Raw genomic sequence first — 288358 nt, 5'->3', positions numbered from 1 at the left:
TCCTTGCACAAGTTCACACTGCAGTGCTGTCTTCTAGTGGGTTGCAGTAGGCTGCAGAAAAATACAGACATGCTGCAATTTTTCTCAAACACATTGGAGCTCACCTAATATCAATACTGGGCACCAAACCACAGCTCCACTGCAGTAGATAGTCAAGAATGAAAGGTAGTGCTGGTGTGAACATAGCCCTAAAGAAGAACTAAGATTGTTTTTTTGGAAAAGTGTTGCATCTCCTCTACAACAAAAGCTCCTTTTCTGCCTGTCGCAATTTTCTTCCAATTTTACATCTAGCCATGCATGCGCAGCTCAGTGTACCACCTTGTGCCAGGATGTAGTAATGACATGTGCAAGAGTTATGTCATCCTGGGCCAGCCAAGAAAGATGGTAGAAGTCTCTGGATCTTGATGAAGTCTGGGAGAGGATGATGATGGAACATGGCGATGTTGCATCATTGGCGAGGGGGGCTCCTTGGGAGGTAAGTATGCCATAAGGTGCAAATGCCACAATTGTTTCCTATTTTATTGGTTTTAGCCTTGCTTAGATTACTGAGACAACATGTTTTTAAGCTTTTTATGAGATGACTGAATTTGTACTGATTTTGGAAAAAATGTGTGGCTACAAACTAAACAATGGATAATCTACTTTGCTCATAGGCATCCAGCCTTGCTTACCATTTTGGAAAAAAAAGCTAAAATGAAAAGGCACCAGCAGGGAGCACACACAATTCAATTAGCAGATCTGAAGTAGATCTCCAGAAATTGCAATGTCACTAGAAAAGATTTTGGCCATTCTCTGCATAATGTGATTATGCTTTCCTGAGAAATATCCTCCACAACACACTAAATAGTATATGCAGACTGGTCAATCATTCTCTATCATTGGTGCATTTTTCATAATACATTTTGTTTCTACATTTAGACATGCAAATATTAAAATGTGTGTATCTACATGTTGGAGAATGCTTGCAAATTCATCCCTTTTTAATATTTTGTATTTCATAAAAAAAAATCAAATTACGGTAAATATACCCAGTAATTAAACAAATTATGTGTCATTCAATAAGGCCCCTTTCACACGAAGGGTCTGATCAGCTTCACCTGTCAGTTTTTCAGACAGGCCTGATCGGATGGTTCATTTAACCCTATGGGTCGGTGGATGTAAACTGACTTGTGTACATTTAAATTCGCCTACCTCCAATGCGATCCAGTACGCCCCCCCAAAAAAAACAGAAGGGGTTCCATCCACTTTCAACTAGGCAGATCTAATCACTGGGCAGTCAGGTGTACACAGACAGCGGAATCCATTTTCACCCTTTGGTCCATAGAGCAGAGCAGGCTCAGACCCTATCCAGTCTGCATAAACTGAATGGACACAGACCTGTCATCCATGGTGGATAGATCCCCGCGTGAAAGGGGCAATAGGGTTTTCATCTACTTTAAATTACCTTTGTATAAAGACCTTGTATGGGTTCTCATACACCTCTTTAGGTATGAGGCCTCAGATGCAGCACCCTCCATCTTTATACCGCCTCTTTTTCGGTTGTACAAAACAGTGCTTAAATCTGATCTCCACCTTTGCTGTCACTTTAAATTGTTTGTTTGGGTCAAGCTGGCCCAAAATAACAGTTTCCTACACTACAGCCTCTACTACATACAGTATACAACGTTTGCTCCAGCCGTGAGACGTGAACATCCTGCTCCACACCCGGAACAAAATTGAGTCGGGCTGAGTGTCGCTCAAGCCATTCATAGGCAACGTTGTATTCTCTGAACAAATACAAAGCTTCCTCTGATTGGCTGAGGTGTAGATTGCGACATCATCCACCCACCTCCCCATCTCAGCCAATCAGAGAAAGCTTTGTGTTTTTTCAGGTTTTCCTGAGTGCACTGAGGAATAGGTGCACAACTTAATGTGAGTGTGTTTTTCAGAGCTTTTAAAGTGGTAGTAAACTTTTTGAAAAAACAAACAAACCTTTCTTCCTGCAAGTTAACCACTTAAGCCCCGGACCAATTGTCAGCCTAAGGACCAGAGGTCTTTTTACAATTTCGCACTGCACTGCTTTAACTGGTAATTGCGCGGTCATGCAATCTTGTACCCAAACGAAATTTGCGTCCTTTTCTTCCCACAAATAGAGTTTTCCTTTGATGGTATTTGATTGCCTCTGCAATTTTAATTTTTTACAATATAAAAGGAAAAAGACTGAAAGTTTTGAAAAAAAAAAGATATTTTCTACTTTTTGTTATAAGAAAAATCAAATAAACTCAATTTTAGTCATACATTTAGGCCAAAATGTACTCAGCCACATGTTTTTAGTAAAAAAAATGTCAATAAGCGTATATATTTATTGGTTTGCGCAAAAGTTATAGCGTCTACACACTAGAGTACATTTTCTGGAATTTGCACAGCTTTTAATTTATGACTCTCATTTCTTGAGGTGCTAAAATGGCAGGGCAATAAACCCCCCCCCCCCCCCAATGACCCAATTTTGGAAAGTAGACTCCCCAAGGAAATTGCTGAGGGGCATGTTGAACCCATTGAATATTTTTTTTTGTCCCAAGTGATTGAATAATGACAAAAAAAAAAAAAGTTTACAAAAAGTTGTCACTAAATGATATATTGCTCACACATGCTATGGGCATAAGTGAAATTACACCCCAAAATAAATTCTGCTGCTTCTCCTGAGTACGGGGATACCACATGTGGGGGACTTTTTGGGAGTCTAGCCGAGTACGGCACCCCGAAAACCAATCACTGCCTTCAGGATTTCTAAGGGTGCAAATTTTAGATTTCACTCCTCACTACCTATCACAGTTTCGAAGGCCATAAAATGCCAAAATAGCACAAAACCTCCCAAATGACCCCATTTTGGAAAGTAGACACCCCAAGCTATGTACTGAGAGGCATGTTGAGTCCATGAAATATTTTATATTTTGCCACAAGTTGCGGGAATATTACAAACTTTTTTTTTTTTTGCAGAAAGTTGTCACTAAATGATATATTGCTCACACATGCTATGGGCATATGGGAAATTATACCTCAAAATACATTCTGCTGCTTCTCCTGAGTACGGGGATACCACATGTGGGGGACTTTTTGGGAGTCTAGCCGAGTACGGCACCCCGAAAACCAATCACTGCCTTCAGGATTTCTAAGGGTGCAAATTTTAGATTTCACTCCTCACTACCTATCACAGTTTCGAAGGCCAAAAAATGCCAAAATAGCACAAAACCTCCCACATGACCCCATTTTGGAAAGTAGACACCCCAAGCTATGTACTGAGAGGCATGTTGAGTCCATGAAATATTTTATATTTTGCCACAAGTTGCGGGAATATTACAAACTTTTTTTTTTTTTGCAGAAAGTTGTCACTAAATGATATATTGCTCACACATGCTATGGGCATATGTGAAATTATACCTCAAAATACATTCTGCTGCTTCTCCTGAGTACGGGGATACCACATGTGGGGGACTTTTTGGGAGCCTAGCCGCGTACGGGACCCCGAAAATGAAGCACCGTCTTCAGGATTTAAATATAAAACGCTACCAAAAAAAAACTGTTAGCGATCGCAGGGATCAGGCCTGACTCTGCGAACGCTGCAGTTATGTGTTTAGTGTTTTGTAAGTGACAGTGATTGATCGATACTGCACTTGGGTGGGCTGGGCGGAGGGGCAAAACGCAGGTGCTAGCAGGTATCTTGGCTGATCCCTCTAACAATGCGTTTTTTTTGGAACCCTAAACTGCTGGGGACGCTAGTATAGATCTGATCAGATCAGATATTGATCTGTTCAGATTCTATACCACTAAGGGAGGTGTATGCTTTGCGCGTGGGTGTTAGCGGTACTGGCACTAACCTAGCGCTGCCTGGGGCGACGCAGACCCTATCTGACCCTAAAACCTAATTGATATCACCTGCCGGGTGATCAGAGGGTTAAACCTTTATTGGGTAATAAATGGTGGGTGCCCTGATGCTATAAAAAGCAAACTAACTAACCAGAGTCACCCGTAACACTTATAAGGTGATCACTGGTGAAAGGGTTAACTAGGGGCAATCAGAGGGTTAAATCCTTTATTAGGTAGTATATGGGGGTCCCTGACGCTATATAAAAACCTGATGGGGAACCTAAATAACTAACTGGCTATCCAGCGTCACCAGTGACACTTATACGGTGATCGCTGGTGAAAGGGTTAACTCTAGGGGCAATCAGGGGGTTAAAATCTTTATTAGGTAGTATATGAGGGTACCTAACGCTATAAAAACCTGGTAGTGAACCTAAAAAATAACTAGTTACCTAGCGGCACCAGTGACACTAATGCAGCGATCAGAAAAATGATCGCTTAGTGACACTGGCAAAAGGGTGTGAAAGGGTTAACTCTACGGGAAATCAGGGGGTTAAACCTTTATTGGGGGGGGTAGGGGGCTCCCTAGACCTAACACTAACTGCCCTGACACTTTTTACTGTCACAACTGACACTAAATGCAGTGATCAGTAAATAAATGATCACTGCAATCAGTGACACTGTGACTGGGAGGGGGGGGGGTGATTTGTGTGCCTATGTGTACCTACGTGTCAGTGTAGTGATTGGTGCACTTACTATGTCTTCTCTCCTCGCAGTCCGGTCAAAAAGACCGCCCCGAGGAGAGGGAAATCACTTCCTCCTGGCTGTGTTTACACTATACAGGCAGGGGAAGCTACTCATTCGCAGGAGCGATCGAGAGGGGATGGCCAGAAACCAAAGGCCATCCCCTCATCCCGAAGCGAAACGGACCACCGCAGCCAGCGGGAGGGGGTCCGATCGGACCCCCCACCCGCTGGAAGGCAGGCACGTATGGGTATGTGCTTGTGCCCGTACATGCCATTCTGCCGACGTATAATTACATGCGTCGGTCCTTAAGTGTTTAAAGCCATAATCTGCTAGTATGCATCACATATTAGCACATTATGAAAGATTTACTTTGAAATAAAGCCCTCCAGCGGCATGCTGTCACTGCTGCAAAGGCTTCCATCTTCACCTGGTCTTCATTCCGGGTTCGTGGGCTGCTTGAATGGCCATGCCGCGATTACGTCACTCCTGTGCATGCATGCGGAAGTCTCGGCTGCAGCACACAGCTCCAAAGGAAAGGCACGGATATGCAGTTCTTTCAGAGTGCATGTGCCAGTGACGTCACTGGCTGCTTCTCACTAGAATATCTCCTAGATGGTGCATGTTTAGAAGATATTCATTTAACTTTATTATAAGCTTACCTGTAGGTAAAAATAACATTCAGGAGTTTAGTACCACTTTAAATAAATGTGGTTTAAAGTGGAGTACACTATGTGGTATGTTTTTTGTTTGCATTGAGTTACAGTGGGAGCTGAACATTGCCAGCAGTATATGGACCCCTGGAAGGGGAAAAAAGCTTTGCATGACCTCTATAATATACAGGTCATTAATGTAAGGTGAGAGCATATCTACACTTGCGGTGCAGGCGGAGTGTAGTGAACCACTGGAGGTATTGCACAGAGTAAATGGAAGATCTGTGGCACATGGGGTTGATTTATTGTTTTGACAGCAGAGTTGACTATAATCATTTATGTTTGCACATGGGATTGATTTACACAGTTGAACTGTAGTGTTGTATGTTTTTTCACAACACATTTTTTATATGTTGTATTATGTTTTTTTTTTTTTTTTTACATAAATACTTTTATTGAGAAACCAATGCAACAAGTTACAAAATGAAGAATTTATTATGTTTTTTATTTTATGTGGATGGGAGTAGTGCTGCACTGTTATGTTATATGATTCTATATTAATGTGTGAAGCACATATTAGTGTTAGCTTGCTACTGAGATATATATATATATATATATATATATATATATATATATATATATATATATATATATATATATATATATATATGCAGTGCCTTGAAAAAGTATTCACTCTCTTGCCATTTTTTGTGTTTTGTTGCCTCACAACCTGGAATTAACATGGATTGTTTGAGGATTTGCATCATTTAAGTTACAGAACATGCCCACAACTTTGAAGTTGTTTTTTTTTTTATTGTGAAGCAAATAACAAATAGGACAAAATAACAGAAAAAGTCAATGTGTATAACTATTCACCCCCCTAAAGTCAATACTTTGTAGAGCTACCTTGTGTCGCTATCACAGCTCCAAGTCTCTTTGGCACAGCTTCAAGTCGCTTTGGATAAGTCTCTATGAGCTTGCCACATCTTACCACTGGGATTTTTACCCATTTCTCCTTGCAAAACTGCTCTAGTGCCTTCAAGTTGGATGGTTTGCACATGTGAACAGCAATCTTTAAGTCTGACCACAGATTTTCTATTGGATTGAGGTCTGGGCTTTGACTAGGCCATTCCAACATATTTACATGTTTTCCCTTAAACCACTCAAGTGTTGCTTTAGCAGTGTGTTTGGGGTGAACCTCTGTCCTAGCCTCAAATCACACACAGCGTGGTACAGGTTTTGCTCAAGAATATCCCTGTATTTAGCACCATCCATCTTTCCCTCAAATCTGACCAGTTTCCCAGTCCCGACTGCTGAAAAACATTCCCACAGCATGATGCTGCCACCACCTTGTTTCACTGTGGGGATGGGGTTCATTGGGTGATGTGATGTGTTTGGTTTGCACTGGACATAGCGTTTTCTTTGATGGCCAAAAAGTAAAATTTTAGTCTTATCAGACCAGAGCACCTTCTTCCATACATTTTGAGAGTCTCCCACATGCCTCTTTGCGAACTCAAAACGTGACATTTTGTTTTTTGCTGAAAGTAACGGCTTTCTTCTGGCCATTCTGCCATAAAGCCAAACTCTATGGAGCATAGGGCTTATTGTCGTCCTATGTACAGATACTCCAGACTCTGCAGTGGAACTCTGCAGCTCCTCCAGGGCTACCTTAGGTCTCTGTGTTGCCTCTCTGATTAATGCTCTCCTTGCCTGGTCCATGAGTTTTGATGTGGGGCTGTCTCTTGGCAGGCTTGCTGTTGCTCCAGTGCATAGGTGTGACTATAGGCTCCATAGAGATAAATGGCAGAACCCCCTGAAATTTGTATTGCCTCACTTCTTTTTCTAGAAATGTGCAATGAAAGTGTGCTTGAGGTCATATTAGAGGAAACTTGATGCATGTTGTGTGACATTCCTAGTTCAGGGTTAAAACTCTTCAGTGCATAGGAGCAAAGAGTCCTGCGAGTCTAAAGGGCTAAATCGTTTCTTCTTACAGCGAAGTACTGATCTTTAGCATAGACAGACTCGCCCATCTATGCACTTATGTTTAAATGATTTGTTGAAGAGCACTGAAAGGGACTATTTAAATATCTACAGCACAGAAGCAGATCTGCCATAACATTTATTAAAATCGTAACAATGTATTTACTTGGCCCTGGTGTGATTTTCTTCAACAGAACTGCAGTTTCCTGTTAAAAAACTGAAACCTAAAACTGTGTTTTTCACATAGAATGTTTTTTATCTTAAAATCACCCTGAAATAAATTAAAATTGTCTTTATAGGAGGTTTTGGGTGAAATAGCAGCTGCATTGGCAAAACTAATCACATTGCCAGACCTACATCTGAGAAATCCATACACCACTGCTATTTTATATCTAGCAGGGCTACTTAGCCTCACGTTTGCCATTTGGAAGCAATTTAAAGCATCAGCACTGTCTACTTTTTACATAAAATATAAAATTGCTAGTTGACTCAGTCTGCTTTCAAGCGGCACTTGGTGTTTTTGTTATCATAATATAAGGTTTATATATTTAGTACAACTTTTGAAAATTAGTGTTTAAAATGTAACTTCTTCTTAGTAATGAGGCTGTAATGTATCCTGTTACAGTTGCCTAGGGCTGTGCTATCTCTGTCATTTGTCAAACCAACCACAGATATTTTATCAAGTTCATGTTGGGTGGTCTGTCAGGACTTAGGAAGCTTAACTGCGTAATTAAATATTTCAAACCAAAACTCATTATTTGGTTCAGCCAGTAGGTTCTTCACCAATAATACATTCTGTCCAATAATATAACATTTTGAATGCTTGAAAAGAGATATATATCTATTGTCAGAATAGTGCCCCTATGACTGGATGCTGTTCTTTAACATAACTTCATTAGCTCCAAATGTGTTTAAATGTATATGCATAAGTCTGCCAATATATTAGAAGACACCATCTATTTTAAAGAGGAAGTAAACCCTGATGGGTTTACTTCCTCTTTTTTTCCCTGCAAAGGTAAAGCATAATGGACTACTATGCATCGCATAGTAGCTCATTATGTGTCACTTACCTGACACAGGAGCCAGCGAAGTCGCCGCTGTCCCCTGTAGTCCGCCGCATCCATCTTGCTGGTGGCGTCTCGCAGCTCCGACGAATGACAGCGGCGAAGCCGCGATGACGTCACTCCCGCGCATGCGCACGGGAGTCGCGTCTCGCAGCTCCGCTGCTGCCATTCGGCGAAGCCGCGATGACGTCACTCCCGCGCATGTGCACGGGAGTAGACAAATTAGGCAAATCCATTCTTGGACTTGCCGCATTTAGTGCGCCTGCGCGCCGCTGTCTACGGCGCATGCGCCGTAGACAGCGGTGCCCATTTTCGGGCAAATATCTCCTAAACCATATAGGTTTAGGAGATATTGCTTGGACCTACAGGTAAGCCTTAATCTAGGCTTACCTGTAGGTCAAAGTTGTTTGAAAGGGTTTACTTCCTCTTTAAATAGTGAAGTAATGAGAGCCTTCTTAGAACAGATGCATTCTACATTTCTCATCACCACAAATCTCAAAAATAAGAGGTTTATTCTATATTTTGGGACAACTATGCAAATCATTCCTATCATTCATTTCTCTCCCTTGGCCAAGTGTACATAAAAATGCTGGTTTATAGTATAGGTAAATCCTAAATTTAGAGAGGCATTTATTACAAATTGCATATCATTTTTTTTTATTAACTCTGCAATAGGGAGATTACTTCTTATTTTAACACAGTGGGCATACAAATCATTCATTTCTGCCCCTTGGCCATCTGTAGGTAGGTCTTGGGAGAAACAATAAGGTAGAGTAAATGAAAACAACAAAATCAAAAATTCCCTCAAATTGTGATTTTTTTTTTAACCTTAATTTTCCAACTGTTCAGATATACGTAATTCTGCATTTCCGAGGTAGGGGGGCGTGTACGCACTGCTGGCGTGCCACTTTTGCTGTGATTGGTCAGCGCAGAAGCCAATCAGCGGTTGTTGGCCAATGGTTGCCCGCTGGCACCCTCTGATCATTGAGGAGAGAAGCTGGATATGTAAACAATGCAGAGCTCGTCGTTGGGAGATATAGTTTACTCAGATCCAGGTATTTTTGAAAACGCTATAGCTGCAGAGGGAGATTTGTCTATCTGTGCACTAATAGGATATGGCCAGCTTAAGATTCTCCTTTTATTTGGAAGACCTGGAAAGAGGGCTCGAATCACTTCCTAATAATAAGGTCCAAGAGAGGATGGATGGTCTCCTAGCAAATGTATACATGAAAAATTATTTTGCCAGCATTGTTACCACATCTTTTGAACTCATTGTTTTACCAGCTTATACGTATAAGGCAATACTGGTGACTATAATGAAACCAGGCAAGAACTGGATGCATCTAGGCTCCAACTACTTGATAGCTCTGCTTATAATGGATGTTAAATAATAGTTAAATGTTAATAAATTACCTTATTTGTGGGCAGTGATGGAAAAATTTAATTTTGGCCCTAAGTTTATCAAATGGGATTAAATTTTATATTAGGGTCCCAGTGTAAGAATTAAAATACATATTTATTTTAAATTACAGTGTGACACTTGTCAAGAGTGCCCCTTATTTTAATTTTTATTTCCAATAGCAAATCACCTTTTGATAAAGGAAAGATTGATGTTGCGCTGCAATTTAAATGTGACAATGTTGTTAATTTATATGGTATTATAAATAAAAGGATTCCAGTATGTGCTTAGTGTATCTTTACATGTGAAATGCATGCAATGAGTTTGGTATATACCATCATTCTGTGTTAGTATTCACTAAAAAAAAGACTATATATGCTGAAACCATTAAATGAGTTAAGTTTTTTTTTTTTTATCTTAATTCATTCTATGCAAGGTAAAAAATAAATTTTCTGTGTGCAGCAGCCTCCCCAGCACCCCCTAATACTTACTTGAGCACCATCTCTGTTCACAAATGTCTCAGCCATCCAAGACTCTCCCTCCTGATTGGCTGAGACACAGCAGTGGCACCATTGGCTCCCTCTACTGTCAATCAAAGTCAGTTAGCCAATCAGGAGAGAGAGGGGGCAGCCTGGGCAACAAATCCGTGTCTAAATGGACACAGGGAGATGTGACTCGGCTTGGGTGCCCCCATAGCAAGCTGCTTGCTGTGGTGGCACTCGACAGGAGGGAGGGGCCATGATCACAGGAGAGGGACCCGAGAAGAGGAGGATCTGGGCTGCTCTGTGCAAATCCACTGCAACAGAGCAGGTAAGTATAACATGTTTGTTATTTTTATTGAAAAAAACGAGACTTTACAATCAATTTAAATCATAATAGTGCAACGGATAAGCAATGAATAAAATAAAATCATAAAACATCAATTGTAAAGTCTCTTGTGTTGGTTATTTTTTCCCATCATCGTTGTGCAAAGGTGTCTATGGTCCACTACCACCTCTGTGCTCACAGGACTCTCACCTTCTTTACTCTTGTATAAAAGCATACATGTAGAGTCCTCCACAGGTGTGTGTCCTCCTGTGTCCTATATCCACTGGGGGTCCTCGCTGTGTTTCTCCCAGTTACTCTCCTAATGTGGAGGTTGTGTTCCTTTTAAGGGACTCCTGCTTGTCTGCCTTTGTGTATGCGCCTCGCCCATAATAGGGAAAAGCGCAAAGATACTCCTCATAGCGTATTAATGTTAGTAATAACATTTATTAGAAGGATAAAATTGTGCTTACACTATCAATTCTTGTAACAATGTACATAAATCGTGCACAATACCAGAGTATGGCTTCCGCAACCATCACTTCCAGTTTCCTTGTTTCACATCCGTTCCTACCAAAAGGAGGATGAGGAAACTGGAAGGGATGTATGCGGAAGCCATACTGCAGTATTGTGGAGAGGAATTAGAACAGCTGTTTTTTTTATTGCTAACTCTACCCATATTAGGGAGATTCATTCTATCTATGTGTCCTGTTTAACATTATCATCAAAGGTGAAAGTAAAAGAAAATCGCAAATTTTGGGTTGATCCCTGAACAGTAAAAGTGGAAAAATCTTCAAATGGGAACACTAGTTCTGGTAACCTGGATGGTCCCAATGGAATCCCTTAATATGAAGGGATTTCCTCTCACTTCCTGTTTGGCTTTGGGGCAGGAAGTGAAGATAAGTCTCCCAAATGAGACACAGATGGCATAATAAAACTGACAGGTGTCTTAACCCTCCCTTACTTTATCCAAAATGAAAAAAATGCATTTGCCTATAGTTCTACTTTAATTAGTAGGTTAATTAACACTTAAAAATATTTTAATTAATTTGATTATTTAAAATCATGAGTTCTATTGGGTTTTAAATAGAAGCCACAGGAAACAAGCATTAATAAGGCATATACAGTAAAACTGCAGGTATCCTTTAAGGGCATACATATACAGGAAACAAGCCTTCATCAATTCATCCATCAGACTTTTATGCTTAAGGATAACCTATTTTTAAATGTGTTAATAACCCTCCTATAAGCCTTATTTGTATGGGATAAAGAAAGTTCATATTTTATACCCTGGAAAGAAATCTGTAACCAATAAGAAATACCACAAGCCATTTCTGACTTGTGGCACAACCTTGTAAAACCATGAAAGATTTAATATGGAAATCATCATCTAAATTATTGTAACAAAATCAAGTGCACATGAGCATGTACGTTACCCATATGTAAACTGATCCATGCTCTTAAATTTCCATGCTCGGTCTGATATATGTACAATACACACTATAAGACTTAAAATTTGAAACAATGCTTGACACCGTTTACATTTTAGCACTGACATCACTACTAGAACATTATACATTTAAGAATAAGACTTCAGCTAATATTATGACATTGTTAATAAATTACATCTGATATATGCCATTGCTATAGGATTTTACAACAAAGATAAGATTATCATACATAAATATATTGAAGAAAAGTGAAAACAAAAAGTTAATGTGCAACTATACTTTTCTTCATATTTTGGAAAAAACATTAGGATACTGGGCTCCTTCGTTTTTTGCAAATTGAGGAATGTAGGGTGGGAGGTTGCTGACAAGGCCACACACTGGGTAAATGTCATATGGTTCATAGAAATGTATGGCCAACTTTAGGGAATAGAATGTTCACTTAGTAAAGTTAATGTTAGTAAATAAAGTGAAGCTGTGTTCACTTTGACTACCCAATCATGTCCTAACAACAATCTTTTTTTTTTTTTTTTAGAATGAACACAGGTTCAATTTAATTAGCATTAATTTTGTAAAATAAACATTCACTGTGCAGCCTATACTCCTACTGTATAATAAATCAACCTCGTTGGGTAAACGGACAGTGGATCAAGCAAATTTGTAAGCCATATCCATTACCTAACCTGTTCATTTGGGTCCAGTAAAAACCACCGGTACAAGGGGGCATTAAACTGGCCACTCATTTAAAGTGGACATTTTCAACTGATCATCAGTGTAAGGGGTACTACACATTTTCACTGATTGCCAATATAAGGGTGATTGTCTTCATTGGTGACTTTCTTTCACCAATGCAAGTCAGCTCTGCTTTCACTGACCACCAGTGAAAGGGGGTACCACACTGACATCCAATTTAAAGGGAAATTTTTCAACTGACCATCAGTGTAAGTGGGCACTACATGTCTATACTGATTGCCAATGTAAAGGGCAATGGTCCACTTAATACCAAGGTAAGGGGGCACTGGACATGACCACCAATATATGGGGCATTTCTCCACTGAGACAGATAACATACTTTGCACTTCAATTAAATATTTTAGAAATGTTTAGAAAGTTATATTCAGTTTAAAAAATGAATGATTTAAAAAAAAAGATAAAAAAAAGAAACTAGACATATTTGAACATTTTATAAGGCTTCTTTAAAAGCTGTGTACGTGATCATGTGAAGAGTTTTACCTTTCATTGTATGCCCCTTCATTTACAACATTAACTGTCTCGCTATAGATGACTGAAAACGGAAGCAGGCCAATTTCACTAGTCAATCTTCATTTCCACTTTCAAATCATATTATTGAGCGAAAAGTCTAAAATATCATTATGGTGGCAATGTTCCTATAAAAAGGATTAGTGGGTAAATGGCATGCTAACTAGTAAACACCACATTTGTGGTAAACTACGTTGTATAAAATCATATCATGGTAGACTGCCTATCCCTAATGGGATTGTAGAGAATTATGGATGGGAATTACATAAAAATAAAATCTAGCTGCAGCCTTCTAAATACATTTATGCATAAATAAGATTTAAAAAAAAAAGTAAGATATACCAGGGTTCATATACATTTATTTGGCAAAATACCCTCTTCTATACCTTAGTAAAAAATTGTGGCAGCATAACAACAAAGCCCTTTCTGAATTTAAAAATAAGCCATTATCATTATTTATATAAAATAAAGTGCCACTTAAAAATGCCCTACCGGAGGATTCCCCTGATAGTAGGATCCGAAAACTAGGCTTTGGTACAGCAGGTAGGTAGGAAACATACATACATGATACACAGAACACAAAATATTTTTTTATTTCTTCACTTGAAGTTGCATCTCACCCAATGGTTCACTTATTGTGTCATAAATCTGGTTTAGGACATGGTTATGAGTAATCATATACATGATTTAAAGTATAAAACCTTTATTTTTTTTTTAGGAACAAGAATTGGAACCCCTGTCAAGTTTTTACTGCTATCCAGAACTCCATTACAGAAACCTTCCCTTACTGTTCCAGTAACAAGGGTTTCACCAGGTAGGACGTGAAGTAAAATCTCTACAGCAACACAGACAACAAACTTGTACAGCGTTAAATGCTAGAACTCATGCCAGATTTTTTTTTTTCTGTTGCAGATTTTTCCCTCACTTCATGTCTGGCTAAACTTTTGGCACCTTAGTAGTAAATTTGCTTTAAGACAGTTAGGGGTTGATTTACTAAAGGAAAATAGACTTTGCACTTTGAAAAATGCAGTTGCCCCAGAGCTTAGTAAAGGAGGTATGGTTTCACTTTATAAAGATGATGTAATTAAGCAGAGCTTGTGGCCTGGTACAGTTCGGGGGGGGGGGGGGGGGCACTCGTTCATCTCCTCCTTTTCCTGACCTGCTGGGCTGCATGCTCGGATAAGGGTCTAATGTGGATCTTTGGGGGAACCCCACTGCCTTTTTTATTTTTACATTTTGGCATGGGGTTTCCTCTGAATCCATACTAGAGCCAAGGGTCTGATATGGACCTGCGGGGGGGACCCCACTCCACTTTTTCATGATTTATTTTTTTGGCGGCAATTCTTCTGTTTACATTCAGCTGTCAATGTGGAAGCCCGCTGACAGCTGATGACTCATTGGTTGTTAAGGACGCTTTGTCCACTTCCCAGCCCTCTCCTTAGTAACCAATTATATACAGTGGATGTACAGCTAAAAAAAAAACACACACACACAAATCGTGGCAAAATCGCATCATAATTATGGTAAAAACGTAGTACTTGCATTTTGGATGTGGGTCCATTAAAGTCCTATTACCTGCAAAATGCTGCACTTTGCGGAAAATAAGTCCCGACCCTTTCCAAAAACGCAGAGGCACAAAAATGCCTTCATGTAAATGTGTTCCATAGGAACTCATGTTAAAATAATTCCCTGCATTTCTGCAAAATACAAAATGCATCAAAAAAATGCATTAGTGTGAATCAAGCCTAAGAGAACATCTTTCTAAGCCCTGGGTCACAGTGACTGCGGGAATGAAATCAGCTGAACTCGCACAATTTAATTCCCGCATGTCAGTCCCGACTTTGGGGGTGATTTCTGAGATATCTGTGCGGGTTGTTGCACAGATGTCAATGGAAATCACACAATTTGTCAAATCATATCAATGTCAACCAGGGATAAAACAATGAAATTTCCCCTATTAGATAGTTGTCACCAGAAAAGATTTACCCATTGCAAGATTTCCCCTGACCTTGTGTTACTATGTCAACTCAAGCATTTTTTTCTGTACTTTCAGTGGAGACCCAGCCAGCAATAAAAACCTGACAGAAGTTCTAAACCTTACACATCCTATCCAAAACTAAAAAAAAAATTGAAACTAAAGTTGAATTTGTTTGTTTTTGCCTTCCCCGGTTCCTCATTCCCTTCATCCACATGCTAATGACATTTTAAAATAAATTATTTTTGTTTTATTGCATACCTTTTTTTAGACCTAGAGAAGTCATCACTGGATCTCTCTATGCTCCTCTAGGCAATGTGGGCAGATCATGGCTAAATAAAGGGGCTGACAGGGTGTTGCACATAGGTTTCTTAAAACATTAGAGCTCCCTACCTCACTATTACTTTCCAGGGTCCTCAGTCTTAATGCAGCAGTGGGCTGGCTTTTGGCAGGTGTTATTCAAATGTCAGGAAATGTTCCATCTACTGATAATATCTGTCTTTTGGTGTGCAGTACTGAGGTCCACCAGCTGGTGTCTCCTGGCAGTTTGGAACTGTCAGGAGAGCTTTTCCCTGCTGATGTTATGTCATCTTTGGGCTGCAGTACTGGCGTCCACCAGCGAATGGATCCTGGCAGTGTGGAGCAGACAGCACCTCCTGCAATCAGGTGTCACTTGAGGCCAATCATAGGCCTTTAAATACCCGACAAGCACTCACATGTTTGCCTTGGCTTAGTCCTTAAGCCCTGACCTGTTACCCTGATTCTGAACCTTACTTCCTGCATCCTGAACCTGTTGTACCTGATCCTGTCTATTTCTGCATCCCTGGAACCTTGTCCTGCAACCTGATCCCTTTCTCCTGGTCCCCCCATCTCCTGACCTCCTGTTTATGACCCTGGCCTGGCTTGACTACAATTCTGGTATCCCTTTTGTTATATATACTTGTTGGTTGTCACTGTTATTTGGTTTTCTCACTCTGTTTGGTATTGGTGGTGTATTCACATTATATGCATTTATCTTAATAAAATCACTTACTTTCACCTACTTATGTTTGGGTTACTCTGTCACAGTCACACAGTTCTGGTCACATCCGGTTTATGACAGCAAATATGAAATTGCCTTGATTAGTGGATGTCAGTCAGGAGGGGTGGTAATTCCTAGGCAGGCTGGATTTGCATGCAGACTGCGCTAAGTAACACCCACATGTGATGTTGAGCTGCCATGATTGAAAGAACTGAAAACCAGGGAAGGCTAGAGACAGTTCAGATGGTGGGTGAAGAGCAAGATGATGCTAGATATCCTCCAGCCAGGAAATGAGGCAGGATATAGCTTCGTACACATGATCGGATTTTCTGCAGACAAAAGCTCAGACTTTTGTCCAAAGGCATGTGCCTGAATTTTGTCTTGCATACAAATGGCAAGGAATTGTCAGCCAACAAACACGAACGTAGTGATGTACTATGTGGTTTTTCAGCTCTTTAGCGCCACCCTTTGGGCTCCTTCTGCTAATTTCATGTTAGTAGAAGTTTGGTAAGTGTTGATTCGCACTTTTCATTTTGCGCTTTTCATTTCGCACTTTTCATTTTGCGCTTTTCAGTTTGTTTCTGAACAGCTGTTCGTCAACCAGACATGTTGCGAAATCAGAGGAGATAACGTGTTATTTATTATTGTTCTTGGAGTTATTGCTATGACCCAAGTCCAGTCCAGGAACAGGGGGAGGAGGAGTTCTTGGACCAAAAATCGTTTGCTTTATTAATCGTGACCAATTATGTCATATGCCTTTGCTGCGGGAGTTCCAGGAGAATAATCCAGATGATTTCGGAATTATCTCTGGATGACGGACCCCTGCTTTCACCAACTCTTGGCATTGTTGACCCCCTATACTAAGAAGCAGGACACATTCATGAGGCTTTTATTTTATTTTTTGGTTGAATAATAATGATTTGATTTGTTATATTTTCTATATTTTTGGATGCATAGAATGCACCTTTTGGTTAAAGGGATTGTAAAGTAAAAATTTAATTTTTTTTAAAATAACAAACATGTTATACTTACCTCCACTGTGCAGCTCGTTTTGCACAGAGTGGCCCCGAACCTGCTCTTCTAGGGTCCCTTGGCGGCTGTCTCTGCTTCCTCCCGCAGGTACTTCTCACGTTCATGCGAGCTCCCTCGCATGGGGAGAAGCACCTGCGGGCGTGCTTACGTGATACAGCCAGCGGCTATAGCCACTCGCTATATCACACGGCCCTGCCCCCTGGTTCACTGCGTCATTGGATGTGATTGACAGCAGCGCGAGCCAATAGCTGCGCTGCTTTCAATCCATCCACTCCAGCCAATCAGCGGCCAGGCTGAGCGGCGAAGAGGACGAGCGCGGGATTTTCCAGGGGCCAGGTAAGTAAAACGGGGGGACTTGGGGCGCCGGCAGTGTGACATGTTTTTTCATAAAAAAATAGAATGTAAAATTAACAAGGGACACCAACATAGTTGTATTTTTGATCTTAAAAAGTACGGGATAATGGTGTTGTGGTAAATTGCCCAAAAAAAAAAAGCATAATAATATATTATTCTTGATATCACTAGAAAAAAAGCTTCATTATTATACCATTAAAGAAGAAGAGAATTGTGCGCTGCATTTCGAGATTTCATAATTTGCCACGTCACAAATGTTAATTCTCCATTACGAACGCTAGTTGACAAGACTGACCGCTTCTGGCTCGTCCTTGCTTCCGAGCATGCTTGTTTGTACTTTGGACTTTTGTCCGACAGACTTGTGTAAATCCGACAACACACATTTGTCCACAGAAAATTTTAAAACCTGCTATCCAACATTTGTCCACGGAAAATCCGACCCATGAACCTTAGATACTTTTGAAAAGATGGTAGGTTAGGGACATGAAGGTAGGCGTCCTGCAGATCTACTGATATCAACCAATCTTCTGGTTGTATGACTTGAATGATTGTCTGCCATGACTCCATCTTGAAACTCTCAAGATGAATGTATTTGTTGAATCTCTTCAAATCTATTACAGGCCTCCAGTCGCCCATTTTATCCTGTACCAGGAAGAGGGTGGAATAGAAACCTGTAAAATGTTCCAATGGAGGGACAGGTACCACTGCCCCCTGAAGCTGCAGTGAATTCATAAACTGACCTAAGGCCAGAGCTTTCTTCGGAGAGGCCGGAATCTGGGTTTCCTTGAAGGATGTGTGTAGAGGCTGATGAAAGTCCAGGAATGTCCATACCAAATTGTTGATAGGACCCATGGGTCCTGGCACCTGGCAGCCCAGACTGGGAAAAATGTTTTAGTCGGGCTCCTCCTGGAGGCGTCTCCGCCCATTTGGCGACAAAAATACTTTGTCCCCTCCTGTCCTTTAAAGGGGCAAGATTGCCTAAAATCTCTGGAGCTTGACTGCCAGAAGCAAGATAAATAATTTCTTGTTCTCCGGACCTTCCTGTCCTGAGGAAGCAAGCCGGATTTTCCTCCTGTTACTCTGGAAATTGCTTTATCCAACCTCTCTTCAAAGAGGGATTTGCCATCAAACGGAATTTTTCTCCAATTCTGTTTTGACGCAAGATCAGCAGTCCATGGTTTCATGGAACACAATAAATTAACTCAACCCCCTTCTGGAAACAATTACCGATTTAGAACACTTCTCTCCCTCAAAGAAGATGGCGGCCGAGGCTTCACCGCTCCATGCGCCTGCGCGCACAAGTGCACTAGGGGCACCGGAAAATTCCCTATGACACCTCGGGACACTGTGTATTCTGGGTTGCGGATGCGTACAGAGACCCGGGACATGCTGCGTTCATCCAGGAGAGACACCACCATACCCACTCTCTCCCCACCGCTCGTACAGCGAGTGGGGAGGCGGAGTACACTGACAGAGGACACGGTATGCACCCCAATCACCCGGGTACAACTCAGACCTTAGAGGGAAAAAAATAGGGCTGTTACTGATTAAAATTTTCGTGTTCGATTAATCGTTTTTTTTTATCGACTAATTTCGATTAATTATAATGCACATACAGATCCAACTACTTTTAGCTTATCTCCTTGCATTGCAACTCTGCATTAGTCAGTGGTAAATGTGGTATACACTGTATACAATCACCCGACACTAGTTCGTTTTCCACAATCCATGACTTAACTTCACAGTTCACACAAATATGTTTTAAATTCAAGCTGTAGCACTGACGTAAGTAATTTTTTTTCCCCACAGTAGCGTGACAATCTCTCCACCTCCGGCCTAACTAATCACTCTCACCTTATGGCATGGACCCCTGCGAAAACAAGTGGTCATGCAAGCGGGTATCAAAAGGGTTAACACGGACCATAAACTTCTCTCATGTCTCTTTAGATCTCAGCAAGGACACCAGGTCATGGGTAGAAAGAAAAGATCTAAGTGCTCACCGCTTAAGTATAAGATTTCATTTTTGTGTTCAAACACAAACTACTCCCATAAAGATGATAAAAACACAGCATGTAAAGCCGACAATCGTGTTAGTTCCGTATGGCAGCAGCAGGTGACGTCATGCGTAGCTCCTCCCCTGTACGTGTTACGTTCAATCAGAACTTCAACGTCACCAGACTCCTCCCCCTTCCCTTCGTTAGCAGATGAAGGCACTTGGGGAAGGGGGGAGGAGTCCAGTGATGTTGATGTCCATGACATCACCGGATCTCCGACGGAACTCCCTGAAGAAGGAGTGAGTACTGATCAAAAGAATTTTGATCGATCAAAAAAATTAATAGATTATTCGAGGAAATAATCTTTAATTTCCACAACCCTATAAAAAAATAAAGCACAATGCCTTGACCGTGCATGCGCCAACCAAGAGTAAAACACCTTTAAAGGGGACAAAAATTACTTTTGTATAAATAATCACTTATTTCTCTCTTTGCTCTTTCCTCTCAAACTCTTATTACCAAATTGACCTATACTGATCCTCCTCCTGCATTCACCAACATTCGTTTGTTCTCGAAACACCAACAGACTGCGTTCCTATGAGGAAACTCTGCAAGACCCCAAAAGATCCACAGAAGGGGTTCCCAATCTTATCAGCGCTAATAGCGGCCCAAGAACAGGGACTACGCACGGGAGAGGGTGAACCCGGCAGACGCTGCAGACTGCAGAGGTATGGATGTTCTGCTACTCTTCACCTGTTCCAGAGGTATGAGGGAAAAGAGGAGAATGTTGGGGGAGGGGCTATGCCCTTTTATTTATGCTATTCACTAGTCCTGAAGGAGGAGTAGAGGCGGAGCACTATCACATGTATGTTGCCATGGAGGCATCAGGAAAACAAAGTATCAAGGCCATCATTTGTCATCCAAATAGGTGCAAAAAAAGGTGGGCTTGATGAAGGGAAGATGCATAGATACACTAGACTGGACATTGGAAAATATTAACGAAACACATGAAAGTGTGTTTTCTCCACAATATTTGTATTGAAGCAGATGTGCTAACTCATTTACATCTGATGTGCTTGTTATATGGCAGGCTTTTGTCTCCAAGTGTGTGTGTATGTGTGTGTGTATATATGTATGTATGTATGTGTGTGTATATATATATATATATATATATATATATATATATATATATATATATTAATATAATCTAATCTAATCTAATATTTTTTTTTCATTTAGACCCCTTTTACGCTGAGGCCATTTTCAGGCATTTTAGCACTAAAAATAGCACCTGAAAACTGCCTCCCATTCATTTGCATGAGTGCTTTCACACTCGGGAGGTGCGCTTGCAAAAACGCCCCTGCCCATTGAAATGAATGGGCAGCACTTCTGAAGCGCCTTTAAAAACGCTTCGAAAATGCCACAAAATGGTGGTTTTTTTAAGGTCACGTTGTTACGTGACCTTAAAGAAGAAAACTTTTTTTTTTTAAACGCTCAAAGTGCTGCAGAAAAATGACCAGCGCTTCAGTGTGAAAGGAGTCTTAAAGTTTAACCCTTTCATGACTAAGTCTTTTTTTGGCATTTGGTGTTTACAAGTTAAAATCCATATTTTTTGCTAGAAAATTACTTGGAACCCCCAAACATTATATATATATTTTTTAGCAGAGACTCTAGAGAATAAAACGGCGATTGTTGCAATATTTTATGTCACACGGTATTTGCGCAGCTGTGTTTTAAACGCAACTTTTTGGGAAAAGGGACACTTTCATGAATTAAAAAAAACGAAACAGTAAAATTAGCCCAATTTTTTTGCATAATGTGAAAGATAATGTTATGCAGAGTAAATAGATACCAAACATGTCACACTTTTATAATTGTACGCACTCGTGGATTGACGACAAAGTACGGTACCTAAAAATCTCAATAGGCGATGCTTTAAAAAAAAATTACGGTTACCAGGTTAGCATTCCAGAGAAGGTCTAGAGCTAGAATTATTGCTCTCGCTCTGACGATCGCGGCGATACCTCACATGTGTGATTTTAACACCGTTTACATAAGCGGGCGTGACTTCTGTATGCGTTTTCTTTGCTACTCTTTATGGAGGGATCGATGGTCTAAAAGACCCCCGATCCCTCCTTTACACTTCAATGTATTCAGATCACCAAAAACGGCGATTCTGAATACCGTATATATTTTTTTTAAACCGGCGCCATTGGCAGCCAAGTAAACGGGAAGTGACGTCATGACGTCGCTTCCGTGTTTACTATTAGGATACTGGAACGAAGCTGATTACAGCTTTGTTCCAGTTCCTCCCCAGCAGCCGGAGGCAGCGGATGTGCAATTGGTGCTCCCGATCGAGCGGGAGCAACGGTAACAGCGGCGGAAGGTAGCGGGAGGGGGGGACGTCCCCTCCCGCTCCTCCGGCATAACAGCCGAGCGGCTTTTAGCCACATCGGTTGTTATAGCTGGATAGCCAATCGGCTGCTGGAAAAAACAGTCCTGGGATGATGCCTGCAGGTGCGGGCATCATCCTGGTATACCCCCCGGAAGCCGAGTACGCACATCTGCGTAGACTCAGCGGGAAGGGGTTAATAAAATCTTTGTGAAAGAAAATGTGTTTTCGAGTTAATTCACCTAGTTATGTTCTATTTAGAAATGATCTCTTCTGTGCCCTAATAAATTACAAAAAAACATTTTTTGTACTGCCCTTTTAGAATCACTTACGGTACTTTACAAAGTGAACAGAACATTGCCTCATTAAAATGTATGCTTGGACAATATTAAACATCTTTTGTCTCTTTTTAAAACACTGCAAGTACAGAAAAATAGCAGTTGACCCTACCAAAAATCCAATAAGCCCCTAAATTCCTGTTTAGCTGAAAACATTGCTTCCGTTGCGCTGAAATTCTAAGCAGTGTTGTCAGCTCTGCCCGTATTGCATCAAATTGCACCACAACACACGGTAATGCGCATAACATGCACTGTTGTGCGTTACCCTAATACAACAGTGTGAATCTAGTCTTACAAGTCAGCTATTCCAGGTCCTAACTGCTAGCAGACTAGGACGGCAATTTGCCCTTCTCTTCTATTCACTGTTTTAGCTATACTGACACAGAGTGGTAAAAGTGTTACTAAACCCTGGACCCTACATATCTGGCCTCCCACAGAACATGGAAATGCAATTCTTTTAATAAATATAAACTGCTAAATACTTTTTTCTCATTAGCAGTCTTGTGATTTCTATTAGTTCCTGGCAGTGGGGTATCCAGGGTATGGCAGATATGGCAAGTGCCATGGGCACCATATGAAGGGGACGCTCTCTTCTTCCGTTCCGTGTTCCATTGACTAACCAACACCATGTCCTCTCTCCCAGCACAGTGTAGATAATGGTATTCCATCTCCCCACACAGTGTTAGGAGTACTGACTGAGCTCACCCACCTCCTGCACACATGCCTGTCACTAAGTAAGCTGTGTGGGGGGAAGTCCAGGGTAGGGGGCGGTGTCTGGGGGGAGAGAGGATGAGGAGGAGCCAGCTGTTATTGTTGCTGCACTGTGAGCTGTGCCCGGTTGTCAGAGGCTGGGAGACGAGCTAAACCGAATTGGTCCATGAACACTGATAGACTTGGGGTGGGAAGAAGAGGGCCACCGGGCTGGAGAAGCTGAGGAGATCCTACCGGCTGGGGATCTCACTATCAACTTCCTGGCTTCTGAGGATTTGCTTTTCCCTCGTCTTGGGTTACATATCACTGCCTGTGCCCGGGGGAGGCTCCGGAGGAGCAGGTAGGAGCCATGCTGACTGGGGAGAGGGACGTATAGGGAGTGAGGACAGGGCACAGAGGGGGAATGTGGAGACAAGCATGTAGGAGAGAAGGGGGAGAGGGGGAAACATGGGGAATAAGAAAGGTGTCTGGGGAGATATGTGGGAGGTGACTAGAGGAGAAGGGAGATGAGGGAAGATATAATGCAAACGAATGGGGGAGGACAGTTGAGTATAATGGCACATGAATTGAGGCGGAGGAAGAGGGTATACAGGCAAATGAATGGAGGAGGAGGGGGTATGATGACAGATGAATGGAGCAGGACAGGGGGGTACGTCTCTTCATTCCAATGCACAGACAGCGCAGGGAGAAAAGACAGAAGGAAGGGATAAGGAAGAAGAGAAGAGAGAGCTGTTTTTGTTTGTTTTTTGTTAAGGTTATCTGAAAAATGGGTTTCAAATGTTTTGACAAGGGTGCCGTTTCAGTGCTTGCCATAGGCTCAATTTTCCCTAGATACGCCTCTGGTTCCTGGTGAAGCTTGTAGGAGGCGTTTTCATACTGCACTGAGCTGTCCTATGAGGCCTATGAGGCAGACCCTCCTTCTGGACAGTGCTGATTGGCCCTGTGCTGATCACATGCTCTCTGCCAAGAAAAAAAAAACTAACAAAAATACACCCCAAACTGAGCATGTGCAGTCTGACTCCAAAGGCTCTGTCCTTTCTGGACTTATCCAAGGGGACAGTGCAGGGAGGGGAGGATCTGTGCATACAAGATCAATCAGCCTTTTTACACAATGCAGAGGATTAACCCCTTAGGTTCCATAGCGAGTATAACAAGAATGCTTTACTGCATAAACCGACTGCTTTTACTGATGTGGGTTTAGTAACACTTTAAACCATTTCTTTTAACCTTTACATCACCAGGTTAGCCATGCCTTGTTTTGTAAGTGTAAAGCTAAGGCTGAGCAGTAAAATGCAGTATTTGGGGGGGGGGGGGGGGGGGGGGTGGTAAAAAGACAATTGTCCCAAGGAAAAATAAAAAGTATAAAAGCAGCTCTGCTGAATGACTTTTTATGCAAAAATATCTACTTTTTTGTCTTTATGTTTTCATCACAAATCTGCCTGTTGTGTGAAGATGGGAAATTCATACATATAGTATGGTAATTGGCCTCTAGATATGGTTATCATGACAAAAAGTCGGTAATCAACTCTCCTGTTACTATAGCAAATCATTACTTTTCAGCTATTTATATTAAAGGTTTGTATTTCCTAGCCTTGCTGGCGTCTCTAATTTATCTCGTAAAGTAGCAGTGTAATGGAGTTTGAGCAGGGGAGCAATGAAAGACATTTTTACTGCACTATAAAATGAATAATATGTTGAAAAAAAAAATAATATTCCCTTTCTACCATATCTAACGTATATTTTATCCCTGAAAATAACAGTCATAACCAGTGCAGGAAACTCTGACACACAATACTGTTACCAAATGTAGTGAATCAGTAATGCAATTCCTCCCACATCTGAAGACAACTGGAGAGGCTGAGCTCTGGATACCCTTTCACATTTCGGTGACTTTGACTTGCAAATAAATAGGTGAATATTATGGCTGTGAAAAATATTGGCAGGAGGTGCCAACATAAAAAAAAAATGTATTGTTTGTAAATTCCCTTTAAAAGACCCTTAACCTCTGGATTGATTAAATCTATGATTCACAGTGCAACAATATAATAAACAGCTATATGAATTTAATTTAAAATATTCTTAAATGTATTGTATGTCTAAGCAAAATAAAAAGAACATCAAATGTCTTACATCTCTGTATTACAATACATGATTATTTTTACCTGTAATGGCCTGACAACTCAGCCTCTCCTGCACTGAAATGCAGACTACGGAACACTCCCCTCATCTCTAAAAAACAGGAGGTGTTCTGTAGTACAGCAGGAGAGACCTTAGGCAGGGTTTACATCATTGTTTGATATTTTAGTGCAGCAGAGGCAGCGTTGTTGGTTCCAAATGCAGGAACCTACTGGATTTCTGGCAGAATTAACATCTATTTTTCTTTACTTAAATTAATTAATTAATCAAGAAGAGACCACACCGATTGCTTCAGAAGCCAAGTGATATCAAAAGGACAGTCCAAAAAAGTTTGTTTTATTAAAGCGTTCGTTATCCCAACACTTCATATTCCTGATATGTGCCTGCTGTACCATGTACTTGTATGAGAAAGTATCCTGTTCTCTTTTTATTGCTTCCTTTATGTGAAATCCCTGGTGTTCCTGACAGTCCCTCTGCTTTCCTATTTAAAACTGACCACACTAAGCAGGAGAACACACTGCTCGGGGCAAAGAGAATGCAAACAGAGCCCACCCAAGTGTGTTATAATGATCCTCCTGCCAGTCAATTGGGAAGCAGGTTTTGAGAACCGTCACTCGATTGGCTGAAATGACAGGCAATCCTATTGGACGCCTAGGAGATGGGGAGGAGACGCACGGTCGCTGTGATGGCTGCCCATGCCCGATGCTAATGCCTGCCACCTAAATGAGATGAGACCGGCCAGCAGACAGCAAGGGGGGGTTGCCACCCCTCCAAAGAAAAAAACACCAGCCGCCACTGTCTCTTACTTATAAAAAATAAAATCATACATTTTTTTTTATATCTATACAATTTTTGTTTTAAACTGAATGGATTGTTCTACAAGGTGATCATTTTACATTCACTTTAAGGCACTGAACTGTTGAACATTTGAATTATTTTATGACCTACTGTTTATGAGCTTTTCAGTACTGCAAAATTTTTTATTTTTTTCTGGTTATTGAATAATGTTTCTGAATACAACTACATATTAATTTTTCTAAAAACAGACTTAGGGTTTTAGGGGTTATAGTAGGAGTAGCAATAAATCCACTGGTGTGAAATGTTTTTACACTGTATTGCCAATAGAAACAGTCCTAACTTCCTGATGTTTGATACTCTTGGGGTTCTTGTGTCCAGTATACTAAATGTTATCCTTTAAAGCAGGGGCGTCCAACCAGCGGGCCACATGAAACCCCAGAGAGTTTAGCATGGGGCCCATCTGGAGGGACGCTATGCAAGCCTGCACAGCAGCCACAAAGGCCAATACAGACAAGCCTGTCTGTAGGGACACAGGGGATGCCGTGAAAACATAGCAGTTGCAGCAGCCTTCATTGACAAGTCAGCCAAATGCATGGCTGGAGGGAAGCTGGGGGTTGCCATGTTTTCCATAGCACTGCCAGCAAGAAATGCAAGGGTAGCAGGTAAGAAAATGCTGCATGGGCAGATTTAGAAGGGTGCTGAGGTTGGCTGCCCCCATATTTCAGTTGCGCGAGCGCGCACGCACGCACGCACGCACGCACGCACGCACACACACACACACACACACACACTCAATTCACAGCGGTGATTGGGGACAGTGAGAATTTTAGCGGAAGTTCCTCCTGCGGCTCTCAGCGGGTAGGTGCGGCTGTCTGCCCCGTTTGCCATAATGATTAGCAGCAACCACCACAGGTAATTGCTGGCTGTGTAGAGCCGCAAATGGTTGTTGCTGCTGATGACTGTAATTATAGTGAACAGGCCCAGCAGCAGTAGCTACCCGCTGAGAGCCACTGGAGGAACTGCACATCAGCTGTCCTTGATGTTAGTATATTTTATGTGTGGCCCAAAACAATTCCTCTTTTTCCAATGTGGCACAGGAAGGTCAAAATTTTGGACACCGATGCTTTAAAGTATAACAGTAGATTACTTTATAGTGTTTACCAGTGGCAAGGGATACCACTTATTGCTAGCACTGTGTAATCTATCTATAGTTGCAGAAACTGTGAAATATCTCTGCATTTTCTTTTCCACATTTGTACACTTTATGGGAGTCTGAGAATTTCATCTGAGATGACTTCAAGGGTGAAATATAGGCCCTGTGGAATTGGAGACATTTTACTATATGAGAATTCTTGAATATTCTGCCAAGAGTTTGAATATAGTCCCTTTATGCCTTCTATTACGAGATAAAAGGAGATGAGTGGTCCATTTTACCATTGCTGTGGTCAGTGTTGTATTATTTATAGACCCTCTTTATTTAAAAGAGAAGTATAGGTTTGTTTTTTCAGTATCATACTTACCTAGGTGGATGCAGCGTGGGTCCGATGCTGCATCTGTCCCCCAGCGCCTTTGCACTGAGAACCGAGCGTTCGAACATCGCTGATGGCTCGGTTCTCACAGCTCCCTGAGCAGAGAGCTCGTGACTGTCAATCAGCAGCTCTCCGCTCTGCTCCCTCCTCACTCACTGGAGCGCTGAACGGTGGGGGGAGGCGGGAAGCGACCATCTCAGGCTCTCTGCGGCTCCTTAAGAGCCTGAAACGGGTGTCAGTCCAGGCACCTGGCCGGTTCAGACTTCCATTGTCGGGATGACGCGGTGTCTGGACTGATTTTTGTGACATCAGCAGAGAGTGGACTTCAGACCACTCTCTGCTGAAAATGGGTCATTGGTGTGCAAAATGAAATTACACTCCTGTGATCCATAAGAGAAGCCCAGCCAAATGAGCTCAGGCTGGACTACTCCTTTTAACCACTTAAAAAACGGCCCATAGCCGAATGACAGCTACAGGGCGGTTGTTTAACTCTGGGAGGCTGTCATATGACGTCCTCCCAGAATTCCGCTCTTGCGCGCCCCCTGGGGCGTGCACTCAAGAGCATCCGCCGCCGGGTCCTGTGGCATGACGGATCACGGTAAACGGCCGCTCATCACGGCCGTTTACCACGTGATTGCTCCGTCCGATCGGTACAGCGGAGGGGGAAGAGATTGGTGCCAGCATCGCTGTGGGCTGCATCTGCAGTGCCCACATCGCTGCTCACGAAATGTAACTCCTCAATTCCCTGCCAATACTATGCAATACCCCCAATACACTGCAGTACCAGCAAATACTCTGCAATACCCCCCAATACACTGCAGTACCAGCAAATACTCTGCAATACCCACCAATACTCTGCAATACCCCCCAATACTCTGCAGTACCAGCAAATACTCTGCAATACCCCCCAATACTCTGCAATACCCACAAATACTCTGCAATACCCACAAATACTCTGTAATACCCGCCAATACTCTGCAATACCTGCCAATACTCTGCAACACCCGCAAATACTCTAAATACCAGCCAATACTCTGCAACACCCACAAATACTCTGCAATACCAGCCAATACTCTGCAACACCCGCAAATACTCTGCAATACCAGCCAATACTCGGCAACACCAGCCAATACTCTGCAATGCCAGCCAATACTCTGCAATGCCAGCCAATACTCTGCAATGTCAGCCAATACTCTGCAATACCCGGCAATACTCTGCAATACCAGCTAATACTCTGCAATACCCACTAATACTCTGCACTACCCTCCAATACTCTGCAGTACTCGCCAATACTCTGCAGTACAATTCCAGCCAATACTTTGCAATACCCTGCCAATACTCTGCAATACCCTGCCATAAATTGCCATACTCAGAGATACCCTGCAATACCCAGCCATAGTCGGTGATACCCTGCAATACCGAGCCATAGACATCCCCCCCACCCCCGCCGCCCTCCAGTGCTTCTACCGACTCGCCAATACGATCAAAGCCAGAATCTTTTTTTATTTTATTTTTATTTCAGGCTTCCCAGCTTAGAGGTGAGATGCGGGGTCTTATTGACCTCCATATCTCACTGTAAAGAGGACCTGTCATGCCATATTCCTATTACAAGGGATGTTTACATTCCTTGTAATAGGAAAAAAATGTCAAACTAATAAATAAATAAAGTAAAATGAACAATAAAAAAATAATTTTTTTTTAAAGCGCCCCTGTCCCCATGTGCTCGCATGCAGAAGCGAATGCATACGTAAGTCCCGCCCACATATAAAAACGGTGTTCAAACCACACATGTGAGGTATCACTGCGAACGTTAGAGCGAGAGCAATAATTCTAGCCCTAGACCTCCACTGTAACTCAAAACATGTAACCAGTAAAAAAAATTTAAAGCGTCGTCTATGGGGATTTTTAAGTAGTGACATTTGGCGCCATTCCACAAGCATGTGCAATTTTGAAGAGTGACATGTTAGGTATCTGTTTACTCAGCGTAACTTCATCTTTCACATTATGTAAAAATTGGGCTAACTTTACTGTGTGTTTTTTTTTAAGCTCAAACCTGTTTTATTTTCCAAAAAAAAGCATTTGAAAAATTGCTGCGCAAATACCGTGCGAGATAAAAAGTTGCAACGACCACCATTGTATTCTCCAGGGTGTTTGCTATGTAATTTTCTAGCAAATAAATGATGATTTTTACATGTAGGAGAGAAATGTCAGAATTGTCCTGGGTGCTCCAGAACGCCTTATGGCGCTCCCTGCATGTTGGGCCTCTGTATGTGGCCACACTGTGTAAAAATCTCACACATGTGGTATCGCTGTACTCGGGAGTAATAGCAGAATGTCTTTTGGGGTGTAATTTGTGGTATGCATATGCTGTGTGTGAGAAATAAACTGATAATATGACAATTTTGTGAAAAAAACAAAAGTAAAAAAAATCTTGATTTTGCAAAGAATTGTGGGAAAAAATGACAACTTCAAAAAGCTCATCATGCCTCTTACTAAATACCTTGGAAAGTCTTCTTTCCAAAAAGGGGTCATTTGGGGGGTATTTGTACTTTTCTGGCATGTTAGGGTCTCAAGAATTGAAATAGGCCATCAGTACTTTCAGATATTGGCACCATAGCTTGTGGACTCTATAACTTTCACAAAGACCAAATAATATCCACCAATTTGTACTTATTTTTACCAAAGATATGTAGTAGTATACATTTTGGCCAAAATTTATGAAGAAAAAATTACTAATCTGCTAAATTATATAACGAAGAAAAATTAATTTTTTTACAGAATTTTCTTTTTTCTTTTATAGCACAAAAAATAAAAAACCGAGCGGTGATTAAATACCACCAAAAGAAAGCTCCATTTGTGTGAAAAAAAGTACAAAAATTTCATATAGGTCCAGTGTTGCATGACTGAGTAATTGTCATTCAAAATGTGAGAGCACCGAAAGCTGAAAATTGGTCTGGTTATTAAGGGTGTTTAAGTGCCCAGTGGTCAAGTGGTTAATGAGATGAACACCTTCACCTGGAACCTGGAGAAATCTTTAATGCAGGAATGCCTGTCCTCTTCCCATCTATGAACTTTTAGTGCTGCAATGGATTCAGTTTTTTTCAGAAACACACTACAGTCCAATTAACATGGTTTGCTATGGATGTAGTTCACATCTATGCATTTTATAGAAAGAGCCAGGCACTTTTTTCAGGTTTTTAGTTCCATAGACTTCAATGGATGAAAAGTATGTATTAAAAAATGCAAAATGTGCCTGTAATATGCAAACTGCAAGCTGCATAGGTGTGATCCAGGCCTCAGGGTTTCAGGCAAAACAGTAGTACAGATGGTCTGATGGGGACATGCCCCCTCCTTTTGGCTTATCAATTGGGAACATTTTTTTTTCTCATTTTAATTTACTATAATGTGATCTGAGAATGGGAGAGAGTCTGATCAGTCAAAGGATTCTCTCCCCCATTTCTATATCTTGTTACATGCAGTGTAATCAGTGAAAAAACTTTTCTGAATGGAGGAGGAGAAATTATGGTTTGCCTGAAGACCCAAAGCTGTAAACCATTGCAGGGCCAGAAGTTCAAAAACAGGAAGAGGACAGGCATCCCTGCAGTAAAGGCTTCTCATTGATCCAGCTGCCTGCACAACGTGGGACATACTTCATTACAGGTAGGCGATGTGACTAAAAGTGTAAGGACTATTTTTTAGCTAAACTTCAGCTTTAAAGTGGTTGTAAACCCTCCCCCACAACTTTATCCCATGTAAATCAGCATAAAAAACCCCTAATGAACTATACTTGTAGATATCGCCTTACTTGCTTAGTATTGTTGTAATCCTTTTTGTTCTTTAGAATGACGTCACTGAGCATGCCCAGATCTCCCCTGATTTACGGCACACTCTCTATGTGCTTATCTATCTGTTATCAGGACTTCCTATGGCACAACACTGATATCCCAGGAGGCTGCAGAATGACTCAGAGCTTCCTTCTACACACCATATGACCTCACATGGAGTGTAAAGCAGGGCATGGGAAAGCATTACTGCAATCTTATCAGCAGAAGCTGATAGGACTCAAAAAGGCAAACACTAGATAATCAGCACAAGTAAATACTATGAAATAAAACAGCTATGAACAGGGAAGCAGGGTTGCCATAGAAATGTTGGATTGAGAAGGAGGCTTGGTTAACAGTATAGGAAGAGCTCAATGTCAGGGCGGAAATACACTACACTGTGGATTTAGAAAACAATACTTAATATGGTGCTGCCTAACCCCTGAAAACAAGTTTTTTAAAGTTTCTTTAACCACTACAATACAGGGCACTTTCACCCCCTTCCTTCCCAGCCCAATTTTCAGCTTTCATCGCTCTCGCACTTTCAATGACAATTGCGCGGTCATGCTACACTGTACCCACATTAAATTTTTATCCTTTTGTTCACACAAATAGAGCTTTATTTTGGTGGTATTTATTCACGACTCCGTTTTTTATTTTTTGCGATATAAGCGCAGAAAAATCGGAAATTTGGAGAAAAAAAAAGATTTTCTTCTTTCTATTTTAAAAGAAATCTGATGAAATCAAATTTTGTCGTAAATTTAAGCCAAAATGTATTCTGCTACATGTTTTTGGTAAAAAAAAATCTGTTAAGTGTATAATAATTGGTTTGTGTGATCACGGACATATGTACGCAAATGATCATGTACATATGTGTGCAGGTGATCACGTACATATGTGTGCAGATAATCATTGGGACATGTGATTTTAGTGGGACATATGTGGGGGACATGTGTTTTTATTATTTGGGGACATGTGTGGGGACATGTGTGTATTACACTAGACTAGTGATCAGTGAGTAAAAAGCTGTAAAAACAGCTCATACTCACTGATCACCAGCCGGCTGCAGCGATCTGCTCTCCTCTCCTCAGCAACGACTTCCATGTGAGAAGAGGAGAGCCGATTGCCTAGCAACCGGCTGTTTGTTTACATCACATGACGGCTGTGTCTAATCACAGAGCCCTCCTGCCAATCCAATAAGTAATTATCAAACTATAGCCACTGTAATCCAGCCCAAATAGCATATTACTTACTGTTTAACCACTCCTGCCAATCCAAGATGTGCCGTGTTCCGGTGACACAATCGCATCGGGATCGCGCCACTGCGCAGGCACATGCGCGCGATCCCACTCCTTCTGATGGACGTTCCTGAACGTCCAGTCAGAAGGAGGCAGCTCCCACCCGGCCAATGTACATATACAGCCGGGTGGGAGCCGCCTCCTTCTGACTGGACGTTCAGGAACCTCCATCAGAAGGAGGGGGATCGCGCTCGCGCTCGCGCGTGCCTGCGCAGCGGCGCGATCCCGATGCGCTCGTGTCACCGGGGAACACGGCGCATCTTGGATTGGCAGGAGTGGTTAAACAGTAAGTAATATGCTATTTGGGCTGGATTACAGTGGCTATAGTTTGATAATTACTTATTATAATGGACTAAATGAAAAGAAGCATCAGAGTGGGAGAGTTTACTTCCTCTTTAATACATTATGCAGTCCTCATAGCATGTCGCAGTGAGGGAATGCTGCATTACCTTACAGATAGCTTCAGTTCCTTTTTTGTGGTAAATTAGATGCTAATGTGTCTGTGCCATGTCAATAGAGATCCATTCTCTTATTTTCTTTACAATGTGCTCTCCTAGAAGAATTATTTAATTGTCCTTGCAGTAGGCAGGTCACCTAGATGACCTCATCACCAAATGTAGACGTCGCCACAGCCATAAGTGAAAATGCTAAAACAAATTCATTGCATCACAGGTAGGTAGATACACTTCGTAAACAAACAGGCTGCATATTTGATAGAGGTAATTATCACATCACTACACTAACATCAACAGAGATTCAGTTATTCATGCTAGTGTCCTCTTATTCTATGCACAGCAGCATTCACAATGGTAGAAGTTCTGAGCCAGTCACAGTTCTATTGCTTTACACATGTTTTACAGGTCAGAGGGATGACTTTAGCAGTGTACTGCTCCTCTTTCATGGTCCAATCGCAGGCTGGAGGCAGGCTGATGACCAAGCTGAATTTTTTAACTGAGGTAGAGAAAAAAAAGGTCCCTGACACATCTATGTTGCCTATTGTTTTAGTAAAAAAATATAACATTTTATTTCATTTCCTTAAAATTAAACATGATTATGACAGACGTATTGTAAAATACAATTATAAAACAGTCAATTCAACTACTGCAATAATTTATACAACACAGGCTTTCTGCTCAACATGTATCTTGGACATGGTCAAGAGCTAACAGACGTTTGTTGCTGCCATCTAAATAGAGTGACAAAATGTATTTTAAATAATAATGTTGATATTCCATAATTTCACATATCATGCCAAGATCCCTCCCCCAGGGACTGCGGGGTACACCCAGGTATCCCTCATGGGTCAACTACATATAGCATGGAAATCCTTTCTCCTCCTCCTTCAACCTCCAATAACAATTTAATTTACATGTACTATAGGTACTATCTGAAAACATTAACATTGTTTATTCACTTATATTTGCATTGACTTTTAATTCATTGGCAGGTTTCAGACATTCATTAAAGTTATCACAGGGTGCCACTATCGTATATATTCTTATCGAAGGGTGATACTATTCTATATATTTTTATCGCAGGGTGCTACTATTCTATGTATAGAAGGTGGGGGGGAGGGTGAAAAAGGGAGGAAGGAGAGGGGGGGTGATGTACTCTATAGCCACCCATATATACAATGGTCTATACTCATTGTCTTGTGACTAGAGGTAAATATGCCTCCCTCCCCAAGGGCTACATCAAAGCAAGATTGTACACACCTTAATAATAGCTATAGGCCATAATTCACATATAGTATTTACCTTCTTTATTACAGCCATGACAATTGACTTAACCACTTACAGACCGGACCGTTTTGCTGGCTTAAGACCAGACCACTTTTTGCAATTCGGCACTGCATCGCTTTAACTGACAATTGCGCGGTCGTGCGATGTGGCTCCCAAACAAAATTGACGTCCTTTTTTTCCCACAAATAGAGCTTTCTTTTGGTGGTATTTGATCATCCCTGCGTTTAAATTTTTTTGCGCTATAAACAAAAATCGATTATTGATTGGTTTGTGCAAAAGTTATAGCGTTTACAAAATAGGGGATAGTTTTATGGCATTTTTATTAATAATTTTTTTTACTAGTAATGGCGGCGATCAGCGATTTTTATTGTGACTGCGACGTTATGGCGGACACATCGGACTTTTTTACACATTTTTGGGACCATTTTCATTTATAGAGCGATCGCTGCTATACAAATGCAGTGATTCCTGTGTAAATGACACTGGCAGTGAAGGGGTTAACCAGTGGGTGGCAGTGTAGGGGTTAGGTGTTCCTAGGGGCGTGTTACTAACTGTTGGGGGCTGGTCTTTCTTTTAGTGAACACTGATCTCTGCTCCAATCACATGGAGCAGAGATCAGCATCACTTGTTGCTAGGCAGAACGGGGAGATGCTGTTTACAACGGCATCTCCCAGTTCAGCTGCCCCGTAAGATGATCGCGGGTATGTCTGTGGCGATCGAGTCCGCAGGACCCGCGACCGGACTCACGGGGGTCCCGACCGGCACGCGAGCGCTCCGCTGGTGGCACGCTCATGATGGCAGGGTGGCATTTAAGATTGGACGTACCTGTACGCCAATATGTCTGCCCGTGCCATTCGGCGTGCGCTGGTCGGGAAGTGGTTAAACATTAGAATCCTTCCTGCTATCCTGATGAAACAGGGAGGTGATCCATCAAGCAATTAGTTGGTAAGTAAACTCCTTTCATGGGTTTAGTTTAGGTTTCTGGTAATGAGTGTATAAGGTAATAACAGTTTAGACTCAATTTAAGTTACTCTTACTAGGTCTATACACCCTGTTCCACATTATTATTCAAATTCTATTTCAGTGTCACAAAGATTAAATATTTTTTGTTTTTAAGTTTAACTCATGGATGGCATTGTGTCTCAGGGCTCTTTTGATCACCGAAAACAATCTCGGAAACCTGTGATAATTAGATTGCCAGGTGAACCCAATTAAAGGAAAAACGACTAAAGGAGGGTGTTCCACATTATTAAACAGAGCACCATTTTCAAGCAATATGGGGAAGAAAAAGGATCTCTCTGCTGCCGAAAAGAGTGAAATAGTTCAATGCCTTGGACAAGGTATGAAAACATTAGATATTTCACGAAAACGTAAGCGTGATCATCACACTATTAAGAGATTTGTGGCTGATTCAGAGTTTGACAGGTTTTGTGCATATAAAGGCACATTGAAGAAGATTTCTGCCAGATTCATGCATCTGATCAAGAGAGCAGCTGCTAAAACACCATTACATAGCAGCAAATAGATATTTGAAGCCGCTGGTGCCTCTGGAGTCCCATGGACATCAAGGTGTAGAGTCCTCCAGAGTCTTGCAACTGTGCATAAACCTTCCATTTGGCCACCACTAACCAATGCTCACAAGCAGAAACTGCTGCATTGGGCAGAAAAATACATGAAGACTAATTTTCAAACAGTCCTGTTCACTGATGAGTGCCGTGCAACCCTGGATGGTCCAGATGGCTGGAGTAGTGGATGGTTGGTGGACGTCCACCCTGTTCCAACAAGGCTGCGACGTCAGCAAGGCAGTGGTGGAGTCATGTCTCGGGCCGGAATCATGGAAAGAGAGCTGGTCGGCACCTTTAGGGTCCACGAAGGTGTAAAGATGACCTCTGCAAAGTATGTCGAATTCCTGACTGACCACTTCCTTCCCTGGTACAGAAGGAAGAACTATGCTTTCCATAATAAAATCATCTTCATGCATGACAATCTCATCTCATGCTGCATAGAATACCTATGCATCAATAACTGCTATGGGAATAAAAGGAGAGAAAGTAATGGCGTGGCCTCCATCCTCTCCTGACCTCAATCCTATTGAGAACCTTTGGAGCATCCTCAAGCAAAAGATCTATGAGGGTGGGAGGCAGTTTACATCCAAACAGCAGACACTGTCCAAAAACTCACAAGTTCAATGGATGCAGGACTTGTGAAGCAGCTATCAAATAAGGGGTCCTATGTTAAAATGTAACGTAACCTATTAAAATGTTTAAAAAGTTAAAATGTTGTTCAAAGTTTGATTGAAATAGCTTTTGATTTCAGTAAATATGCTGCAAACACAACAAATGACAATTGTCAGTTCTTTACAACCTATAAAGTGTTTTGAAACTTACTGTGCATAATAATTTAGAACAGTGCATTGTACGTTTTTTTATTTAGAAAAAAAACCTGTTATTATTAGGAGGTTTGTTCAATATAATTTGAATTGTACTCTTAATAGCTGATAACAAGAGAATTATGCTGACTGTTGTTTACATCAATTATTTAGGTAAATGAGAAAAATATCATTGGCATAATAATTTGGAACAGAGTGTAAGGCTGGATTCACACCTATGCATTTTTTGTGCTTTTTGCATTTTGCACTACAGATCATGTTCCATAGCAAACCATGTTAAATGGAATGTATTGCAAATCTGCAAAATGCAAAAAGCACTAAAACTGCATAGGTGTGAATCCAGCCTAAGGCTTGATTCACACTTATGCATTTTTAGTGCTTTTTGCATCTTACAGATTTGCACTGCAGTCCATTTATCATGGTTTCCTATGGAACATATTCTGTAGAGCAAATCTGCAAAATGCAAAAAGCACTAAAAATGCATAGGTGTGAATCAAGCCTTAGAAGCTATCAAGGATCATTGACAATAATAATTAATAGTACTATAATAATAGTGATAACAATAGTGATGACAATATTATTGATAATGGCACTAAAATTAATAACAAAAAATAATAAACATTGCTTTAGCAAACTTCACTACCTATATATAGAGATTGATTAACCAATATTAGAATGAACCTACCACAGAGAATTAAATGGCTTATTTAGTTTGAAAGGCACCCTTTCAATTGATTGTATCATACCTGTGACGGTTTGCTGCTTCCAGAAATTTCACCAGCCAGGTTCCAGGCTATAGAGGAAGGAGAGAGAGATTCTGGGGCTAGCCACACCATATATAGGAGCCTGATGGTCTCCCAATTGATCCCAGCTGGGGCCAGGCGGCCGGAATTGATCATCCGGACGCCTGACCCTTTCCAAGATGGCTGCGGCGGCTTCTGATGGAAGTCTGTTAGCTCCTGATGGAGAGGCTCATGTCCAAGAAATGCGTTGAGCAGAAAGACTGTGTTGTATAAATTACTGCAGTAGTTGAATTGACTGTTTTATAATTGTATTTTACTGTAAGTCTGTCATTGTCATATGTTTAATTGTAAGGAAATAAAATAACATTTTATTTTTTTATATTTTTTTTATTTTTTACTAAATCTCTGATCCTACCCATAGATAGGGGGGCTGATGCCATGGCCGACCCAAATATAACCCTTAAGTGGACTGCCTCAGCCAAATATTTGGGGGTAGTGATTTCCCTAAAAGCATCTGACTATGTGGCCCTAAATCTTCTACCACTATTGAATCTGATGAAACGTCTATCAGCATAGTCGTCCCACCTCCCCCTTTCACTAGTGGGAAGGATTAATCTTTTCAAAGTGAAGCTACTACCCTCTATACTGTATATCCTCTGCCATGCCCCAGTGTGAATCCCTAAAAAATACTTAGGCAGTTTGAGTCTGCAATGACCTCATTCTTTTGGGGAACTCTAAGGCCTAGGTTTCGGCTGACAATCTTGCAAAGGCCATGGACTGAGGGTGGATTAGCAAGTCCGAATTTATTTAAATATTACCTTGCAGCTCTGCTCACCCAGGCCCACAACTGGCTGCTAGCTGATGAGACTAATGCTGCCGTGGTGCTTGAGGCTGCACTACTCGGCTCTTATGAAGCACTATGTAATATACTTTACATGGGTGGTTTAGCATTGCTCCCTCTCACCCAATCTATGACCGCCGTCATTAAGGCATGGCGGCTTCAAACTCCTGGGCCCTCATCTACTTACTCACCACATACACCTCTATGGCATAACCCTTCTCTGAAGCAATTTTTCTTGATTCCTGACCCTACTGTGTGGGCGTCTAAAGGAATAAAATATCTTAGCCAAATCTGTGAGGGAGTGTACTCCAGACATTCGACTCCCTTAAAGAGAAATACGCCCTCCCCAATTCATACCTGTTTAGGTTCCTTCAGTTGAGACATGCATTTCAGATTCAATTTGGCAATCAGCCCGTAAACTTAACCCTATCCAGACCAGAAATGAAGCTATGCTACGAGGGGATAGTCCGGGTAAACCACTCTGTACAATATACAAGTCTCTTCAACCCTCCATCCACGATGGCCTCGACAAATTTTTATTGCGATGGCGAGAGGAAGTCCCAGAGTTCGATTTCAAAGACTGGGAGGATGTTTGGGACTACCCTATGCAAAGCTTAGTATCAGCTAGAGACAGATTAATCCAGTTTAAGATTCTCCATAGTGTATATCTCACACCTCAGCGGTTACGGAAGATTTATCCCTCACACTCTTCACAATGTTGGCGCTGTACGGCTGACCCTGCCACTTTCCTGCATGTGTTTTGGGAATGTCCTGGCATAAAATTATTCTGGACAGCCATTTCCCGATGTATTCACACAGTCACCACAATTGCAATACCACTATCAATTGATGTTTGCATTTTAGGTTTTGTTCACCTACTAGCTACCTCTCGATCTATGAGAACTTTGATAGGCCTCCTATTGTTTTATGCACGTAAGACTATACTCCTTAAATGGAAATCCATCCAGTCCCCCGCCTTAGATTATTGGAAGAATATAGTCAACAAAGCGGTCCCACTGTATAAATGGACATATGAATCTAGGGTATGTTCAAAAAAATTCTGGAAAGTATGGGATATTTGGACCGAGTCCAGAGATGCTATGGGATCCTCAGCAACTCCTTCTTAGGATACTCTGTTTTGTTTCTGTTTACTGCTTAGATGTGGACTGTATACAGGAAATGTACCACCCGACCCTTTTAACTTTGCACACCCCAGATACCTTGCTTCCAATTCCCTAAGCCTTGGTTATCAACCACCTTACCTTTTGTTGTTTTTCTTTTAATGTTTTTGTTTTTACCTAAGCCTGGGTATGCCTAATAGGCTTTGTTTTGTATTTCAATTTATATTCTTATAATAAAAGAAAAAGAAAAAAGATGCCGTGTCTCAAAAGTTCCACACTTTTTACTATAAATATCGTTTCAATGCACTATATCTAGGGATGTGGCATAGAAATTGATCTGCTTTGATCAAATTACGTATGTTGCCTATTAGCTGTGGCTGGAATACAAGGCTTTCTGTAAACAGTTACTGAACCTTTTGCAGATAAAATATTTCATGTACTGTATATGCACTTTGTGTATTTAATGGTTTACCTGTAATGCAGCTTTAAAGAGAGTTACTGAAATCTTGGTTTAATGGCAAACTTTCATAATGTAGCCACTGACAAATGTAAAAGCTATTCTACAGTAATAAAGGCATCCAGGCCACCTATAATGCAAATAAGATTGTCAGCGGAAAGTCGTATAGATTTTAGTTTAATGTAGCAGCAGTTGATGCATAATTCAGCATCTGTGTGTATAAAACTATTGTCCACAGTTCGAGTTTACGACCCATGACTGCTACTCTGTGGACTGTAGATATTTGAACTGAGCACCATTAATTAAGGCGTAAGTGTGTGAGTCCTATAAAATAGGCTTACCTACATATCCAAACATATCAGAACACAGACATTTTTATGTTTTAGACAAATAATAGGGATTTGTACATGCTCAAGAAAGCTTGGAAGTTAGGAAGTTATAATGCTGCTCTTGTGTTTTCACACTTTCCAGAAGAAGGATTAGCGTTTGTTGGGAGTTTGCAAATCAAAATTCAGCATTTTAACTTACAGTTTACATGGCAGGTACCAGTGAACTGTGACCAAGACTGGAATATCTTGTAGGAGATGTAATCATAAATGGTAAGTTTTAAACCTCTGTCAGAAATTTTTTTACATAAAGTTGCGCTAAATATACGTGAAAATTGAAGTGAAAAACTCAATACAAATCACAAAAAAAATGCAAATCAAAAAAACATCCTGTGTAAAGTTCAATCAAGAAAAAGAGGAGTCTTTGTAATCAGGGAATCTTAGTTCCAAAAAGAAGCCAGCGAACAGGAAAATCAATCCTTTTTACGAATACAGTGGAATCTTCCTGACTTTGCCACTATCACATCCAGATCTGAAAAAGGTTTGACTCTTACCACAATGGGTGGACTCCAAACCAGCAGAGTCGTTAGCACGAGCAGACAGCCCTCTGCAGGGTTCTTTTGCGTGTATTCTGTTCCGGTGTACTACCTAATCGGACCTATTCGGTCATACCTTTGGTCTGTCGTGTATATATTTTTTTTATTAATAAAATTGTCGACTGCTTAACGGTACGTTCACGATCGGAGTCCTCTTTTGTTTTTCCCTTACCCTCACTCGTGGCCGGGAGGCCCGAGTGTTTTGTGTTTCACTACAGGTTTGCGCACTGAAAAACCTTGGCATCCGAGGCATACAGGGAGATCGGACGGCCACTTTGCCTTTCTCTATGGTGACCGAGAGGAGAAGCAGGACGTACGACGGTTTCCGGAACTTTTCGATCTAGGCTGGTTACCTTCGAATGATCCGCATCTATCCATGCACTCAGTAGTACACCAGAACGGAATACACGCAAAAGAACCCTGCAGTGGGCTGTCTGCTCGCGCTAACGACTCCGCTGGTTTGGAGTCCACCCATTGCGGTAAGAGTCAAACCTTTTTCAGATCTGGATGTGATAGTGGCAAAGTCAGGAAGATTCCACTGTATTCGTAAAAAGGATTGATTTTCCTGTTCGCTGGCTTCTTTTTGGAACTTAGATTCCCTGATTACAAAGACTCCTTTTTTTCTGGAATGAACTTTACACAGGATGTTTTTTTGATTTGCATTTTTTTTGTGATTTGTATTGAGTTTTTCACTTCAATTTTCACGTATATTTAGCGCAACTTTATGTATAATTTTTTTCTGATTTGACCCATATTTTGATATTAGATGTTTTTTTTTTTTAATCTTTAAATTTTTTTTATTTTATTTGCTTTATATTCAAATTCACAAATATTGCCACAAAATAATCACATACAATAATTCCCCTTACAAACAAATTTCCCTTGTCCCCCCCTCCCATCCCCCCTCCCCCTATCAGCCCTCTCCCCCTCCCATTCCCTCCGCCGATAATATTCAATTCACAATTATACAAATTTTTTTTAAATAACATCAAACTTAAACAAATTACTCATTCCCTTCTCCCATCCCCCTCCCCACCTCTCATTCATTCCCTCCTTCATCCATCACTCTTACAACTTACTCACCCTTTCTCATTGCTCACCCCACTTTCCCCATATTTTAACAAACTTCCCATAATTACCTCTTTTCCTATATATGTATTCCTTTTTTATGTTATCTTTCACCCTTTCCATCCATTCCTTTACTGTAGGCGCTTCCCTCCTCTGCCATTTAAACGCAATTAATTTCCTCCCCTGAAAAAGGCATCTAATGACCGCTGTGTGGATATCCCCTCGTACCTCCTCTTCTTCTATCAATCCCATTATACAGATTTTAGCTTCTACTTCCAGTGATAATCCAAACACTTTATTAATTTTCCCCTATTATTCCTACCCAATATCTATATAATCTTGGGCATCGCCAAATCATATGTATTAAATCTCCTCTTCGGTCTCCACACCTTTGGCATTCTGCGTCCTGTCTACTCCCAAATCTAAACAATTTAAGAGGAGTGTAGTATACCCTATGGATTAAATACATTTGAGATATAATATGTGATGGAGATAAGGAAACTTTCGCCCCCAATGCCAGAACCTTTTCCCACTGTTCTACCGATATTGGGCCCACCTCTCTTTCCCATTTTGCCTTTTTTTTCTCCTCTATTACCCCTTCTTGTTCTGTTCCCTTTAGATACCTATAGATCTCAGAAATACCTCCTTTCGATATATTATAACTTATAATTCTCCTGAGTACAGGCATCTTACTCCATTTCAACTTCCTGTCTCTAAATTGTGCCTCTAACGCATGTTTAATTTGTATATAATTAAGGAGGTAATAAGCCGGTAACCCATATTCATCCCTTAGTTCCTGAAATGTTTTCAGTCTCCCGTCCTTATATAGTTGCGCTAAGAAGTGTACGCCCCTCCGATCCCATTCTACTAATCTCCCCATTTTCTTAATTTCCTCTAAGTTTTTATTTTCCCATATTGGTGAGAATTCTGTATATCCTCTATACCCCAATATTACTTTTACCTCCTCCCAACACTTTACCATCAGTTGGACTGTGGGGCAGCTGGTCCTAAATGAGTCGGCTTCCACTGCTTCCGCGACCGTATTATGTGGAGTATCCCTCCCCAGGGGACCACCCCCCTTTCCTGTCACTGCTGCTAGGTTACCTCCCCTCATATACTGTAATTGGGCAGCCAGAAAGTAGTATCTCATATTAGGTAGTGCCATCCCACCCATTTCCCTTGGTCTCTGTAGTACTTGTAAGCTAATTCTTGCCACACTGTTCTTCCATATCACCTCTCTAAACAAACTTTCCATTTTTTTAAACCAATATTTTGGAATCCAAACTGGTGAGTTTTGTATAACATATAATATTTGAGGCATCCACACCATCTTAATTAAGTTGCACCTACCGGCTACTGACAAGGGGAGGTTCTTCCATATTCTGATTTTACGCTTTAATTTTGACATAAGTGGAACTAAATTCCCTGCTATATACTGCCTTGGGTCTGCCGTCATATTCACTCCCAAGTACTTCATTTGTTTAACTATTTCTATTTGGGATACCTGTACTGGCAGTGGGGTATCGAGGGGATCCACTGGTAGGAGAGCAGATTTTTCCCAGTTAATTTCAAGTCCAGAGAAATACCCGAATTCTTTTATCAGGGTCATTGCCGCCACCAATGAGGGCCCCGTGTCTCCTAAAAACAACAGTACATCGTCTGCATACAAAGCAACCTTTTCCTCTTCATTCCCTCTTTTAAACCCCCGGATATCCTGCGCCTCTCTCAAGGCTATAGCCAGAGGCTCCATCGAGAGGGCGAAAAGCAGGGGCGACAAAGGGCACCCCTGTCTTGTCCCCCTCTCCAAATGGAACCCCTCTGAACATTCCCCATTTATTCTCACTTTCGCCCTTGGACCTGTATACAGTACTCTTATCCATTGCATAAATCTCGGACCAAATTGAAATTCCGCCAACACCCTCCTCAAATAATGCCACTCCACACTATCGAAGGCTTTTTTCGCATCTAAGGACATAACTGCTCTATTCCCTTTGTTTTCTGAAGGAATCTGAATGTTTAAATAGGTGCGTCTCACATTCATATTTGTGGACCGCCCTGGGATAAACCCAGTTTGGTCCTGATGTATTAATTTTGATATTATATTTTTTACCCTTGTTGCAAGTACTTTTGCCAAGATTTTAACATCTGAACACAGTAACGATATAGGTCTATATGATGCGGTCTCCAATTGGTTTTTCCCTTCTTTTGCTAGGACCACCACTGTGGCCTCCATCATTGATTGCGGCAACTGCCCCGCTTCAAAAGCCCCATTGAGCACCTGTAGGAGAGCCGGTAAAAGTATCTCCCCAAATTTTTTATAAATCTCTATCGGCAGTCCATCCGGACCTGGGGCTTTCTGATTTGTCATTTCTGCTGTTACTTTTTGCAGCTCCTCCAGGGTCAATGGTGCTTCCAAGCCCTCCCTATCTTCCTCCGACAGCCTGGGTAATGTTATTTTCCCAAAAAATTCCTGCATCTCCCCCTCTACTTCGGAGTTTGAAACTTTATATAGTTCCTCATAATATTTTCTAAACTCTTCCACTATTTCAGGTGTTGACTTCCTCATACCTCCCTCCCTGTCCAATATCGCCGGTATTATTGGGGACGAACTATTTGATTTAGCAATCAGTGACAATACCCTCCCCACTTGTTCCCCTTCGCCAAAGAAGGACTGCCTCTGGAACTGCCTTTTCTTCTCCTCTTTCTCCCAAATAAGTCTTTTATATTCTACCTGATTTTTCTCCCATTCCTTGGAGCTTTCTTCTGAAGGGGCCCTTATATACCTCTCTTCTGACCTCCTTACCCTTTCTTTTGCTTCTATTTCCTTTGCTAACCCATTCTTCTTAATCTGCGATATCATTTTTATTAGTTCCCCCCTTAAGAAGGCTTTCAAGGTATCCCACATTATTCCCAGGGACGTAGATCCCACATTTATGCTCAAAAATTCTTTTAGATTTTCTTTTACCCCCTCCATGTTATCCATTAGTTCTAACCAAAATGGATTTATCTTCCATTCCCTTCTGCTACATCCTCTCCCTATTGTCATTAAAAACATTACCGGTGAATGGTCCGAAATTCCCCTTGGCTCGTACTCCACTTTCTCCACCAACCCCAGCGCCTCTTCATTACACAGCACCATATCGATCCTGGACAAGGTGGAGTACGTCTTAGAGTGACAAGAATACTGTTTTCTTAAGGGGTTCCACCTTCTCCATATATCCACAAAACCTGTTTCTTCACAGAATTGAAATAACAACCCATTAGGTCCCTCCCTACTACCAACCTTCTGTGGGAACCTATCTATTTTTTGATCCATTATCATATTAAAGTCCCCTGCTATTATGACTGGGATTCCAGGCTTATCCTTTATAAACTTCAGCAGTTCATATAATATTTCTGCATTAAATGGTGGTGGGATATACACAGTTGCGATCACACATACTCTATCTTCTATACCACAAAAAAGGAACACATATCTCCCTTTAACATCTATGATGCTCTGCCTGCAGGTTAGACCCGACCCAGGATCTATTAAGACACTCACTCCCCTTGAATAGGAGGTGTATGTAGAATGATATTGTATCCTATATTTCCTGTGTCTTAGCACACTGATTGTATCTCGGTCCAGGTGGGTCTCCTGCAAACAGAGCATCCCATAATTACCCATATTCCCCATGGAAAATAACGCACGTCTCTTCAGCTGTTCCTTCACCCCCCGTACATTCCAAGAACAGATTTTAACCTTTTTAGTGAAGTTCCCTACCTTACTGCTTACTCCCATATTTAAAGCCTAAATCACAATATCATACTTTTATTCTCCATTCTACGTGCTTTCTCTGTGTTTTCACACGTGATCTCCCCCTTACTTTTTTCCCTGTGCTCCAAAATTTTAGTCCCACACATATTTTGTATCTCAAATTTACCATATTTCTTATACACATTTTACACACGTTTTATATAAATTGGACAATTTATTTCCTTGTGCCTCCCTTAATTTCATTTTCTTGTGCCCTTTTTCACTGACCACCGTATTTAATGCAATTTCACACATCAACTTTATACTTAGATATTTTTTGTGCAATTAATAATCCTTTACCATGCCTACCTATATCCTTCCCTATCCTTTCAACCTCCTTTCTCTCGCTATCATTCATCCATTCACACTCCCCATCCCTTTTTTCTTTCCCCTCCCCAACCCTCCCATGCCCCACTTGGGGCCCTTCTAAGGGGCTTCCAACATGACCGTTTTTACCTCCCAGGGTGATATATCCTCCCCACCTACTCGCCCTACCCACCCACTCCCATTACTCTTATTTCTATAACAAAAAATAGTCCACATTACTACCGAGAAAAAAAAAAAAAAAGGGAAGGGGGGAAGGAGAAAGGGAGGGAGACAAACAGAGCAATATGGGGGCATTCCCTCTTAGTCCGGAAAAAAAAAAAAAAAGAAAAAAATGTCCATTTTCTTTCTGTTTTCATATTACAACATTCCCCTCTGTTGCAGCAGACATTTATTTTCCTCCAACCAAAACTTAACTTCTTCTGGACTATTAAAAAATATGTTTTCCCCAAATGCTGATACCCTCAACTTTGCCGGATAAAGCAATGCATAGTTCACTTTAAGATTCTGCAATTTCTTTTTGCACTCTATAAACTTGGCTCTCTGTCCTTGCAGCTCTGGGGAAAAATCCGGATACAATGAAATCTTTATCCCATTATATTCAAGATTACGCAGTTCTCTTGCTCTTTGAAGGATAACAACTTTATCTCTATAGGACAGCAATTGGATGATTATGGGTCTAGGATGACTTCTTCCTTCCACCATCCTAAACGGAATTCTATACGCCCTTTCAATTGCAAAAAATCTTGATAGCTTCTCACTCCCTACTTTATCCTTTATCCATATTTCCATAAATTCAGCAAGATCATTGCCTTCGCTTTTCTCCGGAAAACCTAAAGCTCTGATATTTTTCCTGCGTATAATATTTTCCATATTGTCCATTTTAGCCATACACAAATTTAACTGGCCCTTCATCATTTGCATCTCCTGTTTCAGCGGGAGTACATCATCCTCCACCTGGCTGACTCTCTCCTCCATATCTGATATGCGAGCCGCAGTTTTCTGTACTTCATTTTTAAGATTTAACCCATCTTCTCTTATCTGCTTTAATTGATCAGATACATCATCCAATGATAATTTACATGTATTCACCGCAGATAGAATTTCTTTTAGTGATGGTTCTTTATCTTTTGCCCAAATTTCTCCTTCTGTACCTATCTCAGTGTCCTGTCCAGTCCCCCTCTCTAAGGAGAGATTACTCACGGACGCTTGTGCTTCCGATATTCCACCCATTAAACCCGTAGTGTCCGACCGGACTGCCACACATATTGCTTTATTTAAACTTGTCGGCTCTATTTCGGTCGTCAAGCCCTGGCTTTTCCTTCGGACCGTTTGCACGGCTGCAGTACTCTGCGGCCGCCCCTCTCCGACTTGCACGTTCTTTTTGGGTGTTTGGTTTGGAGTCTGATTAGGCGTATGGGCATATCGCTCCAGTTTAGAAGCGGCGGCAGCAGCAGCAACGCCTGTCAGCCCGGTCGAGTGACCAGCCTTATCTTTGGAGCTGCGTAATGTTTGTGATCCATTATGTGTGGTCGCCTCCTCCACCCCCCTTTTCCTGGTCATACCTTCAGGTCTTACGTCTCTTCCACCGGGGGGGGTAACGCTCAATCCCTCCCTTCGCTTTGATTCCCTCTCTCACAGGGTTTCTTACGTGGGAATCGATGTTCCTCTATGGGAGAGCTTCCTGTGGCGACCTCCACATACCTCCACTGTTGCGCCGTTCGGTCAACCGAATGTACCGTTACTCTCGCTTTGGTGGCGTCACAGCTTCGCAGCGTCCCCTCGTTTCGGCACCTCAACGCTCGGCTTCTCCTTCCCTCCTCCTCCTCCACACTACCTCGGCAGCATTAGTCTCTGGAGCGAGCAGTAGGTCTGAGCCCGCCGCGGCCTCTCACCCTGACATCCGGTCACGCCCCCCCCCACTCGATATTAGATGGTTTTTAGTTGCAGCTCTCAGGTTTGCCCCAAGCGCGATATTTTTGTTTTGTTTTTATTTTAAACCTCTTTCGCACTGCGAACTTGCGTCCTCATTCGTGGTTTTCTATGGGCAATTCTCATGCGATTCTGCGTGTTACGCACAGGGCAGCCCATTCACTTTAATGGGCCACCCAATGTGCATTTGTCATGACAAAGAAGCTCAGGGACCAAATTTAGGCCCGAGACAATTTTACACACACGTTTTGGTACGTGACAATCGCAGCAAAATCGCACAGTGCTTGGTGTGCCATTCAGGACTAATGGCACCCAAATGCATGTTGCGCATTTTGACGCAATTTGAAATAAATTTTTAATTCCCAGCAACCCAAGTGCAAAATCTGATGCAGCTTTGCAGATAAATCTATCAACTTCCGTTTTTTTTTGTAAAAGCTTAAAGTGGTTGTAAGAAGAAGGTTTTATCTTAATGCCTTCTATACATTAAGATAATAAACCTTCTGTGTGTAGCAGCCCCCCTAATACTTACCTGAGCCCAATCCTCCTCTGGCGATGTGCATGAGTGCCTCGGCCGTCTGGAACTCTCCCTCCTAAATGACTGAGACACAGCAGCAATGCCATTGGCTCCCGCTGCTGTCAATTAAAGTCAGTGAGCCAATCAGGAGAGAGAGGGGGCAGGCCGAACCACGAATCCATCTCTGAATGGACTCAGGGAGCTTCGGCTTGGCTTGGGTGCCCCATAGAAAGCTGCTTGCTGTGGGGGCACTTGACAGGAGAGAGGGGCCAGGAGCACTGAAGAGAGACCTGAGAAGAGGAGGATCGGGGCTGCTCTGTGCAAAACCAACTGCACAGGGTAGGTAAGTATAACATGTTTGTTATTTTTAACCACTTTCAGACCGGACCATTTTGCTGGTCAATGACCAGAGGTCTTTTTACAATTTGGCACTGCGCTGCTTTAACTGGTAATTGCGCGGTCATGCAATGTTGTACCCAAACAAAATTTGCGTCCTTTTCTTCCCACAAATAGAGCTTTCTTTTGATGGTATTTGATTGCCTCTGCGATTTTTATTTTTTGCGATATAAACGTAAAAAGACCGCAAATTTTGAAAAAAAATGATATTTTCTACTTTTTGTTATTAGAAAAATCCAATAAACTCAATTTTAGTCATACATTTAGGCCAAAATGTATTCAGCCACATGTCTTTGGTAAAAAAAAAGTCAATAACTGTATATTTATTGGTTTGCGCAAAAGTTGTCACATCTACAAACTAAGGTACGTTTTCTGGAATTTACGCAGCTTTTAGTTTACGACTGCCTATCTCATTTCTTGAGGTGCTAAAATGGCAGGGCAGTACAAAACCCCCCCAAATGACCCCATTTTGGAAAGTAGACCCCCTAAGGAAATTGATAAGTGGCATGTTGAGCCCATTGAATATTTTATTTTTTTGCCTCAAGCGATTGAATAATGACAAAAAAAAAATTTTTTTCTTTTTTTACACAAAGTTGTCACTAAATGATATATTGCTCACACATGCTATGGGCATATGTGAAATGACACCCCAAAATAAATTCTGCTGCTTCTCCTGAGTACGGGGATTTTGGGAGCCTAGCCGCGTACGGGGCCCCGAAAACCAAGCACCGCCTTCAGGCTGTCTAAGGGCGTAAATTTTTGATTTCACTTCTCACTACCTATTACAGTTTTGAAGGCCATAAAATGCCAAGATGGCACAAAACCCCCACAAATGACCCCATTTTAGAAAGTAGACACCCCAAGCTATTTGCTGAGAGGCATGTTGAGTCCATGGAATATATTATATTTTGCCACAAGTTGCGGGAATATTACAAACGTTTTTTTTTTTTTTTTTTTTTTCACAAAGTTGTCACTAAATTATATATTGCTCACACATGCTATGGGCATATGTGAAATGACACCCCAAAATAAATTCTGCTGCTTCTCCTGAGTGCGGGGATACCACATATGTGGGACTTTTTGGGAGCCTAGCCGCGTACGGGGCCCCGAAATCCAAGCACCGCCTTCAGGCTTTCTAAGGGCGTAAATTTTTGATTTCACTTCTCACTACCTATTACAGTTTTGAAGGCCATAAAATGCCAAGATGGCACAAAACCCCCACAAATGACCCCATTTTAGAAAGTAGACACCCCAAGCTATTTGCTGAGAGGCATGTTGAGTCCATGGAATATTTTATATTTTGCCACAAGTTGCGGGAAAATTACAAACTTTTTTATTTTATTTTACGCGTACGGGGCCCCGAAAACCAAGCACCGCCTTCAGGCTTTCTAAGGGCGTTACAGTTTTGAAGGCCATAAAATGCCAAGATGGCACAAACCCCCCCCCAAATGACCCCATTTTGGAAAGTAGACACCCCTAAATTTAGGGGTACACTAGTGAGACTAGGTAATAAATGGCGGGTGCCCTGAAACTATAAAAAAATAACTAACCAACCAGCGTCACCTGTAACAGTTATATGGTGATCACTGGTGAAAGGGTTAACTAGGGGGCAATCAGGGGGCTTTATGCGGTAGTATATGGGGGTCCCTGGCGCTATAAAAAGCTGCGGTGAACCTAAATACCTACCTGCCTAACTAGCGTCACCTGTGACACTAATACAGCGATCAGAAAAACGATCGCTTATTAGGCTGGGTTCACACTGGAGCGATGCGGGAACGCCACGAATCCGCAGCGGGTTCCCGCATCGCATGCCTCCCGGCGGCAGTTCACACTGCCCTATGTGAACTGCTGGGAGTGTCAGTGAAATGTTAATGACACCCCCAGATCAGTTCGCATATCGCAGTGCGATCTGCAAACTCGGATCGCATGGTGTGAACACCCATGCGATCCGATTCTGCTGCGGACCAAAAAAAGGGTCCCGTGCGAGTTTGCGGCGGGTGCGGCGGGTGCCACGCAAATTCAGCCATACTATCTGTATGGCTGAACTCGAATCGCACAGAGATCGGATGTGATTTGCACTGCAGTGCGGTGCGAATCACATCCGTTCTCATAAACCGCTGCAATGTGAACCCAGCCTTAGTGACACTGGCGACGGTGGGTGATCACGGGGTTAAACCTTTATTGGGGGGGTTAGGGGGGTACCTTAGAACTAAAGGGGGCTAACCCTAACTGCCCTAACAGTTATTAGTCACAAATGACACCCGCCGGGTGATCAGGGGGTTAAACCTTTATTAGGTAATAAATGGCGGGTGCCCTGAAACTATAAAAAAATAACTAACCAACCAGCGTCACCTGTAACAGTTATATGGTGATCACTGGTGAAAGGGTTAACTAGGGGGCAATCAGGGGGCTTTATGCGGTAGTATATGGGGGTCCCTGGCGCTATAAAAAGCTGCGGCGAACCTAAATACCTACCTGCCTAACTAGCGTCACCTGTGACACTAATACAGCGATCAGAAAAACGATCGCTTATTAGGCTGGGTTCACACTGGAGCGATGCGGGAACGCCACGAATCCGCGGCGGGTTCCCGCATCGCATGCCTCCCGGCGGCAGTTCACACTGCCCTATGCGAACTGCTGGGAGTGTCAGTGAAATGTTAATGACACCCCCAGATCAGTTCGCATATCGCAGTGCGATCTGCAAACTCGGATCGCATGGTGTGAACACCCATGCGATCCGATTCTGCTGCGGACCAAAAAAAGGGTCCCGTGCGAATTTGCGGCGGGTGCGGCGCGAATTCAGCCATACTATCTGTATGGCTGAACTCGAATCGCACAGTGATCGGATGTGATTTGCACTGCAGTGCGGTGCGAATCACATCCGTTCTCATAAACCGCTGCAATGTGAACCCAGCCTTAGTGACACTGGCGACGGGGGGTGATCACGGGGTTAAACCTTTATTGGGGGGGTTAGGGGGGTACCCTAGAGCTAAAGGGGGCTAACCCTAACTGCCCTAACAGTTATTACAGTCACAAATGACACCAATGCAAAAAAAAAAAAAAGCAATTGGTGTCACTGTGACTGGGGGGGCAGGGGTGATTGGGGGGGTGATCGGGGGGTGAAGGGGGGGTGTGAGTGTGCCTGGCATGTTTTACTGTGAAGTGTCGTGTTGGTGCAACTCACCGATCCTCTCTCCTCGGTGCCGGAACGAAAAATACCGACACGGAGGAGAGATTACATCACTTCCTCTCCTGTGTTTACATTACAGGAGAGGAAGTGATGTCACGCCTCACTTCCATTCGTCAGGAGCGATCGAGAGGGGGTGGCCATGAATGAATCGCCGCCCCCTCATCCCGGATCGCTTCTGAGCGAAAACCGACCGCCGCTGGCACCGGGGGGGGCCCGATCGGGCCCCCCACCCGCGGGAAGGCAGGGACGTACAGGTACGCCCATATGCCTGCCCGTGCCATTCTGTCGACGTACATCGGCGTGCGGCGGTCGGCAAGTGGTTAAAGAAAAAAAAAACAAGACTTTACAATCACTTTTTTACAATTACAATTGAACAAGCTGAAGTTAAAAGCTGATTGCACAGCTGCACCAGATTTTGCACTCTTCAGTTTTAGTAAATCAACCCCAGAGTGTATCCCAACTAGGGATGAGCTTGGTGTTCGTGTCGAACGTATGTTCGACTCGAACATCAGCTGTTCGCACGTTCGGCCAATACCGAACTTATGGGCCGTTCGTGCCAAATTCGTGTGGCGCTCATGATTGGCCAAGCATGCACTGTGACCCCGCATGCTTGGCCAATCACAGCGCCGGCAGCGAGGAGAGCCATTATTGGCCAAAGGCAGGATGCCTGTGGCCAATTATAGCTCAGGCTGTGTGGTACATGCCCCACACTATATAAGGCCGCCAGCGTGGCGACCTTGTGTAGTGTTCCGGCATCTGCAGGAGTTAGTGGGTGTTGTCTGTGTGCCTTCAGCGCCGTATACACCTGTATCTACATATATTTCTCTTCTCTAATTGAGCCATCAGCCATCGGCAGGAGTTAGTGGGTGTTGTCTGTGTGTCTTCAGCGCAGTATACACCTGTATCTACCTATATTGCTCTTCTCTAATTGAGCCATCTGCAGGAGTTAGTTGGTGTTGTGTGCCTCCAGCACGGTATACACCTGTATTTACCTATATTGCTCGTCTCTAATTGAGCCATCTGCCATCTGCAGGAGTTAGTTGGTGTTGTGTGCCTCCAGCACAGTATACACCTGTATCCACCTATATTGCTATTCTCTAATTGAGCCATCTGCTATCTGCAGGAGTTAGTGGGTGTTGTCTGTGTGCCTTCAGTGCAGTATACACCTGTATTTACGTATATTGCTCTTCTCTAATTGAGCCATCTGCAGGAGTTAGTTGGTGTTGTGTGCCTCCAGCACAGTATACACCTGTATCTACCTATATTGCTCTTCTCTAATTGAGCCATCTGCCATCTGCAGGAGTTAGTTGGTGTTGTGTGCCTCCAGCGCAGTATACACCTGTAGCTACCTATATTGCTCTTCTCTAATTGAGCCATCTGCAGGAGTTAGTGGGTGTTGTCTGCGTGCCTTCAGCGCAGTATACACCTGTATCTACCTATATTGCTCTTCTCTAATTGAGCCATCTGCCATCTGCAGGAGTTAGTTGGTGTTGTGTGCCTCCAGCGCAGTATACACCTGTATCTACCTATATTGCTCTTCTCTAATTGAGCCATTTGCCATCTGCAGGAGTTAGTTGGTGTTGTGTGCCTCCAGCACAGTATACAGCTGTATCTACCTATATTGCTCATCTCTAATTGAGCCATCTGCATCTGCAGGAGTTAGTGGGTGTTGTCTGTGTGCCTTCAGTGCAGTATACACCTGTATCTACCTATATTGCTCTTCTCTAATTGAGCCATCTGCCATCTGCAGGAGTTAGTTGGTGTTGTGTGCCTCCAGCACAGTATACACCTGTATCTACCTATATTGCTCTTCTCTAATTGAGCCATCTGCAGGAGTTAATGGGTGTTGTCTGTGTACTTCAGCGCAGTATACACCTGTATCTACCTATATTGCTCTTCTCTAATTGAGCCATCTGCCATCTGCAGGAGTTAGTTGGTGTTGTGTGCCTCCTGTATCTACCTATATTGCTCTTCTCTAATTGAGCCATCTGCCATCTGCAGGAGTTAGTTGGTGTTGTGTGCCTCCTGTATCTACCTATATTGCTCTTCTCTAATTGAGCCATCTGCCATCTGCCATCTGCAGGAGTTAATTGGTGTTGTGTGCCTCCAGCACAGTATACACCTGCATCTACCTATATTGCTCTTCTCTAATTGAGCCATCTGCAGGAGTTAGTTGGTGTTGTGTGCCTCCTGTATCTACCTATATTGCTCTTCTCTAATTGAGCCATCTGCCATCTGCAGGAGTTAGTTGGTGTTGTGTGCCTCCTGTATCTACCTATATTGCTCTTCTCTAATTGAGCCATCTGCCATCTGCAGGAGTTAATTGGTGTTGTGTGCCTCCAGCACAGTATACACCTGCATCTACCTATATTGCTCTTCTCTAATTGAGCCATCTGCAGGAGTTAATGGGTGTTGTCTGTGTGACTTCAGCGCAGTATACACCTGTATCTACCTATATTGCTCTTCTCTAATTGAGCCATCTGCCATCTGCAGGAGTTAGTTGGTGTTGTGTGCCTCCAGCACAGCATACACCTGTATCTACATAAATTGCTCTTCTCTAATTGAGCCATCTGCCATCTGCAGGAGTTAGTGGGTGTTGTCTGTGTGCCTTCAGTGCAGTATACACCTGTATTTACCTATATTGCTCTTCTCTAATTGAGCCATCTGCCATCTGCAGGAGTTAGTTGGTGTTGTGTGCCTCCAGCGCAGTATACACCTGTAGCTACCTATATTGCTCTTCTCTAATTGAGCCATCTGCAGGAGTTAGTGGGTATTGTCTGTGTCCCTTCAGCGCAGTATACACCTGTATCTACCTATATTGCTCTTCTCTAATTGAGCCATCTGCAGGAGTTAGTTGGTGTTGTGTGCCTCCAGCACAGTATACACCTGTATCTACCTATATTGCTCTTCTCTAATTGAGCCATCTGCCATCTGCAGGAGTTAGTTGGTGTTGTGTGCCTCCAGCGCAGTATACACCTGTAGCTACCTATATTGCTCTTCTCTAATTGAGCCATCTGCAGGAGTTAGTGGGTGTTGTCTGCGTGCCTTCAGCGCAGTATACACCTGTATCTACCTATATTGCTCTTCTCTAATTGAGCCATCTGCCATCTGCAGGAGTTAGTTGGTGTTGTGTGCCTCCAGCGCAGTATACACCTGTATCTACCTATATTGCTCTTCTCTAATTGAGCCATTTGCCATCTGCAGGAGTTAGTTGGTGTTGTGTGCCTCCAGCACAGTATACAGCTGTATCTACCTATATTGCTCATCTCTAATTGAGCCATCTGCATCTGCAGGAGTTAGTGGGTGTTGTCTGTGTGCCTTCAGTGCAGTATACACCTGTATCTACCTATATTGCTCTTCTCTAATTGAGCCATCTGCCATCTGCAGGAGTTAGTTGGTGTTGTGTGCCTCCAGCACAGTATACACCTGTATCTACCTATATTGCTCTTCTCTAATTGAGCCATCTGCAGGAGTTAATGGGTGTTGTCTGTGTACTTCAGCGCAGTATACACCTGTATCTACCTATATTGCTCTTCTCTAATTGAGCCATCTGCCATCTGCAGGAGTTAGTTGGTGTTGTGTGCCTCCTGTATCTACCTATATTGCTCTTCTCTAATTGAGCCATCTGCCATCTGCCATCTGCAGGAGTTAATTGGTGTTGTGTGCCTCCAGCACAGTATACACCTGCATCTACCTATATTGCTCTTCTCTAATTGAGCCATCTGCAGGAGTTAGTTGGTGTTGTGTGCCTCCTGTATCTACCTATATTGCTCTTCTCTAATTGAGCCATCTGCCATCTGCAGGAGTTAGTTGGTGTTGTGTGCCTCCTGTATCTACCTATATTGCTCTTCTCTAATTGAGCCATCTGCCATCTGCAGGAGTTAATTGGTGTTGTGTGCCTCCAGCACAGTATACACCTGCATCTACCTATATTGCTCTTCTCTAATTGAGCCATCTGCAGGAGTTAATGGGTGTTGTCTGTGTGACTTCAGCGCAGTATACACCTGTATCTACCTATATTGCTCTTCTCTAATTGAGCCATCTGCCATCTGCAGGAGTTAGTTGGTGTTGTGTGCCTCCAGCACAGCATACACCTGTATCTACATAAATTGCTCTTCTCTAATTGAGCCATCTGCCATCTGCAGGAGTTAGTGGGTGTTGTCTGTGTGCCTTCAGTGCAGTATACACCTGTATTTACCTATATTGCTCTTCTCTAATTGAGCCATCTGCCATCTGCAGGAGTTAGTTGGTGTTGTGTGCCTCCAGCGCAGTATACACCTGTAGCTACCTATATTGCTCTTCTCTAATTGAGCCATCTGCAGGAGTTAGTGGGTATTGTCTGTGTCCCTTCAGCGCAGTATACACCTGTATCTACCTATATTGCTCTTCTCTAATTGAGCCATCTGCAGGAGTTAGTTGGTGTTGTGTGCCTCCAGCGCAGTATACACCTGTATCTACCTATATTGCTCTTCTGTAATTGAGCCATCTGCCATCTGCAGGAGTTAGTGGGTGTTGTGTGCCTCCAATACACCTGTATCTACCCTTTATTGCTGGTGTTCTATAATAAAGGCATCTGTAGGAGTTAGTTGGTGTTGTGTGCCTCTAGCACAGCACAGTATACACCAGTATCTACCCTTTAATTGCTGGTGTTCTATAATAAAGGCATCTGCAGGAGTTAGTGGGTGTTGTGTGCCTCCAGCACAACACAATATACACCTGTATCTGCTAGGGATGCACCGAATGGGTTTTTTGGTGCCGAAACTGATACCGAAAATGAAAAATACACTAGGCCGAAAACCGAAACCGATACCGAAACAGCACCGATACCGAAAAGGACTGTTTTAAAAAAATATTTGTATACAGGAGTTGGTCAGAGACTGGGGACATGGTACAGGAGATGGTCAGAGACTGGGGACATGGTACAGGAGATGGTCAGAGACTGGGGACATGGTACAGGAGGTGGTCAGAGACTGGGGACATGGTACAGGAGGTGGTCAGAGACTGGGGACATGGTACAGGAGGTGGTCAGAGACTGGGGACATGGTACAGGATTTGGTCAGAGACTGGGGACATGGTACAGGAGGTGGTCAGAGACTGGGGACATGGTACAGGAGGTGGTCAGAGACTGGCGACATGGTACAGGAGGTGGTAAGAGACTGGGGACATGGTACAGGAGGTGGTCAGAGACTGGCGACATGGTACAGGAGGTGGTCAGAGACTGGCGACATGGTACAGGAGGTGGTCAGAGACTGGCGACATGGTACAGGAGGTGGTCAGAGACTGCATGCATGGTACAGGAGGTGGTCAGAGACTGGGGACACGGTACAGGAGGTGGTCAGAGACTGGGGACACGGTACAGGAGATGGTCAGAGACAGGGGACACTGTACAGGAGGTGGTCAGAGACTGGGGACATGGTACAGGAGATGGTCAGAGACAGGGGACACGGTACAAGAGATGGTCAGACTGGGGACACGGTATAGGAGATGGTCAGAGACTGGGGACATGGTACAGAAGATGGTCAGACTGGGGACATGGTACAGGATATGGTCAGAGACAGAGGACGTGGTACAGGAGGCATCCCCCATTGCAGGCCAGTGTCCCCCATTGCAGCCAGTGTGCCTGTGCCCCATTGCAGCCAGTGTGCCCCATTGCAGCCAGTGTGCCCCATTGCAGCCAGTGTGCCCCATTGCAGCCTGTGTGCCATTTTGCAGCCAGTGTGTCCCATTGCAGCCAGCCTGTGCAGGGAAGAGAGCCGCCTCCACCGCCTGTTTGATCACAGCGCCGGGAACATCACAGCTTTCATTTCAATAGCTGTGTGTTCCCGGCCGCGCGCCGTCACACGCAGCCCCTCCCCCTTGTCTGGGCACTTTGATAGACAGATCATCCATCCAATCCTGCGGATGATCTGTCTATCTAAGTGCCCGGACAAGGGGGAGGGGCTGCGTGTGACGGCGCTATACACCCCCATGATGGGCGTCACCAGGGCGGGGGCGGAGCCCCGCCCCCACCCAGGCCACGCCCCATTTCCGGCTTCATTATTGGCTGTATTTCTCTTTCGGCAAATTGCCGAAAAGGGCATTTTCGGCCGATATGTTTCGGCGGTCGAAATTTCGGTGCATCACTAGTATCTGCCCTTTATTGCTGGTGTTCCATAATAAAGGCATCTGCAGGAATTAGTGGGTGTTTTGTGCCTCCAGCACAATATACACTACCCAATTGCTGGTTTTCCCATCTCCCTGCAGGCCATTACCATGTCTGGAAGGCCTGTTTTAAAAAAATATTAGTATACAGGAGTTGGTCAGAGACTGGGGACATGGTACAGAAGGTGGTCAGAGACTGGGGACATGGTACAGGAGATGGTCAGAGACTGGGGACATGGTACAGGAGATGGTCAGAGACTGGGGACATGGTACAGGAGATGGTCAGAGACTGGGGACATGGTACAGGAGGTGGTCAGAGACTGGGGACATGGTACAGGAGGTGGTCAGAGACTGGGGACATGGTACAGGAGGTGGTCAGAGACTGGGGACATGGTACAGGATTTGGTCAGAGACTGGGGACATGGTACAGGAGGTGGTCAGAGACTGGGGACATGGTACAGGAGGTGGTCAGAGACTGGCGACATGGTACAGGAGGTGGTCAGAGACTGGCGACATGGTACAGGAGGTGGTCAGAGACTGGCGACATGGTACAGGAGGTGGTCAGAGACTGCATGCATGGTACAGGAGGTGGTCAGAGACTGGGGACACGGTACAGGAGATGGTCAGAGACAGGGGACACGGTACAGGAGGTAGTCAGAGACTGGGGACATGGTACAGGAGATGGTCAGAGACAGGGGACACGGTACAGGAGATGGTCAGACTGGGGACACGGTATAGGAGATGGTCAGAGACTGGGGACATGGTACAGAAGATGGTCAGACTGGGGACATGGTACAGGAGATGGTCAGAGACAGAGGACGTGGTACAGGAGGCATCCCCCATTGCAGGCCAGTGTCCCCCATTGCAGCCAGTGTGCCTGTGCCCCATTGCAGCCAGTGTGCCCCATTGCAGCCAGTGTGCCCCATTGCAGCCAGTGTGCCCCATTGCAGCCCATTGCAGCCAGTGTGTCCCATTGCAGCCTGTGTGCCATTTTGCAGCCAGTGTGTCCCATTGCAGCCAGCCTGTGCAGGGAAGAGAGCCGCCTCCGCCGCCTGTTTGATCACAGCGCCGGGAACATCACAGCTTTCATTTCAATAGCTGTGTGTTCCCGGCCGCGCGCCGTCACATGCAGCCCCTCCCCCTTGTCCGGGAACTTTGATAGACAGATCATCCTTCCAATCCTGCGGATGATCTGTCTATCTAAGTGCCCGGACAAGGGGGAGGGGCTGCGTGTGACGGCGTGCGGCTGGGAACACACAGCTATTGAAATGAAAGCTGTGATGTTCCCGGCGCTGTGATCAAACAGGCGGCAGAGGTGGCTCTCCTGTGCTATACACCCCCATGATGGGCGTCACCAGGGGCGGGGGCGGAGCCCCGCCCCACCCAGGCCACGCCCCATTTCCGGCTTCATTATTGGCTGTATTTCTCTTTCGGCAAATTGCCGAAAAGGGCATTTTCGGCCGATATGTTTCGGCGGCCGAAATTTCGGTGCATCACTAGTATCTGCCCTTTATTGCTGGTGTTCCATAATAAAGGCATCTGCAGGAATTAGTGGGTGTTTTGTGCCTCCAGCACAATATACACTACCCAATTGCTGGTTTTCCCATCTCCCTGCAGGCCATTACCATGTCTGGAAGGCCAACAAGGAGAGGCAGACAGGCACGAGCCAATAAAAGAGGGCAAGCAGGCTAGAGACAGGAGACAACAGTGCTGGTCGTGGACGCGGTGCATCGTCATCAGCATGTGGCCATGGGACACGCTTGTCCTTATTTTCGGCAGCTGGACGTGTTGAGCCGCATCATGCCAAAGACTTGGTAGAGTGGATGACCAAGCCCTCTTCATCCTCCTCATCTTCTCTCATACAGGCTCAGGGTACTAGCAAAGCAGCTGCCAACGCATCCTCTTCCCTCTTCTCAATGTTATCATCAGTGACTCCTTCCCTAGACCCACCACGTTCTCCTGAGGAGCCCCCAAACTGTATGAGCACAGTGTTGGGTACATGCTCCAGAAGGATGCCCAGTGTTTTGTAGGCTCTGATGATGATACTCAGCTAGAGGAAGGCAGTAGCGTGAGCGCAGAGAGAGGGGATGCTCAAGAAGGACAGCAATCTAGCAGTCATGTTCCACAAGCTGCAGCATACTGCCAGGTTTGCTCCAGTGATGAAGAGGTAGGGGATGATGAGGGCACTGACTCCACGTGGGTGCCTGGTAGGAGAGAGGAGGAGGAGGCACATCTCCAACGAGGCAGGATGCCCTCTGGGGACCAGCTTAGGGGCAGCACACCGACTGAATCACACCACAGAGCTCCTCCTGTGCAGGGCGCTGCCTCTGCGCATTATTCTAAAAGTTCTTTGGTGTGGGCCTTTTTTGAGACGAGTGCATCAGATCGCACCGCTGCTATTTGCAACAAATGTCTCTAGCGTATCTCACGTGGCCAAAACATCAGCCGCTTGGGCACCACATGCTTGACCAGACATATGTTGACTTGCCACGCAGCTCGTTGGCAAGCTTACCTCAAAGACCCACACCAAAGAAGAACGTGGACCTCTCCTTGCTCCTCATCAGCTGGGATCTCCAACCCCACTAGACCTTCAGTCCTCTCTGAAACCTGCACTGAGAGGAATGAAGGTGTAGAATTAGGTGTGTCACAGCCAAGTGCTTGCGAGCACTCTGCTAGCAGTACACCAACGTCCGATTGTAGCAGGCAAATTTCCCTACCCCAGCTGCTGGACCGTAGAAAGAAGTTCACTCCCAGCTATCCACATGCCCAGGGTTGGAAAGCTAGTTTGGCTAAATTGCTAGCACTTCAACTGCTACCTTTTCAGTTGGTAGACTCGGCCCCCTTCTGTGAGTTTGTGCAATGTGCGGTTCCTCAGTGGCAGGTCCCCAAATGCCACTTTTTCTCACGGAAGGCGTTTCCGGCTCTCTACCGGCATATTACCACTGACTCATGGTCCAGCAGGCATGGACATGGACGTTACCTGTCTTTCACGGCCCATTGGGTCACTCTTCTGGCAGCTGAGAAGGATGCAGGACAAGGTGCAGTAGTGTGGGAGGTTGTTCCGCCACACCTCCAAAATGCTACTACTGGTTGTGACACACCTCTCTCCTCCACCCCCTCCTCTTCTTCTTCCTCCATGGCCTCTTCCAGTGCGCTGTCCTCAGAACCAGCGGTGCTCCGTAGGCGTTCAAGGGGCTACGCAAGTACGCAGGCAAAACGATGCCATGCCTTGCTTGCGCTGGTTTGTTTGGGGGACAGGAGCCACACTGGGGCAGATATTTTGTCAGCTCTGCAGGGGCAGGCTGAGAGGTGGTTGACGCCACGCCAGCTTAAGCCAGGATTGGTGGTTTGCGACAATGGCACCAACCTCCTCTCCGCCCTCCGACAGGGACAACTGACCCACGTGCCCTGTGTGGCTCACGTCCTTAACCCGGTGGTGCAGCGGCGGTTCTTGGGCAGGTAACCGGGCTTACAGGATGTCCTGAAGCAGGCCAGGAAAGTATGTGTGCATATGACATGCCCACCAGGTGGAACTCAACGTTGGCCCTGCTGCAGAGGGCCATCAATGAGTACCTGTGCGACTACGGCACCAGGACAGGGTCAGGGGAGCTCGGTTTTTTCTCAACACGCCAGTGGGGCATGATCAGGGATGCATGCACTGTTCTGTCACCGTTTGAGGAGGCCACAAGGATGGTGAGCAGTGACAGTGCATGCACCAGTAATACTGTACCTCTTGTCCACCTGTTGGAGCATACGCTGCATGGAATAATGGACAGGGCACTTGAGGAAGAACAGAGGCAGGAAGAGGAGGACTTCCTTGCCTCTCAAGGCCCCCTTTATCCAGACAGTGTTCCTGCTGTCCCACACATCACACAGGAAGAGGACGAGGAGGAGGAGGATGATTGTGTCAGCATGGAGGTGGAGCCTGGCACTCAGCATTAGCAGCAACAGTCTTGTAGGGATGATTTACAGTCCCAAGAAACCCATGGACTTGTACGTGGCTGGGAGGAGGTAGCTGCAGATCATGTTGTCCTTAGTGACCCAGAGGACTCCGGACCGAATGCCTCAGCTAACCTATGGTGCATGGCCTCCCTGATCCTGCAAAGCCTGCGGAAGGACCCTCATATTCTTCGGATCAAGGAGAGGGACCATTACTCCACGGTACAAGGGTAAGGTTGCGGACCTTATCTTGCCGTTGCAGAGGGTGCAGAGGATGAGACATCTCCGGGAGGACTTGCAGAAAGGTCTGTGCAACGCGTTCCCAGAGACTGGGAGGTTACAAACTCCTGGTCCTGGACAACGTGTTGCTGAGGCATCGGTCAGAAGGAGCGGTGGAGAAGAAGGCCGTCTGACCGATGCGTTCAGACAATTTTTTAGTCCGCAGCCCCAAGGTATGATCGGTTTCAGCAACCATCGCCAGCATCTGATTTACATAGTGCAGGAATACCTAGGGGCAAGGTCAGACGTGGACACCTTTCCCACCGAAAATCCTCTGGCTTACTGGGTCTTGAGGATGGATCACTGGCCAGAGCTTGCACAGTATGCAATTGAGCTACTGGCCTGTCCTGCATCCAGCGTTCTTTCAGGACGCACCTTCAGTGCTGCTGGTGGCTTTGTAACCGATCACAGGGTGTGCCTGTCCACCGACTCGGTTGATCGACTGACCTTCATAAAGATGAATCAATCTTGGATCACCACCAGCTACCAAGCACCTGAAGCTGATGTAACCGAAAACATTTTTTTTAAATATCACATCCCTTCAAGACTGCCTATGCTGATGCTGAGTGACTGTCCTGTTATGTTGACTGTCTATCCTCTTCCTCCTTCCGCTGATATCTTGGAAGAACATTTTTGGTTCTGGGTGATGCCACCAGCCCAATTTTTCAGCCCCTGTTTAACAGGGGCGTGTAATTACAATTTTTGATGCAATGCTTTGCAGCAGGGCTCATTCCTGCACTAGAAATAGAGTATATGGGAGAGGTTGCAGTGTATAGGCCCAATTTTTCAGCCCCTGATTAACAGGGGTATGTAATACAATTTTTGATGTAATGCTTTGCAGCAGGGCTCATTCCTGCACTCCAACTAGAGTATCTGGGAGAGGTTGCAGTGTTGTGGCACCAGCAAGCAGTGCCTAAGGCCCAATTTTTCAGCCCCTGTTTAACAGGGGCATGTAATTACAATTCTTGATATAATATTTCACAGCAGGGCCCGTTCCTGCACCCACCGAGAGTAACTGTGAGGTTTACAGTGTTGTGATACCAACACCACTGCCACCACCACAACAACCACCAAAGGCCCTATTTTTCTACCACTGTTCAACAATGGCATGTAATTACAATTCTTGATATAATTGTTCACAGCAGGGCTCTCCAGCGCCTACCAAGAGTCACTTTGAGGGCTTACAGTGTTGTGGCAACACCAACACCTTAGACGCAAATTTCTGCAGAGCATATAGGGCAGGCACCTACTTTCAAACATCCAACTTACAAACGTCGCCTACTTGCAAATGGAAGGAGACAACAGGAAGTGAGATGAATAAAGACGGATGGCCAAAAAAATTATACAGGGGTGATAACCCTTCCCTATGTTTTCCAAAAAGCTTAAAAATAGATTTTTTGACTAGAGCTACACTTTAAAAATGTATCAGTTCATACATACATTTTGGACATGCCCTAAACTTGGGAAGTATTGGGAACAAATCTTTCAAGTTATGTCTGAAATTACCAAAACAGTCATTCCTCCAAATCCCTCACTGGCTCTATTATCCATTGATCTTGATCGATATCCTATCCAGTTTAGAAATGTGTTTACCGTATATACTCGAGTATAAGCCGAGATTTTCAGCCTCTTTTTTGAGGCTGAAAGTGCCCCCCTCGGCTTATACTCGAGTCATCGCTGTCTGCCCGCTCGATCAGCGTGTCGAGCAGACAGACAGCGGCCATTCTATTCAAAAGCCGCGCCTCCGGCTCCGCCTTCGCCTGTGATAGGCGGAACACTGAATTTCCCAGCAGCCTGTGTTCCGCCTATCACGGACATCGTATCATCCTCGTACTACGGACGAGGATGATACGACGTCTGTGATAGGCGGAACACAGGCTGCTGGGAAATTCAGTGTTCCGCCTATCACAGGCGAAGGCGGCGGCGCAGCTTTTGAATTTTACAATGGCCGCCGACGAAGAGGGCACGGGACGGAGGCAAGGCAAGGCACGGCACGGCACGGGACGGGACGGGGGCAAGGCAAGGCACGACACGGGACGGATGCAAGGCAAGGCACGGCACGGGACGGAGGCAAGGAGGCAAGGCACGGGACGGAGGCTCGGGACAAAGGTAGGCTGGACACACACACACACACACACACACACACACACACACACGGATGGATGGAGACACACACAGGGATGGATGGATGGATGGATGGATGGAGACACACACACACAGGGATGGATGGATGGATGGATGGAGACACACACACACAGGGATGGATGGATGGATGGATGGAGACACACACACACAGGGATGGATGGATGGATGGACACACACACACACAGGGATGGATGGACGGACACACAGGGATGGACGGACACACAGGGATGGACGGACACACACACAGGGATGGACAGGCATGTCTCACCCTCGGCTTATACACGAGTCAATAAGTTTGCCAGTTTTTTTGGGGGTAAATTGGGGGCCTCGGCTTATATTCGGGTCGGCCTATACTCGAGTATATACGGTACACATATTTTGCTGTCAGCCAGGATCAGTATAACGAGGAACTGGAAAAATCCTGATCCTCCTTCCATAAAAGAAGTGATAGAATCAACTCAAACTCATTACATTTATGAATCAATTCTAGCTCTTCGGCCTCACAAAAAAGAACATACTCATAAAATATGGCAGCCATGGTTAAAATAGGCTAGTCCCCAAAACATTGCACGAGTTCTTTGTTCCTAGATAACTTGAATTAAAAAATTACTTAACCCGCTCTAATATTTTAATCTTTGTTTTGTATCTATTAAATGACAGGTTACTATTACTGTCCCGAACACAGTTTAGCACCCATAGGGGTGTTCGGGAATATATTTAGGTTCATCATCTTTGAATTACTTGAATTGGCAGTATATATGAAGATAATATTTATATTACTGTATTATCTCCACAATGGATGTATTAATAACCTCCCGATCGTTATCTTTATTATCCCTATTATAATTGAGATAATTGATATGGTTTTCTTTATATTATATTTTTTATTATTTTTGGATACTATTATCTATGTATCTAAATACTGTAACTGATCTGTTATTTAGTCATAATTTCTGTCATTTGTCTTGATAAAAATTTAAACTTTAATAAAAACTATTGATTAAAAAAAAAAAAGTACCAGTTCAAAATTACAAACAGATTCTACTTAAGACAACAAACCTACACAGTCCCTGTCTTGTTTGCACTGCCTGTATACTGCTGTTCTGAGTATATAGGGCCTGGGGGCCCCACGCCTTTCCTTTTTTTAACCACTTCAGCCCCGGACCAATAATCACCTTAAGGACCAGAGGTCTTTTTCCAATTTCGCACTGCGCTGCTTTAACTGGTAATTGCGCGGTCATGCAATATTGCACCCAAACGAAATTTGCGTCCTTTTCTTTCCACAAATAGAGCTTTCTTTTGATGGTATTTGATTGCCTCTGCGATTTTTATTTTTTGCGATATAAATGGAAAAAGAGCGAAAATTTTGAAAAAAAATGATATTTTCTTATTTTTGTTATAAGAAAAATCGAATAAACTAAATTTTAGTCATACATTGAGGGCAAAATTTATTCAGCCACATGTCTTTAGTAAAAAAAATGTCAATAAGCGTATATTTTTTGGTTTGCGCAAAAGTTATAGCGTCTACAAACTAGAGTACATTTTCTGGAATTTACACAGCTTTTAATTTATGACTGCCTATCTCATTTCTTGAGGTGCTAAAATGGCAGGGCAGTACAAACCCCCCCCAAATGACCCCATTTTGGAAAGTAGACACCCCAAGGAAATTGCTGATGGGTATGTTAAGCCCATTGAATATTTTTTTTTTTTGTCCTAAGGGATTGAATAATGACAAAAAAAAAAAAATTTACAAAAAGTTGTCACTAAATGATATATTGCTCACACATGCCATGGGCATATGTGAAATGACACCCCAAAATACATTCTGCTGCTTCTCCTGAGTACAGGGATACCACATATGTGGGACTTTTTGGGAGCCTAGCTGCGTACGGGACCCCGAAATCCAAGCACCGCCTTCAGGATTTCTAAGGGCATACATTTTTTTATTTTACTCTTCACTAGTGATGGACGAACTTCCGACGGGACGTTTCGCGAACGCGAAACGCGAACGGGACCAAACGTTTGCGAAACCGAACGTTCGCCGCGGGCTCCATTGACTTCAATGGGAGGCGAACGTTTCAAACCTTCATGTCGAATTTGCAGCCACGTGGTAATTATTGGGAGGGAAAACGTAGTCCCACCACCTGGACAATGACATAATACATGTATGAGGTGAATTTGGGATCAATAACTACTAGCATTCTTTTTTTATTTGGGAAATTGTTCTGACAATTCAGGACTGTGGAGCGCATGAAGGCAATGGAGGAGAGGGAAGGTCAGGGACCAGGGTAGGCAAAGAAGAGGGTGCAGGAGATGATCACCAGCAGCGTGACATACAGCAATGACACCAGCACCGTGATTGAGTCATCTGACAGCAGCACCTTGATACAGAACACTGACATCAGCAGCGTGACATAAAGCATTAACACCAGCACCGTGACATACAGCATTGACAGCAACACCGTGATAGAGAGTACTGACATCAGAAGCGTGACATTAAGCACTGACATCAGCACCGTGATATACAGCACTGACAGCAGCACCGTGACATACAGCACTGACAGCAGCACCGTGACATACAGCACTGACATCAGAAGCGTGACATACAGCACTGACAGCAGCACCGTGACATACAGCACTGACAGCAGCACCGTGACATACAGCACTGACATCAGAAGCGTGACATACAGCACTGACAGCAGCACCGTGACATACAGCACTGACAGCAGCACCGTGACATACAGCACTGACAGCAGAAGCGTGACATACAGCACTGACATCAGCACCGTGATATACAGCACTGACAGCAGCACCGTAAGCAGCCCCAGTAGGAAGTCAGCACAGCACAGGGATGGTGTGATCCCCTCATAATAAGAACCCCCAGGAGGAAGTCAGCACAGCACAGGGATAGTGTGATCCCCTCATAATAAGAACCCCCAGGATGAAGTCAGCACAGCACAGGGATATCATAAGCAGCCCCAGTAGAAATATGACACCGCTCAACCTCTTCAAAGAGGAGGGTAGGGGCATATAGTACGGTGTGCTTTTTTGGGACAAGGAAGTGAGCCAAATGAAGAAAGAAGGTCTGTGTGCTTGATTAAAAAAATTGTTTATAGACATATACATGGTCTACTGGTCACATGTGTTGAATTCCTCCGAGATCCATGCCTCATTCATTTTTAGAAATGTGAGGTAGTTAACACTGTCGTGAGCTAGGCGAGTACGCTTATCGGTCACAATCCCCCCTGCTGCGCTGAACGTCCTTTCGGACAGGACACTGGATGAGGGGCAAGCCAACAGTTCGATTGCAAATTGGGCAAGCTCTGGCCAGAGGTCAAGCCTGCCCACCCAGTAGTCCAGGGGTTCATCACTCCTCAGAGCGTCCACATCGGCCGTTAACCCAATGTAGTCGGACACCTGACGGTCTAGGCGTTCCGTAATGCTGGATCGGGATGACACCTGTCGATGGGTCGGCTGAAAGAATGACCTCATATCCGAAGTCACCAACACATCTTCAAACCGGCCTCTTCTTGCAGGCGGTGTTGGATTGGTACCCGCAAATCCTTCTCTGGGAGTGGGAATTGCTCCTCTGCCAGTGCCCGCAAAAGCAGAATGCAGCATTTCTCGAAGCAAGGCCTGGAAGTGCTGCATTCTGACAGCCCTCTGCGACGGCGGTAACATTTCCGCCATTTTGTGTTTGTACCGGGGATCTAAGTACGTTGCCACCCAGTACTGGTCCTTGACCCTTATGCTTTTTATACGGGGGTCCCTATTAAAACACTGGAGCATGAAGGCCCCCATTTGCACTAAAGTGGAAGCGGTGTGGTGGCCTGGCTCATGCTCATCATCCAGGATAATGTCGTCCTCTTCATTCTCCTCTCCCCATCCACGCACAACAGGGATCCCAGAAAGGTTTAAAGCATGCTCTTCTTGCTCCTGCTCATCCGCCCCGGCACCATCCTCCTCTGACTCCTCATCAGACTCCTGTTGTTGACTTGTCTCAGATAGAGTAGCCCCCCCTGGGAATTCATCCAGCATTGCGACTTCCTCATCTTCCCGCTCCTGCTCCTCCACAGCCTGATCAATGACACGACGCAATGCACGCTCCATAAAGAAGGCATAAGGTACCATGTCACTGATGGCGCCATGGCTGCGACTGACCAGTTTGGTGATCTCCTCAAATGGGCGCAGAAGTCTGCATGCGTCGCGCATGAGCAGCCACTGGCGCGGTGAAAAAAACCCCAGCTCCCCAGAACCGTTTCTTTCGCAGAGTTCATACAGGTAGACGTTAACTGCACGTTTCTGCTGGAGCAGCCTATCAAGCATATAGAAGGTTGAGTTCCATCGTGTCGGGCAATCGCAAATAAGACGTCTGACTGGCAGATGGTGTCGCCGCTGAATGTCAGCAAGGCGAGCCATGGCAGTGTAAGATCTTCTGAAATGGGCCGAGATTTTCCTTGCCTGCCGCAAGATGTCCTGGACCCCAGGGTATTTGACAAGGAATCGCTGCACGACCAAGTTTAAGACGTGTGCCATGCACGGCACGTGCGTAATTTTGCCCTGTTTCAATGCGCTAAGCAGATTGGCACCGTTGTCACACACCACTTTACCAACTGTCAAATTGAGCGGTGTTAGCCACTCATCTGCCTGTGAACGCAAAGCTGAAAGGAGTGCCGGGCCAGTGTGGCTCTTGGCTTCCAGGCACAACAGACGCAGCACGGCATGGCAACGTCTCACCTGGCATGTGGAATAGGTTCTGGGGAGCTTGGGCGGTGCAGCGGAAGAGACGCTAGCAGCGGAAAAGGAGGAGGCAGCTGAGGAGGAGAGGGAGGAGGATGGAGTAGGAGGAGGAGGAGAAGAAGAGTCAGGCCTGCATGCAATCCGTGGCGGTAAAACCAAATCTACACGGGTGCCACGGGTTACATGCTTGACGGCCGTCAGAAGGTTCACCCAGTGGGCAGTAAAACTGATATACCTTCCCTGCCCGTGTTTGCTAGACCACGTGTCTGTGGTCAGATGTATCTTGGCACCGACGCTGTGTGCCAGAGATACATTCACTTGCCGCTGAACATGGCCATATAGCTCTGGGATGCCCTTCTCTGAGAAATACTTCCTTCCTGGGACCTTCCATTGTGGTGTTCCAATGGCCACAAATTTGCGAAAGGCCTCCGAGTCCACCAGTTTATATGGCAGTAGTTGGCGGGCTATCAGTTCTGACAAGCCAGCCGTCAACCGTTGGGCAAGAGGGTTATCCGGCGTCATCATTTTTTTACGCTCAAACATTAGGCCCACGGAAGCCTGCCTTTTTGCAGAAAAACGTGAGCTTGGCGTGATGGAAGGTGGAGTGGAGGACAATTGTGAGGAGAGAGGAGAAGGAGAAGTAGAAGACGAGGCTGGACGGTGAGAGCCTGCAGTGTGGCTTTGTGTGTTCCGTTGCTCCCACTGGGCTCGGTGATGGCTGCTCATGTGCCTTCTTAAGGCGGTCGTCCCTAGGTGAGTGTTGGGCTTACCGCGACTAACGCGTTGACTGCAAAGATTGCAGATGGCAACGCTATTGTCAGCAGCGGACACGTTAAAAAAAGCCCACACTGCGGAGCCATGTGCCGGTGTCCTGGGAGCGCCAGACGTGACCGTACATGGTCGATGACTCGCTCCTGATACATTTGCAGTCTGCTTTGTCCCTGCTGTGCAATGTAAGTTATTGCTGCTTCTCCTCCCTATCTGCTGGTCCATATCTCCCTCTGAACTCCCCTCCTCTTCCTCTCTTGTGGGCACCCACGTGACATCACTAGACACGTCATCATCAACGTCACCTTCCCCACCGCTATAAGTAGAGATCTCGGAGTAGGCAGCAACACCGGGGACCAACCTCCTCCTTGGGCTGATCTGGGTACTGTCGTCAGACTGCTGAGTAGCGCTTGTTGCTACCTCCTCTTCCTGATCCAATACCAAGAGTGGCTGCGCATCAGAAATGTCTTGATATGGATCGGAAAATAATTCCTGTGACTCAAGCGGAAGGTATGTGGTGGTGGTGGTGTTGTTGGTGGTAGTGTCTTTGGGGGTGCACATAGCAGAGAGTGAAGAAGAGGGTGCAGATCGAGAGGATGAGGAGGGTGCAGAAGAGTAAGGCTGAGTGAGCCACTCAACCAAGTCTGGTGCGTCCTTTAAAGTAATTGAACGCACCTTCTGCAACTTCTCACTTTGGCTCAAGGCTGTTGCTCCTGCCCTACCCCTACCACCCCTGCGGAAGGGCCTGCCTCTTCCTCTGCCTGTCATTTTTTAAATCACCCTGTGACAAAACTCTTAGTCCCTATACCGATGAAGGACTGCTGCAGTATAGGGCAGCAGTCAGCAGTAGTGCACCTCAACCCTATGTAATGTGGACCGATAGCGGTCCTTACAGAACAGCAGACTGTACCGCACTCAAGCCTATGTACCGTAGCACCCTATACCAAGTTACCAGTCCTTATAAGAACTTTTGTGGACCAAGCAGGTTGTGTGTTAGTGTTTAGCAGACTGTATGTCAGTCCCTATACCGATGAAGGACTGCTGCAGTATAGGGCAGCAGTCAGCAGTAGTGCACCTCAACCCTATCTAATGTGGACCGATAGTGGTCCTTACAGAACAGCAGACTGTACCGCACTCAAGCCTATATACCGTAGCACCCTATACCAAGTTACCAGTCCTTATAAGAACTTTTGTGGACCAAGCAGGTTGTGTGTTAGTGTTTAGCAGACTGTATGTCAGTCCCTATACCGATGAAGGACTGCTGTAGTATAGGGCAGCAGTCAGCAGTAGTGCACCTCAACCCTATCTATTGTGGACCGATAGTGGTCCTTACAGAACAGCAGACTGTACCGCACTCAAGCCTATGTACCGTAGCACCCTAGACAGACCAAGTTACCAGTCCTGATAAAGAGCTTTGTGGAACAAGTGAGTTGTGAATGTTTAGCAGACTGCAGCAGAAGGGCAGCAGTCAAGTCTAATATTCTTTCTATATTTGGAAGAAAGAATATTATACGTGTACAAGCCTATTACCGTACCACTGATACCAGTCCTGAAAAGAACCTTTGTGGAACTAATAGTAACAGCAAGTCTTTAAACTGACACTCACTGCCTGACAACACTGCTTCCTTCCTGTCCCTATACAAAGTGGCAAAAAAGAGTAGCCTGGAACGATTAGTGGTTACTGGAACAGCTCTTTTGTGGATCTGATAGTAACAGCTAATGATGATGATGATGAAAGACTAATCTGGCTGTCCCTGTAGCACACACCGTCCTTTCCCTTTCTCTAAACTTACAAAAGACACTCAGGCTGCTGCAAGAATCAGTAGCACAGCAAACCTATAAACACCTAACACCTATACCAGTCCTGAAAAGAACTTTTGTGTACCAAATAGCTAGCGTTTTATCTCTCCCTACTCCACACAGCAACCTTTCCCTACAGTAGCAGAAGAAAGAATGTAAAATGGCCACCGGATCGGGTGTATTTATAGGTTAGGGGGAATGTCCAAGTGTCCATGTGCTGTCATGTCTCAATTGGCTGTCCTGTACCACATGATAAACGTGTCATCAAAGGTTAAAGTTCTTTTACACATTAAACACGTAAGTCCGCCGGGGCGAACGACGGGAAAAGGCGAGCGAACGAGCGAACCGCGAACGACCGAAATTCGCCGCGAAACGACCGCCGGGCGAACCGCTCGTCCATCACTACTCTTCACTACCTATCACAGTTTTGAAGGCCATAAAATGCCAAAATAGCACAAAACCCCCCAAAATGACCCCATTTTGGAAAGTAGACACCCCAAGCTATTTACTGAGAGGCATGTTGAGTCTATGGAATATTTTATATTTTGCCACAAGTTGCGGGAATATTCCAACCTTTTTTTTTTTTGCACAAAGTTGTCACTAAATGATATATTGCTCACACATGCTATGGGCATAAGTCAAATTACACCCCAAAATAAATTCTGCTACTTCTCCCGAGTACGGGGATACCACATGTGGGGGACTTTTTGGGAGCCTAGCCACGTACGGGCCCCCGAAAACCAAGCACTGCCTTCCGGATTTAAATATAAAATGCTACCAAAAAACCTGTTAGCGATGGCAGGGATCAGGCCTGACTCTGCGATCGCTGCAGTTATGTGTTTAGTGTTTTGTAAGTGACAGTGATCGATCGATACTGCACTTGGGTAGGCTGGGCGGAGGGGCAAAACGCAGGTGCTAGCAGGTATCTGGGCTGATCCCGCTAACAATGCGTTTTTTTGGAACCCTAAACTGCTGGGGACGCTAGTATAGATCTGATCAGATCAGATATTGATCTGTTCAGATTCTATACCACTACGGGAGGTTTATGCTTTGCGCGTGGGTGTTAGCGGTACTGGCACTAACCTAGCGCTGCCTGGGGCGACGCAGACCCTGACCCTAAAACCTAATTGATATCACCCACCGGGTGATCAGGGGGTTAAACCTTTATTGGGTAATAAATGGTGGGTGCCCTGATGCTATAAAAAAACAAACTAACCAGAGTCACCCGTAACACTTATACGGTGATTAGTGGTGAAAGGGTTAACTAGGGGAAATCAGGGGGTTCAAATTTTTATTAGGTAGTATATGGGGGTCCCTGGCGCTATATAAAAACCTGACGGGGAACCTAAATAACTAACTGGCTAACCAGCGTCACCAGTGACACTTATACTGTGATCGCTGGTGAAAGGGTTAACTAGGGGCAATTGGGTAGTATATGGGGGTACCTAGCGCTATAAAAACCTGGCGGTGAACCTAAAAAAATAACTAGCTACTTAGCGGCACCAGTGACACTAATGCAGCGATCAAAAAAACGACCGCTTAGTGACACTGGCAAAAGGGGGTGAAAGGGTTAACTAGGGGCAATCAGGGGGTTAAAACCATTATTGGGTAGTATAGCGGGGTACCTAGCGCAATAAAAACCTGGCGTTGAACCTGAAAAAAAACTAGCTACTTAGCGGCACCAGTGACACTAATGCAGCGATCAGAAAAACGATCGGTTAGTGACACTGGCAAAAGGGGGTGAAAGGGTTAACTCTAGGGGCAATCAGGGGGTTTAACCTTTATTGGGGGGGTAGGGGGCTACCCTGGACCTAACACTAACTGCCCTGACAGTTTTTACTGTCACAACTAACACTGAATGCAGTGATCAGTAAATAAATGATCACAGCAATCAGTGACACTGTGACTGGGAGGGGGAGGGGGGGCGGGGGGGGGCGATCGGGGGGGTGATGGGGGGGGGGTTTGTGTGCCTACATGTCAGTGTAGTGTTGATGCACACTTACTTTCACTGTTCTCCTTGTAGTCCGGTCAAAAAGACCGCCCTGAGGAGAATGACATCACTTCCTCCCTGCCTGTGTTTACTATACACAGAGGAGGAAGCTTCTCATTCGCCAGGAGCGATCGAGAGGGGATGGCCATCCCCTCATCCCGGATCGCTCCTGCAGCGAAACGGACCGCCGCATCCAGCGGGAGGGGGTCCAATCGGACCCCCCACCCGCTGGAAGGCGAGCACGTACATGTACGTGCTTGTGCCTGTCGGTGCCATTGCACCGACGTACATTGCCATGCGGCGGTCCTTAAGTGGTTAAAATCAGTGCTCCCGAAAAAACGGCTGTTTTTAAAAACATTTTACATTGACCCATGTCCCCTGAGGCTGGAGCCAGGTCCCCAAACCCTTTTTAGGACAATATCTTGCATATTAGCCATTAAAATTAGCACTTTTTATTTCGAATGTTCGAGTCCTATAGACTTCAATGGGGTTCTAAAGTTTGCATGAATTTTAGGTCCATTCGAAAGTTCTGGTGCGAAGCGAATCGGGGGTTGTTCGGCTCATCCCTAATCCCAACACACACATCTGAATGAGTTAGATGACTCATTCAGATGTGTGTGTGTAGGGATACACACTGGGGGCACTCAGTGGTGCAGATTGTCGATTCGACACACCGCATCTCTGATCTATGTAAAGAACCTCTGACACACTGCAGCACACTGATTATCAGTGCAGACCCATCAGCAATGCCTACCAGTACCTGTCATTGATGCTCATCAGTGCCCCACCAGTGATGCCCACTTGTACTCACATGTGATGCCAATCAGTGCCCACCTGGACCCACATTTTATGCCAATCAGTGTCGATCAGTAATGCCTGTCAGTGCCTCATCAGTGCTGCCTATCAGTGCCTCCCATTGGTGCCCATCAGTCCTGCATATTAGTGCCACCTCATCAGTCCTTGTCAGCGAAGGAGAAAACTTACTTATTTACAAAAAATGTCGGCCTTTTTTTACTTGTAGCGCAAAAAATAAACAAGACAGTGGTGATCAAATACAACCAAATGAAAACTAGCTCTATTTGTGGGTGGAAAAAAGATAAAAAATTTCATAAGGGTACAATCTTGCATGACCGCACAATTGTCATTCAAAGTGTGACAGCACTGAAAGCTGAAAATTTGCCTGGGCAAGAAGGGGTAAACGTGCCCTGTATTGAATTGGTTAAAGTAGAGGATGAAGACATCAGACAAGAAAAAAAAATAAAGTATGCTCTTACATCTTTAATTAAGTCTGTGGGGTCTATTCACAAAAAATTTTGATATTTGTGTTTTTTTTTTTGCAATAATTAAAAAGTAAATTCATCAAAGTAAAAATAAAATTTCAATTCACTAAAAAAACACACACATTCATTATTTCTGTCATGGTATATAGGCAGTCGGTATTTTAGGAATGTACATAAAAACAATGAGTTACCTGCACTGGCCAGTAAGTTGAAAGTATACAATGTTTCAGTGTGGAAATGTTCTGCCCTGAGCTCAGGAATGTAAATAAATTGTAAAATTTTCACCTGAATGAAGGCATACTAGGCTCTGGCGCAATTCTGCCTGCCATTCTCAATCATGGCAAAATGATGAATGCCACCCAAAAAGGTATTGTGATTTTGCCATGATTGACGCACGAGAATCGCATGACAAAATGCATGGAAAATGTAGCAAAATGCACTTGGCTCAGTGCCCAAAAAGGCACATGAACTACTTTGGTGCATTTGTCATGCCTAGGGCTGCCCGTGTAAAGTGAATGGGCTGCCCTGTAAAGTAAACAAACGCACAAAAAAAAAAAAAAAGGTAAAGAAAAAAAGGTAAAAAAAAAGTTTCACATTGCACAGATGTGAATGTGGCCCGAGTATGTTTTTATAGTTTTACAATATTTCTGTGTGCCTTCAGTCATCAAACAATCTTCCTCTGGGAAGAGTTAGCCTGTGGAAGTAAAATTGCAATTAAAAAAACATAAAAATAACACAACATTTAGGTGCTAAATATTGCAAAGCATAAATATTCAACACATTTTTTAAATGCCATGATTTTTAGTGAATTGCCTACTTTTGAGATAAATACCTCATGAGTTTTAGTGAATTGGCCCCTGCATGTTATAAACCCCAGGCATCCTAAAATGCCATCTCTTAGCCCTTGTACACACGGTCGGAGAATCCGTCGGAATGTGTCCTATCGGACCGTGTCGTCGGATAATCCGACTGTGTGTGGTATGCATCGGACTGATTCCGTCAGAATATCCGTTGGACCCAATTTTCCAACATGTTGGAAATATTTCCCGACCAACTGGGCCGATCGGACATACTCCAATCATGTGTAGAGAATTTTGATCGGACCAAGTGCCACGCATGCTCAGATCAAATTCCTACATCAAAGCTATTGGCTACTAGCCAGAATGTAGTCCCATCGTAACGAAATTACGTCATCACGTTCTGAAAGATCGGATTTTTCGCCAACTTCGTCCGACCGTGTGCATGCAACAGTTTTGGACAAGATCCGACGGACAAAATCCGACGGGCAAAATCTGAAGGATTTGGTTGTGGAAATCTCCGACCGTGTGTACAGGGGCTAACATATACTGCAATCCCCTATTGTCTCTCTATAACTGCAGCCCTATATAGCTGACTTCCAGAAAGATTTTGAAACTTGAACTAGAAAACATGCTTACATTTTCCAGGCTTGCATTCAGGGTCATTTAAAACACAAGGATACCATCATATACAGAGATTTACTTAGTGGTAAAAGAGAGCTGTATAAGGCTACAATTGCATGGGCGACTAGCCCCAATGGGAATGATAGCTACAGGAATATGCTTTGTGTGCATCCAGCAGTGATCACTGCAGATAAATCGCTGGCTATGCGGACAGATGCGAATAGCTACCGTTGGCGGTGAGCTGTCATTGAGGCCAGGTTCACATATGTTCGAATTGAATGCAGGTTTCCCCGAATCCAATTTGCATGACATGTGCGTGTGACCAGCTCGCAATGCAGCCTCACATGTTCAGGGTGGCTGCGGTCCGCATTCAAAAAGAGTTATGTGCGTGTTTGGGTCCGGTTCAGGTGTGAATTCAGGAAAAAAATTTGACTGGATTCGCACCTCAACCGGTGAACAAGAATGCACCAGACCCTGGGCTGCAAACTGCAGCCGGACATATGTGAACCCGGCCTGAAGTGTACAGGCTTGGTGGTCGCAGCTAGCCACTCACAGGTGGCAAGAACAGCTGTAGGAATCAGCAGATTCTTGCTGCTGTCATTCACACTAGTCACTCGTACCAATGTAGCCTTAAGCTACAAATGTTGGTCAACAATTACGTACGTAGTGAGGTACTACGTGTTTTTTAAGCACTTTAGCACCACCCTTTGGGCTCCTTCTGCTAATTTCGTGTTAGTAGAAGTTTAATGAGCATTGATTCATGCTTTTCTTTTCGTGTTTCTCATTTAGCGCTTTTTAGTTTGTGCTTTTCATTTCGTGCTTTTCCGTTTGTTTCTGAACGACCGTTCATCAACCAGACGTTGTGGAATCGGAGGAGATAACGTGTTATTTATTATTGGCCTTGAAGTTATTGCTTTGCCTCTAATATTCCCACGGCTCTAATCAGGTGCTTCCAAAAAACACCCCCGCTGCTGTAATTTAGGTGTCCAGCACCCAAAAAGGGGCCTAGTAGGGGTGTCAGCGGCGACCATAGATAGACTCATGCAATGCATGAATCTATCTATGGTAACAGAGCGGTGCCAGGAGAGAGGGGGCAGTGCTCCTGCACCCTTTATGGATGCACCGCCACTGATAGGAAGCTTACGCAGGACAAAAAAAAAAGTCTGGTCCACGTTCAAAAAGAGTTCTGTGCGTGTTTGGGTCCAGTTCAGGTGTGAATTCAGGAAAAAATTTAGACTGGATTCGCATCTGAACCGGTGAACAAGAATGCACTGGACCCTGGGCTGCAAACCGCAGCCGGACATATGTGAACCCGGCCTGAAGTGTACAGGCTTGGCGGCTGCAGCTAGCCACTCACAGGTGGCAAGAACAGCTGTAGGAATCAGCAGATTCTTGCTGCTGTCATTCACACTAGTCACTCGTACCAATGTAGCCTTAAGCTACAAATGTTGGTCAACAATTACGTACGTAGTGACGTACTACGTGTTTTTTAAGCACTTTAGCGCCACCCTTTGGGCTCCTTCTGCTAATTTCGTGTTAGTAGAAGTTTGGTGAGCGTTGATTCGCGCTTTTCTTTTCGTGTTTCTCATTTAGCGCTTTTTCGTTTGTGCTTTTCATTTCGTGCTTTTGCGTTTGTTTCTGAACGACCGTTCGTCAACCAGACATGTTGTGGAATCGGAGGAGATAACGTGTTATTTATTATTGGCGTTGAAGTTATTGCTTTTCCTCTAATAGGCCTACAGCTCTAATCAGGTGCTTCCAAAAAAACACCCCCGCTGCTGTAATTCAGGTGTCCAGCACCCGAAAAGGGGCCTGGTAGGGGTGTCAGCGGCGACCATAGTTAGACTCATGCAATGCATGAATCTATCTATGGTGACAGAGCGGTGCCAGGAGAGAGGGGGCAGCGCTCCTGCACCCTTTATGGATGCACCGCCACTGATAGGAAGCTTACGCAGGACAAAAAGAAGTCTGGAAACAATGGTAAGAGACCTGTATAAAAACAAGCCATAACATACATAATATAAATTGGAGTTTCGTGTCCAGTTAACTCAGACATAGGTCATTAATGTTAGTTGGTCTTATAGACCCCAGATCCCTCTATAAAGAGGATGTTTATATTCCTTGATTAAGGCTTACCTGTAGTTGCAAGAAATATCTCCCAAACCTAAAAGGTTTAGGAGATATTTGCAAGAATAGTGGCACCGATGTCTATGGTGCATGCGTCATAGACATCGGTCGCAGGCGCACTGACGTTTCTAATGGCAACCATGCCGTTAGTGGCGGCACCAGGACGCAGACGCAGGAGTGACGTCATTGGGGGTACGGCCAGTGACATCGTGGAGCAGCAATACCCGGAACTCGCTCCGGGTATCATGGCGGCGATGGAGGTGGTGACCGAGGACCGCTGCGGGGGCTTGGATCTCAGGTAAGTAATTCATAACGAGCTAGTATGCTATGCATACTAGCTCATTATGCCTTTGCCTTGCAGGGTGTTTTTTTTTTTTACTTACTCTTTAAGTGGTTATAGTGCTCATTACATCACCCAGATATACTATAGCACCAAGTGAGACTACCCTGAGTAAATGACCGCATATGAAACACAATGTAATCATTAGCGTCTACAAATACAGCACTGCTTGAATCCTTGCAGGCCTATATTACTGAATATGCAGCATTATAACTCCTGCATTACTTGGTGACCTGGATCCACAGAATCGAAAAACAATGAAAAAGCCATAGGTGGTATAGCTTTTATAGAGCAGGAAATGCTTTTTTTTTTTCTCCAAAATTCTTCTTTATCCTTTTATTGAGAAGTATCAAGACATTGAAAAGTAGCTGTTTCATATCGGTTGGTTTGAAAAATTGATGTATCCCATATGAAGAAAAATAATTGATTAAAATGTGCAGCTCTCAAGCAGAGCATGTAGACTGAAAAGGCATTTTAAACTTAATAAGGAAACTGGATAGCACTCCATGAACAGACTGAACATTTAGCTGGAGCTGCGTGATTCCCTTTGATTTAAGGAAGGAATCACAAATAAACCATCTAGCCTGGTGGAGACAGGGTGATAATCAAAGACCATATTAATGTAAACAATATAACACAGCGTTTATAAGAATCTCAAATAAAGTCTGTAACAAAAAACAGCATTAGCCAAGTAGGAGTTGCTATAATGCCACAGGGTAAACTTGAAATTTAAAATAAAAATATTTCATTTATACAATAAATATAAATTTTTATTTAAGTATAGATAATAGTGTCTACTACTGGACTAACTTAACTTTAACCTAAGATACTTTTGAGAAAAACATTAAAGCGGTTCTAAAGCGAAACAATTTTTTGTACCTTAAAGGGGTTGTAAAGATTTGTTTTTTCTTTTCTAAATAGGTTCTTTTAAGCTAGTGCTTTGTTGGTTCACTTACCTTTTCCTTCGATTTCCCTTCTACTTTTTTTTTTCTTTGTCTGAATTTCTCACTTCCTGTTCCTCCTCAGTAAGCTGTTCAGTAAGCTGTTCTGGCTGACTAAACACCACTCAGATGATGGTGTGAAGTTTACTGAGGAGAAACAGGAAGTGAGAAATTCAGACAAAAAAAATAAAAAATTTAGAAGGCAAATCGAAGGAAAAAGGTAAGTGAACCAACAATGCACTAGCTTAAAGGAACCTATTTAGAAAATAAAAAACAAAGCTTTACAACCCCTTTAATGCATTCCTGCATTAAGGTAAAAAAGGTTTTACAGCTTGATTTTCTCCCCCACCTTCTTAAATACTTACCTCCTCAATTGATCCAAAGCTGCTCCCATGATGATACGCCATTGGTCACAAGTCTTGCACAGGTCAGTATAGTGGGTATAGGCTAGTATAACTTTTAACAACTACCTTATTAGAACTCAGTGCACTTTTACATAACTTGCAGCAACATCAGCTTTGTGATTATATCGAAGTCTGACAGCTTTTCCCAGACCCCAAGAGAAAAAAAAGGTGACAAGGAGGAGAACTTCAGCGCACAGCTGGTGACTGATATTCACAGCTCTGCTATTTTTCCATTTACTGTGTAAAGGGTGGCATGTCTCTTCCTTCTAATCAGGGCTCAAAACTGTCCTCACTGAGATCAGTGATCCCTGCCCCCTGCTGCTAGAGCGGAGGAAAAAAAATTGTCATTTCAGAATGATGTACAGAAGAAATTGCTGCAGATAAACAGGTACAACTCATGTAGGAGGATTTGTATAATCTCTGTGTATCTCTGTGTATCACCTGATGTCAGTCATTTCACTGGGTATATGTTAGGGTTTTCAGACACGTTAAAGCACATTTGACAGAAAATAGACAAATCAGAAGGAATGCAGTAGCATCAAAACCTCCACCAGCCAGATCTACAAAAGACTTCCGATTAGGCCATTTCTTATATGGTTAAATTGGTTGTGAAGGCTGAAGGTTTTTTTACCTTCATGCATTCTATGCATTAAAGGTTAAAACCTTCAGTGTGCAGCTCCACCCTCAGCACCCCCTAATTACTTACCTACAGTGGGGATCGAAAGTTTGGGCACCCCAGGTAAAAATGTGTATTAACCACTTGCTTACTGGGCACTTAAACACCCTTCCTGCCCAGACCAATTTTCAGCTTTCAGTGCTCTCACATTTTGAATGACAATTACTCAGTCATGCGACACTGTACCCAAATGAATTTTTTGTCCTTTTTTTCCCACAAATAGAGCTTTCTTTTGGTGGTATTTGATCACCTCTGGGGTTTTTATTTTTTGCGCTATAAATGAAAAAAGACCGAAAATTTTGAAAGAAAAACACATTTCTTTGTTTCTGTGACAAAATTATGCAAATTATTAATTTTTTTCATAAATTTTGGCCACAATTTATACTGCTACATATCTTTGGTAAAAATAACCCAAATTAGTGGATATTATTTGGTCTTTGTGAAAGTTAGAGAGTCTACAAGCTGTGGTGCGAATCGCACAAAATTGATCACATCTGATGTACTGGTGGCCTATCTCACTTCTTGTGACCCGAACAAGCCAGGAAAGTACAAATACCCCCCAAATTACCCCTTTTTGGAAAGTAGACATTCCAAGGCATTTAGTAAGAGGCATGGTGAGCTTTTTGATGTTGTCATTTTTTTCCCACAATTCTTTGCAAAATTAAGATTTTTTTTTTCCACAAAATTGTCATTGTAATAGGTTATTTCTCTCACATGGCATGTGTATACCACAAATGACACCCCCAATAAAATTCTGCTACTCCTCCTGAGTATTACAATACCACATGTGTGGGACTTTTTCACAGCCTGGCCACATAGAGAGGCCCAACATACAGGGAGCGCCATCTCGTGTTCTAGGAGCATAAATTACACATCTAACTTGTTGACTACCTATTACACTTTTGAAGGCCCTAGAGCACCAGGACAATGACATGTGGTACTGATGACAGATGGCACTTATACGTGGCACTGATGACAGATGACACTAATACATAATAATGGCACTGGGGTGGATGGCACTGGGGCGGATGGCACTGGGGGAGGATGGCACTTTTTTTTTATTTTTTTTTCACACTTACGGCCGCTGCAGCCATTCATCTCTCCCTCCTCACACGCTGTCTGTGTGAGGAGGAAGAGCGGCGCTGCAAGATGATCTCATATGTTTACATATGAGATCATCTCACGTTGGACACGCCGATCGCGCTGTAAACGGCCGCTGTGATTGGCCATTTACAGCGATCTGTGTTTGCCTGTCTCCGGGGGACACGGCAAACACAGAACTTCCCCGATGCGCGCCCGCGGCGGCGCGCATTGCGGAAGTAAACATCAGGACTTCCAGGGACGGCCATCCGGACGAAAGCGCCTGCTCTACGGCCGTCATTAGGCTATAGGGCGGGCGGGAGGAGGTTAATGTGCATAACGAAGCCAAGGAAAGATGGAAAAATCTCCAAATCTCCTATAATAAGGCTTACCTATAGGCACTATAAATATCTCCTAAACTTGCACCGTCTAGGAGATATTTACTATATACGCTGGCGCTGACATCATCGCCGCATGCACACTGAAGAACCTGCCCGCTTGTGCAGTTTCTTCGGGGCCCATGCCACGATTGGCGGCACCCACGTGCATGTACGGGAGTGACGTGATTGCGGCTCAGGCCAATCACAGCACCGGAGTCCACAAACTCAGAATTGTCTCTGGGAAACATGTTGGCACCGATTCAAGGCATCATTCTAAGGTAAGTATTTCATAATGAGCTAGTATGTGATGCATACAAGCTCATTATGCCTTTGTATTGCAGTTTTTCTTTATTGGGGGGTGGGGGTTTGGAGGTTTACAACCTCTAAGACAGAAATTTTTGAAAAGGATGAGAGCTGCTTTCCAAGACTTAGACTGGGAGGGAATATTAGCATCGATGAACACAGAACAGAAATGTGAATTCTTCAAAAAGACTGTATGCAATCTCATTGCAAAGTATATTCCCATGGGCAATACGTTTAAAAGGCTAAAAATAAAACCTATGTGGCTCACGGCCAAAGTTCAAAAAAACTATGAAGAAATTATTAATAAAATAAAAATAAAACCTAAAAATGAAGGAACACTATCATTGTTAAAATGTTACAAAAAATATAACAGAATATGTAAAAAGGAAATCAAGGACACAAAAATTCCAAACGAACGACAGATTGCAAAAGATAGTAGGACAAATCCCCAAAAAATATTCAAATATATTAATAGTAAAAAGGTCAGGTCTGAGCATGTATGCTCTTTATAAAATAATCTGGAGTGGGTGACTGGGGACAAAGAGGAGGCAAATTTATTAAATACTTTCTTCAGCTTTGTGTATACAAAAGAGCATGGGGGAGCTCAAGTCCCTAATGGGGATGGTATTAACACAGCCCCAAATGATCAACAGTGGCTCAAAACTGATATGGTGCAGAACTATTTAGATAGGATAAAAGTGGATAAAGCACCTGGACCAGATGACATCCACCCACAGATCCTAAAATAATAGAGCTCTATCATTTCAAAGCCATAGTTTCTAATTTTTAGGGATTTGCTAATGACTGGAATGGTACCACTGTATTGGCATAGGGTGCCCATATTTAAAAAGGGATCAAAGTCTTTACCAATGAACTATAGACCTGTTAGTTTAACTTCTATAATGAGGAAGATGCTGGAGAGTTTATTAAAAGACCACAGAGATGAGTTCTTGCTGTAAAAAAAGTCCCGGGGGTTGGTTACCCTCCAGTCCAGTTTGTTTCTTCCCTGTATCTTTAAAAATTTATAGTCTGGGATGTGGTACCATTTTACTTTTTGATCAAACCCCATCTATTTAAATATTTTACATGTTCTGTGGGGAATAGGAATAAACTTTATGAAAGCCGTCGCTGCCGCTCCCCCCCCCCCCCCCCCAAGGGGGAATACAAGCTACTGCTTTACCTCCCTTCCCCCAGGGGGGAAATGTTCTGGATGAGGAATCCCCCCTGGCTTGCTGAGACCACACACACATGCTCTTTGGTTTGGTGGGCTGCGTTAGCAAACTTTCAAGGACTAGGTCCCTATTATAGTGTCCATCCCCTGAAGGTGCCCATTTACCACATAGTGATGACTATGGTGTTCTGTGTCCCATGATGTACGATAAAGAAAAGAAAATTGTAAGTAAAAGCAAACATTTTTACTGTAAGAAGATTAAACAGATTTTAAAGCTGCTTCTGAATTTTTTTATTTTTGTGAAAGAGGGATAGGTCAACTATGCTTAAAGTGATTGTAAACTCAAATATATTATAACCTTTGTTTTAGGAACATATTGAATAGTGTGTGTGTTTTTTTATAATAATGAAGCTTAATACCTTCTTTGCCCAGCTCTGCTGTGTGGTTACATGTCATCTCTCTGCTCTCCTTCTTGATCTAAAGAGTACAGTGGGAGGGGCTGAGATTCCCCTCTGATGCATGCAAGCTGGCAGAGAGAAGACGTGACACACAGCAGCCAATGCTGTCCCTGAAAAAAAATCAGCAAGAGTAATGATTCGAGCGACTGATGAGGGGCAAATTGTAATGGCTTGATGACGTCAGAGCATCTCCAAAACTGCAGCTCTTGTGGGAGGTTCCCTGTCTGCAATGGGAAGGACCTACCAAAAGTGGTCCAAAGAAGGAAAACCTTAGCCGCCCTCTCTGAAGACAGGGTCATGGGAGGCCAAGGCTAATTGATGCACATGATGAACGAAGTCTGCCCTATGCAGTCCAATCCAATAGAAGAGCTACTGTATCTCGAATTGCTGAAAAGTAAATACCGATTCCTATAGAAGGGCGTCAGACTTATAACACACATGCTGACCCATGTCCACAGCCAAAAGAGCCTACAATGGGCACGTGAGCATCAGAACTGCACCAATGGAAAAAGGTGGCCTGACCTGATTAATTCAAGATTGGTTTGAGGAACACAACTATGACATCTCAAGCATCTCTGGGATGTGCTGCAAGCACAAGTTTGAGCCACGGAGGCCCCACCTCACAACTTACAGGCTTGGTGCCAGATACCACAGCATACCTTCAGAGGTCTAGTGGAGTCCATGCCTCGGTGGATTGTGGTAGGTGGTCCTGTTATGGCTGATCAATGTACCATTTGGCTTCAGCACACACAAATGAAGGGGATTTAAAGGTTGAAAATCCTTAAAAGTGCCCAGTCACACTTATGTGTTGTGGCAACACGTGCTAAAATGCATTGTCAGTAAATTACACCCCAGTGCACTGTACAGTAGAGCAAAATGCACTACAATGTACCGTTTGGAAGACAGGTTGCCCATTAGCGCATGCCATATTGGACAAGTGTTAGGGCAATGCAACAAATCATGAAAGTGTGAATGGGCCTTTAATATAAAAAAAGTTGAATATTAAAATGTCTTAAACAAAACTGGTTGACAAATGCAGCTGGGAATGTGGATTTCTTGTGCACCCCACTAGAAGGGCTGGGCAGCAATTTTATATCATTTCAGTTAGCTCTTGCAGATTGACAAAATATTTCTCTATGTAAAGGGGTGTGGAAGGGGGGGGAAGGGCATTGCCCTTCACTTATTGGGCTATCAATAGTGCCAACATTTTAGCAGCTATAGCAGCTGAAATGGTGACAATAGTGCAGTAATTACACAGCAGAAGGCAGACACTGTCACCCTTTCAAAGGAAGTGGCTATTCAATGGTTCTACTGAAAGGATTAGCATGTATTTACTTTGTTCCAAGGGGCACTTAGAAAAAGTCTTTTAATAATGAATTTGACCATAGTTCTACTTTCATTTAGAAAAAAAAATCCTCCCCTCTCCCTACAACACACAATCTCATTTGCCAAATGTATAGATACATAGATAGTAGAAATTATGATCTGTGGAAATTTAGTGAAATCACCCAATCTTGAAAAGATCAAGACACATGTCTTTAGTGTTTGGGGGAGCCAGTGCTCTTTTCAATTTTAGCTCATTTTCAATTTATGGATTTGCAATGACAATCTATACATATTATACTGTACTACAATAAAACCACTTCACCATACAAACCGAAAAAAAGAAACCACAAAAACTAAAATACGTCATATAAGTTATGATAATTTTTATTCAGGTTAGAAATTCTATCAGTGTTCGAACATTAATATTTAGAGATTTTGTACAAATTTTTATTTCCAATGTTTGAAATGTAAACCACACTAGTTCACAAACAATGAAACACATTCTGTATAGTGAGAGAGTTATAATGGTCTCTTCTCTCTCTGGGTAACCCGTTCTCTGATGGAATGGTGTAGCAACCCCCTATGCATGTAGGTGGCCAACCCATAGCCATAGCAGGGCTAAGCAGTATTTTGTCTGGCGTAGTTTAAAAAGTGTGCACTGTACCCAAGTTCCATGTCTAACAAATGGTATCAATACATATAAACTCTTTTAAAAATATACTTTTGTCAAAAAAGACTTGATGACTACTATGTACACTACAAAAATAAATTTTCATATAAATAAATTATATGGCATATGTTTATCTTTGTAAATGAAATGACACAAAAACTCATGCCTGCCATAAAAAGGCAGGAAATGAGACCCAGTTTGAATAATTTTCCTTTTTACTCCTTAATCTAGAAAGCTATGAGTCTTTATTGTAAATGTTATATATTCTCTCCTATTTAACATTAGTAAGCACTCTATACAAATAGGAATTCAATTAAAAAGTAGCCCATAGCTGTAATAGTTTTTCCAATAGAAATAAAAAAAAAAAAATCCCTGCATCGTTTTGTTATAAACTGGCATGACAAATACTGTAAGAACACATTCTTAATATACAAAAATATAAATATTAAAAATAAAAAAAGGAACAAAAAATATTTGCCAGCTACGGTTCTCCCTTTGCCAATGTGACTATAGGAGACATATAAATATACTGTGCAGAAGGCAGCAGACACACTAACAAGGGAGAGGGAAGATATTTGGCAGTGTAAGAATGTAGTGTGGTACTTGGAGGGATGAGCAATGAAAGGCACTAGTATATTGTACCACTGCAGGTATGGCATGATAGCACAGTGATGCCTTCAGCTTTACATTTAGGAATGCTTAAATGATCAACAAATTTGTGTCCTAACAAAGAGCCTTACTGAGAGGAAAAAAGCAAATTGTCCCTGCTGACCTCACTTTCTGAAAATGCTACTTTCCTTACTGATATGCCAGTCTTGTGGATTTGTTCCTTATCAACTCATTGACCTTAAAAAAAAAAAACAAAAAAAAAAAAAAAAAAACACACACCACCTACTGCATGCACTGTATTAAAGCCAGGGAAGTAGCATTTTTGGAAGCAGACTCTGCATTTGTCTCCTGCTTCTCTTTGAGGTGGAGCACCAGTTTTAAAATGAATGCATTTTAAAACACTGCTCCTATGTAGCTGCCTGGTATCTAGCTTTATATATTTTGCCCTGCCACCTGTGCAGCAGAAAGCAGGGAATGGGAATTTAAACACGGTAAGCCAGGTGATCAAAATGCTGCTTTAATCTAATGGGGTTTCAGGTGATTTGAGCTAGGAGGGCACAGGGTGGACCTCAGCAGGGCGATAAGCCTCTTCATAGTCCAATAAGCAGGGAGGTGACACAGGAATCTGCAAAGATGCAGTAGTGAATAGCGGGGTCATCATCCAGGCTAAACAGTGTGGCAACGACTATGGAAATCACAAGATTTGGGGGCTGGTAAAACAGTTCACACCTATTTCAGCTGTTTTAGCATTTTAGCTCTATGGAGTTGTACTTTAAAGTGGTTGTGAACACTTACACATACCCAGTGAAAGGACTATTCTCAGGTGATACATCGAGATGAAACAAATCCTCCTACATAAGTTGTACCTGCTTATTTGCACTCCTCTCTACATCTGTTTAAAGTCCTGAATTTACAAGCTTGTCTGAGAGTTCAGAAAAAAGGTGGAGATCCGAAGTTACACTCTGCAGAGCTCAGCGAGGAGAGTGCTGAGAGCTGAGAGGAGGGAAGGGACCCACCCCCCATTCACATAGGAACAGAGCTAAGGGTGTCAATCAGCTGGAGGTCCCTCCCCCATCACCATTTTTCTCTTGGTGTCAGAAAAACTTATCAGAAGTGATTCATGCTGATCGCAGAGGAACAAAGCAGCAGGCAGAAATGTTACTTTGTGCTCCTAATTGAGACAAGTACACACTATAGAGAGATATGCTTTGTTCATATTTCATGCCAGGAGGTTTACAACCACTTTAAGTACTTTACCTCAGGGTGAAGTCTAGCTCTAGGTGTAAAATGACTTTTTGAAGACAGACATTGATTTACTAAAGGAGATGAAAATCTTCATAGAACATTCACTTCAAATACCCAGATCAGGTGAATACCAAATTCCCACTGAATTTCATCTGAACATGATTGGATAATTGAATATTCACACAATTTATTGTGCAAAGGTTCTCAATTCCCTTAGTAAATCAGCCCCAGACTTTGTAATATGAGTATATACAGTAATGGTAACTGAAACTGAAAATGCCAGCTTCATAAAATAGCTTTTGAACTGAAAGTACAGAGCAATTTGGTGGCATCTTACTTCTTTGCAGTATTTCGTTCCCACCTAGAAAACATGGGATAGTCAAAAGGGTAGAACTCTAGCCTATTTTTTTTTATGAGACACATTAATGCCAATATTCTTAAAGCTTTTTCATTAACACATATTTTAAAAAGGGATGTGCCTGCAGCAAGGAAACAACCTAAAGCATAGGGGGTTAGTTTACTAAAGAAATATAGGCTGTTCCCTCAGCAAAGTGAATTTTCACTTTACATTGGAATTTTCCTTAGCCAAGTGAATGAGATGAAGCTCTGCTGACTTCAATCATTTACAGGAAAAAAAAAAAAACACATTTCCTTGCACATTGGGTAGTCTATGTAAAGTGACATCCACTAAGCTAAATTAAATCCCTATACCAATTGAACATGCTCTATTCCTTTAGGAAATCAACCCCACAGACTGGATCTGTTTTGGCATTAAACCTGAATGTTGGTAATGGCAAAAAAAAATAAAAAAAAACAAAAAAAACACAACAGTGAAGCTTAATAGAATTGATGCTGGGTTTTGTCAAATAGGGAGTGGCAGGGGGTTTAAAAGTATCCCAGTTTTCAGTATTGGAATGTTCTCCCCTAGACTGGAACTTGATCATAATCTTATGAAGAGAGAATGGAGCATTTGATCACCTTAAAGAATTCCAGCTTTGATCTTAGATGAATGAAAGAAACCACAGGAAGTTTGAGCATCACTGTGCTATGTATGCCGGATTAGTGGGGTGAAGGTAGTTTTTCAGGTTGTGTCATATGGTTTAGCTTGAAACACATACATATTAGTGCTATGTGGTTATTACACTGCAAGCACACAGGGCAATGTTTGTACTGTCAATGGCAGTTGCAATCTGCATTGATGGCAGTGATCTGAACACAGAGATATTTATGGAGGTCTCAGTGTGCTTATGTAACAATAGCTTATCATGATAAGAAAAGGCAGCTATGTATTTCAGGTAAGGTTATTTAAAATTTCATTTTTTTTCTTTTTTTCTTTTTTTTTAAAGTGCCTTATTGATTTAAGAATTTCAAATAAAACTTCTTCTATGACAAAGCAGCATGCAATGTAATGCACTGCAACCCCACAATGGGACAGGAAGAAATCATACAGTATATCCAAGTATAAAAAAAAAAAAAAAAAAAATTATAAATCTTAATATTTGAATTAAATTAATAGTATAAAGGTAAACTCTGAGCAAACAACATATCTATGTATGTAAAAGAGGAAGGGAGGTAGATAGGGAAACCATTTACATTTTGTTTAGAGACAAGAAACACAACAAAACAGAATATTAGCACCAACATAAAGAGTGGGTATCATAAGCCATATAAAAACGAGTAAAACAAAGTTCTCCTCTATTCATTGCTTGAAGTGCTTTCACTTACAGGTGATACTCAAAAAATTTGAATATCGTGCAAAAGTTTATTTCACTAATGCAACCTAAAAGGTGAAACCAATATGCGAGAGACTCATTACATGTAAAGCAAGATAGTTCAAGCCGTGATTTGTCATAATTGTGATGTTTATGGCTTACAGCTCATGAAAACCCCAAATCCACAATCTCAGAAAATTAGAATAGTGTGAAAAGGTGCAATAGTCTAGGTCAGTGATGGCGAACCTTGGCACCCCAGATGTTTTGGAACTACATTTCCCATGATGCTCCACTACAATGCAAGGTACCAGAGCATCATGGGAAATGTAGTTCCAAAACATCTGGAGTGCCAAGGTTCGCCATCACTGTTCTAGGCTCAAAGTGTCCCACTCTAATCAGCTAATTAAGCCATAACACCTGCAAAGGGTTCCTGAGCCTTTAAATCAGCCTCTCTCAACCTTTTCAACACAGAGGAACCCTTGAAATTGTTCTCTGGTCTCAGGGAACCCCTGCTAAAAATTAGAAATCTACAACTCATGATACATTAATGTGATGGTCAGTGGGAAGAATGGTACTTACATTTGTGGTCATTGGGAAGAATTATCTCCTTACAGATAGCTAAAACTATCAATGGTGTGACTGGGAACTTATCTGAGAGGCAGAAATTGCCCAATGCTGAAGGAACCCCTAGCAACCTCTGGAGGAACCCTGGTTGAAAATCACCGCTTTAAATGGTCTCTCAGACTGGTTCAGTAGGAATCACAATCATGGGAAAGACTGCTGACCTGATAGTTGTGCAGAAAACCATCATTGACACCCTCCATAAAGGAGGGAAAGCCTCAAAATGTAATTGCAAAATAAGCTGGATGTTCCCAAAGTGCTGTATCAAAGCACATTAATAGAAAGTTATGTGGAAGAAAAAAGTGTGGAAGAAAAAAGTGCAGCAGGGATGACCGCAGCCTGGAGAGGATCATCAGGAAAAGGCCATTTAAGTGTTGGGGACTTTCACAAGGAGTAGACTGAGGCTGGAGTCAGTGCATCAAGAACCACACACAGACGGATCCTGGACATGGGCTTCAAATGTGGTATTCCTCTCGTCAAGCCACTCCTGAACAAACGTCAGAAGCGTCTTACCTGGGCTAAAGAAAAAACAGACCTTGTCTGTTGCTCAGTGGTCATCTTTTTCTGATGAGAGCAAATTTTGCATCTCATTTGGAAACCAAGGACCCAGAGTATGGAGGAAGAATGGAGAGGCACACACTGTAAGATGCTTGAAGTCCAGTGTGAAATTTCCACAGTCTGTGTTGATTTGGGAAGCCATGTCATCTGCTGGTGTTGGTCCACTGTGCTGTATTAAGTCCAGGGTCAACTCAGCCGTCTACCAGGAGATTTTGGAGCTTCCTTCCGAAGAGAAGCTCTATGGGGATGCAGACTTCTTTTTCCAGCAGGACTTGGCGCCTGCCCACACTGCCAAAAGCACCAAAACCTGGTTCAATGACCGTAGGATTATTGTGCTTAATTGGCTAGCAAACTCACCTGACCTGAAACCCATAGATAATCTATAGGGCAGTGCCAAGAGAAAGATGTGAGACATGAGACTGAACAATGCAGAAGAGCTGAAGGTCGCTATTGAAGCATCCTGGTCTTCCATAACCCCTCAGCAGTGCCATGGCACACCGCATTGAGGCAGTAATTGCTGCAAAAGGGGTCCAAACCAAGTATTGAGTACATACGCATGCTTATACTTTTCAGAGGTCCAATATTGTTCCATGTACAATCCTTGTTTTATTGATTGCATGTAATATTCTAAGATTGTGGATTTGGGGTTTTCATGAGCTGTAAGCCATAATCATCACAATTATGGCAAATCACTGCTTGAACTATCTTGTTTTGCATGTAACGAGTCTATGGCCTCTTTCACACCAACGTGCCGTTCAGGCCCGCCTGTCAGTTTTTCAGGCGGACCTGAACGGGTGCTCCATAGAGCTCTATGGAGCGTCGGATGTCAGCGGTGACATGTCCGCTGACATCCGACCCGCTCCGATCCGAAAAAGTGTGACGGAGGAAAAAGCTATTTTTCCATCCGTCTGCGGATCGGATCGGATGACGACGGGCACTGCGGTCCGTCGTCATCCGATCTCCCATAGGGGAGAGCGGCGCTGTGACAGGTCCGTCCCTGCACAGTGTGCAGAGACAGACCTGTCATCTCCCTGCTCAGCGGGGATCGGCGGAGTGATCCCCGCTGAGCAAACGGACATCCACGGGGCGGATCAGAACTGATCCGCCCCGTGTGAAAGGACCCTAACTCATATTAGTTTCACCTTTTAAGATCCATTAGTGAAATAAATTAACTTTTGCATGATATTCTAATTTATCAAGTATCACCTGTACAAGACGGGAGAGGCAATGTTTGGCATACCACTTACTGAAGAGTGTAAATGGAGGTGATGGCTGATCAATGCAACTGGCTTAGAACAACAAGAGCTTGCCATTTAACAGCAGTGAGAATGCCAAATCTTGCCAATCCCCACATCATAAATGGACATAAGTGGAGGTGCGAGCTCACTTTTTTTTTGCCAATGAGGATGTAAGGTCCTTTAGTAAGTGCTCATGATGGAGAGGAGACTTTGCAGGTTGTACATAAGCACACCAAGACTATGCACAGTGGGACAGACTGTACAGTAAATTATCACATGAGACAGGTGCACACGAGGACAGGCAAGGAACAACATCAGCGAAGACAAATTCTTCATATCTGTCTATAAGAATAGAAATACTCACGCATAGCGTGTTTGAAATGATCAGTAACATACTACCACAGGGTTGTGATATGAACATTAAACATCAAAACACAAACCTTTTACACATATAAACACCTAATATATAAGCAATATTTGCATAGAAATTATACAAGTCCATTATACAATATTTAAGCAGCAGAAAACAAATAATGCTGAATCTTATATCTAGATGAATTAAAATGTGACAAGGATCCTGTACATTAAGTAGAGAGGGCAAATCTGCTTTGCCCCATCTGTTAAAAGGGAGTCAAGAAACTCCACTGTTATACTAACTTTACACAGTTTTCTGTATATTACATATTTATACACCTTTTAAATATTTTTAAACAATATTTAACACATTTGTACAATAGATTACAGTAACAATGAACTGTTGTCCTGATGCAGCATGTCCATTATATAAAACCTCCAGCAGCTTTCATTAACCAGTCTGGAAATTTTGTCCCGTCTTTGGCCATCGATTATTCAGTACGTGTGGACTCTAGGAAAGAAAAGAAAAAGAATTTTCAGTCTCTTCATAAACGAAAATTTTATAATATATTATACACACGATAGATAGATAGTGTGCGAGTGCGAGTGTATATACACATACACACACACACACACACACTTTTTTTATTTCAGCAAAGGAAACTTAAAGAATTATACCTGAACTTGAAGATGACAAGTGTATAATGAAAAGTTTATATTTGTTAGCCATACATGTTACAATAATAAAATAGTAAAATCTACTATTGATTGACCAACAACCATGTAACACACGGACCTACCTTAGCAAGCCATATCGTTTATATCTTGTCAAGTAGACCCTGATTCTAAAGAGTTGTTGGTAGATCGTACAATAAGATTGCAATATAAATGGCTTGAGGCTATGCACACCCAACCTTTTCCAGTTAGATATAAAAACAGGAATAAAGACTGAATGAATAATGCATGCTTTTTCACTAAGGCCTTGTTCACACAGGGTGCAATAGCCCAAGTTTATCTGTACAAGTATGAACAGGTGTTCCGTGCATCCTTATGCAGGCAATCCCACAGATGTCAAATTTGATGCAGCAGCTGTACAGGCACAGACGCTGCTCCCCATCTTGACATCAGTGGGACACCTGTAAACACAGGCGTATGCTCCAATATACACAAGGCCCAAAGACCCCATAAACACTATTAGATATTCTGCAGATTTTTGATTTCAGATTTACCAAAACCATGTAGTGCAAGGGCTTGTCTGATTGCATACAAATTGAAACTCTTAAGGTTTGACCTCATATTATATGGTTTTGGTAAATCTGAAGACAAAAATCTGCAGAAAATCTAAGTGTGTACAGCAGGGGTCTTAAACTGGTGGCCCTCCAGCTGTTGTGAAACTACAAGTCCCATGAGGCATTGTAAGACTGACAGTTACAAGCATGACTCCCACAGGCAGAGGCATGATGGAACTTGTAGTTTTGCAACAGCTGGAGGGCCGCCAGTTTGAGACCCCTGGTGTACAGGGTCTAAGCAGATATTGCATTTATGAAAAGCTGAGCAAATAATAACAGAGCTGTAAAATAAAGTGTTATGCCGCGTACACACGATCAGAATTCCGGCCAGAAAAAAGACCGATGAGAGCCTTTCATCGGAAAACGCGACCGTGCGTATGCTCCATTGGAATTTAGCTGTCTGAATTTCTGCCAGACAAAAATCGATAGTTTTTCCGTTGTGAAAATTGAGAACATTCTATCCGAAATTCCGATCGCTTGTATGCAATTCCGACACGCCAAAAATCCTGCATGCTCAGATTCAACTACAAGACTACTATTGGCTACTATTGAACTTCCTTTTTATAGTCCCGTCGTACATGTTGTACGTCACCGCGTTCTAAACGATCGGAATTTGGTGTGACCGCGTGTAGGAAAGACCGCTTGAGCAGAATTCCATTGGGAAAACCATCAGAGCTTTTTCCGACGAGCATTCCGATCATGTGTACATGGCATTATGCTACATTTTTGACTAAACAGTGTGCTGTGGGCAGATATGTTAATTCTTCTAATTCTGTTATTAAAACGGTGGTCAAACCTTCAGCATTTTTAGGCTCCATGCACACTGAAAGCTCATAATTAAAAAAAAAAACTCCCAAAAACGTCTGTTTAACAGCCCATAAATTCCCCTCTATGTTATCCTATCTGTCCATGCACACATGGACGTTTTTGGACATTTATCAGCAAGGGCGTTTATGGGCTGTTGTCTGAATGCCCTAAAATTGTGTTCAAGAACAGTCCTGAGAACGCCAGTAAAAGCTGTTAAAACGCAGGTTAACGCTGTAAACAGAGCCCATTGATTTGAGTAGAAGTCGCACCAGAAATCAGATCATGATGATCCAAAAAAAAAAAAAAAAAAATTGAAGTGGTGTTTTTTCTCCCCCAAAATTCATACCAAACCCTTATCCGAGTATGCAGCCAGGCAGGTCAGGATAAGAGGGGGAACCATACCAGGCCACATGCCCTCAACATGAGGGGTGGGTGCTTTGGTGCAATCATCCGGATGCCACACCCCCTTATGATGTCATTGCCCCATCATGCCCCGGGCGGCGACATCATAAAGAGACGGGGCCTCCAGATTACATCAGCGGATGGCCCCTCCCCATGCCGATATAAGTCATTGCACACGGCAGAGCCAGCATTACTCTGGGTGATTGTGTAGAGTCAACATCGAAAGAAGAACAGAAGGAAAAGGACCAGAGGAGGGGGGGAAAGGGACCAGAGGAGGAGGAGGGGGGGGGGGGGGAAAGGGACCAGAGGAGGAGGAGGGGGGGGGGGGGGGGAAGGGACCAGAGGAGGAGGAGGGGGGGGGGGGGAAAGGGACCAGAGGAGGAGGAGGGGGGGGGGGGAAAGGGACCAGAGGAGGGGGGGGGGAAAGGGACCAGAGGAGGAGGAGGGGGGGGGGGGAAAGGGACCAGAGGAGGAGGAGGGGGGGGGGAGAAAGGGACCAGAGGAGGAGGAGGGGGGGGGGAGAAAGGGACCAGAGGAGGCGGAGGGGGGGGGGAAAGGGACCAGAGGAGGAGGAGGGGGGGGGGAAAGGGACCAGAGGAGGAGGAGGGGGGGGGGGAGAAAGGGACCAGAGGAGGAGGAGGGGGGGGGAGAAAGGGACCAGAGGAGGAGGAGGAGGGGGGGAGAAAGGGACCAGAGGAGGAGGAGGAGGGGGGGAGAAAGGGACCAGAGGAGGAGGGGGGAGAAAGGGACCAGAGGAGGAGGGGGGGGGAGAAAGGGACCAGAGGAGGAGGGGGGGGAGAAAGGGACCAGAGGAGGAGGAGGGGGGGAAAGGGACCAGAGGAGGAGGAGGGGGGGGGGGAAAGGGACCAGAGGAGGAGGAGGGGGGGGGGAAAGGGACCAGAGGAGGAGGAGGGGGGGGGGAAGGGACCAGAGGAGGAGGAGGAGGGGGGGAAAGGGACCAGAGGAGGAGGAGGGGGGGAAAGGGACCAGAGGAGGAGGAGGGGGGGGAAAGGGACCAGAGGAGGAGGAGGGGGGGAAAGGGACCAGAGGAGGAGGAGGGGGGGAAAGGGACCAGAGGAGGAGGAGGGGGGGGGGGGAAGGGACCAGAGGAGGGGGGAATAGACCATTTTTTTGTTTCGGTGAATGGATAGGGGTACAATGTACCCTTATACTCATTCACATAGGGTGGGGGGCCAGGATCTGGGGGCCCCCTTGTTAAAAGGAGCTTTCATATTCGGAATTAAGCCCCCCCCTGTAGATCCCGACAACTACCAGCCAGGGTTGTCGGGAAGAGGCCCTTGTTATCTTCAAAATGGGGACAAGGTGCTTTGAGGTGGGGGGTGCAGGGCCCTCTGCCCCAAAGCACCCACCCTCATTGTTGAGGGCATGTGGCCTGGTATGGTCCAGAGGGGGGGAGCTCGCTCGTCCACTCCCCCATCCCGACCCGCCGGGCTACATGTTTGGTTAAGGGTTTGGTATGGATTTTGGGGGTTCCCCTTAAAATCCATATCAGACCAAAGGGACTGGTATCGTTCGAGGGAGGGATCCCCACACCAATTTTGTTGTGATTTTGGCGGTGGTTCCCCTTTATCCTCAGCACACAAGTCGCACCGCAAGTTGAATCATCATGATCGGACTTCTATTCAAATCAATGGGCTCCCATAGGGAACCATTGAGGCAGAGAAATGCGGCTAAAAGCCAACGCCGCTAAACGTGCATTGATGCCAATGCAAAACGCGTAAAGCAGTGTTTCCTGCCAGCAATCCGATGTCCAAAACAACTTTTTTGGCATCCTGCTTGCATGGAGCCTTAATATTCAATGTCAATTTTTTCAATTAGGTCATTACACAAAACTAGAAATGACAAATTAAAAACAAAAGATAAAGCCTCACAATATTTTTCTGTCACCGTTTACCGAGGAGCTCACATAAAACCTCAGACCAGCAGAGAGCAGCCACTCTTTTTGCATTGGTATTTAATCAAAAGGGGATCACAAGGGGAAAAAGGACCAGGAGGGGAAAGGAATTTTTTTGTTTTTGTTTCGGTGAATGGGTAGGGGTACAATGTACCCCATACTCATTCACATAGGGTGGGGGGGCCAGGATCTGGGGGTTAAAGGGGGCTTCCAGATTCAGATAAGCCCCCGCCTGCAGACCCAGACAACCACCGGCCAGGGTTGTCAGGAAGAGGCCCTTGTTATCAACATGGGGACAGTGCTTTGAGGTGGGGGGCGCATGGCCCCCTGCCCCAAAGCACCCACCCTCATGTTGAGGACATGTGGCCTGGTATGGTCCGGGGGGGGGGGGGGGGGCGCTCGCTAGTCCCCCCCCTTTTATCCTGACCTGCCGGGCTACATGCTCGGATAAGGGTTTGGTATGGATTTTGGGGGTTCCCCTTAAAATTCATACCAGACCATGGATTTTTTTTTTTCTTCCCCACAATATTTTGCTGTCACTGTGTTTACCGAGGAGCTCACATAAAAACATCAGACCAGCAGAGAGCGCCCACTCTTTTTGCATTGCCATTTAATCATAAGACAAACACACAGTCCTGTTATGTGCATTAGCACTTAATTGTAAGGAATATACATTATGATGAAGTGCTAATGCACAAAATGCAATAAAGTCCTGCCAGACTGACATTTTATGTGTGTTTTACGATAAACACAGTTGCAATGTATAAGTGTGGTGGATTTACCTTTTTTGGAGCGGACTCCATTGGGGAAGCTCCTACATTGCATGTATGCCTTGCCATAGTGGTTGGCAACAGATTTGAAATGAAGGCTACGGGTTCGACTTCATAGAACTGGAGTGTGCAAAATCTGGTATGGTATATACAGCTGTGCATGGTAGCCAATCAGCTTCTAACTTCAGCTTGTTCAATTAAGCGTTAACAAAAAGCCTGGAAGCCGATTGGTTACTATGCAGAGCTGCACTGGATTTTGCACTCTCCAGTTTTAGTAAATCAACCCCAATGTGTTTGTCCATTACTCTCGACTTGCTACAATATAAAATCAGGTCCCTGGCAGAAACAGAACTGGTAAACAGGTAAAATGCATACAGAGTGCTATAACCAGAGAGACTGAGATTTTGGAAATGCTCTAATTAAATTTAGCCAATTGCTATTCAAGACATTGATCATATACAAAGTTACGTCAACTCATTAAAATTTCTGTCTGCCTAGATCCAGCACAGACCGACTGAAAGTCAGGATTGGACACTCTTATAAATATCTCTGTGAAGGATTTAATTTATCAAAGTAATGATAGATCTAGTAGTAGTTTGTTACATTTAGCTATACTTGAGTTTGTATGCAGTACTTTTTTGGCGATTTGTGTCTGCACACAACTGCAACACAGTGGTGTGAACCTGGCACATAGGAGACAAGGCATTTGCCTTGTCCATGTGGTGGGACTGCGCGGGAATAGTCGCCCAACGCAGACTCAACACATCTGGTGTGAACCAGCCCTTTACAGAGTGAGGCCAGTTGAATGAATAACTACTAGCTATCCTAGGAATATTGTTTTCATTTAATATTGCTGTTATGAAAAGGTGGCAAGTCTACAGTCAATCAAGATAATGGCTCTAGGCCAGTGGTTCTCAACCCTTCTAGTGCTGTGACTCCTTGATAAAAATTCCCCAGGTTGTGGGGTCCCTTAACAGTAAAATTATCTTCGTAGCGTGGATTTTCAGCACCCAAGGCATTACAAGTAATTTGCACCCCCTAACATTTAGCTTTCCTCCCCGAGTCCCTTCCACTCATACGGTATTAAAATGCCTTATTGTATATTTTAGGAAGTACCACTTTCTCTTTGTTTTCCTTTCTTTCCCTTTTATCTCTCTATCCTAATTCTTGCCCCCCTCCCATCCCTCTCTCTACCAGTCCTTTGTTCTCTCTCTTATTCTTTCTCTTCCTTTTTTCTTTGTTCCTCCCCCTCTTTTCCTCTCCCTTCCATGTATTGTCTATTTTTATGCCTTCCCTTAATCCTTGGTTGGGTGGGGGGTGGGGTGGAGTTATGAGTGCCAGTGCTGGTGGGGAGTTCTGATCAGCCAACTTAGGTGCTCTTGATCAAGAGTCATCTGCTGATCTGAGAACTGTAGTGGGGACTTTTAATGGCAACTATAATCACAGGTAGTGTTACTCACTGTGTCGCCGACTTTGTGGTGTCTCGTAGCAGTGACACCTATGCCAAAATCAGGAGATAGGGTCTCCTCCAGCCCCTCCCACTTCACATTCCTAACCAGCTCACCTATAGTCTCTTCCCCCCCAGCCATGCCGTGAACTGAATAGGCGGCTGCGAAGAGGCTGAGTCGGCGGCCGCGGGCTCCATGAACAGCCCAGCTCTGCAAGTGCAAAAAGGCTGCTTCAGGAACAGCCCAGGATTCGGTGACCCCTGGCAAATGGTCATTCGACCCCCAGGTTGAGAACCACTGCTCTAGGCAAAGGGCATCGCACCTTGAGTTCGCCTTAACAGTATGGAGCTAAAATGTTTCTGTACCAAATTTTTCTCCTTGTGCCCTTTATTCAATGACATTTTTCTCCAGGATCTAAATTAGATGTCAAGCCAACCCCCCCCTTTAGTTTTTCGTAAACTATAGAAGTTAAAACATGCCAGTTTGTTTGCTGCGCTGTCCATTTCCATTTTTGAATATTTCCCTTCACTTTCTATCCCAGGGATGTAACAGGAAGGGAGATGAAATCTCTCCAAAGTGAAGGAACTCCCCCCAGACAGCTGTCACTGCAACAAAGAGTTCCTTGCCAAGTTTTAATTACGGTCTGTATTCCAAATGAGGCAATTCAACCACTATTTGTCCTAGTGACAACTTCAACGGAAACACTTATGGTCAATCAAGAGTTTTAAAAGACAACTCACAGACATAGGGACATTAAAAAAAAAAAAAAAAAATGGATGTGAGCTTACCTTATTTTGAGAAATGTCCGTGTGTTCTTTCTTCACATTCAAAATCTTGCAGTTCTATCACTTCTACTTTTGAGTCCCTTTTTTCATACCGCACATTAGAAGGCACATGAGGGTCCTGGAAAGGTCCATGTTCATCTTCATGATACCCACTGTAGAACGGGTAGCTACCACGAGCACTGTGGCTACATAAAGAAGGATGAACTGCTACAGTAACTGAAGCAGAGGCAGTCACAGTAGTAATAGGCTGGCAGTATGAAGGCACTGAAGCACCTGCTGGAGCAAAGGCAGGTTTCCTGTTGTTCTGTAAGTGGGGCCTTTGCCCTGAGCGTTCTCTGGTACTAGTCCCACTATGCTTGTCAGCAGAAGATTCAAAAGCGTCTTTGCGAGGTCGGTATGGAGGTGGACACAAACCATCCCTTGGTTCCCACCTTCGATTCCTACTAGGTCGCCACTGTTGCTGAGTTCTGGGGTCCCGATTAGCTTGTGTCCTCTGACTTGACTGGCTCTGTCTGGTATCTGGTTGAACAACCTATGAAAAGAAAACACATTTTACTAAAAGACAACAGCTTCATTTATGTCTATAACACTCCTTTCGTCTCTCTTTTTTATCAGTGCTCTGATTTCCGGTCTTAGCATAATGCTGCTAAAATGAATGCCCTGGTCTTGAAATAAATAACAGCAGTACTGACATAAAAGTATGAAGGTGACCAGACATATTGTGCAAATTCCAAACTATAATACTCACAGAACACCTAGGGAAGACTGGGTTTCTCGTGGCCTCCACCATAACTTGATGAGGTGGTACTCCAGATGACTGTTGAGCCTCATACTGACGAAGCTCCTCACTGATGCCAGATACTGTTGTCTGAGAACCTGACTCGGAGTCTGAAGAATCAGATCCTGTAGGTGCTTGTCGTGTGAACACTGGAAACTTCACAATACTTGGTGGAGGAACTAAGCAAGGTGTAGGTAGCCGGTCTCTTCCATCAATGGGGGAAACCTGTTTTTTTTTTTTTTTTTTAACAAGTATATTACGGTTATTTAAATACCTCATCTAAATATATGACTTTTTTTACATTTTTTTTCAATATATTTGATTATTTGGGATACAATACTTCAACATTCAGAACTTTTAAGTCGCTGAACCAGAGCTAGTAAAGAGGCAAGGAACCAACACTTTTGTCTGGCTTTCATGCATGTTTTGGCTAAGGCCTCATTCACACAATATGTGCAAAAAAAAAAAAAAAAAGTGATGGAAAAGCTGTGGAGATTTCACTTGCAGAGACACAGGTTTACATCAGTTTTCATGCATGTTTCAGGGAGCTTTTATGCAGAATGACATCGGTTTTCATGCGTGTCTTATGTGCCCTGTTCATGCCACAATGCTGTCACATCAGTTTTTTTATTACAAAACTGCAAACTGCATACACTTCCTACGCAGAAAAAATAAATAAATCGACAACAGATACCAGTGTTGTGCTGTGAACATGGCACATAGAGAATTGCTTTGAGCATTTGCAGTACGTATGCAGAAAAACTGACAGCTCTGCACATGGTATGAATGAGGCCTTAGTGATTTGGAAGTATTGACGCCAGATAAAATCAGGGAACTGTCACTTTCAGAAAGAGGCCAACACTACAAAACCATTTTCCACTTGAGGTGTGGTAAGGGTGCGTCAACTAAACCCTGAGCATAAAAACTGCACTTTGATTTGATGTGAATAGGGAAATTCTTACCTCAGGGTAAGGTCCGAAAAACGAGAGGAGAACTGGAAGCAGCACCAATCCATTCAGAACTCCAAGGAGGGTTAATATTGCTAGGACAGCAAAAAAGTATCTGCAAGGTGGAGAATAGCAAATTCAGTATTTTCCTAATTAGTTTATATATACTAAAGTACAATTAGTATATATTACACTTTGTATATTCCATATAATTAAAATGACCTCCAAATTAGAACTGTATAAAACATGCATTTACAAGGCCCAAACAATGACACACAGCAAGACAAAAACAGTGGGATTTAGTAACACATATTTGAATTTACCTCAGATACTGTATCCCACAATTCAGTGTTAGTTTGGAGAAAAGAAAATGGTTATATTGTTAGGAAGACAGAAGGCTAGAAAGATTACTTGTATATAAGAAAATGCAACATGTGACTACAAATTATGGATCGAGAGGAATAGAAAAAAAAAAAAAAAAAAAAAAACGGGCACATACGCTGCTTATTAGCCAGAACTCAGAAAATAACAAATGAAGGAAAGGATCATTTCCACAAAATAGTCTTTACTAAAAAAAAGGAGAGAGAGACTTTTACTGCTGCTAATCCAAAGTGAACTTTTTGTGAAACTTACTATAACAATCTCCAATTAAACCTCCAGTTTGTCAGGTAAAAGTTTCTCTCCTTTTCCCCCCCTCGGTTATTTAATGACTGTACTCTTAGAATTCAGTGATTTTCAGTTTTACCACATAGCTTAAATGGCAAACCGTTTTGAACAGGGAACCAGCTTTTTGTCCAAGAAAATGCTTTCCATTCTATGGTATGCCTCAGCATTGTACGTAGTAAAAGGCTCCACAATGGCTGAGCTGCATTGCAGGCTAATCTTTTGTTGATCAATTTAGCATCTCTGAATACTCTTGTTTTGAGTCAGCCAATTCAAACATAAAGGCCAAAGTAATGGGGAAGAGGCGGGAAGTGCACAAGTGCATGTTGTTTCCCACCACTGAGGCTTATGGTCAGGGATTATTCAGAAATATTCAGGGATTAATCAGAAATATTCTAAAAATTAATGTCATTTGAGCATTTTCATTGTAGCACTTGAGCATGTCAACTGCCTGTTTTCTTTTGCAATAAAACGTGGAGTGAGAAACTTGGCAAAAATCTGTCTGGTTTGTGAGAATGAAAAGAATAGAGAGGCCTGCAATAGAGTCCCTTTTTTCAACAGGTCACATGTCCCTTCAAGATTTAACAAAAGAGGTTAACCAAGTTTTGTTTTCCACTATCTCTTTTGGCTGAAATCCTAACATACAAATAAACCTGGTTCTGTAAACATCTTGGGAAATCTTAACTCCATTAGCACAATGTAACTATGTAACTATGTAACAATCAGCAAGCCAATTTCCTATTCAAACGCAAACCAAGTAAAACTCAAAACTGGGATTTGGAACAATAATATACCCCAGAAACATTTGTATGTCATCCATCTAGCACTAGTATAAACAATGCGATTATATTTCTGTGAAGTCTATGTATACAGCGTTTGCGTGTCTCCTCCATTTTATTTAACACTGTTTAGCTAATCTTTCTGCCTTCCCAAAAGATTCGGAACTCTGGTATTCCCCTGGAACAATATATATTTTATGATCTCTCCATATCAACCCCCAAAAATTAGCTGGACACGTTGAGATTCAAGAACTGTGCAGAGTTAGGCCGGGTTCACACTATAGCGATGCGGGAACGCCGCGAATCCGCGGCGTTTACCCGCATCGCACACCTCCCGCCGGCAGTTCACACTGCCCTATGCGGACGGCTGGGAGTGTCAATGTTATGTTAATGACACCCCCAGATCCGTCGGCATATCGCAGTGCGATCTGCCGACTCGCACAGGAATCGGATCGCATGGTGTGAACCCCCATGCGATCCGATTCTGTTGCGGACCCAAAAAAGGGTCCCGTGCGAGTTTGCTGCGGGAGCGCTTCGAATTCAGCCATACTATCTGTATGGCTGAACTCGCATCGCTACGGAGATCGGATGTGATTTGCTGTGCGAATCACATCCGGATCTCCCCCCGCAGCGGTGGGAACCGGGCCTTAATGTGCATGAATTAAACAGCAGGGCTTATTAGGATGACAATTTTACCTCCTCTATATCCAAAGAGCAATAAGCATTTAAAAAAAAATATACCTGTAAATGTTAAAAATACAGGTGTACTTACCTAAACACCCGCTAACCTTCCCCTCAACCCCCCCCGAGCAGCTTATTTAAAGCGGAACTAAATCCTCCAATCCTTTTTAACCAAGGAAGCTGCCATCTTAGCCTCTCTATGATCTGCAACTGCCATGGTGCTGCACATGGATCAGTTATGACAACAGCCATTTGATGATTTGACGTTTGGTTGTGAGCACAAGCAATTGTGACAGTTAGCTTTCCCATCACTCCAGGAATGGGATTTTTTTTAAACCATTAAATGAATGGGTTTAGTTACGATTTAACTCCGTTGTACTGCTGCAGCCTGCCTCGATGCTCTTATAAACGCTGGCTGTGTCTGAGCACCACTAATTTAAAATGGGATTATAGATCGAAACTGGGAGATCCTCCATATGCAGCAGCTCTTTGCAAATAAACGAAAACTAGCTGTAAACGCTGGATAATGGCATGAGCATAGAAAGATTACCGCTCCAGCCTCTCAGAAACACCGTGTTACCCTAATGAGACTCACAGGTGCTGGCTCTGCTCAATGTAGAGGACGAAAGGAAGTTCCTGGATGGCCGCACACCTCATATGTGCAGCCATCCAGGAACTTCCTTTCATCTTCTGGATAATGCCATGGAAGCACCATGAAGGTACACAAGCAACTAGAGTGTGGCAAGTGGGAGGAAATTATTAAGCCTTAACGTGGTAGAAAACCTCAAATTTGAACAAAGCAGATCCCTCTATAGTGTGTATTTGTCTCAATTAAAAGCACTACCTGGTTCACACCTATGCAAGTTGCAGTTTGCATATTCTGGGTGCATTTTGTGTTTTTCAACACACGTTTTTGATCCACTGAAGACTTTGGAACCAAAAAACTAAAAAGTCCCTGGCCCTTACATAACATATCTTTTTGGAAGCTGATCTGACTCTCTCCAGCGGCGGAAGCTCTGCAGAGGACACGGAGGACAACGGCTGTGAAATTAATGGCAAGTGACATCACCCATAGAGTTACTATGGGGCTTCCGTTTCCCTCCGTCTCCTCTGCACCTGCTTACACAGAGACGCCATGGCTCACAGCTCAGCTCAGCTCAGGATCCGGTCAGATCGGCTTGCAAAAAAGGTATGTATACTCATTTTGTCTTTATAGGGATGGAGAGGTTAGTTGTAGATCCCTGGTGTCTATAGATGCAGGGAATTTAGATTTTGCATGAACTTACACTTTAAGCCTCTGGGGCAGTATAGTAAAAGTTAAATTACATGTACACCTGTCCTTTAATTCCCGTTTTGTATTTAAAAAATGCCTGATTTATGTGTTCCCCTTCTTAAGTGGTAGACTGTAACTTTGTGTGGACATATAGGTCCATGCACACAGAAATCTCACTATATAAAACTTTCTTAGGTTATTAGGACATGTGGCTATTCTTGGGTAACACATTTAATACAGGTTTGGACACATGTCTGTAACCCCCAAGAATCTCACAAGCCCATCCTCCCCTCGGATTTACTCTCAGGCCTCTTTTTGCCACGGCAGCTGATCACAATGAAGCAGTGATACATCCAAGATTAGTCATTTTACAGAGCTCCACAGGTTGTTTGTAATAGAGAGGGATCAATTTCACTGCACTTATCAAATTCCTTTCAAAGAAAACCTCCTCAGAGCTGACAAACCAACATTCTTAATGAAATCCACAAGAAAACAGCCTCCCCCTTAATTCCCTGCAGAAACCCCTGAGCACTTAATGTCATCTACTAAATGTGACTGATGGCTCTGCAGCTCAGCCTACAGAGCATTGTTTTGTGTGCCCAAATATTGAGAAAGACATTTAAATATATATATTTACCAAATAGCAATATTTTATCAATCCTTGTAGTTACTTTGTGTTTTGTATGAGGAATAATCATGCACATTACCTGACAATAAAGTCAAATTCGGAGCCAGCTAGCATAAGGACCCCCAGGAGAGTTGAGACGGCTCCATCCAGTACTGGTGCAAACATGTGTTCCAAAGCCAAAATTGCCCTCCGGTTCTTATCACCAATGGCTGTGAGAAAAGCCTGCAAATGTGCAGAAAAAAAGGGTATTAGCCTGGATGCTACAGAAAGCAAATCCTGTACAGAATAATTTGTGAAATTTATACTAAAAATGCCCATGCACATTAAAGGCTTCACCTTTAACAAAAACGGGTGCGGGGTCCATTTTATATCATGTTGTACCCTACATATGTGCAACATGTACCATGGTGCAAAAGGTGGAGTTAGTCTTTAAGACAGGACCACCTTGCCTGTTCCCTGGAGGAGTCAAGAAATCTTACACAAGAGAATGGGGGCTGTCCCCTTTTCCAAATGCTAGTTGCCTGGCTGTCACGATGCAGAACAAGTCAATAAATAAGAATTAACTTTTCTCTCTCTCTCTCGATCAGCGCAATATTGGTGACTTGGAAGACAATGAAGTCAGGGAAACATCTCAACATCCAGAGAACTGGCAAATGGAAGTCGGTAATTGGCAGCCTCTTGATTTCTCTCATTAAAGATTTAGTTAAAAATTTCACAGCTAAAGATCCTGCTGTTTGATTACTCTGAACTCGGACAAGCCGTCAACATTCGTTTATACTCCCTATTGCTCCCACTGAATATGGACGAGATAAGAATTGACTAAACTGGCTGGGAAGCCCTTTACATGAGACGGGGGTGCATATAAAAACCAGCATCTACCTTTTTAGCAAGAATGTCAGTTTCTAGATCTCCTCCAGATGTTTTATGTTGAGACTCACCCCCGCCACATCACCCTGAAAAAGGGGGACACAATTTCAAAGAGGGGGGCTGGATCTTGATGGAAACAGAGGTAGGTAGCTTCACTACCATTTTACAATACTTCAAGTGTTATGTTATGTTGTTTATAAACCCCCCACTCCCTCTTTACACACCTGAGCCTGATCTCGATCTAGTGTTGTACCTGTCTGCAACAGCTCTTCTACCCTCTTTTCACAGGAGACTCTGCAGCCATTGGTCCTGCTGGTGTCAGTCAAATCCTGCAAGAAGGGAGTGGGGGCAGGGACGAGTCATGCCGTGCGTCTTTGGATGCACACAGCAAAGCTCAGGATCAAGCCTGCATGAGTGCCCCCATAGCAAGCGACTTGCTATGGGGCACTCGGAAAAGAGGAGGAGTTTGCTGCCAGGGGACTTCAAAAGCGGTTTGGTGCTGCTCTGTGCAAAACCATTGCACAGAACAGGTAAATACAAAATGTCTATTTTCAGAAAAAAAAGCCTTTACAACTGCTTTAAGACTAGAACGCCTATTTCTGAAGCCTTTTTTTGGGGACAGGAGGGAAGAAGGAAAATAGACTTGCTATAGCACTCTGCAAACATGCACCAAATGCCTTAGGAGTGCTTAGCAGCGTGGTGGCATGCTTCCATTGATTTAAATGGAGGCGTTTGGAAGCTTTGCAAGTTGTACCGCTTGCCAAATGCTGCAGTTAAGAGTAAAAATTACATGCCATTGCACCCCATTCACACATGTGCAACTTGTCATATGACAAGTCATACCCCAAGTTTTCCAATGTAACCGTTCATATATGTACTACTTCAAGTCGTAGTGACTTCAAAAATAGTTCATGCACTACTTTGTTCCAATTTCCATGCAACTTGAGGGCCATAGACTTCAATATTAGGCTCCATTCACGCTTGTGATGCAACTTTGCACATCAAAGTTGCATGAAAAATCGTTCGAGGGTCAGAGACTTCATAATTAACACTCAAAAGTTGCATGAAAGTCCTGCATAAATGTTATACAATGGAACAGTTGTATTTCATCACTGGTTAAAGCCAAAGTTGTATCCAAGTTGCACTCCAAAGTCGGTGCAACTTTGGAGTCGTACAAGTGCGAATGGAGCATTAAAACTTTAAAAGTTTTGTGAACATTGCACCTGAATGTTTTACATGCAACAGTGGTGTAACAATGGGTTCTACGTTGCAGAGGGAAAACACATCCAAGTTGCACCCATTTAAAAGTTTCGTCAAAGTTGCACTACTCAACTTTGGAGTCGTAAGTATTTATATATGTGAATCAAATGCCTTTGGTTTACACCCAAGTACACACCAAAACTAAAATCTTATTAAAAAAGATGTACGCCACATGATATGCTAAAATCACAATGTCATCCTAGGAATCTAGTTAATCTCCGACCAAGCAGACAAAACACAGCGCAGATAAAAGTTCATTCTACAAACAAAGATAATACCATATAAAATCATAGCAACTAGTATAAACAATATATACAGAGCACAGAACTATAATAAAAATATTCCCATAGGAAGTTTCAGAAAACTAAACAAAAAAGGAGGAAATTGATACAAAAAAAAAAAAAAAAAAAAAAAAAAAGCACACAACACAATATTAAGAAAGCAGATGCAGCACTTACCAAGGCCACATGCACAGTAAATTCTACACCAATGCCCACTGAGGCTACGAGGATCACCACGGGCACAGCACTTAGCTTAATGCCAATAAGACCCATCATCCCAAACAGCTCCACCGTCATAAGGGCCAGTACCAGAACCTGCGAAGAGAAGAACGCGTCAGCTTTCATAGCGGCATAACATGCTACAGTGCAAAACACAGTACTGTGAACAAGACCGAAGATTTTAATAAGCCCAACGTCTGAGAGGTGCAGGGGTTATATGGCTGACATGAAGACCATGCCTTGTTGAATTTTCTCAGCACATCAGGGGTTAGCAGCTTTCTTGAAGACACTGATGACAGTACTGCATTCATCCACAAGAGGGACTGTAAATATAACATTTGACCTTGTTCGCCCTCACATACTCTAATAGACAAAACTTTGGAGGGAAGCAAAGAAAAAAAAAAAAAAGAAAAAAAAAGGAACTGCCAGTAAGAAACACATAGTTTTTCAGGGCATTTTATGTAAAATCCCTACCTTAAGGGTAAAATACTAAAAAGGGAAAGAGAGAAAACTTATAGGTGTTAAGTTACAGTCTCAAGAGTTTTAAAGTAGTTGGAGGGCCTGGTATAGACAAAGCAAGCAGTGAAGAACGTTACACTGGTGAAACTGTGGGGCGAGCAAAGCTAGAAAGGGGAAAGTTGTCTTTCAGTTTCACACATACATTTTCCATCTAACTTGTGTTACCAGCAGCCCCTATAAAAAGGGATTGTCTTTGGTATAGAGAGGACCAAGGTTGCTGCTCTTTTCAGTTCCTCTATTTGGTGAATCATTACAGAGTAGGTGGTCTGTAATCCCCCTTTCCCATGTTCCCCTAACAAAAAGAGGCCATCAGTAAGGATTAACGATATAATTGCTTTTCGTTTTATTTCACCTTGCACGTCTATATTTTTTTTTCATACAGTTTATAAAAAGTCAGAGGTAAAGGTTTAATATCAGAATCAAATAAATAAAAGAATAATAAAGTGACAAAAAAAAAAAAAAAAAGAAGCAAAGGCCACTTTATGAGAGCTGAAGTAAAGTAATACGCTTGGTATGGAGATGGCGTAAAGGCATCACTAAATGACAAACTGCTGCCTGGACATGGAACAAGTGACTGTTTTATCCTGACCATTTATTAAAAACTCTCCAAATTATAACTCCTGTTATGAATGATCAGAGCGGGCAAAGCTTTACTAAACAATCTTTCCCATGAGACGAATGTCAAAATATCAAGTTTTAAAAGAAGGGCCTTAAATGCTACTTACAAAATGAGTGGTAACACTTAAAGCGGTATTAAACTCAAAACTTTTGTTATATTGCAGCTTACCAGTTCTAAGATGCGATGGCTGCATTGGTTTTCTTTTTTTTACCCAAGTTTTCTTCTATTATAATCTGGTGATCCAGCCAGTAAGCCTGTTTTTCAAAAGAACAAGCTCTCTTCCATGTGCACGAGTTCACAGGGAACCATTTAACACTGTCAGAGGCGCTCATAATGATCAGATTTTATTCAGGCAAAGCCTTAACAATGTGAGCTGGAGATTGGCTTGTATTTCTTTTAAATCTGCTAGTCCATCTTCCCATCAGGCTGAAAATGTTGCTGTCCAAAAGGTGCCCCTGTGTTTCTTCATCCACAATGTAGGCACTTTAATTACAGGAGTTGTGTGACTGGCCAGATCACCAGATGAAAACAGAGGGGGGAAAAGCCAAAAAAGAAAGAAAACCGTGGCAGCCACCACATCTTAAAATTAGTAAGCTGTAATATAATACAAATTTGGTATTGGGATTTATAGTTCTTCTGTCATATATTTAAAATGTAAAAAAGTCAGCTGCTACAAAAAAAAAACCTGTAGCCGACTTTTAATAGTTAGACACTCGCTTGTCTCAGAAACCAGCGGTGTCCTCACCCGGCCGGTTTCTTTACCGGGCTTCGGTTCATCGGCTTCACAGTTGGCTGTTCACTGCTCATGCATGGGCCAAGCTATCCGATTGGTGCCGCAGCTGGCTGGGACCTGTGATATGTCCCAGAAGGCTGCAGGGGGAGGAGGGGTGTAGCAAACTTCCACTCAGATTGCTGTGGCAATCTGATCAGAAGTGGGGGAGTGGGTATCTGTCAAAAACAGGGGGGGGGGGGTTGGTACTGTAGGAGGAGGAGTGCAACTTTCCCTTTTGGGAAGTTCCGCTTTAAGTGAACACTTCAAGTCATTCCTAGCTCCTGAAGCAGGTACTGTATCTGCAAAAAAGTGCGCATTGAAAAGTGAAACTCACGTTTACATCAATTGTGGGGGGGGGGGGGAAGAGGACTAGGTACACCATATGGCAAGGCTTTTCGCAAACCATAGCCAACTTTCTTCTGTTCTAGGGATATCACAAACTCTTTTGGCAGGGCACACATGTGCACTGGGCCATTTCATCCAGTTTAGCCTTTTGGTCTCAGTGTTGGAGAACTTGGTAAGATGCAAGCACCATAAATGTTATTTTAGCCCATATTCATGAAGTCTTGAACATTGTGTGAGGTTCACCAGTAACAAATCAGATTTCAGTTTTGCATGTGATAAAGAACAAAAACTAATTAGTATCAAGCCCAGAATTTTTTCTATTCCTGTACTGTATGTAGTGTGAACTCTCAATGAATTCTAGGGGGAAAAAATAGCTTGAGTTGGCAGTTGAACAGGCAGTTCACTTATCTTTTGTCGTAACAGATAAATCTGACGGTGTATGAGCAGCTGTAATCTTCAAGCATCCACACTACAACTGTACTATACCCACATTAAGCAAGAGATATACTAAAACAAATGTCAATGTAAAAACTACATTTTAATAAATGATGGCAGTTGCCATATGTATACACGGAAAACCATGGTGTAAAGGATTAGCTTTTACTCTGTGGCTGCAAACCCTCCCTTCTCTTCTCCTTCAAAGTCGAATAAACATATCATGAATGATGTAACATACTTTATTCCACCAGAGATCCAGACATAAACAAACCTTGCTGGCTGTAGCAAGAGCTATGCTGAAAGGAATTTGACTGCAACAAAGAACCTTATTAACTTACAATGATTCCAGCAGTCCAGGGGTTCAGCAGGAAAAGGGCACACACCAGGAATGTACAGGCCAAGACCACGCTGATGGACAAGAGGAGCCAATGGCGGAGACCAATATATTGTTCCCAGAAGAGGAATGGGTAGCCGTTCGGATAATTTGACACTCCCAGGCTGGTATAATTGTTGCAAATGGCTCTCACTTTCTCGATAGCTTCCACAAAGTCTGACGTCTCTCGAAGGCCATTGAGGTAGAAAGGAAACTGGGCATACTCGATTGGCTCAGCTGCGCGGACTACAAAACAAATAAACACGGTGATCAATAATGCTAAACATTAAGTAGATTGTTCAAATCAAACCCTGCATGGGCTAGGAAAAGCGCAAACAGAAGGACTAGGTAAAGCTGTTGACAATGACCGAGCCAGAGAAAGATCTAAGATGATGAAAAAGGTCTTTGTTTTAGGAAATTTAGAACATATGATCATTTAATAGTCTGGGAACCCTTGATTTTCCATGCTTCTTTTATCATGTAACAGTAACCTCAGATCTACCACAAAAAGGGACCAAAAAAAATGAGATATACAAATTCCAGAAAGTCATAATGCTAGCTTTCGGTTACTGTTGCTGTGTGTTCCAGACCCTGCAGGGTCATTCAGTTGACTTGCTAAACATGATTTGCCCTATTATAATCTCAACTATAAATTTTCATTAAGACAAGACTTGGCTGGCTGCCACACGGCTCTAGGGTTCGGATACTGTAAAGCAAAGCACTCTTTTTTTTTTTTTTTTTTTTTTAGGAACTTTTATACTGTTGCACTTCTGCAAACTGCAACTTTTGAATGCTTCTAAAGTCACAATCTTACACACAAAAAAAAAAAAAAAATAGGTAGACATAAATCCTACACTTCTATCCATTTCATAATGAATGCTGGCCTATTTTAAATGGGGGGGGGGGGGGGGGGGGGAGCTGAAAAAATTAGAAGGGTTTAGATTCCTAAATAAACAGAACTGTCTTTTTCTAGACAATTAATTGTGACGATAATGCTCGCACTATGGTGCTAATGGTAAAAAAATATATATATTTGGGTATTCCTAAGCAGTTTCCTTAACCTTACTTCATAAACTATATGCATACTATTATAGTTAGACTATTTGTTTAACAATTACTACGTATATTACTCAATTCTGAAAACACAACTTTCCCCTCTTAAGGGGGGGGGGGGGGGGGGAAAGTGTCTAAAATGGCTGTCAAATTAAAAACAGAGCAGTCTTGAAAAGTGTGCTCGATCTGCTTAACGTCAAGTAAAAGCAGAGCAGGATGGAGGAAACCGTTCATAAACAATTTAAGGCCAGAGGCAAAGTCCTACTTACTTGTCCTGGTTTCAGGCATGTAGTCTGCTTTGTCATGGATCCATTCTGGTGGATGAGGGCGGATGTTGGCCTGGGAAGCAGCATAGGCTACAGGGTCATTACTCACCCAGGCTGTTAAATAGATGTAGAAAGCATTTGGATGAATGATCCCATCTGCATCCACCAGGCGCTGTTTCGTCAACTGCAAAAGAGAAGTGGAAAGTCGCCACATAAGTGAACTGGAATTAACTCACACGTCACATAGAAAGCTGTGGTTTTCTAGGAAGGACTTTTTTGTTGTATGAAAGCACAAAAAACAGCAGATTTTCTTTTCTTCGCTTGATTACATCAGCAGAAATCACATCAAATGGACTAAAAAATAAAAAAATGTGGAGCCGTCACCTACGGTAACAAGGTGTTTGCTGCATTTTCCAACTTGCATTTAAAAGTTAAGAAGGCTAAAGCCAGACATAGATGGTTCGAATCTCAGCCAGTTCAGCAGGGACCCGGCTGAGACTTGAACTATCTATGGGCAGGCTGATTGTACTAAAGTCGATCAATCAACTTGGGTACAAACGGCATGCTGGATCTTTACATGTGACCATTGAGTTCTCCCAGCAGGGACAGCTCCCCATACCACCCTCTCTTGCTGTTAAACAATAGTTCAGTGGGTGGGATTCCCCCCATCAATAATGTGTTGATGGAGGAATCTAGCGATCTTCTTTCCTGCAACTCGTGGTTGCAGGAAAGAAAATCGCTTCATCTATGGCCTGCCTAACTCTACCTTTGGACCACGTTTCATATTATACTCATATTTTGAGCGCAAAAATATAATATATTGCAGCTAACCAGTACTTGGATGTGGTGGCGGCATTTATTTTCTTATGTCAGGCTGAGTGCATTTTTAGCAATTAGGCTGCTTTTACACTGGGGCGTCGGCAGTAAAGCGCCAATATTTTTAGCAATGCTTTACCGTTGTTTTTGCTGTTTTCAGCCGCTAGCGGGGTGCTTTTGACCCCCGCTATCGGCCAGAAAAAGTGTTTGCCGGCGCTGCCCATTCATTTCAATAGGCAGGAGCTGTGGAGGACCAATGCATACACCGCTCCAAAGATGCTGCTTGTAGGAGTTTTTTTTTTTTTTTTTTTTTTTTTAACGTCCTGCCAGCACATCCCCTCCGTGTGAAAGCACTTGGGCTTTCACATTGAGACTGCAGGGGAGCCGTTTTTCAGGCACTTTACAGGCGCTATTTTTAGCTCAAAGACGCCTGAAAAATGCCTCAGTGTGAAAGGGGTCTTAGAAAAATTGTCTGCCGATGTTGGCACCTGTGTTATCAACCCTGGGCAGGAAGTGTATTATCTGCAAGATCTACAGGTAAAAGAAAAACGAATGCAGCAACAACATCTTAGGACTGGTAAGGTGAAATATATGAAATTGTCTAGTTTCGGATACCCTTTAAGGGCCTGTTCACATCAGGAACCGCAGAGGAACACAATGTGCATTCCTGCGAGATTCACATGCAGTTCTAGACAGTGCGAGTTCAGACCATGAATTTTACTCTACTTTTAGAAACTACCTGCACGGTACAGAAGTATGAAGCAAAGAGGTTGCAGTAAAATGCACGTATTTGCAACCGGTATTTGGGGTTCAACTTAAGTAGTATGGGATTTATTTTTTATTTATTTTTTAAATCATACCTAGGTGGATGCAGCATCTGTCCCACGCCGGCTCTAAGGCTGAGAACTGAGCGATCAGATGTGGTCTGTGCCCCCCACCCCTCCCCAGTGCTCATTGTAGCGCTGGGCTGTGGCGGTGTAGGAGCGGCTGGCTCAGGCTCTCATCGGCTTGCTGAGAGGCCGAGCCAGGTGCCGATTTAGGCCCATAGCAACTAGTTTAGAAGAGATCCATACAATATGGTAAAATGTCCACAGGTACTCCAAAAGGTACCGCCGATTACTAAAGCGGCACTACTGTCATTGCTTATTATGATTTGCTTTCATATGGTAATGGCACATGAGAAAATTGAAGAATGACAGATGGTGATAAAAGTCCAGGAAGACACAGATGGTGGTCCTAATTTGTCATAAATGTGGTATCTGCGTCTTCCTGGACTTTTATCATCATCTGTCATTCTTCAATTTTCTTATGTGCTATTACCATATGAAAGCAGGTCATAATAAGCAAAGACAGTAGTACAGCTTTAGTAATCGGCAGTACCTTTGGAGTACCTGTGGGCATTTTACCATATTGTATGGATCTCTTCTAAAGTTGTCATGGGCAACACGGGCAATTTCCTTTTCTTCTGGGTTTTAGACCGTCCACTAACTATATCCATTTAATGTCTATCACCAGTGAGCACTGTAATAGACACGACTGACTCCCATTGCGGAACCTATGAGCATTACTTACGTTCAACACTATACAAGCACCAACATTTCTGAGAGGGGGCCCCTTTGTTCAGACAAAGCCGTTTCCTTTAGGTTACATAATTGTATAGGCTCCCATCTGTATTTATATAAACACATTTGCAGATACACCAATTCCGATTTCCACTTTAAATGATCACATTTAGAAACAAAGAGGGCAAGCGCCATATGATGTTGATTTGTTTTCTTTAAACAAAAAGTGATAAACATCTCTGCTTTTTAATTATACTTGAAGTGAACGGAATGGCGATGGATAAACAGTTGCTGCATTCCAAAGAAATATGACTCCCCATCTAACAAAAACATTTCTCTTTTCTTTCCTTTTTCCCCCCTTCTAATTACACTGGTAACCCCGTCCCGTGCTTGAATCCGAGGCCTCTCCTGATGGACCAACGTGCTCAACAAATGTCTACGGCGGGGTGAGGGGGGTTCTGGGAGGAATGACCATGCTGGAGGAACATTTTGCAGAAACAAAAGCAAAGCAGGAGGGGGGGGGAGAAGACCTGGCAAACATCCCCCTGCACGTCTGGGTGCAGTTAACCTACGCTGTTAACACTAAAGGAAATGCCACCCAGTAAATGAAGGAGAGCAATAAAAAATAAAACATCTGTATAAATGTTGCGTGTACTTTCCCTCCATGACCTGTTTGTTGACAAAAGTGACCACTGCTTTTTAATAGGATCTGCCATCTGGTTTCCTTTAACCCTTTCCCTGGAAGGAAAGGTTTTTGGCCAGCAAACAGCACTACCAGTGGGCCTGAGCAGGGCAATTTATTAAGTCAAGTGCAATCACAGAACGACAGGCACATTCACCCAACCATTATGTCTAAAGGCTAAAGCATAATAATAATAAAAAAAAAAATAAAAAAAAAAAAGGATTCCTGGCAAAAGTCCACGCTGAGGTCTTTTGAATGAAATGAGAAACAGTGACAGCAGCACAACTCTCTTATTCTTGCCCCCAATGATTTGAAGTATCTGGAGTTAATTAATCGTCTGGAGATGGAATAACAGCATGTCTTCAAGATGTGTCTGGCAGCATACACCTCTACTGAACGACCACTAAGAGGAGAGATTCAATTCAAGCCTCCAAAATATAATCCCACACTGTAGCGGTATGTTTTACTAGGAGAAATAATTATGGGTTTGTTGCTTCTATGCTCCATGCTGCAACTGCTTTAAAGACCTAAATCATTCTCAAACAGCCCTGCCCTGGTGGAGTTTAGAAATTTAAGGTGCATATTAAAAAAGGTGAACACCCACTTGGACCGACTTAGATAAAAGCCTTTTTTTTTTCTACCATCATCTTTATGAGCTATGGAGGAAAATGGACTGCACTCACAAAAAGGCACAAAGCTCTAGAACACAGGGTAGTGCTGGGAATTGACCCAAGACCACAGTGCTACAAATCGTGCCACTAGGAAGCCTGCTGTAGGTTAGGTTTACGTCACACCAAAAATTGTATGGGTTAAGTACACATTCTTGTTTAGAACAGGCATAATACTTTCTATGTTCTCTCCACATATTTCCTCCAACGCTCCAAAAATATACTGGTAGGTTAATTGGCTCATGTTTAAATTTATTCCTAGTATGTGTGTGAATGCAAGTCAAGGAATTTCGATTGTAGGCTTTTCGAGGGCCAGGGACTGATGTAAATATGCAATATATATGTAGATCTCTGTGTAACTTGTCAGCGATATAAAAGTATACATTTAACAAATAAATGTTTCCAGTCATATACATATCATATAAGTTCTGATGTACTTCTCTGTAGGAAGCATTTATCAATGGTATTGGAGAAGTTATAGATTTGGCATTTGTGGACTTCTATATGAAAGTCTAATGCCCCTTTCACACCAGCAGACTGATCAGACCACCTATCGTTCTCTATAAATGTGGTGGACATCAACGGACATGTGTTGACACCACCAGCAACCAATCCGCTAAAAACAGATGGATCCATTCTGTGTCTGTCTGGTGGATCAGATGACAGTTTGTCTGTTTCTCTCTGATCGCCCAATAAAGGACAGCGGGCTGTGTGTGTCCTCTGCACAGACACGGATCTGTCATCAGTCTGCTCAACAGGGATCAGCAGAGAGAGATCCCCTGATGAGCAGACAGATCCACTTGACGGATTCTACTTGGTCTGAAAGGGACCTGACACAGTGAAGACCTAGGTTTACTAAGAAAACATTTTTTAAATCCAAAACTGCATTATGGTAATTTCATATGGTAATTTCATTTTGCAATTCCCATCTCTTAAAAATCACCCAGGCCACTAACTGAACAGATCTAGTAACCATAAAAAGAATCAGATATTTCAATTTAATCAGTGGAAAATTTAGTCTGCAAAAAACAAAAAAAGAATAAAAACACAGGGGCACATGGGGACCTGTAAGGTTATATTTGCACACCCAAAGTTCTGTCCATTGAAAATCTTTAAGTAACAACCCCCCCCCCCCCCCCCCACAAAGCAACCAGACATGCTCAATAATCTTACAACTCCTTCATTTGTTGGGTGAGCTGAACCTTACCCAAACAGGAAAAACTGTTGAATTACAGACATGTGAACTGTGTTATCTGCCATAAGATTAGTGATACTATTCAGATAAACTTATTATCCAGTCCCCCTGCCAGACAGCACAGTCATGGCCTGGACATCTCTACGTTTGTAAGGACTCAGCACAGACAACAAAAAAGCAACAGAACACTGAGGGGGATCACCCTAGTGTCTCCTCTTGTAAGAATAATCACTGACTGCACGAAGCATAGCACCCTGACTGGTTTAAAGTGGTGCCCCTCCCAATCAAAGTCTAAATGATCTTAGAAGGGTACCTATGCTAGTTTTGTTTTTTGTGAAAATGCCATACATTTTTATTTTTTTTTCATCTGCCTAGAGTTTGGTTTTAAGAAGCATTTTTGTAAATAGTTTTTTTTACGTTTCATACAAAGTCACATTTTTAATAAATGTACAAATCTGGATTTGGGTCACACTTATTGCTAGCCATACATGGCTCAAATTTTGAGCTGTGGGTGGCCCTGTCGGCACTACCCAGACCGACAAATTTTGATTGATAAAAATTAAGGGAGCTGGGTGGAAAAATTGCTGGCTAAAAAGTGACTGCGTCCAATCAGATGGTGTCACATAGTTAGTAATTCTGACAGTCACTCTATTTTGGTTTCTGCGAGACCAAAGTATCCAGCAGGGAAAATTCCTACATCCATGCTGTATAGCGTGGATGTAGGAATCCACTAATTTCTCTCATTAAGTCTGCTGAGCTGAACTGGGAATTCAAAGCATATATGGCTATGTGAAGTGGAATATGATTACAGGAAGAATCTAAAAAGGTACCAGTTAAGCAGGATATTTCCACCCCTAAAAGAAAAGGCATTTTGCTTACACAGCTCCCACTACCTACATCAGGGACGCTCAACCTTTCGTAGAGTGAGGGCCACAATGAAAATGACATTCAGAATTTCAATTTTTTTTATATTTTAAATAACATAAAAGCAGATTGAAAACAATCAGGATCACCATTTTCAGTGGGACCAATCCCCATTGGATGTTTACCCACGGTTTAATCACCATCGCAAAAAGAAAGGGGGAAAAAAAAAAAAAAAAAAACCTGAACAGGCGGAACCGATCATGTGAAAGGGGCCCAAGGCTGCTTTCACACTGATGTGCTGCAGTTTATGCGCACTGCAGTACATCTGCGGCTTTCCTGCATTTTGCCATAGATTTCTATTATATCTTGCAGTATGATGCACTTTCTGAAAGCGCACCAAAACTCCTGAAGTCTGGAGTTTTAGTGCGCTTTTAAAAAAGTGCAACAAACCTGTAGGATAGCATAGTCTATGGCTCAATGCAGCTAGCCAGCAGGAAAGCTGTAGGTGAACTGTGCTGAACCTGTGGATCAGTGTGAAAGCAGCCCAATAACCCTTAATATCCCAGGCAGAGTGATACCAAATGCACTATAGAGGAAGCATCAGCTTATGCGGCTCCTGCACCCTCCACACCCGCCTCCATCCACTCTGATGCTCTGGGACTGTGGGTTGACAACCGAGGTCCAAGGCCACATCAGAAGGCTTCGCGGGCCACTGGTTGAGCAACCCTGATCGACATGCATGTAGAACTAATTATTTAGGAGCCAACATATATTGCTAAACAGTTTATATCACTGGTGACCAGTTGAAAAACAATCACCAAAGCAGTGCATCCAAATTTCAGGGGGTTTTTCTTTCTCTTACCCGACTTAGATCAATTGGTTTATCCGAGTTTCCGGTTTGTATTAAAAGCTTGTAGGCAAGAACTGCATCATCAGAACCATTCTTATAATTGTTATAGGTTATTTTCCCAGCCTCCCATTCACGGTCAAACGTATCTTGCAACCCTGTATAAAATAAAAAAAATAAAAAATGATATTTGTGAAACTGCAGTACAATACAAGTCATCTTTTATAACCAATTTGTCAACATGAATATTAGCACTGCATTTTCTGTCCTGTTTTACATTGCGTTGCGTTATGCTGTAGTCAGTGTAAGGCAGATGGTGCTTCCTTTTCATTTTGTTGGTTTTAAAAATGTATTTTCTGGCTGAATTCATTGGCCAGTGCAAAAACAAAAAGGACTGGAGACTGAATGAAGCAGCAAATGTTTCAAAGAAGTAAAGACCAATTAGAGTAAAAAACAAACCGCAACAGTGCAATAGCTGGCAATTCTTATTCAGTCTTTATTTCTGTATTTTATGACCGAAACCACCTGTGTGCACATAGCCTTACTACAATGAACCTCAGTTCTCAAGAGCTTGTAGATTTTCTCTGTTTTCTTAAAGATGATTGAATGCTATGCAACATTAAATGCACATTTCTCCATACAGGGGGCATACATGAGCGTAGGGGGAAAACAAGGAAAATATAAAAAAAAAACAAAAAAAAAAAACACACATCTTTTGGCAATTCTATTACACAATTAACTAAACCTGGCAACAAAACTCTGATCTAGAAGTTAAAGCACATATACAAATAAAAAGGCTCCATTTATCCACATTATCCTGACACCTTTGTTCGTTGAGGGGGCATCCTTAAATCTTCTGGTAGGGATGCCTTAAAGACTGATGAGAGAATGACAGCTGCACACCAGGAATGCAATAAATGCTATGTTTTACTTCTACATTCCGTGCAGTGAAATGCCTTTATTAGGAAAGCCATTGGTGTCTGGCTATGCGAAAACACTTAAAAGGCATTGAGCTCATGGGCTGCCTTGTGTGTGAAAGTAGCACTACTGCTCTAAAGTGTTCCATTTAAAAAAAGTGACACTAAACTCTGGTTTGAAAAAAGAAGAAAAAAAAAAAATAAAACAAACACAAAAACACACACTTAAGTATGTATTCTTTACTAAAAAAAAAAAAGTCCCTCCCCCCCCCCCCTTTGGTGCTGTGATCTGACTGCCCGTTTTCTTTTTCCATGATTTCACAGTATGTAGGGATGTAACCATTGTTCACCCCCGAGATGGACTATGGCAGGGGGTCTCCAAACTTTTCAGTATGAGGGCCGCATTGCATATTTTACAAATATTAGGGGACCCAAAAAATACTCATCTGAGGCCCCCTTTATTTTAGAGAGTTTCCATACAATACTGGGTCACCATCACGTGTGTATATGTATATATATATATATATATATATATACACATATACATATACACACACGCATATATTTGATAGATGGAGATATGGAGATAGAGATAGAGATAGAGATATATATATATATATATATATCACACACTTTATGTACCTCCACCTCCTCCCCCTTTTTTTACATGATCACATACCCTCTTGTTCTCAGCTGCATAAATAGCTCAGAGGGTTGAGGGAGAAGAAATTAGCTTCCCAGTGAATGGCTATGGAGAGGGGGATGGGGGTGTGAGGATAAGTTTGATCATTGGATCACGCTGTGCTCTTTTGCCTAGTGTGGTCAGTTATTTTATAGGCAAACAGAGGTGCTGGCAGGGACATTAGGGATTTCACAGACGATGCATTACAAAGAGAAAAGGTTACTTTTAATCCAAGTACACGGTACAGCAGGTAAATAATCGGAATATGACATGATGGGGTAAATTATTATTTAACAGCAGAATCCCCCTTACGTCAGTGGACCTATGTAGACCATAAGCAGCCTCTGCAGACCCGAATCCTCAATCTGTACAAAGTGAGGGGATATGCCACTAACCCCATCTGGGGACCAGATGTGGCATGCAGACGGTAGTTTGGAGATGCCTGGATAATGGGACTTGTAGTGCACATGACCACAGCTAAAATGCACTGCTTATTCAAAACAAAACTGAGGGAGATAAAGGAGGAGAGGTTTGGAGCTCACAGAGGACATTACAAGGTGACAGAGAAACAAAGTAATAAATTATTTCCTGAAAAATGGATTACAGGCCATTAGGTAGTGGATGTATATGAATTATATTTGAAGAATAAAAGATATTGATTAGGGTGACTTAAAAAATAATAATAATAATAATAATAATGGGTTAGCGATGAGGCCTATTATATGCAATGTTAACATTCTCCAGCACTGATAACTCCATAATTAATGCAGAGCTGTGCCTACAGAGCAGGGGATATGCAATTAACGGCCCTCCAGCTGTTGCAAAACTACAAGTCCCATCATGCCTCTAGGTGTCATGCTTGTGGCTGTCAGTCTTGCTGTGCATCATGGGACTTGTAGTTCTGCAACAGCTGTAGGTCCAATAATTGCATATCTCTGCTATAGAGAATGAGGGCCAGCCTGAAGCAGAACCGGACTACTTGTCCTGAGCTTATGGCTACATCCAGCACTAGGTATCTAATCAGCAATGCTTCAGGCTATAAACACTACATTAGGTACGTGTGCATGACTACATAGGTCAATGGGTACCTTACAAAGCCTTGCGCCCGTTTAGATATCCCCCCCCCCCTCCCAAAGATGCAGTTATCCTTTAAAGTTGCAATGAGGTGATTTTTAAAGGTTTAGAATGAGAATACAGCCCACAACAAATGTGGTTGGGCAAGGACCAGGAGAGAGTTATGCATGCAATATTCATTAACCATACTGAGCTACTGTTTGCCAGGTTAAAATAGAAGTCTGTGACACAGGGAGGCAAGAACTAATAAAATACTTCAATTTTTTTTTGTGCTTCAAATAGCATCTCAGCTGCTTCTTGAGCACAGTGTGAGTGAACACGATTTTGTCAATTTGTTCCATCTGTTCAACTTGTGTAGCTAATACAAGATGTGGGATCTGCTGCCAGCATGTGTAAAGATCACAGCCAACATCTATTCACTCTCAACTGCTCCTTTCCTCTCTGCCATCCTGTTAGTAGGAGAGTGAAGGAAGGCTTAGAGGGTGTTGAAGAAAGGCAATACTTTTCAGTGCACAGTCCATGGCAGGCACGTAATCTGGCGTACATTTCAGGCAGAAAGGTGGAACTCCGTACATAGGGTTTTTTTCAGAAACCAAAGTTAGGTCATATTAAAAAAACAAAAACAAAAGCAGAACACAATGAGGGCGCAAAAGTCAGTTGTTCAAGTGGGTTGTTTTTTTTTTTTTTTTTTTAAAGCATCAACACACATACACACAACAAAACAGGTTTATACTTACCTGCTCAGTGCAATGGAATTGCAGAGAGTGGTCCTAAACCTCCACTTCTCAGGTCTCCCGCTGGCACTCCTGGCTCCTCCTTTCTAGCAAGTGTCCCTAAAGAAAGCCGTTAGTATTGATGCCAATGCAAAACGCTTCTAAAAACGCATTTATACAGCTGCTTTTTCCTGGCATCAATACTTTGCAGCTCGTTTTCTTTTTTTGTTTTGTTTTTTAAACGCCGTGTGTGCATGAGGCCTTAATGTGGTCCAACACCCCAGTCGGTGATCCCTGTCCTCCCCTCTGCATCATATGCAGGACCTCCAAATCATCATGCTACAACTGGTAAGTATTAATGGAATTACTGTAGGGCATGATTCCATTACACTTATAGATACCATGCCTTGTCTGTCATACACAAACCTGTAAACCTATCATTACACGTCTGTCTTAAAAACTTCTTCAATCTAAAGTGACGCGGTCGTATTTGAGTTAGTGTGTACCCACGCACGTACACACATTCAGAGGATACATTTAAAGCGTATGTTACCCAGAAAAAAAAATTATTATATACAGGTATGTTGTGTTATGTACATAGCTCCTATTAAACGTAACCTGTAAAGTTTTTTTTAGTTTGGTTGCCTTTTCAAACTTACCACACTAGGCATGGAACAAGAACCTAGAGTGACATGTTTGCTTTTTTTCCTCTCGTCTTGAGAGCTACAGGACACCATGTCAGATTCAGCTGTCAAGCCCCATACACACTATCAGATTTTCTTTGGATTTTTCTCTTCAGATTTACCAAAACCATGTAGTAGAAGGGCCTGCCTGATTGCATACAAACTCCTAATGTTTGACTTCAGATTTACCAAAAACATATAATATGAAGGAAATAAATTAGCAGAAAATCAGATAGTGTGTATGGGGCTTTACGCACCCTATCCGTTTTGCATTCACACACACTATAATAAAGATGTGCAAGACCAACAAACCTGTGCTAGCTTTGAACGACCAATCAGATTAAAACTACAGTTTGAAACCATTTCCCTTAAACCCCATGTGCTGTTGGAAGTAAATGTAGGTCAACAATCAGCGAGAGTCCATTTTCATCCAACCTCCATATTAACCATTAAAGAGGTTTCATCAAGCACTGCGGTAGTAGCAGAAATGACAAAACTTGTTTAATGAGCATTGTCCTAAAATGTTTTATAAAACATTTTACAGCTTGGTACATTCCGTTATGATCAATATACAAAGACCCCAATTTATTGAAGAAAAACAAAAATCACAATATACCTTATTTCTACTAAAGTACGGCTGGCTGCTCTCTAAGCACTTACAGTAATTACCTAACAGCTGCAGAAGGAATCAGAATACTGTTTCCCAGATGGAAAGCAGGGGAGCCCAGCAGATGAAATGATATAGCATTGAAAACAAATATAAAATTACAATCAGAGTACAAAAAAAAAAGAGAATCAGTTGGAAAAAGAGATGTTATCATTTTTAAAGAATGCAATTACACAGCTACAGTTGCGTTAACCGAGTTTAGCCTGATTTGCTTTCTCTCTTTTTGTTTTATTTAACCTTTCGCTGATTTCTCTTTGCACAGCAAAGTTTCCCACTGGTGAAAGGTCTAAAACAATAAGACCAGTAAAAACTTGTGCAACTCTACAAACAATGGAGGCATGTCTCGGTGCGATTACACACTGCTAACCCTACCCACTGGAGAATGTGACCAGAAATGCAATACCACCCAGGTCTAGCTAGCCACAAAACCACAACTGACAGTCACAGTCCTCTCCAGAAATACCAAACAAAGGCTTAAAAACTCATCAAATATGTATCAAACCATAGCTATTACATATCATCTGAACTTCTCGCTTACACGCCATCTATTCACTGCTTTATCAAGTGCTTGGTCTTTGCTCAGTAGCCTTCACTGAATGTTTGATTCATAATGAATAAGGCCCCTTTCACACGGGGCGGATCAGTAATGATCCGCCCAGTGATGATCCGCTCGCTCAGCGGGGATCGCTCCGTTGTCCCCGCTGAGCTGGCTGCGGACAGGGCGGTCTCCGCACACTGTGCGGGGACCGCCCTGTCAGCTCTCCGCTCTTCTCTATGGGGATCGGATGCGCACGGACCGTCTGTTTGGTGTGGCAACATTTAGGCTCCGTAGATAGTGCTACTGCTTCGGAGCTGTAGGTTTCTGGTTTGTATCCCTCCAGGAAATTCCCACATGTAGTTTCCCCCCTTAAAACGCTACCAGTGGATTCCTTCGTGATTGATCAACTTGGCTCTGCAACAGCCTTTGTAAACCAGGGTTCCTTCAGAGGTTGCTAGGGGTCACTTAAGCAATTTCTACCTCTCGGATAAGAAATGACTAACCCCAATAATTTTAGCTATCTAAATTGGGCGCGGGGGGGGGGGGGGGGTTGTCTCCTAATGGCCACAAATAACTCACACTAATGTGCCATGAACTGTAGGTATAGTAACTATTAGCAGGGGTCCCCTGAGACTAGAAACTTACTTTAAGGGTTCCTATTGTTAAAGATTGAGAAAGGCTGATCTAGGGCAGTGGTCTCCAAACTGTGGCCCTTTGCTTGCCTTCGTCTGGCCCTTGAGGCCCCATCCCTTTCAGTTCCTGCCACTAGTACCGATGATGGGGCACTATTCCTCATCCCACTGACCACCAAGCCCGAGACATTGTACTCCAATTGATACTGGGAACTTTTCCACTCCCATGGCCATAGTTCAGCCCTCCTAAAGTCTAATAGGCAGTAAACTGGCCCTTTGCTTAGGAAGTTTGGGGACCCCTGATCTAGAGCAATCACGGTTAACATATTAATGTAAAGTCAGAATATGTAACGTTGGAAAACAAAACCTCAAAGGCTTCAGACTAAAAAGCTTGAAAACACACAAAAAAATAAAAATAAATGAAAATGGACAAAACAAAAGGGTAAGAAAGCATACAATAAACCAAAAGATTTTAAGTACCAGAAGTCAATCATCACAGGTTCTAGCAGTGCAGGCAACATGGAACAGTGCATGTACCTCAGTCTTTAGAAAGAACGTGTAGATTACACATGCCCTGGTGTTCTTTCCAGTACCTGAGTAAAATGTCAGCACTATATAAAATTACCGTAAATTTATTACTAAACAGGTATTAAAAATCCAAGCTTTCATTCTCATCCTTTGTTGATGCTTGCATCTTTAATACAGGCAAAATACATACTGTATATTTGTGATCAATACATTTTATGGGCTATTAGAAGAAAATTAAGCTGGTCGCTGGTAATATCCTGCCCCATTGTCTAATGGACAACAAACTAGCCATTTCATGCAACCGTGGACCCTTGAGCATCAATGATCTCAGCTGTGAAGTGACTGGTAAACTGCAACCTCCAATGCCCAGGTAATACTACAGCTCCCAATAAATATAAAAAAAAGAAGGAAAGGCCACAAACCGATATTATGAGTGTTCTTCAAAAGGTTTCCACACTTTTTTTTTATTCTATTATATTATAAAAGTGCATAAACTTTTTGAAGACCCCTCGTATATACTCTTAATAGCAATTTATATCCTGACTTTCAATATGTCATTGTGGTAAGCTGCAGTACAGGTGCATTGGCCACAATGGTTATAGTGGGTTGGAATGCACTGAAAATAAATGGCACTGCAGCATACCAGAGTAGTACCATAACGCATAAATCAGAATGGCTCTTAGCTGGGAAGAACTATTCTTTTCTAGTACTGATCTTCAGAGCTCATCCTATTCATCAGAAGACTTGTATTTGAGGCAAAATCCACGGTTAACATCTATCTTGTGTGTGATGTCTATGGACACATTTACCCTTTCAAAGCCTAGCTAGTGCAACATTCTGCCAACCACCAAGTGAAGCTGTCTGCCATAGAACATATTGCCAAAAAAAGGATCTACTCAGGTTCCTAGGAAACAGTAAACCCCTGCAATACAATAAGTAGTTTACAACAGAGACATAATAGTAAATGCAGCTGTTGTCTAAGTATAAAAGAAGCAATCATTTTTAGGATTAATACAATCTGACATCTATAAAAACAGCAGTCCTATTTCAACACACACATGGCTAACTTCCAGAAATTAATCGCACTAAAGGACTGCAGTACGTCTTTTCAAAGCCTAAAATGGTTAACATACATGGGCTGCCCCAATTTACACTGTAAACATCCATACAATGAAGAAAATCCAGTGTTCAGGCAACATCTACATTTGCAAACACTATAGTTTGTCATGATAGCCCTTTAAACACTATGCCAGGGAATTGATGGATTTACTGGAAACGGGTGACATACCGTATTAATCGGCATAGAACATGCACCTTTTCCCCCTGAAAATAAAGGGCAAATCATGTGTGCATGTTCTGCTCTGATATTTTACCTGGGCTACTTCAGAGAGGAGGGGGGGGGGGGGGGAGGAGCACCGCCGGATTACACAGAGTGAGGATCTCCTGTTTACTTGGCGGCCGTCACACATCCCTGCATTGGACCAATGTTCCGTCTATCATAGGAGCCGGTCCAGGCATTGCATTGATGGGCACTGGTGTTATGCACTGATAAATACATTTGTTAAACTACTAGGAGTCACAAAGACTTCATCGAGCTGCAATGAAATCACAGTCTGCAACATCTCCCTGTGGATTCTGGTCACAACATGATTGTCTCTAATCAGCACGAGACAGGCACACACTTTAAAAGTCAGAAGACCATAATTTTTGAATCTGGTGTATTCTTACCTTGTAGCCAATCTCTGAAATAATGCAGCCACATTTTGGGAAGCTGATTGTCGCCTTCCAAGAGAACATACTTGACATTGGCGAAGCTCTTGTGCAGATCATAAAGCAAGCGCTGGGAACGAGGATAGTCGGCTTTCTGCGTCACCACATACATGTTGTAGAATGAAAAATATTTAAACTGTGCTGCTATGAAATCATACTCCCGAGTTTCTCGAGGAACAATATCTGTGAGATCCAGACCATCTCGAACCCGGGTGGTGCCATACAGGCTGATGCTAAGTAAGGCCAAGAAAAAAAATATGACCGCAACCTAGAGATGGAAACAAAACAGACAGTCAGAGATGGTGGAACAGCTGAACAACAGAAATGTAGGTATGTTGCAGACTAAAAACTATGAAAAAAAAATATTACTGAACCCTCAACTTGCCCCTTATTTTATTTAAATAAAAAAAAAAAAAAAAAAGACTAGTTATGGACTCAACCAAATCTGAGCTGGGTCCAAATACACACACACACACACACACACACACACACACACACAGAATCTAAAATCCAAAATAAATCCCCATAATCGCTCAGTTGGATCTAAATATATTTAGAGTCACTATATCATATAAACATTAAAGTGTTTGTTCAAATCGAGCCCAGGGAAATCCCACACCGGCTGTGAATGCTTTTAGGAAAAAAGGATATAGTTCCCTTTCATAAGTCCATGCTTAGACAAAGGAACAGTCCCATTGCATAATATGCATACTTGATATAAGAAGAAGTAAAAACATATTGCTTCACATACGCATAGATCATAAATATCTCCTCCACTGCAAAAATATATGCAATGCATATCCATTATGAAGTTCCAGGTCCAATGTGTTGACTTAAACTGAGTGTAAAGTACCATCCCTTATTTTATTTCTGTAAACATGTATATATGCTGGCATTTTTACTGTTGGAATTTTTACTGCATACGCTATGGTAGTCTTGACACTTTTTAATAGCAGTATAAATACATAAAACAGTCTTGCTAGACTATTTTGCATCATTATGTCAACATTTGCATCTCAATATCATTGTATGCAATTCTGCATAAAATCTCTTTATGATCACTGGATTCAAGAGTCTTATTACCTGCCATTGGCATTTTATTTTATCTTTATCCCAGTCTCACGATCAAAATAAATCAATGCATTGCATTTAAATTACATCATCTTATTATGTGATGTCTATAAATGTAAAGTGCATTCAACTGTTTAATACTTGTTCTCCCTTCAGTAGTACACAATAACAACCGGCAGCAACTGCGAAATCATTTGGCATTTCTGAGTATGCATTTATCTAAATTCTGTCAAAAGGTCACACACCTTGGCTGCAAGTAGAAATGCACTTGAAGGGATTCTCTTGCCTTATCTTATCAAAAAAGCCTGCAAAAAAAAATAAAAATAAAAATACTACTACTCACCTTTCCGGGTGGGGGGTCCTAATTTTGCCCTTTTAAAAATCTACACTGTTGAAGAATCTTCAGCAGCTGTCATATTTCCAGCTGTGTTTGATGCCTGTTTTCTTGCTTCACATTGTATTAATTTCCCCCAGTCCCTATATAACTACTGTACCCCAACAAAAAATAGAGGCAGTGAATGGAACCAAAGTGGAAAAACAAGCTATCAACACTCCCATAAACATCTCAGATGCAGAACATTTGGAGAGGTAAATATCACCACCAACATTTTTTGCATTCAGCTTTAAATAAATAAAAATTTAAACAGGACAAACGCCTGTGCATAAATTTTACCTATAGGCAAGCCTATAATAAAAAAAAGGTACACTGTTTAGGAAATATTTACAATAAATACAGCAAATTACGTCATCGACGTATGCATTCTGAAGGAATGGCCACCCGTGCCGTTCCTTCGGATACGTGTGCTGTGAATGACGGCTCCCCCGTGCACGAGGGGGAGTGAAGTCATCGCAGCTCCGGACAGAAGCTGTGGAGCCGGAAGGAAGACCGGGAGAAGATGGACACTGGAGGGCTTCAATTTCTGGTAAGTTTTGCATAATGTGCTAGTATGCCATGCATACTAGCACATTATGCCTTTACCTTGCAGGTCCTAAAAACCCAAATAGCAGTTTACAACCACTTTAAGACAACCAAGTCATTTTATTTAGAACTTATTGCAAGTGTATAACTGCAGTGTCATTGTGTAGGAACCTACCTTTACTTTTGGTTTTAACAAGAATGGGGCATAGTACTTCTCAGCAAATGCGGAAAGAGTCCATTTTGAACAGGAAGGCTCAGGGCACAGAAGACCAGACTCTGAGAACTGAGTAAGTAGATCCCGGGTAGAACTTGTGCCTTCTGGCGTCTGACTACTGGAATCATGGGGTGTTGAGAGAGTCGGCTGGACAGATATTTCTGATAGAGGCTCCGCTGTAGTATAATAAGACTGAGTCCTTGGGTCATACTCTGTCCGCAGCTGGACAGTTGACTGCATGGTGATTTGAGTCTCGTGAGCAAAGCTGTGATTGCTGTAGGGTGGTTGAGGGCTGTAGCGTGTATTATCATTACTGTCCAGATATGCTTGGGGTTCAATTTGAATAACTCTACTGACACACGGACTAGAAGAAGAGGATAACATGACTTAGTACAATTCAAGCAGAGCTTAATCAAAGTAGCATCAAATCGTTAAACCACAACAAAAAGGCCATTACAATAAAAAGCTACATAATAGTCTCCCTCTGTAAACCATTTGTTCTCTATACAACATTAACTTGTTTTTCCAAGTTTTTAATTTTTAAGGTTTTACAAGGGAGTAACAAGGGAACAAGTGCTGCAGACAGGGGCCGAAAGCTAAATTATGGGCATACACAAATATAAGAGACACCAAAACCAAGTAAAAGACTGAAATGTATGCAATTTTAAAAATTAAAGTGGTTGTACACCCTGTACCACCACTTTTACCTACAGGTAAGCCTATATTTAGACTTACCTGTAGGTGCTTGAAATATCTCCTAAACCTCCGCGCAAGAGTGTAAGCAACCAATCTATTGGAATAAAGGGTTCAGTGCAGAGATACTGGTCTACAGGCAAGAAACATAACTGGGGAAAAAAGGACTACTCTCACTAATGAAAATTTAGAGCAGGGATATGCAATTAGCGGACCTCCAGCTGTTGCAAAACTACAAGTCTCATCATGCCTCTGCCTCTGGGTGTAATGCTAGCGGCTGTCAGTCTTGCAATGCCTCACGGGACTTGTTTAATTGCCTATCCCTGCTTTAGAGGATCACAAATTAAGGGTGAAGTCAGGACTAAAAAAAATAAAATAAAAAAAATCAACTGGCTTTAGTGGTAACAACTTAAATTTTCCGCCCTTTCTACAAAGATTCACCTGCTGAAGCAGCAGAAGATGTCCAGCCTTCGGTCTCGCCTTCGATACAGGTCCATGCTCAGAATGGCAGGAAATATCAGCAGAACCATGGCAAAGTTAAAGACAACTACAACGGCAGCCTGCAATAAATCAAAGAGAGCATTCACAAAAACACTCCTTGAACTTCATAAGAACATTATACACAGCTTTACAATGACACTGAAAAGGCAAATCAGGATCATCATAGACATCTCTTACTGAAAGTAATCCAGTAAAATGGTATTCTAGCTAGACCAAGACAGCTGATAAAGATGGGAAATAGACCCGAGCATGTTTTCTGCTCCATGCTTGATTTTCAAAGTATACAAACTGAAATATGAATTACATATAGGTAGCATAAGGCTTCTCCTTTTCATTTTACCACCTTTCACTGCTTTTTGCAGCGTCACCAATTAGATATATCGGGGTTGATTTACTAAAAGTACACAGGTGATTTTTAATTGGTTTCGATAGAAAATTTCCCTTAACTTTGAAAAAGCGGTGAAAATTCACCCAGTAAAGAGCACCCAATCACATTGGAGAGGGGAAAAAAGTTTTTTTCTTGCACATGATTGGATGATGGAAGTCAGCAGTTTCTTTACGTCATTCACCAAGTTGAGGGAAAGTTCACTTGTAAACTGAAAAGCCAATTTGTCTTCAGTAAATTCACCCCATAGTGTCAGCATGTCAACAATATTGCATGGGTTTATACACCTTTATCATTTGGATATTAGGGGAAAAAATAGGTATAAATTTAAGTGATGTTCAATGAAAAACTTGCACCATTAGCAATAGCTATAGGACACACAGTACACACCAGGGCTTATTTATCAAAGCATCGGGGAATAAAGAACTGTCTGTATCCACCACAGCAAGCAACTTGATTCTAACCTGAAATACAGTGGTTACTTTGAAGCAATACAAACACATTTGTTACTTCAGACTTTGCTAAACGAGGCCTTGTATTTGTCACAGCAACTGATCAGCTCAGATCAGCCAGACTATACAAATCTTTTCCTATTTGCTAACACTGAAAGCAGTTGTAGAGTTTCTGTGCTGCGGTGTTTGGAAATGTGGAGCACTCTGCCTGTAACTGATGTCAGAGAAGAATGGGAGGTCTGTGTTGGAACTACTCAGGGAAAAGCTAGCATGCCTTCTCAGATGGGGCCCTGCCCAAGGTATGTGTGTTTTCTTTGCCATTCCTGGCAGACCACACAGGGAGAGTGGGTGTACTTCATAGCTTGAAGTGATGAGCAGATGAGGATGCCTGTCAGCTCAAGCTCCACATTACAGCTGCCTTTCAGTAACTCCCTTTTTTATGCAGCTATTGTGAAAAGCTGTTTTTTGCGCAATATAGGACTCCAGTATAGCCTATTATTACTTAAAGACAGAGGTTAGAAAAGGTGACAGACAATGCAAAGACAGAGGCCAAAGCTGCCGTGATTTGCTGTATATAGCATGCTTTTAATGATATATTCTATAGAAGAATAAGAGCAATATTTTTTGATCTGCAGAGAATGAATCAATTGCAACATCAATTATGACTTTATACAGGCTCCAAATGCTATTTAAAGTGGTAATAAACCTTATTTCAAACATTTATTATAATGCAGCCAAGTCTTATATGTGATGGCTGTATTTGTTTTGTTTTTTACTTTATTTTTACCTGGTGATCTGGACAAATCAGTTTTTTTCAAAATAAAAAGCTGCCCTACCAGATGTGGCAGTTAGGATGAGACAAACCATTTACCATTGACAGGGGTGCTTCAAATGACCAGCTTTTATGTAAAACAGTTATCCCAAAAGCGAAAAAAACGGTTGCTGTAGCTGCTTAAAGTGTTAGCAGGAGTATGGCTTCCATTTGTTAGTGTACCTAAATCTGCAAGTATATCCAACACTCCCTTCCCCCAAGACCGACAATGCTGCTGTACAAAGGTGCCTGTTGCTCCTTCATCCAGATTGGAGGTATCCTATTATAGGAGGTGTGTTACTGGCCAGATCACCAGGTGAAAATGGGGGGGGCTAAAACAAGAAAACGAATGCAGCCACCACATCCAATGATCGGTAATCTGCAATACATTACATTTTTTGGATTTGGATTGAACACTGCTTTAAATGGAATCTTGACTTCTGAGATACCATTGTATGTAAAACTGCTTGACGATTTAACGTATGTAATCTTTTGAATATGTGAGCAAGTTATAAATACCTTGTTTCAGTTTATGGTTTATAATATAGTGTATGCACATGACAATAATCTTTGCTCAATATACTATATATGCATGCCAAGAACATCCTGTTTAATAATGCAGTATTGCGATTACAATTAACTGCACCTCTAAGCTAAGTGCATGTCTATGGGTAGGGCTGCATCCACTCTAGCGTTTTACTCCAATTGATTTTCTTGCAGCTGCCATTTGCCTTATCTGCTATATGGACAGCCACTAGAAGCAGCACTTAAAAATCTGTTTTTGATCATGAAATAAAAAACAAACAGCAATGAATAAACAAAAATAAAAAACATACAAATAATATTTTACCTTATGAAGAAGTAAATGATAAATAGAAAAACATGCAACTTTGCCTGTAAATCATGACTATTTTTTAAACATTTTTAATAATGAAAACTTGTTACCTGGAGTGAGAATGCCCTGAGTGCAGGAATAGGTATCAGAGCTGCCATGAAGAAGGCGGTCACATTGCTGATTGAAGTCAGAGCTACACTAGCTCCTGTCCTTTTTAGGCACTCCCCAGTTCTGTCCTGGTATAGAATAAAAAAATATATATATATATATATGACTTTCAAATAACTTATGTTTTGGAACCAGCACCAGCTTTAAGTTTGCACACCATGAACATATGCATAATACTGCAGTTACATTTTTTCCCCCCATAAGGAATGTCTGTATCCAGCGTAGCAAACTTAAACTAATAAGTAATTATTTGTTCTAGTGGTTTTTACCAGTACAGATTTTGCTGGAAGCTTGTGACTTTTAGTGCAATATTTATAAAACAGTTAATTTGATATTCATGGATGGTGAGTATTTCAGGTGCATGTACTTTAACCACATGCCGACCGCTGCACGCAGATATACGTCGGCACAATGGCAGCGGTGGGCAAACGGGCATTCCTGTACATTCCCTTTAAGAGCCGGGCATAGCAGGCGCGCGCCCGCCGTGTACAATGGGACTCCCGGTGATCGTGTCATGGAGCCTCAGAACAGGGAAGTGCCTATGTAAACAAGGCATTTCCCCGTTCTGGCTTGTTTCATGACAGAGATCACTGCTCTCTGCCATCGGGAGCAGTGATCACTGTCATGCGACTTGAAGCCCGCCCCCCCCAGTTAGAATCACTCCCTAGAACACACTTATGCACTTCTTCATCTCTAGTGGTTAACCCCTTCACTGCCAGTGTCATTTACACAGTAATCAGCGCTGCACTGATCGCTGTATAAATGACAATGGTCCCAAAATAGTGTCAAAAGTGTTTGATGTGTCCACCATAATGTCACAGTCTCGATAATATAAAAATAAAAAAAAAATTGCAGATCGCCGCCATTAATATAAAAAAAAAAATTTAAAATAAAAAGAGGCATAAATCTATCCCCTATTTTGTAGATGCTATAACTTTTGCGCAAACCAATCAATATATGCTTATTGCAATTTGTTTTTACGAAAAATAATGTAGAAAAACTCATATAGGCCAAAACTGAGGAGGGGAAAAAAAATTGTTTTTTTTTAAATATATTTTTGGAGGATATTTATTATAGCGAAAAGTAAAAAATGTGTTTTTTTCAAAATCAACGCTCTTTTTTTGTTTATAGCACAAAAATAAAAAAACGCAGAGGTGATTAAATACCACCAAAAGAAAGCTCTATTTGTGGGGGGGGGGGAAGGACATCAATTCTGTTTGGGTGCAACGTCGCACAACCGCGCAATTGTCAGTTAAAGCGACGCAGTGCCGAATCACAAAAGGAAGGGGGTAAAATCTTCCATGGCTGAAGTGGTTAAATGACATACCTCTGCGGCTTTATAAATTTGCCCCACAGTTTAGCAAGTTTCATCTCTTATTAGGGTTTTTATAGACAGGAGGTATGTCTATGACCTCTACCACCCTTATAGTCTGGAAATGATGTCTGAATTTTTTTTCCTTTAGTAGCATCCAAATGTTAAGGATTCAAATATTCGCAAAAAACAATGCATGCCTCCTGGAAAAATACCTGTGTGAACAAAGGCATTCTTCATCTGAAAGATTGTAATTACCTCAAATGGAATCCTTTTATTTTGGCCAGTTTCACTAAATGCATGTGCCAATAGAAATACATCGTCAACACCAACCCCAAGAGCAAGAAAAGGCAAAACCTGTTGGGAACAATGCAGGCAGTCAATACCGTACGCACGCTAATAATCTTTGGCTGTCACAAATGTACCCAAAATGTAAGTTATCAAGGTTAGACAAACAGATTTATATTCAGCCTTTCAGCTAGAAAACCAATTTTAACATTCGTCTTTTGGACAGTTTAAAGTCTTTTTTACACTAATGGGTTGCTGCAGAGAAAGACCTCAAAATGTAAATATACTATAAAAGACAGAACAAACATCTAATATTAACAGCAGCAAATCAAAGTGACGTGCTGATTGGTTTGTTATTCAAAGTGGACTTAAAGTGGTTGTAAACCCTCACATATACCCAGTGAAGTGAATAGCCTCTGGTGATACATTGATTAAACAAATCCTCCTGCATATGTTTTACTTGTTTATCTGCAGTCTTCTCCTCTCTGCATCTCTTCAAAAGTGCAGATTTGTGCCAAAACCCTTCTACATCTGTGACAAGCAGAGAGGAGGGGTGGAGAGCTGCAGTTAACAGTGTGCAAGAGATGATTGGAGGAAAGGGAAACACCCCTTTCCACAAACTGAAGGAAGGATACAGAACTGTGTTGTGAATAGACACGCTGTGTGCTGAGCTCCCTCTGTATCACACGTGGCAGGAAACCTTCTCAGAAGTGACTCATGCTGATAACAGAGGAAGGAAGCACCAGAGAGAAACACTAATGCCGCATACACACGACCGGACTTAGACGGACTTGGTCCGGTGGACTGGAATCCATTGGACAATTCGATCGTGTGTGGGCTCCAGCGGACTTTTTCTTCCCAAAAGTCCAGCGGCCCTAGAAATAAAACTTGCTTCAAATCTTTCCGACGGACGAGTCCAGTCGAAAAATCTGGTCGTCTGCGTGCTAGTCCGACAGACTAAAAACGGACGCTAGGGCAGCTATTGGTTACTGGCTATGAACTTCCTTATTCTACATCATCCCGTGCAAATCCGTTGGACTTCTGGAGTGATCGTGTGTGTCGCCAAGTTCGTTTGTTTGAAAGTCCGGAGGACCTCAGCTGCAAAGTCCGTCGAAAAGTCTGGTCGTGTGTACGCAGCATTAGAGCTTTGGAGATAGACAAGTAAACACTACAGATATATGTGCTTAGTCCATGACTGGGGTTTACAACCACTTTAAATAAAGAGCAGCTTACAAGAATGAAACCACTGCACAATTTATAAAATCTGCACCTGTACAAAACATGCATCAAGCCAATAATCCGATTAATACCTGAGTTGTTGCAGCATTAAAGGAAATCCCAATCAATGAACACAGGCCCAATCCAGCAGCCACTGAAAGTGCAATGAGCAAAACTCCAGCCAGCCCCACGGCACCCTGAGACTTGGCACAGTCCCACCTCAGCATGGTTAAACAGGCATAGGCAAGCTGTAAATGAAACATTTGGAAACAAAAGCAAACCATATTAGAATCCCGTTGGTCACCTTCATCTTTTGGCAGTTTACTGGGAACAACAACTTCTTTAACATGCATGTTAACATATTACATTTTCAATCCCCATGCCTTCATTTTCCTGCAGTTATTGTCCACAACAGACTCAACTCACCATTAGAAGGTACCCACTGGCAACTCTGATGACGCTCACATCGGAGAATGATTTGAGAATGTCGTCCAGTGTTGTTGTGGTAAAAGGGAGAACTTTCTGAGTGGAGTTTTGTGGAACACTTTGATGTACAGCCTAAAAAGAAGGATGACAACATGGTTGTGAACCTGACATGAAACAAAGCATATCCCGCTATAGCAGTGGTCTTCAAACTGTGGCCCGAGGATCAGATGCGGCCCTTGCGTGCCCTTTTCTGGCCCTTAGGGCACTATTGCTCCCACTGATATGAGATACTATTCTGCCATTTGACAAAACCATTTCTCCCACCGACACCAATACTAGGGCACTACACCTCCCTACGATGAGGCACTATTTCTCCCTCTAATACCAAACGTGGCAATGTTTACTACCGCTGTTGCCAGGAAAATTTCCACTTCCGCTGACCACAGCCCGGCCCCCCTAAAGTCTGAAGGGCAATAAAGTGGCACTTTGTTAAGAAAGTTTGGAGGCCCCTGCTCTATAGTGTGTATTTGTCCCAATCCAGAGCACTAAGTGTCATTTCTGTCTGCCATCTGTTGGAGTCACATCTGACAAGTTTTCCTGACACCAAGAGAAAAAAAAAAAAAGGGGAAGAGCTCCAGCACAAATCCTGTAATCAACAGCCTCTGCTCTGTTCCTGTGTGCCGAGTGAAGGGGGGTGTGCCCCTTCCCTCCAATCAGCTCTCAAAGCTCTCTGCAGTGTGTCTTCTGACATCTCAGACAAGCTTTATAAATTCTTGGCTTAGAATAGATGTAGGGAGAAACATACTGCAGATAAAAAACACACAACTTATGTATGAGGATTTTGTGTAATCTCTGTGTATCAGTCAGTTCACTGGGTATATGTAAGGGCTTACAACCACTTTAACCATTTGCCGACCGCGCTATAGCCAAATGATGGCTAGAGTGCAGTCGATCACACCTGCCTGCTGCTTGGCGTGCTTTGTGTTTGAGGTCTCTGTGACCAAGCCTCGGTGAGTGGGGCGAAACATGTCAAGGGGCCGTGGCTATAGCGGCAGTTCATCTTAATACTAACGCATGGGGTTGGTGAGTGGCACTTTTCCTTCTCTTTGATCTTGCTAGTAAAAATGTATTTTATATTATAAATTATTATATTATAAAATATAAATGATAAAAAAATATATATAATATATACACTAAAATGATATGGGACATCAGAACTAACCATAACAAATCATCATGTGCCCCACATAGACAGATTTCCATTATTCTGTAAAGCCTATATAGGGACATTGATCACCAAAAGATCATTTTAAAGCAACACTTTTTTTAGATCCCAAAAAAAAAAAAAAAAAAATAAGAGGTTTCTTGAACAAAATATCCAAACATTCAAATAAAACGCAATTAACTTTCTTATTTTCAGAACCAGAAAAGTCTAGAATGATGCAGAACCATTCAATGTCTATTCATCATTCATCCTCTACAAACAGCTCTGCAGTGGTCCTGTAGACATTGGCTGGAAGAGGTGTCTTTGTTTTTAATTGGTTAGCTGATTCACAAAGGTCATATGCAATTCAGAAGAAATCAGTGCCTGGGAAACAAAGGCCAAAAAAAGTCACGTGACCTCACCAATGGGACTGCAGCTGTGAACAGATTTTTTGGCTCGCTAATGTGTTCCAGACACCTTTCCTTACAAGTCACACTTTCTCTTTATTTCATCTCTCGTGTCCCTTGCCTGCGTCCTATATTAGGAAATGTCACCCTGGCAAGACACTATAAATGCTAGAAAAATACGCTTTGTGCCATTACACATTGTAGGGAGGGAATAAGTAATTTAAACTTGTGAGCAAATCAGCTTTTTTAATGTGCTGTCTTGTGCATGCGACTGTTAGCCTCTACTGCATTTGACTAGTTTTCTTTTACCCCCCGATGACAAGGTAATTACTTAACAGATACCATTGTCAAAGAAAATGAAATTATGTAACAACTTCTTCATGGAAGTAACTTTGTTCAGCATTTATGCAAGAATTTGTATGAGAAACATAAATTTTTCATAGATCGTCATGCTGCTTAGACCCGGATTTAAAAACGAAATGCCAGGTATGGCTTTTTTTTTTGCATAGCTGCATCCAGCTTGGATCAATGCAAGTATGCATGTGTCGTTTCTGGCTAATCCCCGCAGTAGACACCACTGATACAGTCATTGGCGCTAGATTCCATATTAAATGCCAAGCAGTCGCCCTGGAGGTGAGGGGGGTGGCTCTCTTGACACGGGCGCCTTTCAAAAGAATACTTTGCATTTTCTCAATGGATGCAAAGTGTTCTCTGATTGGATGAGGTAGAGCTTGTTATGTCACCACCCTGCCTCTCCACCTCACTGAATTATTGCCTATTAAATTGATTTTCAAGTTCCACAGAGATCAGCCCTGTATAGCATATGCATACTATATTGGGCCAATGAGGGCCACAACTATGAAAAAAAAAAAAAAAAAAGTCATACTTTGAATCTGGCTTTAAACTGCTGCTGCTATATTTTTCTTGTTAAAAACGAACTGCCTGGATGTTCTGCTAATCCAAAGGCTTCAATACTTTGGGTCAAAAAACCAACATATGCAGATCTGGTGTCCTGACGTTCCTCTTAATTTTTTAGTTGCATGCTTTTTTAGGCCACAAAGCACCGGGACACAAACAACTAGGTAACTAGCATTTTCAGAAGGGAGTTAGCATTTGAAGCCCTGTTTTTGCTCCAAGGACAGCCGGGGAGGACTCAGATTGTAAGCGCTAATGAGCAAGGCCCTCCAAATCCTATTGTATTAGAATTGTACTGTCTGCCCTAATGTTACAAAACACTGCGTAGAACGGTTGGCGCTATAAAAAAATCCTGTAAAATAATGACTTTGCTTAATATGTGCATTAAAAAAGGTACACCTGGCATGTGAAATCAGAGCTTGTTGTCAAGGGACAGCTGAAAAAAGAAAGAACGTAGAAGTTTCTAAAAGAAGATTTGGTTCTTGTTGTTGGGTTCCTCTGTCAACACTAAATCTCACTCTTACCTGAACATATGTCCGTTGCCAAGCTTCCAAAATGGCTGCCGCTTTGTCCTCATTCCAATTAATGTTGTGAATGTCCTCATGACCCTTGAAATGCTCATACATTTGCTTGGGAGTCATTAACTGAAACATAGTCTGCAATGCCTGGGCACTGTATAGTAGAACACAAAAAAAAGTTCACAAATGAGTCCAGGTTTACGTTAAAACACAGCCATGTTTTATTAGCAAATCCAATAAATCTTGTAGATGCTCAAACATTCCTCTTTCTAAATTAAGTACATTTTACAGAAATATAAAAATTATACACTGCGGGGCTGTAAGTCATTTTATCCCCCACCCCCCCCTCTGTAAAGGAAAAGTAAAAAGGTCAGTATCACACATCTTAGAAAACAAGTCTTCATTTTGCTCTGCCATGCCTAGAAACCTGCCTGCAATCACTAAATATTTGGCTTCACTGGAGAGCAGTACCAGACTAAACTCTTGACACTCTGCAGGAATCCGGGAAGTACACAAATGGTGATTATAGTTTAAACAGACGTGTGCAAGTCTCTCTTCCCTCTCGTTAACTATGCAATCACACCACATTCATGTAATTGTGTATTCATGAAAGCCAATTTAGATACATGTTTGTAACTGATTAGAGCAGCAAATGTTGCAAGTTTCTACCCCGTTAGGTCATACCATAAACAAAAAATACAACAACCCTGTTCATGTCATGCCTACTTTTTTTTAGGCCAAATTAATAACAAAATGCTTAACACACCTCTACCCTGTTCATGTGATGCCTACTTTTATGTTTTATGCCAAATTAATAACATAATGCTTAATATACCTCTACCCAGAGATACCAGCCTGGTGCACATGGCATATTAGTTGGTATGCAAAAAAAAATAAAAGAAAAAAGAAAAAAGGAAAAAGAATAATAAATAAGGAAAAAATAGAGAGAAAGGGAAAAAAAAAAAAAAAAAAAAGAAGGGAAGACGACGAGAAAGAAAAGTCACAACAAAAAGGTAGCAAGACTCCTACATAATCCAAGTGTCTTTAAATTATATGACAATGGCAATAAGACTCTTACATATCATAAGAATCATAAGAGTATCAAATATACTAAAGTACGCTGCGCTTTCAAAATAAAAAACCTAATAGTAAAATAAAAAAATGTGCTATATACCAACAGCAATAAAGTGATACTCGTGCTTAAATATACATACAATATCACAAATAAAGTGCCATCATGCAAGATAAGGAAAACTTCAATTTTTTATTTTGAAAGCGCAGCGTACTTTAGTATATTTGATGATCTTGGCATGAGTTATGAGACATGTGCAATGCTAGCAGCTGATTCAAAATAAGAGTAGTGATTGAGAATCTCTACTTGCGCTTATAGTTAGTGGTGGCCTCGCAGGACATGTCATTGTTTGTTGAATATCATAAGAGTATCCACTGCAATTTTCACAAGAAATCCCCCTTTCCACAGCACGAGCAAGACTTTCTTGAATATCAAAATGATCCATGTCCACCACATTTGAACCCAAGGTTTGACCAGAAGGTTGGTGCACAAAAAAGTGGCAACCAACCCAACCTAAAACTGGCCTTTGCATCAAGGTGCACATGGAAGAGCAATGCACATCACAAAACAAAAGATTTCCCAGCTCACTTACCAGCCAGCCTGCAAAACAACCAAATTGGCCCAAACAGTTTGCTTTAAAAACAAAGGGTGTTTGCACACATTTGCAAATATATGCTCCCTCCAGGCAAATCTGCCCTTAATCTATCCATTTTTACATGTGCTCCTACTATGGAGACTCATACTCATTGGAATTTAGGTTCAGGACTGCAGTACATACAGAGGTCCCTTGGCGTGGGCACTGCGGTTTACGCATACATTTGCAAATTGATGAAGACATTTTTTTTTTTTTTACAAATTATTATTGGATGTGTTTTAGAGCAGAAAGTAAAAATTGTTTTTATTTTTTTATTTTATTGTCGATGTTTTTTGTTTATAGTGCAAAAAATAAAATGCTGCAGAGATGATCGAATAAAGCTCTGTTTGAAGGAAAAAAAATAAATAAATAAGCACATACATTTTATTTTTGGTACAGTGTCGCATGACCAGGAAAGTTAAAGTAACGCAGTGCCGTATCGCAAAAAAAGGCCTGGTCAGGAAGGGGGGGGGGGGTAAATCTTCCAGAGGTGAAGTGGATATGCAGTTATAGAGAGAAAGCCTTGGGTAATCTGAACTATTGGAGTTTTTCTCTTTGCAAATACGGATTAGGTAATAATCATCTTATGTCTGTGGGCATCTTCTTATTCTTTGTATCACTGTTGCCTCTTGCACTACCTTATTAAATTAACCTGCTTTGCATTCTCAGTGGTGAAAGTGCAGAGCCTCAACGCATAGGTTCTTACCTGATAAGCTTTCTACTGGTATTCTTAACAGTGCCACCAATTATCAGTTCCTCTTGCCAGTGCATGTATTTTCTAGAAAGACCATAACATCCTCCGCTTAAGACAAGGGCAACATCAAGAGGCTGAAAAGAAATATTTCAGAGAGGTGTTAATTGTTGAAAAAGATCACTTAAAACCAAAAAATAAAAAAAAGTTTTGCTTGTTCAAACCCCAAAATTAAAGCACCCAAAAATTGAACTTTCCACTTTAAGGGAAGGTGACGCCCCTGACACGCCACATGCTCCCACTTCCTCCCGGCGCACCGTGCCTCTCCCCCCACCCTCGCGGCAATCATCTCGGGCACATCACAGGTCCCAGATGGTTGCCCCGGCCAGTCACAGCGTGCTGCACAGTGAGTGCCAGCGGCACAGAAAGGAGGGGGTGACGAGTGAGGCTCCGTTCCCCCGCATCGCTGGACCGTGGGACAGGCAAGTGCCCGATTATTAAAAGTCAGCAGCTGCAGAATTTGCAGGGGCTGACTTAAAATAAATAATAATTAAGCAGAACTCCGCTTTAACCATTATTGGTAAATCCACTGCAGCTGAAAGAAAGCTCTGGTTGTAAAGGCCCAAGGTTTTTTTGCCTTCATGCAGCACTCGATCTAGCGATGTCCACGAGAGCCTTGGCTCTCCATGGGCTCGCACTCCCGATTGGTTTTTGGCAGCAGTGAGGGCCATTGGCTCCCGCTGTCAATTACAGCCAGTGAGCCAATCAAGAAATGGAGGGGGCCGAGCCGTAGCTCCGTGTGTATATGGACACACTCCAGCCTTACTGCCCATACCTTATCTCTTTTATTCATCAGGATTTCAGATCTTTTCACTCATGACTCAGCAACACATATGGATGTTTCATAGGGAAGTTTGCAGATACGATCTGCCCAGGAATGCCACTCCTCCAGAATGACATCCACCCAGCAAAGCAATTTAAGATTCACACACGCACACACTTTTTGTTTTCACATAAGCTTTAAGTAGCCTTATTTTTTTCCACTGCATAAATTGCCTTGGATTTTGCTACTAACTATTCATAACTGAAGACGTTAAAAATGTGTATAACATAGTAGTAGCTGATGTTTGAACTCACTTTGGATGAATTTTTGTTGGGTGCTGTAGGCGGACAATCCGAATCGAATGGGTTGAGACAGGGGCGGTCCATATAGCCGTGACCAACTTCAGCCTTATTTAGCATTTCCTCCCAGATGTCTACTTGGAAATGAGCTCTCTTCACCTCCTCCAGCAAGGCCGTGGGGTCAAAGTTTGTCCATTGCAAAGCGGGTTTACCTCTAAAAGAGAAGTCAGAGTGAGCCAAAAATGACAACATAAAATCTGTTCTCTGGTCTGGCTGTTCAAAAAGAATGAAAAGAAAGAGGCAGAGTGGGAGGTAAAGAACACAACTAATGATGACAAGTTTATATCTGTGAGAAAAGTAATATAAAAACAGTACAGTCAGGCCAATACTTTTTTTTTTTTTTTTTTTTTTTTAAAACAAACTACGGAGCCTGATGACTTGGCAATCCCTCCTACAGCAGTGGCTATTGCTGCTCCAACAGAACTGGCACATTTTAAGCTTCAGTCAGGCATGTGACAAAGGCTTTTTGGCTGCCTCGTTTTGTCATCTATGCCAAACTGTATTTGCCCAACCAGGCTTAAGTCATTATTTCAAATCTTCCAGCTACAAAAGTGAAAGCGCTCCACGTTCTCCACCGGGACTGTACATTGTAGGCCAGGAGATGGCCATTGCAAATTGCTTATTTTCAGAGACAAGCAAACCGGGACATGAACAATTACTCAGACACGAACTCTTGCATAATTACCAAGAAATGCCTGCTCATGCCAAATGCACAAAACAATTAACTCTTTGTTGTATCAAGACTACGAAATATAAAAGTTGCTCAACTGTAAAATCCAAGATGGGAATGAAAAACGGCATTTGTTTGTTTCATTAAACAAAACGAAATAAAAAAAACTCTATTGTTCATGCCCCAAATGCTCGGTGTTCCCAAGCAGACTATACCACACTCTGAAGTGCGAGAGAAAAAAAACAAAAAAACAAAAAACAAAAAGGGCTCTACTTCCATACCTTACACATATTTGCCTAATCTGTACAATCTAATAATTTTTCTACCAAAATAAAACTTAAAGTGGTTGTAAATCCTTACATATACCCAGTGAAGTGGCTGGTCTCAGGCATAGGTATGAAACAAATCCCCCTACATAAGTTGTACCTGTTTATCTGCAGTCTTCTCTTCTCTACATCCATTCAAAGTCCAGAATTTCTGAAGCTTTTCTGAGAGTTCAGACAAAAAAGGTGGTGGAGAGCTTAAAATTACACTCTGCAGAGCCAAAGTGGTTGTAAAAGCATAAACATTTTTTTATCTTAATGCATTCCTTGCATTAAGATAAAAATGTTTACGTGTCAGCATGCCCCCTCACAGCCCTCCCCCCCCCCCCCCCATTTACTTACCCAAACCCTCATTTGATCCAGCACCATGCACGTCTGCAGGTCTTCTCTTCCCTCACTTCCAGGTCTCGCTGGCTTTGCTGGGGCATCAGTAGCCATTGGCTCCCAGTGCTCTCAATCAAAGCCAGTGACGAGAGTGGGGGTTGTAGTGGCAAGTTCCCGCTGTCTGTGTCAAATGGACGTAGCAGTGGGGCTTGGATGTGCCCCCATGGAAAGTAGCTTCTGGGGACTGGGCAGAGGAGAGGGGTCTAGGAGCACCAGCAGGAGACCCAAACAGAGTAGGTTTGCAGCTTCTCTGTGCAATTCCATCGCACAGAGCAGTAATTATAGATTTTTTGTTTACCTTTACAATCACTTAAGTGAGGAGAGCTCTGACAGCTCATTGGTGGGAAGGGAAACACTCCCTTCACACAGGAACAGAGCTGAGGCTGTCAAACAGCCAGAGATCCCTGCCCCTCACCATTTCTTTTTCTTGGTGTCAGGAAAACTTGTTAGAAGTGATTCATGCTCATCGAGGAATTAAGCGGCAGACAGCAATGACATTTAATGCTCCTAACTGAGACAAGTACACACTATAGTGGGATGATCTTTCTTCATATTTCATGTTGGAGGTTTACAACCACTTTAAGCGTTTTTGTTTTGTTTTTTTATTTAAAGAAAGGATTGCATGCTTACGGTAGATATGCTATTCCAGATTGAAGTTTTGCTCCTTCCCAAAAGCAGTCCAAAGGTGTGATGATTAAACAGGGGTATAGTGATTCTATAATCTGAAAAATGAAACAATCAACAATATGTTCTAGTAAGTATCCTAAATGATCAAAACATATTTATACCCACAAAGACACGCCAATTAAGTTAAAAAAAAAAAAAAAAATAATGAATTTATGGGGTCAAAAAGACCTCAGCGCTCATAAATACACTAACAGGAAAGAAAAAAAAAGAAAAAAAAAAAAAAAAGTTGCTTTAAGAGCTATGGACAGAAGTGACGTTTTGAAGTCACTTCCACCCTGCAATGGTATGGAGCCGGGTGGGGACCAACTTCCCCTTACTCAACTCCATACCAAAGAGAAGAAAGGATCCGTTCACCTCCGCCGCTGCCGGCTATGCCAATAAGCTGCGGAGGACACCAGAGGGCGGCGGAAGGGCCCCTCTCCCGCCACTGATAAAAGTGATCTTGCGGCAAATCCATTGCATAGACCACTTTTATCTGAAAGCCCACTGAAGAAGAGGATACCAGGCTTATGGCAGCTAGCTGCTACCATAACGATATCCCTTTTCAAAGTACCGATGTATAACAACGGTGGCCGGTCTGTAAGTGGTTAATCGCAAACACAAAAAAGAAAAAGTGGATGACACTAGTGTGAGCACTGACTTTGTTTACTTTTTACAAGGAGCCTAATGCAAGAGGAAAATGGAAATCTGTTCCTGTGTAGAGAGAAACAGGTTGGGCAACCCTGTAGTAAAGATCACTCAACGCTATGACGGTGTAAATTATTTGCTTTTATGAAGTAAAAGCAGCCACAGATTCATTAAAAGAGCTGCCACTATTTTGATCACTATTACGGATGAACAAACGGTGTTGACTGTTCATTCATAATAGTGAAAGATCATAAACATCCACCATGTTGGGACCAGTGCAGTGTATGACATAGTACGGCAATGTGGATTGCCCATTCAGTATACTGAAAGAACACTCTGCAGTGCAGCACTGGGTCATCCATCGGCTAGGCTGTGTATATTTATAACCCCAATTTCAAAAACGTTGGTGACGCTACATAAAGTCTCCACAAAAAACAGAATGCAATGATTTACAAATCCCATAAGCCCATATTTTACTCACAATAGAAGATCTATCAAATTATTTAAACTGAGAAAATTTACCATTTTAAGAAAAAAATAAGGTCATTTTGAAATTTATGGCAATTGATGGTCATTTTGAAATTGAACGGGTCTCAGAAAAGTTGGGACAGGGCCATGATAACCATGATGTAGCAACCCCTCTTCTATTAACAACACTCTGTTAAAGTCTGGGAACTGAGGAGACCAACTGGAGTTTTCAAAGAGGAATGTTTGTCCCATTCTTGTCCGATATAGGATTCTAACTGCTCCAACATTCCCAGGTCTTCTTTGTCATAATTTTCGTTTCAAGTTGTGCCAAATATTTTTAGTTGGTGAAAGGTCTAGACTGCAGGCAGGCCAGTTCAGAACCCAGACTCTTCTACTACGAAGCCATGCAAGATGCAGTATGCGGTTTAGGATTGTTCTGCTGAAATAGGCAAAGCCTTCCTTGAAAAACATGTTGTCTAGATGGGAGCATATGCTACTCTAAAACCTGTATCTTTCACCATTGATGGTACCTTCCCAGATGTCCAGACATTTTCAAGAATGGACAGCGTTAGGCTATTCTTCCACTTTAATGAAACAAAACCGTTCTATACGAAATTCTGCATACAAGTATAGGTTCAGTATAGCTGTATATATTTACCTGGCTCATATAGCCAGTTTCTGTGATAAGTTCTCCTGATTTAAAGCACAAATTTTCTAGTTTCCAAGGTCTGTAAAAGCAAAAGAAAAAAAAAAACGGAGAAGACAATTAAATTCTTATTTTTTTTAAAAACTTTTAATATGTTTATATGCTTAAGAGATGTAAAACAAAGCTTTTGCATATAAAAAAAAAAGGTAGTAAAATCTAGGCGCCAAAAACAAGCAAGATCAAGGCTGGCTGGATCATATTGAACATAATCAGTCACCAATTCCACTGTCCGTGCAATCAAATCAGTGCACTTTAAAATGAAAGCTGTAATCATTCCCTGTAAAATACCTTAGTTTCTACTCACATATTCCCATTGGATAAGTCAGTGGTCTCCCTTACAGAATTGCATCCCTAGTTACATAAATAATGTCATCTTTTCCTTCAGCTCATTTCTAGCTTTAAGTCCCATACACATGGGCCGATTTTGTCCAGAGACAATGACCGATACAACTAAAAAAATAAAATAGCCGACATTCAGCCTGTGTATATGTTGGTCAGTTTGGCCAGCTTCTGTTGGACGTGCATGCTGGAAAACCAGCAGCCGACCAACTCCCAATCAGCACTCTCAGCCAATGGCAGAAAGCGCTGATTGTAGTGTTCTGGCAGGGGTGCCGTTGTCCTGTCAGAACACAACAGCTCAGCAAGGGAGATCACTGAACTAACCTGCATGGTTAGTACAGTGGCGCTGACCGGAGCTGACGGTTTCTTCTGTGCAACCCGCTCTCTCCTCATTGACTGACTTTGATTGAAAGCAGCAGGAGCCAATCGCACCGCTGCTGTGTGTTAGCCAATCAGGAGGGAGAGTCCCAGATGGCCGAGGCACATGTGGACATCACTGGACAAAGTATTTGGGGGGGGGGGGGGGGGGCTACTGCACACAGAAGGCTTTTTATCTTCATGCTTAGAATGCATGAAGATAAACCTTCTGCCTTTTCAACCCCTTTAAAGTAAACCTAACACAACACAGCATTTTTAGACGAGCAAGTGCTGAAACATATATAAGCAGAGGTTACCGTTCATGAAAAATCACATGTCAGAATGAACAGTGGATTCGGAGATAGACAACTATCTTTAGGTGCGATTACAAACTTTTTCTGTAAAAGGACACTGACCTGCTCCTCTCACAAGCTTCCTTATTGCTCTGCTCATGTGATAAGCAGCCTCGCTGACCAATAAGACCATGACGTGGGAGGGGCGGGAAAATCAAATTTAAATTCAATTTGCTTACATCTCTTGACCTACTAATGTTTTTGACAACCACTGCTTACACATTTTCAACACATGCTCAAAATTAACTGCTCAGTCTTCTAATAAGTTAAAGGAAAAGTTCACCTTTACCGATATTTAGGGAGCAACATGGTCCTATGCACCCACCTCCCACCACCGGTGCTTCCCTCTTTGTAGCAGTGAGCAGGGGATCCCCTCCCGGAACCCGCTGTCATTTTTTTAAAATGGCACTGTTCACACAGCCTCAATCAATCATTTCACAGATCTGCCACTGCGCCAGACGTACTTGTAGTTTGAAAGGGCTGAGATCATTCAGTTTTCCTCTAGCTTTAACTGAAAGCCTGTTCAGGGATATGGGCAAAAAGCTAAAGGGAAAAATTACAGGAGCCTCACATTGCACCCGTGATCTGCTGATCGCGGTGCAATGCTCTACAGGCTCCAGTCAAAAAAAAAAAAAAAATTGATTTTACTTGCAAAAATCTGTGCATTTATTTAGAAATTAAATGGGGTCACACGCTGTTAAATATTTTAGTAGATTGTAAATTCCAACTATACGGTTCAACCACTGTTGATCATTCTAGATCTGCTCCAGCCATGATACGAACTTATGCTTTCGATCAGCTATTTATCTTTAGACATTGCATTCAGAAATATGATGTTCCGAGCTCCAACTGAAGCAGGAGTAATGAGACCATAAAGCTGGCAATAGATGGTTCAGCGGGGACCAGCCAAATTGTGAGAGAGGGCAGGTGATCTAATGACCAGCTGCTCCTGAATGGGCTTGCTGGAAAATTTTGCTTCAATTGGCTGCATCACTGATCATTGTATTATGATGGTGAAGGGGTCCCCGTTATCACAATAAAATGATACAGCGGGGAGGATTCCCCATCCACCTCCATTGTGTAGAGGGGGAATCCGCTCATTTTTTTCCAGATCAAAACAAAAAATAAAATAAAAATGAACCACCTCACAGCTCAGGTTGGAGCTTCTGTACTACCAATCCAATGTTAGAACAGCAATCTCTCCTGCTGTGTTATTGTGTTGGGGTTGTATGTGTCTCCCTGTTAGAACACTCTGTTAATCTATGCATTAAGATAAAAAGCCTTCTGTGTGCAGCAGCCCCCCTAACACTTACCTAAGGTACCTCTCTGTCCATTGATGTCCACAAGTGACTTAGCCATCCGAGATTCTCCCTTCCAATTGGCTGAGACACAGCAGCCGCATCATTGGTTGCTGCTGTCAAAGTCAGCTAGCCAATCAGGGGGGAGAGAGGGGTCTGGGCTCCGTATCTGAATGGACATCAGGAGCTGTGACTCGGCTCGGGTGCCCCCCTAGCAAGCTGCTTGCTGTGGGGCCACTGAACAGGAGGGAGGGGCCAGGAGCACAGAAGAGGGATCAGAGAAGAGGAGGATCCAGGCTGCTCTGTGCTAATTCACTAAAACAGGTAAGTATAACATGTTTGTTATTTTTATATGATTTAAAAAAATGGACTTAACAAATCTCTTTAAAATACCTGTATTAGAATTACTATTTTTTTAAAGAGAATAGCAAATCCAAAAGGACAAGCTTTCATTTAGAGGCTGAAAATGATGATATGTAAGCAAACAATGGATTCATTTTTGATCATTTTGTTAACACAAGCACACTTGAATAACAGGACATTATACTGTGTAAAGAATATCTGAAAAGTTGACATTTACTTGTTATACATGAAGACTTGCACCTTGGTGGCTTCAAGTGCTGAGTGAAGGTGTTGTTTGAGAGCTTCCATTGTTAAGACGTTAGCACCATTCTCTAGTGGAGTCTGGATCATGAGTTGTGGATTGAACATGGCTTCTTCTCCGATCTTCTGCCGCGTATAATTTAGCTCGCGGCTCACTCGTCCACCAACTGGCAAACAAATAGATTTTCAAGTTATTTTTGGTATCCATGAATGAAATCAGAACAAGTCATAAGTAGCTATATGACAGGACTAGTAAGTATATCTGCAGGTGCTATTAGACCACAAATCCCAGCATGCGCTGCAGGGAACAAATTATCAACATGGACAGCTTTAAGTTGCAACCCAGAAAATGATTGGAATAGATGCTGGTTTATGAACTATAGATAACATGCATAATTGCTGACTCCAGCATTTTGGTCTATGAAGAACTGGTAATTTATATTAGGTTCGAGTTACGTTCGTGCTCTTACTAGAATTATTCCCACATGGCCACCAATCAGATATAGGGGGTTATTTATCAAGACTGGAACGTGCAAAATCTGGTGCAGCTCTGCCTAGAAACCAATCAGCTTCCAGGTTTTATAGCCAAAGCTTAAGGCCCCTTTCACACTGGGGCGGTGGATGCATTGGCGGTAAAGCGCTGCTATTTTTTTATCTGCGCTTTACCATCAATTTCGAGGCGCTATTCGGCCGCTAGCAGGGCGCTTTTACCCCCTGCTAGCGGCTGAGAAAGGGTTAAAACCACCCGCAAATTGCGTTGTCGGCAGCATAGCCGCGCTGCCCATTGATTTCAATGGGCAGGAGTGGTGGAAGAGTGGTATACACATCGCTCCTTCAGCGCTCCAAGGATGTTGCTAGCAGGACTTTTTATAGTGTCCTGCCAGCGCACAGCTCTGGCTTTCACATTGGAGACACAGGAGCGGTTCTTTAAAGGCTGTATTTCAGGCGCTATTTTTAGCGCTGTAGTGCCTGCAAAGCGCCCCAGTGTGAAAGGGGTTCAATTGAACAAGCTAAGTTAGCTACCATGCACAGCTGAACCAGATTGTTATGCTTACTGCTGAATGAGAAGTAGTGTACTGTAGTAAGGTCACAATCCAATATGCAAGGTCCAAAAGGGGACTTCATACCCCGTTTCGCCAAAAACAAGACCTAGCGTGATTGTCGGTGATGGCTGCAATATAAGCCCTACAAGGACTTTAACTAGGCCTTATTTGGGGGTTAGGGCTTAAATTGCAGCCATTACCGATAAAATATCTTATATAGGTCTTATTTTTGGGGAAACAGGGTATGTGTAGAGATCACTCATGGCAACCAGTAAGATTGTAAACATTTGCTAGATCATAAAAAGAAAAAATAATAATAATATTACATAAAAAAAAAACAAAGTGCAAAATACACAATTCTGATCTAAAAAAAAAAAAAAAAAAAAAAAAAATGGTAAAAAAAAAAAAAAAAAAAAAATGGTAAAAATGTAAGGTTTAGTGATGCAAGTTTCCTAATGAAATGTACTGGAGATATTGGTAAGAATCACCATACTATACAACCATAATAACTGTAAAAGAAATGGCTTTAATAACGCTTGAAGCTTAATTCTACCCTCTCCCCGGCCTAAGACTTCCATATGGAGAAACTAAATCACCTTAAGCAGGCTTTCCTTGTAGAGCAGACTGAACATTTTTGTACAATTTCTTGCACTTGTATAAACAGTCAGCTCCTATAGCACATTTCACAATCAATGGCTTTTATGTATATACATCCGCACTCAAAAAAAAAAAAAAAATTGGCAGAAAGAGAGCAATTTTCCCTTACACTAACATTACAAAAGCTGGGCTTGGCAACAGAAAGCTGAAGTAACTGAGCCTCTCTCTTTCATAGAAAACTTTTTTTTTTGTGTATCTGAAATGCTGATATCTTTTAGATATTTTGGTTGCCTTTGTTCAAAAATTAAACCAGTTCACTAAAGGCAGCCAATAATAATAATAATAAATAAAATTTATAAAATAAATAATTAAAAAAAAAAAAAAAAAAAAACACACACACAACACACACACACTTGATTCCCCGTCCACACCTTCAATGTGAATGGGGAATCCTCCCACTGAGCCTTTGTATTCTGAAAGCGGGAAGACTTCCCCCACCGTCAGAAAACGCTGATCAGCACTGCTGGCGCTCATAAGCATTTGCAGAATAAGAATATGATGTAGTGTCAATTTTAAGTCCACTGCAGTGACCGCATAAAGCCCCAGTATACTGACTGGATCTAATTAGATCCATACTGTATCTCTAAAAACATTTATAGCAATGGTGTAAATAGCCCTCATCATGGGTTGTATTTGCCCCAAACCCAGGAGGGTCATTTTAAAGCCATTTAACAACCCACAATCAATTGAGTCCAAAGCTGGACATATTTCAAGACTTTCTCTTGCTCAGGGGCCATTTCTTGGACCTTTTTGAAGAACAAAGCACAACAAAGTGATATCAAGACTGCACACCCACCCAAAGGCAATGTAGAAAATTACCTACATTACATTGCTTACATTCCAAAGTCATATAATCACAAGTGGCCTGTGTAAAACCACATGGTATGTGCGCAGAGCAACCAAGTGTAGTACACAACATGGAAATGCAATTATTTTAGTAAATATAAAACTGCTAAATACATTTTCTCATCAGCCATATATAGCAGTCTTGTGATTTCTAATAGTGCTTGGTTAAAACTTGTAGGAGGCATTTTCATACTGCTCTGGGTGACGTATCAAGATGCAGGACCCCTGGCCTTCTGTCTGGACAGCACTGATTGGCCCTCTGTCAATCACATGCACTCTCCCAAGGAAAAAAATAAAAATAAAAAAACAGCCACCACACACCAAACTGAGCATGTGCAGCCTGACTCCAGTAACGGTTATCCAGACACGTTTTGGAAACGGTGCAACAAGGGTAGGATCTGTGCATACATGATCAAACAGCCTTTTAACACAATGCTGAGGATTAAAAAGGGAAAAAAAACAAACATGTTATACTTACCTGCTCTGTGCAGTTGGTTTTGCACAGAGCAGCCAGATCCTCCTCTTCTCAGGTCCCGCTTTGCTGCTTCTGGCCCCTCCCTCCTATTGAGTGCCCCCACAATCAGCATCTTCCCACAGGAGCCAATGGAGCCACTGCTGTGTCTGAGCCAATCAGGAGTGTCCCGGATGGCTTAGACATTCATGGACATCACTGGAGAGAGATGGGGCTCAGGTAAATTATTAGGGGTGCTTTGGGTTGGCTGCTACACAGGTTTTTTTAATCTCCTCTTGATGCAGAAATAAAAATACTTCTGCCCTTACAACTCCTTCAACCCCTTAGCCACAGCGTATAACAGGCATGCTTTACTGCATATACAGACTGATTTTACCATTGTGGGTTTAGTAAAACTTTGAAGGAGCCTGGAGCTCATTTTTAAGCTACTACACTTAGAAACGGTAATGCTCTATGGTATAATAAAGCAAACTTACTGCCAAACAGGGTAAAGTGCAGGGAAGATATTATAGTAGCTTTACCAATCTCTGTGTATGCCCCTAAATTGTGCTGCAAATATTACGGTAGGTCACATGCACTAACACACACACACACACACACACACACACACACACTAATAAAACCCAAGGTTCAGGGCTAACCACATACGCCATTTTGCCATTGGTATTCACTGCACAGACCACCCTCAAAAGGAAGCCTGTACTGAGAAGCTGCCCGTTGCAGACCCTATTCTAGGAATACTGGTTGCCTGCCTGTCTCTGCCTTCAATACTTTGAGTCAGTGACTATGCAAAATTAGAATTTGGGGTCATGTCAGAACTACCAATCAGCTTACATGTTCCAGGTCCATGCTTCAGAAAGTATTAAAGCCACTGAAAAAGCCAAGAAATTAGCATTTTAAAAAAGGGAGGACAGCAATGTCAGCCACTAAACTTCTCTCAGAACAAGTTTTTTTTTTCAATTCTGTCCTTTATTAAAAATACACACAAAAAAAAAAAAAAAAAAAAAAAAACACAACGCAATAAAAAAAGCACAACGATAAAACTGCTGAAAAATAGCACATTCAAGCTAATCAACTAAATCAGCAGTGGCAAGGTCTACCAGGCAGATTTCTAACAATTTTAGTCAGTGGCTACACAGCGGTGGGAGAGCCAAAAAGTAACGTTTGCCAGACAGCTATGTGGCAAGTAGAGAGACTTTCCCTGTTTATTGTGAAAATTATTCTCTCCTCAATGCCAACAGCTCCAGATGTGCTTGATTTATTGAGCATGCACACAGCATGAATTTGTTGTGTTCAAATCCATAGTGCATACCGTTTTTATAGATCTGAACACAGCAGTATTGCATGCTATGGACCCATTCACACAGCTGTGGACACAAGAAAAATGTGTGTCCACAGTCCAATATAGACCGTATTTTACACAGTTTTTGCAAAAGGTTTACATGGGTAAAACATGGCCATGTGTGCCAATGCCACTTGTAGTGAATTCAGGGTCAGTGAGATGTAAACACAAGCGACGTGCATTCAGTAGAGGTGGCACTGAATCACCTCAGCCTTCAGTCACTGTGAAAGCACCACTGCCGTCTACACATTGCCCAGGTTTATATCCACCCCTGACCCTGAATAAGTCAGTCATTCACTACGCAGCACCAGTGGCACGGAACAACCTTCGCTTTTAGTCATTTTGAGTGACTAAACGGTTGAGTCCTCTCTCTGCACCATCGCCTAGTAAATGACTCATTGAAGGCAAGGGATGGTTGAGACATAAAACATTGATAATGTGTTGGTAGCGGCAATGGCTCAGAATGACCCCCGTCTTCAGTCATTCTGAATGAATGACTGCACATTACAGTTCTCCAGTCATAAGCGGGATACACGTACAATTTTTGCTGTTCAAATTCAGATTTAACTTCCACTATGTAGTACAAGGGCCTGCCTTACTGCATACAAATTTGAAAGTGTTCAGGTTTGATCTCATTATACGGTTGGGCAAATCTAAAAGGAAAGTTGTGCAAGCAAATTGTATAGTGTGTAGCCAGCTATAAGAACATAAGCATGTATGTGCATATCAGTCAACTCAATTCTAGACTGTAAGGTCCCTGTGGAGGCCAACCTGGTGCCTGCAGAGTTCCAAGAACTGGACCTCTGTTCCAAATAAAAAAATGACCGATTCTCCAATCCACATATATTTGATGTGGATGGGGTAATCCTCCCCGCTGAGCTTTTGTATTCTGACAGCAGGAAGACTTTCCTGCTATCAGAATACACTGATCAGCCCCACCAACTATGGCCGGCAGCGCTGACCAAGCAGGAAAAATATGACCGTACTGAAGTGGATCGGTAGATCAACCTCTGGACAACCAGCCTGCCTATACATGGATTGGAATTCAGCCAGATTTCAATCCATGTATGGCCGGTTTTAAAAAATGACCCGTGAAAAAAAAAAATAAGATAAAAAAAGGCAATTAATGCTTACCTATTTTCAGCATGGTGAGGCCTGGTCATGTGACCCTCAGTGGTTGCTGCAGGGGAAAACAGTTTTTGGAGCAGTGACATCACCCATAGGCTCCCATGTTGACGCTCCCTCCTCTCCCCTGCAGCTGTCATCGGCGGACACGGGGAAGCCAAATCAAGTCACAGAACTGAACATAGGCAAGTATGTATACCATTTTTTATTTTTTTACATCTCCCAATTTTAAATTAACTGAAACGTGCTGTATTACTGGGTAGCGCCCTTCTACATTTCTAGGCCCCTGTGCGGAGGGCCTCATTTTATTTTAGTCTGAAGCAAGTGCATCAAAAGAGAAAGCCGGCAAGGAGGGGGCAAGACTAGTTTAGAAGTTATTTCACTTTAAAGCAATCTTATATGAAACTGCGATTTGGAGTAGGTGGCCAGAGTGCTGAAAGAACATGAATGCAGACCACCCAGGCCAGAGGAAATGAAAATACGAGGGATGAAAATACAGTAAAAACACAAGTCTCTCCATTCTTCTTCAGGATTCCTCTCCAGATGCTTGTTATGCCATCTGTTGTTACCTAAAAGGATTCCTATTGAAAATCCTTGCAGTGAAGCAGAACTGCTCTCACTGTCAGAGACAATCAGGTCAGGTCAGCACTCCCCCAGCATGAAACTGCTGCCTGTCATAGCCCTCCCCAGCTCCATATTTCTTACATGCCCACCAGTTCCAAAACACAACGTTGGACCTGTCATGCCGCCCATTTTTCACCAGATACTTAAAAGGCTCATTCACAAATCTCAACGCAGTTCGCAAACAAGGAGCTTGATGGCAACTACACTGCAAGCCAACATATGCAGATTTATTATGCCATCATGGTGCATTTTTTCCCTACCAAGCTTTTACCTTTGATCAACTATTGAAAAAAATTAATTCATCTGGGGATCAATACTGCAGTTTATCTACAAAATGGACAAGTTAACGAAAGCGCATAGCTGGCAACAGGTGCCTGGAAATAGCCATGCAATTACATGCCAATAAAGTATTAAAAAAAATAAAAATGAAGCACAAAAAAAATACAAATAAAATTCTAACTCCTTTCACTGTGGATATCGCATAACGTTAACCCCATTGCCGTTGTCTTCACTTTTGTAGGGCTGACATCACTTCATGGCTCTGAGAGCTTCTCATTATGCAGCTTGATCTCCTTTCATTGGCTTCCCACTTGAGGCCGCATGGGGCAAAACACAAAAGAAGCCCCCAGCTTCACACAGGCTCCCCCCAGCATCATACTGCACCGATTTATACCCAGCCCTGTCCCTTCTATGCATCTGTGCAGAGAAACACACAGCACTGGGGGCCACTTTCATGATTTTTGTTGCGATCAGGATTAGCTGGATTAGGGCTTGATTCATAAGGACCCCCTGCGGCCGCGAGGAAGTTTCATCACAAGGTCAGTGTGGTGTGAACTATATTCTGTCAACACCACCACTACTGGAAAGAAAAAAAAAAAAAAAAAAGGGACGGATTGGACATGAATATACAGTTTCTACTAACAAAGAAAAAGTGACTTGTCTATCTTTCAATGTGCCCTCCATTACGGAAAGGTTTGCCTTTATGTAAAAACACGCATGTACACAAACGCTGCGGTTTAGGAGCCTGGGGAGCAGCTCCAGCAAGTTACACGTGAAAACCACAAAGTGACTTTTTTGGCTCAGCTTCCAAATTCAGTCAGACAGCCACAAAATCACATCCCTGACAAGCCATCGCATTAATTCCATCACATCTGACTGGCTGCATCGTACTCCGGGAACCAGTCCACATAAACATGCTCACTGACAAACATGGGCCTTCATAATAAGGCCTAATGCACACAGGCATCAAAAATGCGTGCATCCAGATGCGTTTAGAGCTTGTTTCCAAACAATTCTGATAACATTTAATTCTATTCTATGGCTGAATGCACATTGGATGTTAAGGAATATCTAAGTGCATTCAGGCTAGCCGAGTACACATAAATGAGTGCGTTCAAGCGCTGTTTAAGGTTGGATCACACTGCCGGTTGTGGGGGTTTTTTTGGGGGGTTTTTTTCCCACAAAAGGACAGTAGTGCCTTGAGCTTCTAAAAAGTACAGAGATTTTTTTTTATTTTTTTTTTTAACCTCATTAAAAAAAAAAAAAATAAATAAAAAAACGTACAGCAAGACACGTCATGGAAAGACAAAACTGCAGGTGAGCAAGTGGAAAATGCAGACGTGTTGCGGTTTCTGTACTGCACCGTAGCTCACCCAAAAGGTTGCCAGTGTGAACAGGGCACATAGTAAAAATGGTTTTCTGTGTGTCCTTGCAGAGACCTTGGGTTTTTTAGTGCCCAAGGGCCAATCCACATGTGCAGCTTTACGGCCGTCCCTCTGAAAAGGAAGCCACTGTTGCATCCAATTAGTGAGGTGGTGATAGGTGGTGAGGAGGCAACCTACTTTAGCCCTCAAAATGCCAAATCATTGCACCACATTTGAGCACACTGTGTGCGGTTGCGCAACAACGCCTTTTGCTTGAATAGGTCGCATTGCTGCGTTTAGGTTAGAGGTCCAGGGGATTGGAGGGGGGTGGTAAATGGCTAACCCGCTTGCTTTTGCTACCCTCTGATGTGAGCCCCAACCACAGGTCTCTTTACAGATGTGAACAAGCCCTAATGGGACCCATAAACTAGAATTGTATGCAAAAATCATTTGAAAAGCTGTCATTTGGACCATTTGTTTTTCGCCAGTTAATGGGCACAAGTAGAAAATCATTTTTGACTATTCAGAGCCAAACAAAATTTGAAGGAACAGTTTGGAAAATTTCTGCCCAACTAAGGATGAATTAAACAGTTAATGTGTTTCTTACCCGCTAAAAATTGAACTGTTTCGCACTGCTCATGTGACAAAACAGACAAAAAAAAAAAAAGTCATCCATTGAACAATTTATCGTTCGAAATTCAGTCATTACATGATGGCACTAATCGTTTACTCTCATGACTAAATGCAGGCCATACATGGGTCGAATTCTGGGCAAATTTTCATTTAGGGCTAGTTTACACTTGAGTCAAAACATGGCTTTGGACCCGCTTTGTTAAAGCTCTCACAAAATTTGAGATTTTTTTTAAAAGCTCATTTACACTTGCTTCAGCTTCAACACGCATAATTGGCCAGTTTACGCTTGCTTCAAACACACTGAACGCCAGTCAAAGCTCCCGTTACTAAATAAAATGGTTAGCTTACAGTCCTGTTTACACCTTGCGTGTGTGTGGTGCATTAGACGATGCTTTGAAGTGACACTAAAGCTACATGGGGTATAATTTTTGAAGCAAAGCCAAAACAAAAGCAAGGCGTCAACAGGGCTGTAATCGAACCATTTTATTTAACGACAGGAGCTTTGACTGACATTCAGAGAGCTTTAACAAAGCCTGTCCGAAGCCTTATTTTGAAGCAAGTGTAAACTAGCCAATAATGTGTGTTGAATCCGAAGCAATTATAAATGAGCCCAAAAAAAAAAAAAAAAAAAAAAAAAAAAAAAGGGGGAAGAAGAAGAAGATGATCTGAAATTTTGTGCGTTTTGTGATCCGATGGTGCTACCATTGATTTCAAAATGTGACTAAGCAAGCCTTCAATTTCACCTCATATTGCTACAGAAAAGAATTTTCGTGGTCAGGAATTTCCCTTTTCTTGTGCTCATGCTCTTTTCTTTTTTGATTAGATTTTTCTTACAATTCTACCATCATTGATTAGAAAAACATTTGTTTTTCAAAAAATTCCCAACAGGCTTGATCACTCAAATGCGATTGGCCACACAAAAAAAATTGGCCCTTGCTGCTGCGGCCCACTAATGGTACAAAATTCAAACGAAAATTCTTAGAAAATATTTTCAAAAGAAAAAAATTCTTTCATAATTCGACCCATGTATGATGGCTGGCCTTAGGCCCCTTTCACACCTGTGGACAGTTTGTCAGTTTTTTCATCCATCTGTAGACAGATGTAAAAACGGACATTAATGCATCTTTATGGAAAAAACGGATGTAAACTGATGATCATCCATCTACAGTTTTTACATCCACATCCGCCTAGAACAAGTTTAGAAAACGGATCAAGGCCCTAGTTCTGTTTGGTTAAAAAAAACTGTAATGCCGTGTACACACGGCCGGACTTTGATAGCAAAAGTCTGACGGAACAAATCCGGTCGACAATTCAATCGTGTGTGGGCTTCATTGAACCTTTGCTGACTAAAAAATCAGATGGACTTTAGATTTAGAACGTTTCAAATCTTTCCAAACGGACTTGAGTCTGGTCGGAAAAAAACGTTCGTCTGTATGCTAGTCCGACGGACGAAAACAGGCACTAGGGCAGCTACTGGCTATGAACTTCCTTATTCTAGCCTGGTCGTACGTCATCACGTTCGAATTTATCAGACTTTGGTGTGATTGTGTGTGGCCAAGTCCGTTCGGAAAGTCTGTCGGAACTCTGCCGAAAGACCGCCGGAAAGTCCGGTCGTGTGTACGCGGCATAAGCACTCATTTACACTTGCTTCAGCTTCAAACACACATTAACGGCTAGTTTACACTTACTTGTTTCAAAACAAGGCTTCGGACAGGATTTGTTAAAGCTCTCAATGCTAGTCAAAGCTCCCGTCACTAAAGTGGTTAGCTTACAGTCCTGTTTACACCTTGCTTTAGCTTTGCTTCAAAAATTATACCCCATGTAGCTTCAGTGGTGCTTCAATGCGTCTTCAAAGCCTTCACAGAAGTCTATGACAAAGCTTGCGTGAAGCCTCACCAAAGCCCCACTCAAGCCCCACAGAAGCCTCCTGAAGCACCAAGCAAAAGCAAGGTGTAACAGGACTGTAAGTTAACCATTTTATTTAGTGAGAGGAGCTTTGATTGGCGTTTAGAGAGCTTTAACAAAGAGTGACCAAAGCCTTGTTTCGAAGCAAGTGTAAACTAGCCCTAATGGACAAAAACCGACAAAGCATGTGTGAAAGAGGCCCAAGTGTTCTTTATTTGAAAACAATTTCAAATACTTTTTTGTATAGTGTATGGCTAGAATTAGTCTGGGTTTATGCAGCCAAAACTTAAATAAAACAAAAGGACATTAATCGCAGGAGAAATGGATCTTGGAAAAATAAAAAGTTTCTTTATATATCCAGATCAATTTCTTGTGCGTTAAATGGAGGAGGCCCATGTGCATGAGGCCTAAAGCAAGCACCAGACATGCGTGACTGACCTAAATACATAATGTGATGAAGGATGAAATTCAGTTGATTGCTACAGCTAATGCCCAATGCTATTCCAGAAGAACCTCTCCGTATACACAAGTGTTAATTACTGGCTCCGTTCACTCAAATATAGTAAGAAAACAAAACAAAAAAAAATAAAAATAAAAAATAAGTCTCCTTTTTTTCAGTCAGTGCCTTATCTGCTATGTTTTTGCTTTTCTATGCTGCCATTGCATTCACCAGTGAAAAAAAAAAATAAAAAAAAATAAAAAAAAAAAAAAAAAAAAAAGGGGGTGTAGGCAAAAGGAGGCTTTGACCTGCAGCGGTAACACAATACTTTCGCACAGCCCTGTCGACCCCTGACATAAATTTTACACCGCAGCTGGCATTTACACATTTAACATTACCATATGTATAGCCTACTCTGTGCTAATTATGCTAATCACCTGTCTAACTCTCTGCTGCGAAAAATGGTTGTATTTAGCAGTCCACTGCCTACCAATGCAGCTTACTGTGTGGCTGAAATGTACATTCAGACAGCCTTCAATGGCAAGATTTTTCCACGTTGCTGGCTTCATTCAGGCCGCAGAAAAATGTATTCAAGTCAACTGGTTTGGGTCCGCAACAAAAGTTACGATAGAAAAGTGAGTGTGTTCTTGCCCTAACGCTCAAAGTCTGCTTGCAAGCAAAATGATAAATCAATTGGTGTGGGAAACAAAGCACCAGAGGCATTTCTTCACAAGGCCTGTGAAACTGTTGCACATATTTTATGTGTGATTGTGCTGTATACTATTTATACAACCTGTGCTATATCTCGGCGTTGGCCTATTTGTGGTGTTTATATACTCAGCACTTTACCCACCATGGTACCTCACTATCTGTTCTGCTGTGAAAATTCTTAAAATGATAAAATCAAAGTAGCAGTTTTTGTCTAGTCAACATTTTCAGCAAAGCACTATATACTAATGCCTGATACACATGAGGAGATTATTGGACGAATGACTGTTCGTTTTTTTTTTTTTTTTTTGCATGCTAATCTCAGATCAAACCTGAAGAGTTTACTAAAGTCACGAAAATTGTTGTATGACAGAATAAAAAAAAAAAAATATATATATATATATATATATATATATATATATATATATATATCTCGGAAGTGATGTCATGTGTTGTAGTGTATTTGTATTGAATTTTTGAACAACTGAACTGATTAAAAAATGAAAGTCGTACAATAAAAAAAAAAAAAAAAAAAAAAAAAAAAAAAAAAAAAAAAAAAAATCGGATGAACTGTCATGATCGGCTCTCAAAAGCTCTGTACCAGGGTGGATATGAAACAATGAATGATTAAAAATAAAATAAAAAAATCAGATTTTTTGATTTAAATGGATTATGACTTTTATCCAAATTTAATAAAATGCTTTTGGAGTAAACAACTAAAGATAGTTTTCCATTTAAGATACACTAATAATTTAGTTTATTCAGCATGAAATGGAGCTTGGTTTTGTAGTATGAGGCTGTATATTCTACAAAAGTTAAGTTTTTGGTAAATTCATTAAGGCCAGGTCCACACTAACCCGCTGCGGATCGCACAGGAGCGCTGTGCGTCCCTGTTCCCCGTTTCAGGGACGAATCAGGGCCGATTCTTTGTCTGAGTTCGGCCCTGAAAGGCGGAGCCAAAGACGCACAGTGCACTCCGCAGCCGCAATGAACATATGTGAACCGATTCCATAGGGAGCCAGTCACATTCTCCTGCTATGTGAATTGGATGCAGAGAAATTCACATAGGTGTGAACGGGGGCCTTAATGAATCCAAGCTCTGCAAGCTAAGATAACATACACTGCATTGATGCATTCACACAATGTCACAGTAACCATGAGATAAAACAAAGCTCAGGAATATTCCTTTATCCCATTGTTTTGCAAATCTATGTACACTACAAACTGTATGATTGAAATCGGTTCCAATATTGCTGTTTTACTAATCTGACAACTTATTATTCTAAATAGGAAACCCTAATTTTGTTTGCAAATATTAAAGATTCTAACTACCAGCAAAAATAAGTCCTTACATTTAAAGAGCACCTGTCATTTCTGATCCATCATGGCTGTGCCTGTTAGCGGGCATCCACTCACCTGCCGCCGACACGTCCCTCACCTTGTGTTGTGCGTCACTTCCACATAACATGCCATCCCATTAATGTGAATAAGACTGTTGGTGAGTCAACAGCGGGTCAAAGGAGGAGCCGCTGAGGGGCAGAGATTACCGTTTCTCTTTAAAATCGACTTGATTTAAATCAAATCCACCCTGCTCTGTACTAATGATCAGATTATTCTACGATTGCTCCAAACTCAGTATTTTTCCATACGATTTTCTGATTGTGTGTACAGTGCTTAAGGGCTAAATTACGTTCGCTGGTGTATCCTGGGAGGAATAGTGCCAATGCATTGACTTTATTTTTTAGAACTTTATTAAAATGTGACAAATTACATTAAGTTTGATTAACGGGCAAGAGGGGAGGACAAGTGTACTGCATACCGCAATGATTTTTAGTGCACATCACTGCAGCACGGTGGCGTGAACTGACCTAATAGGGAACGAGGCTTATTGCACTGTGATAGGACAGGCAAGGCACCATTGCTTACCTTTTCTCAGGGGGTCCAGTCTGGTCACATGATCTTCCCACTGGCCAGCTTCAGGGGAGAGGAGAGTGTGAAGACAACAGAGGAAATCCCTGGATGGTGACATGACCTATAGACTTACTATGGAGTATCAGTTGTCGGCTGTCCCTTCTCTACCCTGGAGCCGATCATGTGACTGGACCGCCGTGCCCTGACAAGCATCTTGTCTGCTACATTCTGTTATTCCATGCTGCACACTGGGTCAGGCATTAGCATCTACTTTTCTGACGTCACTGTGACGTCTTTTTTTTCTGGGTTCAAGCAGCTGGTAACTGCTGATGTGTCACCAGGTCTGCCCTTCTCTGATGCCACTGTATTGAGGAGGGGCAGAGGAGCATAGATTTTGATCCCATCTTTTATGATGGGGATGTTTTAGGGACAAGATAAAACGATCCTGTGTCATTTAAACCTGAAGGATTGAGGACATCTTGTGGCAAAAAAGGTGTACTACACGACATATGTTCTTGGATTGATGTCGAGTATTGCAGCACTAAAGCTAATTTTTCATTTTCTACCCTACCTGGGGGCCCACTTGCATTTCTTTTTCTTAAATGCTGGGATTTGCATTTAAATAGAGTAGGAGTGACAGCACACAACAGCAACGAAAACTTTACAAAAGCTTTTAACTCTTCCTCACTCTAGCCAAAACTAACAAAATTTTGGCTGCAGTTGGGCTTTAAAGAAAAAGCTGCCCATGCATGTCCCGAATTCCTGTGAATTGGCTGAAATTGAGCCGTTTGTGGGCCTGCAGAAATTACCCAGCTCAACAAATTAAATGCAAAAAGAAGAAAAATGTGTCGCCTGAACAGTGACTGCAGTCAATAGAATGCAGTCACTGTTCAGGTACTTGAGAGTTGCGGGAGCCAGCTTAAACAAAAAAAAAAAAAAAAAAAAACTAATAATTACAATGAAATTCTGCCAACCAGGCCGAATGAAAAATCTTTATGTGTGTGTATGGCCAACTTGGGTGAATGAAAGGAATGATGTGTATAGCCAGTGTAAGTGTCCCTTTAATGTGGATTTATTGGGGTTTATATACTAAAAAGGAGTAGAGACCACTCAGCATTAAAAACACACAATCATGTGCAGGGGAACACAAAAAAAATAAAAAAAGGGAAGGAAAAAAGAGAATTTCCCTTGCACATGATTGGGTGACTAGAGTACACACAGCTGCACTGGGCTAAGTGAACATTATATTCCTCTGGCAAACCACCTCAAATGCAAACATTCATTACTTGGAGAATGCAATATCAGCCACACGTCCCATAAAAAGAACACAACTATAGAGAAAGTCTGTGTGATAATGTGAAGCATGTATATAGATCCCTGATGTCCAACCACACGTTCCAGAGATGAGGCATAGCATACTATCATATGTCCATGGTAGCCATGCCATGTGGACCTAGTTCCTTACCCATGATCATTGAAGGAAAAAAAATATCACTTTGAACTGTCTTGGTTTATTTCTTTCACATCCCGTTACTTTTCTGTTGTCCAACCTTTTTCCCCGTTTTCATTTTTTTTCCCTCCGATACCTTTAATGGATCTTGCTAGGGGAAATAATCAAGGGCTCGTGCATACAAGACATTTTTTTTTTTTTTTTTTTTTTAAACCTCAACACAGGAATATTGTATTGCACGGTCCCATGCACACAACTGTGTTTGTTTCAGTAAAACTGCACCGTGTAAGGCCGCGTACACACGGGCGGACTGTCTGTCCAACTTAGTCCGCTGAAACGTGTTTCAGCGGACAGTCCGCTCGTGTGTGGGCTTCAGCGGACTTTTTCAGCGGACAGTCTGACGGACTAAGTCTTTCGGAATTTCCGTAATTTTGTCCGTCCAACTTTGGTTTCAGCGGACAGTCCGCTCGTGAGAAGGCAAGTTGGACGGACTAAGTATGGCGCATGCTCAGAAAGGATTTACACGGCCGAAGGTTGCATTGCAGTGTATTGGACGTCGTATTTCTAGTCCCGTCGTACGTGCTGTACACGTCATTGCGCAAGCTTTCAACGGACTGTCTGTTCATCGTGTGTGGTCAAGTCCGTTCATTCAAAAGTAGGACGGACTGTCTGTCGGATTGTCTGACGGACTTAGTTGGCCAGACAGTCCGCCCGTGTGTACGCGGCTTAAAGCTCCATTAAATCGAAATAGAAAGTCAAGCAAGGCAGCCTTAGTGAGGGTAAAAATAAAAAAAATCCTGTGTGCAGCTTCCATCCCCCAGCCTGATGTTGATCCAGTGCTGTGCACGAGAGCAGAATTGTTGCTTGCTCTTGCTCAGAAACATCAGTGGTAGCCATTGGCTTCTGACGCTGACAATCACAGCCAGTGAAGAGGGAGCAGGGCTGAGCCAATCGGGGACGGAAGCAAACCCCCACAGTCGCTGTAAATCTGAGGGGTAGATCTGAAATGAGTGGAAGCTCTGCTGATTTTATTATCCAATCACGTGCAAGCTAAAATGCTGTTTTTTTTTTTTTTCCTTGCATGTCCCCCTCAGATCTACAGCGCCTGCACTTCCAAGTGCACTTTTAGTGCAATTTCAAGTGCGCTTGTAGTGCAAAGTGGATTTTCCTTTAGTAAATAACCCCCTATGTCTCCTGATTCATGTCCACAGGCTCCAAATCCTATAACAGTGATGGCGAACCTTGGCACCCCAGATGTTTTGAAACTACATTTCCCATGATGCTCATGCACTCTGCAGTGTAGTTGAGCATCATGGGACATGTAGTTCCAAAACATCTGGGGTGCCAAGGTTCGCCATCACTGTCCTATAACATAACATGTCTGTAGTCTCTGATCATCTCTTGCAACAGTCCCATTGGCTCTGACCATCTGCTATTATAGGTCTACTTTATGTAGCCCTTATATTTACTAAACATGTGTGGCCCCTTTGACGATGACACTTGAGGCCCCTTATATCAAGAAAAGTAGAGCCCCACGGATACAGACTCTGAAACCATTAAAGCAACATCGTGAACATGAAACCTTGTCCCTAAAGCAATTCAAGCTGAAAATGAAGCAGTGATGAAAAGCAGCATTGACAGGAGCACACAATCAGCTCTGGCCGTTTCATCCGACGGGTTGTTCAGATAATGCTCTTCACCTCCCTTTTCACACATAACTTTGTAAAGTTCTATAAAGCCCAACTCTTGTCTTGGCCCCACATCCTGGAACTTCCTTTCCAGCTGTTCTTCTATGTGCTTTCAGTGCTTGTATCTGCTTGCAATAAATATGAGGTGGTGCATGCACACATTGAAAAGGTTATTTGTCATCTTCACGCTGTTGGCAGCAGAAACATTTTAGTCCCCCCCCCCCCCCCCCTTCTTCGTTTAGGAAGGCATGACCACAAACTCGCATAGCGATATTTCATATTGGAATGTTGGACGCTCTATTGATTACAGCACATTTTTTTTTCTTAGCCTACACAACAAAATTGTCAAGTTTTGGACGGGATAGCCGTTTCAGCACTGTGTGTGGTACAGATATCCTTCTTCCTCTGTCCGCATACATTTGATATCTGCATTACTACAAAACAATTACTCCAATATACATGCGTGTACATTTCCACACACCCTTCCAATTGTTGAAGGATTATCGTGCCAAACCAAGCAACGATATCCCAGCAGAATTGTACAACACACCATTTCGAAGTATCAGATGCTAGTTCCTGCCCGTCCAAGATATTAATTCATGTGTACTCATGCTGCGGCTCATAAGAAAAACCCATCTGTGCAGCCAAAACACAAATAACACTACAACTACTGTGCTGTGAGCCGAGGCATTTTTCCTCCTCTCCCCCCTCCTGGAAGGGAAAAAAAAAAAAAATGGACCACCCTGCTCTTATGGCAGAGAGCACTGTTTACATTGCAATCCTTGACTGTGTAATACTTCTGGCATTTTGGTCAGGATTCCTGAGCTGGGGGCCAGAAGCCCTTAAGCAATGATTTCATAAAGTAAAAAAGAACAGGGAGAAAGGAAAAAAAAAAAAAAAAAGGAAGAAAAAAAGAAAACCTGTATTAATACACAGGCTCACGTGCGGCTTATTTATAGTGTGATTCTATGAACTTGTTCAATTAAAACCTGAAACAATGGCAGAGGGATGTGACTTGTATCCAGCAATTAGAGTCTATGGTGAGGCTCATATGAAGGGACCCATTCAGCAGTTTGCAACAGAAGTAATACTTGATGAATATGTGTTTTGGGGGGGGGGGGGGGGGGGGTGAAAGGTGAAAGCACAAAAAAGTCAAAATGCTTAGATTCTAGATTGAAGGAAATTATTCCAGGAAATATCACATTGCTCACATTTGCTCTCCAGTTTCACTACAAGAAATTGCAGTATCCAGCCAATTATTTGTATGGTCATTAATGCGTCTAGAAATAAATCAGTCTTGCTGCAGGAATGGCAGGAAAGTTGCAGCATGATCTTGAGAAAGAACTCCCATATTCTGCAGGGGGCCCACTACAAATGTACACCGTCAAAATATTAGCAAATGCTGCATCAGAAAATGTATTCAAGACAGGGCAAATCCCATGCATCAGGTCACAATGGCGACCAGAATCCACGTCCCGGCATCTGGGCCCCTGCCAGCCCACCCACCACCCACACCAGGTGTGAGCAACACACACACAAAGTTCCCCCTTTCCTGTCCAGACACTGGCACCCCATGTACTCCCCCAGCAGACTCGCCGCCATGTGCAGAAAGGCTCCCCCACACTCCGTTCCCTCAGCACCAGCAATCCATGGGCACCATGGCCAACCCTTCCCAACCAGTTTCCACATGCAGCACCAGAGACAAGCAGGGGAGGCGAGTAGAGTCTCAAGCCAACAACTCAATCCAACAACTTCAAGTGTAAAAACACCCCCACACCAAGAGCCCCAAATGGACACTTGACCCCTGAACCACCTGGTGAGAAAGCTGCCCCACCCAGCAGCACTGCAAATGAATGAGACAGCTGCCCAACCCCCAAATTAACTAAAACATTTATTTTTTATTTTTTTTTAACTAAAAAAAACAAAAACACTGGCTCACAACTTTTTCTGCTGGCTCCTAGAATCAAAGCAATTTTTCAAGGCCTGTATTAAGGGTAATAACGACCACCTATTTTTTTGCAAGGCTAAAGTTGTTCATAGTTGATGTGAAATGTTTGCGCTTCCTTAAAACCAAACTACAGAAAACACACAGCCGGAAAACATAGGTTAACTGTTTTGCTAACAAAAGGAATTGCAATTCTGTTTAGCCAGTCTTTTGACCCAGGCACCCCAGTCAGACAAACAAAGCCAGGACCAAGACATAATTTCTCTTGGCTGCAGTTAAGCAAGACAATCTAGTCCAGGACCCAACCCTTCCTGGTGCCAGTCTAATAAAGCTGTGATACTGATGGAGGTCCATCTCTCCATTCTTGTCTTGTGTAGAGGATTAGAGGAAGATGGACTTATTACAGGCATTTGTATATAAATCACAGACAGACAATCTACACAGCACTTTACATATATTGTACATTCATATCAGTCCCTGCATTCAAGGAGCTTCCAATCAAAAGCCTCCAACTCACATTGATACATACGCAAACTAAGTCAATTTAGACCGGAGCCAATTAACCTACCAGCATGTCTTCGGAGTGTGGAAGGAAACCGGGGTATTTAGGTATTTTACAAGTCAAATTCCGCCTGGAGTGCAGACTCAAGCTGATGTTTAGTGAAAGAAAAATTGTCGGGGAGGGGTTGGGGAGATATAGCATCAAGGGCACAACTTGCTGCTAAAGAGTATCCTGCATCTTGTAGGCTTCTTTATTGTAAAAATCCTCCCTTCAGCCATGCCAGCTACTCCTCGCAGCGGGGAGCTTCCAGTGCAACATGGGTCACCTGCCTCAGCTCAAGCACCAACAGACCACATCACCTTCCCTCCCCTTGTCCAGCAGGACATAGGATACTCTTCCCTAGAAGTAAATAGGGTCCCTGGTGCTGTACCGCACACCCAAATGCTTAACTAAAAGCTTCAGCTTTTATGTTGACAAAAGTGTTATCCACAAATCGTGGACACTTTAATCTTACCCCCATAGATTTCAATGTTCCTATAGCACTGTTATGGGCTTGGAAATAAGTAAATGAGGTTTAAGCAGAGGTAGCATTTAGAAGCCAATCCATGTAAACAAGGATCTACCAGGCATTTTAAAGGAACCAAAAGAAACCATGCTTTGCCAAGTAAAGAAAAACTCAAGAAAGGCAGGCGCCAGCTGTAACTTTTAGCCACACTGGCTACTGGTCCCTGGGATTTGTCCAATTCGATCTTAACAACTTCAGAATGTTCATAGGAGCCATCTAGAATGTGACATTTACAAGCATGATGCATCAGAAGAAGTTCAAAGGAGGCCAGAAGGTGCTACAATGTATTCATGCTACAACCCTATCCACGTGACATTGTTTATAAAATCCTTTCCTATGTTCCTGTGAAAGAAATGTATACACCAATAACTTTAACCCTGATATTAGATAATACCCCTATGGGGCCCATAGGCAACGAGGAAGCTGTCAAGCTCAAATGTCCTGTTCTCATCCTTACAATAATTACTTTATATTTACCTTACACTATAATACAAGGGCCCGCCTGATTGCATACCAATTAAAAATGCGTTTAAGGTTTGAGCTCATATTATTTGGTTTTGGTAAATCTAAAAAGGAAAGTTGTACAAGAAAATTGTATAAGTATAATGTATGGCCAGCCTTATGCTGGCCATTTTGTTTTCAGTCAGCCAGAACAGATTCCTCCATGTACAAAAATGAGGTGAATGGAGAAAGAGGATAGAATATATATATATATATATATATATATATATATATATATATATATATATATATACATATATATACATATACACACACACACACACACACACACTTTTCTAGTTGCAGTGTCTGGAAGCCATGTGCCAAAATGATGGGCCCCCTGGCCGACATCGCAGCTAGTGTTACAAGGCACCTAGAAGGCAAGACAAATACTACATGTACACATAATGAGAAAAAAAAAAAATCAGATGAAAAATACCACTTTTTAGAGCAATCGCCCAACAACTGATCACTAATACATAGCTTCTGAGAGCTAATCACATCAGAGATATATATATATAAAACTTTTTTTTGGGGGGGGGGGGGGGGCTGCATGCTAGTCTTATTTTCACGAACGATGATTTGCCTGCTATTACAATTGTGTATACTAGGCCTTATGGCCCATACACACGATCCAAATATCGTACGACTTTTTCCGCTAGTCGCAAAAAGAAATTGAATAGGTTACTAAAGTCCTCGCACGACAGAAAAAATATAAAATCAAAAAATTGGAAGTGATGTCGCATGTTGTAATGTATTTGTATTGTATTTTCAGACAACTGTATGACTAAACAAAAATCATACGATCCAGTATCGTATGAGTAAAATTTTCGCGCTTGTCCCATTGAATAATAATATTGGATGAATTGTCGCGATTAGCTCTCAAAAGCTCTGTACTAATTAATTGATTATCGTCCGATTGTGTCAAAAGCTGCATTTTTCGTACGATAGTCGGATCGTGTGTATGGGCCATTAGTTTGACTAAAAACTGAACATCTAAAAAAAATAAAAAAAAATTTAAAAAAAAAAGCGGGAATTCTTCCCCACTGCCACACAAATGGTCTCGTAAGAAAAAGATGATTCTATAAAAAGGGGATATCCAAAGAAATTTACAAAAATGCTGAAATTAGCCAAACTTAGCATCCTTTGTGCGTGTAAATCAAGAAGGTCAATGAAAGGTCAGCTTTGAAGGCGAAGCCCAAATTAAATGTAAACATTACATTGTGGAAACGGTACAAATCTACCTCTGCTTTGTCCAGCCAGCACTAATATAGGCATAAACTGTACAGCATAATCTAAACAAATGGATCGGTAAAAGTCATACATCTGGAAACCGTCATTTTTTTTTGTGACTCAAAAGCTTACTTAAACGTTATCATATATGGAATTTTACACGTTACGCTTTCCATGACCGCACCTCCAGTCCAGTCAGTGGTAGCTGACCAATGTCTGCAGTGGTTTATGTGCTCAAAGTTTAGTGGGTTTTTATTCATTCTTCAAAACAAAGCGTAATGTATGGCACAAAAACTGGAGAAATTTGTTTTAGTTGCAATGAAACAGTTTCTTCCGTGCATGTTTCCCACATCGCATGCAAAACTTACTGCAGTTGTGTTCTGCCTCGGGTGTCAATGTTACCTTAAGCCCTTGTACACACGGTTGGAGATTCCGACAGAATGTGTCCTATCGGACCGTTTTGTCGGATAATTCGACCGTGTGTGGTCTCCATCGGACTGTTTCCGTCGTATCCGGGTATACAACGGACCAAGTTTTCCAACTTGTCCGTAAAATTTTCTGGCAAAATGCTCCGATCGGACATACTCCGATCATGTGTAGCCTACTCCGACGAAGTGCCACGCATGCTCAGATCAAATTCCTAGACCAAAGCTATTGGCTACTAGCCTGAACGTAGTCCCATCGTAACGAAATAACGTCATCACATTATGAACAATCGGATTTTCCGACAACTTTGTCTGACCGATTTGGTTGTCAGAATGTCCGTCCGTGTGTACAAGGGCTTGCACTTCAATAAGGGTCACAAATGCAGTGCGTTTGCCTACACCAAACTGCATGTGATCCGGCTGCCGTGCACTTTGTAAAGTAGTGCATTCACTACTTTTGGTGCGATCTTGTGCAATTTCAGTCCATTCAAATGAATGGTTTGAAATCACAACACACCCAGAACATATGCGAATAGCAGGCGTTCCAGTGCAATTGTTGGTGTGCACCAGCCCTTTGTGACCATGGTCACCAAGGCAAACAGATGGTGAATGTCCCTGGTGGAGACACCAACGGCAATTAAAATTTGGCAGGTGTTCAAACAATCTAGTCTAAAAATAGAAAAAAAAAAAAAAAAAAAAATACATTTTTGGGGTTCACACACTTTCAAAATCAAAATTTTACAGCAGAAAGTACACTCTTATTTCAACAATGTATCTTATTGTGCTCCTCTCCCAGCAATGACATGGTAACCTTCCAATTCCTAATGCAACACAGAGCAGGGGCAAAGCAAGAGGGGAGACGGTTCTGAGATCCAATTCCACCCTTGTGAAGTTTGAGGATGAATTGTTCCACAGTGTTTGCAGCTACAGAGGTCAGCGAGGGTTTATTTTCTAAAAGTTACATTTTTTTTCTTAGTAAGAACATATTTAAAATGTCCATAGACTGCCCACAATTTTCTATTTTAGGGGTGGGTTCACACCATAGGCCATGAGATAACATGTGCATGTAAAATAAGCAGTGCTGCAATGTGTTTTGTCATATCTTGGCAGCGGATTTTTATCAAAAAAAAAAAAAAAAATTTATAAAAAAAAAAAAAAAAAGGTGCATAGCAACGCAAGGTACTGTCACTATTAAAAACCCATGATATTTTGCTTGACTTTACAATGTAACTATGTTGAGAAACAAAACCCAGTGTTGGTGGTACGAATAAGCCTAATATGAGCAGAGCAGTCCAAGGCTCGGTTCACACAGGGGCAACCCGACTTGCAGCACGACTTTGCATGGCGATTTGGGGGCGACCTCAGCACGACTTTGTGCAACTTACAACATGACTTAAAGTTGCCTCCAGGACAGGTGACTTTGACTGTGGCCAATCACAGAATAATCAGCTTTGTAGAAGGGAGGGGTTTGCCTGGGCAAACATGGGATGTACCTGTGTAAATTTTGTTTTTCCTGTAAAGTCGCTTCAATATAGGATGGAGATCCGACTTGGAGGCAACTTCCATTGAAATCTATGGGTATAAGTTGCCTAGAAGTCGCCTTGAAGTAGTACAGGAACCTTTTCTGAAGTCAGAGCAACTACAGTAATGTACATGAAGACGGCTCTCATTCACTTCAATGGAATTTCTTATGGCCAGCAACTTGAGGTCTGACAAGTCAGATCCCAAGTATGCTGTAGTGTGAACGGGCACCAAGTAGAACGCCATTCATTTTTTTGTTTATAAATATAATAAAAAGGTTCAGTTTAATCCACTGCCATTCTTGGCCCATTTAGGGAGATCTCAGTAAGGCATTTGCTTTGAGCTGCACTTCATAGTGCCTCTGAACTGCATTCTCCAATAATTACTATGGCAAATCATTAGATGGTAAAGGGTGCAGGATTATGGTGTCAGAACCCTCAAGGCATCCTTATAGCAATGCATGGCAGGTTATATTTCTGCCACTCTCCTCCAGTTCAAAGATATTAAACTAGCCTTTCTCAACCTTTTCAACACAGAGGAACTCTTGAAATATTTCTGCAGTTTCAGGGAACCCCTGCTAAAAATGCATAGAAATCTACAACTCATGATACATTAATGTGATGGTCAGTGAGTGATGGTCAATAGTCCTTACATTTGTGATCATTGGAAAGAATTACCTCCTTCAGATAGCTAAAAACATCAATGGTGTCAGTGGGAACTTTTTCCAAGAGGCAGAAATGGCCCAATGCTGAAGAAACCCCTAGCAACCTCTGGAGGAACCTTAGGGTTCCACAGAACCCTCATTGAGAAACACTATATTAGACAGACCTAACAAATCTCCAGCATTATATTCCAGTTTATATTAGTGGTTATGGAATACAAGCCATCAAAATGGTATTAAAAGCACATCAGCTCTATAAAAAGTCTTCATTCTATTTGGACTGCATTGTGGGGCAACGGGGGAGGGGGGGGGGGGGTGTTGTCATGCCTATTTCCCAAAAGTAGGAGCATCTCTATAGTTAATATAGGAACTTAAAAAGGCCTTCCACAGACCAAGGACAGTACCATAGCTTTAAGCAAGTAACTGCCTATAACTCTCAAGCCTTGAATTGGACTGGACACGCCAAAAGGTCAATGCAATATAGTGATTATGCCGCCATTCTTCATTTGTGGAAGCTCTCCGAGTGGCCACGAAGGCATTTCTACATACGGTCGTACAGGGACGCATGCGCTATTAAGCCAAGACAAGGTACTGTTTACAGTCCTCTTCAATTTTCTGTGGCGTATATGGGGGGGGGGGGGCTGAAGAGAGGAAGTGTTTGGCGTGTAGTAAAATATATCCTTCTAGACCACAAAATGATCTCAAATAGTTTCCATTCTGATAAGCTCGTGAAAAGTTCACACATCCATTTGTAAAAAGGTATTCGTAGATCTGGGACAGAAACCATCCTCTAGTTTAGGTTTAATGATCCTCTTAAGTGCTTGTCTCCAGAAGGTCAAAAGATTTATCTTCACACAAATTGTAGGTCATCATAACATTCAGTATGCAGAATAATGATTCAATAAGGAAACAGGACAATAATTTGAAAAATGCTGGTTCACTGGTAAGGCATTACTTTTCTGGGAGGGAAAAATCTACAAAGCCGGACACTTAGGAGTATTGTATAGTGCATGCAATGTTGAACTCTAGAGGAACACCATAGAACCAGCAGCAGTGAAAATGGATGTTCCATTATGAAAATTCCCCAACAGCAGATAAGAACAAGATTTACAGACTTCCAGATACTTAAAGCAGGACTTCACACTCTCAATCAACATTGGCCATTTTTAATCCTTATACTGCTAACAGGCCTTATGCACACTGGATGTTTTTACAGCAGCTGCTTTTGGCTTCAGGCATTTTTTCTACAGGCAATAGACTCCCCATCATGTTATCACACATGTTCATGCACACACAGGCTGTTATTAGCCGTTTTTGGCTGGGGCATTTTTTCGGTTTTAAAACCACCCCCCCCCCACAAAACTAGTGGGATCTGAGGGGAGTTTTTCCAATGATCCAACGTCAAAAACGCTGATAAACACTCAAAAACATGGCTCACCGGCGTTTGACGTATTTAATCCATTGGGAAAAAAAAAAAAAAAAAAAAAAGATATATATATTTATTTAGTGTGTGTATATATAGATAGATATTTTTAATAATAGTAACATCTTGCCATCAGACAACTTGTCACATGTAAAAACATCCAAGCAGCAGCTGCATCTGATTGAATGCAGCTGCTTTCCAGCCTACAGTTTTCTGCCTGGCTTCTTCGAGGATGTCAGACAACTGACAGGGACACCCGCTGAGCAAATTTCCTGAGCAACCAGCCAAAATTCATACAGTATATGGATTGTGGTGGCAGGGAAATATGGGGACAACAAGTATTCTATTAGTGCCTGCTATTAGGAAAACGCGTTAGCTTACAGTTCCCCAGTGCTTAAGGCGCAATCAAAAAAGGTGTCCCGCGGATATATCTTTTAAACGTGTATACACAGATTTTCTGTATTCATGCATCATGGCCATGTGACAGAACATGTTCTCTGGTGTCATACATAAACAAAAGAAAAAGGGACACAAATCCGCTCCCCTCCTAGTTGTTGACCCGGGTCCCTGTTGACAGTTTCTCCTTCCATCAAAGAATGTAATTCAGTGCAATGTGCATTGCATTACATTCAGTAGAGCACAGGGGAGACCTGGATGTTTCATTAAAAGAGAACCTGTCACAAGAGATAGAGAGATGAATCAAAACAGGGACTTAAAAATTGTAAAAAAAAATTGAAGTTGCACACAAGCACATACAAATCCCCTTCCCTTCACTAGAAACAAGGGGCCAAGCCCAACCCCACACCATAATCCCTCCAACAAATGATGTGGACCAATGCACAAAGCAAGGTCCATAAAAACATGGATGAGTGAGTTTGGGGGTTGACTGGCCTGCCTCAACCTGATAGAACATCTTTGGGATGAATTAGAGTGCAGACTGTGAGCCAGGCCTTTTCATTCGCCATCAGTGCCTGACCTCGCCAATGTGCTTCTGGAAGAATGGTTAAAAAAAATAAATAAAAAAAAAAAAAAAAAAAAACATTCCCATAGACACACTCTTAAACCTTGTGGACAGCCTACCCAGAAGAGTTGAACCTGTTATAGCTGCGAAGGGTGGGTCAACTCAATACTGAACCCTACAGACTAAGCCCTTGTATACACGGTCGGACATTCCAACGGAAAATGTCCGATCGGACCGTGTTGTCGCATAATCTGACTGTGTGTGGGCTCTATTGGACTGTTTCCGTCGGAATATCCGACAGACAAAGTTTTAGAGCTGGGCTATAAAACTTTCCAACAACATGATCCGATCAGACTTTGTCAGATTGTGTGTACCGAATTCCGATCGGACAAAGTGCCACGCATGCTCAGATCAAATTCCTAGACCAAAGCTATTGGCTACTAGCCTGAACGTAGTCCCGTCGTAACGAAATAATGTCATCACGTTACGAACGATTGGATTTTCCGACAACTTTGTCCGACCATGTGTATGCAACACAAGTTTCGACAAAATCCAACGGATTTTGTTGTCAGAATGTCCGACCGTGTGTACAAGGGCTAAGACTGGGATGCAATTAAAGTTCATGTGCATATAAAAAAGGCAGGCGTCCCAATACATACACACAGGGAAAGGAAAGTGGAGCTGCACATCACAAAGTCACGTGACCAGAAGCTGTAGTCCATCCAAACAATACAAGTGCAGATCATGCAGCAATTAAACTCCAGTTAGAGTGACCCAAGTGGGCTTTGGCATCATATCACAGATAGCATTAGCAGTTCATTTACAGTTTTTACACAAAAAGGTTGTAAATACCACATGGGTGCCTGCATTATCAAAAGAGTAGGTCCTCAATCTGCTCATACAACTCAACCACAAGTAAATACCTACTCCTTGCTGAATCCCAACACACATGACCAACTATGGCCATGCCAAGCAAAGGGCGACACTCAACACACAAAGAAAGACATGTCACCATCTTCACAGGAATTGTGGGCAAGATATGCAAAATAAAAAAAGATCTTTTGAGCCATATCTATGGATGGAGCTTTGTTTTCTGATCGCCATAAAATAAAACTGTGTAGCAGCATTGCAAAATACATTCAGTTCAATAGATATACAAAATGTTGTGGTCCAATGGAGATGTCCAGTCATTCCCTAAATAAAACATGGATAGTGTAATTTCAAGTCTTCTTGTATTCCCCAGATTGCGTGGACAGCTTCAACTTTCTCACTCCATCATAATAAAACCAAATTGAATAGCTAAACTGCTAGAAAGTAATAAAGTGGTAACGATACTATGATATTCAGAATACATTCTATACATTGTTATCACTGTAAATTTAAATGCCCTCGTGTGTTTTATAACAAGCAGTAGAACTCTTTCCAAAACATTTTTTTGTTTTTGGATACAGTTAGAAAGGGTTAGAATCTGTCAGGTTTTACTGTTCTCGATGTCCTCTTTGGAAAGTCTTACGGTTGTGAAAGCGTAACTAAACCCTTCTATCATTTTCAGCCAAGGAAACAGCCTCCGTTTGATCAGTAACTGCCATGGTGTTGCATGTGTGTTTAGGTATGACTCTAGCCATTTGCGGAATTGACAGTTGAGTTCAGCGCACAAGCAAATGTGACAGTTAGCATTCCAGAAATTGAACTTTTTTTTATTTTTTTAAACCGTTAAATTGATGGGTTTAATTCCACTTTAACTGTCCCGATGACCAGTTATCCTGCAGAGACGTGGGAAGAAATCTAAAAGGTTAAACTTGTCCTCAGATCAGATGTGAAAAGAGTTCTTTCGATGAGGTCACTTGTTTTGGCGACAACTTTAAAATGCGAGTAAGTCAATTGGGGGAAGAAAGGAAAAAATAAAAATATATAAACACACGACAGAGGCTCTAACACTCTTTTTAAGGGGAAAAAATTAAAAAATAAAAAAGTCTTTGTTGCCGTTTTAGGTAGATGAAAAGTGTGGGAAAGAGAATGCAAATCCTGGAACCAAATTATTGTGGCACTGGAACTGAACAAAACAATATGCATTGTAAAAAGTAATCTGTCAAAACAGAATATTGCAGCTGCCATTGCTGACTTGTTTTGGGAAACCGCACGTTTCAGGCTGCCGACTGATCGCGAGACTTGCGTCACTACTTAAGCATATGCTTGTTCCAAGGCAATGATTTCTTATCAGATATGTTCAAAACTAGTCCACAGAGGCAGCTCCCATACTTCTATTATGACAGATTCCTTAAGGTCCATTGAGATCTTTGCGTGTGCATTTTTTCGAGAACGCTAGGCAGGTCCTCCGCCATGCAATTTGACAAGCAGTTTCAATGCTTTTTTTGAATTTAGAGCACACAAAGTTAATAGCTGTCGACCAAAGTTTGTTAATACATGTTGGCAAAACATCAATACATATCCTCGGCACTTTGATCCACTGCCATTGACTTCTATGGACCTCCCAACGCACTAAAACTCAGAAAATAAAACAGATATGATGATGGGACCCATGAGATGTGTTTCTGTGCGCCAGAAAGTCTGCGTTAGGAACACACCAGTGTAAATAGGCCCTTAAAGTAAGGCTGGCCATAGACTGAGCATTTTCTTTTCTGCAACCACGGGTTGCAGGAAAGCAACATTACTTGATTGACAGTGACACTGAACACAGACAGTGTTGACAGGAAAATCCCTCCTGTGGAGCCATTGTATTCTCCTGGTGGGGACAGATCTCCCCTATAACAGCTGCTAGCAATAATCGCATGTAAAATCTGGCAGGCCGGTTGTACCCAATTGGACCGGTTGATCAGTTTGGATACCTCCAGCCTGCTCATACATTGTTTGACGTTGGGTCCTGCTGAACCAGCCTAGAATTGAACAGTCTATGGCCGGCCTAAAGCAAAGCAAAAAACATATATTTCTCCACCAAGCCACAAATTTATCATCAATGGCAATACAGCTCTACTTGTTTTTGTGCATCTGTTACAGTAGCAAATCCAAAAATGAATAACCTAGACCTGTTCATAGCTCAGGCATGGACACATCCCTTACCTTACATTTTTGCCAAAAATATAAAGTTAGCCAGAAAAGGCTATGCCCAGTAAAACATTGAGCATACAACATCACACAAGCTAACCAGCACATCTATATTTATAAAACACGCAAAAAACACCAGCATCCTTTTTTGCTAGAACATACAATTTTGAATTAAAAAAAGTTACAAAATGCTTCTCTCTGGTTAAGAGAAAATGTATATTTTTTTTTATTCTTTCCTTTAATAAAAAAAAAAAAATAATAATTATATATATATATATATATATATATATATATATATATATATATATATATATATATATATATATATATATATATATATATATATATATATATATATATATATATATATAATTTAACTTAACCAGAGAGAAATATTTTGTAACTTTTTTTTTTTTCTTCTTTTTTTACATTAACATTTCTATCTGTGAATACTGCAGCTGAACTTTCCCGGCTGTAGACCTTAAATCTCGAATCATCCATTCTAGTGCGCACCATTCTTCCCTTTTTTTCTTATATACCCACAGTCTTTTTTTTTACCTTGAGACATATGTTGCACACTCCCCTCCCCCTAGAAGCAAGACTTGAAAGCTGTCCAAAACAGGACCACACACACACACACACACACAGAACTCTACAGGTTGTAATGTGCAAGCCTTCCTGTAAGGGGCCTGCGCGCGCTCGCTCGCAAAAACCACTCGCTCAGTGATTAACATACAGCACATCACATATGCTGTACAAAGCACCACATGCTGAAGCAAATACGAACTGGAAGAAACTCCGGCAAACTAAAAAAAAAAAAAGACAAAACAGCAGCAAAAGCTTTCGCCACTGTCATGTACATTAAGAACACACAGGCCCGGCCATATGGGACAACATGTGCGCAAATGGACACCCCCTTTAAAAAACAGCCAGACAAGGCACATTTTCTACAAGATTTGAAAGGCAATTTAAATTTTCACACCAACCATAAAAAAATAAATAAAAAAAAAAAAAAAAACAAATACACACACAACACACGAGTACTTCTTACCTTCGACCCAAAGCTCCTCCATATTCGTCTCTAGGTTTGCTGCTCGTAATCCCACAGCAAAAGCACCAAATATCAAGAGGCCCACTACCAAAAACTTGCCGCAGTTTTTTTGTATGTAGCAACCAAGTTTAAATAATAGTCTTTGAAAAACTCCTCTGAGCCACAATGGAGCTTTCCTGCCCGTAGCCTTCCCCTAGAAGAAGAAAAATAGAGGGATTTAAAATAACACAAGAGGAAAAACCTCGCCAACAAAAGTCATTTCCTGCATTTTGTCAAAATACCCCCATATTACATGTCTTCAACACAGCGTTATAAACTAATGCATGGGGGAGCATTGGCTACAAACTTAGTTACTGTGTCGACAAGCAAAATAGACCACTATAGAATATTATCCAGATTACTTGTATATACAGATCACACAAGTGCGGTCAGACTGGGGCTGTTGGGTTTACATTAGGTTCACACACACAGGTCCTTCAAGGCTTAATTTCTTTAGAGGAAACAATGGATCATCAACCTCAACTCTTTTGTATCCATACACTAAACAATCTGATTGTACAATCCCCTTCAGATCTACCATCAACTAGGAAGTGCAAGTATCTGCCTTATATGATCCAAATAAATGGGATTGTTTAATTGGGCATAGCATAGCTTTTGGCTGATCTATTGTACAGAGATGTGAAGGCAGGTTTGCCTTACTTACAAAGCTAAATGAACACTAACTTTGCCAAATACCCGGTCTATTCCATCTAATCCCATAGTAGCCAGTGAGATGCTTACATTCACAGCTTGGTACATAAATGCTAGTTAATTTCTTTGTTAAAAAAACAAAAACAAACAAAAACACAGTGGCTTACACCTCTCTACCTTGCAGCATTGGTTTAAAATGCCAACCAGAACGCTATTGGCATGGAGTTTGCATGACCTCCCTGTGCTTGAGTGGGTTTCCTGAAACACTCTGTGCTGATAGCTTAATTGGTTACTATCTAAACTGGCTCTAGTATGGGAAATGGGGCCCATGGATTGTACATATATGTTTGAGATAGGGACCTTCAGCCCTGGTTCACACTGGAGTGTTTTGACATGTCAAAATCACATGTCAAATTGGCGGCAATTGCCGTCAATGGCAGCGTCCTAATTGGTGCAACACTGCAACAATTTCCAAAAGTAGTTTCTGTACTACTTTTTTCGATTTCGGGCTGCAATTTACATTGACATCTGCAGAAACCTGCACAGATGTCTCTGAAATCGTGTCGGAAATCAGGACTGACACGCGGGAATGAAATTGTGCGAATTCAGCTGAACTTGCACGGCTTCATTCCCTTAGCTTAGTGTGAACCTGGGCTCAATCACCTATTCTCAACCAGGAATCCGTAGGAACCTGGGATTCCTCCAGGAGGTTTCTAGGGGTAGTTTCAGCTATGGCTGGTTGACCTTGCATCTGATGGTTCCTAAACACCATCATAAGGGACATTCTTCTCACTGAGCACTCCTCCCAAAAAGCCTCAACGTAACAGACATTCTTCCCACTGACCACCAACGTAGCAGACAGACACTTCCCACTGGCCACCAACGTAGCAGACATTCTGACCACCAACGTAAGGGGGCAGTCTTCCCCCCAACCACCAATGGAGACATTCTTCCCACTGACCACCAACGCAAGGGGCACTCTTCCCACTGACCACCAACGCAAGGGGCACTCTTCCCACTGACCACCAACGCAAGGGGCACTCTTCCCACTGACCACCAACGCAAGGGGCACTCTTCCCACTGACCACCAACGCAAGGGGCACTCTTCCCACTGACCACCAACGCAAGGGGCACTCTTCCCACTGACCACCAACGCAAGGGGCACTCTTCCCACTGACCACCAACGCAAGGGGCACTCTTCCCACTGACCACCAATGAGTTCATTTTAGACAGGGTCGCCAAAGAATTTTTTCTAGGATGCCTCTAGGGTAAAATGATAATGAATTGATAAATTGTGCCGCAGATTGTAATTGGTTCTAGTGTAGGTATTTATGAGAGTTATTTATGAGAGTTAGGGATCTTAGATTGCAAGCTCCTTGTCACTACTATATAAAATACCTGAAATAAAAAACTAATCGCATCTGTGACATCCACTGAATACATAATAATTATACAGTATATAAGACAAGGAAAGGGTGAAACTGAGCATCACACAAGCAATTAGGCTTTCTCCTCAATGTGGTGCCCAGTTTCACCCTTTCCTCTACTTCTATACGATAAATAACACCCATGCCTGTACTAGAGAACCCCTAATTAGTCAGTGTATAATTCCCAGCTCTTCTGGGAAAGAATGATCTTCTGGGACAAATGTTAGACACCCTGATCACTAGGTCTACAGATATCGGAGCAGCTCAGACTCTGTAGAAGACACAATGATCCTTGCCAGCAATATAAGGGGGGAGGAAAAGGCTGAAAGGATTGTGTTTACTAGGATGGTGCACATGTTGACAATGCCGAGCAGCCCTGTCCATGGAGTGCGATGGGAGAGGGAACTCAACAGCCCTGGACAATATCTGAATGGAAGAGGGCAGCCACATGGTCTGCTCTTGTGCTCTCTAACCAGTGGAAGAGAATGATCCCTGGAGCTGGGGATTCCTAACCACTGTGTGCACATTGCCCTACACATCCCATCGTGCCTCATCTGTTTACACTTTCCACTTTCCTACACTTGCCCCAAGGGCCATTGAATGTAAGGGGATGTAACGTGGGACCCCCTGTGCATGAGATCAGTTCCCTGTGATCCCCTCTTGTATACAAAATCAGTTCCCAATGATTCCTATGTACCTCATAAATGATCTGCTCCCCATGTATGCCCTGTGTGTGATCAGCTTCCTGTGACCTGCTGTATAATCAGCTCCCCATGTACCCCCTTCGTATATGATCAGCTCCCTGTGATCCATACGTATGCCCTGTGTAAGATCTGGTCCCCAGGTATGATCGGCTCCCCATGCACCCCCTTTATATATGATCAGCTGTCTGTGGTCCATATGTATGATCTGGTCCCTGTAATTCCCAAGTACCCCTTGTGATCTGTATGTACAAGGGGGTAAATACAGGTCACAGGGGGCTAGTCATACACAGGGAGTAAATCGTATACAAAGGAGGTACATACAGATCACAGGGGGTTGATTGTACACAGGGGGTAAAATACAGATCACAAGGGGCTGATCATAAACAGGGAGTACACAATATACAAGGCTGTACATACAAATCACAGGGGGCTGATTGCACACAGGGGGTACAACATATACAAGGGGGTAAATACAGATCACAAGGGGCTGATCATTCACAGGGGGGTACATACAGATCACAGGGAGGCTGATCGTACACAGGGGGGTACAACAAGGGGCTGATCATACACAGGGAGTACATCATATACAAGGGGGTACATACAGATCACAGGGGGGCTGATCCTACACAAGGGGTACAACAAGGGGCTGATCATACAGAGGGAGTACATTGTATACGAGGGGTACATACAGATCACAGGGGGGCTGATCATACAAATGGGGTACAAGAAGGGGCTGATCATACACAGGGAGTACATCGTATACGAGGGGGTACATACAGATCACAGGGGGCTGATCCTACACAAGGGGTACAACAAGGGGCTGATCATACACAGAGAGTACATCGTATACGAGGGGGTATATACAGATCACAGGGGGGCTGATCGTACACAAGGGGCACAACAAGGGGCTGATCATACACAGGGAGTGCATCGTATACGAGGGGGTACATACAAATCACAGAGGGGCTGATCATACACAAGGGCTACAACATAAACAAGGGGCTAATCATACACAGGGGGGTACACACAGATCACAGGGGACTGATCATACGGGGTACATTGTATAAGTACCTGATTGTATGAACAGCCCCCTGCGCACAATCAAGACCCCCCACTGTGATCCGTATGTAATCCCTGGTTATGACCAGCCCCCTGTAATCTGTATGCACCCCTTAATTGTGATCAACCACCAAATATACAACCAGCCCTTTAGCGTACCCCCTATTATAGTCAGCCCCCCAATGTGTGATCTCCGTGTACCCTTCTATGAGACCCCCCAGTGTGATCCGATCCCCCTTCCCCATCCATTGGCATATATGACAGTAGACAATGCCCGGGGATCACCTCGGAGATGTTTTGCAGGGCGAAGGTGGCATCACAGTAGCTCGGGCGCTGGAGATAGTCTCGGTCGGGCGGCCCCCCTCCTCCTCCCCCGGTGGCGGGCTCCTGTCCCCTCCTTCTCCGTGTCGCCGTAGTCCGGGACTCGTCATCAGGCCAGGCAGCCGAGGCCATGCTGTGTCCGCAGTGTGCGGGGAGAAGGCTCCAGGCTTAGCGGGCGCGTAGTACAGGAAGACAGGCTTCTTCTCCGTCCTCGGCTCTCTTCATGCCTCTCCGGGGGAGGGCGGCGAGTGGAGCTTAGCGCCTTCCATCCCCACATCTCGCGGTCCGGACGTCTGAGCCGCTTCCCGCATTCACCGTGTGTTTGTTTATGTGTGAGCCGGAGCCAGGAGAGGGGGACGGGGGGCGAGCGCTGCCTACCACGAGCACCGGCCGCTCTGATCCCTTCTCAGCCCGGGGCTCCCTATAATCATCACCACCAGGACACGGCTCTCCAATGCACGGCTCCTCCAGGACACGGCTCTCCGCTCTCCTCCGCTCTCCTGTCCGCCGTGCTTCAATAGATGAGATGGAGAGGAGGGGGAGGGAGGGAGAGGAAAACTAGCCCTCTCCATTCGGAGAAAGAGGAAAGGAGGGGCGGGGCCGTGAGGATCCGCCCCCGGGGCTGTCAGATGGCTGCGATCCCTGCCCTCCCATTGGCTGAAGGCGAGCGAAAAAAATAAAAAAAATACTCAACAAACATGACTATTATTAGCTGCTTAGCAACAGCTCACCAAAGTAGAGAGACCACCCAGGCAGGCCAGGCTGGTGTGTGTGTGTATGGCCTGGCTTCAGGGGAGCCTTAAAGGGCCCCAGCCCTGAACAGGCCGCCGAGCTGTGTGCTGGAGGAACTCATCCCTTTAAAGAGGCGCCTCGGCCCCAAGGCTGAATCCGAGCCTGGGAGGTCCAGCCTCAATTCCCAGACTGCACACTCAATGACAGCGGGCCTGTGGGAGGCAACCACTCCTCTCTATCATCATCACACAATGCAAGGAGTCCCATCCAGCCTGATCATCCAGGCATCCATTCCCAGCGCCTTCTCCCTGTGCTAGTAGGGGCCCCTTCTCCTAGTACTAGTGCTGGTCCCTTCTCCTCGTGCGGGCCCCTTCTCCTTGTGTGGGACCCTTCTACTGCAGGCCCCTTCTCCTAGTACTAGTGCGGGCCCCTTCTTCTAGTATGGGCCCCTTCTCCTAGTAGGGGCCCCTTCTCGTGTGGGACCCTTCTACGGCAGGCCCCTTATCCTAGTACTAGTGCAGGCCCCTTCTCCTAGTATGGGCCCCTTCTCCTTGTGCGGGCCCCTTCTCCTAGTAGGGGCCCTTTCTCTTTGTGCGGGCCCCTTCTCCTAGTACTAGTGCAGGCCCCTTCTAGTATGGGCCCCTTCTCCTTGTGTGGGACCCTTATACTGCAGGCCCCTTCTCCTAGTACTAGTATGGGCCCCTTCTCCTTGTGTGGGACCCTTCTACTGCGGGCCCCTTCTCCTAGTACTAGTGCAGGCCCCTTCTTCTAGTATGGGCACCTTCTTGTCGCGTGGGACCCTTCTACTGCGGGCCCCTTCTCCTAGTACTAGTGCGGGCCTCTTCTTCTAGTCGGGGCTACTTCTCCTAGTAGGGGCCCCTTCTAATAGTGTGGGCCCCTTCTCCTAGTACAAGCCCCTTCTAGTGCGGGCCCGTTCTAGTACGAGCCCCTTCTAGTGCAGGCCTCTTCACTTAGTACAAGCCCCTTCTAGTGCAGGCCCCTTCTCCTAGTACTAGTGCGGGCCCCTTCTCCTAGTACAACCCCTTCTAGTGCGGGCCCCTTCTAGTACGAGCCCCTTCTAGTACAAGCCCCTTCTAGTACAAGCCCCTTCTAGTACGAGCCCCTTCTCCTAGTACGAACCCCTTCTAGTGCAGGCCCCTTCTCCTAGTACGAACCCCTTCTAGTGCGGGCCCCTTCTCCTAGTACAAACCCCTTCTAGTGCGGGCCCCTTCTCCTAGTACAAACCCCTTCTAGTGTGGGCCCCTTCTCCTAGTACAAACCCCTTCTAGTGTGGGCCCCGTCTCCTAGTCCAAACCCCTTCTAGTGTGGGCCCCTTCTCCTAGTACAAACCCCTTCTAGTGTGGGCCCCTTCTGCTAGTACAAACCCCTTCTATTGTGGGTCCCTTCTCCTAGTACAAACCCCTTCTAGTGTGGGCCCCTTCTAGTACAAGCCCCTTCTAGTGCGGGCCCCTTCTCCTAGTACGGGCCCCTTCTAGTGCGGACCCCTTCTCCAAGTGCAAGCCCCTTCTAGTAGGGGCCCCTTCTCCTAGTACAAGCCCCTTCTCCTAGTGCGGGCTCCTTCTAGTATGAGCCCCTTCTCCTAGTGCGGGCCCCTTCTCCTAGTACAAACCCCTTCTAGTGCGGGCCCCTTCTCCTAGTACGGGCCCCTTCTAGTACGAACCCCTTCTAGTGCGGGCCCCTTCTAGTACGAACCCTTTCTAGTGCAGGCCCCTTCTAGTATGAACCCCTTCTAGTGCGGGCCCCTTCTAGTATGAACCCCTTCTCCTAGTGCGAGCCCCTTCTCCTAGTGCGGGCCCCTTCTCCTAGTGCGGGCCTATTCTCCTAGTGCAGGCCTATTCTCCTAGTGCGAGCCCCTTCTCCTAGTGCGAGCCCCTTCTCCTAGTGCGAGCCCCTTCTAGCGCGGGCCCCTTCTAGTGTGTGCCCCTTCTTCCTGTACTTGTGCGGGCCCCTTCTAGTGCAGGACCTTCTAGTGGGGGCCCCTTATTCCTGTACTAGTGCGGACAACTTCTAGTGCAGGCTCCTTTTCCTAGTGAGGGCCCCATCCTGTACTAGTGCGGGCCGCTTCTAGTGCGTGCCCCTTCTTCCTCTACTAGTGCGGGCCCCTTCTACTATTGCGGGCCCCTTCTCCTATTGTGGGCCCCTTCTTCCTGTACTAGTGCGGGCCCCTTCTTCCTGTACTATTGCGGGCCCCTTCTTCCTGTACTATTGCGGGCCCCTTCGCCTAGTGTGGTCCCTTCTTCCTGTACTAGTACGGGCCCCTTCTCCTAGTGCGGTCCCCTTCTTCCTGTACTATTGCAGGCCCCTTCTCCTAGTGTGGTCCCTTCTTCCTGTACTAGTACGGGCCCCTTCTCCTAGTGCGGTCCACTTCTTCCTGTACTATTGCGGGCCCCTTCTCCTAGTGCGGTCCCCTTCTTCCTGTACTATTGCGGGCCCCTTCTCCTAGTGCGGGCCCCTTCTCCCTGTACTATTGCGGGCCCCTTCTAGTGCAGGCCCCTTCTCCCTGTACTAGTGCGGGCCCCTTCTCCTAGTGCGGGCCCCTTCTTCCTGTACTAGTGCGGTCCCCTTCTTCCTGTACTAGTGCGGGCCCCTTTTCGTCCTGTACTAGTGCAGGCCCCTTCTCCTAGTGCAGGCCCCTTTTGGTCCTGTACTAGTGCAGGCCCCTTCTCCTAGTGCAGGCCCCTTTCGTCCTGTACTAATGCGGGCCCCTTCTTCCTGTATTAGTGCGGGCCCCTTCTCCTAGTGCCAGCCCCTTCTCCCTGTACTAGTGCGGGCCCCTTCTCCCTGTACTAGTGCGGGCCCCTTCTCCCTGTACTAGTGCGGGCCCCTTCTCCCTGTACTAGTGCGGGCCCCTTCTCCCTGTACTAGTGCAGGCCCCTTCTTCCTGTACTAGTGCGGGCCTTACGGGCCAAGAAGGTGGGATTACATATCTCAAAATCTTTATATCCAGGATGACGCAGTTCCAAAAGATGGATAGTTAAAAAGACTCCTGGGTGGAAAAGGCATGAATGGACATCCAAGACAAATGTGTGGTTGAACCCACTAAACATCGGCCATACACTGTGTTGGCCTTATACACCCCCCAGTGTATGAGGTCATTCATTTATGCAAATGAGTAACATGATACCCTTACCCATTGCGGTAAAGCTTGGTGAATTGACCCCATGGTCCTTAGACCATCTCAGGAGTAAACAAGAGAGGGTGGCTATCTTCCTACATACAGTGGGACTATGGAAAACAAATGTAGCCACTAGGGATGAGCCGAACAACCCCGGTTCGGTTCGTTTCGTACCAGAGCTTTCGAACGGAACGCAAATTCGTGCGAACTTTAGAACCCCATTGAAGTCTATGGGACTCGAACGTTCAAAATAAAAAGTGCTAATTTTAATGTGCTAATATGCAAGATATTGTCCTAAAAACGGTTTGGGGACCTGGCTCCTGCCCCAGGGGACATGGGTCAACGGCTAAAATGTTTTTAAAAACGGCTGTTTTTTCGGGAGCACTGATTTTAATGACGATTAAAGTGAAAAAAAAAAGTGAAATATTCCTTTAAATATCGTGCCTGAGGGGTGTCTATAGTATGCCTGTGAAGTGCCACGTGTTTCCTGTGTTTCGAACAGTCCATGCAGAAAATGACATCTAATGAAAAAAAAGTCATTTAAAACTGCTTGCGGTTTTAATGTAATATCTGGTTCCGGCAATATGGATGAAAATCATTGAGAAAAATGGCATGGGTAGCCCCCCCCTGCCCATTACCAGCCCCTTTGGGTCTTGTACGGATATTAAGGGGAACCCCGTACCCATATTAAAAAAAGGAAAGGCGTGGTGCCCCCAGGCCCTATATACTCAGAACAGCAGTATACAGGCGGTGCAAACAAGACAGGGAGTGTGTAGGTTTGTTGTGTTAAGTAGAATCTGTTTGTAATTTTGAACTGGTACATCTTTAAAGTGGAGCTCCAGTCAAAAAATCTATTTTTAAGCTTTTTGGAAAACATAGGGAAGGGTTATCACCCCTGTATAATTTTTTTTGCTGTCCGTCTTTTTTCATCTCACTTCCTGTTGTCTCCTTCCGTTTGCATGTAGGAGACGTTTGTAAGTTGGATGTTTGAAAGTAGGGGTCTGCCCTATATGCTCTGCAGAAATGGCGGAACAAGGTGTTGGTGTTGCCACAACATTGTAAGCCCTCAAAGTGACTCTTGGTGGGCGCTGGAGCGCCCTGCTGTGAACGATTATATCAAGAATTGTAATTACATGCCATTGTTGAACAGTGGTAGAAAAATTGGGCCTTTGGTGGTTGTGGTGCTGGTGCTGGTGCCACAACACTATAAGTCCTCACAGTTAATTTTGGTGGGTACAGGAATGGGCCCTGCTTTGAAATATTATATCAAGAATTGTAATTACATGCCCCTGTTAAACAGGGGCTGAAAAATTGGGCCTTAGGCACTGGTGCTGGTGCCACGACACTGAAACCTCTCCCATATACTCTAGTTGTAGTGCAGGAATGAGCCCTACTGCAAAGCATTGCATCAAAAATTGTAATTAAACGCCCCTGTTAAACAGCGGCAGAAAAATTGGGCTGGTGGCATCACCCAGAACCAAAAATGTTCTTCCAAGATATCAGCGGAGGAGGAAGAGGATAGACAATCAACATAACAGGACAGTCACTCAGCATCAGCATAGGCAGTCTTGAAGGGATGTGATATTTTAAAAAAAATTATTCGGTTACATCAGCTTCAGGTGCTTGGTAGCTGTGGGTGATCCAAGACTGATTTATCTTTATGAAGGTCAGTCGATCAACCGAGTCGGTGGACAGGCGCACCCTGTGATCGGTAACAAAGCCACCAGCAGCACTGAAGGTGCATTCCAAAAGAACGCTGGATGCAGGACAGGCCAGTAGCTCAATTGAATACTGTGCAAGCTCTGGCCATTGATCCATCCTCAAGACCCAGTAAGCCAGAGGATTTTCAGTGGGAAAGGTGTCCAAGTCTGACCTTGCCCCTAGGGTATTCCTGCACCATGTAAATCAGACGCTGGCGATGGTTGCTGGAACCGATCATACCTTGGGGCTGTGGACTAAAAAATTGTCTGAACGCATCGGTCAGACGGCCACCTTCTCCACCACTCCTTCTGACCGATGCCTCAGCAACACGTTGTCCAGGACCAGGAGTTTGTAACCTTCCAGTCTCTGGGAACGCGTTGCACAGACCTTTCTGCAAGGCCTCCCGGAGATGTCTCATCCTCTGCTCCCTCTGCGACGGCAAGATAAGGTCGGCAACCTTACCCTTGTACCGTGGATCAAGGAGAGTGGCCAGCCAGTAATGGTCCCTCTCCTTGATCCGAAGAATACGAAGATCCTTCCGCAGGCTTTGCAGAATCAGGGAGGCCATGCAGCGTAGGTTAGCTGAGGCATTCGGTCCGGAGTCCTCTGGGTCACTAAGGACAACATGATCCGCAGCTACCTCCTCCCAGCCACGTACAAGTTCATGGGTTTCTTGGGACTGTAAATCATCCCTACAAGACTACTGCTGCTGCTGAGTGCCAGCCTCCACCCCCATCCTCCTCCTCCTCATCCTCTTCCTGTGTGATGGGTGGGACAGCAGGAACACTGTCTGGATAAAGGGGGCCTTGAGAGGCAAAGAAGTCCTCCTCTTCCTGCCTCTGTTCTGCCTCAAGTGCCATGTCCATTATTCCACGCAGCGTATGCTCCAACAGGTGGACAAGAGGTACAGTGCCACTGATGCATGCACTGTCACTGCTCACCATCCTTGTGGCCTCCTCAAATGGTGACAGGACAGTGCATGCATCCCTGATCATGCCGCACTGGCGTGGTGAGAAAAAACCAAGCTCCCCTGACCCTGTCCTGGTGCCGTAGTCGCACAGGTACTCATTGATGGCCCTCTGCTGCGTGTGCAGCCGCTGCAGCATGGCCAACGTTGAGTTCCACCTGGTGGGCATGTCACATATAAGGTGGTTCTTGGGCAGGTTCAACTCCTTTTGGAGCTCAGCCAGCCGAGCACAGGCATTAAATGATCGGCAGAAATGCACACAGACTTTCCTGGCCTGCTTCAGGACATCCTGTAAGTCTGGGTACCTGCCCATGAACCGCTGCACCACCAGGTTAAGGACGTGAGCCACACAGGGCACATGGGTCAGTTGTCCCTGTCGGAGGGTGGAGAGGAGATTGGTGCCATTGTCGCAAACCACCAATCCTGCCTTAAGCTGGCGTGGCGTCAACCACCTCTCGGCCTGCCCCTGCAGAGCTGACAAAATATCTGCCCCAGTGTGGCTCCTGTCCCCCAAACAAATCAGCGCAAGCACAGCATGGCATTGTTTTGCCTGCGAACTTGCATAGCCCCTTGAACGCCTACGGAGCACCGCTGGTTCCGAGGACAGATCACTGGAAGAGGCCATGGAGGAAGAGGAGGGGTTGGAGGAGAGAGGTGTGTCACAACCAGTAGTAGCATTTTGGAGGCGTGGTGGCGGAACAACCTCCAACACTACTGCACCTTGTCCTGCATCCTTCCCAGCTGCCAGAAGAGTGACCCAATGGGCCGTGAAAGACAGGTAACGTCCCTGTCCATGCCTGCTGGACCATGAGTCAGCGGTAATATGCACCTTACCGCTGACTGCCCTGTCCAGCGAGGCAAGGACATTGCCTTCCACATGCCAGTAGAGAGCCGGAATTGCCTTCCGTGAGAAAAAGTGGCGTTTGGGGACCTGCCACTGAGGAACCGCACATTGTACAAACTCACGGAAGGGGGCCGAGTCTACCAACTGAAAAGGCAGCAGTTGAAGTGCTAGCAATTTAGCCAAGCTAGCATTCAACCGCTGGGCATGTGGATGGCTGGGAGTGAACTTCTTTCGACGGTCCAGCAGCTGGGGCAGGGAAATTTGCCTGCTATAATCGGACATGGGTGTACTGCTAGCAGAGTGCCCGCAAGCACTTGGCTGTGACACACCTAATTGTACACTTTCATTCCTCTCAGAGCAGGTTTCAGAGAGGACTGAAGGTCTAGTGGGGTTGGAGATCCCAGCTGATGAGGGGCAAGGAGAGGTCCGCTTTGTTCTTTGGTGTGGGTCTTTGAGGTACGCTTGGCAACGAGCTGCATGGCAGGTCAACATATGTCTAGTCAAGCACGTGGTGCTCAAGCGGCTGATGTTTTGGCCACGCGAGATAAGCTTGAGACATATGTTGCAAATAGCAGCGGTGCGATCTGATGCACTCGTCTCAAAAAAGGCCCACACCAAAGAACTATTAGAATAACGCGCAGAGGCAGCGCCCTGCACAGGTGGAGCTCTGCGGTGTGATTCAGTCGGGGTGCTGCCCCTAAGCAGGGCATCCTGCATCGTTGGAGATGTGCTTCCTTCTCTCTCCTACCAGGCACCCACGTGGAGTCAGTGCCCACATCATCCCCTCCCTCTTCATCGCTGGAGCAAACCTGGCAGTATGCTGCAGCTTGTGGAACATGACTGCCAGATTGCTGTCCTTCTTGAGCATCCCCTCTCTCTGTGCTCACGCTACTGACTTCCTCTAGCTGAGTATCATCATCAGAGCCTACAAAACACTGGGCATCCTCCTGGAGCATGTACCCAACACTGTGCTCAAAGAGTTCAGGGGACTCCTCAGGAGGACGTGGTGGGTCTAGGGAAGGAGTCACCGATGATGACATTGATACGAGAGAAGACGATGCATTGGCAGCTGCTTTGCTAGTACCCTGAGCTTGGGTGAGAGAGGATGAGGAGGATGAAGAGGGCATAGTCATCCACTCTACCAAGTCTTCGGCATGATGCGGCTCAACACGTCCAGCTGCCGAAAATAAGGACAAGCGTGTCCCATGGCCACGTGCTGATGATGATGCACCATGTCCACAACCAGCACTGTTGTCTCTAGACACAGAGCCTGCTTGCCCTCTTTTATCGGCTTGTGCCTGTCTGCCTCTCCTTGTTGGCCTTCCAGACATGATAATGGCCTGAAGGGAGATTGGAAAACCAGCAATTGGTTAGTGTATATTGTGCTGGAGGCACACAACACCCACTAACTCCTGCAGATGCCTTTATTATAGAACAACAGGAATTAAAGGGTAGATACCGGTGTATACTGTGCTGTGGTGGAGGCACACAACACCAACTAACTCCTGCAGATGGCTCAATTAGAGAAGAGCAAAATAGGTGGATAATGGTGTATACTGCACTCAGGTCACACAGACAACACCCACAAACTCCTGCAGCTGGCTGAAAGCTCAATTACAGAAGAGCAATATAGCTATATAGGTGGACAATGGTGTATACTGCACTCAGGTCACACAGACAACACCCACAAACTCCTGCAGCTGGCTGAAAGCTCAATTACAGAAGAGCAATATAGCTATATAGGTGGATAATGGTGTCTGTGTGCCCTGACCGCAGTATACACCATTATCCACCTATATAGCTATATTGCTCTTCTGTAAATGAGCAGCCATCTGCAGAAGTTTCTGGGTGTTGTCTGTGTGCCCTGACCGCAGTATACAACACCCACAAACTCCTGCAGCTGGCTGAAAGCTCAATTACAGAAGAGCAATATAGCTATATAGGTGGATAATGGTGTATACTGCGGTCAGGGCACACAGACAACACCCACAAACTCCTGCAGCTGGCTGAAAGCTCAATTACAGAAGAGCAAGAACGCTAAATCGGTGGATAACGGACGGTGTATACTGCGTTGAAGGTACACAGAGAACACCCACTAACTCCTACAGACGGCAACACACTACACAAGGCTGCCGTGCTGGCGGCCTTATATAGTGTGGGGCATGTACTACACAGCCTGAGCTATGATTGGCCACAGGCATTCTGCCTGTGGCCAATCATGGCTCTCCTCGCTGCCGGCGCTATGATTGGCCAAGCATGCGGGGTCACAATGCATGCTTGGCCAATCATGAGCCAGCAATGCACTGCGCCATCGCAGTGCATTGTGGGCCGTGAGCGCCACACAAATTTGGCACGAACGGGCGAACAGCCAGTGTTCGAGTCGAACATGTGTTCGACTCGAACACCAAGCTCATCCCTAGTAGCCACCTAGAAAAAAAGAAAGGATTTGGAGAAGGCTGAGAACATTAGAAAGGACTTTTCTGAGTCAAGAATTTTTTTGGGGGGGTTCTTAACACAAGAACATGGTGTGGGAAACCCACGTTCTGCGCAAATGTCCCATTCAAAAAGTACTGGATGTTGGATCTACTGTGGGTAGCAATATAATCCTAATGACACTCCAAATGCAGATCACAAATGCAATGCATCAGATCACATGGTACTATGGTATTTTGGTGCAATGCATCTTTTAAAAGCTTTGGTGCGATCCAGTGCAATTTTGCCCTCACATTTATTCAGATATCTGCAGTTGCCCCATGCTTTCAGGGCTCCGTTTCCGTCAGGTGAGAGGCAGCTGGTGCAATGTGACCTGGAGCAGATTTTGTGTTTTGATTGTACAGAGAAACCCACCTCCATGCTATACGCACATCTCCAAGTCTTGTCTCCTGATTTAACAAGGCTCCATAAGCAATGGGGCCAGGATGTTCCATAGCTAGACTCCCAGGATTGGGAGGACGTGGGGGACTTCCCATTTAAGATACTTGTTTCCTTGAGAGACAGCCTCATTCAATACAAGATTGTCCATAGGGCATACCTCACTCCCACTCGGGTGCACATGATGAGGTCTTCTCTCTCCCTGGAGTGCTGGTGCTGTGTGACCGCTAATGTAGAGGGAGGTGGTTGCACTTTGGCCCTTTTTCCTTGAGTACTAAAGCAAAACCCCCCCCCCCCCCCCCCAATCACCTTCCAGTGTAGGAGAGAAAAGAATATAAGCATTCTAGGGGCACAATACACACATGCAGCTAAGGCATGCATCTGCTCTACTCAAAATGAACATATTGGTTGCTACCATCAAATCCCTAATAGGTTACAGTTGGCTAAGGCACTATACTTTTTGCATTGCTGGACAAACCTGATAGTGATAGAAGACCATTACAAAGTTTCTTTCTCTACATGGCATTTGCTGCTGAAAACAGAAATCACGTCACTAAATGACCCATTAGAACTGTTTTCTGAAACTAATGTAGCAAAGAAAACTGGAGGTGGCTGAGCATTCCAGAAAGTGTACAGCTCCAAGGTGCAGTTAGTGTATGGAGATATGATTTACAGAGTCTAGCGCCCTCTATGGGCACACTGATGTCATTACTCTGCACTCACACACTAGGGGGGGGGGGGGGGGGGGGGTGTTAACTAGAACAATTCCTGATCCTTGTTCCTTGAAATCCTTGTTTCATTTTCAAACCCTGGACTGTAGAAATGTCAGTTGAAAAAAATGTAACAAGCTTAAAGCACAAAGTGCCTGTAATCCTATTAGTTCATTGGTAAGGACACAACTGACTACTACTGTTTGTTCACAACAACAGTCAATTTTTCTGTATAAACTTTTGGGGAAAAAGCTTTTCTAAGCAGGGTTGCTTTTACCAGAAGAAGGGGTTCTATCAAAAGTGCGATTATGCAAAAGCATCAAATATAGTACTCTATGAGCATAAAAAAATTCCTTTTATACATAAACCCCTTTATGAGCCTAGACCACTTCTAAACACATAGGTGAATGAAATGCTTACTTGGGTATGATATCTTAGGCCCCATTCACACCTGTGTGTTTTAGATGTTAAAAAAAATGCTTGCTGCGACTATGATGCACACATATTTTATAGAATTCAATGATCATGCATTTAAAACGCACCTCAAACACATAACACAAGTATCAAGTGAGCCCTAAAGTGAATCTGTGCAAAGTGTGTCAGCAGTATTAAAGTGGTTGTAAACCTCAGACATGAAATATGTACAAAGCATATCCTTCTATAGTATGTCCTAGTCTCAATTAGGAGCACTAAGCGTAATTTCTGTCTGCTGCTTTGTTCCTCTGCTATCAGCATGAATCTCTTCTAAGTTTTCCTGACACCAAGAGAAAAATGGTGACGGGGGGCGGACTTCCAGCAGATTGACAGCCTAATAGAAGGAATACACAATATGAATATCGGGCAAAAAATTCCGTTCTGCGAACGATCAGCCGATTTTCAACTCGTTGATGCCCAACAAGTAATCCCGATATCAATATTGTGAACGAAAAAGTTTGATTGACAAAAAGGAAAAATTGTGTCGCATCGTTTGACAAGGAATGATATTCTATTTGCTGGTGTTACGGCCATCTGTAAAAAAGCTCTCAAACATTAGCACGCGTGAGCGGAAATGGTTGACGACCCGGGAAGCAGTGTTCAAGAATGATGTTTCATAAACACGAATGAAAAGTTCCAAATAAACACAAATAAAGAAATGTGAGCAAAGGTATAGAATATCAAAAAAAAGTATTAAAAAAAACAAAAACTTTAACAATTCTCGTATTGTGTATTATTTTTTAAATTATTATAATTGTATGTGTGTGTGTGTGTATATATATATATATATATATATATATATATATATATATATATATATATATATATATATTAATGTATATATACAGATAAAGTGTATTCTTTCAATGTGAAATTCTTTAAATTTCAACGGATTGCGTAGGAACGTTAGTGCTGGGCGGAAAGGTGTGGCTACAAGGTCAAACGCACACTATATCACTTGTGCGTGACACGTCAACATTACGCATTAAATCTATTGCTCTTATAACAATTTTTTTCGATGGGTTTAAAGCTGGCAATGATTTTGACCAATAAACGTTGTTTCGTTGGTCAGCTGTCGAGTGATCGGCCGATTTTCTAACCGTGTATTCTGGTTATTAGCTCTGCTCCTGTGTGCTGTGTGAAGCTGGTGTGTCTCTTCCCTCCAATCAGCTCTCAGAGCTCTCTTCACTGAGTTCTGCAGAGTGTAATTTAAGCTTTCCATCCCCTTTTTTTAAACTCTCAGACAAGCTTTATAAATTCTGCATTTTGAGCAGATGTAGAGAAGAGATGGCTAGAAAAGTGTGTTTCGCTTGGGGCCAGTCACTTCACTGGATATATGTAATGCCTTGTACACATGACTGCACTTTTCGGCAGACTAGGTCCGACGGTCTACCCGACAGACTTTCGGCGGACTTCCGATGGACTTTCCGAATGAATGGACTTGGCCACACACATACACACCAAAGTCCGACGGATTCGAATGTGATGACGTACGTCCGGACTAGAATAAGGACGTTCATAGCCAGTAGCCAATAGCTGCCCTAGTGTCGGTTTTCGTCCGTCAGACTAGCATACAGACGAGCGTATTTCTCCATAGGAACTGGGTCCGGCGGAGTTCGGGCGAAAAAATTTGAAACATGTTCTATTTCTAAAATCTGTCAGATTTTTGGACAGCAAAGGTCCAATGGAGCACACACACGATCGAATTGTCTGATGGATTTGTTCCGTCGGACCTTTGCTGTCAAAGTCCAGTCGTGTGTATGCGGCATAAGGGTTTTTAACCACTTCTAGTGCAAACGCCATGAGGTGCATGCATTTATAAGAAATACCTGTGTGCCTAGGGAACATCATGAATCCAAGGCCCAGGCTGCACATTGGGCATTGACATTTATTAAATTTTGGTACTAAATCACACCTATCATGGCACACCCCATTTAACAGTGCAATGCCAAACGGAGGGCTCCCGTGCGCATGCGCTTTGTTCTAAGGTAAGCATTTCATAATGAGCTAGTATGCGGTGCATACTATCTCATTATGCTTCCGCTATTCAGTTTTGTTTTTTTTGGGGGGGGGGCATACAACCACTGTAAGCCCTTGTACACACGGTTGGAAATTCTGACCACAAAATCTGTCGGATTTTTTCTGACGGATTTTGTCCGAAACTGGTGTTGCATACACACGGTCGGATAAAGTTGTCGGAAAATACGATCGTTTGGAACATGATGACATTCATTCGGACGGGACTACGTTCAGCCTAGTAGCCAATAACTTTGCTCTTGTACTTTGATCTGAGCATGTGTGGCACTTTGTCCGATCGGAATTCTCTACAAACGATCAGAAAAAGTCAGATCGGATTTTGTTGTCGGAAAATTTGAGATCCTGCCGGACGTCCGATAGAGCCCACACACGATCGGATTTTCCGACAATATAATCCGATCGGACCATTTCCATCTGAATTTCCGACCGTGTGTACAAGGGCTTACAGAATCTGCTGGTGGCCAACACAACAGCCAGGCTTTGAAGGAACAGCACGGGACCTATCAATTATGTCCCTACAGAGAAGATTAGACATTTCGGCATTTCTACTAGTAGCAATGACGTTTTGTGTGGCAGGGACTTGCTCTCTACAAATAAAATTGCCGGTGGATTATGTGCATTTACTCCACAAAAATGCATTGAGAAAATGATTGGCCTCATCGGGAATACTTTCTTTCACACAGTAGAAGACATTGATAAATTTGTTTCCATTTGTCTACCACTCTCATTCAAAAGAGTCAAAGAAATGTGAAAAGGATGCTTCATAAGCCACGAGGCTGACCTTAAAAAACTTCCAGGTTCCTGGGAATAAGCAGAGCCAACTTTCCACAGTGAGACGCTGCTCTCGCTGTACTTTCAACAAGCCTTGGCTTTGTGGATAGCTGCCTTGCATTGAGTTGTGAGATGCCTGATCAGCGAAGGGGTTAACAGGAGCACTGTGTGTGTCCATTGAAAAAAAAATAAAATGGGCTGCGAAGGAAAGCGAGTAGAGGCATGGCAGAGGGGGCGGGGTTTGAAGGACTGGGCGGGCCCGACGGGGCTCGACTTCAATTCTAATGGACAGGACTCTAAAGAAGGCATTCTTTCCTAGACTTAATCTTCTACAGTAAACAGCAAGAGGCAAAGTACAGTGGGTGGCTCTATTAAGCCTCATTCACACGGCTGTAAATATTTTACTGATGTTATGACATGTGCGTTTTCTAGGAGAAGCGTTTCCTACGTAATGATCGGTAAAGTACTTGTACATACCTCCCAACATTTTGAGATGGGAATAAGGGACACCTACTAGCAAACGTATGCAGGCATAGGACACGCCCCCTGAAACACCCCCTTAAAGGAGAATTAACTGAAAAAAAAAGGTTAATCAAAGGGGTTGTAAATGTTCGTTTTCTATTTTCTAAATAGGTTGCTTCAAGCTAGTGCAGTGATGGCGAACCTTGGCACTCCAGAAGTTTTGGAACTACATTTCCCATGATACTCATGCACTCTGCAGTGTAGATGAGCATCATGGGAAATGTAGTTCCAAAACATCTGGGGTGCCAAGGTTCTCCATCACTGAGCTAGTGCATTGTTGGTTCACTTACCTTTTCCTTCGATTTCCCTTCTAAATGTTTTTTTTCTTTGTCTGAATTTCTCACTTCCGGTTTCTCCTCAGTAAACTTTACACCATCATCTGAGCGGTGTTTAGTCAGCCAGAACAGCTTACTGAACAGCTTACTGAGGAAGAACAGGAAGTGAGAAATTCACATAAAGAAAACAAAGCAAAAAAAACATTTAGAAGGGAAGTCGAAGGAAAAGGTAAGTGAACCAACAATGCACTAGCTTAACCACTTTCAGACCGGACCATTTTGCTGGTAAATGACCAGAGGTCTTTTTACACTTTGGCACTGCGCTGCTTTAACTGGTAATTGCGCGGTCATGCAATGTTGTACCCAAACAAAATTTGCGTCCTTTTCTTCCCACAAATAGAGCTTTCTTTTGATGGTATTTGATTGCCTCTGCGATTTTTATTTTTTGCGATATAAACGTAAAAAGACCGCAAATTTTGAAAAAAAATGATATTTTCTACTTTTTGTTATTAGAAAAATCCAATAAACTCAATTTTAGTCATACATTTAGGCCAAAATGTATTCAGCCACATGTCTTTGGTAAAAAAAAAGTCAATAATTGTATATTTATTGGTTTGCGCAAAAGTTGTCACATCTACAAACTAAGGTACGTTTTCTGGAATTTACACAGCTTTTAGTTTACGACTGCCTATCTCATTTCTTGAGGTGCTAAAATGGCAGGGCAGTACAAAACCCCCCCAAATGACCCCATTTTGGAAAGTAGACCCCCTAAGGAAATTGATAAGAGGCATGTTGAGCCCATTGAATATTTTATTTTTTTGCCTCAAGCGATTGAATAATGACAAAAAATGTTTTTATTTTTTTTTACACAAAGTTGTCACTAAATGATATATTGCTCACACATGCTATGGGCGTATGTGAAATGACACCCCAAAATAAATTCTGCTGCTTCTCCTGAGTACGGGGATACCACATATGTGGGACTTTTTGGGAGCCTAGCCGCGTACGGGGCCCCGAAAACCAAGCACCGCCTTCAGGCTTTCTAAGGGCGTAAATTTTTGAGTTCACTTCTCACTACCTATTACAGTTTTGAAGGCCATAAAATGCCAAGATGGCACAAAACCCCCACAAATGACCCCATTTTAGAAAGTAGACACCCCAAGCTATTTGCTGAGAGGCATGTTGAGTTCATGGAATATTTTATATTTTGCCACAAGTTGCGGGAAAATTACAAACTTTTTTTTTTTTTTTTTTTTTTTTAACAAAGTTGTCACTAAATGATATATTGCTCATGCATGCCATGGGCATATGTGAAATGACACCCCAAAATAAATTCTGCTGCTTCTCCTGAGTACGGGGATACCACATATGTGGGACTTTTTGGGAGCCTAGCCGCGTACGGGGCCCCGAAAACCAAGCACCGCCTTCAGGCTTTCTAAGGGCGTAAATTTTTGAGTTCACTTCTCACTACCTATTACAGTTTTGAAGGCCATAAAATGCCAAGATGGCACAAAACCCCCACAAATGACCCCATTTTAGAAAGTAGACACCCCAAGCTATTTGCTGAGAGACATGTTGAGTCCATGGAATATTTTATATTTTGCCACAAGTTGCGGGAAAATTACAAACTTTTTTTTTTTTTTTTCACAAAGTTGTCACTAAATGATATATTGCTCACGCATGCCATGGGCATATGTGAAATGACACCCCAAAATAAATTCTGCTGCTTCTCCTGAGTACGGGGATACCACATATGTGGGACTTTTTGGGAGCCTAGCCGCGTACGGGGCCCCGAAAACCAAGCACCGCCTTCAGGCTTTCTAAGGGCGTTACAGTTTTGAAGGCCATAAAATGCCAAGATGGCACAAACCCCCCCCAAATGACCCCATTTTGGAAAGTAGACACCCCTAAATTTAGGGGTACACTAGTGAGACTAGGTAATAAATGGCGGGTGCCCTGAAACTCTAAAAAAATAACTAACCAACCAGCGTCACCTGTAACAGTTATATGGTGATCACTGGTGAAAGGGTTAACTAGGGGGCAATTAGGGGGCTTTATGCGGTAGTATATGGGGGTCCCTGGCGCTATAAAAAGCTGCAGCGAACCTAAATACCTACCTGCCTAACTAGCGTCACCTGTGACACTAATACAGCGATCAGAAAAACGATCGCTTATTAGGCTGGGTTCACACTGGAGCGATGCGGGAACGCCACGAATGCGCGGCGGGTTCCCGCATCGCATGCCTCCCGGCGGCAGTTCACACTGCCCTATGCGAACTGCTGGGAGTGTCAGTGAAATGTTACTGACACCCCCAGATCAGTTCGTATATCGCAGTGCGATCTGCAAACTCGGATCGCATGGTGTGAACACCCATGCGATCCGATTCTGCTGCGGGCCAAAAAAAGGGTCCCGTGCGAATTTGCGGCGGGTGCGGCGAATGGCTGAACTCGAATCGCACAGAGATCGGATGTGATTTGCACTGCAGTGCGGTGCGAATCACATCCGTTCTCATAAACCGCTGCAATGTGAACCCAGCCTTAGTGACACTGGCGACGGGGGGTGATCACGGGGTTAAACCTTTATTGGGGGGGGTTAGGGGGGTACCTTAGAACTAAAGGGGGCTAACCCTAACTGCCCTAACAGTTATTAGTCACAAATGACACCCGCCGGGTGATCAGGGGGTTAAACCTTTATTAGGTAATAAATGGCGGGTGCCCTGAAACTATAAAAAAATAACTAACCAACCAGCGTCACCTGTAACAGTTATATGGTGATCACTGGTGAAAGGGTTAACTAGGGGGCAATCAGGGGGCTTTATGCGGTAGTATATGGGGGTCCCTGGCGCTATAAAAAGCTGCGGCGAACCTAAATACCTACCTGCCTAACTAGCGTCACCTGTGACACTAATACGGCGATCAGAAAAATGATCGCTTATTAGGCTGGGTTCACACTGGAGCGATGCGGAAACGCCGCGAATCCGCGGCGGGTTCCCGCATCGCATGCCTCCCGGCGGCAGTTCACACTGCCCTATGCGAACTGCTGGGAGTGTCAGTGAAATGTTACTGACACCCCCAGATCAGTTCGCATATCGCAGTGCGATCTGCAAACTCGGATCGCATGGTGTGAACACCCATGCGATCCGATTCTGCTGCGGGCCAAAAAAAGGGTCCCGTGCGAATTTGCGGCGGGTGCGGCGGGTGTGGCGGGTGCGGCGGGTGCGGCGAATGGCTGAACTCGAATCGCACAGAGATCGGATGTGATTTGCACTGCAGTGCGGTGCGAATCACATTCCTTCTCATAAACCGCTGCAATGTGAACCCAGCCTTAGTGACACTGGCGACGGGGGGTGATCACGGGGTTAAACCTTTATTGGGGGGGGTTAGGGGGGTACATTAGAACTAAAGGGGGCTAACCCTAACTGCCCTAACAGTTATTACAGTCACAAATGACACCAATGCAAAAAAAAAAAAAAAAAAAAAATGACATTGGTGTCACTGTGACTGGGGGGCAGGGGTAATTGGGGGGGTGATCGGGGGGTAAAGGGGGGGTGTGAGTGTGCCTGGCATGTTCTACTGTGTGTGTAGAGTGTTGGTGCAACTCACCGATCCGCTCTCCTCCGTGTCGGAACGAAAAATACCGACACGGAGGAGAGAATACATCACTTCCTCTCCTGTGTTTACATTACAGGAGAGGAAGTGATGTCACCGGGGATTTCTATTCGTCGGGAGCGATCGCGAGGGGGTGGCCATGAATGAATGGCCGCCCCCTCGTCCCGGATCGCTCCCGGACGAAAACCGACCGCTGCAGGCACCGGGCGGGGGCCCGATCGGGCCCCCGACCCGCGGGAGGCAAGGGACGTACATGTATGTCCTTATGCCTGCCCGTGCCATTCTACCGACGTACATCGGCGTGCGGCGGTCGGCAACTGGTTAAAGGAACCTATTTAGAAAATAAAAAACAAAGCTTTACAACCCCTTTAAATTCCCAAGGGATTTTTTTTCCACTACTATTACTTTTTATTGGCTTTTAAAATTTACAAATGCAGTCATTTAGAATTTTAATGAAAGGGTTAGCACTGGGAAACACTTTTTAAAAGATAAAACTTACATTTTATATACAACTATATAGATCAGACCAAAATGAGGGACAAATGAGGAGGAATGAGGGACATTGCTCCAAATCAGGGACAGTCCCTCGAAATCAGGGACAGTTGGGAGCTATCTGTATGTAGCCTCAGCTACATACAGTTTATACCGCACATCCAGTGACCTCATGTTAGTGAGGGACATAGTTCTCTTGGGCCAAACAAACTATGTGTATGAAAAGCTGGGGTTCAGCTTTAAAGCGGACCATCACCCTAAAACGAATTTACTCTTGCCCTGCCCCCCCTTTTTAAATTGTATATATGTTATTAAATTATTTTTTTAATTCTTGTGCTGCAAAGCAGAACTTCTACAAATGCCATTCAGTGGAGAATGACATCTGGCCCCCCCCCTCCCAGATTCTATGTGTGCACAAATGTGCTGCGGGACTTCGGGTCCACTCCTGACAGTCCTGGGGTACAGTACATCTGCGTACCCCATGTGTTTCCCTGTACAAGATGGATAGTATTACACTGACAAAGCTTCCACATTTTTGTGCACATACAGGCAATGCCTTGTGTGTGCTGAAGGGCTCTTCCAGGACATACAGGGGCTCAAGTTCCATTTTATATAAGATGAACGTGTCCAATTCAGTTATTCATTTACCTACAAGCTTTACATTATTTGTTAAGCTAAGGGAACAATTAAAGTTACTATTCACATCTTGAAATCAGTGGCACTAATCAATATAATTCCTCCCCAGACCTTTGTTAAAGTAAAGTTTCTGCCAAAAATACAACTAGGTCTTAAACAAAAGACCACTCCCCCTTGATTTTTGTATATATATATCTATATATCTATATATATCTATATATAGATACATATATCTATATATCTATATCTATATAGATATATCTATATATATCTATATATATATATGAGTAAAAGGTGTACTTCCATCCTGATTCCTAACTCTGCTGTGGTGAGGTACATCATTTCCCCATCTGCATCGCCCCTCTTTCTCCCCCTCCCCCGCTGCCTACTGGGACCTCTGTGTGTCCCAGAAGATGACGGGGCCATTCAGACAGTGCAACCCATGCATGTGTAGAAGGAAACCAGCTGTGAAGCCTTAAGGCTTCACTGCTGGTTGCCCTTAGTTGCAATGGCGGCACCTGCATTCGAGCCGAACCAGCTTGGGGGGGGGCGACCATCGCTCGATTCCTGGACAGGTAAGTGTCCTTATATTAAAAGTCAGCAGCTACAGTATTTGTGGCTACTGACTTTTAAAAACAAATTTTGCGGTTGGAACTCTGCTTTAAGCCTAATACGCAGGGGCCAAATATTGGGCGACATCTGCTGGTTCAAATAAAAACCGGCCAACATTCGGTCCGTGTGTATGACAGCTGGCTCGACAGAAGCCAGCTATTTGGCCAGCTTCTGTCTAACGAGCATGCTGGAAAACCAGCAGCCAACTGGCTCCTGATGTCTGACTGGAGTGTTCCTCCAGGGGGGCCGTCAACATGTCAAAACACCTTAGAACAGCAGGCGAGATCGCTGCACTAATGTCGAAACAGAAAAAATAGTGGCATGTACCAGGATTAAAGAGGAACTGCAATCTGCTCACATAATTTGTAATAACAACATCTTTGCCATTCTGAAGCTTCCCTCCAACCACTTTGCATATTTTATATATACTGTGATTATGTACTTGCCAAATATGCTGCAGAAAGCTCCCTCCACTGAGTCTGGCTGCATCCATTTTAACTGTGGGCAGCTGAAGCTGCTGCGTGTTCACTTCCTGGATTTACACAGACACACAGAGGCACACCTCCAGCTCGGCATCTTTCATTGGCCCTCTTATTACTTATCTTGTGGGGTTCTGCGGGCAGGGGGCTTATCGTAATCCAGAAGCTCCCTTTAACAAGGGGATCCCCAGGTCCCGGCCCCCTTCCTATGTAAATGAGTGTGGGGTACACTGTATCCCTACTCATTCACCAAAAAAAGTGTCAAAAATAAATAGACAGGAAGCAGTTTTTGACAATTTTCCTATTAAAAACGAAAAAAACAATGTCCCCTGATATAGATCCATTGTCAATCATGACACCCGCCACACTGCCGGACCTGTAAAAAACAAAAACGCTCCACCCGGTATGAAGGCTAACCACCAAATGCCTGCTCCGCCATCTAGTGATGTCACCTGGTGGTATCACACCCTTCTGAAGTCACCGAACACTGCAGGCCCCCAAAGGGCCTGGTAAAGATTGGGGGGGGGGACTCCCACACCATTTTTTTCACCTTTTTTCTATTGCCAGCAATGCTTTTTTTTATTCAGCCATCAGTGAGGAAGCCCGTTGACAGCAGAAAACTCATCCGTCGTTAAGAACGCCGCGGCCAGCTTCCCAGCCTGCTCCTTAACAACCAGCTATTTACTATGCCCTGATTGGGCAAAGCATTGCCATTTAGAACTTATAATGCACTGTGCCCTGCAAATTCAGGTATCCGCCAAACTTTTGCTCAATTCGAATTGTTCGCCCAGCTCTACCCTGCAACCATGTGTAGTGCACGTGATTGTGTCACAGTGCTGAGGGATTTCAAGGCTTAATAGAGATGTCCAGAAATTGACATATTTTCTAGCACCACAGATTGCTTTTCACAAGTGAAAATGAGCACTTACAGTAATTTGACCACTGCTAATACATGATTTTTTTTTTAGGTAACAATTTTCTGGTAGTAATCATACAGTATAAGCCTGTTTTTTTTTTTTTTTTTACCCATTCAGGGATAAGCAATAATTTTGTAGAGCTTTTCAATACAGGGGCTGCCAGAAAGGTGACCTCTTGTAAAAATGACCCTGCGGTGACAGAGTCCTTGTAATCTACCCAACCCTAGCAGCGTTTACTCATGTTTCCTCTGTCCTCCCACCACTCCTTTCAGCATCAGGAGCCGAAATTAAAGGCTAAGTTCACCTTTTGAATTCAATTCATTATACAGTCAAGGAACCCCAGGAGTTTAAAAAAAAACACGTAGCTTTAAAAATACTGCTTAATGTAATAGCCATACTTGTAGGCCATGTACGCCACTCTTGAAACCTGGAGGAAAAACTCTCATTGTTAGCATTCTTTTATCCTGCGATGTTGCTAGAATGCGCCATACATTGATTGCTCACTCCCAGCATTAAAGGTGCGAGCACTCTTCCACGCTTTGATCTCCCCCTGAAGCACCAGTGGCTGAGCTCAGCGTTTCTGTGAACCTTATATTCTTTTTATTACAGCTACTTTCACACTGGGGCAGGAGTGTGTTAGAGGTAAAGAGCCGCTAGTTTTAGAGGCGCTTTACCATTGTTTTAGCGGCGCTTTTAACCCCACTAGCGCCCAAAGAAATTGCAAGCGCTTTGGCAGTGCTTCCCATTCATTCCAAAGGACAGGGGCGATGGAGGAACAGTTTATACATCGCCCACAACCTGCCCCAAAGATGCTGCTTGCAGGCCTTTTTTTCCCGTCCTGCAAGCGCACCGCCCCGGTGTGAAAGCATTCAGGCTTTCACACTGGGGAGGCATGAGGGGCGCTTTTCAGGCGCTATTTTTAGCGTTAAAACTGCCTCTGTGTAAAAGGGGTCTAAATGCAAGGTGTTCTGTGACTGGACAAGATTTAGTTAGTATGATTTGTTTGCACATGAATATAATCTGTTAGGTCATATTGCATAGAAAATGATTGTAAAAGCTCGTTTTTTTCTTATTAAAATAATAAACATGTTTAACTTACCTACTTTGTTGCAGTGGATTTGCACAGAGCAGCTCAGATTCTCCTCTTCTCGGATCCCTCTTCTGTGCTCCTTGCCCCTCCCTCCTGTTCAGTGCCCTCACAGCAAACAGCTGTGGGGGCATCCAAACTGAGTCACAGCTCCCTGTGTCCATTCAGACACGGAGCCCCCGACCCGGTCCCACCCCCTCTCTCCCTGATTGGCTATCTGACTTTGATTGACAGCAGCAGGAGCCAATGGAGCTGCTGCTGTGTCTCAGCCAATCAGGAAGGAGAATCTGGAGGGCTGAGACACTCGCGGACATCGCAGGACAGAGAGGGACCTCAGGTAAGTGTTAGGGGGGCTTGAGTGGGGGTTGCTGCACACAGAAGGCTTTTTATCTTAATGCATAGAATGCATTAAGATAAAAAAAAAAAACCTTCTGCCTTCACAACTTTAAGTTGGGTTTGCACATTAACGCATGTCAGTAGTGCATTTCTTTTGATTATATTGTGATTGCGCTGCACTTTTTCAAGGATTATTACCATTTTTGCAGGAATGCATGTCAGTGCTGGCTACAATCAGGTTTTTGTGTCAATTTGCACTGAGTAGCATGGAGACAACAATATTTTATTTCAATTGAATAGTCATAACTTCCCTTCTAATAATATCTTAAAGTGATACACACGCTGTTTAATTTACATTATCCCTTCTATTTCTGTATGTGGATGATGGCACTGTAATTATTTTACTAAAAACATCTAAGTATCTTTTTCCTAATTGACATACAGCTGTCACATGATTGAGCTCTTTCCCAGCCTGTCTGCAGGAAAACATGAACAGGAGGAGCTTCTAGTCCTCTGCTTCTGGTCACATTTTCAAAATAAAAAAAACAGCCTTTGTGATACAGAGTGAATAAATATTTTTTTTAGCAATAAACTGTTTTAAATTGTCATATAAATATATTTGAAATAACATTTTTAATATTATTTGGCAATAACATGGTATGGTCAGATTTCTGTCAGTCACAGGCTGTGTCACACCCTCTAGCCTTTGCCTTAGAATAACAGGAAGGTGAAGCCTCCATCAATCATGATGTAATATCCTGCCCCCATTGTCTTTAGCTGGTTAGTGGGCATGGATGAGAAGGGAGAGAGTGGGCTGTCATTTACCACTGTGTATACGCCCACATGTGTCACTTGGGCTGCTTAGATGTGATAGGGAGGAAATGCTCAGCATAGAAACCCACTTAACATGTGCAGAGTTGCCATCACAGCTGCAAAATCCCTAGCTGAATTGGGGACATGAACAGAAGTTAGCGATAGGGAGCAGCAGGATCAACCAGGTTTTGCAGAAAACAAATCCCATAGTGACCAAGTGAGTATGAACTTCTATGGGCCTCCCAACGCATGCAAGTGCAAAAAAAAAAAGGACATTGTATGTAGCCAAGTCCTCTCCAGGCCTAATGGTGACCTCCAGAGTTCGACATCCTTCTACGTAGAGTGGGTTACGAGGCATGGTAGGTGTAATGCAAGGTAGATTAATGGGTGCCAGACACTTCTTGAATGTAAAGAGATTTATTTTCTCTTAAACAGAACTGTGGGGAAGAGGGTTAGGGCCAGGACACCCTATATTAGTTGCAATGTTAATTAGCAGTCTCCGAGACTTCTATAGGTAGACAGACATGCAGGGAAAGGCATCCAGCAAGACACAACATCTGCATGTGTAGACATGCTGTCTCCTATGGCAACAACCTTCAATAGTTTCTAACTCTTTCACTTCCTCCACAATCTCCTTGTTTAGATCTTAACTCAACTGAGATCTCAGTTTATCACCTAGACCTGCTGATCCACTGTCACTGGATCTCCTGAGCTCTTCCAATCTTCTCACTGAGTATCCTACTCAAGCGCCAACCCGCATCTCTGCTGGGTCCGTAGCTTGGCACTCAGAGATACTCCTCAAGCGTCACCCCACTGGCCTGCTCGGTCCCTGGCTTGGCACACAAGACTGCTCTGTAAGCGTCACCTCCACTGGCCGGGTCCCTGGCTTGACACCTGCTGAAGTTTCCCAATTCTTCATCGTCCCCGGTTGGCAAAAATACTGCACTGGTACTTTCTTCAGCATCCCTGGTAATAAGGTGGTTGACCCCTTAGTGGCAACAGCTTCACCTATACCTCCAACCCTGACAGGTTCTCTGGCCGGCAGAATCGTCACTTCTGGTTGGACTGCAAGGTGCAAACCCTACACTGCTCTCTTACTTTGAGATAGGCCCTCAAACAGCTTAGCAGCCAGATGTCCCCAGGATAGGCCTCAGGCTCTGGCCTAGCAACCCGGGCAGCACAACACACGTCCACCCAAACAGCCAAACAGCCATCCAGGTGGAACAGAACCCCGATCACCTGACCTCACCCAAATAAATAGGCTCTTCCAGCAGGCAAAGGGACCCAAGAAAATCCCTGCCCATTGGCTGAGACACCCCATCTATTCCTAATCTGTCCTTGCAATGCCCTTGTCTTATCTAATGCCACCAGATACCTGGCCATCTAGTGACAGAAGAGAGAAATGCAGCAATTCCAGAATTAGAGTGGAATCAATTGACCTCCTATTAACCCCCCTAGCGGTAATCCCTAGTCTGGCTCGGGTTGGGATTTTAATTACAGGAGCGGTAACCCCGAGCCAGACTCGGGATCGCTTCGCTCGATGCAGGGGAGGACACAGGGAGAGTTACTCACCTTGTCCCCTGGATCCAGCGATGTCCGCCGCGCTGTGTGATCGAGCCGTCCTGCGCTCGATTCACAGTGCCAAATGCCTCCGAGCTCCGTTTCCTGCGACGTTACGGCGCACGGGAGCGGAGAACGGCGGCAAATTCAAAAAAGTAAAAGTACACAAAACACACACAGCACTGTAATCTTACAGATTACAGTGCTGTAGTAAAAAATACACACCCCCTTTGTCTCTAGTGGTCTGTGCAATGCCCTGCATGCACTTTTATATTATAAATACAGTTTTTTTCTGCCTGAAATTTGGAGATTGTCCATAGCAACCAAAAAGTGTCCCTTTTTCAGTGTTTTAGGATTTGATTACATTATTGAATATTTTTTATTATTCTTTATTATATTATAAACTTTATCATACCCGGGATGTCTGCTAGACTCTGGTTTGAACAGATTTAAGAGCGTTATTCCTAAGAATTACAGGACTACAAAATAAAACGCCAGATTTCCATGCAAAATAATTGTACCGCTTTCAGCACCTAATTCCAGACTGAATCATACCGCCAGGGAGGTTAATCGGCCAAGGCAACTATCACTTGGCAGGTAAATTTGCTAGCAACCCTGTGTAAACATTAGGGTGCTACATCTATTTTTAAAAACGCACTGCACTGCAGGACTGAGGTGGAACAGACCTGTATGTTCAGTAAAGTCAAGTTGGTCACTTGTTGTAACGTGTACATTAAAACATAAGAATGTACACACAGGCAGAAAAGAATGGCACTTTTAGATATATTTATAATTTTGTATGCCTCTGAATACAGCGGTATTAAAAAAAACTGCCCCAAATCTGCATTTTAGAAGAGCTTACCAGCAGAATTTACACACTAAGAGCATAAATGAATGCGTATGTGCGTAAATTCATTCTAGTAGCTAGAATTTATGAATATTCTAGCCCAGCCCTCAAATTTTCCACTCGCCTACTCGCATTTTGCGAGAGAAAAATGGTAACTGGCGATCGTGGGGCTGCCTCAGAGGAGGGGGATGAGCACCGCTGGCATTCAGGGTTGAGCGGGAGATGCTACCCCAGCCAGGGGAAGAGGAGAAGAAAAGTTGAGCTCGCTGATCATCATTGCCTGCTGTAACAGCTGCACTGCTCTTGTCACACAGTCCCACCTCCTCGCCCCGATGCATCTGATAGACAGAACACTGGTCCAATGCCGGGAAGCGCTAGTTGAGGAGGCGGGACTGTGTGACGTGAGCGGCCCAGGGTGAGGAGGCGGGACTGTGTGAAGTGAGCAGTGCAGGGTGAGGAGGCGGGACTGTGTGACGTGAGCGGAGCAGAGCTAGGAGGTGGGACTGTGTGACATAAGCAGTGCTGGGAACCCAGCAATTCAAATGAAAGCTGTTACAGCAGGCAATCCCTGCTCTCTGATGATTGGCCAGCTCGACTCTTCCTCTGCACAGGTGAGGCTGTACTGACAGGTACAGGTGAGGCTGTACTGACAGGCACAGGTGAGGCTGTATTGATGGGCACAGGTGAGTCTGTACTGACAGGCACACGTGAGGTTGTAGTGATGGGCACAGGTGAGTCTGTACTGACAGGCACAGGTGAGACTGTATTGATGGGCACAGGTGAGTCTGTATTGACAGGCACAGGTGAGGCTGTATTGATGGGCACAGGTGAGACTGTACTGATGGGTACAGGCATGGATGTCCGCAGGTAGGGGCATGGGGGGGGGGCGAGTGATCCCCCCTGGAATCGTCTGCAGTGGCCGCATCTGTAACTCTGTTGGCTCTCTGGATTTGTGTGAGTTGGCTCCACAACTGCTGCAGATCAGTGTCACTGAACTTACAGAGCTCTTTACTGCCCCCTCTGGGTGCTTTCTGTATGTGCGTCCCTCGTGTTTGATTTGCTGCCTGTTGTATTTTTACAGGGACATGTGGAAACAGGACTTGGGAGAAGGAACACAATCTTACAAGTGGGGACTGTGAGTACAACTGAAGGGAGGAGGCTGTTTGTGTACAGGGGAGAAGAGCTGTGTGTGTGTGTGTGTGTGTGTGTGTGTGTGCTTACGGACGTGTGTGTGGGGCCTGACATATATACAGATGAGGGGGGCAGCTGAGTGCATACAGGTATGATCAGTGAAGGGGGGTGTCAGATATAGGAAAGATCATATCATCTGTCCTGTCCTGTATACAGCTATATACACCTATCTTCCTTCCTGTATTCCTCCATCATCACTGACTGCAGTTATACACCATCTGTCCTGTGTATATAGCTGTATACAGGACAGATGATGTAAATCTGCAGTCAGTGATGATGAAGGAAGGTCTCTATTTATAGGTAGCTGTATATACCCACCTGCCTTCCTGTATATAGAGACCTTCCTCCATCATCACAGACTGCATATATACATCATCTGTCCTGAATACAGCTATATACACCCACCTTCCTTCCTGTATATACTAATATCATCCACCCCTATATATACACATACTGTACACCCTTCGTACTGTACAGGCCAAATTTGATGAGCACAAGGCTGCAATTGATGGGCACATGCCTGCGCTTTATGTGATGAATGACTTAGCCCCCCCCCCTTCATGACATTGTCTAAAAGGGGTGGAGCATGGGTGACCTAAAGTGATGCCCCCCCTGAAAAAAGTTCTGGGGGCACAGGTGAGGCTGTATTGATGGGCATAGGTGAGACTGTACTGACGGGCACAGGTGAGATTGTACTGACGGGCACAGGTGAGACTGTACTGATGGGCACAGGTGAGACTGTACTGGCGGGCACAGATGAGACTGTACTGACGGGCACAGGTGAGGCTATACTGGTGGGCACAGGTGAGGCTGTACTGACGCACACAGGTGAGGCTGTATTGATGGGCTCAGGTGAGGCTGTACTGATGGGCACTGGTCACGCTGTATTGATGGGCACTGGTGAGGCTGTGCTGATGAGCACCGATAAAGTTGTTGTTAATATTTATTTTTGTAACTTCATTTTGCATAAAACATTGACAAAATTTATGAGAATGTGTTTAGGGGCGGGCATGGTTGCGGTTGGGTGGGGCAACTGGTGGCGAGTAACCAATAAGGCCTGGCTAGTAGCTCAGAACTTTAAATTTTGAGCCCTGTTCTAGTCAATAGAATGAGTTTATGCACATATGCTTCTTAACATGCATAAACAAACACAATTACATGCAAAACCAAGCATTTTTCATGCTGGATTTTTATGCCATCTCCTGTGAGAAAGATCCAGTGTATACATGTCTATATGTATGCAGTCCAAAAAATATATTTGGCATGATGCTAAATAAGGCATGTGGGAACTTGTAGTTCCACAACAGAAGCACAGGTCAGATCTAAAGCTAGCAGTGATGAATGATGATCTGATCATTGCATCCTCACTCCTATGTACCTGACCTCCCATTAGATACATGCTTGCGCTGCTGCGTGGAGAATACCAGGAAAGCAAATTCCTCAGCGAGGACTTCAATCCCTCGTTTACGATCGTTACCCAATACCCTTAAGCTTGCCCTAAACTAAAATACTGGTATCTGTATAATCTCTTTTAGCTTTACTATAGCTATGTAATATGAGGACAAACCCAAATAATTCAGTAAATTTTATAGTGTACTGTATGGTCACCTTAACAAGCTGACAGCTACCGACCAATAATGGGATGAAAGGAGCACTCTAATAAGACACTTATGTTACTCATCATGTACATCCTCCCTCCCTTGGCTACCGGAGCTCCATTCACAAAAACTGAAGACATTGCAGCCAAACTCATCCTCCGTCTCCTGAACATGGCTAGTATTTGCTGCACCCCCTTGGAGTGCACTTTTTTCTTCTACATACCACAGCTGGATGTATTTACACCTTATGGAGGAACAGGTCACATCTACGCTACCTTCTCTCCCAAGATGTATTAATCTAAATGGAGTAAATACATATTGCTGAGCTCTCTGACTGAGCCCCAGAGGCAAGGTCCAGGGATACAAGAATTATTGTTAAATGGCCTAATAGAATTATCCTCACTAAGATATGCAAGCCTTATGAGAAGCACAAAAACCAAACCACTCGTTTAGAAATCATCTTCCAAAGGAATTTCTCAAGAAGGTTGCTATGGGGTATAGTACTTAGTACATCAGCAGTGTTCTTTCAATACATTAAAGCCCATCTCTAGTCACTTGTCCCTTGGAAGATTTACCTCCCTTCATGACCAGGCCATTTTTTGCTGTGCGGCGTTGTGCTTTATTTAACTGACAATTGCGTGGTCATGCAACGCTGTACCCAAACAAAGTTTCTATCTTTTTTTTCCACACAAATGGAGCTTTCTTTGATGATATTTGATCATCTCTGGGTTTTTTATTTTTTATTATTTAAAAGAAAAAGACTGACTTTCTGCTTTGAAACATACCCCATAAATAAAAAACATCCACCCTAACACTAAAATTGCTACATCTATAGACATCCATGATCTAACACTAGCCTATCTATCCCTGTAAAGAAGAAATCAGTATACATACCTTTTTTAATGCCGATCTGGTGTCCGGTCTCTAGCGATGGAAGCTCTGCAGAGTACACGGCCGACAACAGTTGTGAAATGAATGGCAAGTGACATCACCCATAGAGGTACTATGGGGATTCCGTTGTTGGCTGCCTTCTTTGCACCCAATTACACAACGAAGGCGCTGCTGACAGCTCAGTGCAGGATCGGGTTGGATCAGCTTCAGAAAAGGTATGTATACTGATTTCTTCTATACAGGGCTAGATAGGTTAGTTTTAGATCATGGGTATCTATAAATGTAGTGGTTTAAGTGTTAGGCTGGACTTATCCCAATAATTTTATTTTAATTGGTTTGTGTGAAAGTTATAGGGGGTTATTTACGAAAGGCAAATCCACTTTGCACTACAAGCGCACTGCAAGTGCACTTGGAAGTGCAGTCACTGTAGATCCGAGGGGGGCATGCAAGGGAAATAAAAAACAGCATTTTAGCTTGCACATGATTGGATGATAAAATCAGCAGAGCTTCCCCTCATTTCAGATCTTCCCCTCAGATTCATAGCAACTGTACTTCCAAGTGCAAAGTGGATTTGCCTTTCGTAAATAACCCACATAGTGTCTAAAACTATGGGATATATACTGGAATTTTTATTTTTTTAATACTAGTAATGCCGGCGATCAGTGACTTATAGCAACTGCCAATGACATCACCAGTGCCATAACTAGAGTGATCAGTGCTAATACTATGCACTTATTATTATTCATTGTACTAATGGCACTGGGCAGGAAAGGGGTTAACATCTGGGGTAATCAAGGGGTTAAATGTGTGTCTAACAAGTATTTATGTGTGTACTGTGTGCTGCTTTTACTGGGTATGTAGTTGTTGTTATTCCCTGCTTAGCAGGGAATGAAAAACCAACTAGATCCCCTGTCACTTAACACAGCTCTGTACTGTATACACTTGCAGAGCTGTGTTCCGTGGGACTCGCCGGATGCCAGGTGGTCAATCACTGGCCGGTAACCGGTATGTGCTGTGACGAATCACAGCACAGCCTAGCAGGTGGGTGGGTGGGCGCCCCCCTACCCAGGAATGCAGAATCACATATATATACATGATTCTGTGCAGAGTGGCCACCCTGTAGCAGTAAGTCTACATGGGCCAGTTGGGAAGTGGCTAGAAAGCACAAAAATCCTCCCTAGCAGTTGGGCTGCACAAGTTAAATGCTGTTTAGGTCTAGGGGACTAGGAACAGCAGATTTACTTACCTGATTCTCCACTCCACCTCTTTTCTGGATTGTCCCTGGTGTCCTCACTTCCAGTGCATGGGTATGGGCTCTGCATTGGACTTGATGACATCAGAGGACCTGCGACTACTTGAGCATTGCGGAGAACAGGCTGCCGGGACCAGTCTTATAGCCGCGCACGAAAGATCAGATGAATTAAGCTGCTTTTTGCAGAACCCTAGACATAAATGAGCTTTTAATCTTTGCAGAGCGGGGACAGCCCCACTGCAAGGGAGCATTCTTGTTTTTGTTTTTTTACAGATTTAAACTTTAATTGAAATTCATTATCATTGCCCTATTATTATTATCATGCAGTATTTATATAACATCAACAATATAAAAGGAGACAGTATAGTTACAATACAATTCAAGACAAGCAGGTCAGACAAGCCTTGCTCTTTAGAGCTTACATCATATTACACTATGCTATTAAAGTGATTGTAAATGATCACCTTGTAAAACAACCCATTCAGTTTGAATAGAAATGAAAGGCAAAACATTTTTGTATAGATATAAAAAAAACATTATAAATACCTTTTTTTTTTTTAAAGTGATCACAGATCCTTTGTTCTCAGCTACATAAGAGCTAGGGGAGGAGAAACAGCAGCACACTGAGCTTCCCAGTGAATCGCTGTGCAGTGGGGGCATGTCAGGACAAGTCTGATCATTGGAGGAGAGCACACTGAATTCCCAGCATAGCTGGAGAACCGACTACGCTGTGCTCTCCCGCTTAGTGTGGTCAGTTTTTAATAGGAAAGCAGAGGGACTGGCATGAACACCAGGGATTTCACATAAAGGAAGCAATACAAAGAGAACAGGATACTTTCTCATCCAAGAACATGGTGCGGCATGCACGTATCAGGAATATGAAGTGTTGGGGCAACAAAAGCTTTAATGAAGGGAACTTGCCTCCCATAACGCTTCATCTTTCCAGTTGTAGAGATCTGTCATCCCCAATACTAGAGTTATGAATGATATGCTTTTAATCATCTCATGTTTGTGAGTATGTCTTTGGCTTTTTCAATAAATATTTGGTGTTGAAGGTAATGCACTAGGCGTTTGCGCTCTCCTTTTTTTTCTTTAGACTATGCTATAAGTTTACATCTTTTTTTTATCACGCTTTGTGGAGAGAATACCTACACAATGTTGTGTTTATATTATGTTTTTTTATTTTATTCCATTATATAGCATGTATACCTTGATGAGTATATATATCAATCTTCCCTATTGTGTTTGTCTTGCACTAATAGCCAAAATACTCAAACAGATTTTTATTTCATTTTATTCTATGTTGTCTATGTTGTTCTATCTTGTTCTTTAGCCCTTATAAAGTAGAATCTTTTTGTGACTGTTTTTTGTGCAAAAGAAAGATTTATTGTATTTAATAAATACTAAGTTAAGTTAAGTGCGGACCATTCAGATCCACCTGTCAGTTTTTTAGGCGGATCCGGTCCGCCCTGATCCGCTCTGCAAAATCCAGACGGATGTAAACCCTATTTTCCATCCATCTCCCAGATTGTATCGGATGAAAATGGACAGACGGTCCATAATCATCCGATCCCCCCATAGGGGATAGCGGACTCTCTGACAGGTCCATCCCTGCACAGAGTACAGAGATGGACTTGTCATCCGCCGGCTCTGCGGGGATCAACGGAGCAATCCCTGCTGAGCAAGCGGATGCTAAATACGGACAGCCCCGTGTGAAAGGGGCCTTAGAGCCGGTTCACACAGCGGGCGATGCGAGGCGACACGACTCGCCTCGCCTCGCTCTCGCAAGTCGCCCCCGTTCTGTACAATGGAACCATTCTGAGAGGAGCGACTCGAGTCGCTCCGACTCAGAAAAAAGGTTCCTGTACTACTTTTGGGCGACCTCGGGGCGACTTGCATTGACTTCTATACAGAAGTCATTTGCAAGTCGCCGCCGAGGCCGCTGCAGGTCGCGGCGAGCCAAGTCGGAGTCGCCTCGCCTGCAGTGTGAACCGGCCCTTAAGGGATTCATTTAAATTAGGGAAGTAGCTTAGGTATACTAAACTACTAAATATGAATCCTGATTGGTTGTCTTGGGTTATTGTACTGACTTGACTTCAACATTAGTAGGGTAAGGATTCAAACTTAGGCGTGAGTATTTTCATGTGATTTTGGAAATCTTTTTTGTGTGTCTTTGATTGTTTTTCAGAAGTTTTTCTAGTCTTTTCAGTATTAAGCATTTTTTGATTAATCTGATATGGACCGCCCCACCACCCCATGCCAATGTACAGCGGGATTGTACCTGTACGTGATTTTGTGTACTCTATCTGGGGCGGACACTAGGGGAGCCAATCAGCGGCTCTGACGGACGTAATGTCCGACAGGACGCGCTGACCGTTCTCAGGAGAGGCAGAACGGCGGTCTGCCTATGTAAACAAGGCCTGCTCAATAGAGCTTACAATCTTTTGAGACACAATGTGCAGGGATTGGGACAATTGTAGACACTCTGAACTGGATGGACTGGTGTCTATATTCAACCTTAATAACTATGTAACTATCTAAGCCCTTGTACACGCGGTCGGACATTCCGATGGACAATGTCCGATAGGACCGTTTTGTCGGATAATCCGACTGTGTGTGGGCTCCATAGGACTGGTTCCGTTGGAGTATCCGACGGACCAAGTTTTCCAGCTGGGCTATAAAATTTTCCGACAACATGATCCGATCGGACTTTGTCTGATCATGTGTAGAGAATTCCGATCGGACAAAGTGCCACGCATGCTCAGATCAAATTCCTTGACCAAAGCTATTGGCTACTAGCCTGAACATAGTCCCGTCCTAACAAAATAACGTCATCACGTTAAGTACGATCGGATTTTCTGACAACTTTGTCCGACTGTGTGTATGCAACAGATTCGGACAAAATCCGTCGGACAAAATCCGTCGGACAAAATCCGATGGATTTGGTTGTCGGAATGTCCGACCGTGTGTACAAGGGCTAAGATTAGTTGTTTTTTAACATTGCTCTTTGTAGCACTTTATTCTTCATACAGGTTTAAAATCATACTTTAAGTATTACAGATTTGTGCCACCAAGAGCTCTTTCTATGGTACCCAAGCAAGATCAGTTTCTATGAATGAAGCAATGAGAAATATCTAGCAGTGCTGAATGATGCAGTAAGGTTAATTCACAGCCAGGCGATGAGTGTAATAGTGTAAATTCTCTGCAGGAATGGGCTTGGCCAATGAATGTTGGATGTCGGACAGCACGGTAGAAGTATAGTCTGGGCAGGGAATGAATAAAAACCGCTGTCACTCGTCATCACGCGAACGGATAGAGCGCACATCCAAATGAGTCTGGCAAGAAACATGTTCCACTGACGATACTTGGGTCATGCGAGTCGTGATTAGTGGAGGGCACGGTCTCTTCTATGTGGTTAAGGTTCCTTTTTATTCTCCAACAAGCTAAAAACACTAGTGCCAGTGAATTCTTTCTGCTGCTTTCAGAGCTGCAACTGGAAGCTAGGACAAAACAAGTACTATCTTTATAGTTTCTCTCCCTGTGGTCCTTTTTTTTTTTTATACAGGACAGATGAATTACTGTTGGGATATAATTGGCTGTGTTTCTGTAATATTCAGAAAAAAAAGGAGGAAGAGGTGTCTTTGTAATCTTGTTCTTCTACTTGGGTGGTCAGAAGCATGCCTGCCCCCATTTGCCTCAATGAGTGTAGCATCTCCTGCCATAATGCTCTTCCTAATCGATGTGTCCCTATTTACATGTGTATTGTTAACCTTATTGTGCATGTCCTAGACATGGGCTGAACACCTGGTTCTCTGTACTTACAGCAAATCCCACAGGTTACATGTATCATTTTTTTATAAACTCATAATCAAACTTTATTTGATCAAAACTGAGATCCTTACTTATAGTTTTACAATACTACACAGAAGAACAGCAAAAAAACAAGCTTCTAGATAAGCGACCTAATAAAACAGGTTTATGGCATCCTTTATTAAAGTTGGACATATGTGTGGGGCGGATTTACTAAAACTGCAGAGTGCAAAATCTGGTGCAGTTGTGTATGGTAGCCAATCAGCTTCTAACTTCAGCTTGTTCAAATGAGCTTTGACAAAATGAATGGAAGTTGATTGGTTTCTATGCAGAGCTGTGCCAGATTTGGCATTCTCCAGTTTTAGTACCTCAACCCTTAGGTCTTTTGATCACTTTTATTCATACCTGGTTATGGCCAAATATGAGCGATCTTGTTGTCGCGCATACCTGCCAAACCATGAACGGGTAAAACAATAACCCCAGACTAGGGTAGATGGTGTTACTGATTTTTCAGTCCTACCCAAATGATATCCACTTGGGCAGCTAATAAGCAATAAAGTGTACACTTATTAAACATGTCCAGTAAATTAGATCTAAAATCATTTAGGCTGGATGGTAATGAGTTCACCTGTGCCACCTTTGAAATGTGTCCCTTAGTGTGACTTGGCGTTTTGCTCCTTTTTCACATAGGGGCATATTTTGAAATTAGTGAACATTCACCAAACATTGGGAATTAATCATTGTAATTTCAAGCCTGTAGACCAAGAGGATTCACCTGCAGAGATTGTTTTAGTGAATTACACATTTGCAGTTTTATAAATATGCCCCATAGCCTATAATGGGGTTTCCTATGTCTCACATTTGGACCACTTTGGACCAATTTTTATCTTAGTATGTCTCTTTTTGTATGCCAGACAAGACAAAAAAGGTCACATTTATAGAAAAAAAAATCCCAGCTGGTTGCTGCGGGGTAGATTTACTAAAACTGGAGCACACAAAATCTGGTGCAGCTTTACATGGCAGCCAGTCAGCTACTAACTTCAGCTTGTTCAGTTGGAATAAAACCTCAAAGCGGCTTGGTTTCTATGCACATCTGCACCAGATTTTGTACCATGCAGTTTTAGTAAATAACCCCCACTGTTACCACTTGTTTCAGACTAATATTAATGAACCCTTTTTCCTTCTTTGTGTACCTATTCACCTGCCACTGCTGCTATCCTTTTTCATGCCTTAGGTTAGTTTAAATACAATTGTGGGTAGTAGGTCCCCATTTTCAGTACAAGTTGGTCATGGACATAACAGCATTGGATATCTCACTTGATAAAAGCTAATCAGTATGCCAATAGGTGAGTGAACGTGTTATTCTTGTATTGTCAAAGTGTGGATGATTAAGCACTTAGTAGGCCAAGTAAACTAATGATCATCATCTGCCTAGGAAGCATGTACTGATAAAAGTATACAGGCTGATCAAAGTTTTAGTTGACTAGTCTTTGGCTTCAATATGCAAATTATTAAAGCACCAGAGAGCCAGGCAAATAGCATTTTCAGGATCTGAACAAAGCTACATATTTCTTACATGAAAGTTTTCTTTATAGGAATTATAAATCATTATAACAGGTTGTATTGCAAGTCAAGAATATATGAACATGAACTTGCTGTATAGAGTGGGTACATATCATAATAATTCCATCACAAGCAATCCATCTATAGGAGGGTGCAGTTATAAAGATGGTGCAATATGCTTGGAATACATCCAAAGGTTGGTTACCTATTGATGTAATTTGATTAGTGGTCATTCCTATCTATATATAATATTATTAGAGTTCCTTACTAGGCCATCAAATAACTCATATAACTGAATGCTGCATCCTTTTGTATCAGTAAAAGGCTGGTTGAACCTTTCCAGCATACCCAACCTTTTATTCTAAAAATATTTTTTTTTCAATAGACACTAGATTCTGATGGATAAGTATGGGGAAGTAAAATGAGTTCCTAAGACAGTGATTCTCAACCAGGGTTCCTCCAAAGGTTGCTAGGGGTTCCTTCAGCATTGGGCCATTTCTGCCTCTCAGATAAGTTCCCACTCACACCATTGATCTTTTTAGCTATCTGTTAAGCAGTAACCATTGACCGCAAGTGTAATGACCATTCTTCCCACTGACCATCACTCTATTGTATCATGAGTTGTAGATTTCAAATTTTTAGCAGGGGTTCCCCAAGACCGGAGAACTATTTCAAGGGTTCCTCTGTGTTGAAAAGGTTGAGAAAGGCTGTCCTAAGATAATGCCTAAAATGCAAACATCACATACAAATCTATACAAAAATGGTTTCAAACCATAAGAATTGACATTATTTATAATGTTATTATTACATAAATGATTATATTGTAGAATGTATTATTTTTCTATAAACATCAGAGTCCTAGTCTGCCACCGAATAAACTGAACTTGGACTATGTTTATACAGCATATCGTAAAAAAGGTATAGACAATGTTTTTAAGAAGCAGATCTCTGCTGTACAGTATACTAACTTCACAACTAGCCTACCAGGTAAGCAAGTTGTCTGCCCACAAGTCTTAACATGCTCTGCTAGCCAAACATGTAAGCCAAGGCTTGAAAATGCCTACACTTTGTACCGGCTAAAGTTACCTTTAGCCAAACACTGAAGCTTTATGTATATATTCTTTACTGGAAACTTTTTCGGAGCTGCTTATTTTCATAGTTTAAAGATCCCATTCAGCAGTTTTTGTTCTGAAGGGTGATCCCAGACACCTGCAGTCCCTTCCTGAGCTTTCCTACAATGACAAAGTAAATACACAGATGTAATTTGCCAGCCAACGCTGCAGGGGTGAAGGATCAGCATACAGTGACAAGCAAGCTGAAGTTCATCAGCTGAGGCTCCTGGCAGAAGACCTTCCACCAGTCTGTTTTCTGGCACTAGGTTTGCTCTGGCTTCCCTGATGCAGTTCTAGGAGACACGATCCCCTTGGATCTCACATTTATTACACATATAAGCGTGAGAAGTGAATAGGAAGTAAAACAATTCCACTTCATTGTATGTCTTTCTTTCATACGGCTAATCCGGTTTACACATCACGCCTACATAGTTCAATAGGACTTTATACACTTGGGCAGAGGCAAGAGAGTATAAAAGGTATAATGTGTGTGTCTGTGTGTGGGTGTAATAAAGATGAAATCACTGAGAATGGGACATGTTCAACTGCCAATCATCTGCCTGTCACTGCTGTCATTGGGGACTTTGAAAGAGGATCTGATTTCAAGGTTGTGTCCCACAATACCTTGTCCTGTCCAAATACATTATCACATTCTAGACATCTGCGGTGTTACTGTAGGAGCCCCAAACCAACACTGAATACACCTCCAACATAACCGATTTATCATATATAGACATTGCAATCATTAACGGAGCACATGTAAACAAACTGAAAGGCTTATGATGAATATATATGAAAAACACTTCTATAAAAGAGACACATATAACAACATAAAACTGAAACGCTTATGTTATTGTAAATATAAAAAAATAAAAATAAAATAGATCTATGTGCTCTGATTACATAAAAGGAAGTTATCCTATTGCAGACTAGACAAACACAAGGCTTTTTAAGGGAAATTTAGTAAAACTGGAGCAGATGTGAACAGTAACCAATCAGCTTCTAGCTTCGGCTGATTCAGTTAAGCTTTGAAAATGAAAGACAGAAGCTGATTGGTTGCCATGCACAGCTGATGCAGATTCCAGCTGCTTCAGTATTAGTAAATTCCCTTTGAAACGAGAGATAGAGATTATGTAATATCCCTTTCTGTATATATATATATATATATATATATATATATATATATAAAATATAAAAAGGAATATTACATGATATAATAGGGATATATATATATATATATATATATATATATATATATATATATATTGTGTATACTACATGTTCCCTCTCATTTAAAGGGGAATTTGTTAAAAATTATAATGTATTTTATTATATATATATATATATATATATATATATATATATATATATATATATATATATATATACTGTATATAGGCACGATCACATTTTTGGCCATGCATTACGCCACTATTCCCCATTGATCCTGTATCCACACAACTTTGTCCATTCTCTGCCAACTCTCCCCTGCCCTCTCTTTGCTCCAACATCTAAGCCCAGCAGCAGTAGCAATATCATAACACAAGCTGTGCCATTTGCCAAGATCTCACATCACAGAGCCACCTTTTTTTTCCAGTCCCAGCCTAATCTGGACTGTATCTGAGCATGCAATGCAGCATCATTTTACTTACCATCGGGCCCCTTCTCTCATGTGCTAAGCCCCGGTAAAATTTGAAGGCAAGATGATATTATTTTTTCCCTGTATCCTTAGGAAAGGGGGGGGGGGGGACCCTGGTGCTACTCCGCTCTTTGAAATCACATCAGTTCCCTGCCATCAGGAACTGAGAGTGTAATAATCCTTCTGGTTTGCAGGCATTCTGCAGAGTGCTGGAAGGTCTCACAATTACATGACTGTTTCTATTAAGCAGCTCCATCGTCTTCCATGTGGGTGGTCTGGCTCTAAATAGGCAGGACCTGTCAGGGTCACGTGACTGGTAAAGAGAAAAAAAAGGCAAAAGAAACACTACAATAAACTCTACAAGGGACAGCCAAGTAAACTCTTTTAACATGTTATTTGCCTTAGCTCAGGGTAAACATAGTCAATAGCTTATAAGCGGTGTGTTCGTAGCTTCCTTTTATTCTTGTCGTTTTATTTTCTGTAGAAGGGAATCGTAAGAAAACAGAAACTTTCAGCTCATGACAGCAGGCTATTAAAATAGGGATTACAACAGGGAAACGAGTTACGAATATAAAAAAAAAGAAAAACTTTTAAACATATACAGGCATAGTAGGGGTCTAGTCCTAAAAAACTCAGTTTGCGAATGTCTCAACATACGTGCAAGCGTAAGAAATAATTCCTGTAATGCTTGTAATATGTGTCGAATGTAACAGCCCCCAATATTCAGTCCTAAGAGAAAAATAGCTAACATTCGACCATAAGAATTAATAAGCTAAGAATATTTGACCAGCAGGGGAAACAATATGAGAGAGACTTCTGTACTGTGTGCAGTCAATGGAGATTTCTGTGCAAACAGCCGAACGAAAGGTTGTTGAGCCAAAGAAATCTCCAACTGCTTTGTGAAGCAAAACATTTAGCAGTGGTATTATTACTACTGTTAAATGCGACAGTTTCCTTCTGGTTGTTAGGGAGTCAGCACCCGCTGGCATCCAAGCAACCAGTGACTTATCCCCACCGGACACATTCAGCTGCCAGCCTGAAATTCCCGACAGGGGAATGTAAACAAACAACAGGGATAGCATAAATAAAACAAGGACCCCCCCCCAAAAAAAATTGATAACAGGCCTTTTAAGTCTGGTATGGATTTTATGGGGAACTCCATGACAAAATTGACATAGGAACCCCCCAAAGTCAAAATCAAACTCTTGGAGTTTAGTATGGATTTAAAGGGGGAACCTCACACAGAAACAAGAAAACAAAGGTGTGAGGTCCTACTTCAAACGCCATACCAGACTCGAAGACTATTGTACATGTTGAACACTCAATGACAGCCTCTTGCCCTTTGGAAGGGACATGGAAGTGTCCAGGTTTAATTGAGCTACTTACATATCATTGAAGCAAGAGTGGAAACTAAAGCACTTGAAATACAATCAAACATAGGAAGATGGTAGAATTTCCATGAGGAAAGGGTCCTAGTGGTACTGGCACCCACCACAGTGCTGATCAAGATATCAGTACATACCACTGAACCAACTTGCAACCCAAACAGATATTATATAATTAAGAGACAAGCAAGCCCAGGCTCCCAATAATTACTTCATATTTCTATGCAATGCAGAGTTTGAAACATTTGCAAACGAGAGAAGGGCATCAGCATTGTTACTTGACTTATCAGTTTGCACTAAAGTCAATGCCTCATTCACCTGAGGCATATTAATGGGGCATTGAATGCAGGCAGTGTGAGTTTAGGGACATATACCTGCACCTACACAGATATCATGTTGGGAGCAGTGGCCATGTCCATTCAGCGACTGTGTACCAATTGACATCAACATGACTGCCTGCATAAGGATGCATGGAACACCTGTGCATCCCTTATGGGGGTAAAGACAGCCCTCACATGCGGTACACCCCATTGATGATATTGAAATGCTCTGTGTGAACGAGACCTAAGACCACACTAAAAAGAGGGTGTTTGCATGGGGTCAGGGCATGGTGGAGATGACTATAAGGGGTTGGGGGGGGGGGGATAAGGGGTGAGGGTAAATCAAGGTAGTGTGGATAGGATTATAAGGGGTGAGCGAAGCTCAGGGCAGGGTGGAGAGGAGTATAAGGGATGAGGGGATGAGGGAGAATAAAGGTAGGGTGTATAAGAACAGGAAGGATCAGGGTAGGGAGGAGAGGAGTATAAGGGGTGAAGGGGCATAAGGGAAGGATGGAGAGAATTATAAGGAATGAGGGGGGCTACGGTAGGGTAGAGAGGAGTAAAGGAGTGAGGGGGATAAGGGTAGGGTAGATAGGAGTATAAGAGGTAAGGGGGGGACAGGGTAGGGAGAAGAGGAGTATAATGAATGAGGGGGATCAGGGTAGGGTGGGGAGGAATACAGGGGTGAGAGGTCCAGTGTGGGGTGGAAAGAAAAAAGTTTAATAAAATGAAGAAAACAATGCAGAATGGGGTGGGTGGTGAACTCATGCCTCCTGGTAGTGTAAACCGCTACCACACCAAATCCAACTGACCAGGAAGATGAGATTATCACAGCCCAGCCAGCAATGTCCCCTCTGGGGTCCCATAGCTTATTACTTATTACACACCTCCAAAACAACCACTGCCTTCCCAAAGAAGCTGATGGTAAAGATGATGGACTGGCCAAGCATGTCTCCAGACCTAAACCCTATCGAGCATCTGTGGGGCATCCTCAAATGGAAGGTGGAGGAGCGTAAGGTCTCTAACATCCCTCAGCTCTGTGATGTCATCATGGAGGAGTGGAAGAGGACTCCAGTGGCAACTTGTGAATCTCTGGTGACCTTCATGCCTAAGAGGGTTAAGGCAGTGCTGGAAAATAATGGTGGCCACACAAAATATTGACACTTTGGGCCCAATTTGGACATTTTCACTTAGGGGTGTACTCACTTTTGTTGTCAGAGGATTAGACATTAATGGCTGTGTGTTGAGTTATTTTGAGGCGACAGCAAATGTACACTGTTATACAAGCTGTATAACAAAAGATATAATAAAATATTTACAAAAATGTGAGGGGTGTACTCACTTTTGTAAGATTCTATATATATATATATATATATATATATATATATATATATATATATTTTTTTTTTTTTTTAAGTAGAGGAAAGCCGCAGTCTTCAATTAGTGCAGTGCGATCTGGTCGACCCACTGAGCAAAATATAAGAAAAAGTCCAGAGGATCGCTGCACTTAAAATTTCTAGTGCAGCAATCCTCTGGATGTTTTATATATATATATATATATATATATATATATATATATAAAACACAAGTCTGGATGTTTAGGGGCTTTTCCTCTGCTGCTCAGAGGACAAACTATTTTACAACACAGCCATATAGATGTGTCTGTACCTTGGAGATGGTGTCCTAGGATTTTCTGGCATTCTGTTTGGCCTCTGAACCCTCCTCTGTTGTCTTCAGAATATTCTATGTGAAAGAAAAAAAAAAGAAGTATCACTGACTGGACTTGTTGATAGATGGAGCACAGCGTTAGGCCTTGTACTTACAGAGTGTATCACAGGTGTTCCATGCATCCCTGTGCAAGGCAGTCTCATTGATGTTGCTGCTCCCAGTATGACATCCATGTGGGTGTCCTGAACACAGACAGTGTGAGTTTGGGCACATGCATCCGCACTAATACGGATGGATGTCTTACCGTGAGAAGAGGCTGTCTCTGTGCAGCTGCTATGCCCCAATTTACATCAATGGTACTGCCTGTATGGGGAAACATGGGGCACCTGTACATCCCTTTGTGGGTAGACATGGACCTATAGTTTACGCATTGATATACCCCATATAAACTAGGCCTAAATTGTAATGATGCCAATGCCAATGTCTACAGCTAGTCTTCGTGCCCTTCAGAATACACAATGAGTAGAACAAGATTCGTATATAGATGGGCTGACTCATTTTAGTCTGGAGGTAACAGTTCAGACAGCGGGGAATTGATTAAATAGGAAGAGATAGGAGATGACTCATTGCGAGTCATGCCCCACAACCTGGAGGCATTCATACTTCCAAGAAGGAGAACCTCCTTTTTGTGCAAGAGCGGGAGCATAACATCTCTTTTCCGAATTTCACTGAACGTCAGAACAACAATTGTGATAGTAGAACTGTGCATTTGGTGGACGTGTGGTGCACTGATAGGCTATAACTGTTTGTAGGCAACATAACTGTGGGTATTATAGTATATGAAGGGAGCTTTATTACTATTAATATGCTGTAGAATAAAAAATAAAATAAATTATTTGTAAGAAAATTACAGAGAGAAAAAAATTGCTTTCAAAAGGGCGCTGTGTTTGTTGTTGGTGTTATGAATAGCCATTGTTCAATATTCTGCTTATGTATAGAATGTTGGTGCTAACCAGAAGCAAAACAGAGGATATGTATAATATGGAAGACTATGGATGATAATATGACTAACAGAAATGCTGAGCTGATTGAGAGCTGAGTTAAGTTTCTTCACACAAAAAACGTGTGAAAGCATCTTTACATTATTGGGCATTCAAAATGAACAGGAGTTTGCATTTCATTTGATTGGATAATTAAACTGAATATTCGCACAATGTTTTGAGTGAAGACTCCCTAAATAAATAAGCCTCTATGTTGCTGCCTATACATGGTTCTTGCATGGAGAATGGGTAAGATCTTTCATCACATCTAACAAAAGGTCTATCCATGCATAGCACCAAAGTGTAGCTTTAGTTTTGCAATAAACAATATGTTGTAACAGAGTCTGGTGGGAAAGGAACACTCTAACCTTTGAATTCCAGGCAGATATAAAAATAATGAAGTTATATTAATTGCAATCATAAAGTTGAATTCCTGGCAACTGCTAAACACACAGATCTGATACATATATAGTATAGTTTGTGTTTTATCTAATAAAGGGGGTATTGTGATCCATCCAACCCTTCCAGACATCATAGCCAGGTCTCCTCTACAGCTACCACACTACAGTAGAACCCAGACACACTTGAGCCTGACGATTCTACAGTGAAGATTATTTTTTTCGGTGGTGGTATGAGAAATGACTCCCCCCAAACAGAATAGAGCACTAAACCTGTAGGTCAAAAAGAGAACCAAAACATTTTCTAAGTGAAAGAGTAGGTTTGATAATAAAGTTGGCAGTGCCCTTACCCAGGTCAGGTCCTCTGTGAACAGAGGGGATTTTCATCCTGGGAAATTAACCAGTAATCTAATCAAAGTCATTGGGAGCAGAGGGACTACTGCAACCCGCAATAGTATTAACCCTAATTATATGGTAAAAATGTATTAAAGTGAGAGCCTATTAGAGAGGGAAAACCATGTTCCACACACTCCACACCTAGGGGACACCAGCCTGATATATATTAGAAAAAGAAGTATTGTAGAAGATGGGCTTTTAAATGGTTATTCCCGTGGTTCAGGTAAAACACATGTATATATAGGCCTGTTTATTTTCATTCTGGGCTGGGACTGTCTCAGGGAGAGTTGGGTGACTGACAGGTGGCATCACCATCTAGAAGATCCTGGAAGGAGAGGAGGGGAGGAGTGGTGGAGCTGCCTGAGGTATCTGGGGAGCCTTGACCAATGCCCAACTTGGATTGGCAGGGGGTAGGCCTCCTTAAATACCTGTGGTCAGCCCAGCTAGGGAGGAGTTGTTGGGTGGAAGAAGCTGGATTGAGAAGGTGTGGAGGCTGTTAGGCCCAGGGGAAACTCTGATGGGCTGTGACAGGTACTCGGGTACTTGTGATGGGCTGTGTCAGGAACTCGGGTACTCGGATGGACTGTGACAGGTACTCTGATGGACTGTGAGTGACAGGTACTATAATGGGTGGTGACAGGTCCTCTTTATGGGGGGGAGCAATCAGTGTCATTGGTGTGTACAATGTAAGCGGTAATGAGATGTTACCGCAATCTCCTCCTCACACACGATTGGTGTGTGAGGAGGAGAACCTCTCGTTACTGTGGTTTGTTTACATTTAGTGATTGGCTGTGAAACGATCACAGCCGATCATGTGGATAAACAGCCAGCCAATGGCTGTTTACCAGTGTCGGTGACGAGCAGTGTTCCCAGGAACACGCCGCCACCGATGTGAACATGCTACTTCATCACGGCCGATCACATGGTAAACAGCCATACCCAACGGCTGTTCACCCCCCTCAGTGGCGAGCGGTGTCTCCGTGACACGCCGCCACCGAAGGAACAGGGAATGCGTGCGCATGATCGCGTGCATTCCCTGTTTAAATGGGAGGCCGTCATATGACGGCCTCCCACCACAAGAGCAATGCCGCCTGGCCGTCATTTGATAGCTGGCGGTCGGCAAGCAGTTAAGAGCACAATCAATCTGGGCAAGTAGGGCTGGAGGAAATTGAGGGGGGGGGGAATTAGCTTATTGGTGGACAGAATTTGGGGGTCTTCGCCCACTCTACCTCCAGGCCCCGCTGCTGAGATAACAGATCCGGGGACAGATCCAGGGACAAACAGGCTTTGGGGACAGCGTCCTCAATCCAGGGACTGTCCCTGGAAACGGGGACATCTGTTCACCCTAATCAAAGGCCCATTACAGGCAGGGACTCGCAGCCCCTATACTTGAAGAGCAGATAGGGTGACACAGCTCACACTTTCCCAGCACTTCCTCTCTGTGGTCACTGATCCCAGCACAATCTCCTGTGCCCAGCAATGCAGCCTCACCTGTGTCCAGCAATGCAGCCTCACCTGTGCCCAGCATGGCAACCTCACCTGTGCCCAGCAATGCAACCTCACCTGTGCCCAGCAATGCAGCCTCACCTGTACCCAGGAATGCAGTGACACCTGTGACCAAGAATTCAGCCTCACCTGTGCCCAGCAATGCAGCCTTACCTGTGCCCAGCAATGCAGCCTAACCAGTGCCCAGCATGGCAACCTCACCTGTGCCCAGCAATGCAACCTCACCTGTGCCCAGCAATGCAGCCTCACCTGTACCCAGCAATGCAGTGACACCTGTGCCCAAGAAAGCAGCCTCACCTGTGCCCAGCAATGCAGCCTCATCTGTGCCCAGCAATGCAGCCTCATCTGTGCCCAGCAATGCAGCCTTACCTGTGCCCAGCAATGCAGATTCACTTGTTCAAATTTAGCATTGTTAGTCCCCCCTCCCCAGTACCTGGTCTGGGCAGCTTCTTCTACCTGGGGCCTGGGTGCAGTGCTTCTCCTGCAGGTGGTTCCTGGAGCTGGGAGCCCGGGACCAGCTGAGCAACGCTGGTACATCTGGTTCTCTCTCTTCCTTTAAGGGCACCATCGAGCTGGGCAAATAGGGCTGGAGGAAATTGAGGGGGGGGGAATTAGCTTATTGGTGGACAGGATTTGGGAGTCCTCGCCCACTCTACCTCCAGGCCCCGCTGCTGAGATAACAGATCCGGGGACAGATCCAGGGACAAACAGGCTTCGGGGACAGCGTCCTCAATCCAGGGACTGTCCCCGGAAACCGGAGACATCTGTTCACCCTAATCAAAGGGCCATTACAGGCAAGGACTCACAGCCTCTATACTTGAAGAGCAGATAGGGTGACACAGCTCACACTTTCCCAGCACTTCCTCTCTGTGGTCACTGATCCCAGCACAATCTCCTCAGGCACTGCCAACCCACCTGGCTGCAACTGCCCTTTTCATTTCCCCTGCAGGCTAACTTCTCCCCACAGTCCTCCAGGCTGACACTCGCCAGCCCACCTGGCTGACTCTCAGGAGATCTCCCAGACATGCTGACCTCCTCCCGCTGTCCTCTCTCCTTGCTTATTTGTTGCTGGGAATCATTCCAGCACCCAAGCCCCAGGCCTGGGGTCACCCCCCCCCCCAGACTAGGGGGCACCCTGCAAGAGCCTTCAACAGCTTCCTTAGCACTCCATCTCCATCTTCCACCCAGCTGCCCCTGCTGGCTTTGTTAATGTCTATTTATGATATAGGCTGTGCCCCCTGTCTCCCAAAGCTGGGGAATGACTGAGACCTCATAAATATACATGGCAGCCCCACCTTACTCCCACCCTCCAGTTCTAGAACTGTCTACCAACTTCCAGACCAGGGGGAAGTGCCAGAGGAGTCATCCAGCCCCCCGAGTCACTGAACCCTGACCCAGATTCACAATTTAGGCCTGGATCTCAGCCTACTCAAACAACTAACCTATTTACATATAGCAAACTAGAGGGTGCTACACATAATTATATATAACACTATTATATTAGCAGCCAACAGTGGGGAGCAGTGGATCTCTACAACTATATACCTAATGTAGCACCCACTACCAATTGGTAGGTGCTAGTAATAGGATTTTTACTAATTAGATTGTCAGTACAGGTAAATTTAGGCAGGCCTATGCTGTAAGCTAGATGTGACATTGCACGAGTAGAGGATTTCTGGGAACATCACCTTTACACAGTGAAGAGTGATGTCCTCATCCTTACATGGTCATGGGTGAGGAAATTCTGGAAGCAATAGTCTGTGGGAGTTAAGCAGAGGAGGATCAACAATCTGCATGCTGATGCAGGAGAAAGATCATAGCAATTAAATATGCACATCATCACTTCTGGCTCTAATTATGTTCTAATCTGTGAAATCTTTGATGTATGATGGTGAAATGAACTATCATATGGGCACCCCATATACCCCTTTCCCCCAACCAAGATGTACCCCCCAATAAACAAAACCAAAACTAACAAACTAACAAGACTGTTCATTGTCTCTGCAAGTGACATATGGAAGTCTGGCAACGGGGTGAATTGGTGAATTTTTGTTACTAGTGGCAACTACACCGCTACACTTGTCTTTGGTGTTAAGTTGGTTTCACCTTCTGTACCATCTAACTAATGACATCTTGGTCATTTTGTGTTTGACAGCTGTAAGGAAAGTATGTTTGTTAAAAGGTTTGGTGTCATTTTTTATTGTTCACTGTGTCCTTGTCTGGAAGCTTTTCACTTTCTTTTAGTAGGTCTGGTCAGTGTATTGAGACCTGCCTGGGAAAAAGATTTCCGTTTATCCTTGCCTGCTCTAAGGAGCCCTTTCTGTATGACCTGTTCTACATCCTGGGTAAAAGAATAAAAAACTTTGAGGAATGCGTGGATAATATACTGTATATATGGTGAATGGTGTTGCGCTCCACTAAAAGTACAAATAAATAAATAGAATACATAAATATGGATATAACTATCAATATACAATGTGCAAATAATCATTCAATAACTGTTATCTTGTTCAATCATAAGTAGATACTCATTCAAAAACTTGTTTTGATTCTAAACGCATGCAAACTATCATAAAAAACTTCTTCCACAAAAGTGCATCTAGTGACAATAAACAGTAAAGTGCATTCAGTGCCAAAATTATTTAACATATAATCAAAAAAGAACATATATATATATATATATATATATATATATATATATATATATATATATATATATTATATATACGATGTAATTCAGTCCATAGTGCATAAGCGTGTAAAACACCAAAATAAAGTAACAAAGTCTGAAAAAAAGCTAAATAATGAATCGTTCAATGTCCAATAAGGTGCAACGAAGCAATAGTGAAAGTGTCTATTTCTATATATATATATATATATATATATATATATATATATATATATATATATATATATATATATATAAAACTCTCAGTCCATATCAGAACGTGCACTTTATATATCCACTCTGTGTTATCAACATATAATGGCTCCGTGAGTAAACAATAACTCCACCAGTGATCACGTGAGTAGATCCCACACACTAGGTGCAATGGCTACCTTACCTTACTGCTGTAAGGTAAACAGCAGATATTCCTTTCACCAGGCAGATGGTATAGGTCAGTGATGGCGAACCTTGGCACCCCAGATGTTTTGGAACTACATTTCCCATGATGCTCCAGTACACTGCAGAGTGCCAGAGCATCATGGGAAATGTAGTTCCAAAACATCTGGGGTGCCAGGGTTCGCCATCACTGGTATAGGTAGTATGGGTGGTCCCCTCTAGGTCCTCAGCCCCAAGCCAACATTCACATCCATAGGAGAAAAGAAGGAGCTCCAATAGTGAAGTATGTAATAAAATCAAACTTTATTCTAAAAAGGACATAGTCCTGGGCACTCACATTTAAAATAAAGCATATAGGCAAACTATAAACAAGGCAGCAGCATCAAACGAACGGAACGCACGTTCGTACTGCGGACGTCACTTCCGATATCCTCCTAGTCCAATCCTACGCGTATCGTCACTTGGACATGTGACTTCATCAGGGAATATCATCATCATCCGCAGTACGAACGTGCATTCCGTTCGTTTGATGCTGCTGCCTTGTTTATAGTTTGCCTATATGCAATGGAGCCGATGTATACCGGGGGGTACAGTAGCCCAGCAGGTGTGCAGGGGTAGAGCAGGTTGCTGGGGGGTACAGTAAGTGTACAGGGAGGTAAAGCAATGGAAAATATGCATAGGGGATACAACAACCCAGCAGGTATGCAAGGGGCTACAACAGCCCAGCAGGTTCACATGGAGGTACAGCAGCCCAGCAGGTGTACAGGGGGTTAGAGCAGTGGAGCAGGTGTGTAGAGGGACATTGCTGTCCAGCAGGTGAGCAGGGGGGCACAGCAGCCCAGCAGGTGCGCAGGGGGAATAAAGCAGCCCAGAAGATATAGAGGGGGGCACAGCAGCCCAGCAAGTGCGCAAGGGGGTACAGCAGCCCAGCAGGTGCACAGAGGGGGAACAGATTTTCAGCGGGTGTACAGGGAGGTAGAGCAGTGGAGCAGATGTACAGGAATTGGGGTGATCTATTATTTATTATTATACAGGGTTTATATAGCGCCAACAGTTTACGCAGCGCTTTACAATATAAAAGGAGACAATACAGTTACAATACAATAAAATACAAGAGGATTAACAGGGCCCTGCTCAGAAGTGCTTACAATCTAATAGGGTGGGGCAGGTGGTACAAAAGGTTGAAACTGTGGGGAGTGAGCTGATGGAAGTGGTAGGAGATTAGTTGGAGACATGGTAGGCTTCCCTGAAGAGATCAGGGATCACTTGAAGGTAGCGAGAGTAGGGGATAGCCAGACCAGCGGATGTAGTGAGTTCCAGAGGATGGGAGAGGCTCTGGAGAAATCCTGGAGACGAGCATGGGAGGAGGAGACGAGAGATCTTGAGAGTAGGAGGTCTTGAGAAGAGCGGAGAGGGCGGTTTGGGTGATATTTGGAGACAAGATTGGTGATATAGCTCGCAGCAGAGTTGTGAATGGCTTTGTATGTTGTGGTTAGTATTTTGAATTTAACTTGCTGGGCGATTGAAAGCCAGTGTTGGGATTGGAGGAGAGGGTCGGCAGACACTGAGTGGTTGGTAAGGTGGATAAATCTGGCAGCAGCATTCATGATAGACTGAAGAGGGGATAGCCTATGGAGAGGTAGGCCAATGAGAAGGGAGTTGCAATAGTCGAGGCAAGAGATAACGAAGGAGTGAATGAGGAGCGTGGTGGTTTCATTTGTTAAAAAGGGAAGAATTTTAGAGATGTTACAGAAAGGAATTCTACAAAATTTTGAAACTTTTGATCTAAGGTCTGATGATGCAGGAGTTGGGGTGACCTGAGGTGTGATGGTGCAGGAATTGGGGTGATCTGAGGTGTGAAGGTATGGGAATTGGAGCTGATCTGAGGTTTAAATATAAACGTGTTTGTGTGTGCATCAGTTGTTAATAAAATAACTAATGAGTTTTACTTGCCATTATCAGTACAAGTGCGTTCAGTAATGGAGAACTATATGACTACAGTGTGCTATTGATCACTGGCACACTTGCGCTTGCAGAAAAGGTTGCTGACCCTGCTCTGGATGAATGCGCAACAGAGACACTTTTGGACAGCAGCAATGGCAGTCTGGGGGGAGGGGAGTGTTAGATGTACTAACAGATTTAAATACATTAACAAATTGAAGCCAAACTCCAGCAAACACATTTTAAGCATTTCTTCTATTAACCTTAACTGTCTCGCATTGATTGGCTCTATATATACAGTGTAAGTGATATGATTTTCTTTTACTTGTAATAGTGTTGTTACAGGTTGGATTTGTTATCTGTCTGCTCAATATTTTGTTTCCATGCTTTATCTTGTTTATTAGAATTTTTTTAAATAAATTTAGATTGAAAATAAAATAAAAAGAAAAGTAATGCAGTCACCATAGCTAAGAATCAGTAAGCTGCATTAACCACTTCCCGACCAGCGCACGACGATGTACGTCGACAGAATGGCACGGGCAGGCATATTGGCGTACATGTACGTCCAATATTCGTTGCCGCCGTGCCATCGGGAGCGCGCCGCCGGCGGCGCGCTCCCGCGCTGGTCGGGACCCCCGTGAGTCCGGTCGCGGGACCCGCGGACTCGATCGCCGCGGGCATCCCCGCGATCGTCTCACGGAGCGGCCGAATGGAGGAAATGCTGTATAAACAACATTTTCCCATTCTGCCTAGCAACTAGTGACGCTGATCTCTGCTCCATGTGATTGGAGCAGAGATCAGTGTACACTAAATGAAAGCCCAACCCCCCCACAGTTAGTAACACACCCCTAGGAACACTTAACCCCTACACTGCCACCCACTGGTTAACCCTTTCACTGCCAGTGTCATTTACACAGGAATCACTGCATTTATATAGCAGTGATTACTGTATAAATGACAATGGTCCCAAAAATGTGTCAAAAATGTCCGATGGGTCCCCCACAATGTCGCAGTCACAATAAAAATCGCAGATCGCCGCCATTACTAGTAAAAAAAAAAATAATAAAAAATTATTAATAAAAATGCTATAAAACTATCCCTATTTTGTAAACGCTATAACTTTTGCGCAAACCAATCAATAATCGCTTATTGCGATTTTTTTTACCAAAAATATGTAGAAGAATACGTATCGGCCTAAATTGAGGGAAAAAAAAGTTTTTTTATATATTTTTGGGGGATATTTATTATAACAAAAAGTAAAAAATAATGCGTTTTTTTCAAAATTGTCGCTCTATTTTTGTTTATAGCGCAAAAAATAAAAACTGCAGGGGTGATCAAATACCACCAAAAGAAAGCTCTATTTGTGGGAAAAAAAGGACGTCAATTTTGTTTGGGAGCCACGTCGCACGACCGCGCAATTGTCAGTTAAAGCGACGCAGTGCCGAATCTCAAAAAGTGGTCTGGTCTTTGACCAGCAAATTGGTCCGGTCTGAAAGTGGTTATACAGTGCCTTGAAAAAGTATTCTTACCCCTTGCAATTTCCCATATTTTGTCATGTTACAAGCAAAAAATGTAAATGTATTTTATTGGGATTTTATATGATAGACCAACACAAAGTGGCACATAATTGTGACTTGGAAGGAAAATGATAAATGGTTTTCAACTTTTTTTACAAATAAATATCTGAAAAGAGTGCCATGCATTTGTATTCAGCCCCCCCCGAATACTTAGTAGAACCACCTTTCACTGCAAAGTATTTTTGGGGATGTCTCTACCAGCTTTGCGCATCTAGAGAGTGACATTTTTGTCCATTCTTCTCTGCAAAATAGCTCAAGATCTCTCAGATTGGATGGACTCTATTTACTAAATAGGTGACTTCTGAAGGCAATTGGTTCCACTAGATTTCAGTTAGGGGGCTGAATACAAATGCACGCCACACTTTTCAGATTTTTATTTTTGTAAAAAATGTTGAAAACCATTTATCATTTTCCTTCTACTTCACAATTATGTGTCACTTTGTGTTGGTCCATCACATAAAATCCCAATAAAATACCGTACATGTAAGTTTTTGGTTGTAACATGACAAATGTGGAAAATTTCAAGGGGTATGAATACTTTTTCAAGGCACTGTATTACAATTTTTTTTGAGTTTAATACCGCTTTAAAGTAAACATCAGCTGGATTCCACGATCTACACCTCTACTCTTCCGTTTCTCCAATCGTTATGAAAGATGTCCAATGAAATCTACACGGGTTCCTAGTTCCTGGGACTATAGATTGTTAACTAAACACCTGGTGCTTTTCATACAGACATATTTTAATACCATTATTTACCTTCATAAAGTATTTATACAGGAGTCGTTTTATACTGAATTTGACCTCAAGTCAGGCGTATTTTGAATGGCAACTTGTCAAAACTACCTTTAGTATCTAAAGGAAAAAAAAAAAAACTTTAAGCATTTCTAACATAGTTTTACTCATTGATGTACACTCCCTTTACTCAAGACTGAGTTAGAAACCCATGTACTTTTGATTCCTTAAACAAAAAGCAACATGGATCATGTAAAAGAATGAAAGAGCAAAGGCAGACATGATTTCTGAAAGCAGGATTACAGCATTTAACAAGTAAAAAAACAGAACAAAGAACGTGTTTGGTTTGCAACAAAAAGAAAGCAAAATGTATCTGTAAAAGAATGGAAAATTCAGATTCAGTTTTCAACACTACACGCAGCATAGTAAATCATTAAACTGAGTCATGAATGGGACTACAACTAACAATCAGGTTGTGGATGAAATTGTTCTCATCCTGACATACAAGTTGATCCTCTGTGAAAAGAAAAATATGTATAAACATTTCACTTTTATTTAGCACAAACCAGAATCCCACCCAAAGCTTAAAGTAGTATTAAAGCCAATACCAAAAATGTAATATATTGCAGCTTACCAATTATTAAATGTGCTGGGAAATAGGTTTGATACAAGAGACAGGAGGTCTAACTACAAGCACCACCTCCCCATAGTATATTAAGAAGTGGAAAGAACAGAAATTGGATTTTCAAGGTGCAAAAAATCAATCAAATTGATAGTACCAATTTCATAGTTTTATTACACAAACAATGTTAGATAGAGTTTAAAACCAAAACATGAAAATCGTGCGGTTGCAGTACAAAAGTTTGTTGCCTCTACATGTTTCGCCATAATCATGGCTTCTTCTGGAGCTTTTGTAAGACCTTATATACAATGTCACTAAAAATTAGAAATTAAAAATAAATTTTAATGAACATTCAAAAAAGAAAAAAAAAAAAGAAAAGAAAAAGATATTTAAGAGTTCCGCCAAAAAACGAAAAAATTAAAAGCCAGCAGCTACAAAAAACTGCAGCTGCTGACTTTTACAATAAGCACCCTTACTTGTCCAGGGCGCCCGCAATGTCCTCACCCAAATCTGATCTGTCTCTTGACTCCTGGGTGCAGGCGTCAGCATTACAAGTAAGGGAATCGGGAAGTGAAGCCTTGCGGCTTCACAGCCTGGTTCTCTATTGCGCATGCGCGACTCGCGCTGCGCATTCTGACTGGTCCCTGCTGTCTTCTGGGACCCGTGTGTCCCTCAGCAGACAGCGGGGGGGGAGGGTGAACATGGTGTGACACCGGAGGGAGGAACCGGATAAGCGCAAGTGCCATTTTTAGGTGGAACGTCACTTTAATACATACAAAGACCAAAATAGGTCTGCATATTTACAATTTATATACAGTATTTACATAAATACAGCAATTTATAGATCATCTGATGGATGCATTCTCACCCCAAACGTGAATATGACTCCGAAGGACCCTCAAGACCCCCTAGGTGGTCCAGCAGAGTATAACTGTGCCATAGAGAAGATAAAAGCCCCATAATAACACCTTAAAGGCATATAATTGATTAAATTAAGTTACCACAATTATGTTAAATTCAGCTGATCAATAGACACCCATACAGTCCAACTTAGCCCTACCCTGTTATGATATGAGGTTATGGAATCCATCGGCTGAAAATCATATCACTCCTAAAAAGTATACGTCAAGTACTGGTATTTAACTTGAGAAGGACCGTGCCATCTAAAGAGACATGTAAACCATCACAGAACTCTGTCCAAGCAGATTAAAACTGTCTAAGGCAAACAGATTAACATGCTCCTCTTACCTAGACACTTCCTTCATCAAAGATAACCGGACTAATTTCCTCTATATCAATATGATACCATTAGACCAGGGAAGATCCAATTAAATAATCTGTCCCAAGGGAATAACCCCTATAGAAAACAGCACAATCAATTAGTATCAAATTTGTAGGGTATACTAGGATCAGCTGAAAACATAGATCAAACTGCTTGGAATCCTGCAGGTATCAGACAGGGGGCGAACAGCCGCAGGAATACCACCGCCCCCCTGAGGGTCTTAAATATCCCCTCCACCCCAGCAGCGTCTGACGTTACCGCTGGGATGCAGACCTCCATTGGCTGGCCCCAAATCAACCCAATTGTCTCCAATGAGGGAGGAGGAAACAAAAAACAAGTGATTCAACAGCCGTGCCCATTTTAGAAACTCCTTATTCTTTTTCTGCGGTTCCCGCGCATGCACGAAAAAGCCAGGATCGCGTTAAACACAACCATCTAAACCAGCACCACACAGGGCTTAGAAAGGAAAAGGGGAGGAACAAAAGCAACAACAACAATCTCCCTCATTTAATAATATGAACACCCCCTAGGTGTCAGCAGGCTGCCAAACAGTAGATCTACACTGGATACCTCAAAAATTAGGTAGTACCCAATTGATGCAGGTGAACTAGAACTGCTAAGCAGCCCCTCAATATCAACTGCATTGCATTGTATAAAGAAAATAACAATAAAATTAATTATCATAAACTGTTCCAGTATAATATATTTTAGGGTTTTGACAATCTTGAAAAAAAGTTAAACAAAAAAATAGCCAATTGGAGATCATCCAGAAATGTTTTTACATATATTAAGCATGTATAGGCAAGCTGGCTACATAAAGGGAAGACCATAGGGAGGAAAGGGGCAACAGCATTGATGCCTCCCGAGTGCAAGGCAGCAACCCAAAGGGGTAGAAACCTATGCACCCAGAAAAAAGGCCTCCTGGTCTTTCCAACATAGAACATGCCACCTTGACATTCCATATAGTACGCGATACCTATTCAATTAGCAAAGAAATTAGGTCTATACATCCTGCCATGTGTTTTTTTTTTTTTACTGCTCTGTTTTCACCTGGTGATCTAACCAGTAACATGCCTCCCGTATTGGAGTGCCTACTCTGGATGAAGGAGCACAGGGGGCACATTTGGAGAGCAGCATAGTCAGTCTGGGGGGTGTTAGATGTATTAGCAGATTTAAAGCGTAACTACACTGCATCTAAGCACCACAAACCAAAAACGCTATTTAACTTTATTTTTTTATATTCAAAGCAAACTCCCCCAATCATCCACGTCTCCATGCTTTATTTTGCTGAGAAATCACCCAAAAAAAAAACACCCCCTGGTATTTTGGCCATCCTGAGTAAAGGCAGATGATTCATTTAGCATATACAATGGGGAAAAAAATTATTTGATCACCTGCAGATTTTGTAAGTTTACCCACTTACAAAGAAATGAAGGGTCTATCATTTTTATCGTAGGAGACAGAATATCAACCAAAAATACAGAAAAAAACATATGATACAAATGTTATAAATTGAGTTGCAGTTCAGTGAGTAAAATAATTATTTGATCCCCAAGCAAAACATGACTTAGTACTTGGTAGAGAAACCCTTGTTGGCAAGCACAGAGGTAAGACGTTTCTTGTAGTTGGTGACCAGGTTTGCACACATCTCAGGAGGGATTTTGTTCCACTCTTTTTTACAGATCTTCTCTAAATCCTTAAGGTTTCTTGGCTGCTTCTAAGCAACTCGAAGTTTCAGCTTCCTCCATAAATTTTTTTATAGGATTAAGGTCTGGAGACTGTCTAGGCCAATCTATGAGCTCACTTTTAGTCTCATCTGACCACAGCACTTTCTCTCAATCTTATTCATGAATCATTTAGATGTTCATTGGCATGACTGTACATGTGCCTTCTTGAGGAGGGAGACTCTTCGTGTTTGGAGGAAGAAAAATGCTGACTAGGATCCTAAGAACACCATCCTTACAGTCAAGCACGGAGGTGGAAACATGATGCTTTGGGGCTATTTCTTTGCTAAAGGTTCAGGCCGACTTTGCTGCATTTAAGGGCCAATGAATGGGGCCATGTATTGTAAAATCTTGGATGAGAACCTTCTTCCCTCAGCCATTATACCGATGATGGGTCGTGGATGGGTCTTCCAGCATGACAATGACCCAAAACATACTGCCAAGGCAACAAAGAAGTGGCTCAGGAAGAAGCAAATTAAGGTCATGGAGTGGCCTAGCCAGTCTCCAGAAAATCATCCGAAAATTCGTAATTGGTTGTCCAAAGCACCATACTAAGGATCCGAAAATCGGCAGAACGTTCTTCGAACAAAATGTTACTTACGATTTTATTTTTGCGTGTACAGGCCTTTAGGTATCTGTGTCAGGGAACATTTCCTCTAATGTCAACAACCGCATTGTGGGTGTGTGGGAGGATCTATTTGACCAGACGTAAATTTAATACATTGTTTAGCTAGGTCCTTGCGCTAATAGCTGTTGCTAATTTTACATCAGATTGCACAGAAAATACACAATCAGATTATATCCGTTTAACATTTTTTTCAGTTTAAGTCCTAATGCCATGAACCTATTTTTTTGTTTTCTTTGAAGTGAGGAACAAATAAATGTTTCACCAGTTTTTTATTTTTATCTATGACTCCACTGATGACATTTTGCCCTCACTTCCTGCCTGTGTGACACCAGGATAATAAATATAGCAAGCGGTGTGCATGAAGCCTAAAGAATATGTACTGTACATGTAATTACTATACATGTATGTACTGTAATTACTGTACATACATAAAGAAATTCAATGCAGCAGTAATAGATAAACAATAAGTGTTCCAGAACACCCCCTATGGGTGATGCAAATACTCAACTATGCCCACTACCTCTCTTTTTGGAGAATACTGCTTTATGATCTTGAACCTAAATGTAAATATCATTGTTTTGCCTACCCTCTTGGAGCAGCAGGCTTATACAGTGGTGTGAAAAAGTGTTTGCCCCCTTCCTCATTTCCTGTTCCTTTGCATGTTTGTCACACTTAAGTGTTTCGGAACATCAAACCAATTTAAACAATAGTCAAGGACAACACAAGTAAACACAAAATGCAATTTGTAAACGAAGGTGTTTATTATTAAAGGTGAAAAAAAATCCAAACCATCATGGCCCTGTGTGAAAAAGTGTTTGCCCCGCTTGTTAAAACATACTATAACTGTGGTTGTCCACACCTGAGTTCAATTTCTCTAGCCACACCCAGGCCTGATTATTGCCACACCTGTTCACAATCAAGGCATCACTTAAATAGGAGCTGCTTGACACAGTAAGGTCCACCAGAAGATCCTTAAAAGCTACACATCATGCCGAGACCCAAAGAAATTCAGGAACAATTGAGAAAGAAAGTAATTGAGATCTATCAGTCTGGAAAGGGTTATAAAGCCATTTCCAAAGCTTTGGGAATCCAGCGAACCACAGTGAGAGCCATTATCCACAAATGGCGAAGACATGGAACAGTGGTGAACCTTCCCAGGAGTGGCCGGCCGCCCAAAATTACCCCAAGAGCGCAGCGACGACTCATCCAAGAGGTCACAAAAGACCCCACAACAACGTCCAAGGAACTGCAGGCCTCACTTGCCTCAGTTAAGGTCAGCGTTCATGCCTCCACCATCAGGAAAAGACTGGGCAAAAATGGCCTGCATGGCAGAGTTCCAAGGAGAAAACCACTGCTGAGCAAAAAGAACATCAAAGCTCGTCTCAATTTCTCCACAACACATCTTGATGATCCCCAAGACTTTTGGGACAACATTCTGTGGACCGATGAGACAAAAGTGGAACTCTTTGGAAGGTGTGTGTCCAAGTATATCTGGCGTAGAAGGAACACTGCATTTCATAAGAAGAACATTATACCAACAGTAAAATATGGTGGTGGTAGTGTGATGGTCTGGGGCTGTTTTGCTGCTTCAGGACCTGGAAGACTTGCCGTGATAAAAGGAACTATGAATTCTGCTGTCTACCAAGAGATCCTGAAGGAGAATGTCCGACCATCTGTTCGTGTACTCAAGCTGAAACGAACTTGGGTTCTGCAGCAGGACAATGATCCTAAACACACCAGCAAGTCCACCACCGAATGGCTGAAGAAAAACAAAATGAAGACTTTGGAGTGGCCTAGCCAAAGTCCTGACCTGAATCCTATTGAGATGTTGTGGTATGACCTTAAAAAGGCCGTTCATGCTCGAAAACCCTCTAATGTAACTGAATTAGGACAATTCTGCAAAGATGAGTGGGCCAAAATTCCTCCAGGACGCTGTAACTGGCCCAACCAGTTATTAGGTTTAGGGGGCAATCACTTTTTCACACAGGGCCATGATGGTTTGGATTTTTTTTCACCTTTAATAATAAACACCTTCATTTACAAATTGCATTTTGTGTTTACTTGTGTTGTCCTTGACTATTGTTTAAATTGGTTTGATGTTCCGAAACACTTAAGTGTGACAAACATGCAAAGGAACAGGAAATGAGGAAGGGGGCAAACACTTTTTCACACCACTGTACATAGGCTGATTGTAGGAAATTAAAGAAAAATTGTCTATCCCTCAGCATCCAATCTGATTTAAAGCATTTCCAAAGGAAATTTTTTTCATAAAAAAATAATGAACATCTGATACTCATCTGCTCTGTGGCAATGGTATTGCACAGAGAGATCCCTTACCTCCTCTTCTGGGATTCCCCGCTGGAGCTATTCACGCCTCCTCTTCTCTGTGTGCCCCCCTAGCAAACTGCTTGCTATGGGCAGCACTTGTGCGGGCAAGTTCCTGAACCGTGCACCGTGGATATGCAATATCCCCACTCCCTTCATGCATTTGATTGTTAGCAGCAGGAGCCTATGGCTTCCACTCCTGCCTCGGTCCCTGTAAGTAGAGGGAGAGAGCAGAGAGAGAAAAGATGCAGACCTGCACGGAGCTGAATTGATTGTGGTAAGTATAATATTTAGAGAGGGGGTGGAGTACACGAAGTTGTAAAACGTTATGGCCTGCGTAAGGGTATCAATGGGGGAATGTAAATCTGTCATTATTAAGCCTGCTCAGTTACAGCAATTTAAAGGATATTGAATCCAAGAAAAATACATTTATATATTGCAAGTTGCCACCCCTTAGATGTGGTAGCTGCATTCGTTTTATTTTTTCAGGCAAAATATATTTGCTGCAAATACAGAAAAATAGCTGTTACTCTTGCTAGAAATCCAGCATCTTTGTAACTTCCTCTGCCCCAAACTGACAGTTCAAACAATGATATCCTCATATGTATCCATTATTACTTCTATATCACAAATATAGTCTAGTTTCACAATCCGTTCCTTGATATATCTTTTTTTTTTGTGATTCCAATACTTTGAAATCAACCCTTTTGCCCCATACACACGATCAGACATTCTGCCAGCAAAAGTCGGATGTGAGCTTTTGGTCAGAAATTCGGACCGTGTGTATGCTCCATCGGACTTTTGCTGGCAAAATTCCAGCCAGCAAAAGATTGAGAGCAGGTTCTCTATTTTTCGGTCGGAAAAAGTTCCTATCTGAAAATGCGTTTGTCTGTATGCAATTCGGGACGCGGAAAAAAGCACGCATGCTCAGAAACAATTCGACACATGCTTGAAAGCATTAAACATCATTTTCACGGCCCATCGTAGTGTTGTACGTCACCTCGTTCTTGATGGTTGAAAGTTCAGAGAACTTTTATGTGACCATGTGTATGCAAGGCAAGCTTGAGTGGAATTCCATCGGAAAAACCATCCAAGTTTTTTCTGATGGAATTTCTGATCATGTGTATGGGGCATTTGGCTGCATTTAATAGATATGGTATGAGGGACATCTTATACTGGGCAATGTTTCTGTTTTCTGGAAAAAGAACATTCAAGGATCCAGCTGCGCTCATTTTCCAGTTATTTAAAAAATATGTTAGTGATTTCAGCCCAGAGCACCCATATTCTGGGGAAGTGCCACCAAATATGCCCAAAGGTTCAAGGTTCATTCATTGCAGCCCTTCCAACATAGAGGTGACGTCATTGCCTGAAACCTACTGGCTATAACCGGAATGGTGTATCATCTTGCTCTGTCTCTGTCTACTTCAGATCAACTGAGGAAAAACTTGCCAACCTTAATATTTTAACTCTCTGAAGCTCATTCTCCAGTGAACCCAATTCTTGCCCCCATTTGCCTAGATGTGGTGGTGTTTTAGGTTCCACCTCTCTTACTAATATACTATAAATCCGATAGTAATACATTGTGAAAAGGAAAGCGAATACCACTGCAGGATAAATATAATAAATTTGCTGCCGACTCATCAAAATTAGGGTAGTGTTCCCGGAACCTGAGAATATATAGAAGCTGAAGCGATGTGAACTCAAGAAAAGTCCATCATCAGGAAGAGGTTCCAATCAAGAGAAGACCGTGGCGTTGCAAAAGCAAAATTTTATTGATTAGTAAGGAAAGTAAAGTAAATATACATATCAAACCAAACATTCACCATACACTAATTAAAAGACAAATGGCAACATTGTCAAGTGTCACATAATTCCCATTACCACCTGATAAGCTATATAACATTTCCATTGGCAAAGGTAATTGCCGGGGCCATGACATTAGACATTCGTTCATTTTCGTTTCTCGTTTCATTAGTTTTTTTCTGTTTTTTTCAGGTGATTCGTTATGATCAAAATTCGGAAATTCGAAAATTCATAAATTCGCAAATTTGTAAATTCGAAAATTCAAAAATTTGTAAATTCGAAAATTCATAAATTCGAAAACCTGAAAATTTGAAAATCTAAAAATAAGAAAGAAAATCCCAAAATTCTAAAGAATAAAAATCATAAAATTCAAAATAATAACTAACTAACTAACTAACTAACTAACTAACTAACTAATAATAACTGACTATTAAATTATAAGTATTGGAATTTCCTTTCAAAATTGGCTGTTAATGATATCCAAAATAACGAATGCAGAATCTAAACAAATGGAACGGAATGAATTATTAATAATAATAATAATAATAATAATAATAATAATAATAAAACGTTTTTTATTATTATAGTTATTTATTATTAATAATTTGTTATGTTCTATTTGTTTAGATGTGGCAGTCGTTATTTTGGATTATTCGTAACTTTGGATAAATTTGTATTCATTACATTCACTAACAGCCAAATTTGAAAAGAAATTCCAATACCTATAATTTAATAGTTAGTTATAGTTAAGTTATTATTAGTTAGTTATTTCATATTTTCGAATTTTAGGGTTTTTTGAATTTTCAGTTTTTGTGTTCTTGTTTTCGGATTTTCGTTCTTTTGAATCTTCATTCTTATTTTCGGATTTTAGAATTTCCGAAATTTGAGATTTTCAGATTTAGAGTTTCCGAATTTCTGAATTTCTGAATTTTTCGAATATTCGAATTTACTAATTTATGAATTTTTGAATATTCGATTTTACGAATATACAAATATTCAGAAAAAATCGTTAAACAGGTTTTCGTTACTTTGGATATTTCCGAATTAACTAATTTGTCGAAATTCGTAAAAAAAAAAATTCTGAACGAAACGAATTGTACATGTCTACATGACATTACCAAGTGCTGAAATTCATACAGAATCTTTGGTAAAATTCTCATTTTTACTGTATTTATTCTGCCTTTCCAAGAGAGAAGCTGCTGCCTAAAGCCTAATGATTTCAGTTCCTCCCTTACGAAATTGAGCAGCAGGATGTAATTCGCTTTATATGATGCTTTTAAAAAGGGAGTTAATTTTATCCCCAATTATCTGTATCTTATTTTGCCGCCTAAAGGGGAATATAGGTTGTATTGCCAATTACTCCTTAACTGAAAATGTAATATTCAAAAATCTCCAAATTTGCTATGTTAACTTTAAATGAGATATTTGCCCATACTGTTTCAGCTTCTCGTTCGAATGTCAGAGTGTTAATCTTGAGATTGCAATATAAAATAATAAATCTTCTGCATAGGCTGCAACTTTCAATTCACTTTGACCCTAGTATATGATCACATTTGCTCAAATTAAAGATAAGAGTGGCTCCAAGGAAAGGATAAATAGCATTGGTGACAGGAGACATCCTTGCCTTGTTCCATAGTTCAAAGGTTTGGGACAGGGTACCATAGATCCGTACTCTTGCAGTAGGATGAATATAATGCTGGGATCCACCTCATCATTTTAATTCCCAGGCCTAGATCTCTCAAGGTGCCAAACATTTAGCATTAAAGTGTTTAAGAAATAATCTTAACCAGGGCCTTTTTTTAGCGGGAATGTGGAGGAACGCAGTTCTGGCACCTCCAGCCCTAATTGTATGTAATGGCAGGGGGTGCTGGGTATGTGTTGGAGTTTCTTTTGTTGCTGGCTGCTGGGGAATCAATTGTTGCTGGTGGGGATTTATTTTTGTGGTAGGAGACTATTGTTGCTGGGGAAGTCTATTGTTGCTGGTGGAGGGTCTATTTTTGCTGGGGTGGGTCTTATGTTGCTGGAGGGCAATCGTTGCTGGGAGGGATCTACTGTTGAGGGAGGGGTCTATTGTTGCTGGCTGCTGGAGGGTCTATTGATGCTGGCTGTTGAGTCTAATGTTGCTTGAGTGGATCTATTGTTGCTAGCTTCAGGGAATCTATTCTACTGCCTTTCCTGTTGTCATTTACAAATTCCATATGAATTAATTAGCACCACAAAATAATACTTGGTTCTGTATTCTCTGAAAGGGGTGGTACTGGGAGGGGGAGTGGAACCAAGGAACGGTGCTCAGAGGTGAGTAGGGGGCAGAGACAAGAGGTAACTTGAAAGGGGAGAGTTCTGCACCTATTCTATGAGAAAAAAAAGCCCTGATCTTAACCCTCACGTCTTGCCCCAAAACCCACTAGATTTGTGTGGCTCCACTTCAGCAATAAAGATTTTAGCCTTTCTGCCAATATCTTGGCAAATATCTTCAACTGACATTCAGAAGTGAGATCCTATAACTTGAAGGTAAAGTAGGATTCTTCCCTTCCTTTAACAACACAGTAATGTATGCAGCTAAAGACTCCTCCCTCACGCTTGTCTTCTGGTATTGGTCTCTTTAGTGTGTCCAGATCATCTTCAGGCAGCTTTGCAATGCGTCACTTCTCCTTTTCCCCTCTTACTTACCCCCTTATAGTTTACTATAATAATTGTGGAATACCTTAGCTATTTCAGATGTGAATTATATACCAACTTTCTTTTTATATTTCACCCTAGCTGTATACAGTATGTAGCAGCTTTTTAATTCCTCCAAATCCTTGCTAGTAACATGTCCGGTTAATTCCCCCATTGGTACCTTTCTTTTGCAACTATGTTAAATGCACGCTTTGTTTTTTGTTCCATAAGTTCATAAGGGCTTCCCAAACTGCCACCAATGAGGTGACTGTTGGGTAATTAGGAGAGAAAAATTTGTCTATTTCTGTTAGGATTGAGTTCACCTGCTGGTGGCACTGTGCTGTTTTGGGCTGTTTGATGCATCTCCAATGTCCATCAATGAATAAGCACACCTGTTAGTGTGTGAAACGCATCTACCATTTGTACTGTCTGTAACACTTGGGATGTTCTTTATTAAATAAGAATTTTGATGGATCTTGAAGTGCAGCCATTTCTTCAGTGTTGATCATATGCGGAGGCGAGCTGAGGCGGGCACCTGTGATATCATTAGGCTTCCTGTCTTACTTGGAGCAGCGAGTTCTTTTGTTTGAACAATTGAAATCTTGTGCCACAATTAATCTCTCTTCTTTAAATTCCATAAATTTGTTCAAGATTCTTTTTTAAATATATGCTTGGAGACATATTAGGGCAATATATATTTGCAAGTGTGCACCTAACATTAAACAATGATCCTTTTGTAAACAAGTTCCTTCTGGGTCTACCAATTGCTCCTCTGGTAAGAAGACCAGGTTTCTTTCAACTCCAATGGCAACCCGCCATAAACCATTTTGGGAAAAATTTAGAGGTCACTCTTACTTTTGAGTCATGTTATGTGCGTCTCCTGAAGAAACACTATGTTAGCCATGTAATGTAATTCATTCACTATTTTATATCTTTTCCTTTGAGGGTTAACCACGCACATTATATGTGACTAAATTAAGTGGAGCCATATCCAGTAGATACCAACCAGTGGTGCAGCTCGTTGTGTGGGACCACACGAAAGAAAGCAAGAAAAAAAATAACCTAACACTAACAGCCCCCATCTCCTTCATTATACACACATCTCCTGGGGGCTACCCCTCTAGAAGATGCCAGTGCTGGTCTGAGTCCCGCTCAACATTCAGCCTCCATGATGTCTCCATCCCTGATCATCTGAATTCACTTGGGTGAACATTACTACACATGGCTAACCACCAATTCCCCCCAGAATACAAAGAAAACCTGGAGAATTTGTTAACTCTTGTCTATTCAAGCATTTTTCTTCATTTTTTCTCTACTCTTCTTTGTCGAGCAATGTCATCTATCAGCTATTGGCAGGGATTCTATAAGAACCCCCAGCACAGTAGATATGGTGGCGCTAGGTCAAACTTATTACAGAATGCATGCAAGTTCTCTGTAAACCTTACCACTGCTGTGCAGCAATCTCTTTTCTCTACCGAGTTGGATGGGAACCCACAGTGATACTGAACATTCGCTAATTGTAATGTTTCTAGTAGGGACCTAAGTACGCTTCATCTTGCTAGTGCCTCTGCAGACAAATATGTTGATATATGAAGTGCAGACCCCTCTAACATGACACTGGGAACCTGCCTTAAGTTCTCTGCTAGGTCCAGGCACACCGGGCTAAACTAAATGCCTGTTCTTTTGGCATAAAAAAATGCTCATATAAAGCATTTTTGCACGGTCATTTAGAAGCATTTTTGTCTGGCAGAAAACTCGGTAGAGAAGAGAGATTGCTGCACAGCAGCTTCTGGCAGAAAACTTCTCTCAAAACCCAAACCAGAAGGATTTTTTTCTCTGCCTCTAAACACTGAACCTAAAATATGCCAATCAACATCCTAATATGCATGGACACATAAGATAGCATTGAGCTGCTTCTACAGGCAAAGTGTAAAACTCCTGTAGAAGCAGCATTTTTAAGCACAGTGTGCATGGACTCTAAAGCTTTATCTTCATATTAGGGGAATCTCACAATCCCATCTCTTGGCAACTCAAAAAATGAATTGCGGGCCTTTCCTGCTCTATGTACTCTATTTAACTTCAGCGGATCTGACAGAGATCCTCCAAACAGGGGGTTTAATATCTCACACATTGTACCAGGCAAGCCAGCATCTTGAAATTTTTCTAGTATACCCTTTATCCACAGAGTCTTTTGCCACCTGTAGTTCTATTCATTTTCTAATCTAACATATATCTATATATAATGTATTTCTTTGAGTTCTGTGCAATGTTCTCACCTGCTCTTGCAGCTTGTCAATAGTTTTCTCCTTTGTGTCCAGTCTGTCTTCCATTTCCTCCACCTGGATATAACCCAAGTCCCCGTGCACTGCAGTGATGCCAGTTTTAGAGAAATTTACAGTTTCTTCAGCCTATTAACCATATCGTCTTTTGTTAAAAAAAATCGCCATTATGCTCATCCTCTACCTCCTGAAATTCTTCTCTGGGTCCTTTTGAGCTTTTTAATATCTCTTTATTGACCTCTTCCATGGATTTCCTACTATAACTTAAGGGAGATGCAAAAAAAACTTCCCCTGAGCACTTTGAGCTGTTTATCATCCCTGGGGAGCAAGCTGCCGCCATAGATCCCACAGGCTGTGATAGCTGCTTACCACTAGGGCTGCAGACTGGCGTTAGCTGCTTCTGCACATTCATTCTGCTCTCCTCGGTACCTGGTTCTGTTTCTGATTTACAGGACCCCTGCATAGGCTCTGTATTAGCAGGTTTAGTACCCCCGTCAGTCCATAGAAAACGCTATTCCAGCATACAGGTCTCACTGCTGGTAAGACAGTTCAGCTGTAGCACAGCTATAACACAGCCCAGCAATCTCCTCCAGCACAGTCCAGTTAACTTTAGCACAGTAGGAGAAATCACCTTTTTTAAAACAGTTGGCAGGTGGCCGGCTCTGACTCACCGCTGCACTCTCTCTCCACTCTTCCTGCACAGCCGCCAAGTAAACACAAACGGCTGCTGCCATATCTTGCCTTATCTTTTTAATGTTACTTTGCAGTAAAGCAAGGAAGCATAAAAACATATGTAGTGTATTATTATTAAGGTGCTTTACTAAACAAAAAATGGTATACATACAAACTACTTACGCTTTTAGAAAAACAATATATGACATACAGAGTATCACAAAATATCTAACAATATACACATCTACAAGTTATATATCCCTCCTAGCAAATGAGTATGGGCAATGTATGTGAAAGAGATACACTAAACGGTTACTTAACTTAGGATCTTCCATCTACTGTATATTTAGGATCTCTTCCAAACTCCTCCTTGCTTTTCCAAAGTCCTTAAACCTATCACCAGTGCTTCCATTGTGTTCAAGTCCTTTGTTCCCTCCCCTACTTCCTACCAACATCACTTCATGTTGCAGGAGCACCATGAACCAGTCAAACGAGTTAATTAGAAAAGCCTAGGTTCTAAAAACAATACATAGTAACCAAAGTGCATCACTGATTATATATATATATATATATATATATATATATATATATATATATATATATTAGAAAATATCACTAAAATAGCCATAGCAACACATGCCTTTTCACCGCCCCTGAACCAGGGCTCAGGTACAATAGTCAGGACATGCAGCTCACCTTGTCTCTCTGACTTTCCTATGTCTCCTCTGGCACCCCCATAGGTATTGCTAAGGATTCCAAAACCACTGTACTGGCATAGGTATGGCTCTTTGGTTTTTGCTGGGGCAGGAAGGAGCCCAGGCCCATCCACTCTCATTCATTCAGCACCATGACCAGGCCACACGCCCAGAAGCCTTTGACAGTGCTCACAACTTTCTACCTCCTGTGCAGTATTTTTGGTCAGTAAGGATACCCATCATAGTAATGGGCAAATAGGAATAGAGGCAGGGCGCTAGTGGAAAACTAGTACCCTAAAAGTGTTGGGAGCATTGCCTGTAAAAATGACCTGGCATTCCAATATGACAAGAAGGTTTAAGCGGTAGCTTTAGGTATATCCAAGCACCTCTAGGTGCGTGCAATTTATACCTAAAGCAGGTGGCCTTTCTCCTCTAGCAGTGGAGCATCTTTAACGTCTACTCTAAGTAGAGTAAGTATAAAATTATTTAAATGTGCTTTCACTGCACACACTGTTCCACATATTAATTTATGTCTTACCATCTGTTCCACTGTGTGTTGACTATCACACTAAACCAAACTTTAGTACATAACAGTAGCATGTTCTTATAAGCGACCAAACATATGGCTACACCAGTGGGAACTATACTAGAGAATTTAGGGGTGAGTGAAAAAATAAATAAAGTCCAGCACAGTGCTGGTGGGAAGCATTCCACTTGGGTTTTACTTACAGATGGTGTGGTCTCAGACATTGCAAAGCAGATGAGCAAAGAACAGTTTGGGCACTCACTGAAAAATGCCCTGATGCGTAAAGTAAAAATATTTAATTTAGTATGTTATGCATTATCCCAGATGTTGGCTATCCTCCAGTTCTGATCTTGTCTATCTATTCTGTTTTTATTTTACAGTGCAGACAGTTCTGAAATGAAATGTATCTGTTCCCATGACATAACCAAGGATTATTCACTGTCTTTAATGTACTTCAATGCTTATACAGTAGGCACATCTAGGCTGTGTATAGTAAAACATGTACTATTCCTTTCCATATTAGAACAAAATGCACCACCAATGAATGTCACAACTGTGCACGAGGCATAAAATCTTGTGTAACACAGAGACAGGTGACATCTGTAATCATTTTCATTGTAAATATGTTATTACAAAACATATATTTTTTGAAAGTCACATACAGATATGTGGTAAAAAAGCCAATCAGTGCACACATATACAGATAATATAAAAAATTGCAAGCTGAACACCCAAAGGAGCAAATCACAACACCTCAATGAAACAATATAAAATTAAATGGTGCAGCGCAAATAAAGTCCAATAATGATCACATAGTAATATGTAGCAATAGGTAGTGTATAGGAGGGAACACCACATGGTGAGGGCAATCTTCTCTTCAAAGTGACATATCCTTCCACCAGTAATATTATAATACTTTTACCAACTGCGATGGACCACTGCATGCTCAAATGGTCAGAAAGACATAATCCTGCATATGGTATATGAAGATCAGACAGCAACGTTTCCAAAACACAGACGGGATAGCCTCAGGTAGTGGTCTTCAAGCAACCTCAATTCTTAATAATGATGTGCCTCAAGTGTACCCATTCATATAAATCCAATACTGCCAATCCGGAGACAAACGTTCTTGTATATAAATAGCTCCAGAGAAGGTCCCAGCCAAGTAAATATGTAAAAATATATATATGAAAAAACTATCTTAGTGTAGGAGGTAAAAGATTGTTTTATTTGTAAAACTGAGTTAAAAAAATGTTTAATTAATAAGCAATGCCAAGTTAAAAAAATATATGCATGACATATGACAATGAATGATGTCCAGAAAGTGTTATCTTCAACCGCCACAAGATGCCACTGTGGCGGTGTGAAAAGCTAAGCAAAACTGCAACGTAGACAGTGGGTGATGTCCGCAAAGACAGCTCCTCCCCCCGTACGTACGTTACGCCCTACCAGGACTTCTTCAGCAGTGGTGGAGCTGTAGGCATCACCCTCCACTTATAAATAGTGATCTAGTTACCATGGAGAGCATTGTGAACAGCAGCGGCGCAACTGGAAGCGGAAGCTAGCCTGCCTGTAAATGAATAACTGCTGCTTCTCATATGGGGACACAAGCTTAACATGTGTACACTAAAAACCAGCAAACAATACATCAATCCAACAACCCTGCAGCAGAGCAGAGATGGCAGTACAAAATAGCTTAAGACAAAAACCCGCTGTAATTAGATAATATAAACAATAAGAAATCAGTTGTAAAGAATATACATATACTTAAAAAAATTGAAAAGTAATTAATTAAATTAAAAACATTATGGACTTACACCCGCGGTCTGTTTGCAAAAGAAAATAATAAAATTAATGACACTTTATATGAAACCAGTCTATTTGTTAAGAAGTAAACTTAATAACAATTTATGTGAAATCGCAAAGCAACTACTATTTATCGGAGATAAAACAGCTCAGGTCAAAGTCTACGTTTAATCCTCCAGGGGTGAGAACCTGAGTCTCATGGATCCAGAATGATTCACATTGTCTTAATGCACGAATAAAGTTACCTCCTCGCCAATGCTACTTGACTTTTTCCAGACCCCAAAATTTAAGACACCGAGGGTCCCTATTATGAACATACCTAAAATGTTTAGACACGTTATGGGATCGTAGACCCCTTTTGATGTTATTAACGTGCTCGGCGATGCAGACACTAAGGGGCCTAGACCTTCACCCTATAAATTGCAGCCCGCAGTCACACTCGAGCATATAAACAACTCCCTCAGTATTGCAAGTTATGAGGTTTTTGATTGGATAGGTTCTGCCTGTGGTTGTAGCCATAAAATCCTTCCGCCTCTTATTGTTATATTTACACTGTTTACACGGAGGGCATTTGCCACATGTGTAAAATCCAGTAAGAAAAGAGAAAATCCTATTCTCCTTGATTACTGGGGGGTCAACCACACTGGGGGCCAAAACATTTCTCAATGTGGGGGCTTTTTTATAAATAAACCTCGGATGGGGTGGTAGTACAGGGCCCAAGATGCGATCATTTTTGAGAATGTCCCAATGTTTAATAATAATTTTCTCAAATTTTTTATATTGAATGTTGCAATCAAGGATCATCCTGAACTCATTATCCTTCTTAGATCTTTTGATATTATTTTTAGAAGAATCAGCAACTAGAACAGGTCTATCCAGTTTGCCTACATTTTCTCTTTCACTAGCAATAATTTCTGAACTATACCCCTTCTGTATAAACCTTTCAGCCAGAACATTTGACTGTGCTCAATAATCCTCATCACGAGTGAAATTGCGCCTCACACAAATGAACTGGCCCCTCAGAATGTTACATTGCCACGACTGATGATGAAAGCTGTCTAGCGGTATTTATCCATTCCTGTCCTTTGGTTTGAAATATTTTTTTGTTTTGAAACATAGACCTTCCTTAAAAATTTCTAAATCCAAAAATGTTATACCTGGAGGGTTAGCATTCCAAGTAAGTTTGATGTTCTTAGTATTGCCATTGAGTCTGGACATGAACATTTTGAGGCTCAGCATGTCACCCTCCCATAACATAATCAAGTCATGTATGTATTGTTGGTAACACTTCAATTGTTGGGGTCTATCCTTAAAGATGGTCTCTTCCTCCCATAGGGACATAAAAATATTTGCAACACTAAGTGCAAAATGGGCTCCCATGGCCACCCCAAGGACCTGTAAATAAAATTTACAATCATACCAAAAATAATTTTTTGTCAGACAGAATTACAAAGCATCCAGAAGGAAACTTTTATGGGTGAGTGGAAGATCTTATTATTCAAGGGCCCATCTAGCAGAAATAATAGCATCCTGATGACTTATGATCATATATAATGAGCCAACATCGGCCATGACCAGAAGACTGTTATCACTGGCTGGTGTTGACTCAATAATCTGAATGGCATGATTGGTATCTTTAAGATATGCCATAGTATTATATACCAATGATTTCAAAAATAAATCATTGTATTGACCCAGCCGGGTGGTGACTGAGTCAATACCATTGACTATGGTCCTGCCAGGTGGTTTCAAGGCATCTTTATGTATTTTAGGTAAGAAATATATGATAGGTCTTCTACATGCACTCGGATCCAAATATAAGGATTCCTTCTTTGTCAAGACCCCACTTGTTCTACCTCATTGTACAAGGGCTTGTAATTCATTCTTGCATTGGAATACTGGGTCATTAGTGAGCACCTGATAAGTGGATTAATCCGCTAGTAACCTGTCCGTTTCCTCCTTGTAGAAAGCTTTGCTCATAACCACAAGGCCGCCCCCCTTGTCTGCGGGGCGGACAACCAAATTTTTGTTTTTTCCAGAGTGGCAATGCCATTTTTAAAGTACTGGGGATCCCTTACTTTCTTAATTTTCATGGTTTCCAGATCATTGGCTACCATGTTTTTAAAAACCTCAATATACCTATGGTCACTTTTTGGTGGGTTAAAAACTGATTTATTGCCCCCCTCCCAGATACTGCATGTACAGAAGCCAGGGGAGGTTCCTCTGGGTTTCAATAGAAAATATTGTTTGATATTTAGAGATCGAACAAACCTCTGTAGGCTAATATAGGTCTGGAATTTATTAAAATTCCGAATGGGGGCGAATTTAAGACCCGTATCGAGGACCCTGAGTTCGTCATCCTTAAGATCTGCACCACTAATATTATAAATTTAGGTCCCTATCACAGTCTTTGTCTTTTGAATTCTTCTCCCTGCTCTTTTTCCTCTCTTAACCTTCTTTTGCCCCCCTGTTTGTTGCCTGTGGGTGTTTTCCCCCATGAGTCTTGCCACTGTAACTGGCGTGACCCTAAACCCCCCCCCCCCCCCTGTGTTTTATCTTCCTGAGAGAGTGGTGCAAAATGATTCTGAGTGGGTATAGGGACCTGGTCATAATACTGATCATTACTTCTGGGATATTCATTCCACCTACCCTATTGGTTAGAACTACCAGGATAGGGTTTCCTATACGGTGCAACGTTAAAATGACGGCCCCTTGACAGTTTTGGATTCCCCTTCTGTTCCTGCCAATACAATTTCTCCCTGGGCGGCGGATGGGAATGTGTGTTACCTCTACCTCTACCTCCCCTTCCTTGGTTACCCCTACCCCTGCTGTTTGGATAACTTCACTCCCTACCGAGGGAGCCCCATGTGTTAGGGGAGCTTGATGCTACTGGAGTGGAAACCAAAGGAACAGGGGGGCACAGATGGGAAGAATTCCAGGTGGTACACTCTCCGAGGTAGGAGATTTAGATTAACGATCTTCCTTCATGAGAAATCCCCTGAATTTCTAATGTATTTAGTTTTCTTTTTATCTTGTATTTCCCTATCCCATTTGGCCATTTTATTTTTCAGCTCACCTGATAATTTTACAAAATTTGGAGATGCCTGAAAAGGCTCTATTTTATTTTTTAGATCAGCAATGGATTGATCTAATAATTTCATTTTCCTATGTTTCCTAGGCAATAAGAGGTCATTAAGTTCTTGACCCTTCTTGCAAAAAAAGTTCTGCCATTCTAACATAGACTCATCATCCATAAATCCATCATTAGGTGGAATATCCAACCTTAACCTTCTAGGGATAAGTTTACACTTACTGTATTTATATGAATGGGTACACTTGAGACACATCATTATTAAGGATTGAGGTTGCTTGAAGACCACTACCCGAGGCCATCCCGTCCGTGTTTTGGAAACGTTGCTGTCTGATATTCATATACCATATGCAGGATTATGTCTTTCTGACCATTTGAGCACTCAGTGGTCCATTGCAGTTGGTAAGAGTATATATTACTGGTGGAAGGATATGTCACTTTGAAGAGAAAATTGCCCTCACCACGTGGTGTTCCTTCCTATACACTACCTATTGCTACATATTACTACGTGATTATTATTGGACTTTATTTGCACTGCACCATTTAATTTTATACATACAGATATGTACAAATACAAAGGATTTTACGTACTGTACATGTAGGATTAAGTATGTACACAGTATATACATACAGTATATACAAACAACACCAAAGTAAACTGCTTGTTGAAAACCAGTATTGCTTATTTGCCCTAACTAACCAAAATAAGAATTGTTTCTAATAAATTGAAGTAAGATATACATTTTGTAAATGATCACATCCACACTAGTCAAGGCATACCTCGCAACTGTCCCTGATTTCGAGGGACTGTCCCTGATTTGGAACAAAGTCCCTCTGTCCCTCTTTCCTCCTCATTTGTCCCTCCCTTTGGTCTGATTGATACAGTTGCATACAAAATTCATCAATTAAAAAGTGTTTCCCAGTGCTAATCATTTCATCCAATTTGTAAATTGCTGCATCTGTAAATTCCAAAAGCCAATATAAGGCTGGGTTCACATTAGAACATGCAACGGCTCACAGCAAGAGTCTGGTGTGTCTTTATTCACTGTTTCAGGTCCAATTTCAGCATGAACTTATGGCTGAATTTGGACCTGAAACGGACCAAAAGACGCACAGGAGCCGCTGTAGAGATGTGTGAACTGGCTCCCATAGAGAGCCGGTCACAATCTCCTGCTATGCAAATTGGATGCGGGGAAACCCACATCTAAGTGTGGGTAGTGGTGAAAAAAAGCATTTGTAGGTTTAACCAACCATTTTTTTGTGTTCAATTCTCCTTTAAGGGGGAGCATGGCAGGGTGTGTGTCCTATACCTACACACTTTTGCTAATAGGTGTCCCCCATTCTTATCTCTGAAAGTTGGGAGGTATGGTTAAGGTAATAATACTGCATGTAAATTTTACTATTCAAGCATTCTGACTCTTGCAACAAAGTAGTATATGGCTTAAAGTAGATCTAAAGTCAATCAAAATAATAAATCATATAAACTTTAAGGCCTCCATGTTCACATGGGGCATATGCATCCATGTACCATGTGAGGGCCGGTGATTTGTCGAATACTGTCCCCTGTCGTATAGCATCCGCCCTGTACTGCGCTTGCGCAGTACGGAGGACAAGGAGACGCCAAAGGTTGCCGAAGATGAAGGGCGCATGCACACCGAGTCCAGGTTCAAGCCCCACCATCCAAGTGGACACAGAGTTAGAATAAAAAATTGCCGAGCGAAGCGTGGCCGTACCGAAGCGTAGCGAGCGAAGTGAGCCCGCAAGGGGCCCTCTTACTAAGTGCTGTTTAACATCATCTACCGTATGTCCACTTGCATGGTGGGGCTTGAACCTGGACTCAGGGCACAACGTACTATTAAGTGTGCAGGCGCCGTTCATCTTTAGAGACTTTCGGTGTCTCCTTGTCCTCCCTACTGCGCAAGCGCTGCACCTGCGCAGTATTGGGCGGACACTATCCGATGGGGGGATAGTTCTTGGCAGAACACTGGCACCAGCACAGAGATGCACAAGTGTTGAGTGCATCCACATTCAGTGGGGGCGGGGACAAGGAAGGGGGTGCAGAAGGGGCATGTGCCCTTGGTAAAGCCACCTCCGATGCTAGCCCTGTGTCCCCACTGGCTGCTGTAATTTGTAAACACAGAAGCTACTTCCTATGGCAGATTCTGTGTTTATAAGGGACAGAGCCCCCTCAGTGTAAGAGGAGCAGCTGTGTTCCACAGGACTGCATAGCTAGCTTGGGGAGGGGGGAAGAGGTTGGAGAAGGAGGACGGGAGATCTGTATACTGGGCCTCTGTGTTCTTGGGGGAGAAGGAACCTATTGCTCCCGCTGCTGCCTGAGTTTCCCATGGAAAAGCAAGAGAAGAGAGAAGACCTGCAGCTGGGCACAGTGCTGGATCAAAGTGTTTAAAGATGGAGGGTAGAAAAGGTAGGTAAAATGCAGGAAATGCATTTAGGTAAAAAACGTTTACACTTTAGAACCACTTTAATCACCTGCTGACCACTCACAGTAAATATACTGCAAGTGGGCGGCGGGTATAGGCACAATCATGTACCTGTACTTTGGGCCTTTCTTTGGGGGCATGTGACACAGCACAAGTTTGACAGCAGATTTAAGCAATGATTTTGGCTGAAACGAGCTGATCTGCTGTGACCAATCACACACAGTTCTGTGTTTATAAACACACAGAAGTCTGTGTACATAGGAACAGCAAACTGGTTGTTTCTTCTACCTGAAAAGAAAGTATAAAAAACAGCCAGATAGTAAAGTAAAAGCAGCACACAGTTAAAGGATACGTAAAGTCTTGTCAAACTTACCTCCTCTGTGCAGTTGGTTTTGCACAGAGTGGCCCCGATCCTCCTCTTCTGGGGTCCCTCAGCAGCACTTCTGGCTCCTCCTCTTCTCAAGTGCCCCATTGAAGTGCCACTCTCTCTCTGGGCACTCATGCGGGCACGTTCCTGTGTCCTGCTGATGCATCCATTGACACACACAGCAGGAGTCGGCCCCACCCCCGGCTCCTGCGTCATTGGATTTGATTGACAGCATCGAGAGCCAATGGCTGCACTGCTATCAATCTATCCAATCGGGACTTGAGCAACCGGCTGGAGCTGGTGTGCTTGTCCCCGTTGCTGGAAAGGCTGGGTCCAGGTAAGTAAAAGAGGGGGTCTGGGGGGCTGCTGCATCAGAGGAGGTTTTTCACCTTAATGCATTAAGGTGCAAAACCTTGAAAGTTTACAACCTCTTTAACTCCTTGATTGCCCCTAGATGTTAGCCCTTTCCCAGCCAGTGTCATTAGTACAGTGTCAGTGCACAGTACTATTTCTGTCACTAACGACATAGATGTCAGTTAGCGACCCTCCCAGATAGTGTCTGTTAGCGCCAGATTGCCTTACACCCTATCACAGTAAAAGTCACTAATTACCTCCATTACACTAGCATCTAAAGCTGTGTAAATCCCAGTATATATACCATAGTTTGTAGACACTATAACTTTCACACAAATCAATTAATATACACTTATTGTTTTGATTTTTTGTTTGTTTTGTTTTTTAACCAAAGACATGTAGTAGAATACATTTTAGCCTCAATTTATGACAAAAAATCTTTTCGTTATTTTTTTATTGGATATATTTTATAACAGAAATGAGAAAATATAGATTTTTTTTTCCAAAGTTTTTTTTGTTTATAAAATAAAAAAATAAATAAACCCAGTGGTGATCAAATGCCACCAAAAGAAAGCTCTATTTGTGTGAAAAAAAATAAATAAATAAATATATATATATCAATTGGGTACAGTGTTGCATGGCTGTTGCGTTGAATAGCAAAACAATTCCCTGATCATGAAGGGGGTAAAACCTTCCACAGGTCCAGTGGTTAAAGTGGAACTTAAGGCTGTGAATAGAAAATAGGCGAGCAGGCAGGACTTTTAATGCAGAAAAGACATGCTTTGTCTCTTCTGCGTTAAATCTTATCTGCTTGTCCACCCAAAGTACAGTAAGCTGTGCAAGCACATCCCACTGCACACATTCACTGATACATGCGGGTGAAGTCATCTCTGCCCGGCCAATGACAACAGCCGACACTCCAGACCCGGAAGCTGGCCACCAAAAGATGACAGCTGCCGGCAGGGAGCTCTGGGGATGGCGCATTGCTGCATTCCAGGTGAGTATAGTTCTGCTTTAATGTACATATTTAACTACTGGAAAATGTTTTAATCAGCACAAGGGAATGTATTTGCATTGCATGAGAAGTGTTCCTTGTGCAGATAGCTGCTCAGTTTGGTGAAATTCTAATTTTCTAATTCTAATTTTCTAATTTTTTCTAATTCGCTCATTCTCTTTATGTAAATTTTTTTTATTGCCGTCTGCAACCATACTGGGGGAGTTTTCTTTCTGTTCCTGTAAAATGAGGAGAAAAAATGTTTGGCAAGGGGTGTCTCAGACTGTAATCAAAATCAAACAGAGGTTCTAATTCTTCTCAAATCTACAAAAAATTTGTTTTTGTTGTTGTCTGTGCCCTCATTGAAAAGATTTTCCATCATTTCCCGGCACAGAAAGTAAAGCTAGCCATAGCTGGATCAATATTAGGCCAATTCAGCAGAGATCAGCCAAATTTCGATCCATGTATGGCCACCTCAAACTTGTTGGGCTTGTTGGAAAAAGTTTTTTTTAGCACAAACAAATGGCCACTGCCCCCACCTATAACTGGCCTTTGCAGCAAGGAGCACATTGAAGGGCAACGCAGGGGCGTACCTAGAGAATTTGGCACCCAGGACGGATCCTATATCTGGCACCCCCCAACTTTGAAATGTAAAAACACCCCACTGTGCTCCCTGCATATCCCTACACCCCCCCCATATCTCTTTGTCACTACTGTGTACCCCCTCTCCACAACTGCACCTCTGGACCCCTGTACATTACACAGCCCCCCGCAGCTCTGGACCCTTTTACACTACACAGCCACCAAGAGGTCTGGACCACTGCCCATTACACACCCCCCCCACAGTTCTGGACCCCTGCACATTACACAGCCCCCCACCCCAGCTCTGGACCCCTGCATATTACACATTCCCCCCCCAGCCCTGGAACCCCTGCACATTACACATTGCTCCCCCCTCCAGCTCTGGACCACTGCACATTACACACAGCCCCCCCAGCTCTGGACCTCTGTACATTACACAGCCCCCCCCAGCTCTAGACCCCTGCATATTACACACCCCCCCAGCTCTGGACCCCTGTACATTACACACAGCCCCCCCTGGCTCTGGACCTCTGTACATTACACAGCCCCACCAGCTCTGGACCCCTGAATATTACACAGCCCCCCACCAGCTCTAGACCCCTGTATATTACACATCCCCCCCAACTCTGGACCCCTGTACATTACAAAGTCCCTCCAGCTCTGTACCCCTGCACATTACACATTTCCTCCCACCCCCAGCTCTGGACCCCTGCAAATTGCCCCCCCAGCTCAGGACCCATGCACATTGCACATTGCCCCCCCAGCTTGGGACCCCTGCACATTTTCCCCCTAGCTTGGGACCCCTGCATATTGCACATTGCCCCCCTCAGCTCGGGACCCCTGCACATTGCCCCCTACCCACAGAACAAAGGACTGGAACTGCTGGAATTATTTTTTCATATTGACAAGCTAATGACTGGTTGACCTAGCAACCATTCCCCTGCTGGTTAACTTGAAAAGCTCAGCTCACTGTCTCTCTTACTGCACTTGAGAAAGGAGCGCGCATGCCCGAACGAGGCTTGTGCAAGCTCAGAAACGCGTTGTGCTTTTGGGTACCCCCGGCTGACGTCACACGCTGTCTACGAGCCAGTCTGTGTCTCTGTGCATCACAGAACACAGCAGAGCTTCCCCTAGCGCGCTGTGGAGGAGGATTCATCCAGTAACAGCACCAGCGAAAGGGAACAGTGATTTTACTATCAAACGGAGGACAATAATAATTATAGATGTAAGTGAGACTTTTATTAATTGTATAAAATAAATGCACTTTTTACTGATTTGGCGCTCTTCTATATATTCCTTTATTGGTATCCTATTCATGAGATGACTTCACTCTAAAGAAGCAGCTGCCGCAGGTGATTGTGCACATACATCCCTTATCCTCTAAGGACAGCAAGCAACCTTTCTGGATTTTCAGCAAATTCCAAGTACTGTTTTCTCAGATAACTTTTTTAAAAAACATGTTGCTTTGATAAAAACTGTTTTGAATTTATTTTAATGAACAATACAGACTGAACTGAAAAGGACACACCAGTATCTTTTAAAGCGCTAGTATCTTGTGTTGTTTTTTTATCACTCATGGAGGGCGGGGGCGCCGGGCTGACACCCCCCAATGTGTGGCATCCAGGGCGGACCGCCCCCCTCTTGGTACACCACTGGGGGTGACCCATGTCAAACAAAACTAAAGAAAACCAACCAAATTATACTGTCTAACAGTATGCGTTAAAACAGGGGTTTACTTTGCACACATTTGCAAATGCATGTGTAAGCTGCAGAGCCACTTCACGGTACCCCAGTATTATCTGCAGTCCTAACTCTAAATTTGGAGAGCCTCCATAGTAGAAGCACATGCATTATAATGGAAAGGCAGAGGGCAAGTGAGCCTGTGGGAGCCCACATCTTCTTAAAAGCACAGGGGTGCACTAGAGAAAATGTTTCTTGATTAGCAGCTGCAGCCACTAATCAGTGTATTGTGACAGTGCAGAGTCCCCACTGTCAGTTTTTGATATCTCAGCTGGGAGGATTCTTCCATCCACCTCAATTAGGTGGATGGAGATATCTGTTCAATTTTTTAATTCAGTTCGCTGGCTGATTGAAAAAAACAATCTATGGCTTGCTTAGGGGAAATCTCCACATAGGGGACACAGGTAGCAATAAAAGTTTGGCAGACGTTCTAAACCATCCTCACACTAACCAAAACAAATTATAAAGCTATTGATGATATTGTATCTTAGGAAGGCAGAGAGACACATGAACAAGACCAAAGGGCTTTGAGAAAAGGTAGGAAGAAAATTCGATTTCCAAGGTGGTCAAGCCAGACTCACAAAATCCAAACAATTCCTATTGAATCTATTATATTTTTTGGATCATCGAATCTGCCCTTTTGCTAAACCCTAAAATGTGTATAGACTGCTACAGAAGATGAAGGACCCTTAGTTCCAGGCAGCTATCAAGGTAACCAGTTTAAAATGACTCCATTAATAATTAGTAATTATTATGTAAAACCCAACAATTCTGCATGTGGGTATGTGGTTTATAGTTATAGTATTGATTTATGATGTATAATGCACAGTTATGGAAATGTTTTGTTTGGACTGTTGATATATATATATATATATATATATATATATATATATAGAGAGAGAGAGAGAGAGAGAGAGAGAGAGAGAGAGAGAGAGAGAGAGAGAGAGAGAGAGAGAGAGAGAGAGAGAGAGTATACAGTGTATACAGTATGTTGTAATCGGAACAGGCAGAGAGTGAAGTGCAATGTGCGCATGTTGCAGAGCAGGATGTTGATGTTACAGTTGGCCACTTGTTGGATAATACTTAGAGAAATAAGACACTGCAGTGGTAAGTCACCTGCTGCTTTCTATTTTGTTAGCCACAGAACATCACAGTTGGAAAGTCCTCTGTGCCAATACTTACAGGTGTGCATGAATACCAGCTCATGTCTGTCTGTTGATAAAAAAACTGTTCTGTGCTGGGGCTTGCATGCTTCATTAAAAGCCCAGGCGGTAATAAGTCAGAACATAGGGGGTTTGATGAACTGCAGTGAATTATCTTATTTCATCTTTTATGTCTTGCTGTGGAATTATCAGAACTAATTCACATTTTCTTTGACACTGCATGATAGTGAGTAATGGAGTTCCCTTTATTAGTTTAAAAGGAATGTAAAACTTTATGCATATACTTTTATTTATTTATTATATTCAGGACATACAGTATCTCACAAAAATGAGTACACCCCTCACATTTTTGTAAATATTTTTTTATATCTTTTCATGTGACAACACTGAAGAAATTACACTTTGCTACAATGTAAAGTAGAGCCTGTGCAGCTTGTATACCAGTGTCAATTTGCTGCCCCTCCAAAAAAGTCAACACAGCCATTAACGTCTAAATCGCTGGCAACAAAAGTGAGTACACCCTAAGTGAAAATGTCCAAATTGGGCACAAAGTGTCAGTATTTTGTGTGGCCACCATTATTTTCTACCACTACCTTACCCCTCTTGGGCCTGGAGTTCACCAGAGCTTCACAGGTTGCTACTGGAATCCTTTTCCCCTTCTCCATGACAACATCACGGGGCTGGTGGATGTTAGAGACCTTGCACTCCTCCACCTTCCATTTGAGGATGCCCCACAGATGCTCAATGGGGTTTAGGTCTGGTAACATGCTTGACCAGTCCATCACCTTTACCTTCAGCTTCTTTAGCAAGTCAGTGGTCATCTTGGAGGTGTGTTTGGGGTTGTTTTCATGTTGGAATACTACCCTGCGGCCCAGTCTCCAAAAGGAGGGGATCATGCTATGCTTCAGTATGTCACAGTACATGTTGGTATTCATGGTTCCCTTAATGAACTGTAACTCTCCAGTGCTGGCAGCACTTATGCAGCAACAGACCATGACACTCCCACCACCATGCTTGACTGTAGGCAAGACAAACTTGTCTTTGTACTCCTCACCTGGTTGCTGCCACACACGCTTGACACCATCTGAACCAAATAAATGTATCTTGGTCTCATCAGACCACAGGACATGGTTCCTGTAATCCATGTCTTTTGTCTGCTTGTCTTCAGCAAACTGTCTGCGGGCTTTCTTGTGCATCATCTTTAGAAGAGGCTTCCTTCTTCTAAAGTCTGCATGGCTTCTTCTAAGCCATGCAGACCAATTTGATGCAGTGTGTGGTGTATGGTCTGAGCACTGACAGGCTGACCCCTACCCCTTTAACCTCTGCAGCAATGCTCTCAAAGCACTCATATGTCTATTTCCCAAAGACAACCACTGGATATGATGCTGAGCACGTGCACTCAACTTCTTTGGTCGACCCTGGCAAGGCCTGTTCTGAGCGGAACCTGTCCTTTTAAACCGCTGTATGGTCTTGGCCATCGTGCTGCAGCTCAGTTTCGGGGTCTTGGCAATCTTCTTATAGCCTAAACCATCTTTATGTAGAGCAATAATTCTTTTTTCAGATACTCAGAGAGTTCTTTGCCATGAGGTACCATATTGAACTTCCAGTGACCAGTATGTGAGAGCAATAACACCAAATTTAACACACCTGCTCCCCATTTACACCTGAGACCTTGTAATACTAATGAGTCACATGACACCGGGGAGGGAAAATGGCTAATTGGCTCAATTTGGACATTTTTGCACTTAGGGTGTACTCACTTTTGTTGCCACCGATTTAGACACTAATGGCTGTGTGTTAAGTTATTTTGAGGGAACAGAAAATTTACACTGTTATACAAGCTGTACACTCACTACTTTACATTGTAGCAAAGTGTCATTTCTTCAGTGTGGTCACATGAAAAGATATAATAAAATATTTTCAAAAATGTGAGGGGTGGGTGTACTCACTTTTGTGAGATACTGTAGATCCTCACATCAGTCCTATTACTTTTTTGTTTCAAAAATATTCTGATCATTGGATACAGGGGGCAATCTTGACACCATCTGAATGTATTCTGGTCTTGGACTCCAATCTGTCAGTAAGGATGTGGATCTTGGAGAATTCAGATGGATCCTAAACATTGACTAGTCATTTTTGATTTACGGTAATCACATCGCTTGGAGTACATGGGCCTATCAAGTTCAACAATTTCACAATCCTTAAATTGGTCTTCCCTTGGGAGCTGTATGTATGGATGTAAGCTCTAACGAGCAGGGCCCTATTATCCCTCCTGTATTGATTTGTATTGTAAGTGTACTGTCTGCCCTCATATTGTAAAGCGCTGCGCAAACTGGCGCTATATAAATCCTGAATAATTATAATAATAATAATAATAATAATGTATGGTATCCGCCTTCAAAGCGTTTCCATTTCCCTAGTTCCACTCTAGATCTTTGCAAAAGAAGATCCTAACAGTGAGTGTGGTGGACGTTCAATCTTTCTCTCATGATGCTCTCGTTACATCCTTAATCCAGGATGTCTCTGTCATGGTGACTTTTTTTTCCCCTGCTGCTGGCAGAAGGGAGTTTTTTTTCCCTTCTTACTATGTGAGATTGTTGTGGCAGATGCCCGTTTTATGGATTAGAGTGGAGTTCTGGAAGCTCTGTCTTCTCTGGGTTGTTAGTCTCAGGAAGAATCAAAGCTTTCTGAGTTATGATAAATCGATCTGTTATTTCTATTATTGGGCTCCATTCTGACTGGTCATCAGGTCCAAGTTTAATCAGGCTATGTCACAGCTGCGGCATACATCTATCATCAAGAAAGCACCAGGGGTGTTGCAGCAACAACAGAGGCAAAGCCAATCCTATCCTAAGTGTGAATTCATGTTCTACCAATCTCTGCAGTGTGCATTCCCTGTGTGGAGAACTGGCAGGCAGGCAAAGACTGGACCCAAGGAAATGGTCTTTCCATCAGGAGGAGTTCAAGATTCCATCAGAAGTCAAGCAGATTAATTTAAGGCAAGAACCAAAGTTTTGATAATAAAATCAATTGACTTTTTTTGGATATAAAATAAAATAATGCTAAATAGATATGTTGTTTATCATGTACATTATTATATTTGATTGCCTCACTATTCTGAATTATCTCCAGCCCACACCTGTCTGCAGTAACAATATTTATATAGGTAAATTATAAATGATAACTGTAATAGAATATGTTAAGACATCATCACTGAATGAATTGGATCAACAGATCAGGTAAAGGGGTGGAGACAAGGCTTAACATGTTTCCCAGAACTATGTTCCACTTCTTCAGGAGTACAAATAAGGCCAAGTTTAATATATAGGTTATACTAGAGCATCATCACTTAAAAACATGGAGGGGTGCAGGGGCATAGCTGACAAAAATAAAGGGATCATGTTGTACAGAATTGATGGTAGTTCATTGTTATTTGGTATAAGTATCTTCGAGTACTGTAAAGGCCAAGCTCAAATCAATTAGGCATTTCAATCTACTTAGCAAAGACAGGCACAAGTTTCTGAAAGTTAATAAAATGCTGATCTCTATTGGGGAGATAACTTTGAATGTCAGATAGTGTGTTAATCCATACCTTAGAAAATAATAGCAAGATTCGATATCTGTGTGTGTTACTATCTCCCAATCAAACCAAGCAGGTGGTATATGTCAACTGTATTTTATTCACAAGGTTATCCCCTTTAATCAGGAAAAGGTACACATGGCATCCCAGCAAATAAGAAGTTTCCCAGAGGGGAGACTAAAAAGGCCAAGGCAAGGTGCAACAATTATTAATACGTTACTGTCATGCAAACAGATATCAGCTTCTTGATTGACCAACCTCTGACTCACCTCCTCCAACATCAATGTGCTCTACTTTTGGGTCTTAATAATTATGAAAGACATCACTAACCAATAGTAGTATGTTCGATATAGGAGGGAGTTGCTCAGAAACAGCAACCAGGAAGCTGGGGTGCTGAGCCACTGTACAGAAGTTCCATATTAACATGTAGGCACATATAAATCCTTGTAATAAGAACTGTTAGTTTAACAAGTCTAAAAGTCCAATATTCTTGCTTAAAGTCTATTTAAAGCCCTAACTTTTTTATAGGGAATAGCTCACATACATGTCAGCATTATTTTATCTATCTCTATCCCAAGTGGTGAGATTTCCCTTTAATTCCTGTCTTGTAGACATTACATAGTCGTGGTTGCAACCCTTTTTACTGCTAGACGAGAGTGCTAACTGCTACACCACTGTGCCGCCCTATAATCACCTTTTTATTTTTTGCGCTATAAACAAAAAATAGCAACAATTTTGAAAAAAAAAACGCATTATTTTTTACTTTTTGCTATAATAAATATCCCCAAAAAATATATATTTTTTTTCCCCCTTCAGTTTAGGCCGATACGTATTCTTCTACATATTTTTGGCAAAAAAATCGCAACAATTGATTGGTTTGCACAAAAGTTATAGCTTCTACAAAATAGGGGCTTCGTTTTATGGCACTTTTATTAATATTTTTTTTTTTACTAGTAATGGTGGCGATCTGCGATTTTTATCGTGACTGCGACATTATGGTGGACACATCGGACAATTTTGACACATTTTTGGGACCATTGTCATTTTTACAGCGATCAGTGCTATAAAATTGCACTGATTACTGTAAAAATTACACTGGCAGTGAAAGGGGTTAACCACTAGCTGCCTAGGAAGGGGTTAAGTGTGTCCTAGGGAGTGAGTCTAACTGTTAGGGGGCGTGGCTATGAGTGACAAGTCACTTGAACTACATTTTGCTGGGAAAAAATAATCTTCTCTTGATTAATTACATACTGTATACTACAAGGATTTTATTAAACTTCCAGGCAGAGTCTTACCTGTTGTTGTTTTTTTTTATGACACATACATTTCAGTAACATCCCACTACCTTGGGGATATGGCTGGAATATTTGCATGATCAGTCCACTGTCATTATAAGAAGTTCACTACCAGAAAGGCAGTGAGCTGATAGCAAAATGTGCAAAATGCTATTTTGGGGTGCTCTGTTCACAAACAGGCAACATTTCAATTTTGTGAGACTGATACAGAATTTTTTTAAACGCTGAATCACAAAATATCTTATGTGGCCAATATACATGTTTTATTAATGTTTTAATGGCAGCAACATTCTTTAGATTTTCCATATTTGGCTTCAGCTGGAAAATAAGAATGGAACTTGGGCTACTGCTTAATTTCACCATCCCCTACTGACAGGAGTTTTTGGCAGTTTCTGACTGAAAAGGTTTGCGCCTGGTTGTTTGTATACTTCTTATCCATAAACTCTCCAGCATGTTTCCCTCCCTCTAGGGAGTCATGAGGGAATGATGAAAACTGCCATTGCTGACCTCCATTTGGGAATGACAGTTTTCTGGCTGCCATGCTGATGTTTGTTTTCAATTCTATCTGTAACCCTGAACAAGTATAAAGATAAGTCCACTTTTCTGAAAACCCATTTTCATCAAGCTTGTTCTGGGTCTCTAACTCAAATATACTGAAGTCAGACATAGCCAGGTAACTTGAATCTTCAGAAGTAGACTAGCAATAGTAACCTATTAAGGGGTACTCCAGTCCTCAGACTGAAATGGTTTAGATTGAGGTGCTTCTATTATATGCTCATTATGAAAGAAAATAATAATTTACACATTCAAATATGCACTGCCAGTGTATTGCTGAGGCTAAAAAATAAATAATAAAATTGATTAAAAACAACAACAAAAATTAAAGGTCACCCTCGTTGCCACGCACACACCCACAAATTGCAAATGTAAGAGCAGGGTACTTCATGTGTATTGTTGCCTTAAGAGTTTATGTGAAATCTCCATTAATAGCTGTAAACTATTGTAATTATGAATATATTTTATTTAGCTTGTATCTATGGAGGGCATGCAACATAGCTTCACAGAAGTGTCTGTTAGACAGACAAGTCGGTGCCTAAGCTTGTATATACAAACAATGGGACCCAAACATCATTGTTCTACACATACTCACTTCAAAAGATCCCATGTTTGAATATGCAATGAGGGGCCAGACCATCATCAATACTTAACATTCCTGAAGGTCATGTACTTAAGTTAAGTCTACCATGCAAAATAGTCGGTGCCAAAGATTTACATTAACCTCCCTGGTGGTATGATTATTTCTGATTTTAGGTGCTGAAAGCGGTACAATTATTTTGCATGGAAATTTGGCGTTTTATATTGTAGTATTATTTTAAAGATACACACCCCACAAACCCTTTACCTAGTGTATCGTCACAGCGCTACAGATGACCCAATATTTTACACCTTAGCTGCCACTTACCATAAACTATCAAATATATAAAGGTGCATACAAAACTAGTGTTAAAATTCCAAATGACTAATTGGTTGCACGTGGCGCTATTACCTGTGTACCTTTCAGTAAACGTGCCCTCACCTCCTCAGTGATCCTATCTCAAACCATAAATTGTGTGATCAATAACAAATTATATAAATATTTATCACTCAGTGAATAGCCAAATTTACATTTAGATTACATATACAGTGACAAATATAAACAAATGTGAATATAGTCCATCCACCAAACAATATTTAAAAATATCCAGATTACAGAAAGTCTTTCTATAAATGCGTGAACAAATCTCCAGTGTTCAGATTCCTTTTTACAAGTGACTCCTTCACCACACCATCTGTGATTTATGATCCCCCCTTCGTGAAAACACTCACCGACTGATAAGCCTTACACTCTCGTGTGAGGCTAAAAGGGCTTTCAAAAAATCTCTCAAGATGAAATTCAGACACCAGCACATCCGATTTGATCTTCTCCACTTATGCACTTCATTGTATATATATATATATACCTCAAAGAGAAATCACAGAGGGAGACCCCAATAGTGTAATACTGCAATCACTCTTTAATGTTTAAAAAATCTCACTCCTTATGCACTCACATGAACTTAAAAAAGCAAAATCACTTCAAAAGAGTAAAAAGACTCGCTTCACAACTTCACTCCACAATACTATTCTGAATACGTCGGGGCATTGGTGGTCACGGCGGACTCATTAGATGCGGTACTGGATCGCTTAATCTCACCCCTCCTCGTGCGTCCCGCCTGGTCCCACACAGCAGGTCTGTTCGAAAAGGGCGCCTTCAAGTCAAATGATTCAGTCCTCTTAGTCCTGTGCCTCCTTCCCAGCTCCGTGTATGTCAGCTCAATATTCACCAGATAGCCACGCCCCCGACATGTTTCGTCATATCAGACTTAATCATGGGATTGGCTATCTGGTCCAGCATCCCACCTTATATTCCCCCATCGTCCAATCAACTTCCTTGGCTATCCCTCTCTCACACCCATATTAATGGAGTGTGTACTAGCGTCCACAACACGCGCCGAAACCAAATCCCTGATTTGCGCATGCTCAAATCACAGCATTCGATATCCCCATTTCGAAAACTGGTATACAATACCAGGCATTCGATTTGAGAGTTCGCTGCGGTCTCCGGCACGCGTGTCGAGATTTATTATGTGCGTCGAGACATTCGATCTTAGATGTTGCATTCGATATTATGTAGATTCCGCTCCGGTCTCAATCATTTACATACGCTGCGTGCTGATAGGTCTCGCGTACGCCGAGATCGAGACTGAGTGTCCCCATCTCCACAATAATCAAGTATTGGATTCCGTGTCCCCATATTCTGTCATCGAAAAATGTGGAACCCTTAGCGCACTACCTCTGGTGATGTCAATACCCATCGGTAGTGTCTCTCCATTTAAGCTAGCGGTATCCTTCTACATTGTGCACTATACTCAGTCAACTAATATTTCACTTAGTCACCGTGCCCCCACACAGCATGCAATCCAGTATATACACAACTATAGACTGGTGCAATACTCTGCCGCCGTGTCAACAATGCGCCAACGTTTACAATGATGGTTATCATACATCTTAAACTAACTAATTGGTGCACGTATTCATTACTATATTGAAGTATTACAAATGCAAATCTAATTAAATTCAAATGGAAATGCATATATATCTAAAGCAACACCTATGTTGCAGGTAAACTGACATATAAACATAACTCCAAATAAAAATTCTTAAAAATCTAAAATCGCATAAAAAGAGATCCTATTACTATTGTCCTAAAAAGAGACATGGCTCTCTGGTGAATATTGAGCTGACATACACGGAGCTGGGAAGGAGGCACAGGACTAAGAGGACTGAATCATTTGACTTGAAGGCGCCCTTTTCGAACAGACCTGCTGTGTGGGACCAGGCGGGATGCACGAGGAGGGGTGAGATTAAGCGATCCAGTGCCGCATCTAATGAGTCCGCCGTGACCACCAATGCCCCGACGTATTCAGAATAGTATTGTGGAGTGAAGTTGTGAAGCGAGTCTTTTTACTCTTTTGAAGTGATTTTGCTTTTTTAAGTTCATGTGAGTGCATAAGGAGTGAGATTTTTTAAACATTAAAGAGTGATTGCAGTATTACACTATTGGGGTCTCCCTCTGTGATTTCTCTTTGAGGTATATATATATATATATATACAATGAAGTGCGTAAGTGGAGAAGATCAAATCGGATGTGCTGGTGTCTGAATTTCATCTTGAGAGATTTTTTGAAAGCCCTTTTAGCCTCACACGAGAGTGTAAGGCTTATCAGTCGGTGAGTGTTTTCACGAAGGGGGGATCATAAATCACAGATGGTGTGGTGAAGGAGTCACTTGTAAAAAGGAATCTGAACACTGGAGATTTGTTCACGCATTTATAGAAAGACTTTCTGTAATCTGGATATTTTTAAATATTGTTTGGTGGATGGACTATATTCACATTTGTTTATATTTGTCACTGTATATGTAATCTAAATGTAAATTTGGCTATTCACTGAGTGATAAATATTTATATAATTTGTTATTGATCACACAATTTATGGTTTGAGATAGGATCACTGAGGAGGTGAGGGCACGTTTACTGAAAGGTACACAGGTAATAGCGCCACGTGCAACCAATTAGTCATTTGGAATTTTAACACTAGTTTTGTATGCACCTTTATATATTTGTTTTATATTGTAGGCCTGCAATTCTTAGAAATAACTCTCTTAATTCTGTTCAAACAAGAGTCTAGTAGACATCCCGGGTATGATAAAGTTTATAATATAATAAATAATGATAATAAATAATAATAAAAATTATTCAATAATGTAATCAAATCCAAAAACACTGAAATTTGCTCATTTGCAGAATTGTCGCTGTCATTCGATTTAGTGTTTGATGACGAATTTCCCCACAAATCGCTATCGCTCAATTCTGCAAGTGATTCTAATTTATTAAGTAAAAAATAGATGGTGTTGCGCTCCACGCCAAATAAATTAAATCTAATAACACAATTGATAAATAATCGCATAAAATCTTGGAGACGCACTCATGCGATTAAAATTACTATTAATTATAACTACAAACTTTAGTGCAAAAAATTAATGCCAAGTGATTAATACAGTGCTCGGAGTAAAGCTAGTTCCTACTATTATTCATGAATGAAGGAACTAAAATGATCTATACAATCATAATAAAGTGCCAGATAAAAAACGCAGATCTTAATAGAAATACTTCAAAAGAATCGTGACATCAAACAAATCTGTGTCAGTCCATGAAAGTGCATCCAAGTGCCAGCATGTGTGCAAAACTTATATATAAAAAAACCATATATAATAAATACACAAAAAAAAAATATATATATATAGAACGGTGTGTGAAAAGTATGTATCACAGAGTACAAAGACAATAGTCCAACAAACGTGATTGCTAAAAGTGTCTCTAAATTAACATAAAAAACTTAGTAATAAAGTTCATGCAGGAAATGAAATAAATCCATGCTGTGCTATGTGAAGAAATTAATCCTGTGAACGACCCCGGGATAATTCCACCAGTGATCTTGCAGCTCCTTAAACGTGGGTGCTCACACACTGAGTGCAGTGGGTACCTTACCTCACTGCTGTCAGTCAGACAGCAATATGCTCCAATATAGCGGTTGTGTCCTCAAATGGGATTTATGTCCTCAGTGGGTGTAGGGGTACTCCAATACTTTGCGGTGTATGTCCTAAATGCAGTCTGGGCGCCCCCAAAACTTTTTCTCCAGATACTCCGCAAAGGATCGCAAGTCAGACCCAAGAAAGAAAAAAGGGGGGCTCCAATAGTGAAGTACGTCACACAAATACTTTATTATAAAAGGACCAAGTCCTGGGTACTCACATTTATGCAGTAAAATTCAAGCGTTTTTTACATCTAACAAACAACGAACGGCTTCCTCGTTCGTACCCCGGACGTCACTTCCGGTATCCTCCTAGGCCAATACCGGAAGTTCTAATTTATTATCGCTGTTTTCTAGCTGGTCTAAAATCACTTTTGACATAAAGGGACACTTTTTGGTTGCTATGGCCAATCTCCAAATTTCAGGCAGAAAAAAACAGTATTTATAATATAAAAGTATATGCAGGGCACTGGACAGACCACTAGGGACAAAGGGGTGTGTATTTTTTTTATACAGTACTGTAATCTGTAAGATTATAGTACTGTATGTGTGTTGTGTATTTTTACTTTTTTGAATTTTGGCGCCGATCTCTGCTCCCGTGGGTCGTAATGTCGCAGGGAACGGAGCGTGGCAGGACTCGGGCACTGTGTGAATCGAGCGTAGGAGCTCGCACACACAGCGGGGGACATTGCTGGATCCAGGGGACAAGGTAAGTAACTCTCCCTGTATCCAGCGATGCGATCCCGAGTCTGGCTCGGGGTTACTGCTCGTGGTACTGAAATTGCAGCCTGAGCCAGACTCGGGATTACCGACAGGGAGGTTAAAGGGGGGCTGACTTATGCAAAGCATAGGGATTGGAGATGTAGCCAATCCTGAACCAGGAATAGGGAATCTCACCAATCACCAATCAGAGCCACGCCAACCCAACCAATGAGGCATCAGTAATGATATACACAGACTAGATAGGAAACACACACTCTATAGCAGAGCAGTCACGCGAATGGAACCTCTATGGGAATGGTAAATATGGGAAATCTCCCTTGTATTTGTATCTAAATATGTTGGTCTTATGTATTTTCTGTCCTACTTTTTGTAGATTAATGTTTTAAGGAATATACTCTGTATTCCTTCATGTAATCCATGATTTTTACTCTTTGCTGTACAATTAGATAGATTGCTGTGTATTAGTCTAGGCCTACTTTACTATATCCAATACTTTTTTGTTATTGCATTAAAGCTTTCACTCATGGTCAAAGAACTCTCATTTAACCCAAATCATATCTGAGAGATATTAAATCTTAAATATAGTATACAGGTAACAGTATATAAACCATGATTGCACCACACATGTGAGATATCATTGCAAACCTCTGATTCACAGCAATGATTCTAGCACCATAGCTCACAGTTAGCTCTAAAACAATGTGTAAAGGCTTTTAGGATTTTTTTTTGAGTACCATTGTTTTTCGCAATATCATGAGTGAGCACAATTTTAAGAATTGGCATGTTTGGTATTTATTTACTCAACATTGTTTATATCTTTTCCAAGAAATTGGTTGTCATACTGTATTTGTGTGCAGTAAAATTCATTTTATTATATTTATTTCTGAAAATATGCATATGATAAACAGTTGCGCTTTTCTGCTTTCACAAAATATATAATGTTTTGGGGGTTTTAAGTAATTTTATATTTTATGGGCCTGATGTACAGTATTTTTACACTGGTAACCCATGGCAGTGCCCAGGTTCTCATGCCTTTTTTGACAATGTCTTGCCTATTACCATACAATTGGCCAGAACAAACTAAGAAGAATAAAGTCCTATGAACTTTAATATTGCTTGATGCTAAGTTTAGGTTTACTTGACTTTAAAGCATACTTTCACCCAAAAAATACATTATTTGCACCTGGCTTAAGCTCCCTACCTCTCCAACAATTAAATTCATTATTTTTAAAGTGCTTCTGACTGTGATAGACAAAAATAAAGTTGTGCTCGATTCCATGCGTGTGCAGATGTACTGAAGAGCTCCTCCAGAGTTTCAAGATCCTACAGAGACCTGCGGCAGATGAGTATACACACGCCAGACTAAAAAAGATGGTGATATCGGTGAGGGGACACGCCAACATGACTGGGACTTGAAGTTCCTTTTTAGTTTTGATTCGATTAACTTTCCTCAAATTTAACCTGGACAGATTCGCTCATTGTTAATTATAGCAGACATCATGATCACTGTGGGTACCAATGTATTTTTTTAAAAGTAAAATATAAGTAATCAGTATTTACGAATACATATAATTATACAAATATCACTTATAGCAAAACTAATTTACTACTTACATTTTTCTAAAAAGACTGAAATGAAAAAGCTTTCTATTGTAGCGTGCTGTGATGCATAGCTACATAAAGCAATGAACACATTTTTTTCTGATATACATAAAGCACTCTTGTGAAAAGGAATGAAAGCATTTTATAATCAGAGCCAGGGCTGAGATGAACCAGTAGGGAATTTGCAGACTTAAAGCTGAAAACATGAAAATCTGTCACAATTCCCTATATTTAAGAAGATTACTTTCTGCAACTGTTAAGCACTAATGAAAAGATGCCGTGTATCACTGTAAAACCATCAGTAGTTCAGAGTAAAATTGTAAAATGTTTCCTTAGGCCCATTAACGAGATGTTATATGATGGATGATGGATGCAGGTCAAGCTTCAGACTAGGGTGTTTCTGGAAGGTTTGCGGTACTGCGGTTAGTTACTGGGAAGCCTGTGTCAGGCTATCTGCCAAAAGTGCAGAAGAAATGCAATACAGAAATTGCTTTATGGTTTTCTATATACAAGTCTAAATTCTGGAAGGTGTTCCACGTTGTATAAATACAAATCTAGCTCAGCTTTAGAAATTTAGCCTTATCTACCCCCAAAGTGAGTGTGTTTTGCATCAGTACCATTTTAACCAGGTAAAGGTGGACATTCACAGCAGGACAGAGTTTAAACCAAGAATGACTTATAATGACAAAGATGCTCACCTGCTTTTTCCTGGTGGAGTAGAAGGTGGCAGGGTTAAAAGCGACTCATGCAATGCATCGCACCAAAAAATACATAAGACAAGTATTTAATAGTGGTACACATTCTTCCCCACAGTAAAATATGGCACTAAGTGAATGGGGTTAATTTAAGTGAATATGGCCATGCTGCAACAGCGTGCAAAGCACATGGTTGCAGTATGGTAGTAGTTTTTACTGATAACCTGAAAAAATTAGAGAATAGAGACAGTACCATGGGCAGATTGTGTCTAATGATGGGAGTGGCCTAAAAGAGGATGATTAAACAGAACTGCTCCCTGACCACCTACCTCTAAATAAACATAACAGCTGCTTGGGTGAGTACACATTGCCATGGCCTTAATGCTTATCTTCATAGTGCGGCAATTTTAACTTGACTTGTCAAGAGTCACTTGCAGTATCGCCTGTCAAACTTGCCCGTTAGGCTCAATGGGGCTGAGCAGCAGCCACAAGCCAAATGTGTGCATTAAGTACAGCGTGCAGGGTTCAGGTGTGTGCTACATACAGAGTGAAGAGTTCAAGTGTGTGCTACCTACAGAGTTCAGGGTTAAAGTGTGAGCTACATACAGATTGCAGGTTTCAGGGGTGTGCTGCATACAGAGTGCAGGGTTCAGAGGTGCTCTGCATACAGAGTGCAGAGTTCAGGAGTGCGCTGCATATTGAGTGCAGGGTTCAGGGGTGCTCAGCATACAGAGTGCATGGTTCAAGTGTGCACTGCATACAGAGTGCAGGGTTCAGGTGTGCGCTATGTACAGAGTGTAGAGTTCACGTGTGCGCTACATACAGAGTTCAGGGTTCAAGTGTGAGCTACATAAAGATTGCAGGATTCAGGGCTGCGCTGCATACAGAGTGCAGGGTTCAGAGGTGTGCTGCATACAGAGTGCAGAGTTCAGGGGTGTGCTGCATATAGAGTGCGGGGTTCAGGGGTGCTCAGCATACAGAGTGCATGGTTCAAGTGTGAACTGCCTACAGAGTGTAGGGTTCAAGTGTGCGCTATGTACAAATTGCAGAGTTAAAGTGTGCTCTACATACAGAGTTCAGGGTTCAAGTGTGCGCTGCATACAGATTGCAGCTTTCAGGAGTGCACTGCCTACAGAGTACAGGGTTCAGGGGTGGGCTGCATACAGAGTGCAGAGTTCAGGGGTGCTCTGCATATAGAGTGCAGCAAGGACCCGCAGTGAGGTCAGTGGCTGTTGAGGCACTGGCTAGTATCAGAGCCAGATACACACAGGTTACATACGCCGCAATCATTAGAGCGAGAGCAATAAGCACTAGACCTCCTCTGTAACTCTAAACATGTAACCTGTAAAAAAATTTACAGCGTTGCCTATGGAGATTTTTAAGTACTGAAGTTTGGTGGCATTCCACAAGTGTGCGCAATTTACTTGGCATAACATCATCTTTCACATTATTCAAGAAAATCAGGCTAAGTTTTGTGTTTTATTTTTTTTAATTCATTAAAGTTTCTTACCAAAAAACATGAAAAATTGAAAAATTGCTGCGCAAATACCGTGCGACAGAAAAAGTTGCAATGACCACTATTTTATTCTCTAGGGTGTCTGCTAAATATATATATATATATATATATATATATATATATATATATATATATATATATATATATATATATATATATATATATATATATATATATATATATATATATATATATCTACATGAGCAAAGGTGTGTGAAAGGCCTACAAGTAGCACCAACTCAGCGCCAGTTCCGAACCTCTAACAAAAAAGCAGCAGAAGGAATAAATAACTTTCAAAATATAATAAAATATTTAAAAAGAGTATAGAGCAGCAGCTGTTTAAAAATGTATAAAATATCAAAGATGTTAGTAAAAATATTCACAGTCCAATCACCGCAAACAGTAATACTAAAACAGCGCTATAAAGCTGATATTAGTCTAATATCAAACATGTGTAGTCTTCCTTACACACTGCAGTTCAAATTTGATGAATAGAAGAATACAGGACAGTTCAAACTGAGAATTGGTTCTAAGGCTGGATTCACACCTATGCATTTTTAGTGTTTTTTGCATTCTGCAGATTTGCACTACAGTCTATTTAACATGGTTTCCTATGGAACAAGTTCTGTAGCGCAAATCTTCAAAATGCAAAAAGCACTAAAATTGCATAGGTGTGTATCCAGCCTAAATGTAGACTTCAGGGTAAAACCAGAAAGTGCACCTGTCACCATATTACAGTCCACTGCGTGTTGCACACTCCCCCTGAGGGGGCACACTCACCAGATTCCTCTGGGTACATCGGCATTCAATCAAACCAATTGTTCTAAAGCCTCGTCCTATTTCCTCATCATCATCAAAATTCTCCAAAAGTGCAGGGGTTCCACAGTTTTGTCATAAAATGCAAGCAAAATCCGCATGTGTAATACCATTTATTAAAGACAAACCCCCCCTTGCACAAACGGACCCCTTAGTAAAAACTGCGTACATCAAAGAAAGGTAATACAAGCATTATTGAAAATAAGCAGAAGGCGCTCTCACAATACTCAGCCGTCCAGAGTGGGTCAGACAATTCCAGAGAAAAGCTGTAAAAACTGCCGGTTAGAGCTCAGGAGGGCTGTGGAGCACAGAGTGTCACTGCTGGGCTGTCGTATAGGCCATGCCCTGATCTGTTTAGTCACCATAGACTTCTACAGAGGGGACGCCATTACTTTGATGTACGCAGTTTTTACTAAGGGGTCCATTTGTGCAAGGGGGGTTTGTCTTTAATAAATGGTATTACACTATATGCGGATTTTGTTTGCATTTTATGACAACACTGTGGTACCCCCTGTACTTTTGGAGATTTTTTATGATGATGATGAAATAGGACGAGGCTTTAGAACAATTGGTTTTATTGAAAGCCTATGTACCCAGAGGAATCTGGTGAGTGTGCCCCCCAGGGGGAGTGTGCAACACGCGGTGGACTGTAATTTGGTGACAGGTGCACTTTCTGGTTTTACCCTGAAGTCTATGTTTAGAACCAATTCCCCGTTTGAACTGTCCTGTAGTCTTCTATTAATCAAATTTGAACTGCAGTGTGTAGGGAAGACTACACATGTTTGATATTGGACTAATAGCTTTATAGCGCTGTTTTAGTATTACTGTTTACGGTGATTGGACTGTGAATATTTTTATTAACATCTTTGATATATATATGGGGGGTTCTGAGTAATTGTCTTACATGTAGAAGAGAAGTGTCAGAATTGACCTGGGTTGCAAGGTGTTAATTACCATAAGTAAGTAATATACAAATAATTATTATATATTGTTTTTAAGGTAATTTACTATAATTTACTATATTTAAAAAAACTGTACTCAAGCAGGAGGCTTAAGGGACATAACTTTTCTCTAACATACATTTACCGACAACTGTAAAAATCACAGATTTTTACAAACTGTCAGTAAATTTACTGATGGTTGGCAACCCCTGCTTCTCACAATCTCGCACACACTGTAATCCAAGCATGCATTGCTTTTCACAGCAACAGTCTTTGCCACATGTATATGGTGCATATTATGCTTACCTGAATTGGAGCTTCCTAGTGATTTTTTTTACTGTGTGGTTTACCCAGTGCCACACAGTTGCTCTTCAGAATCTTCCCAGTGCCTCACCTCATCTACTATGACCCATAAGATGCATATTGATCTTCATTAACCTTAGAGTGACCACAAGTTGATAAACTACATGCTATCTGCATGCCCTTGTGTTTATGGGAAGCTTTCCAAGAGAATTAACCCATCACCTAGACAGTGAGTACAAATCTGGTCAAAAGCTATTTTTTTCTATCTTAAACTGGCCATAGATGATACAAATTTCTTTCCTTGCACCATTAGTGGAAGCAAAGGAAATTACTCAATTACCCCATCAATACAGTCAGTGTTGATGGGGAATGCATCCCAGTGTTTTATGTTATGCTGCCATCAGGGGGCACAGGGAGCATTCCCGGCCAGTAGAATACAATTGTTACTGCTAGCAGCTATATCTGCTTGCAGTAATCTTATGTAGAAAAATTCAACATGCTGGTTTTACCCAAGCTGATTAATCAACTTAGGTAGAATCAGCCTGCCCATATATGGATCGAAAGTCAGCCAGTCCTTGCTGAACTGGCCAAATTTCCATCCATGTATGGCCGGCTTTATGTGTGGTCAGTGAATTACGGCTAGGTACTGTATATCTATGTAACACTCGTCCATATCTCAGCTGTAATTTCAAGTTACACACATGTAAAATTTTTGCAGTTGTTGATTGTTTCTAGCAAAACAACTCAGCTAAAAAGTTCAGATACCTGATGTACTACATGGTGGGCTCAGAATTATATGACATTTGTTGCACTGCCAGGATGTTTCTTTATCACTACAAAATTGTTAATTTGGTTCCAAAAGAAACTATATGAAATGAGAACATATTAATATACTGAAGATCTACTAATATCATAATGTATAATTGACTAACTATATAATTGTTGGCAACCAAGATTTTTTTTTTTTTAGTTCTTCCTCTTAGCCCTGTTCACTCATGTTTTTCTTAACCAATTAAATGCGTAAGACACTGACACAGAATGCATGATGAGATCTGTATTGTCATCGTTAATAATATTTGGCCAGTTACATAAGTTGAATTAGGTAATGACTTGCCAGCCTTACTTGCTGACTCCAGGGCGAAACCCCTAGAGCCCTCCGCCAATTTGCTATTACTCTGATTAAAAATGAATTGTTTAGCTTTTGGGACCTTGATCAGAGTTAAAAAACCTTTATGTACATTACTGTGGATTTTAGCAAGCATAACAACTTTTAGCCCTTTTTATCAGTACAGGCCAGGCCTTTTGCACATAAACACCCCTTTTGTAGGCTATTGCTCAGGATTCATATAGCATATGCTGTCACCATGTGTAATAATACTCAACTAGTCCTTCAACCCACCAAGAGAAATTTCACATCAGACAAAGACAGCAGTTAGTGCTTTTTATTCTCTAACTGCTAAAAAGACTATACGAAGCTGCATTGTTTCCACCAACATTCAGTCCGTGATGTTGTACACAGCTTCATCTATAACTGCCCCATATTTCTGGAAAGACCCATTCAACAGGATTTACTTCTGCTTGGTTTGAGAACAGTGTTGTTCTTTTCCCTAGGTTATACAACTTTTCCCAGTTGTTTCCATGCATCTACTCAAATAATGAAGAATATCTTTCTGTTGCTTCCAACAACTGAATTATTTCCCACTTATGAATGTCAGTCTTTAAATCATAGAAATAACATAACTGCTGTTTAATTCTTCTTATCTAACATCAAAAAGCAGAATTTTTTGTTCAAGTGTTCATGTTGAGTAGTAAATTTCAGTGCTAACACATAGTTCAGTGCTGACTAAGGGAATGCGGGAATAAGGTCTTATGATGTAAAGGTGCATACAATAAAAAAGCAAAATACTCTTTCTGGCTTTTATCCATGTGTACTCTTTGTTCTTTCTTCCTGTAGTTCTTCTACCTTTCTTGGTCCTGGTTCTGTTTACAGATACTTTCCGAATGACCAAAGAAATAAATATACAACTGAAACACATCGTAAGCACACTATATTTAGCTATAGTATATGTCATGTCTTTCCAAACTTAGGTGTGTTCTTGCATGAAGGTGGCAGGTTCTCTTCAAGCTTGGTTCTTGTAATTATTAAATGAAACATTTGCAGACTTCCATGCAAACACCAAGTTACACTGCAGGAATAAGGTGATCAGTTAAAATGTTTGCTAAGCCTGATTTTCTCTGGCAGACACCCCCTACAGTAATTTCCTTAGGAAGTGAGCTCACTCCCCAAGTCTCCACCATTGACAGGTTTCCATAGACTTTGTGTCCCATGCCATGTTAACATCTCACATTTCAGGGTGAGTCCAGATACATCTGTCTTTTAATGTTCTCTCCTTTCACTCACCTGAGCCTTTCTAACTGCTTAAACCTATTACATGTATCACCGAATCGGTGTTTTACTTGACTTGTTTGGTAAGGAAAATTAAATTGTAACCCTTAATCTGTATGATTTTCTCAGATGTGTGACAGTTGACTATGTATGAAAACTTAAAAAAGCGGGAAGGACAATGCAGCCCTTTTGTAATGTAAATGGTCCTGACAGCCAAATCTGTGGGAGTTATTATACAGTTAACAGGACTGCAGAGCGTCACATTTGTTGTTAAATTGCTACATTCCCAGCCAGCATGTGGAGTGGTTGGTGGCTTTATACTTTCTGCTGCATAAGCTATGTTGCTAATACAACTAAGATCTCAGTAAAGAATTAAGATGTAATTTTAGGTCTGCTGGTCATTTTTTCTATTTTGAATTTTCACAGTATCTCAATTGGTCATATAACCTCTTCAAGAGTTTTGCTAAGCATGAGGAGTGTTCTGTTGTTTGCAAGGCTGTATCTACCATAACGGAACTTGTGGGCCAGTTTCTTGGCATACATGATAATGTATGGGGTGGTAGAATGAAGCTTCTTCTTTCTTTTCTTTCTTCTAGCCATTTCTGGGCACATCTGACTAAATTCGATAAGACAGCTATAGGAGTGTGAAAGGCAAAGGCTCTGAATGGAGTTTTGCTAAGCACGAGGAGTGTTCTGTTGTTTGCAGGGCTGTATCTACAGTGGGGAAAATTATTATTTGATCCCCTGCAGATTTTGTAGGTTTGCCCATATACAAAAAAAATGAAGGGTCTATCATTTTTATCATAGGTGTATTTTAAATGATAGAGACAGAATATCAACCAGAAATTCAGAAAAAATGCTGGAAGACCCATCCATGACCCATCTTCAGTGTTCTGGCTGAGGGAAGAAGGTTCTCATCCAAGATTTTACAATACAGAAAAACCTTGGATTGTGAGCATAATTCGTTCGGTAGGCATCTTGTAATCCAAAGCACTTGTATATCAAAGCAAATTTCTCCATAAGAAATAATGGAAACTAAGATGATTCGTTTCCCAACCATTTATTTAAAAGTACTTCGGTTTATAGGCCATATAAAAAGATTACAGCAATGTGATAGGTTGTGTAATCATAATATGTCCATCCATAAATGGCAGCCTCCACAAAGGGATTAGAAGCAAAATTCAGCAGGTGCTACAGAGTATAAATCAGAAGAGAGGCACCTATAAGTATAGCAATATGGTTACATTTAATGAAGGTACAACATTTAGTAACTCACATGGTTTGTGAATAAAAAAGGCACATCTAAGTATGCAGGCATCCTGGGTAAAGCTGTCCACTTAGACCATTGTCCACACCACTGACTCTCACTGATATCAGTCTGCAATCGTCAATGAGAAGACTACCCCGCCATAGAGCAATCTGAAAGTGAGGCTTGAACCACTTGTGGAGCGCAGCGTGGAAGGGACAACACCAATGGCAGTGAGGATGACGGTCTATGTGGACACCTTTACCCTGGATGCCTGCATACTTAGATATGTCTGTTTTAATCATCAACCATATGAGTTGCTAAATGTTGTACCTTCATTAAATGTTACCATATTGCTACACTTACAGACAGGGCCGTCTTTACCGCGGGGAAAAGGGGCATCTGCCCAGGGCCCTGTCATTGTTGGGGGCCCTGCGCTGCCCACCCCTTGAGCCCTGCATTGCTCCCCGGAATTCGGCCACCTCTGGTGCTGGTCGCATGCTGGCTGCTCACTACTGTCACTTGGAAATACACAAGCCCTGTATTTCCAAGTGACAGTGCTCCTCTTCCGCCGGCTGCTCTCATCCCTCGGGTACACACACGATCTATGAGAGCAGAGGAGAAAGAGGGCGGGGACTCTGCACAGGAGAAGCTGCTTCTGGGACTGGCATGCTCTGAGTCCATGGATATCGGAGGACAACATGCTGTGAGTAGAATTTGGGACATAGTTTTCCTCTGTACTGGAATGGGGGGCTTCGTGGGAAGACAAGGGGAGTGGAGCTCTGTACTGGAATCTGGGTGGGAGGAGAGCCCTGCACCCACCTTACCCCTGCACTCTGCACCCACCTTACCCCTGCACCTACCTCACTCTGCACCCACCTCACTCCTGCACCCACCTCACCCCTGCACCCAACTCACCCCTGCACCCAACTCACCCCTGCACTCTGCACCCTCCTCACTCTGCACCCACCTTACCCCTGCACTCTGCACCCTCCTCACTCTGCACCCACCTTACCCCTGCACTCTGCACCCACCTCACTCTGCACCCACCTCACTCCTGCACCCACCTCACTCTGCACCCACCTCACCCCTGCACCCACCTCACTCTGCACCCACCTCACCCCTGCACCCACCTCATCCCTGCACTCTGCACCCACCTCACTCTGCACCCTCCTCACTCTGCACCCTCCTCACTCGGCACCCTCCTCACTCGGCACCCTCCTCACTCGGCACCCTCCTCAGTCCTGCACCCACCTCAGCCCTGCACCCACCCCAGTCCTGCACTCTGCACCCTCCTCACTCTGCACTCACCTCAGTCCTGCACCCACCTCAATCCTGCACTCTGCACCTACCTCAGCCCTGCACCCACCTTACCCTTGCACTCTGTACATGCTAGTGCAGTTTGGCCACACCCGCATTTTGCACTGAGAGGTTATGATGTGCAGTAACCTCTAGCAACTAATCGGTGAGCAATAATGATTTTCATTAACCTCTAGAATCCAATTAGTGAGCAGTAATGATGTTCTGTAACCTCTAGCAACTAATTTGTGAGCTGTAATGATGTGTTGTAATCTCTGGCAGCCAATCACAATCATTGCCTGATCTGCTGCAGTAAACTCATTTTGAGTCTACCTGGGGGGCCCCAATAAAATCTTTGCCCAGGGTCCAATCAATATCAAAGACGGCCCTGCTTACAGATGCCTGTCTTCTCTTTTATACTCAGTTGTGACATGACGTTACTTGTATATCAAGACATCGCTTGTATGTCAAGTCAAAATGTATTAAAAATGTTTACA

General features: G+C 42.6%; 1 protein-coding gene across 4 annotated transcripts; it reads right to left on the bottom strand.

Moving 5' to 3' along the window:
- Nucleotides 1-92033: 92033 nt before the first annotated feature.
- On the bottom strand, nt 92034-224703 carry PTCH1 (patched 1). Of its 4 annotated transcripts, none has more exons than XM_077474807.1 (24): nt 224523-224703; nt 180826-181018; nt 150466-150655; nt 147491-147560; nt 145681-145772; nt 143629-143827; nt 142507-142628; nt 140101-140248; nt 137051-137182; nt 136717-136872; nt 135377-135475; nt 133749-133874; nt 131096-131214; nt 129923-130325; nt 127716-128025; nt 119569-119711; nt 112923-113103; nt 111566-111846; nt 108493-108630; nt 105987-106129; nt 101899-101998; nt 100907-101161; nt 100162-100690; nt 92034-93253 (listed from the first exon to the last, which is right to left on the bottom strand). In XM_077474807.1, exons 1-23 carry the CDS (start codon nt 224523-224525, stop codon nt 100163-100165), a joined length of 4131 nt encoding a protein of 1376 aa, XP_077330933.1. In that variant the 5' UTR covers nt 224526-224703; the 3' UTR covers nt 92034-93253; nt 100162. The 4 variants fall into 4 exon arrangements, with proteins under 4 accessions (XP_077330933.1, XP_077330932.1, XP_077330935.1 ...); XM_077474806.1 differs by lacking the exon at nt 224523-224703 and adding an exon at nt 184991-185583; XM_077474809.1 differs by lacking the exons at nt 180826-181018; nt 224523-224703 and having other exon boundaries at nt 150489-150615.
- Between the last annotated feature and the right edge of the window lie 63655 nt (nt 224704-288358).

This window comes from Lithobates pipiens, unplaced genomic scaffold, assembly GCF_037356315.1.
Source record: "Lithobates pipiens isolate NorthernLeopardFrog02 unplaced genomic scaffold, aLitPip1_a1.2 Scaffold_13, whole genome shotgun sequence".
NCBI classification, from domain to species: domain Eukaryota; kingdom Metazoa; phylum Chordata; class Amphibia; order Anura; family Ranidae; genus Lithobates; species Lithobates pipiens.
The sequence above is the reverse complement of the archived record's forward strand: the minus strand, read 5'-3'. Positions and strand labels throughout refer to the sequence as shown.

Coding starts and splice junctions, on each gene's coding strand:
- PTCH1 (XM_077474806.1), bottom strand. CDS start 185,158: ATGGCCTCGGCTGCCTGGCCTGATGACGAGTCCCGGACTACGGCGACA. Junction 143,828..145,680: donor TCTGGAATAGCATATCTACC/GTAAGCATGCAA, acceptor CTTCTCTTTTAG/AGGTAAACCCGCTTTGCAAT. Junction 101,162..101,898: donor TTTTCGGACCTTACCCTGAG/GTAAGAATTTCC, acceptor AAAAAAAAACAG/GTTTCCCCCATTGATGGAAG.